Source organism: Thamnophis sirtalis, unplaced genomic scaffold (genome assembly GCF_051295495.1).
Source record: "Thamnophis sirtalis isolate CommonGarterSnake01/CBP01778 unplaced genomic scaffold, rThaSir2_p1.2 scaffold_14, whole genome shotgun sequence".
In the NCBI taxonomy this organism is placed as follows: domain Eukaryota; kingdom Metazoa; phylum Chordata; class Lepidosauria; order Squamata; family Natricidae; genus Thamnophis; species Thamnophis sirtalis.
In genome coordinates this window covers 21,415,605-21,703,962 of record NW_028261394.1, presented here as the reverse complement: position 1 = coordinate 21,703,962, position 288,358 = coordinate 21,415,605, and the positions used below count along the sequence as shown (strand labels likewise).

The 288,358-nt window shown below is 47.8% G+C and overlaps 1 protein-coding gene across 1 annotated transcript; it reads right to left on the bottom strand.

Annotated features, from left to right (window-relative positions):
* Window positions 1-111,279: 111,279 nt before the first annotated feature.
* LOC106538226 (heparan sulfate glucosamine 3-O-sulfotransferase 2) lies at window positions 111,280-218,426 on the bottom strand. Its single transcript, XM_087729257.1, has 4 exons — window positions 218,375-218,426; window positions 206,316-206,850; window positions 114,178-114,849; window positions 111,280-112,107 (listed from the first exon to the last, which is right to left on the bottom strand). Exons 1-3 carry the CDS (start codon window positions 218,424-218,426, stop codon window positions 114,210-114,212), a joined length of 1,227 nt encoding a protein of 408 aa, XP_087585383.1. The 3' UTR covers window positions 111,280-112,107; window positions 114,178-114,209.
* Window positions 218,427-288,358: the final 69,932 nt, after the last annotated feature.

Below are 288,358 nucleotides of genomic sequence, written 5' to 3'. Positions count from 1 at the left end.
AGCCTCCACATCTGTCTCCACCAGGCTCCTTGAAGCCACACGGAAACTCGCACTCAGCTCTCAAAGGGCCTCAGTCGCTTGTGACAATGAAACGGCTGCATCGCCTCAGGACTTTCTACTTCCCAAAATACCCATAAAGGTATCTACATGAAGCCACTGGGTGAGATCATTCGCCAGCACGGGATCAAATACCATCAGTACGCGGATGATACCCAACTGTATCTCTCCGCCCCGTGCCAACTCAGTGAAGCGGTGGAAGTGATGCGCCAGTGCCTGGAAGCTGTTAGGGCCTGGATGGGAGTGAACAAGCTTGCACTCAACCCTGACAAGACCGAGTGGCTATGGATGTTGTCCCCCAAGGATAGTCCAGAAATTCCATCTTTAAGCCTGGGGGGTGAAACTCTACACCCCTCAGAGAGGGCCCGCAACTTGGGTGTCCTCCTGGATCCGCAGCTGACACTGGAACACCATTTGTCAGCTGTGACCAGGGGAGCTTTTGCCCAGGTTCACCTGGTGCACCAGTTGCGGCCCTACCTGGACCGGGAGGCACTTTAAATGGTCACTCACGCCCTCGTCACCTCAAGACTTGACTACTGTAACGCGCTCTACATGGGGCTGCCCCTGAAAAGTGTTCAGAGAGTACAACTGGTCCAGAATGCAGCCGCGCGAGCGATAATGGGTGTACCGAGATACACCGATGTTACACCTATCCTCCACGAGCTGCAGTGGCTCCCTATCGGTCTCTGATCACGCTTCAAGGTGCTGGTTATCACCTCTTAGGACCCGGATACCTACGAGACCGTCTTCTGCCACATACCTCCCAGCGTCCGATAAGATCACACAGGCTGGGCCTTCTCTGGGTGCTGTCGACTAGTCAATGTCGTCTGGCGGGCCCTCGGGGGAGGGCCTTCTCTGTAGCTGCCCCGGCCCTATGGAACGATCTACCCCCAGAGATCCGGACCCTGCCCACTCTCTCGGCCTTTCGTAAGTCTACTAAGACCTGGCTATTCCGGCAGGCCTGGGGCTGTTGACCTCATGACTGAGGTCCAGCCCCACTAAGACTGAGTGCATGATGTGTTTTTTAGTCTGCTTTCTCTATTTTATTCTTTCTTTTTGTATTCTTTTGTAGCTGTTTTTATGTAAGCCGCCCGGAGTCCTTTGGGATTGGGCGGCATATAAATTCATTAAATTTACAATTTACAATTTACTTTGCTCATTTCCACAGGATCCTAGTATGGAATTCACCCGGCATGGAATTCACCCAGCCTATTTGAAATGTTGCCCCTGTATTTTAACATGCCAGCTGAAACATTTGAATGCAGCTCAGCTCCTGCAACGGTGCAGAAGATGGGAGAATGTTTGCACAGAGCTTCCGGGCGCATGGCTTTTCCTTCGTGCTGACTTTTGCCTTTCCCCAGCAGTCGGCAGTTGCGTAACCCTCCCCTGGACAGGGAAAGAAAGTTACCTAATTACAACTTCTGAAGCTGTGACGGGCTACTCGTCAGTCCAGGCCTATTTATAACGCTGCACATCATGCACTTGGCTTGTACGGAACAGCAGCCCCCTCTCCCTTCCTTCTCCCTTCTGCCACTAATTAATAAGATTCCTTCTGTGCTGCTAATTCCAGATGCTGAAATGAGCAGCCAAACCAGGCGGGCTGCCAACACAGCTGAGTGCGGCCCACCGCAAGAGAGGGGAGGAGGCTGCTGGATGGCCAAGGAGGAAAAGAAATGGAGGGAAGGAGAGGACCCTGGAGGCAGCCTTGTCCAAGGCCCGGCTGATGAATGCTGGAAGGGCTGAGACCACAGAAAAGAAAGCAGAGCACTCTGGGCCCTCTCTGGGACACGTGATGGGGGGGGGGAGCTGACGGATGGGCCATCCGTGACGTCACGGCTGCAGAATCAGAACAGCCTGCACCATTTTTCATGTCACTGGCAATTACTAGGAGAAGGCACCAAGTAGGGCCTGGCGTCCTGAGCAGCAGGCTTGGTGATCTGCCAACAAGGAAGAGGGAAAGGGAAGGCAAAGGGAGGGAGGGAGGAAATGGGGTGTGGGGAAAAGATTTGGGGTATGCAATTAAATCACCAACCGAGGCTCCCAATGAGGGCTAAGAGACGATTCACTGTTGGCAAGCTTTGGATCTCCCAGCTTGGTCCCACTGTCAGCCTGACAGGCCACTCAGCAGTTTCAGGGGGAAGATGCTTGTGGCTTGTTAGGATGAGAGGATGACAAAGAAATAGATGCCAAATACAGGTAGTCCTTGACTTACAACAGGTCATTTAGTAGAGCATTCAAAGTTACAACGGCAGTGAAAAAAGTGACTTATGACCATTTTTCACACTTATGACCTTTGCAGCATCCCCGTGGTCATGTCATTGAGATTCAGGCACTTGGCAACTGAATCCTATCTATGATGGCTGCACTGTCCCACAGCCATGGCCCCCTCTGAGCCTGGTTCAGAGGAGGAGGAGGAGGAGGAGTTGGGGCTGGGGCTGGGCTGAGGATGATGCTGTTCAGGCATTGAGGGAGATGGCCGGCCAGACGGAGAGTTGCCTGCCTGCACAGACACGGGGGTGGATCGGATCGGCAGTGGTGCTGCTAGGCAGACGATCCTCTCAGATGTGGGACTGCTGCCTCCTCCACGTGATCCAAGTGCAAGGAGAGCAGAGTGGAGGGAAGCCCAGAGAAGGATTGCAAGGCTACTCGGGAGGAGATCCCCCTATTCCGCCTCACAAGGAACACCTGGAGGGGAGTAACTTAGGGAGAAGCTGTGGGGAGTTAGTCTAGGGCAGGGACCATTGTTTGCTTTGGCTTACGCTCCCCAGCTTTGACTTGTGCCTCTTGCTGTTTGCCTTGTTTCGTTTGGAAGGTGGCTCTTGGCCTTCTGCCTTGGACCTGCCTTCTCTTGTGTCCTGCGCTTGGCCTCTGTTCACTGGGGCTTTGGGATGGCTTCTTTCCTGGGACCTGTCCCTTGTCCGGAGGACTGCCTTGTCTTGTGCCTGGACTCTGCCTGGGGAAATGGCACTTGGGAGCCTGGACCTTGCCCTGGGAGCGGGTTCCTCCTCTGTGGGCTTCCTTTGTACCATGGGGCTCTTTGGGAGACTCAGGGAAGCTGCCTTCAGGGTAGTCTTGGGGTGGAGCCTTAGCAGCTGCTGGAGAGCCGCTGGCTAGACTATTTGTTGAGAGAAATAAAGGACTCTCTAGAGTTTTGCCTTGACCACCTGGATCAGAACCATGGGATCACTTTTTGCAGCCCTCTGGCAAGCAAAGTCAACGGGGAAGCCAGATTCATTTAACAACTGTATTACTAATTTAAGAATTGCAAGAATTCTTAAATTAGCAAGAAAAGTCATAAAATGGGGCATGGCTCACTTAATAAATTTCTCACTTATCAACATAAATTTTGGGCTTAATTGTGGTTGTAAGTTCCCGAGTGTCTGAATTTTATCACATGACCATGGGGACGCTGTCTTGGTCCTAATGAAAAACGGTCATAAATCATCCCACTGCCATGGGATTTCCAGATTTTCATTGCGTTGTTTAAGTGCGTTGAGTGCACATTCCTCCCCCATCATTAAAACACTTTCCTGGAGAAACCAGGATAGAGTTTTTGTGAGACGGTCCAACTATTAGGTAGAATTTCTCTGATTCAGATGAATGTTTTTGCTTATAATATTATTTTTGTTTCAGACAATACCTGTTCTGACAACTGATGTACCATTTAAACAATGACAGAAGGCTACATCTAAATTTGTACAGCAAGGAAAAACATCACAAGTTAAATATAAGGTGTTACAAAATATGAAAGAAAGAGGAGGATTGGGCTTACCAGATCTGAAACCCTATTTTGCTGCCTGTTTGGTTTGGATGAAGGAATGGGGATTTTAAGAAACAGAAAGTTTGAGATGTGTGATATCTGTGGTATGATAAAGCAACGGAACAGGAGGTGCCTTTGGAAGTTGTGGGAGCTTCATCACTGAAGGCTTTCAAGAAGAGACTGGATTGCCATCTGTCAGAAGTGGTGTAGGGTCTCCTGCTTGGGCGGAGGGTTGGACTAGATGACCTACAAGGTCCCTTCCAACTCTGTTAATCTGTTAATTTGTTAAAGCTTTAAAAGCCATTGTGGCAGGTGGGCTATTCTTATGGTGTGGAATAAATATAAACACAAATCCTGCCTGAAAATGTCTTTGCGTTTTTTTATAGAAGAAAAATGATATGTAAACATAAATGATGTTTATTATGATGCACTCTTTAGAATTTTTTCAAAGAGATTGTGAAATGAAATCAAGGTAAGGTTTGATAACAAGGATAGCCTTTGCTGATGGTTTTCTTTTGTAAAGGAAAAGAGCTAAACGGGATAAAAGGTTTTATGGTTTTGAACATAGTCAGCTTGAGCTTGAAATATAATTATCTACTAATGCTAGTGTTATTGCTAAAATTTAGGAACTTTTGCTGAAATATGAGACAGAAGGACAAATAAAAGAATGTGCAATAACATTATCTATAATATATATATATAATGGACCAGTGGGAAAATATGTGGCTGAAAGGGCTGAAATTCACATCATGTTCTAGCCTTCAAGATAATTTTTATCAAATCATATATTGTTGATATTTGCCACCAGAGAAATTTCTAGAATGCATGAAGGCACTTTGAATCAACAACATGAAGGGACATTTTATCACACTTTGTAAAAAAAAACCAAAAATTTGGATACAAATTTTACATTAATTCAAACAATTTTAAAGGTTAAAGTACAATAGAAAGCAGATACTTTTCTGTTGGGATTAAGAGCAACTAGAGAAACTCAGATCTTTCTTTTCATATATGACAACTGCAGTGAGACTATTCTGTGTGTAAATATGGAAAGCCTCAACTCTACCTACCAAAGGAATCATCTACCTATCTATCATCTACCTACCTACCTACCTACCTACCTACCTACCTACCTACCTACCTACCTACCTACCTACCTACCTTCCAGTGGTGGGTTTCAAAAATTGTTCGAACCTACTCTGTGGGTGTGGCCTCCTTTGTGGGAGTGGCTTGCCACCCATGTGACCGGTTGGGAGTGGCTTGCCACCCATGTGACCGGATATGAAGATGCCGACGACACTTGTCAGAACCACCTTAAATTACCTCACACATAGCACTGGCATGCATAAGAATATGATGTAAACTTGTTTTTTAAAAGGCATTTTTGGTTTGCGTTAAAACAACTTCAACACACGCAATGTTCTGATTGCACCACAAACGCAGTAGTCATCCTTACCTTTCACAGAAGCACTGAGTTTTATAAATATGAGCATGATAGTGTAGAATAATCATATCCAAGGACCAGTGGTGGGTTTCAAAAAATTTTGGAACCTCTTCTGTAGGTGTGGCCTGCTTTCCGGGTCCACTGGTGGAACCTCTTCTAACCGGTTCAGTAGATTTGACGAACCGGTTCTACTGAATAGGTGCGAACTGGTAAGAACCCACCTCTGCTATCTATCTATCTATCTATCTATCTATCTATCTATCTATCTATCTATCTATCTATCTATCTATCTATCATCTATCTATCTATCTACCTACCCATCATCTATCTATCTATCTATCTATCTATCTATCTATCTATCTATCTATCTATCTATCTATCTATCTATCTATCTATCTATCTATCTATCTACCTACCTACCTACCTACCTACCTACCCATCTATCTATCTATCTATCTATCTATCTATCTATCTATCTATCTATCTATCTATCTATCTATCTATCTATCTATCTACCTACCTACCTACCCATCATCTATATCTATCTATCTATCTATCTATCTATCTATCTATCTATCTATCTATCTATCTATCTATCTATCTATCTATCTATCTATCTATCTATCTATCTATCTATCTATCTATCTATCTATCTATCTACCTACCCATCATCTATATCTATCTATCTATCTATCTATCTATCTATCTATCTATCTATCTATCTATCTATCTATCTATCTATCTATCTACCTACCTACCTACCCATCATCTATCTATCTATCTATCTATCTATCTATCTATCTATCTATCTATCTATCTATCTATCTACCTACCTACCTACCTACCTACCTACCTACCTACCTACCTACCCATCATCTATCTATCTATCTATCTATCTATCTATCTATCTATCTATCTATCTATCTATCTATCTATCTATCTATCTATCTATCTATCTATCATCTATCTACCTATCTATCTTCTCCCAGGCCATTTGGGCTTGGCTGATTCCTCCTCAGTCCAACCCTGCACTTGGTGCAGTTTTCACCTCTATCCCGAGATCTCCTTGCATGGCTGCCATTTCTTCACCAGGCAACCCACTTGCCTGGACATCTCTTCCCTTCAGCCAGCCGGACCATCTGCTGCCTTCTAGGTGCTGCATGGGAAGGGCTGGGAAATGGGCCTTTGCAGCCAGTGAGAAGCAGCCGTGCTTCAATTGTGGTAGGTTCTGGCTTCTTACTTGCCTCCTGATTCCCCATCGGGAGTTGAGAATAGTTGCAGTGACTGAATCCAGCAGCATGTCCAGCAGACTCATTCATCTTGGAGCCTGACCCAGACTTCGGAAAGGGCTCATGTTTCCTTGGGAAATGGCAGAGGAAGAAAAGAAGGGTCCTGATCCATTCCGAAGGCCAACATCCCGTGCAGAATCTGGGTGTTGTTCAACGTGAAGGTGAGACTGAGATCTGGCTCAGCCCAGCATGTGGTGCTGGCATCATAGCTGGTCTCCTCACCCACCAGAATTGTAAGCAGGCACCATGGCCATTGATCCAGATGCCACTGCGGACCCTGGGATCCCCATGAAGAGCTGCTTTCTGGAGCACTAGCGGGCAATCTCACGGCTTCTCCTTTATCCAGAGAGCTTCCATATGTCCAATCTCTGCCTCAGTAAGGTCCCTGCAAAGGCATGTTTGTCTGCCATTTTCTGCATCAGGAAACCCTATTCCAGGGTTTCTCCATGGCTATTATGTAACTATTTTCCTATTTTTACATCTTTACTCTGCATCTCATTTGTATAAGTAACACCTTCTTAGAGTCAGCATCTGTTGCTGCTGCTGAGGTTGGTCAGCGGACTGGTGGGCTCTGCCTCAGCTGCTCACAATCTTGGCTGCTCCTGAAGCAGTTCTTGGGCTGGGGCTGCCTCTGCACACTGGTATCTCCCTGTTCTCCTGGGCAGCAACTGTTGATTGGCTGCCCCTTCAGCTGTGTGTGCCACACTGCCCTCCGCTATCTCTGACATTCACCCTCCCCCCTCCTTCTTTTGAACAGATCCCCAGGAGGTTCCCCCTTGGCAGCTCTGGACAGCCAACCTGCCCTCTAAGTCCAAAAGGGAAAGGAAAGGGAGGGGATGACAGGCACCCTCTGTCACAGCTGCACCATCTGGGTCTTACGCACTGCTGTCCCAGGAAGTGTAATGGGTGGCGCTTCCTTTCCTTGGTTGCAGAGAAGCCTCTTCCAGAATTCTTCCAGGCTCCCTCTCCCAGCCTTGGCTGTGGGGAGCATCTGCTCTATACTTTGTGGGTACATCTGGGTTGCATCTTGGTGTATTTGCATTACTCAGAAGGAGAAAGGAAAAACTGGGAGTCTTCAACAGGTGCAGTTGCTGCTCAGCTGCCTTTGGAGATTATTCTGATGAGGGAGTCCTGAGCCTCCAAGTGCTCTTTGCGCCCTGATCGCCTACGGAGTCCCTTTGAAACCTTCTGTTGGTTGGGAAGAATCACCAGGGGATGGGAATTGACCCCTGGGGCTTCCCGAAAGGGCCCCTAAGGCTTCACCCAAATGATAAAATGTGCTTGCTCTTCCCTCCCTTCCCCCTTTTCAATGCTGTCCAGTTCTGTGGGGCAAAATGGCTTGAAACCCTGATGGACATTGTGCTGTATTCAGACAGGCACGACCTCAAAACTGCAGTTATTTCAGAAAATGCTCAAGAGAGGTCAGTGCAATAAGAGGGGTGGTAACAATGCATCCTGAATGGAGCATTGAACTGCCAGCTGCACCCCTAAGACCATCCAATGCTTCTAGAAGACTCTGCTGGCACCCCCAACCTTTCCATGCTTTGGAGAGGGAGAGAGAGCTAGAGGAGATGCTGGTTTGTGGATAGAGGATTGGGGATTTGGTCAGCCGTAGCTAATCTCCAGGCTCAATGCAGGGCATCTCAGGGAGTGGGAATCAGCACCTCCTTTCCAGATGCCCCCAGGACCACCTGGCAGGAGGATCTGGAGGTCATTGCCAGGCTTGATCTGGATGGACTAGATCTTCCGCCCTTTGGTGGGAGATGCCAGTGTGGAGGGCTTTGAGGTGCCAGACTCCATTTGCACAGAGCCTGCCCTGTGGGTTGGTAACCTTCGTCTGTGGCAGCCACGTCTTCTGGACTCCAGGAAAGGCCCTGCTGGGAAGCGGCTCTGCCCACATCCTCCCTGTGTCTGCTGCCCCGAGAGCAGCCTTCAGCCAGGGGCCCGGGGATCGTTTTAAGGCGGGTGGAGGCCAAGGTCTAGAGTGGGCAGGGCAAGCTGGGAGAGTGAAGCCTAAGGTGACCAGATTTTCAGATTGGAAAAGAGGGACGCCCTTGACCGGGGGGGGGGGGGGGAGGCTTGATTAAAAAAATTTTTTTTTGTCAAAAGGTCACCCCAGGACACTGAAACCAGCATAAATACGAATCTGTTGCCAAACAAAATTTTGATCACGTGACCATGAGGATGCTGCAACGGTCGCTAAGTGTGAAAAATGGTCGCAACGGTCGCTAAGTGTGAAAAATGGTCATCAGTCACTTTTTTCAATGCCATTGTATCTTCCTGATTATTAAAAGTGCAAATTCACTCAGTGTCAATCATGACTCCTGAGTCCATTTCAAAGTATTGTGCATAGAAATTTTAAAAATGGCTTGTTTCAATTTATTTTGGATAGAATCTTTTTTTAAATAGTTTAAGACAATTTAAAAAAAGAATCAACACAGAATAACACTATTTTTAAAAATCATATGCACAATAAATAAAATATTATTTTAAAATACATTAAAAAAATAAAAGAAAAAACCCAGCTCACTTACCAGCAGGCAGGCAGAGTCAGCAGATCTTCGTAGGGATGGATGGAAGCACACAGGGAGCCTATATATACGCAACTGCAGTAACAATGACAATGATGAAGGATTGGATTGAGTTAAAGAATAAAAGAATTCTGATCTTAGAAGGCCATGACCTGCAGGCAGGCTGGCATAATTTCTTATGGAATGAATGACAAACATAAAACGCACAAATACTTTCAAAATCATTTAATTAGAACTTTACTGCAACAATGGCTCAAAATCAAAAAAATCCACTATGTGAAAACCCCAAATTGGCTATCACCAACAGAAAGAACGACACACCCAAATTTTACAGATTGGAACAAAATTCTAAGATACAGAGATCTAATTGACAGACAGGGAAATTTAAAAACAATTGAAGAATTGGCAGATCAGAATATGAAAGGTGATTGGCTAACCTACCTCCAAATTAAAACTAAATACAATAAAGACACTAAAATATATGGTATTGAAACAGAACCACACAAATTGAATAAAATTATTCAAAGTCTGGACAGAAAGATGATAGGGAAAATATACAAATTCCTCTTGAAGTATCAAATGGAAGAGGAAATTGGAAACTGTAAAAGAACCAATGATAAAATGGGCACAGAACTTTGGCTATAACATTGAACTGGACAAATGGGAAAAATTTTGGGGAATAAATTTAAGAATGACACTATCAATCCCATACAAGGAAAACCTTGTTCTTTCAATCCTTCCAATATTTTTTTCCTTCATTCCCTTGTCTGTTTCAATATTAAGTACATTTCTTCCTTTCTTCCTATAATTTTTTCCATTTTCTTCCTTATATTCTTTTCCATTTCAACATTGTCTTTCTTTTTTCCTTCCTTCCTTCCTATACGTCTTTCCATTTTCTTCCTTATATTATCTTTTCTGTTTCAACAGTCTTTGTTTCTTCCTTCCTTCCCTTCCTTCCTATACTTCTTCTTTCATTCATTATATTTTCTTTTCCATTTCAATATTAAGTGTAATTCTTTGTTCCTCCTTCCTTCTTTCAATCCTTCCAATACTTTTTCCTTCATTCTCTTTTCCTTCAATATTAAGTGCAATTCCTTCCTTCCTTCCTTCCTTCCTTCCTTCCTTCCTTCCTTCCTTCCTTCCTTCCTTCCTTCCTTCCTAAGTTATTTCCATTTTCTTCCTTATATAATATTTTCTGTTTCAACATAAAGTGCCTTCCTTCCTTCCCTCCCTCCCATCCCTTTCTTTATGTTTTCTTCATGCTTTCTTTTCTTTTTCCTCTGCTCTTTTTAAATCCCCCCCTTCTCCTCCTCCTCTACATTTAGGTTGGATTAGTTTGTACAACGGTCATCAAACTTCTGAAGTAAAAATAAATAAATAAATCATATTTAAGAAGAAGAAGAAAAAGGAAGACGTTTTTAGTTAAGTCAAACGTTTTAATAAAAGTTTCATCTTTTAAGATTCGTCCAACACATCCAATTGTAACCTTAACAGAATCCCATTGATTCACGAACGGACTCCACGGAAGGAGGAGAGGTCTGGGCAGCAGCGGGAGCCCCAGAAGCCAGAGGATGTTCTCTGCTGGCGTCTGCCGCTCCCCCGACCTCTCTTCCTTCCGCGGTGAATCCCATTGATTCACGAACGGACTCCACGGAAGGAGGAGAGGTTGGGACAGCAGCGGGAGCCCCAGAAGCCAGAGGACGTTCTCTGCTGGCGTCTGCCGCTGCCACGACCTCTCTTCCTTCCGCGGCGAATCCCATTGATTCACGAACGGACTCCACGGAAGGAGGAGAGGTCGGGGCAGCGGCAGACGCTAGCAGAGAACTTCTGCCGGGCGGCTGCCAGCGCCCCCACCCTCTCCTCCTGCCGCGGCGAGCGGAAAATTCTCTGATTAGATTAGATTATCATTACTCACCAACAAGCGCAGCTGCAACCCCAAAAGACAAAAGGAAAATGGAGACTCGCGCAGGCGTCCTCAGGCTAAGGAGTCCAGCCAATCAGTGAGCTGGTTGGGATGGAAAATTTTCCATCCCAGCCAGCTCACTGATTGGCTGGAGTCCTGGCCAATTAAATCAGTGAGCGGCAGGCTGGGCTGGCTTAAATTTGTAGGTAGCAGATAGAACAGAATGATGAGCCAGCCCAGCAAGCTAGCAGCTGATGGGCAGGAGCTGCGAGCGCCAAAAAAAGCGTGCTTTTTAAAAAAGCGTGCGGGACGTGGGAAAATGCATTAAAAAGCGGGGGTGTCCCGCCAAAAGTGGGACGTCTGGTCACCTTAGTGAAGCCTCCCCTTGTCTTGCACATATGCGTGTACATGAGACTGTTTGTCTTTAGTTCCTGGAATTCTGTTAAGCCTTCTGTGAGACTTGCCTGTTCAGGCTTTCCATGAGTGGGACTTTCAGGGCCAGGAAGGAGGCAGCATCAGCCAGGTTTTGGATGGCCTCAGAAAGGGGTTCCTGTGAGGCACTTTGGCACCTCTGTCTACTCTTAGTCCCCCCATCCAGTTCTTCTTAAGGCCCACCCTCTCCCATGGGGGGGGATTTCAAGCCCCTCCTCAGGGGGCTGTGGGGTCATTTGACAAGGCTTGACTTGCAGTGAAAATACTTAATCAGCGCTGGGATGCCAGCTCCTTCCAAGGGCCCCAGACATTAATTCCAGTCACAGTTGGGCTCACTCTATCGCCCTATAAACACCTCTCCAGTTTCAATTAACATTTTCCATCTCCTGTTTCGCTGCATATTATATTGAACTAATTTAGAGGGATTGGTAAAGATAGTTTTCACACTTCACAGGAAAGCTTAATGAAATAATTATACCTCTACCTACAACAAGCATGAGGGTATTGCATAAGCATCTCTGAAGTCATTGAAAGTTGAAACTTCTCTGGGATACCTGAGCAGACCCTCCAACACATCAGCCCTCTCCGGGAGAGGCTTTGGGTCAAAGGCAGCCCAATGTGAAGCATGTGGAGAGGAGGAGGAGGCTGAAAGAGCATGGAATCTTAACTCAGGCCGGACACCCTCTGCCTCCACTTTGAGGACACCACGGCCTTGTCCATCCTTTCCGTGGGAACCTGCAAAACAAAGCTCGGACCCAGGTAGCTTTTGCTACTGAACCCACCAAGAATCTTCCCTGGGGAACTGGGCTTCTCCTGGGCTCTCTCCACTGCTGCTTGCCTTCCTCATGGAAGACATCATCATCCTCCCATTCAGGGCAGGAGGGACACTGGCAGGCTGATAGGTTGTTTGAATGCACAAGCTCTCCCCTTCCTCTGCCCAGCTGAATCACCTTGCTCCAACCTTTCCAGAAGCATTTTTAGGAGGAACTCTTTCTATCATCCCCTCTACTAGATCGGAAGGCCAAGGGATTAGCTTGGTCTTGATCTCTCATCTCCACACAAGCTGTGATCGGGTGCAGCCATTCCCTCCACAGAAGCCAAAGTGGATGGAACCTTCACTTCCCTCGCCCAAAGAGAAGAAAGTCCTCTTCTATACAAGGCACGCACCATAACTCTGATCCCGTGTCTCAACAGCCTTGGAAACTGACAGCAACCTCAGCGTCAATGGGATGAGGGGGCAGCAGGATGGGCCAAGAGGACCCATAGCTGCAGGACGCAGGACATATCCCAGGACCCAGTTCCCTTCCAGGTGCTCTTCAGGGCAGCAGCAGTAGGGCCAGCCCCAGCAGCCCACCTCCTCCCACCACAGCCCCCATTCTCTTGCCAGCAGGCTCTGTGGCCAGAGATGTTCACTCCACCTTCCTCTGAAAAGGGCTCAGACCCTCGGTTGCTTGGGTAGAGGCCAGTGGTGGGATTCAACCAGTGTAACAACCAGTTCGCTGAGCATGTGCTTTGTGTTTGAAAACAGCTCAAAAACTTACCTTCTACTGCAGCCCCAGTGACTAAAACAGCTGAGGCAATCCGCTCTGCCAGGCCTATCAGCTGGGCTTCAAACAAAGGGAATATGGGTCAGTATAGTGCTGTGAGGGCAAAACCTGAAGCCTCCGGAGTGCAAAAACGTGCCCTATGGGCAAACTGAAAGTTCGGGAACCTACTTCCGGTTTGCTCATGGGGCCCCGTTTTAGCCCTCCAGAGCCTTCAGGGGCTTTCAGGAGGCTTCCCTGAAGGCTCCAGAGGGCAAAAAATGGCCCTATGAGCAAACCGGCTTCCGGCTTCTGTTTTTCGCACCTCCAGAGGGCCTCCGGGGGGGGGGAGGAAGGCTGTTTTCACCCTCCCCAGGCTCCTATAAAGCCCCTGGAGCCTGGGGAGGGTGAAAAAAACACGCCAAAATTGGGGGGAGCACTGGTCATGCGCGTATGTGCACTTGCATCATGTGCATTGCATTATGGGTGTGGCACACCCGTGCACGACCCTCCCCTGCGCTCCCCCCCTCTTTTGGCACACGAGCCAAAAAAGGTTTGCCATCACTGGTATAGTGCATGGCTGGGCGGGCCCACCTGATCGTTGGAGTTACCGGTTTGCCCAAGCGGTCTGAACCGGCTGAATCCCACCCCTAGTAGAGGCCCCAGCCCCCAAAACTGTGCCCCTGGGGGGTAAGCAAGCCTTTTTTCATTGGCCAATGAGGAATGATGTATCCAAGCCAACAAGCTTGACTTGCTGAAAATATCAATCTAGAGTTTGATTGCTGCAAAAAAGACAAATTGGTCTGATAGGGATGGCTAGAAGATGAATGGAAAAGAAGGCAGTCAATGTGAATTGGAAGCTTAGGAATCCAGGGAGATTTCTTCCAGTAAAGGGGAATCCATCACAACACTAGGCACCCTCTTCCATTGGTTAACGGCTCCTATTATCAGAAATTCTTCCTAAGAGGCAGACAGCAATGCCCAGGCTGGGGCTCCTATTCCAAGTGTGATTTATCTATTGCAGAGAGAGAATTGTTGCTTCCTCTAATTTGGATGTGATGCTTGTTATTGGGCTCAGACTGTCTGGGTTTTTGAGCTGCTCCAGCAACACCCCTCCCCCCGGCTTGGTCCTAGTCCTTTGTTGGTCAAATAACATTGCCAACTGCTTCTCTTCTGGGCTGCTAGCTAGCCTGTTGAAGAACATTGGCTCAGTCCTCCTCCTCCCTTTCCGTATGCATGTTTGCTAAGGCCACTTAGATTGGAAAACCATGGCTGAACCCTCTGAATCCTTCTGACTTCTTCGACCATGGCTTGTTTGATGAGTTGTAGGACAATGAGTCCTACAACATGACGGCAGAAGAAGGAAGGAAAGCTAAAATTGTTTGCTTTTAAATTTGATGTTCTCACCTGTTATTCATTATGTCACTTAGGTAATTAGTCAGTATGCCTAAATTCCAGGGCAGTTGGATGCTTTAAAAAAGAGGTATAATTCGACTGTATTGATTTTAATCAAGAAATCCTGTCTTCTATTCATGCAAACTATCTGGTATTTGCAACTATGAATTTCCAAACTTTATTGTCCTTGCATTGCGGCTTAAAATGGCTATGATGTTAAAATAACAAAATAGCAAATAAGAAACAAAACAAAAATAAAAAATCCTCATGTTTCATAGACTTTTTTTCTGTTTAAAAATGAGAAGGGTTAGTATTACATCTGAACAACTTCTACCATATTTGGCACTTTTAAAAATTCATGTAAAGGAGCATGTTGATTCTGGCAATATGGAAGGATAATATCAAAAATAATATTGTTTTATTTTAACTTGGCTTTGAAACACATTTTGCTTATTGATTTTCAATAGTGCTTTTAGTTGAATAGCTACATGTCTTTCAAGAAAGGGGCTAAAAGTGTACAGAGTGTCCCTCGGTCATCCCACCCAGACCAAATGGAGCTGCAGCAGAACTTCATCAAATCCTGGAAGGGATCAAATGACAGGTCAAATAACAGCTCCATGCGGAATCTGGGATCGCAAGATCTCTCTGCTTCAGTGAAGTCATCCCAAGCCATGTCTTCAGCTCTTGCTGTGAGAAGATTCTCCTAAACTTCCCTTGAAGTCTGCTTCCACCACCCGATGGAAGCAGACTTTTGGAAGCTATTTTTGCTGAACAAGGGAAGTTTGTTCCCCAAAGATGAGGATCAGTTCGAATCAAACCCCAGAGCCCTGGGATCCCACCGTGTCGCCACCCATTAAACCGATCTATTTCTGGCTCAGCTGAGACTTATTTGACTCCCAGTAGGATGGCCTCTTATTTTTAATGCAAGCTCTGCAGGAGCTTATAGATGGTTGGTTTCCCCTTCTGAGAAGCTGATGCCTTACAAAGACCCCCAATTCCTCCCCCCACAGCATTTTATTAAAAGGAGAGGCAGCTCGGTGAGTTTACTGCTACTCTTCATTGGCTGCTTGGATTTTGGAGACTTGCATGCCCCCAATACAAAGCCCTAGAGTGAGGTTGTCTGCTTTTCCTTCCGCATGGGAAGGATGTAGAATTTTTGTTGCTGCCACAGTCGATGACAGGATGGACTTTTCCTCAGCAATGCAAGAACTCCGAGGGCTTCTGGGGGATCATGGAGGGCAGAAAGAGCTGCTCCTGCTTTCAATGGTGGATTTGGAAGGCTGAGCTCATTTCCCTCATCCGCACAGTGTGAGTGAAAAGGGGCCTGTGCCTCATCAGCTGATAGAAGGTCTGGGCTGAAAGGGACTTCAGGGGTTTCCTCCTCCCACCCCCTGCTCAGTGCTGGGTTTCCCTGAAAGAGAGCTTCACCCCCCCCCCATGCTGCCTCTTCCTTGGCTGAAGAGCTCCGGCTTCTATGAGATGCTTCTAGATGTCTAGCCAAAAAGAAGCTGCTGCCATGTAACCCGGCCTCTCTTCTGTTTTCTGGAAAACATAAAGACAGATAGGAGAAAAAGATGGAATCCTCACAGACTTGTCCAGAACATTTTACTTCAGTTGTTGTGACTTCCTACATCACAAGACTTTCATTGCCTTTACTGCCTGGGGCTTCCACTGCCTTTCCTGAAGGGCAGAACGAAAGAGAACAGGAAAACCTGAAGAAGCCTCTCGGATGAGAAGTGAAACATTTTCAAAGAGAAAAAATTCAAGAAAGTCCAGATGCCTTTTGGAAAAACACCTTTGGGGCAAGACCTGGACCTGGATGGTTGAGACACAACAGGAAGAAGTCTTCTAGTGTGGCTTGACCAATGCAGAATGGGGAAGAACGATTCCTCCCTTTGATCTTGACAAAATTCCTTTGCAGCCAGGACGGCATCTGCTTTCCTTCTTTCTGGCTGCAGCACCATGGCTTCTTCAGGTTCAGCTTATGACTCCCTAGACTAGCTAAAGACACTCTTTTTACATGTAATGGTGCCTAGGCTGGTTTTCCTCACCCCATCATCCATGCTACTGATTTCACCATATTTGTCTCTTTTAAAATTCATTGTGTTGCTCCTGCCCAACTGTTGTCAAGTTGTCAAGATCCTCCTGAAAATGGATTCAGTCCATCCAAGTGTTTGCTATCATCTTTGTGTTGGTTGCAGAGCTGATCATCATATTTTCTAACCACTCATCTGAGTAATTTATACATCTGTTGAACTGCACAGGGCCAGAATGGACACTGACATTTCCATACGTCTGCCCACACATTGGGCATCACGGGTCATCTAATAGTATTGCAGCCGAGTCCTCTTTTGCCATTATGGTCTCTTTCAGCAGAGTCTCTAATTATCACCACCCATCTCCCCCCCCCAAGCACAATCTTCCCTTTGCAGAGCTTGTATCCCCTTCCTCCCTTCTCAGCCCCTGATGTTCACGGCCATTGCGCTTCCTGCAGGGCCAGAGATCTCATCCACAGTGAGAGTGTTTCTGAAGCTGCAGAATCCTCTTGGTCCGCTCGGTCACATCCCTCCATCTCCCTGTCCCCTCCACTTGGTTTGCCTCTCTCTTTGTGGCACCGTTGTCTCCCTGAAGGCCCCTTTCCCAGAATCCCTGATAAATTGGGGGGGTAGACCCTTCCCTTCCTCTTTGCTGAGGTCAACCAGCTGTCTTCATGAAGAAAAACCAGCATGGCCCTCTCCTCCTAGGAGCACCCGCTTCCCCATTTCTTTACCAAAGGGTCACACTACTAAAAGTCTCTTCTCACTCTCCCTGTTCACTCATTCAGGGAGCTTCCGTCTGCCTCCCATCTCGGAACCTGGTCAGCAGCGGAGTCAGCAGTAAAATGGTACCTGCAGCACAACTGCCAGCCTCTTTCATCTCCTCTGCTTCCTCCTTTCTCCTCCCTCTTCTCAACTGAATCCCTGTGTAAAAGCCCTCTTTCCTTTCTTCCTCTTGTCTTGGGAGCCAGCCATCCACAAGCATCCACAAGCAGGACTCCAATGACAGGGAAAAGAGCAGCCGCTCATCCCTTCACCTCGCTTCCTCTTTCTTCCTCCTCTTTTCCGTCTCTTCCCCCCTCCCCTTCTGTGAAGCTCCCATCAAATGTTGGTTTCTCTCTCTTTGCTGATCCTGTTTCTTGCTCAGTAAGCCAGACCTTGCAGACAATCGTGCCACAGCTGCCTCCAAGGATTGCCTCGTCCTGCAGCACAATCACAAACAAGGCTGGCACAGCCATGAAAATCCGGCTCTGAGTGGCACCATGAACGTTCCTCCCCCTCCTCCCCACTAGACACTTTCAGTCCATTTCTGCCAGGGGTCCAAGTGGGAGAAAATGCCTTCAGGGACCCTCTCAGTCACAGGTGTGCCCACATGCACCAAAGCTGATGCCCCAGCTATGGGTACCCAGGAGCCATATGCTGTTTTGCCCCACAGGAAGATTTGGGGGCAAAGCCAAGACAACCTAGCAGCTGGGAGAGCTCAAAGGGGGACTCATTCTCTCCCCAAAGGTGTCCAGCTCTGCTTTGGCCATGCCCTTCACCGGTCCGAAGGAAAGGAGGAAGCATCCGGCCCTCTCAGCTTTCTGAGAAATGCAGCAGCATCCAGTGGGCAATGAAGCTGCGGCTCTTCATGCTAAGATTACAGTTTGGGGTGGAGTGGGGGACGACACGTCCAAGAGTCAAGGAGCAGCCTTTCTCAGCCCCTCCCCTCCTGATATTTTGGAGGAAAACTCTGAGCTATGCAAATCCAAAGTTACAATATTTTAAATGCATGTAATTGTTTCAAAAGGCATAGATGTGACAAGACAAAATCTTTCCCTGCAGTGAAGTAGCCATTAGCTGCCCTGCCAGTCCAAAGTTATAATCCCCCATTACAGATATAATCAAATGCAATTTTCTCTATTCCACGAATCAAAAACACCATTAAAAGCTCCGGTTTTGTCCTGCCTTCACCCGGAACTCCCTCTCCGTTCTCAGGTTCCATTGAGCAGATGACTGCTAAGGGTGCCTTACCCTCAACAGCTTCTATTAACGAAGAGAGAAAAGAAAGTAAAAGACAGCTGGAAGTGAAAATATGAAAAGCGCTGCACTTGTGACAGAAAAAGGCCAATTTTTATTACCTGAATAGGCAATTTGTGACAAAGAGAAATTCTCACCTAAAATCAGAAGCAGCCAAGAGGCAAGAAGGCAGCATCTGGTGACATTGAGGGGCAGCTGAGCTGGGGGGAGCCGTGTGGAGCCAGAAATGTAAGAATGATGGAGTGGGGGTGGGGGCCTTCAGCAAAGCTCTGCCTCCTCTTTTCCTGGGTTAGGAGGAAAGGTCTTTCTGTGTGGAAAGAGCCGACCTCCCCCACCTGCCACTTAGCAGTCGGCCTTTCAGATGCCAGCCTACAGGCGGCATCCTTCCCCTCCCAGCCAGGGGGTTCTGCCAATTCCCTTTTGTCTGTGGGACAACTGATAGTGGGTAGCTAAAGGTTTTTCCAACCTGCAGCAGTAGAAATCCAAGGGCCAGATCCCCTAGGTCAAAGCACCATCCGGCTAGAGAAGATGCTTCTCTTCCAAAGTTAACCATCGATCCTAGAGAGAAGTTTCCCAAAAACATCAGTGGGTTCAGACCTTTGAAAAAAAGTCCCCATGTAAAAAAATTAGCCAGGGATGCCTACTACTATCCCACCACAATGCGCCAGTTACTCTGAGAGCTGATTCATATTACTATTACAAGTATGATTAAATTCCATCTTGGGAGGTGACTTTTGTTTTATTAATAATAAGCAGTAATACCAGTGATATTACTCCATGGGTGGGAATTCATGCTGCATTGACTGATGTTCCAAGATATTTTAATTCTATTTATCAGGGACAATATTGATGCATCTGATCTTCAGTAGCTATTCTGATCTCTGACACCTTTGATCTGGACTCTGCCCAGGAGTCTTTCTACACACACAAACACACATACAGCCCTCCCTGCAGAGCAGTGACGTGCGGTGAGCTTTAAGGCTAGTGAGGCAAAGCCCTGGCGCGGCATTCCAAAAGCCCCACTGAAGCCCCGCCGCTGTGTCCGCCATATAGGCAGGATGCGCCCCGCTCTATAGCGGACACAGTGCTGGGGCTTCACCGGGGCTTTTGGAAAGGGCAGCACTCCGAACGTGTCAAAAGCCGCGGCCAGGGCAGAGGGGAAAGTGGTGGCAGCTGAAGAAGCGGCAGCGGCGGCCGATGAAGTCGCCAAGACACGGGTCTGCAGCAAAGGCGCTTGGCGGCTCCCGCGATGTAAAGTGCCCCGCCGGACAATTATTTGGAATATATTCTAACATCTTATCATTTTCCATAGCCATAGCTGTATGAATACTTTGAGAATCATTCTCTGCAAATATTAATTTAAACTAAAATAGATATTTATAAATTAAAAATCTTGTAAAACAAATATTTCAGTACAAATTTAAATGTTTATTAAATGTTAGCTAGTTAAAGATATTGCAGGTTAATGGGGAAATAAGAGACCTCTAAGTCTTCTGATGGTTCTGCTCTTGGCGGCTCCCGCGATGCAAAGTGGAGAGTTGAACTTGCTCACACAGGAGCGTTTTACAAGCAAGGCTCCTGCTGCTAGATTCCGCAGTCGATCAAGTGCAAGACATGATTCGCTGCTCCCAGATCAGGAGGCGGGAGAATTAGTGCCTCCTTTGCATACGAAATTTTTCGCTTTTTAACCCTTGCTTAACTTTTAAAAGGCGAAAAATTCCTTATGCAAAGGAGGCCCCTAGTTCTCTCGCCTCCTCCTATAGTTAACACTAAGCAGACTCCAAGCCACTATGACTTGGAGTCTGGTAGCCACTACCTTGGCTTTAATTATTTTAAAAAAATTCTTTAAAATTCTTTCCTTTTCCTGAGGAGACTGGTGAGGCCCTGCCTCCCCTGCCTCTAGTGACTGCACGTCCCTGCTGCAGAGGTATATGTCAGTGGTGACATTCAATGTTTTTTACTATCAGTTCTGTGGGCGTGGCTTGGTGGGTGTGGCAGGGGATGAATATTGCAAAATCCCCATTCCATCCGCACTCTTGGGGCCAGTCAGAGGTGCTATTTATCGGTTCTCTGAACCACTCAAAATTTCTGCTACCGGTTCTCTAGAATCTGTCAGAACCTGCTGGAATTCATCCCTGGTATATGTGTATATTGAAGTCATCACACCCAATCCTCTCTCTGTTCAGAGCACGATCTACCTTCCAGTCTCGAAGACCAATAAATAAAATCAGTATATTTACATTTATTTTAAAAAGACAATTCAGACAATTCAGTTTCCATAATTTTCACATGAATGTGAAAAACTGTGCATTGTGATACCATTTGTACAAATGACCAGAATGAAGGGCTGAAGTAAGTTTTTGAAAAATATATTAAATCTAAGAGAGAGCTTCCCGAAATAAAGGACCCTGTTTCATTGGAGAAGGTCAGTGATGCTACGAACGGTTAGTGGAGCAAGAAGAAGCGGCAAGCAAAGAACCCGCTGGCTTTAGTCCCTCAAAGCTGACACAAAGATGAACACCCAACAACTAACAAGCTAGCATGGAGAACAAATCAGTGTCTACAAAGCAGTGGTGGGTTCTGGATCCCATTGCAACATGTACAGTTGTAACGGGGCCTGGCATCCACCACATGAACATGTGCAGTGCCCATGTGCATGCATCTTTACGTCTTGCAATCCCTCTGCAATGCTCCAGCTGCTCGTTGGAGTGTCGCGCAGGCACTGTGCGCTCCGTGCGCATGCGAGGAGGCTTCAAAGAGCTCAAACACAGGTAAGGAACTCAGGCAGGCCTGTGGGCCCTCAGGAGCACCATACCAGAATGGTACCCGGTGCTCCAGGCAGGCACCAGTATGCCCATACTGGGACGTACCGCCTGCAACCCACCACTGCTACAAAGTCGCCAAAAGTCAGATGCGACCGCATGGTTAAAATCAATTAATGGTCACTGTAGCTCAAGTACATCCAGTAAAAAGAGTTTTTGGTCCAACTGTTAGAAGTTTCCTGAGACTAAACACCAATCTTCTTTCCTGTGACTTCATAATTTTGTGTTCTGCACTCTGGCTTGGCCTTTTGCTCATAAAGCAAAATAGTCTCCACTCGTTCCCTAATCTTTTTATTGGTCTTACTTTATACCCTTCTTTATATTATATCTTCTATAGAGTACTAAAACTGTCCTGTCTGCTTATGTTCAATTGGGTGCATTGTAGATCAACAATTTTCGAATCAAGATACCTGAAATTAGCCAACATAAAAAATGCATCCAAAATCTGGGATCTGTGATTCCCTGGGACTGACATTTCAAAAATCTCCCAAACCCTTCGTGGCGTATAGGGAAAGCTGTGGCTGCTGCAGCCCCACCAGGCTGCCCTGCAATGCTATCATGCCCCTGCGATCAGCCATGGTCCTAATAAGGCAGGACATAAAGCGAGATTTGGACATAAGAGTGAACATGAAACGGGGTCAGACTATAAGATCGCCTGGGGTTCCCTGTCTATCCCGTCTATCTTGTTATACATTTACTGAGTCTTGAAGTAGAACAGGAAGTTTGAACACAGGAAGTTTGAAATGTCAAACCGCAACATCTATTGTAAATAGGCCAAGTCAGTTGGAGGTCTCGCTTGCGAGTCAGACATAGGGCTTAACCACAAAAGCCAGAATGAAACTAATGTTTCCTGCATGCTTCTCTGCCTAGCAATAAGGAACAACCAATTGAAATGCTTTAATATTTCTGTGTTTTTGATGCTTTGAACACACTTTAAGAACGCATGTTTGGATTAGAACGCTGTTCAGATGTTAGAAATTGTTATCTCTATCTGAACTATTTGGCCAAATAAAGCTTTTTCTTGATCTCGCAGTCCAAATCTCCTGATTTTCTGCAACACTTGGATCATGGTTTTGGATGCCTCCCACCAGCTAAGTCCATGGGAAGCTGGCAGGAAGTTGAAACTCCCTCTGACTTAAGGTGACCAGATGTCCCGCTTTTGGCGGGACACCCCCGCTTTTTAATGCATTTTCCCGCGTCCCGCGCGCTTTTAAAAAAGCACGCTTTTTTTGGCGCTCGCAGCTCCCGCCCATCGGAGAAAGGTAAAGTGGCGGCCGCACGATCCCTTCAGCAGCTGAGGCGGGAAACATGCGTTTTGACAGGGCCGCCACTTTACCTTTCTCCTCCTCCCCCTCCCCTTCCGCCCTCAGCAAGAGAAACGGCAGCCGGGCCGGGGAACGGACACTTTGGCAGGGCTTCCGCCACGCCCCCAAGGACCACTGACCTCGCGCCCAGTTAGCTTGCTTGAAGCTCCGAGGAGGCGGGAGGAGGGTCGCAGGAGTGGAAGTGGGGGGAGGTCTCCCTGGCCGGGAAGAGCTGAGAGGCTGCCGGCCCCTTTCGCAGGAAAGTTAACTTTTCTTGGCGAAATCCTGCCCCCCCCGCGTGGTTGAGTGGTTGGCTGTCCTCTTCCCATAAGCCGCCCGGAGTTACCTGTGTGTGAGGTGGGCTGCCCTATGCATTTGCGTGTGTGCGCTGCAGAGAGAGTGAAAAAGAGAGGGAGAAATAATTATATTAATTAGATAGATCAGTCTTTCTCCACCTTGGAGACTTGAAAGTGTGTGGACTTCAACTCCCAGAAAGGGAGTTGGGAGAAAGGGAGAAAGGAGGAGAGAATGAAAGGAAGATGGAAAGAAGAAAGAGGTAAGGAGAGGAGGATGGAAAGGAGAGAAAGAGGGGGAGAGAGGGTAGAAAGGGGAAGAGGAAGAGCAGGAGTAGGAGAAAGGTAAGGGAAGAAGGAAGGGGAAGGAGAGGAGGGAGGAGGAAAGTAGAGAAGGGAGGGAGGGAGAAAGGAAAGGGAAAGGAAAGGAGGATGGAAGGGAGAGAAAAGGAAGGAGAGAGGGTAGGAAGGGAAAGAGGAAGAGTAGGAGCAAAGGAGAGGTAAGGGAAGAAGGAAGGGGAAGGAGAGGAGGAAGGAAGAAAGTAGAGAAGGGAGAGAGGGTGAAAAGAAAGAGGTAAGGAGAGGAGGATGGAAAGGAGAGAAAGAGGAGGAGAGAGGGTAGGAAGTGGATGAGGAAGAGCAGGAGTAGGAGAAAGGTACAGGAAGAAGGAAGGGAAAGGAGAGCAGGAAGGAAGAAAGTAGAGAAGGGAGGAAGGGAGAAAAGAAAGGGAAAATAAGGTGGTGTTATAACAGGAGGAAGGGATGGTAAACAAAGCAACCCAAACTGTATATTATAACCTATTAAATGAAATAATAAATGTATAAGAATGATAAATGTTAAAACACTTGTAACCAAATGACATGCTATATGTGATGATGGGTTTTTTTCTTTTTGTTTTGTTTTGTTTTTATTGTTGTGGGTATGTGTTGTCTATGTAACAAAAAAAATAAAAAAGTTGATAGGCAAGAGGAAGGAGGAAGGAAGGAAAAAAGAAAAAGAGGGAGAGAGGAAAGAAGAAAAGATGGAACTAGAAAGGAAAGAAGGGAGGGAGGGAGGAAAGGGGAAGACAGAGAAAGAGCAGAAAGACAGAGAAGGTGAAGGTAGATAGGCAGAAAGAAGGAAGAAGGAAGAAATAGGAAAGGGGGGAAGGAGGAAGGAACAGAAGTGAAGAGGAAGAGAGAAATGGAAAGAGCAGAAAGACAGAGAAGGTAGATAGGCAAAAGAAATGAAGCTGAAAGAATGGAAGGAGGAAGGAAGAGAAAAAAGGAGGAACGGAGTGAGTGAGGAAAGAAGAGAGGATGGAAGGAGAAAGGAAGGAAGAGAGGGAAAGAGCAGATAAGGTGAAGGTAGATAAGCAAGAGGAATGAAGGAAGAAGTGAGGAGTCTCGAGGAGGGGGAAAACATTTAGTGACCAAAGTTACAATGGCATTGAAAAAAGTGACTGATGACCATTTTTCACACTTAGCGACCGTTGCGACCATTTTTCACACTTAGCGACTGTTGCAGCATCCTCATGGTCACGTGATCAAAATTTTGTTTGGCAACAGATTTGTATTTATGCTGGTTTCAGTGTCCTGGGGTGACCTTTTGACAAAAAAATTTTTTTTAATCAAGCCCCCCCCCCACCTTCCCGGTCAAAGGCGTCCCTCTTTTCCAATCTGAAAATCTGGTCACCTTACTCTGACTGCCACTGCCTGTTTGCCCACCTGTGTCCTTCTGTTTATTGGTTTAGGTGGGGAAATATCTCTGAACCTAAAAGGTTATCGGTTGTCTCAATATCTGTTATAGTTGAAGTCCAGAGTTGGACAGAATATTCAGAAGTGGAATGAATCCTTCCTGTTATTTGGAAACTGTTTCTCTTGATGCAATTTAGGATTGCATTTGCCTTTTTTTCCTTTGTGCAGCTACATCAAACTGCTGACTCATAGTTTCCATTATTCCAAGTATTTTTCACAGTTACAAAGCAGCTAGCCTCCCATTTTATCCTTGAGCATTTCATTTGTTTCCTAAGTGAATAACTTTGCATTTATCTCTGTTAAATTTTGCCCTGTGTAATTTTCATTTTATTTTGCTAACTTGGAAGCTCGACTTCGGTATTATTCCTGTCTTCCAGGGTATTAGCTGCCCCAACAAATGTTATGGCATTGATGAATTCCCTCCTACCTCATCCAAGTCATGAATAAAATGTTGAAAACCGCAGGGCCATGCAGGGCCTCATGCCAATCTGATCGTGTATCTTGAGGAACCATTGATGTGCCCAAACAGGACCTCCCCTCCCCCAGAGGACTGTTTGCTTCCTATACAACTAGTTAATAATAACGTATTTGTCAGTGCACAAATTGTATCCTTCAGTTCCATGTTCCCTCATGAGATCCATGACATCATCAGGTCTCACTTGCCGAATCTGCCTTCTTGTCCTAAAGGAGCCATGCGCATCTTCCTTCCAGTGTCCTCCTTCAAGCTCCCAACAGCCACAGGATTCAGTTTGAAGCCCCCCTCACACACACACACGAGATCAAGCTCATGGTGCTTGATTGGTCTCCCTAGGTCAGCTGGACAACACCACTATTGAAAAAGGGAACAGAGATGATGTGTTTGTGATGAAGAACAAAACAGCATTCTCCCCAACAATATGTCAAAAAGATCTTCCTATAGTTTTTTCAGTCATCACCAGTGCTCATCCCCACCTCAGGAACCTTTATCTCCCCAATTTCTCAGTCCCTGGATCCTCTCCAAACAGGTCAAATCTTCACTCACTTCTGAACACCATAAGGGGTAGGTCATCGCATTGGAGGAGGCAGGAGAATGCTTATCACCCTGTGTGGGAGCAAGCACACTGACTTAACATGCACTCTGCTCTGGCATAGTTTGGCTGGGTGGATTCTACTATCTAGAATCTTACAGTCAACTAAGGGTAAAGTCACCTAGAACTCTATGGGTTATGACCAGTTCCTTATATAACACCTGGACACAAATCAGCAGCCAATGCAACTCTGCAGCACAACTGTAACAAGACAATATAAATAAACTTAACTACAACTTAACTACAACTACAACTACTACAAATATGGGTTGTTTCTATTGGCACATGGGAACGTGGGAGATTTTATACCAGCTGCAATTTCCAGGTTGACTTCAAGGGAAGTCCCAAGTATAGCAAACTGCAGTAATCCAATTTCTGCACACCCAAATGTTTCAATAAACTCAGCAGCTTTATGAAGATTTTTTTATTTATTCATTAAATTCATATGCCACCCATCTCACTAATAAGGCGATTATGTAGAGTTTACAAAAGGTGAAACGCTAAATATAAAAACAAAATGAAGAAAAGTTATATAAAATCTAGAAGTAAGTGAGCAGACGGCAAAGGGGCAAAGTCTTCTTCTTGCCCCATCAACCTCCTCCAGCAAAGAAGGCTCCATTCAGGGCCCCATATCAACCAACAAATCCTGGCTTTAATGTCCTTCTGGAAGGCCCAAAGGGTTGGAGCAGATCTCACCTCTGACAGCTGAATGGACAGAGGGGCCACAGTGGAAAAGGCTCTTGCTCTTCCGGAAGAGAAATACCTGGTTGGCAGAAGTAGTTATGAGAAGGATCTGTGTGAACTGGTAGAGATGAAGCACAAGCTAGCCATGTGCTACAGATGCCCAAATAGTTGATGCAGTCTTGGTCTGCATCAACAGATGCATGGTGTTGGGATCATAGAAAGTAATGGTACCACACAACGGTGCATCAGTCAGCTGCACCGGGGATTAAAGGATTAAAAAAATACTTTGAGGAACTGGAAAGAGTAAGGGGAAGAGTAACAAAGATAATGAACGGGCTTGGAGGAGGTGATGAAGAATCATTGAAAGACCCGAAGAGTCCTCTTGAGGAATCTCCAAGAGAAGCTCCTCTTGCTCTCCTCACCTTTTTCTCCTCCTCACCAAGTCACCACAATTTCCTTCTGACTCCTACATCCGTCCTTTTGTTTCACACATCCTTTCCCTCCTTCTTCCTTCAATGAGGAGGATGCTATACTCTCACCTAGCAATAAAGGCTCCCTGCCTCCCATTCTTTCATGCGGAAGGGGTCAATCTCCCCCCTCCAGCTCCTCAACTGTGGTTATTCTTTCCAATTATCAGTGCCGCTCCGTCTGTCCTCTGATACATCCACAACACCCTCCTTTGCTCCGATCTTGCTCAACCCTCTTCTGACTGAGTTCCTTCAATCTTCTTAACACGCCCCCCCCTCCCCTGCCATCCAGCTTCTGCTGCTACTATGGCATTTCCCACTTTGAGCAGTTGGGGCTCCTTTCCCTCTTCTTTGCTCCAATGGCAGGCAGTCTAACTCTCTGTCTACGTTTCTGGACCATCATTCAATCCTTCACTGGTCCCCAAAGGGGCTGGGATCTGGTCAGCAGCACCCCAATGTTCACCCATCCTTGGCAGACATTTAGCTCCTATTTTCACCTACTGGAGCCTCCTGCCATGGTGTGATTTTATGGGCTCTGCTTGCTGCCCTGAGCACCAGGCTAACCAATGGCCCTGGTCACTTTCCCATTGATCTGTCTCCACTCTTCCTGCCTGCCTGGACTTCTGCCTTGCCCTCTCTTTTCAGCTGCCATTTTCTAGAACACAATTCATCATGGAAGAGTTGATTTCCTGACTACCCTAAAACATGAATATCTGCCCAATCCATCTGATTAAAACACTGCCTGCTTCCCTGGAACAATCTCAAAAGAAATCTATGCCTCAAATACAATATTGATAAAACCTTATGACTAAACTCTTATTTTGTAAATAAGCAAGTAACAACAAAAATAAAAAAATAAACCATACTTCAATGAGAATGCTTATTTTTGTGAAAGTCCCTGACGTCCAGGCTTCATTTCAAAGTCAAACTGCAGGGACTTGTCCAGGCAGCTGCCAGGACTCAATACTGACTCAGAGGCAAGAAATAAATCAATGATTTTAGCTTCTTTCAAACTTCTGTTAAAATATGCCTGCTTGTATTGGCAGGCTGTGAATATAATAAAGTCCCAAACAAAAACAAAACCACAGGGAAAGAAAAACAAGAGACACCTGATGAGACCAGCATGGTTGCACAAAGCTCTCAGAGAAGCTGAGGGACAAAAAGGACAAGTATAAAAAATGGAAAGTGGGGCTAGTAATCGGAGCCGAATATCAGCAAATAACCCGAATCTGCAAGAACTGAATCAGGAAGGCCAAGACTTAGAATGAACTTGCAACAAAAGCCAAATATAACAAATACATTCCTTTCAGCATCTAAAGAGCCAGCAGGAAATCAAGGAAGTGGTTGGTGCACTAATGAGAGAAAGTGAAGACCAGCAGCAGGGAGAAGACAGAAGTGCCCAATTAATTTTTGCATGTTTTTACACAAAAGCAAAAAATAGTCCAGCCTGTCAAAAGCTGACAGGGGAATAGCTAACACTTGGAAGATAGATTCAAGATTCAGAAGGATCTTGTCAGACTTGAGCATTGGGGTCTTGAACCACACCTGAGTAAATACTGCAGGCCACCAACTACTATCCTCTTTGTTACTTCACAGGTAGCAGCCACGTCCCTCTGCTTTCCAGAACCTTCCCTTCTTGTTTACTGTTTAGCTTGATATTATTTTATTCCTGCTTGGAGATTCAGTGTGTGTTTCTCCTAGAGGTTTGAAAATCACTTCTGAAATCGGGTACTGCAGAATGTTTCTGATTGTTTTTAGGATAGGAAATCATGGGGGAAAGGTAAATGTCTTAGTCCCACTTAGAATAATAGAATCAGAGGGCTGGAAGAGACATTGGAGGCCATCTAGTCCAACCCCCTGCCCAAGACAGGAATCCTTCTTCCTTCTGAACAAAGAGTTGTTCTCCAAGGAAAAGCAGGAAGGGCTAATTCTGGAGTGACTACCTTTCATCTCCACACCGGTAATAATGTTTCCTTCAGAAGAAAATCACTCCTGTTCAGTGATGTTGCCCAGTAAACGCTGAACCAAATCCATGGATGCCCCGTGGCCAGAGGCAGAGCTGTGGTCCCTTCACACTTACTGGAATTTTGTTCCTTCTTGGTGAGTGTTTGATGAAAGTCAACTTCTACGTATTCTAGGACCGCCAAGAAATGTGGCTGATATGCAGCCCAAATGCCAGGTCTGTTGTTCACAAGGCTCCCCTCGTCCGGGACTTAATTTTAGACGAGAGGGCAGACCTGGCATGTCTTACTGAAACCTGGCTGCGCCCGGAGGGAGGAGTCCCCCTCATAGAGATGTGCCCAGAAGGATTTCAGGTGCTGCATCAGCCGAGAGCCCAGGGAAGGGGTGGGGGTGTGGCCATCGTTATCCGGGAGTCGTTAGTACCTCGTAGGATCCCTGCTCCGGAGCTTGTCGGGTGTGAGTCTCTGCTGGTAAAGTTGGACCTCAAGGGTCAAGTGGGTTTGCTGTTAACGTACCTGCCTCCCAACAGCATTGCAGCAGCCCTCCCCTCGCTCCTCGAGTCGGTAGCCGAGCTAGCAATTGAGTTCCCCAGACTTATGGTCTTGGGGGACTTCAATCTGCCTTCGCTCGGTGAACACTCTGATGGGGTGCAGGAGTTCATGGCTTCCATGACGGCCATGGGCTTGACCCAGGTAATCCGGGGCCCAACCCACTCAGCGGGTCACATGCTCGACCTCGTATTTCTCTCGGAGCAGTGGACTTGTGATCTTGGTCTGAGGGGTAATGAGATCATACCCCTGTCGTGGTCAGACCACTGCCTACTGAGGCTCGACTTTCGGAGACCAAACCCCCACTGTAGGGAGAAGGAACCGACCAAGTGGTTCCGCCCCAGGCGACTTATGGAGCCTTTGAGGTTCCAGACGGAGCTTGGGGTTATCCCTGATACTCTCGCCCACAGTCCGGTGGAGACTCTGGTTGCTGCCTGGCACTCGGCAGCATCGGAGACCCTTGACCGGATTGCGCCACTATGGCCCCTCCGAGGCGGTGGATCCCGGAGGCCTCCTTGGTTCACCGAGGAGCTCCGGGAGATGAAGCGCCGGAGGAGACGCCTAGAGCACCTATGGAGGTCCGATAAATCCGAATCGAACCGAGCACTCCTAACAACCAGCACCAAGGAGTACATCAGGGCACTTAGGGCAGCAAAAAGATCTCATATTGCCACCTTGGTTGCGTCCGCTGAGTCCCGCCCAGCCGCCCTGTTTAGGATAACCCGCTCCCTCCTAAATAGGAGGGATACGGGGGAACCCTTGCAGGGTAGAGCTGAGGATTATGCCCAATTCTTAGTGGACAAAATTGCTCGGTTTCGGTCGGATTTGGACTCCATCCCTGCAGTTCCAGCCGAGGCACAAGAGGATGAATTGGTAGACCACCTCTGGGTCGAGTTTCAGGATGTTGCCCCTGGGGATGTGGACAAGGCCATGAGAGCTGTGAGTGCCTCCACCTGTGTGCTGGACCCGTGTCCCTCATGGCTGGTTGCCAACAGCAGTGAGGTGACACGAGGCTGGATCCAGGCGGTTGTCACCGCCTCTCTTCGGGAGGGGCACTTCCCCGCCGCACTTAAAGCGGCGGTGGTGAGACCCCTCCTGAAGAAGCCATCTTTGGATCCAGCTGTCCTTAACAACTACCGTCCAGTCTCCAACCTCCCCTTTGTGGAGAAGGTTGTCGAGAAGGTGGTGGCCTTCCAGCTTCAACGGTCCTTGGAGGAAGCAAGTTATCTCGACCCCTTCCAGTCGGGCTTCAGACCCGGTTACAGCACAGAAACCGCTTTGGTCGCATTGACCAATGATCTCTGGAGAGCCAGAGACGGAGGCCATGCCTCCATCCTGGTTCTCCTTGACCTCTCGGCGGCTTTCGATACCATCGACCATGGTATCCTTCTGCGACGACTGCGGGAGGTGGGAGTGGGAGGCACTGTTTTGCAGTGGTTCTCCTCCTACCTCTCGGACAGGTCGCAGTCGGTGTTAGTGGGGGGGGCAGAGATCGACCCCTAGGCCCCTAACATATGGGGTGCCGCAGGGTTCGGTCTTATCCCCCCTACTATTTAACATCTACATGAAACCGCTGGGTGAGATCATTCGGAGGCACGGGATAAGATACCATCAATACGCGGACGATACTCAGTTGTATCTGTCCGCCCCGTGCCAACTCAATGAAGCGGTGGACGTGATGAACCGGGGTCTCGAGGCCGTTATGGACTGGATGAGGGCTAACAAGCTTGTACTCAACCCGGAGAAGACCGAGTGGCTGTTGTGTTTCCCTCCCAATAATTCGATCAGTGTTCCATCGCTCAGGCTGGGGGGTCAAATTTTATACCCCTCAGAGAGGGTTCGCAACTTGGGAGTCCTCCTGGATCCACAGCTGACTTTCGACCACCATCTGACGGCTGTGACCAGGGGGGCATTTCCCCAGGTTCGCCTGGTACGCCAGTTGCGACCCTACCTGAACCGGGAGGCCCTCACAACAGTCACTCGGGCCCTTGTGACCTCTAGGCTGGAATACTGCAATGTGCTCTACATGGGGCTGCCCTTGAAGAGCATCCGGCGACTTCAGCTAGTCCAGAACGCGGCCGCGTGAGTGATAGTGGGTGCACCTCGGTTCGCCCACATAACACCTATCCTCCGCGAGCTGCGATGGCTACCTGTTGATCTCCGGGTGCGCTTCAAGGTGCTACTTGTCACTCATAAAGCCCTCCATGGTAGTGGATCTGCGTACTTGAGAGACCGCCTCCTGCCAATTACCTCCTTGCGACCAATTAGATCGCATAGATTAGGCCTCCTCCGAGTTCCATCTGCCAGTCAGTGTCGACTGGCAACCACACGGAGGACAGCCTTTTCAGTAGTAGCTCCGTCCCTTTGGAACGATCTCCCCGTGGAGATTCGTACCCTCACCACCGTCCAGACCTTCCGCACAGCCCTTAAGACCTGGCTAGCCTGTCAGGCCTGGGGATAAAGATAATCTGTCCCCACCCGAATGATGAATGAATGTTGTGTACTATTTTACTTTTATGTATTGTTCTGCGTTTATTGTCTTGTACCCTCCCTTCCTTATTTTATGTAAGCCGCCCTGAGTCCCCTCAGGGAAAAGGGCGGCCTATAAATATTAATAAAATCTAAAATCTAAATCTAAATCTAAATCTAAAGGCCGGGCGAGTGGCCTTTCCATGATGCCTTCTAAGACCCCCTAACCTCACTGCTGGCTGAGTGCTGGCCTTGCCCGTTTTGAAGCCCCTACTGAGTTTGTAGACAATCCTAATTCACTGCAGGAAAGAGCCCAGCTCCCTTATTCTCCCTTCTTCCTTGCCATCAGTCAAACCAGGCACCCCCCCCTCACCCCCCTCCAGTTCTAGGGATAATAAGGAAGGCAGCTCACCTAATGAATATATCCAAACTTGATGCATTTAAATTAAATGCATGCATCACTGAACAGGTCACGCTCTGTTGTCTCCCTCCTGCTTCTTCTCTCAGCTTTCCTGTTGAGAGGGAAAGGGAAATATTCATCTGCCAAGAAAACAGAGGCGTTTAATTACAACTAGTGGTTGTTTGGAGGATGTGATTTTGGAACACTTGCCAAAGGAGCACAAGAAGCAGGAAGGCAACTGTGAGAGATGCAACCTCCTGTTTTTGTGGCTGAGATGTTTATTGCTTGCTCTGATCCAGCACGCGGAAACTATAATTTTAACTAGAGAACTATTAACTGTGAATCAGACTCAGGATTTGGTTCCATCCAAGTCTGAGCAGTTGCTTCCTTCCCTACCTCTCCTTCCCTGGCATACCTGGATTATTCTTGGGATAACCTTGCCGAGCACAAGGCTGCTGTGACTGGGGTCAGAGAAGGGCTGTGCTGCCAGTGGAACCAGCAAAGCATTTCTGATGGAGGGAGAGAAGATAACAGTCACCCCTCCAGAGGGTGCAGGGGCTGAAGTTGGGGCTACTGTTTTGCAGAATATCCATTGCTGCTATGCTTCACTCTGCTGCACATTCTTAGAGAACAGAGCAAGTACCTTCAAGGCCAGGTTCACACAGTATGCTGAGAGGCAGGCTATCTCTGCCTGTTTCAGACTAGCCTCACCTGTTGTATGGACTATTTGCTACTACCAACAGGCATGCTTCATGAAATCACATATAGGCTGTATTCAAGCTCAAATGACCCATTACTTGGTACTGTAAACTGATCAAATGGCCCACATTTGCACAAAAGGTGAGACTCAAAATGTACAGCCCAAGATTAATATCAACGGAGCTTGCTGTATAGAGTGAACACACAAATACTAACATTAATTAATTCTGATTCATTTTGTTCTGAACTTGTTTCCATCCAGTTCTGTGGCTCCCAGATAGAGCTGCCTCCCACGTTGTTTTCCACTCTTTAGACCTCCCTGCTTGCCCTCAGACTATGCTCCTATGCCACAGGGACAGTTTTCACACAGGTGGGCATAGCCTTAACCATCTCTCCCCATCCCTGCAGAGCAGCCAAATCTTCAGCTTGAGAAAACTGGCACTCAGGCTTCCCTCCTGATGACCACCCAGCAACCCCTGGGAGCTGAGATCTCTTCATCGCAGTGGGGAGGTCAGCCCACCACAAGGTGGGCAGGATTGTTTCCAAGAGAGTCTGCTAAGGAACGGTTCCTATCACCGGGTTCCAGAAGTCACCTGGTTTACCAGCTTTTCCAGCAGCTCTGGAAACATGAGTGGTCCTTGTATGAGGGAGCCCTAAGGAAGCTGCTTTCAGCAGGCAACCCCATTTTCAGCTGCTGCCTGCCTGTTTATTTGTTTGTTTATTTGTAGGGCTTATATGCTCAGCTGGCTTGATGTGGCGTACACTCTCCAGTACATTTTTGAGGATAAAACAAGGCAAAGCAAATTTCAAAGTAAATCATACCATTTAACAACCTAAATCTACCCAGAAAACTAAACGATGCCTTCTCATAACTACCAACATGCCAGATCTGAAAAGAAGAGGCTGCTCTGGCAGAGGAGTGTGGCCAGCCAAAGGCGCAAGCATAGCTCCCTCCTTCTCAGGAGAAAGGCAAGTGTCCTGGGACACAGTTCCACCAAGGTCTGGGTGCTGCTTCTGAGCAATGAGCAGAGAAGACGGCCGTGGATCAGATCGTGTCTCACTGCAAGTGTGGCTCACAGAAGGTTTTCGGAGAGATTCCGGTGGATGGAATGGACTCATGCTCTCTTGGTGCCTGTGTGATAGAGAGACCTCTGGAGGGGAATGAAGACTGAATCTGACCAAACATGGATTAGATCCTTTACTGAGGTTTATTTTATGACAAGCGTATTGTCACATAGTTATTTTCCTGCTCTTACCATGTGCCCAGTTAGCCAGATAGTGGCCCTGTTCAGGGTCCCTCCTGGATAAGAAGGAATCAGAAGAAAATCTGCAAGGCCACCACAAAGAATATTCCAGGCACCTGTGGATGAAATTGCTTAAATGTGCTCTGAGCTGAGCTCTGAAGCTCCCTGAGTGTATCCTGGTTAATCACCTGGGAAGAACTTGAGCCTGTTAGTTCCTGAGGAAGGGACGGGGTCTTCCAGGATGCACAGAATCTGTGCTGTGGTTCTGCTGGCTCTCCAACCGAGTTTGCCCAACTCACAAGACCCAACCAGTTGGGCACGCTAACAAGACCTGGCTGGGTGCCTTCTTTGTCACAATGGGACCCTTTACTTCTCGAGAAACAAAGGATATTGACCCTGTTGGTCTTCCATAGTTTGAATTAGATCCAGGATGGCTGTGGTGATGGCTCACTCTGATCCTGGCCCCATGGGATTGAATCCCCCAGTACATAAGGCTTGGGAATTCAACTATAGCATCAACCAGCTATTCAGTAGGAGCCGATATGTAGCAGGGAAGCTCTGTTTGATCTCTAGAAGTGACAGCAAAGATGGGCCAAATGGAGAAACCAAAGGCTACTTTGGCTATAAGACTATAGTAACGGAATCTTGCAAGTCTGAATGTGTCTTGTTTGAAAGGTTTTCACAAGTAACATTTCTGTCCCAGGTTCAGATTTCTTTTATCTGACCATGTCTTGGTTGTGGCTCTTCCTCCCATTTCTCAAGTTGGTTCTTTTTGCCCATTACAAGAACTGAAGGGGGACTCATCTCTGGCTATCTGCAGAGTAGAGCTTCCAGAAGCTACCATCACCATGCCATCACTTCTGTCCCAGAGTTTGGCTGATGGCACACCTGAAATTCTGATGGGCACTTTTCTGAGAGGAGACTGCCCCCACTATGCCCAAATAGGTTTTAGTAATGCATACCAGGTCAACCTTATCATCCATCATAAAATTCTTGGTGATGCAAATTTTATGACAGACCAACCTTGCCTTAAGCAGCAATTGCCAGACACCAAGAAGAACAAAACTGCAAAACAGTTGCCGAGCTGTGCACAATATGTTGAGAACATCAGCAAGAAGCATGAAGACCACCTAACCTGAGAGCAGCCCACCCCCATCTCCCACCACACCTCCCATGCCCACTACTACCCTAATGTTACTGCCTGCCTTCCCCAAATATTAGGCTCCTTCGACCCAGGCCCTTTCTCCCCCAGGTTTAAGGGCCTATTCATCTAATCCATTAAGTCATTCTTCTGAGTAGTTAGAAGGTCTGAGCCTCTGGGTGCTTCTTCAGCCCCTTATGCCCAGCTACACAGCCTCTCTCCTAATAGATTTACCACAACAGCCCAGCTCAGGCCTAATGTGATCTAACCTTCCTGTTCACACCCAAGTAGTTGGCAGGAAAAAGAAAAACACTCCACCTTACCACCTCGAGCACCCCCTGTACACTTAACCCACCATCTGAGGAAGAGCATGCAGCCCCAGTGCCCCACCCCATCCTTCCACCAAATTATCCAAATTTTTGATCAAGAGTCCAACCCATTTAGCACTTTCAAACCTCAGGAATTCCAGGATAAAATCTCTAAAACACCAAGCAGAGTCAACTCCTCCATCTTATGGCCACTGAGCAGACTCGATTAGGGTTGGAGGTAGAAGAATTTCCTGATCTCCTCAGTCTGTTTGATCTTGCTTAGCTGCTTAGATTTGGATTTGTGTTCTCCACTGGACAGGTGGCTTCTGCTTCATGCTTGGTAATTCATCTCATGTGTTGCAACAGCTGGACAAATGTTTGCACATGGCAGATGATATGTCACAGCTGGTGTAGTCGTTAGGTGCTCACCTGGAAGAGAACACCAAGACCAATCCAGATGATTTATTAAATATGATGCACAAGATATCTAAAAATTTAGCCATGGTGACATGACCAAAAATGGACAAAAAGTAACTTTGACTTAAATGTGCTATGAAACCTACCTGTAAGGGCCTGCCCCAACAGGTCCTTCAGGAAAGCAAAACTCTCGACACCATTGAATTGAATCAAAAGAACTTTTACTGAGAGAATGTGGCTGCAGTAAAGTCAGGTAGAATCTGAAAAGCCCACGCAAAGCACAAAGCAATTATTTCATGTCCCAAAATCCAATCCCCCTGACCAGTCCACCGGCAGCCAATATGATGCAGCAAGGTTGTTTTGGGAACACTGAGGTGCTAGGTAAATGACGGCTCACCCTCAGGGCACGAGGCCTTGGAACCACGCTGGAGCCGAGGTGGCGCAGTGGTTAAATGCAGCACTGCAGGCTACTTCAGCTGACTGCAGTTCTGCAGTTTGGCTGTTCAAATCTCACCGGCTCAAGGTTGACTCAGCCTTCCATCCTTCCGAGGTGGGTAAAATGAGGACCCGGATTGTTGTTGGGGGCAATATGCGGACTCTGTAAACCGCTTAGAGAGGGCTGAAAGCCCTATGAAGCGGTATATAAGTCTAACTGCTATTGCTATTGCTATTGCTATTGCTCTGTCTCCGAAGACCATCCCCCTCTCTAATTCCCAAGTGGTTACAGCAAAAGCGAAAGTATATGAAAAATGCCAGCAAGCCTTCCTCCCCCCCCCACCGACTTCCAACAGAATGGCAGAACATGATGATGGACCACTTGGAATCACTTCTGATGGCAATGGACATTCCATGCTAAACTGCATGGTTTTAACAAAGAGCTAATAGAACTAGATCAGATATTGACTGGAACAGATGATAAATTGATAAAGAAAATATATTGTTACTTATTAAGTATTAAACTCAAAAGTGAGCAGGTAAAGGAGACAATTATTGCTTGGGCTAAAAAATAGAATTAGACAAGTGGCAGAAATTGTGGGATAGAAATATTAAATTGACGATGTCGACTGCATATAAAAAAAGTCTATAAGATGTTTTATAGATGGCATTTTCCACCAGCAAGACTGGCAAAAATGTTAGATAGATAGGTTGGATAAATGTTGGAAGTGGAATCAAACATCTGGTTCATATTAGACATGGTTAAAAGCAAGGAAATATTGGACAAAAATATAACCGGGGCTGGAAAAAATGATAAAATTACATATAGACCTGAAACCAGAGATATTTTTGTTTGGCATATTACCAGAAAAATATGATACAAAGACCGCATATTTGATTTTGCATATATTAACAGCAACTAGAATTGTATTTGTGCAACAATGGAAAAGTGATGAGAACCCATCTTAGGAGAATGTAATTTAAAAATATTAGATTGTGCAGAAATGGATAGATTAACACTTGCTATTGAGGATAAAGTAGAAACTGAATAATGTTTGATATGGGACACATTTTATCAAAAGCTAGAAAATAGAAACAGACGTTAGAAAGGAGGAGATCTAAAGGGAGGAAATGGTAGAGAGGAGAGTCGTTAAAGAAGATGATATTAAATGTTAAGTATTAAAGTTAGTATATTAGACGACGACGACGATGATGATAATTGTACCCAGAATACACAGTTTGATGGAATTTGAGTGTTATATAAATAAAATAAATAAAACATGAAAAAAGTGTTTTTTAATGAACAAAGGATTCAGATAAATTTGAATTAAAGAAAGACTTTGAAGATAATCAAATGGACCCTCTCACAGGGAAAAATCTTTTTCCATACATTATAAGTGATAACGAGGCTTTGGAGCCTCCATACTAGATGACAGCCGATGGCTACTGTAAAAGAAATGTTTGATGTTTGGGTCCAATAAGTTTTCTCACAATTTAACTCTATAATGGACACAAAAGGTGTTATAAAAGAGGAAAAGATGGAAATACTGGATTTACAAATGGAATTGGATTAGGACTTTAAAAGTTTAAAAGATATACAAATAATAAAATGAAAGAGGGATTTTTTAAATTTTAGACTATAAATGACTGGAGTTATTTGCTGCAACTAAAGAAGACTTTCATGTCAAGAACTTTGAGAAGAGATTATGAGAAAGCAGATGTTGGACTTCCTGTGGGAATTTTAGCCAGGGAACCCGAAATCCCCTTCAGCCAACTTTTCTCCTCAGCTAGTGACCACTCATTTGGAGGGATGGTCTTCCCCCTCCAGAAAATGCTTCCCATGAACCCTTGCACCAGGAGAGTCCTGGCCGGGTCCAATGATGTCACTAGTCATTGGGCAGGTAGCTGGCAAGAGGGGCATCCCATTATCCATCCACGGAAGGAAGTCCCTGGTGCTATTTTGGGTCTGTTTTGCACAGTGCCATGTTTTCACTAAATCTGCTGCAATAGAATGAACATCAGCTGGTTCCACCAATGTGGGAATTGGAACTGAACCACCTGATGACTGAAAGGACAGAACTAGAAATGACAGAAATGAATGCCCCCCCCCCGGCTTCTTAGGAAACTGGAAGTACCCTGGAAGGAGAGAGGGGATCTCCACCTACCCTCTTTACATGCAAATGCCAGTCTTGGAGAGATTTCTCTAGGCTTACCTGCTTCTCCACACTCTTCTCTGCCAAGGAAAGCAATGTCGTGTAAAAAAAAAAAGGATTAATTAGATCCTCGGACACCAGAGAAGACACGGGGCAAGCTGTGGCTCCAAAGACACCGGCCAAGCCTGCTTAGTCACAGGCTTCTCTGCTTCTGCTCTAGTTGTCCTCTTGGGGCTTTTTGGCTACAACCTCCTCAATGTGCTGGAGAATTCAGGAGACTTGGAAGAATGAGTGAGAGGAACAAGGAGGGGCATCACAGAGATCAGGGGCCCCTGTTCCTATTCTGAGGAAGACCCCGAAGCAACCTTCCTACCCATCCTTCTCTTTCTGGTGGGAACTCTGCCAAGGTCACATCCACACCACTGCTTTGCTCAGTGCCTCTTCCCCCAACCCACTGGTCTTGGAGCTGGCCGGAATCCTAGGGTCATTCTGCCTGACCAGGGTCCTTCCTGTGCATGGGGAAGGTGTGTGTCACACTGTTCCTCAAGCAGCATTGATGTGCCGTGTTCTAAGTGCTGGGGTGCTGGTTGGGCACATCGGGTTAGAACTTGATGTTAGAAAACAATTGGCAAAAAAGCTAGATTAAAAGGGTTGATTCCAATTAACTAAAATAAATAATAAAGAAGATACTATGGGAAGAGAATCTTAATGGTAAAGACGATGACTTCAGCTGGGACTTTAAAAAAAGAGAATTTTGAATTTGGGAAAGGGAAGATTCTGCAGTCTCAAACCCTCTCAATCAAGGGGAGACCCAAGAGTATCTGCAGAAGCCCGTGGGCTCCAAAGGCTGATCACTGGAGAGTAAGAGTGGGGGCACTCTCTAAGGAACTGGGGCTATTCATTTCTGAAGGGGCTTCAAGAAGAGCCTGGACAGCCCCCTCCCAAGGATGGCTTCGCTGCTTCTCCTGCAGATGGCAGAGGATTAGATGATCCTGGTGGTCCCAGAAGACCGCGATTCTCTCCAGCTCCAGGAAATTTCTTCCCCTGAAGAGCCAGAATTCTCCTGGGAAAAGAATTCCTGGCAAGAAAGAATTCCAAAATACCAGACAGAAGTCATTTCAGTTACAGGAATTAATCCAGGGACAGGGTCAGGTGCAGGGTTAGTGACCAACCACGTGAGCCGCCCAATCCATTAAAAAAAATTAAAGGGAGCTGTGGAAGCCAAAAGATGTTTGAGGGCTGATGAACAGATTGTCTCACAAGAAACTAGCAAAACCAGCCAGAGCCACAAATGTGCTGATACAGAACACTTTGTTTCATCTCCTTCAAGGGGCTCCATGTGACCAAACTGCCTGCAGCAGGAGGGGGAACTTGGGTGCCTCAGCTGTGCGGGAATAAAACTCAACTAGGGTGTTGAAGACACGCTGTCCAGAAACGGTGCTGGGCTGTCCTTAGTCTGGGCCGGGGGATTCAGAGGACCCGTCTAAATGTGTCTCCCTTCTGCAGTTCAGTTCTTGCAGGCAGCTCTAGCTTGTCATGGAGCCTTGGCAGGGGATGGCACTGGGGACCCTGAGAAGTCTGTTGGCCAGCAGATGAGCACGTCCACCTGCAGAAGCCTCTCCTTCTTCTCCGGACTCCCAAATGCAACTCCAATGTTATTTCTGTATTGAGAAGGTGGGAGGGATTAAGACCCCCACCCTTTGCACTCCAAGGGAAAGGCTTACCAGAGGGCCCTTTCCTAGCCTCAGCTGCTCTTCCGCCTAGGGTTTAGGAGTGCAGAGGGGCTTAAACTTTCCCTAGTGATCTCCCGGGTGGGTTAACAAGTTTCCGCCCCCTTTGCAAGTACCAGTTGACTCTTCTACACAGAGGACAGGATGAGCCATAGGTCCTGAGATGAGGTCCCTGCTGGTGAAGGGAGGATCTCCAGAAATAGTCCCTCTCTTCTGTGCATTTAATATTGGCAGGGTTTCCTTTGCTTTCTCTGCTGCTACACCACAGTTGTTTGGATTGTGAAGGACACGGAATTATGGTTGCTTCTCTTACTCCAATGATGAGCTCCAGTGGACGGATGTTGCAGGTGTCCCAAAGTAGAGGTGTGAAGGAGGCCAGGGGAATTCTGGACTCTAGTTCCAGTCAGGCCCCTCTGTGCTCGTACATGGACGTGAGGAACCCTTGCTGAAAGGCCAGCAGAATTGGGAAGCCCAAACAGGAAGAAACAGATTCCCCCAAGCTGCCATCTTTTCTTATAGGGGAATTTCACCACCTGCCTCCGTTTCCAGCTACTCCATCGCCAGCATCTTCCCGTCAAAGAGAACGCGCCCATCAATTCCACGCCCGAAGTGGGATGGATGCTGTTGAATACTAGCGCGGGAAGTAAGGTCCCCCTTTTCTGATTGGTTCTCGGGCGGAGCCGGTTTAATCCTCACCCTGATTGGTTGAGCTACTCGACGCCCTATTGGCTCATTGTTCAAACTTGGGGGTATAAATGTTTGGCGCGAACCACGCCACGTTGAATCGTAGTTACTATGGTTTGAATAAAGGTTACTGCTTTGCTACACCTCTTGTCGCGTCCTCTCCCTTCGCTCCAAGATGCAAAACTGGCGACGAAGGTGGGATGAGATTCCCGCGACCACGGAGGAGAACAAGCCAGCTTGCCACCGCGTCTGAAGCAGCAAGAACCCGCTCCTCAGGCTGAGAACTCCGGCAGCGAACGCAAAAATTTTCTTTGCCGTCCTTCTTCCCCCTCCGGCTTCATACCACAATGGCATCATCGCTTCCTCCTTTCGCGCCGTTTGGATCCGCCGGAGAATCATGGGACGGTTTTATGGAGCGTTTCGAGTGTTATCTAATCGCGTCGAAGAACCGGGCGCAGACTGATGAGGAGAAATGCAGTTTCTTCTTATCCTGCTGTGAGCCTTCCATGTTTGCCTCTGCGAGAGCTCTGGCCGCCCCGAGGCCAGCCTACAAACTTGGGTGGGACGAGCTGATGTCCAGGTTGAGGGACCATTACGCCCCCTCACCTTCTTTAATCGCACGGCGTTTTACTTTTCGCCGCCGAGTGCAGAAGCCCAACGAATCCATCAGCCAGTTTCTAGAGGCTTTGCGCACAGTGGCCGCTCAGTGCGATTTTGCAGACCTGGAGGAGAACCTCGTGGAGCAGTTTGTATGCGGGGTCCGCGACGTGCAATTGCGCAGCCGTATGCTCCGGAACCACAAAATTACCTTGGTGCAAGCCGTGGAAACCGCACGAGCAGCAGAGCTCTCCGAACAATCCACGGCCGACATCGAACGCCTCCAGCTGAAAACCCCCGCGCAAACCGCTGCAGCCCCTTCCACCCAGACGAACCTCGTCGACGACCCCTCTCCTTCGGAAGATGAGGAGGAGGAAACCGTCGGACAAATGAGGACGCAACCAAAGCGGAGGCCACACCAGCAACCACCGACGCCTGCTCAGCCAGTCTCAAACGCTCCTTGCCGCGGATGCGGCGGCCGTCATAGCCGCGCATCCTGCCCGTTTCGTTCCGCCGTCTGCCGCCGTTGCCGAGGAGAAGGACACCTCGCCAGGGTCTGCCGGGCTCTCGTGCCAGCCCCATCGTTTATGCAGCCCAGCGACCAGCGCCAGGCACTGAAAGGCCGCCAACAACCACGTTCTGCGAGGCGGGCTGAGGACTGCCATTCAACCTACCAGCTCTCCAGCGCCGACTGCGTGGTCTACCAGGCTTCTCACGTTCCCGCCGGCCATCGTAAAATTAGCACCGCCGTCCGTCTCGAAGGTCAGCTTTGCCGAATGGAGGTGGACTCTGGGTCTTCCCGTTCCCTTCTATCTTGGGCTCTGTTTTCCCGCCTTTGCCCCAGGGTTCCCCAGAGTAAATTGCGCCCCGCTGGGGTTTCCCTTCTAGATTACCAGGGAAATGGGATTCCCACGGCAGGAATATTCCACATCCGGGTGGAATACGGAGATTTTAAAGGAAAACTTCCAGTTTTAATTGTTAGGAATGACCTGCCCGCTCTCCTTGGGTTGGATTGGTTCCCCGCTTTGGGTCTCACCATAGAAGGGGTACACAGGGTAGTTCCCCGCACCGTAGATAGTGTGTTAGACGAGTTTGCAGATGTGTTCGATGGGAGATTGGGCTGTTATAAGGGCACCCCCATTTCCCTTTGCCTCGATCCTCAGGTCGCGCCTATCAGGCTGAAGGCACGCAGAGTCCCCCTTGCATTGAGAGCAAAGGTAGATGCTGAACTTGATAAGCTTATAGAGCAGGGGGTAATCGAGCCCGTAGATCATGCCCGTTGGGAAACTCCCATAGTCCTCCCGGTAAAACCCGATGGATCGGTGAGAATATGTGCCGACTATAAGTCGACCATCAATTTGGCCCTGCAGGCAAATCCATATCCTGTTCCCGTAGTGCAACATCTACTCCACTCCTTAGGACAAGGCCGTATTTTCGCCAAGCTAGATATGGCACAGGCCTACCAGCAGCTCCCCGTAGACGATGACGCGGCTACGGCCCAGACCATTGTCACCCACCGCGGGGCTTTCCGTTGCCGCCGTCTCCAGTTCGGCGTTTCGGTTGCCCCGGGGATATTTCAGAGCCTTATGGAGCGGTTGCTCCATGGGCTCCCCGGCGTCGTTCCTTACTTTGACGACGTCCTGGTCGCAGCCCCTAGCCACTCGGAACTCCTGAAAATATTGCGGGAGGTCCTTACACGTTTTAGGGAGGCAGGACTGAAACTAAAGCGCAGCAAATGCGAAATTGCTGTTCCCCAAGTAGAATTTTTGGGATTTCTCATCGATGCACAAGGCATCCACCCCACTCCCTCCAAAGTTGCCGCCATTAAAAACGCACCTGCACCCACCTCTAGGGCGGAATTGCAGGCGTTCCTGGGGCTGTTAAATTTTTATGCCCCTTTTATTCCCCACAAGGCCTCGCTAGCTGAACCGCTACATCGACTGCTTGACCGGTCAGCGGCCTGGAAATGGGGTAGCCGTGAAGCGCACGCGTTCGCGGCTATAAAAGATATTTTAACTTCGTCGGCAGTCCTTATTCAATACAGCGATAAGATGCCCCTAGTCTTGACATGCGACGCCTCTCCCTATGGTATAGGGGCGGTCCTGAGCCATGCCCTCCCGAATGGCTCAGAGGCCCCCATAGCTTTTTACTCCCAGACACTTTCTTCAACGGAGCGGAACTACAGCCAAATCGATAAAGAAGCCCTGGCTGCAGTGTCCGGCATCAAGCGATTCCATGACTACCTTTATGGTAGGAATTTCACCCTTGTCACGGATCACAAGCCGCTCCTGGGGCTATTAGCAGGCGATAAGCCAACTCCCCCCATTTTGTCTCCCCGCATGACACGCTGGACTGAGTTTTTAACGGCGTATTCGTATACGCTGTTATACCGTCCGGGTAAGCAGCTAGGGCACGCAGACGCCCTGAGCCGTTGCCCCTTGCCACAGACGGACACAGCCCACGTGCCTTCTCTCTCTATTTTGTCCATTGCTGAATCTGATCTCCCCGTCTCTGCTGCGGATGTCGCAGCTTGCACAAAGGCTGACCCCGTCTTATCCCAAGTAGCTTCGTGGGTTTTGAGGGGTTGGCCCGCGGAAAAGGTAGCGGAACGATTCCGACCGTTTAAAGCACGACAAGCCGAACTTGCCCTTCATGGGGGTTGTCTTGTCTGGGGGGATAGGGTAGTGATCCCCACAGCCTTGCGGGCTCGAATTCTGCCCGCACTTCACAAAAACCATCCAGGCATAGCGCGAATGAAAGCTTTAGCCTGCAGCTATGTGTGGTGGCCCTTGCTAGATTCGGAAATTGCAGATTATGTAGGTCGCTGCAAGATATGTCAAAATTCTAGGCCGAATCCTCCCACAGCCGCCCCCCGGGAGTGGGAAATTCCTAGAGGCCCATGGTCCCGTTTACACATCGACTTCGCCGGCCCCTTCCACGGCCGAACCCTTATGATAGTAGTCGATGCTTACTCCAAGTGGGTGGAGTTGGTAATTATGACCTCCACTACAGCAGAGAGTACAGTGAGGGCCCTTCGTAAGATGTTCGCCACACATGGGCTACCGGATGTGATAGTCTCAGATAATGGGCCCCAGTTTACCTCCACCACGTTCCAAGAATTCCTGGCCGAACAAGGAATTAGACACGCAGCCACAGCCCCTTACCATCCAGCTAGTAACGGCCGGGCGGAGCGCGCAGTTCGCTCAGCCAAAGAAGCCTTGGGCCGCATGGACCAGGGCGACTGGCAGGAAAGAGTGGCGGCGTATCTCTTGAGCCAGCACTCTACACCCTGCCCAACGACTAATAAAAGTCCTGCGGAGCTCTTGATGGGTAGGAGATTGCGAACCCCCCTAGACAGGCTCCATCCACTTTACGCAGGGGATCTGCCGAGCAACCTGGGGGCCCTCCCTTCCCACGCGTTTAAGTTAGGGGATCCTGTATGGGCCCGCTCCTTCTCCGGGGATCCACGGTGGGTTCCCGCAACCATCACAGCCCTGACTGGCCCCTGTTCCTTCAGGGTCGGCCTGGCCGACGGAACACAATGGAGGCGCCACCTGGACCAGTTAAGGCGACGCCTCCCCGCGGAAGCAGACGGCCCGAGCCTCTCAGACACTCGCTCTCAGCGTGAGCTACCCTCGATGACCTTTTCCCCAACGGACTGTCTCCACTCAGGGAACGGGGGACAAGCCGACTTTTCGGACAGACGTGCCTCATCCGGCTATTCCTTTTCTCGAAGCCCTTATCGAGACTCTGAATCTACATCCCAACCAGATTGCAGGGGGCCACTGTCGGACACTCCTGTTGCCACGGAGCCGCCACCTTGGACAAATGGACATTGGGCACGGGGCCCGGGGCCAGCACCATCCCTTGGGGCCGCGTCGCAGACTCCCCGCCTCACCACGGACACGCCTCCGCCGGTGGTCTCCCCCCCGACGACAGCCGCCGGGGAGTTACGAAGGTCGGGACGAGAGCGTCACCGCCCCACCTATCTACAAGACTATGTTTGCCCTTCCTAAGGGTACCTTGACTAGGGGGGGAGGGGTGTTGAATACTAGCGCGGGAAGTAAGGTCCCCCTTTTCTGATTGGTTCTCGGGCGGAGCCGGTTTAATCCTCACCCTGATTGGTTGAGCTACTCGACGCCCTATTGGCTCATTGTTCAAACTTGGGGGTATAAATGTTTGGCGCGAACCACGCCACGTTGAATCGTAGTTACTATGCTTTGAATAAAGGTTACTGCTTTGCTACACCTCTTGTCGCGTCCTCTCCCTTCGCTCCAAGATGCAAAAGATGCCACTGGTGCTCCTCTATACATTGTAGCAGACACCAAAGCACATGTGTCCCCCCACACACTCCAAGCAGGCACCAGCTGGGCTGAGTCAGCTTGCTGGTTCCCAGTGGCAGAAGAGCCAAGAATGAAAGAGTTCCTAGATGCTTCCATCCTTGTCTACTGCATTGGAAGGAGGGGTGTGGGGAAGAGGTGGCACCTTCCCTAAGATGTCCCTCTCAGGCCCTTTGGGGCAGCTGCACATCTGCTCTGAGGATCAGTCAAGGAAGCATCAAAATGCACTCCAGGCATCCTGGGGGATCTCTGAAAACACCAGCCCTCCCTCCCCCATCCTCCTGGCTTTACCACAACCTTTAGAGTCACCAAACGTGAGGACCCACTGCTGCCCTCCCTGACCTGACAACAACCTGAATCTCCTTCACCTCCAGGTCCTTCCTGCCCTTGCAGATCCCGAAGGAGCCTCCCTCTAAGAGATCCTGGCTTACCAGACATCTTTAGTCCAGCCCTTAGGTGGCCTTCCTGGCCAGGGCAGAGAGGGGACTGTTGCCTTTTGAACATGGACAGCTGGTGGCACGGCAAGTTAATACAGGGAAGCTGCCTGTCTGAGAGAGTCAATCTCTGGGTTGCAAATTTGCAAATAGGGAGAAAGACCCAAAAACTTTCTCTGCCCTGGTAAGGAGAAATGTTCTGTGCAAAGCCCCCTCCTCAAAGTTCCTCTCATCTTCTCTTTTGGCTTGCAAGGATGCCTGAGGATCCTTCACAGGAGCCCTTATCAGGAACGTTTCAGGTTGCAAAATGGGTACATGAGAAAGCTGGCAGCAGCGTGGAGGAGAAATGGCCTCAGAGTAAAAATATGTCCTCTCATTGTGTTTGGTGACAAGTACTGCAAAATGTTTCTGTTCCTACAGATGCCACCCAAAGAACTGCCTGTCTTTCCCTATACTTTTTTCCCCTATAACATCTAGAGCGAGTGTTTCAAACTCAAGGCCCATGGACTGGATCTGGCCCGCAAGGCTGGCCTGAAAACAGCGAAGGACTGCCCCGCGATGCCTCTGCCAGCGAAAACGGGCTCCCAATCTCCGTTTACGGCTGGGACGGCCTCCTGCAATCCTCTGCACGCGCCCGTCCCCAGCTCCATTCTCACAGGCAGACAGTTGCAGGAGGCCGCCCCAGCCATAAATGGAGATTGGGAGCCTGTTTTCACTGGCGGAGCACTCGGGCCACCACAGGCACCCTTGACACGAGTGATATCAAACTGCCCCCCCCCCAGGTCAAACAGAACCCTGATGTGGCCGTCAATGAAATTGAGTCTGACACCCCTGAGCCAGAGACTCTTTGAGGGATGCTTAACAGCCCATTTGAGATTCTCTGCCTGCTTTTCTTTGCGCAGCTTCCTGGCTCCGATCTCAGCGGATCCCAGAAAAAAACACAACTGTATCCAGTGTGAACAAAACTGCTCTCCTCCCACTCAGGACCATTCCAAGAGAGGGTAAGGAAAAGCAGGGGGAGAAAGGGCAGCACAGCAGACGCCCTGTGGACCATTGGAAGGAACCCAGATGAAGGAGGCGCCTCTTCAGTTCCTCGTTAAAAAACTGAGGGTGCTGCAGCTCAGCAGCCAAGCAATGTGGGATCCACCTGAAATGCAAGCCACACCCACATCCAGGGATCACCAGGGATCAGCCATTTCTGCACTGCAATCTCTACAAAAGGAAGTTGGCTCTGCAACTGATCAATGACCAGTGATTTGGAGAGGAAGCCCCTCGCAGAAGAACCCTGTTAGGCTGGGGTTGCAATGTGAACGTGGCTTTCTTGGTCCTTCTGAAAAGCAATTTAATTTCTGTGCCAATCCCCACCCCCACCCCAGGCCTCTTGCTGTCTGGAGCTAATGCCAAGGTGCCAGTTCAAGGTTGGCTGCTTTTTCAAGCAGCCCTAATTTTATCCTCCCAATTCCTTTTCATGAGCTCATTGCTCATGTGTGAAAACTCAGTAGGAATAATTGTTCATCCCTTTGGAATCCTTTTTGTCAGACTGTAGACTGTTTTCTGGTAGTCTACCCAAGTACCAAGGAGCTGTGTAACTCAGACAAGCACAAACACACCACAGGATCCCAGAATACCAGAAAATGGGAAAATAGTCTCTCAACAAAATGGATAGCATGCAACTTTAACAAAAATGCTTCAACCTGCTACAGCACAACCAACACAAGCTATGAAAAGTTTAACACAGCCATATATCAAAAATATTTCAAAATCAACCAATAGACTATTACAACCACATGGCATCACTGTGGCACACAAACCAACCAAAATCCTTCCAAACATCTTAAAATAAACCAAAAGCCACAGGAGCCCAAAAAGAAGAAATAGTATGTATGTAGACATACAATATGTAGTGTAAGGATTGTAATGGCCATTATATAGGACAGGCAGGCAGGAGAGTAGAAGAGCAAATTTATGAACATCAACTAGCCGTCAGAAGACTCAATAAAAACTCCTTCATTTCACAATACATGGACAGATTAAAACAGGGGTTGGAAACCTAAAACTCTCAGAGCCATTTGGATCCGTTTCCCACAGAAAAGAAAACACCGGGAGCCACAAAATCCTTTCCATGCCTGACTATTTCCTGAGTGGCCACAGAACTAACATATATACTGCATTTTCGGAGTATAAGACGCACCAAGATTTTGAAGAGTTTTTGCACTCTGCAGACCTCCCAAAAATGGCCTATTTGTTGCAAAAATGAGCCCATTTTTGTCAAAGGAGGCTTAGAGGGTGCTCCTGGGGGCTAGGGGTGCAAAATTGAGCAAAGAATGGCCCGTTTTCACTCATTTCTTCCCTCCCCAGCCCCCAGGAGCTCCCAAGCCCCTCTGAAAGCCTCCTAAAGGCTATGCACGGCCATTTTGGTGAAGGGGATGGGGTTTCAGGAGGCAAAAAATGCTGTATTCAGTGTATAAGACGCACCCAGATTTGCAGCCTCTTTTTTTTTAGGGAAAAGGGTGTGTCTTATACTCTGAAAAATATGGTAATTGAATTAAACATTCCAGAACACATCCTCTTTGGCAACCAACATCCAGATAAGCAGGAATTAACACCAGACAAACAACCAAGCAGAAAAATATGCCCTAATCAAGGAACTACAAAGGAGAAAATAACCACCCCCAACAATAGCTATATAAACAGTTAACCCCACCCGCAGTTGAACTGATGATGTTACCAAGTTGGGTTACCAAATGTAAGCAAGCAAACAACCAGCTCAGAGAGCACCAAACCCTCCATTGTTCAACTCTGAGCTCATATTTTTTCTTAGTTTCTATTTGTAGGAAAACTAAGGCCTCCCCGTCTTTCCCCACAAGTGCTTTGGGATCCCCATTTCTCAATAATGTGTGGATTAAGGAGCAAAGAGATCAGTTCAGGCAAGCACAAGACTTTCACCATGTGCTTTGAGTGGCGAAGCAACTTCATTTAAGAGAATGCTAGAAGACACTGAGCTTTATAGAAACCTTATTTGTTTTTACTACACAAGCAAATTAATGCAGCAGGATATGTACCTATTTAGAGAAGAGCAACATAAATCAGTGTAAGTAAAATCAATTCAGGGACAAATGCTGCTGATGCATTAGGGAAAATCAAAGCACACGTGTGAAGCAAATGTCACTCTTCCTTTCTGTTCTGAGGGAGGTGAGATCTTGAAATTGTCTCTGGTTCTGCAACCAAACCAGACAGACACAGATTTCAATGAGTAACTAGAATGGCAGAAGAAACAATGGCTACCAACCTACCTTCCATTGAGGGCTATGAAAGTACTGGTATTGACAACACTGTCAATAATTTACTAAGAATGTATTACTATGATTCTTCTCTTCCTTCCTAATATCTATCTCTCCCCACTTCTGACTATAACCATGTTGCTTAGATCTTTACAATTTATATTGTTTTCTTTCCTAGTACGATTTGATTGCTTATTATTAACCTTGACTATTACTGTGTATCTTTTTATTCTTGATGAATGCATTTTATTCTCCTTAGGTACACTGAGAGCATCTGCACCAAAGACAAATTCCTTGGGTGTCCAATCACACTTGGCCAATAAAGAATTTATTCTATTCTATCTGAATCCTACACCTGTTCTTGAGATGACCAGCTAATCTGGGCTTGGCTGGCCTTCGGAACATGAGCTGCCCGGAGGACTTTTCTGGGCCTGGGTTGAGGGTGATCCCAGGAAGGAGATGCTGAGCTGCAGCCAACCTGGACTAGCTACAATGTGGCCCCTGAAATAGAAAGCTGTGGAAGCCCAGCTCTTTGGCGGCAGCTGGAGGAAAGGAGATGGGTGGGGTGAGGACGCTGGGCTGTTGGTCCCACAGGAAGGGATCTGCAAGAGACCCTCTGGAGAAGCTGTGAAGCGGGAAAGCAATTCCTGCCGGCTCTTTCCTCCTGGGCAAAATGCTCCGCTGCTACCACAGAGGAACAGAGGACTGATTGATGAGGGCAAAAAGGGAGAACTGCTACGAGGAACCCAGAAATTGTTAACGGTTTAATTAGAAACTGGGAAAGAAATTGGCCATAGATTTCAGGAAGGGATTAAGGAAGCGATCTGGCTCTGTCTGTCTTCCTCTCTGCCCTTAGTGCAGTTTGTGAAAGGAGCATACAAAAGGGGGAAAAAAAGATCATTTCTGTCTGGAACTTGTTATAAGTCTGTGTACCTTTCTGAATTTTAGAAAGTGACCTTCGATGATGTGTTGTCCCAGGGCTTAAAGGACGTTTGAGGTCCTTTTCTTCAGGGGAAAGATGGGGGCTCAGTGTGGCTGCCCTGCCCTGGCCCCTGCCCACACACACTTCTTGCCGTGTGCCACCTCTGGGCAAGCCTCTGCCCAGCCTCTCCTTGGGGCCTGGCATCAGCTGGCTTTACAGCCCGGAGGGGAGGGCATGCCATTGCAAGAGCAGAGTGCCCGAGCACTCCTGGGTGGGAATGCCATTCAGATGGACATCCAGCTCTGCTTTGGGGTTCGTTGCAAAGGCCTCAAGCCATGTCTTCCTGCGGGCTTCAGCAGGCTGGGAAGAGCCAGGGCAGGGCAGCAGGGTAGGCGGATGGACCCAGGAAGGAGCTGCCTCTGCCCACCAAGGCACACCAGCAAATTACTGGGAGTCAGTTCGATAGGAGCCAGGCCAGGGCCTGAGTGGGCAGCTGAATGGGTCCACCAGTGTGGCCAGCCTGGCCGGGCTCCCCTCCTCAGACACAGACTGCTGCCCTGTTCACCATCAAGGTGTCCCCGATGCTTCCAGCATTTTTCAGAGATGCTCCTGCCTGTCTGTCTGGGGGAAATCAAAGCAAACAAAATGCAAAAGCATTAAACCATTTCATGGAAATGTTGGAACCAGGAGCTGCTGACAGATTCTGCCGGGCAGCCCGAGGGAAGGGAAGGAGGCGCTTCAGCAGCCACTTTCTCCGTTTTGGGGCTGAGAGAAGGACATCTGAGACGCCCCCCTCCCGCTGCTCACCCTCGCTTCCCCTTCGCCCTGCCGAGCAGGGAGGCGCCGGGGGCTGAATCCGCCCTTCCGGGACCCCATTCCCCTTGTTGCAAAACAACGCCTGGGCTCCACAGGCAGCTGCCGGGCCTCCCGGGCAAACCTCCCTCTATCCCTGCCTTCATCCCTGCCTCCCTTGTTTAACGCGCCGCTTCAACGCCGCTTCCGCAACAGCCCAGCGGGAGCGATTCCCCCCTTAGGAATATGAATCCGGACATATTCGGGAACCGCCGTTTCGTTGCAACGAGGAACGAAGGAGCTGCTCGCTTGTCTCCGCCCGGCAGAAGAAGGTCACGCCGTGGAGACGGGGGTGGTGGTCTTGTGATATTCAGTTATTCTATTTAACACCGTTTAAGCCACCCACCCCCCACCGACGGTGTACGATTTAATCAATAAAATTAAGCATTAAAACTAAAATAATGTAAAGTTACTTTTTTGTTTTACAAAATATAAAACCTTATAAAATTACAAGAGTTCCAGCTCAAGAGGTTACTAGTCGTTAATACAGGCGGGCGGGGGGGGGGGATGAGGGGAATTCTCACGGGGCCAACCAGCTCCATGGTTATGTGAGCTCCTGTAGGGCAGAGACAGCAGCGATCAATCAGTCCTTGCTTCCTCCTCCTCCTCCTCCTCCTCCCTGGCTCTTCTTTCTCTGACCTCTCCCCGGCTGAACTGGACACTCAACTCAGTGAATTCCTGAATAAATCCGCAGAACTTACAAAAGAGAAAATGTGCTTAGCAGATGCACCCCTGGCATTTCCGATATCTAATATATGATGCTTTCCCTCCCTCTTCGGTGTTTGGAGAGTGCTACCGCATCCCCGCCTTTGTTTCTGAAGGATACATTTTACAAGGTCCTTCGACTTCTCTACGCAGACCAAATCCTCCTTGCTCTTCAAAGGGGGGTGTCCAATGCAGACCCGCTTCCTCAAAATGAATCAGGTTCCTGGTTCCCAATCTATTTAGAGACTTCTTGTGTTGATGAAATTGTATTTGCCTTTTTTGCAGTCCCATCACAACTGCTGGCTCATATTTGTTTTACTATCAATTATTATCCCAATAACTCTTGTTTTCTAGCTGAAGATATTTTCCATTTCCCTTTGCTATTATTAGCTGCTTCCCTTGGATCTCTCATCCGCCTTCAGAAGTGCCATCAACAAGAGTTCTGGCCTGTTTTGGCTCCAGTGGCTGCTTTTCCTCCTCTCTAGTCAGGGTCAACGAAGGGCAGAGGCCGGGCTGCTCCGAAGCTCACCATTCCTGTTCCTGCTCTTTAATATGAAGCTGCCGAGCGAGGTCATATGTTGGCCTAGGATTACATATTAGCATCTGTGTATCTCCACCCCTGGAGCCTAAGCGTTGCTGCCCATGAACTGTCCTGCATGAAGAACCTGTGGCAGCTCTGACAGGAAGGCCGTTGCGGCACCCTTTTCTGGACCAGGAGGCCCTTCAAACTTTCATTCATGTTGCTGTCACTTTGCATGTGGACTACAGGGAGCTCACCTTGAGACTATCCAGAAGCTGCAGTTGATCACAATGCAGCAGCCTGCACAGTTATGGACATGATGGTGAGCCTTTCCGGCACCAAGTGTTGAAAAGGGAGCACTTTATGCGCATCTGGGCTGCAACCAGGAAGAGGAGCTACCCAGGGGGCATGCACACTCCAGAAAAACTGAACTTCCAGTTCTTGGCGTGCGCATGTGCGCCAGCCAGGGAGTTTGCCAGTTATTGTCACCCACGCGCACATGCCGATCAGCTGGCCAGCGCACATGCTCATGCCTGAAAACAGAAGACCAGCTCTTCTGCTTTCCGGCACTACCAGACACACCAAGGCCAGCTGATCAGCATGTGCAGAAGAGGAACGGGCGACATGGCTCCGCATGCCACTTCAGGCACACATGTCATAGGTTCACCATCATGGCCATATAACATCCCTGATTCAGGAACTGTCCTGGCCACGTTGGCTTCTAGGTGGAGTTCAAAGCTCTGGTGATCCCCTTTGTCTGGCATAAGACTCAGCTCCTTGAGGGGCTGTTTCCTCCCACGGCATTGGCCCCTCTTATTTGATCTCCCTCTAGAGCCATTTTCCAATCCAGCCTCTTCTCTCCATACATTCCCACATCAATTGGATCAATAAGCAGAGAGCTTTGTCCCCTTCCTTTGTTGACCTGTTTTGTCATGTTCAGAAGGCCTACAAGAAAGATGGAGTCCTGGAAAAGTGGAATTTTTTTTGGGGGGGGGGAATTCAAAATACATCCTCCCAAACACAGACATCTTCCTTTTTGCTTGTATAATGGGGGTAGATAAGGAAAAACACCTAATTGCAGGATGTTCCTTGCAGTGTCTGTTTCTCACCTGGCCTGACTTGAAGGACTGACAAGCTATAGCTTCATATCCTGCCTGTAGCCTTTTCATGAGGACAAGGCAATGCTCTGCAATTCACTTTTTCCTCAGGACAGTCCACAGATTGACACAGTCAACAAAGTCAAAAGCTCTTCTATAATCTGTAAATCCCATATTGACCTCTTTTTGTTAGAAGGTTTTGTCAGAAATTTTTGCTTGATATTTCATGTCCATCTTTATGGATATCTCTGCAATACTGCTTTCCGCCTCTTTTAGCCCCTCCCTAAAATTCATTGTTAAGTTCCTGAGATCTTTGTCTGTCTTGGCTTCAGCTTCTCTTCTGTTGCTGGCTCGCCATCTGTTCTGGCATCCCATTTGCTTTCTTCTGTTTCTTGGTCTTTGGCAGTCTCTTTTCACATTCATCCTTAATAACTTATTTGACTTCATTCCAAAGTCCTTCTGGTTCTCTGTCAATGTGGTTCAAGACCCCAACAGGATTCCTGATAGTTTTGAAAATGGTGAGCATTTACTTGGCATCATATTGTAGAAATCAATTGATTTTCTTTGCGCATGCGCGGGTTTGGAATGGCGACCGGGCTTTTTCGCTCCACATTAATTCTGGCGAAAAAGCACCGAGAAGCCTCCAAACGGACCGCAAAAACAGCTGAAAACAGTTCCTGGGAGAGCTCAAGAGCTCCGGAATCCATAGGACTTGCTGAAATCCGGAGGCTCGCATTTTTACTATAGCGGCAGCCCGGGCTACCCAGCTGTGCGAGGACTGCGGCGACGGCGGCGCGCGGCGGTGAGAGCGGCGCGTGGGCGTTCGGAACCTCCTCTACCACCTTACCATCTCTGGTCTTTTTCGGAAGCCCCTGGTGCTGCTGGTGAGCCCCCCTGGCCGATTACCCGCTGGCCCCTGGCCCTATCAGTCATCCAGAGCAGCGGAACAGCGGCTGCTGAGCTTAGAAGAAAAACGTGGAGGAAAGCATGGAGGAAATGGCGGAGCTAAACAGCTGACTCACAGCATTACATTCTTACATCCTACATCCTCCTTTCCGGCCAGCTTGCTGACTATGCTGGAACTGAGTGGTGGTGACTGTGTCTGTGAGTCTTGGTGACTAGTGAGTGACTAGTGAGCTAAGAGGGGTGAACTTTTTAACTCAGTCTACTTTAAAGAAGGGGGCTGTCGGAAGCTGTTGGAGGCTGCACTGAATCTACAGATTGAATGGTCGTGCTGGCTACTACCCTAGACGCCCCCCCCCCCTCGGATCTACCTCTGCTCACTTTACTATCTGTTACCTAATTTATTATTTATCATCTGCTGTTTTGCTATTTATTATCGTTGTAGCCCCTTCCGGACCTTGCTCCCTGCTCACTTAATTATTAAGAGGAGTAGGACTGTGGCCAACTGGCAAGGAGCAATAGAGGATGGCGACAGCAGGGACAAGGACTGAGCCCCGAAAATACCAGCAACTTTCCTTCCATTTACAAGAGCGGTGCAAGTTAGCCTCGAACTCTGGCCTCCTACATTGGGGCCCTTATATATCTTTGAGAAAGAGACTTTCGAATATACAGCCCGCTAACCTCCACCAGCGGGGCAAGACTATATGGGAACCGTCTACGAACTCTGGAGCTTTATACTCAATTTTGTTTGTCTACACCCACCTTATATACTATGTACTTTTGACTTGGTGGCTAAGGACATCTCCCCAGGACATAAGAAGGGAGAGGAGCAGACCATCGCTTCCTCCACTGTTTCCGTATCATCATAGATTATAACTGCGCAATTTTAAATAGAATGTTGAGAGCATGGGAGTTGCTTGGAATTGAATGAATGGCCCACTTTTAGTAATTGTTACCTTGTATTTTATATGTTTTAAATTCTTACGTGGGATTTGTTAGAGTGGATAAATGAGAATGCTTGACTCGGAGGACCTGCTGGGGAAGGCGGGAGGAACCGGGGTGGTTGGGGGGGCCATGGACATGGGAGTGGGTCGGAGCATAGCGGTCGTGACAGGGAGAGGCAGATACGGCGGGGACCTTAGGGCTGGCCATTACCGGGGAAGGAGGGTTCGCTACATTACAGAGATCCCTCCTTCCGGCCCTAGGAGTCCCACTCCAAGACCAGATGGCGCGAGTAGTCAGGACCCTGGTCTCAGGCTGTTGTCGCTAAATGCCAGGTCTGTTGTCCACAAAGCTCCCCTCGTCCGGGACTTAATTGTTGACGAGAGGGCAGACCTGGCATGTATTACTGAAACCTGGCTGGGCACAGAAGGAGGAGTCCCCCTTGTAGAGATGTGCCCAGAGGGATTTCAGGTGCTTCATCAGCCGAGAGCCCAGGGAAGGGGTGGCGGTGTGGCTATTGTAATCCGGGAGTCTCTGTTACCTCGTAGGGTCCCTGCTCCGGAGCTTGTCGGGTGTGAGTCTCTGCTGATAAAGTTGGACCTCAAGGGTCAAGTGGGTTTGCTGCTAACGTACCTGCCTCCCAACTGCGTTGCAGCATCCCTCCCCTCACTCCTCGAGTCAGTAGCCGAGCTGGCAGTTGAGTTCCCCAGGCTTATAGTTCTGGGGGATTTCAACTTGCCATCGCTCGGTGAACGCTCTGATGGGGCGCAGGAGTTCATGGCTTCCATGACAGCCATGGGCTTGACCCAAGTAATTCGGGGCCCAACCCATGCAGCGGGTCACATGCTCGACCTCGTATTTCTCTCGGAGCAGTGGATGTGTGATCTTGGTCTGAGGGGTAATGAGATCATACCCCTGTCGTGGTCAGACCATTACCTACTGAGGCTTGACTTCCGGAGGCCAAACCCCCACCGTAGGGAGGAGGAACCGACCAGGTGGTTCCGCCCCAGGCGACTTATGGACCCTTTGAGGTTCCAGACGGAGCTTGGGGTTATTCCTGATACCCTCGCCCACAGTTCGGCGGAGACTCTGGCTGCCGCCTGGCATTCGGCGGCGTCGGAGTCTCTCGACCGGATTGCGCCACTACGGCCCCTCCGGGTCAGTGGATCCCGGAGAGCTCCCTGGTTTACCGAGGAACTCCGGGAGAAGAAACGCCGGAGGAGATGCCTAGAGCACCAGTGGAGGTCCGATAGGTCCGAGGCAAACCGAGCACTCTTAACTACCTGCACCAAGGACTATGTCCGAGCATTAAGAACTGCAAAAAGATCATATATTTCTTCCTTGGTTGCGTCCGCCGAGTCACGCCCAGCCGCCCTGTTCAGGATAACCCGCTCCCTCCTTAATAGGAGGGATGCGGGAGACCCCTTGCAGGGTAGGGCTGAGGATTATGCTCAATTCTTGGCGGACAAAGTAGCTCGGTTTCGATCGGACTTGGACTCCACCGCAGTAGATCCAGCTGAGACACAGGAGGATCATTTGCCACATCAGTTCTGGGTTGAGTTCCAGGAAGTTGCCTCTGGGGATGTGGACAAGGCCATCCGAGCTGTAAGTGCCTCCACTTGTATTCTGGACCCGTGTCCCTCCTGGCTGGTGGCTAACAGCAGGGAGGTGACACATGGCTGGATCCAGGCGGTTGTCACCGCCTCCCTTCGGGAGGGGCACTTCCCCGCCGTACTCAAAACGGCGGTGGTGAGACCCCTCCTAAAGAAACCATCGTTAGATCCAGCCATCTTAAACAACTTTCGTCCTGTCTCCAACCTTCCCTTTATCGGGAAGGTTGTTGAGAAGGTGGTGGCCTTTCAGCTTCGACGGGCCTTGGAGGAAGCTAGCTATCTTGACCCCTTCCAGTCCGGCTTCAGACCCGGTTACAGCACAGAAACCGCTTTGGTCGCATTGACCGATGATCTCTGGAGGGCCAGAGATGGAGGCTATGCGTCCATCCTGGTTCTCCTTGACCTCTCAGCGGCTTTCGATACCATCGACCATGGTATCCTTCTGCGACGACTGCGGGAGGTGGGAGTGGGAGGCACTGTTTTGCGGTGGTTCTCCTCCTACCTCTCGGACAGGTCGCAGTCGGTGTTAGTGGGGGGGCAGAGATCGTCCCTGAGGCCCCTAACATGTGGAGTACCTCAGGGTTCGGTCCTATCCCCCCTACTATTTAACATATACATGAAACCGCTGGGCGAGATCATTCGGAGGCACGGGATAAAATACCATCAATATGCGGACGATACACAATTGTATCTGTCCGCCCCGTGCCAACTCAATGAAGCGGTGGACGTGATGAACCGGGGTCTGGAGGCCGTTAAGGACTGGATGAGTGCTAACAAACTGGTGCTCAACCCGGATAAGACCGAGTGGCTGTTGTGTTTCCCCCCCAATAATTTGGCTAATACACCAACGCTTAGGCTGGGGGGTCAAATTCTACACCCCTCAGATAGGGTCCGCAACTTAGGAGTCCTCCTGGATCCACAGCTGACTTTTGATCACCAGCTGTCAGCTGTGACCAGGGGGGCATTTGCCCAGGTTCGCCTGGTCCGCCAGTTGCGGCCCTACCTAGATCGGGGGGCCCTCACAACAGTCACTCGAGCCCTTGTGATCTCTAGACTGGAATACTGCAATGGGCTCTACATGGGGTTGCCCCTGAAGTGCATCCGGCGACTACAGCTAGTCCAAAATGCAGCCGCGCGAGTGATAGTGGGCGCACCTCGGTTCGCCCACGTTACACCTGTCCTCCGCGAGCTGCACTGGCTGCCTGTTGGTCTCCGGGTGCGCTTCAGGATAATGATGACCATCTTTAAAGCACTCCATGGTAGTGGATCTGGGTACTTGAGAGACCGCCTTCTGCCGATTACCTCCCTAAATCGACCAATCAGATCGCACAGACTGGGCCTCCTCCGAATTCCATCTGCCAGTCAATGTCGACTGGCGACCACACGGAGGAGAGCCTTTTCTGTTGCTGCCCCGACCCTATGGAACGAGCTCCCCATGGAGATCCGCACCCTCACCACGATCCAGACCTTCCGCGCAGCCCTCAAGATCTGGCTCTCCCAGCAGGCCTGGGGATAGGCTTCCAATTACCCGCCCGAGTGTTTGATTGCTGAATGAAAGTTGTGTTTTATTATTTTTCTTTTGTTCACAAAGTGTTTGTTTTGACCTTGCACTTCCCCTCCCCTGTGGTTGTAAGCCGCCCTGAGTCCCCTCAGGGAAAAGGGCGGCATATAAATCCCAATAAACCTGAAACCTGAAACCTGATTTTCTACTTCCATTTTGCCTGATTTGGAACGTGCAATTTCTGATCTGTGTCGACAGTAAGCCTCTGGGCACATTTTGGCTATTATAATGGGGCCCTGTCAATCTGATTTCTGTGTATTCCATCTGATGGTACCCATGCATATAGGCATTATTGTAGTTGTTGGCAAAATTGATGCCATTTCTATGCCTTGAATCGCCGACATCTTCTCTTGGTTGGTTGAGCAACCAATGACAATATTGCTTTTATTTCTTCCTCCACTTATTTTAAGTCTGGTTACATTGTGAGTTGGATTTCTGAGCAGATCTGATATTTTTAATATGCTGCGGATCTCCTCTTTTCTTTGTATTGCTTTTAATCCTTTAGAAGAAATTATCCTTTTTAATTGCTATGTTGCATTGATAGGAATTATCCAATCTGGTTTCTATTGTAGTGTGTTTATTCATTCATTCATATATGCCTTACACACCTTGATTATTTTTCATTGAATGATAATGCATGCGTGAACTTTGAGCAAGCAGTCTGTCCTTCAGCTAGCACAAGCCACCATCCCAGAAACCAAATTTCTCCCTTTGAACCCATTGTATGGTCAGTCGGTTACTTGGAGAATTCACAGCAGCTGTGGAAAATGATCTGAAAGCAAAAGTCACATTCTGCCATTACAAATTGGCTGTGCAAATGATGTTAAAATAAATTTGGTTGGAGGACAAACCGATGGTACAAGAGGGTTGGTCAAGGCTTGGAAAGCTTGATTAGAAAGTCTTTGAACTGACTCCTGTTCTGGGTAGAAATGAAAAGGAGCTCATATAAGGGCTGGTGTGCTAAGGAAAGAAGAAGCATTGTGGAAATGGGACCTCTTAAGCTACCAAATAAATCATCTGAAAGAATGTGGATTAGACATTTAGTTTTTCCCATGATGGCTAATTCTGAGCTTGAGAAACTGTTCTGAAGGGAAACTCTCTGCTCTTGGGGCCAGTAGCTTCTTTTCTAATTCCTACCCTTTTTCCATCTACAAGGGGCTCTAATGCCCCCACCCCTCTAGTTCTGAGCAGAGAAGGAGGCGCCTGCTTTTCAGAACCACAGAGGACAGCTCTGTTTGGCCCTAGCCTCTCCAACCTCTAAGGCTTGCTTGGAGAACACAGATAGGACCCCATTAAAACTCCAAGCACACTCACAACTTTGGTAGAGCTGCAAAATCTCACAAGCAGTTTCCTCTTCCCTCTGCCTGCCTCAAGTCCTCTTGCATCTTCTGCTCGCTGGAGCCAGTCCAAAACCAAGAAGGCTGCTTTTTGGTTCCTCCAGGATCGATATATTTGTTTTAGTCCAATTTTGATGCCACCTAACTCTGGGCAAAAGAGAAGAAACAGTACCTGTCAAAGAGTACTTAGAAACCAGAAGAACAAGCCTAAGCTAAGTAAAAAGGCAAAAGGCACCATTTTTTCTGGTGAATGGATTGAGGCAAAGGGACCAGCCTGGATTACAGCAAGCAAGGTCCCTTCCCAGCATTGCATTTCAGTTCACCTCTGGCCTCCTCCGTGCCACAAAGGTCCGGGTCAGCCAATTAGCCTAGTCTGGGAGTGTCTGGAAAACAGTGCAATTGCAAGGGGTGGGAAGTGATGTATTGGAGCCCTGGCCCTGGAGCCCAGAAGGTTCCAATAACTCAGAGGCTGGGAGAGCCATAAATCCTCCTCCTCCTCCTCCTGAACATGATATAATAAAGAGGAAAGAGAGGCAAATACAATGGCAGATGGAGGCCAGTTCATATATCACTCACCTCAGTCTCTGGCAATATTTCTTCGGAGTCCAATGAAAAGACCGAGATTTTCTTCTCCTCCACGCAGGAAAAGAGGAAGCTGCTCAGAACGAAGCCTGGGCCAGAACAGCCGAGAGGCCATCCAGGACCCCCAGACTCGCATCAGCTCCGATCTCATAATGCTGCCCTTCTCCACTATGCCAGCCTCAACACCAAGCAGCTGCTAGTCCCCACATCCCCCCCCACAACAACACCCCTGTGAGGGCTGTCCAGGGTCACTGAGCCAATGCCTGAAGCAGCCACTTTGAGCCTTAGGTGCCAAATTCAGGAGCCAAAATTCTTCTCTGAAACCTTTCCAGCTGCAGGTGAGATTCTCTTGGTATGCGGATGTTTACCTGGAGTGTGGATGTGTGATAGGAGAGGAGTCTGGAGCCCCTCAGAAGGAAAGCTCCAGGTGAGGAGGTGGGCAGCCAGGCAGCCCCTGAGCAGTGCCCCCTCCCCCTTTCAATCCGGCCGTGCAAAGCCTGTCAGTCCCCAGTCCAGACAGATGATTTTCAGGGGGCTCTAAAGTTGACAGAGCTGTTAAGAAAAATGTCTGAATTTCAAGGAGCCGCTTGCAGCACTTACTATCCAGTTCATCATAAATTTATTTAAAGTAAAGAAATCCAAGGGAGACCTGGAGATTTTACCTCTGTAGCCAAAGCCATGAAGACTGCACCCCAGCCATTCTCAGATGGTGGCAACCAAGAGGGCTGGGAACTGGGTTGCCCCTTCCTTCCTTCCTTCCTTCCTTCCTTCCTTCCTTCCTTCCTTCCTTCCTTCCTTCCTTCTTCCCTCACTCCCTTCTTTCCCCCTGAGTGGGGTCAGTGGCAGGGAGTCTTTCCATGAGGAGGGCACAGGTGGGACTTCCCTGGCTTCCAGGTGTTGTGCTGCCCATTTCTATGGCCAGAAAGAAGCCTTATAGTATGGTCTAAGAACAGGTGAGATTTACCTGGCTTGGCAAGGAAGAGGTAGGGAAGGGATGTGGAATGAGCCAGCAGTGTGATACAAGCTGCACCTGGAGAGATACTGATTGTAGCATAGCACAGTGGTTTGCAATCTGTGCTGTGGGAGCAGGGAAGCAGAGCAAACTTATGGGGTGCTGCAAGGTTTGGGCCAAGAGACCTTGTGAAAAATGACTGAGCTTCTCCTTGTGCCATGAACTGAGACCTCTGGCACAGAGTTCTGGTTGTACAACTTAATCACCCCAAACCCTTTTAGGGATTGGGACTAGCTATTGAACAGTCACCCCAATTTTGGTGCTACTGATTGACGGGGAACTAATGAGACCAGATCAGCAGAAAAGGAAGCTTGAGGTCTGGAGTCTAACAAGTATTGTGGGTTTCATTTCTAAAGTCCAGCAACTCTCCGGGTTTTCATCAGGTAGTCCCAGGACCAGCCCCATGGATGAAAGCAGGTAGATGAGATGCACAGGTGGGACAAGCAGGAAGACTCATCTCAGGACCTGGGGAATTTTCCAGCTCCTGAGAAGAGGAACAGAAAAGGAAGATAGCCCTGAGCTGCGGCTATTTGTATTCTGGGAAAGATATTAACTGTAGAAAATCTGAGGTCAAGACAGGGCCATATAATTTCATGCTTGAAGACGCCGGGTCTTAGGAAGCACCCGCTGATCAGGAGCTCTGCACTCCAGGGAAAATGTCACCAGAGACTCGGAGCCCAGCTGGGACCAGGGAGCAAAGCCTCTAATGGGCCAAGCACCCTTCTTCTTGGGATTTGGGGAACTGGAGACAAGATAAGCACAGCCCAGCATCCCCAGAAGGCTCTCGAGAAGACGCCCAGCAGCAAAGGAGGCATTTGGTGCCACAAGGAATTTCCAGAGACATGCAGGGCTGCCTTTCCCAGAAGCCTGGCTCCAGAAAAGACACTGAAGGGCTCCTGCATATTGAAGGCTGCTTCTCCTACGAGACTCCAATGGCCACGCTTAGCTGGTCCACTCACGACACTTTCCTCATTTTCAGGGGGTGCAATGTTTTCTAGAGGGCTTGAAGAATGGAAGGCAGCAGAGAAGTGACTCCTCCCATGAAGGAAAAGTGACCCCTCCTAAAGGCTTCCCTCTTGTCAGCTGGGCTGAAAAACCCGGTCAGGGAGCCACATGAATTGCAGCCCAATCCTGGTGACCCAAAGCTCTCCCAGGGATACAGCCTTTCCTGAGGAGGCCAGGGACTGTAGACAGTCAGACAGTCATCCGATTCATTTTTTAGCTGCCTCCCCAGGTTGCCTTCTCTCTTCTTCTTCAGACTGTGAGGGAGGCAAGCCGACATCATCCAGTCGGATCCCCGAGGAGAGTGAAATCTCTGTCTTTGAGGCAAGAGCATCAGAGCCTTTTCACCTGGTTGTGTGTGTGTGTGTGTGTGTGTGTGTGTGTGTGCCATCAGCCTGCGAAAAGTTCCTGCCCGTCAATCCATATTATCTAGCTCAAAAGATCGGAAGATGCCAATGCTTTACATCAGGGGAAAGCTCCTCAGGCAACCTCTTCAATGAAAACTATCAATCAATCAATCAGAATAGAACTGGAAGGGACCTCAGAGGTCTTCTAGTCCAGCCCCCTGCTCAAGCAGGAGAACCTGCTTGAGCCATTTCAGATAAGTGATTGTCTAGATTCTTCTTAAAAACCTCCAAGGATGGAACATCCACAACTTCTGGTGGCAAGCTGTTTCACTGATTAATTGTCCTCACTGTTAGGAAGTTTCTCCTTAATTCCAGGTTGGAAACTCTTTGGTTAGTTTCCAGCCATTGTTTCTTGTCATGCCTTCCAGTGCTTTAGAGAATAAGTTAACCTCCTCCTCTTTGTGGCAGCCCCTCATATCCTGGAAGACTGCTATCATGTCACCCCTCCTCCTCCTTTTCTCTAGACTGGCCAAATGCCAATCCTGCAAGCATTCTTCATATGTTTTAGTCTCTAGGCCTTTAATTATCTTAGTTGCTCTTCTTTGCACTTTTTTCAAAGCATCATCTTTTTTGTAACCTGGCGACCAAAACTGGATGCAGTATTCCAGGTGCGGCCTTACTAAGGATTTATAAAGCAGTACTAATACTTCATATTCTATGCCTCTATTTATTAACCAAGGATTATATTAGCTTTTGTGGATGCTGCTGCACAATGCTGACTCACGTTTCAGTGATTGTTCACTAGGATTTCAAGGTCCCTCTCACAGTTACTATTTTTGAGCCAGGTAATCTATACTTGTACCTTTGGTTTTTCCTGCCCAGGTATAAACCTTTGCTTTTCTCTACAGTAAATTTCATGTTGTTTCAAGGCCCATTGTTCAAGTTTGTCAAGATCATTTTGGATTCTGAGCTTGTCTTCTAGGGTATTGGCCGTTCCTGCCAGCTTAGTGTCATCTGCAAATTTGATGAGTTCCCCTTCTATTCCTTCATCTAAGTAATTTATGAAGATATTGAAGAGTCCGGGCCTAAGATGGAACCCTGTAGCACCTCAGTGCTTATTCCTTCCGTGTAGGTTTAGTATCCTTAAGGACTACTCATTGAGTACAGTTTGTTAGACAGTTACAAATCCATCTGGTGGTGAGGCTGTCTATCCCACATTTTTCTATTTTATAGGTTTGGTTTGGTTTGGTTTGGTTTTATTGGTCTTGTATGCCACCCACTCCCGGAGGACTCCGGGCGGCTTACAATAAAAGAGGGAAGGGGGATAAATAAGACAATACAAAATATAAAATACCCCAACATTCACAGTTAAAGTGGGGCTGGATACTTCAACAGCCCCAGGCCTGCCGGAACAGCCAGGACTTAATAGCATTACGGAAGGCCGGGAGGGTAGTAAGGGTCCGGATCTCAGTGGGGAGGTCGTTCCAGAGGGCTGGAGCTGCAACAGAGAAGGCTCTCCTCCGGGGGGGTCGCCAGCCGGCATTGGCTGGCAGATGGAATCCGGAGAAGGCCTAGTCTGTGCGATCGAAGGTCTTTGGGAGGTAATTGGCAGGAGGCGGTCTCTCAGATACCCAGGTCCAATGCCATGCAGGGCTTTAACTAGCACCTTTAAGCGTGTCCGGAGACCAATGGGCAGCCAATGCAGCTCGCGGAGGATAGGTGTAATGTGGGTGTACCTAGGTGCACCCACAATCGCTCGCGTGGCTGCGTTCTGGACTAACTGAAGTCTTCGAACGCTCTTCAAGGGCAGCCCTATGTAGAGCGTGTTACAGTAATCCAGTCTTGAGGTGATGAGAGTGTGAGTGACTATCCGAAGGGCCTCCCGGTCCAGGTAGGGCCACAATTGGTGCACCAGGCGAACCTGGGCAAAGGTCCCCCTGGTCACAGCCGACAAGTGATGTTCTAACGTCAGCTGTGGATCCAGGAGGACTCCCAAATTGCGGACCCTCTCTGAGGGGCGAATACTTTCACCCCCCAGGCTAAGAGATGGAATAGCTGGACCATTTTTGGGAGGGAGCATCAATAGCCACTCAGTCTTGTCGGGATTGAGTGCAAGCTTGTTCTTTCCCATCCAGACCCTAACAGCCTCCAGGCACTGGCAGATCACTTCTACTGCTTCACTGAGTTTGTGGTCTACTTTATCAAATGCCTTACTGAAGTCTAAGTATACTATGTCCACAGTATTTTGCTGGTCTACTAATTTAGTCACTTTGTCAAATAAATAAATAAAATTGGTTTGGCATGATCTGTTTTTAACAAACCCGTGCTGACTACCAGTTATAACTTTATTTGTTTCTAGATGTTCACATATCTGTTTTCTGAATGTTTTTTCTAGTATCTTTTCAGGTATTGATGTTACACTGATTGGTCTGTAGTTTCCTGGGTCTGTTCCCCGCCCTTTTTTTTCTTTTGAAGATAGGAACCACATAAGCTCTTTTTCAATCCTCTGGTAGTTCTCTAGTGCTCCAAAATGTTTGAAAGATATGGAAGTGGTTCTTCCAGCTCCTTCAAAACTCTGGGATGTAATCCATCAGGTCCTGGTGATTTATATTCATCAAGGTCGGAAAGGTGTGCTCTTACTATTTTTATTTATTTTTATTTTTCTCATCATCATCTCAGCTACCTTCAGCCTTGCTTTAGTTACCTGTGAGGGGGGGGACCTGGCTACAAAAATGGACATTGATATCCAGGAACTCTTACTCAAGGGAGTCCCGAGGATGCTCTTACAAGGACGCACATTATGTCTAGCGGCTTGTTCCAACACACACACACACACACACACACACACACACACCTGGATCCTCTTAGATATTTTCCTCCATATGGGAAACACAGCCTGGTGAGCTGCATTGTGTGGCTGGCTCACCTGGGTGTCCTGCACGACTGACTGGGTGTGGACGAGGAGCGTGTGTGCAAAGGGCACCTGCTTCTAATCCAAAACTTTCTTCCTTGCAAGGTTGTGTTCAGAGAACAAAGGGCTCAAAGACAGGCAGCAGATACCTTCAAGGCAGCCATCCAAGGCTTAGTGGTGTTTGAGTGTGGGGAGAGCCATCTCTGCCCAGCAGTCCAGCTCACCAGGAAGCCCAGACCTTGATCGCTCAAGTCCGGTTTGCCTCACATCCTTCCATCAGATTCTGAGTTTATTCATTAGAGGCGTGATAGCCCTCATCAGTTCTCTGAAGGTTGTCACATGGAAAAGTGGTGGGCTTATTCCAGGTGTCCCAAAGGCAGAACAGTAAGTTAAAGTACCATCCCAGATGAAAAGGCGAAACAGTAGGAGAAAAAGAAAACAATTCTATAATAAATGAACTTTCAAACTACCATCTCCCTCCAGGCCTCACTAAATAGCCAGGTTTTTACAGCCCTGTGAAACTTCAGCAGGGAGGAGATCTGCACAGGGGAGGGCAAGGGCCACCCTAGACAAGGCCTGGGAACCCTCAACCAGCCTTCTCTTCCTTGTCTTCTGTAAGTGGGCAGGTTCATACCAGAGCAGAAAGACCTTGAGAGTCAGAGCATCAGAAGTTGCTGACAAATCCAGTAAGGTCAGCAGGATGACCTTTCTTCAGCCCAGCTTAGCCAGAGAGTCTTTGGCCAGTATCCAGGCCTGAATTCTGACCGACAAGTGCTTAGATCATGTATTACATCCAGGAGTGTCTGTAGTTACAAGGCCACCACCTTCTCCACAACCCATCTACCAAGGGGAAATGGGGTACTGGAAGAGAACTATCTAAATGGCTGGGTCGAGCAATGGCTTGTTGAGGGGATTGTGTCAAGATGGGGGACAGGGGGCCCTTTCTCAAGAGAGAGACCCATTGTACCCTAACTTGGGCCTTGGTCACTTTAAGCTGCTAGGCAGGACAGCAATCCCGTGTTGTGTGCCAGGCTCACAACACAGAGCTGGTGGTCTAATTCTTGATCTCAGATGACCAAGCTTGACCATGCCTCCATCACCTCAAATGGGCTTGGCCATGGACCTGCACTGAGGAGAGTGTTGAACTGGATAACTGGGGGGGGGGGTTGTCCTTTTGAAGACATGGCCTCATGCTTGGAACAAGTTAGAAAGGGGAGGAACAATTAAGGGTATTGTAATAAATAGAGGCAAGAAGTGGGGAAATATACAATCCCTTGGGAGAACGCTGTTGGAAGCAACAGAATCAGAAAAAACTAAACCTTCTTAGAACGAGATGAGGCCAACAAGATTACAGAAAATTTAAGAAGAAACCCTGAGGTAGGAGAGAAGAGCTGAACTCAAAGGCAGGTTCTAATAATGTGGCAGAGGGAGTAAGTCATTCCCTGGCTTCTCTTAGAAAGGGAGGGGAAGCACAACCCTTCAGAAGGAACTCTTCTGTTATGCAGCTCATATTTTCTTGGTGTTCTGTGCACACTTCACGGTTCCCTGCTTTAAAAGGAATATGGAGAAGCCAGAGCACGCTGCTTTCAAGGGGGAAGTGATGAGGAACGGCTGAAGGAGCTGACTGTGTTCAGCTTGTCAAAGAGAAATCTGAAAAGAGATACAACAGCAGCCGGCAAAGATCTTAAAGGTCTTTGGGTACAAGGAACAAGTGAGCCAGCAGGACCAAGGCCAGGCCTTGCCTGATTCTGCTGGATCTTAGGTGCTTCCTGTCGGCAGGCGCTGGGGGAGAAGTGGGGTGGGAGACCAAGAAGAGAGGAGATTTTGCAGATGGGGGCTGGATGGCTGGATAGGGGTTAAGTATCCACACAGAATGGGTTGCATCCAGCCTCTTCCAACTCCTTGGGTTCTGTGATTTCTGAAGGAAAACAGATGTTAGTTATAAGGCCCGGACTCTCCTCCTTATTCAAGAAAGTAAAGACTCTCGAAACTTGGCATTTCAAAAGGAACCTTTTATTGAACAGGAGTGAAAGCAAGGCAAAATCAAAGCAGGCTCTGAGGGCCCTCAGGCCAAATAGTTAGAATAAAAGGAATTAGAAACCTCTCCCAACAGTCTAATGTGGATTCAGCCAATCTGCAGGTGTGAAGATGTTATTGTACTGGATGCTCTGAGAAAGTGATAAGGGAACTTTCTCAGGGTCCCCTCCTTCCCCTGAAGAAGGGCAGATTCAAATTGGTCTTATAACCCAATCAATTATAATCCAGTTACTGAACTGGTCAAATCTCATGCATTTTCTGTCTATAACCACACTTATCATGTCAAAATCACATTGACCTTCCAGAAATATTTCCCTATCTGTTTCCTCTTATCAAAAGAGGACCAGCCACCCCTGCAGCTCACCAGCATTGAGGAAATTGTTGAGGGGGCAGCGGTTCCAAAATGCTGGGGATGACATTCTTCCCAACTTGAAGTTGGATGAGGGATTCAAATGGATCCACTGACTGAGTAGTTGAATCCTGAACCAATTTGCTTCGTGGTGATTTCCACCCATTGTTGTGTGCTACCAGTTTTAACATATGCCAGTGAAATATGGACACTCGCCTCACAAGCGATGCAAAAGCTACAAGTGGTGCAAAGAGCCATAGAAAGATCCATGCTCGGCATGGCAAGACAAGATAGAAAGACCTGCAATGGCTGAGAGAACAAAGGGAAGCATCCAATATCATCAAGAGAGTAAAAGAATGGAAGTGGAGATGGGCTGATCACCTAGCAAGAAGAACTGAGGGCAGGTGGGCCAAGGCTGTCCTAGAATGGGTCCCACTTGATCAAAAGCCTCCAGAAGAGGCACAAAACAAGATGGAGAGACAACATCAGCAAGTATGGTGGGCCCAATTGCTAAAAGAAAGCTCAGGATCCTTTTGGTTGGAACATGTGGAAGAGGCCCTCATCCTGCAGTGGAATGATGATGATGATGATGATGATGATGATGATGATGGTGGTGGTGGTGGTGGTGGTGGTGGTGGTGGTGGTGGTGGTGGTGATGATGATGATGATGGTTTCCACCCAACAGAACACCCTTGTTGTCCTGGGCATCTTTTGGAAACCTGACATCCCTTCTGACTCAGGTAACTGAAGCTAATCTGCAGCTACTCCATCCTTTTATTGTCTGCTGTGAGACTGAGAAACATCTTATCAGTACTTGTGTGTGTGTGTGTGTGTGTGTGTGTGTCTGTGTGTGTCTGTGCACATCTGCCAGTCAGCCATTTCCAAACACTGTGGAATGCAGCAGCTCAAACTTGTGTGATTTATCCCTGAAGCACTTTTTCTGCTGGTGCTGCTGTTGTGTTGCCTTGAGGCAACTCCTCCTCCTCCTTCTCCCTCTTGTACTGTAAGGAGGTGCCAGACTTCTCACCATCATCTTTACACCTGCCTTTGCACTTTCCACATCCCATAATTTCCTCTTTCACTCCAAAAGCTTTTCACCAACTGCTTTTGCCTAACAGATTTCAGCCATAATACCAAACATATCAGAACAACGAACCGTACAGGATGGAAACACCAACCCCCTGTTTGCAAATAGAAAATAATTTGCATTTTGAGTTGAGATTTGCAGCTGCTGCAGCTCGTGAATAATGGTGGAATTTGAGAGGAAGGGAAAATAGGTAGCCAGAGAATCCGGCACAGTGTCTGCTGGGAGCCGGGCTCCATGCAGGAGGTCACCTGTTGGGCAGGGTGAGCTTTTGCTGGGGGGGAAAATGACCTTCCCAAAGGGGCAAAGCAAAAAGAAAGAAAGGGAATAGACCCATCAAGTGGCTGAGCTAGGAAGCAACAGTTCTCTTTAGGAAAAAAAAGAAGCAAAACTTTTCATTGTGTGGCCAGTTCACAAAAATGGAAGGAAAAATACCAAAAACTGTTTATGGAGGATTTTACAAAACTGGAAGACGGGGAACCAAATATTTCAAGTCTGCTCATTGAGGATTCAACACAACAGTTTTTGTAGAATGATGCCACTTTTTCTTGGTCCATCTGGCCCAGGAGTGCCTGCTTTGACCAACAGCAGCTCTGGGAAAAGAAGGTGCTTCCCTGCACCTGGAGACTGAGCTTGGGGCCATCTGACAGACAACCGGTGCAGTGTTATAGTGCACCCCATTTGCCATCTGGCTTATGCCTGAGGAAGGGGGAACTGGATAGTATTAGTCCACATACCCTGTGAAGCCCACCCTGTACTCAGATTCAGAGAAGATCCATTGCAGATTGGCACCGACCTTTGGAGTAAATCTGAGCAGGTTTACTTCTGGCTGAGTAGGCATACAGCAGTGTCAGACTGCAGCTCCAGGTCCTCATTGTGGAGAGCTGCCACAAAGCCATGGAAAGTCAGCAATATGATGATCAACACTCTGTTCTCCTCGCTTCCTTGGGTGGGCACAGGGATGGGAACAAACAGAAAGAACTAGAATTCCTAAAGCATGAAACTAATTATGATTGAATAGTTTTACTGAAACCTTGGGAACTAATTCATGAATGAAATGCAAGGACTGTAGAACATAAATTATTCAAAAGCTATCGGAAATTGACAATTCTTGCATCAAACCTAAATTAGCAATTTGTCTCTTTGGATTGTTTGAAAAGAAAGCTCTTGTGTCTCTTCTCTATTCCGAAATGTTTTGGTTTGCAACAGCGCTTTGTAACTGAAGTTAGAGATTTATGATTGCAATAAATGCCCTGATTTGTATCAGAAGCCAGGCTGTGTGTGTGATTGGCAGCAGAGATTGGCATCAGGGTCCTGTAGCTACTCTTTGAGAGCCTCAGTGGGAGGAACCCAAGCGAGACACACAACTGCATTACGTTCATCAAGGTGCCTTGATACCTTTGCTGCTGTCCTTGTGGATGCCAAGGCCGAGCAACCTCTGATGGAGGGGCTTCATGGCCTGGATCTTCCTGGCTATGTTACATGGTCCGTGAGGCCTATAATCAGCTCAGGCCTCAGCTCTAGTTGGTGCATCAATTATACTCCTACCTAGAACAAGAGGGCTTTGTGTCCATTCCTTCTGTCGTTATTGCTCACCTGGACTACTTTGATGCACTCTGAATGGGTCTGTCTTTGAAGGTCCTTCAAAGGTCCGGAGGGCAACAGCCTGGTTACTGGGGGTGGGGGAGAGGTGGGAGGTCTCTGCCAATATCATATTCCAACTGTGCTCTGGGCCTGGCGCTGGCTACTTTTTTCTGCTGTGGGAGCACATTGGTTAGAGTGCAGTACTGCAGGCTACTTCTGCTGATTGCCAGCTGCCTGCAATTTGGCAGTTCAAATCTCACTGGCTCAAGGTTGACTCAGCCTTCCAACCTTCCGAGGTGGGCCAAATGAGGACCCAGATTGTTGGGGGCAAATATGCTGACTATAAACCACTTAGACACAGCTGGAAAGCACTGGAAAGCGCTATAGAAGTCTTTAGAAGGCCATTGTTAATTTTCGAATGCAATTCAAAGTATTGTTTTTCATTCATAAGACCCTGTATTTGGCACCAAAGAATTCCCAGGAACACTCCCTCCTCCCGAATGTTAACCAGCTGGAGTTAGATATCACTGGGGGAACTGCTGGTAACCTGTTTTTGCAAGGGAAAGGAGGATCGGAGCTGTTTCTTTCTTCTTTTTTTGAGGAGGGAAGGATTCCCACGCTTTCATCTGGGCTGCAGGTCTTCCTGCCATTCCTCAGGGTGATTCTCTCCGGTATTGGGCGGCCTATAAATTTAATAAATGAAATGAAATGAAATGATTCTCCCAGCCTGTGACATTCCAGAATGGTGTCCCCCGAGAAATTCCGTCTCCCTGCATTGTTGGCATCCCACAAGCTATTGCAAAACAAAATGTGTTATGGAGCCTTTGGAGAATCAGAGTATTGTGTGATGATTTGGGTTTTCTATATTCTCTTATTGCGGCTCTTGATTGGTATATGTATGTGGCACATGGGTTTTAGTGGCCTGGCTTGGTTGCTGTTCTGCTGCTGTGAGGCAGGTCATGGCGTGAGCAAACTGGTTGGGCTGCGGGTGAGCGTCCTGTCAGTATAGGAAACAGCTGCTCAACTGCTCTGGGACATGCTGCCAGTCTGACTAAAAGTTGGGGGGGGGGTAGAGAGAGACGCAAAGACAGAGAGAGGGGGGAAGAAACAGAGAGAAAAACAGAGAAAAACAAAGAGAAAGAGAAACAGAGAGAGAAACAGAGAGAGCAGGAGAGAGAGGAACAGAGAGAAAGAGATAGAGAAACAGAGAGAAAGAGAGAGAGAGAAACACAGAGAAAGAAACAGAGATAGGGGAGAGAGAGGAACAGAGAGGAAGAGAGAGAGAAAGAGAGAGAAAGAGAGAGAAAGAGAAACAGATGGGGGAGAGAGAGGAACAGAGAGAAAGAGATAGAGAGAGAAATAAAGAGAAAGAGAAACAGAGAGAGAAACACACAGAGAGAAACAGAGAGAGAGAGAGAGACGGAGGGAGGGAGGGAGGGAAGGAGGGAGGGAGGGAGGGAGAAAGAGAAGGAGGGGTGTATGTGTACAGGATGGAGGGAAGGGAGCCAGGAAGAACTTGCCCCACTCTGACAATGTGAATCGCCAAATGTCATTCTGATTGTGGTGGAACCCAAATTTAATAAACAAATGAAAAGCCGCAACAATTTTCCATCTGATTATTTGGAATTGAATAGAGTGCTTGAAGAACCCTGAACCGAAATTAAATGTAAACAAAAGAGGAAGAGTTAATCTGGTCTTGGGTTAAGGCACCAGGCTAGAAACCAGGAGACAGCAAGTTCTAGTCCTGCTTTAGGCATGGAAGTAGGCTGGGTGACGTTGGGCTAATAGCTGTGTCACAGCCCAACCCACCTCACAGGGTTGTTGTGGTAGGGGGGGGAATGAAATAGGAGTATTAGGTATGTTCATCGCCTTGAATTACTTATAAAAATAATAAAGGTAGATATAAATAAAATAAATATAAGCAAAGATATCCAGAAATACAAAAAGCAAAAGAAGATGAATTGGCTTTTGGCTCAGATCCTGAAAATACCTAAAGAAAGGCATGACTACTTTGTCCCAGCAAAAAAGCATACAGAGTAACAGAGTTGGAAGGCACCTTGGAGGTCTTCTAGTCCAACCCCCAGTCCAAGCAGGAGACCCTCTACAATCCTTGACCAATGACGGTACAATTTCCTTTTCACAACCTTCACCAATGGAGCACCCACAACGTCTGGAGCCAAGAAGTTCCACTGGTTAATTGTTCTCATAAAGAGATACAGAATTATATGCAATGCAAAAAAATTGAGGAAAAAACAAAGAGCAAAGGCAAAATACAACTTCAGAAATCAAGGGAAATTTTTATGCAGAAGCAGTGCAATGAAAGACACAAAAGGCAAACTAATCTATTGGACACGGAAGATATAAACCAGAGAAGTGTGAACATATGGAAGAAAATGTCCCCAAATCAATACTACATACAAAGATTTGATCATTGAACGTCTGCCAGGCGCTCCAGCCCGGATGGGCACTAAAAAATATTGCTAACACCGAAACGGCAAGAGTTGATGAAACAGCATCAGGGCTGTTTCAGATTTTACAAGGTGATGCAGTTAAAGAGCTCCTTGCAATTTATAAGTGGTACAGAAAGCACAGAATGGCCAACGGGCTGGAAAAAATCTATTTATGTTCCAAACCCCCAAAAGGGGCAGCATTAAAGAAGCTCAAGTATTGAACAGTTGAACTTAGCTCAGGGCCTGGGTAGCCAGAAATATTTAATCCCAGTTCAATAGTTCCTGGAAAAAGAACCGCTTGCTGGAATCGGAAGAGACGGGGGTACTCAAGGTGGCATTGCCAACAGCTGAGGGACAATGGAAAGAGCAAGTGACCTCTAGAAAGATACCTGCCTTGGCTTTATTATTTATGCACAGTCTCTGGTTGTGAAATCACAACAAATTGTGGAGAGCCCTGGAACACGGGTGCCCTGACTACAATTGCCTCTCAGAGTTTGAATGGCAACTGTGGAAACCAAATGGAATTTGAAGCAAATGAATGGCTCAAAAGGGGGCCAGGAAGACTCCAAGATTGCACTGTCTTGCTTTTTTAAAAAAAAATCTAACCTGCAGAGTAAATCTTAAGAAATGCTGGACTAGAAGAAAAAGAAATCAGAAATGAAGTTTTTGGGAGAAACGCAAATAACCTCCAATGCTGTTCTGATGTAGCCTCTGGATGGCAGGAACAAAGAGCGACTCTCCCTGCAGAGGGAAATGCTCAATACCAGAGCCCAAGTTTACATCAACAGGCAATGCTGACTCAAGGCAAATAGGTGGGGAAGGAATCGAATGGCCACAGAAATCTTCTTCCTGCCTTCAAGTGTTCACAGTCATGGCAGCCGGTGACCCCTGTGAACTGAAGGGGTGCTTGGTCCTTGTCAAGAGAAAACAAAAGAAGGCCTTTTCGTACAGTCACAACTCAAGAGTGAAACATCAACTAAAAACATAGTAAAACCCCATAATTATAAAAGCAGTGAAGTCAAAATGACATATTTTAGAAATAGCAAAGCACATTAAGCAAAATGAATTTGGAGCCGTTGGGATATTGTTAGCTGCAAGGGAGGGGCATCTTTGCCATTGGGCCAGCACAAAAAAGGTGAGTTGGCATTTTACTGCTCCTTCCCCACTGGGGCAGCCTTTGTCCCTCTGTTTCCTCTTCAGAACAGCTGTTGGGAAGGCAATAATCTTGCCAGGCTGGCCCTCTTCTGGATTGGGAGCTGGTTATTTGGCTTGGCCATCAAGCTGCCTTGAAGAAGAGTGAATGGCTGCTCAGGAACACATCTCAGGATAGGGCATCGGCTCTGGCTGGGCTCCCAAATCCTTGGCCCTTAATTTAAGGACTGCCTCTACAAGTTCCTATCTCATCGTTAGGACTGAGATGGGAAAGGTTATGACAAATCTGGACAGATTCTTCAAGTGACTGGATCCCCTCCTGGATAAGGTCTCCAGGGTCGTACAAGGCTCCAAGAACAGTCACAGGCAGACAGTCCTGAAGACCCCATCTCAGGCCCTCCCCCTTCAAAGCATTGGGTTATAGCTATCTTCCGTGGACAGTAATGGATGTCCAACTAGGCCAGCATAAGGCCACAGGGGTCCTAAATTCCTGGAATGAGGAAAGTTGATTAATGGTCCTCACTGAACTGGAGGAGGAGGAGAATCAAATGGAGGGCCACTAGGATAAGCTTGAGTCCTCTGTTCTCAGGAGGTGACCAAGGGGTGGAGGAGGGATGCAGGTGCTAGATAGGAGACCCAGGTTCCACTCCATCTCAACTATGGAAGCGCACTCAGTGATTTTTCTGAGAGTGAGAAGAGGAGAATAGGAAGCACTCTACTTTGAGCACCTCCTAGGGGGAAGGTGGCCTAACAGTTATAATGAAATAGTCAAACAGTGTGTGTGTGTGTGTGTGTGTGTGTGTGTGTGTGTGTGTGTGTGTGTGTGTGTGTATAAGTTATATATATATTTGTATTTGTGCTGATAAATAAATAAAGGGAGACTAGTATAGATCTATTTCAAGCTATTTAGCTCTCATCAGCTAGCCATACCCTTACTGGAATTTGAACCTGGGCTATATTACATACTAGGCAGACATCTTAGCCATTAGGCCACAGGCTCTTATCTGTTATCAGCGAAGCCAGGGTGAAAGGTATCTATTAGATTTTTACAACCCCCGGTATGCCCAAATATGGGAGGAAGATCACTACTTCCATTCTCTGTCCTTCGGCTCGTCACAAGAGACCATCCAGGCAGAAACCCAATATTTATTTATTTATTTATTTATTTATTTATTTATTTATTTATCAGCACAAATACAACAAAATGTAACAAAAAGGCAACAGTAAAAATATTGGGTATATATATTGGGAATATATATATATATATTCATTAATGGGGTAAAGAGGTAAAAGGAATACATGAAATGTCCAGTTCATATTAAATGGCATAGCACTATATAGGACAAATACACAGAAGACTAATAGACCACATCCATGAGCACAAACTAGCAGTCAGAAGACATGATGAAAACTCCTTAACTGCACAACATACAGATAGATCACAGCTTCGTCTGGGAAACTGTGAGCATCCTAGACAAAGCCAAGTGCAAAAACACGGGAGAATTCCTGGAAGCCTGACACTCAGACAAATCAGCCATCAATAGACACACTGAGATAAACAACATCTACAAAGAGACAACCAAAAAGCTAAAAAGGAAACTAAAAGACCAAAACACCTCCTCACCAGCAGTCAACACCAGATAAGCAGAGATGGACACCAAGATTAATACCAGACTAACAAGCAGTAAATAATACCCCAATCAAGGAACTACCCGCTCAGATAGCCAACCTAACAGTAAACAACTACCAAGAACACTCCCATCAATACTGGCAGGGCAAGTCATTTGTATATAAACAGAGAACAAGCCTCATTCCCTTCTAGCACTGATATTACCTAGTTGGGCAATGAAATTTCTGCAAGAAAACAGCCAAGGTCAGAGAGCACCAAGGATCCCACAAACCAATGAAGGGGCAGTCCTGCACTGGCAGGGGAAGCTGGCACCTGGGAGTTGAGGGATTGGGGTCCTGGGAAGCTGATCTTGCTTGGTCAGTCTGGATTGCCTGGGGGGGGCAGGCCCAGCTGAAATGGGGCTCCAAAATTCCCTCTGTTGCCTCTGAGGATGAAGGGGCCAGTTGCATGCTGTGCTTCTCTGCCACCCTTTTGGGAAGATGGCCGGTGCTTTTCCCCACCCGCAGTTCCAGTTCCTGCCCGCCAGGCCTTTGGCTGTTAGGATCGCAGCTTCTTCCTGCCTCATTTCCTCAAGCCCATCCACAGCATGCGGAGGACTTTTGAGGTCTTACCGTGTTGGCTGAGCCTGAGCCAACAAGTCTTGAGGGCTCCTCCACCCTAAAGCATTTTGTGGGTGCTGGGAAGCTCAAGATCCACACTTGAAGGATGCTGCCTTCCGACTCTTGCTCTGAGCCCCAACTCTGCCTCCCTGCCCCCCTCCCACCCGGTGGGTCCTTCTGGGCTTCCCAGGGATCCTGCCAGACCAAGACGCTGCTCTGCCCATCCAGCCCAACCAGCTGTTGGAGCAAAGTCCTCCCAGTCCAGCGTCTGACAGTCCCATCCAAGGTGGGGTGCCCACAGAAATGAATTCATTGTTTTAGGAGGTCACAGCATCCCACCCTTTGACAACCTCTGATCCAGAGAATAGAAAGAAATTTCAGCCTGGTCTTGATAGCTTAGATAAATGAGCTAAAGTAGCAGGATGAAATTTAACAGACACGAGTGCCAAATTCTTCATTTAGGAAACAGAGATGAAATGAACAGGGATAGGATGAGGGATATCAGAGTCAGACTTCACAGTAGACCTGGCAATAAATCTCCAATCTCCAGAAACAATTTTGAGCTCAGTGGCTAACTGCCAGAGCTTCAAGGGCATGGCAAGCCTGGTAAACAATTTTTATTGTGGAAGCAGAACACGTGCAGATCAGCTTGGGGTAAAGCAAAGGACCCCAGCGCTGTCCACGCTCAGCAGCCCCCAAGTTGAACCTGTTTGGAGGAGCTAATTCCTGAGACCTCCAGCCTGCTGCCTCTCCCACCTTTATCAACAGTCCTGAGGAGCCTTAGCTCTGGCCTCAGCAGCCATATACCTGGCTTGCCAATAGGATTGCAGAAAAGATCTTAGGATCACCAACTGAATGTGAGTCAGCAAAGGCAGTTCTGGGCTGCACCAACAGATTTGTGTATCACGATGAGTTACATCTACCTGTCCCAGCAGATCCAGCAGGGGAGGCCTGTTACTAAGGAATGTCATTTGATGGGACCCTGCGGAACATCCCCCCTCCCCAGAGCTTATACTGGCCCCCAGGAAGGGCCTAAAGGCTTCACTTTGCCATTGTGCCTGGCTGGCTGGCAGTGATGGTGAGCCTTGGCATAAAGCATAGAGTTAGAAGGGATCTTGGAGGTCTTCTAGTCCATCCCCCTGCTCAAGCAGTAGACCCTGTACCATTTCAGACAAATGGCTGTCCAGTCTCTTTTTGAAAGTCTCTAGTGGTGGAGCACCCAGACTTTTGAAGGCAAACTGTTTGGTTGGTTTATTGCTCTCACCGTTAGGAATTTTATTCTTACTTCTAGATTGCTTCTCTCCTTGGTTAGTTCCATCCATTGCTTCTTGTCTTGCCTTCTGGTGCTTTGGAAAATAAGTTGACCCCACTTCTTTGTGGCAGCTGCTCAAATATTGGGAAATTGCTATCATGTCACCCTTAATTCTTCTTTTCAATAAATGGACATCCAATTCCTGCCAACGTTCTTAGCTTCCTGTCCCCTAATCATTGTTGTTCCCCTCTGCCCTCTTTCAAGAGTCTCAATATCTTTTTTTACATTGTGACAACCAAAACTGGATGCAGCATTCCAAGTGTGGCCTTACCAAGGCCTTATAAAGGGTTAATAACACTTTGTGTGATCTTCATTCTATCCCTCTGTTAATGCAGCCTAGGATTGCATTGGCTTTTATGACTACTGTTGCACACTATTGATTCATATTTAAGTGACTGTTCACTGGGACTCTCCCAATTACTGGCATTAAGCGAAGTTTCACCTAGTGTACATCTATACAGTTGGCTTTTCTTGCCTAAGTGTAAAACCTCAGTTTTATCTAGATTGAATTTCATATTGTTGAATGGGGCCCATTGTTCATGTCTGTCAAGATCTTTTTGGATCTTGAGCTTGTCTTCTGGGGTCTTGGCTGTTCCTGCCAGCTTCGATTTGTCTGCAAATTTGATGATTTCCCCTTCTATTCTCTCATTTAAATCATTTTTGAAAATATTTAAGAGCCCTGGGCTTAAAACCTTTGGGTACCACACTGTTTCCTTACTTCCATGTAGATGTAGTTCTAGCGGCTGTATTAAATGGACATATGATTTACAGGTAGTCCTTGACTTACAACAGCTTTTTTAATGACCAAAGTTACAAGGGCACTGGAAAAAGTGACTTATGACCAGTTTTCACACTTATGACCATTGTAGCATCCCCATGATCATGTAATCAGAATTTAGATGCTTGGTAATTGACTCACATTTATGATGTTTGCAGTGTCCCAAGGTCACGTGATCCCCTGTTGCGACCTTCTGACAAGCAAAGTTCACTTAACAACAAAGCCAGATTCATTTAACAATAGTTTGACTAACTTAACAACTGTAGTGATTCACTTAACAACTGTGGCAAGAAACATTGTAAAATGAGACAAACTACTTAACAAATGTTTAACCTAGCAACAGAAATTTTGGGCTCAATTGTGGTCATAAGTTGAGAACTACCTATATTTTCACTTGCTGACTGTTGTTGTGTTTTACTAATTTTTAAAATCATAATTTTAGGATACCTGTTTATTTTTTATTGTTCCTGTTGTTATCTTGATTGGTGTGACCTGCCTAGAATCACACATAAAATGAGTGACTACCCCAAATATATCCCTTCTTAAAATGAGTCCAAGAATTTGGAACAAGTTTAAGAAAATTTGCAACTAAAATAATCAAGTTGCAAGACTCTCCATCTTATTCAGAGTGACTGAAGAAGTTGGGAAGGTTTAATTTTCAGAGAAATGGCTAATAGCAGTAGAAAAAGATCAGGGATTGTGGTCTCTTGCTCGAGGAGGGGGAGGGGGGCAGGAGGACACAGAATAACAGATGCCAGTTAGAGGAAGGAAGATTCCAACCAAACCTTGTGGGAGGCGGGGGGGGGGGGAGGCTTTTGAACCAAGACCTTTGATACTCAAATCAACTCCTTGGATGTTTAAATGGAGGCTGGCCCACCTTCTATCTGGCTTTCTCTTTCTGCACTGAGCAGGGGGCTGCACTTGACAGGGCCAGGGGCCCCTCCCAAACCTCTGGTTTTCTAATGGGGGCTTGGAGGTCTTCAGAGGAGCCAAGAAAACCAGGAATCAATGCATCCTTTTGATCGGCTCCACTCTGGACTTCTCTGCGGGTGGATTTCAGTTCCATTTCCCAACTGCTAAAGGGAGTTTGGAGACCATTTTTTTTCTGTCAACCTGACAACACCAAGAACCAGTCAGCCCCTGGTATGCTGCAGATCCTGAGGTACACACACACACACACACACACACACACACACACACAAACACACACACACACACACAGACAAAAAATCCTCCATATCCTCTGGGGAAAAGATTATTTTTTTAAAAAAAAATCCTTAAATCTCCCGCTCCAACCTTATGCTGTGAGCATCTGATTGTCAGTAAAAGCCAAACGTCTTTGTGGTTCCTCGGAAAGAGACTGAAATTGTCCAGCCACTTTGCTCTGCTTGAGGCTGTTCTGGGTTGCTTGGAAGCTCCGTGGAGCAGCCACACTTCACAGGAAATATTCACGGACAGCCATTTGCAGGTCTCTGAAGCTCTTCTCCCACCATGGAGGGATCCCAGAAGTCCAGGGCTGGTCTCCAAGGAAGAGCAAGGGATTCCAGAGAGTCCCCCTTCTCTCCTTCTGGCCCCATGTGCTCTCCCCCCCCTTTTGCCAGGAGTCCCTTCCCTCAATTGGCGTTGCCCCATCCTCCATTTCCTTCTGCTTTAATCTGCATATCATCGGCAGCACGAAGATCTGGGGAGGAAAGTTTGACAAATGATGCCTATTTTTCCACAGCCCCCATCTTCTCCTCTCTCGCCACCTTCTAATTTGTGCTGGCATTAGAACTATGCATCAATAGACAAGCAATATTATGTTAAGAACATGATAAAATGCCAGCAGCTTCATAATGGCACCAGCCAAATGGTAATTTCTCCTTCAAAAATTGGTCATTTATTTTGCTGGTCCATTCCTATGTTCAAATTAGATGAAGCTTAATATCCTGTAAAATTGAATGTATTCTATCCTTTTCAAGCAGCCTGGCCTGTGATTTATGGCTCTGAACCCTCCAAATGTTAAAGTGCCTCTTTCTTGAGGTGTCAAGCACTTCCAGCCGTAAGCAGGCCACGCGTCACACGCCCCCTCCCCTCCCCCCGCCCGCCTGGTTCTCTCCTCGGCAGGTCTCCAGCAGCCACAGCAGGCGCCACTTGCGTGATGGGCTGTTGCTATCCTTCTATGACTGGCCCACTCAGGGGCAGGGAGCTGCCCTCCCCCAATGGGCTGCAAGTTCTGCCTCTCTCCTCACGTTTCCATGTTGCCTTTTCCGTGTCCCTCATCAAGCAGGCTAGGCCGTCCAGGGCAGGGCCCCTCCTTTGGCCCCAGAGGCCAGCAGTGAAGGAAAAGTGCTTACCCACCACTCCAAGAGACAGGATGCAATGCAGAGGATCCTCCCTCTTGGCAGTCTTTTCCAGGCTGGGCAGAGGCCACCACACCACAGCCCCGAGGTTGGGTATCTTTATGGGGAAAGAAGCAAATGGCAGCCAGAGGATTCTGGTGTAGATCACATCTGTTCTTTTCTGGTTTGTTCTTTTCTCACCGTCAAGCAACTCTGGGCGGCTGAACCCCCAGTCTCCCAAACAACAGCCCAATATTGGGAGGGGCACGGTCTTGAATGCTGAGGTGGATATGGCCCATGGTTATTCTGGCAGTTGCCAGAGACGCCTCTCTCTTCAGGGGGACTATGGCTTTGGACTCTATAAAACTCCCTAGCAGGAAGCTGGACCAGCCCTGAAACCCATCTCCACATCGAGGGAAGCCCACAACCCAGGGAGGTGCCAATCTGATGGGTGCTCATAGAACGTCAGAGGTGGGCAAAGCCTGAGTGGCATCGCAGTGGTGCGGTCAGGGCCACCAGCCAGATTCCTTTGGCTTCCTCACAGGGGGCAGGAATGCAGAAGGGAGTCTGCCGCAGCAGCAGGTGAGGCAGGATTGGCCATTGAGCCTAATTCCTGCTCAGGTGAGGGGTAGCTGCCCCTGATAGAGGGAGCTCAGAGTCAATGAGGTTTCACTGCAGAGGATTCCACACAAGGAGGAGGGTCTCTTTTCCCAACTGTTTCCTAGCAACAAATGGAGTGGACATCTGCGCTCCAGAATTCAGCAGGTCTGGGTGGCCCAGAAGAGCTCACTCTTCATCATAAACTGGCCTGAGACTTTCCATTGGACTCCATTAGAATAAATAAATATATTAACTGCTTGGTTTGCTTTTCCTTATGCCTCCACTTCAATCCTTCTGTTCTTGCTCTGGAAACTGAGAATTCTAAAAAAAAAAAAAAAAAACCCAAAATGGTGTGAGGATCATGGAATCGCCGAAAGCACTTCAAGGGCGCCCCCTGTGGCAGCACAGGCAGCTACGTCTGCTGCTTGAGCAGGGGTCCTTACACCTCTAGTCCATGAGCTGCACTGGTTTCCAGTGTGCTTCTGGGTGCTGGTAATGACCCATAAAGTCCTACATGACACAGGAGCAGGATATTTGAGGGATCACCTCTCCCAGTTACACCTACCTGTCCTCCTCAGATCCAGCAAGAAAGAGGAGCTTCTAGGTGCACCATGCCTGACTGAATATTCACTCTGTGAATAGTGCGGATGATGACCACGATAATTATTTAATAAATTTAATAAATAGAAAACATGGGACAACTTGAGCAAGTAGACCCATCCTTTGGAACCTCTCCAGAGAAGGAGAAGACTGGAGATTGCCCATAAGCACTCCAATGTCACATGAGGGGCTCATAGAACAATGCCCCCCCCACGTGGGACTGGTCATCAGGAGATGATGGAGACAATATCTTGCTCTCAGCCACAACAGAGTCTTTAAAAAGGAGACTGAGCCAGCTGCACTCACTTTCCAATCATTCTCAGAAAGGATTATTTAACTATCTCATAGATATTAGAGACCTTCAAAACACTGAGTTTAATTTGACACCTGGTGAGTTTTACCTTCTTTTTTAATACTAGGAATAGAGACTTAAGAGTTTAAAAACAATATAAATGGACAAAAAGGAAAAAGGGATTTAAGAAAGTTATAAACAGACTAGGAAACTAGATTAATTTGGAAAATTTGTATTTTTTCTCTTAGATTTGAAAAATAAGTATATAATTAAATAATACACCTGTGGGAAATGAACAAAACAAATTAAATTTATATTAGGAAATGAGAGTCTTTGAATGTTGCAAATGGACACTAGAGGGGACTAAAGGACCAAGAAGAAGAAGAAAAAAGGAAAGTGCATTTATCAACTTTTAAACCAAGGTTTTAAAATGGCCAACCCTGGCATATTTTTGAGTTGCTTAAAGAGTTCTTTGAAAACATGGGCTGAGATATTAATAACTAATATCTTGGAAAGCATCCCAGTTCCAATAGTTAAATCTTGAGAAGTTGTTAAGGGAGCAACATTCCTGTCACAGGATTAGCACTTGTAGGCATGGAATATAATAAAACTGAAAAGAAGGCTAAACCAAGGAATTCAAGAAAAACCAAGAAAGGACTTGGACAAAAAGCAACTGTGACAAGAAACTCTGGACCTCTTTGCTGGATTTATGAAGTAGCTTGGAGAAAAATCTGAAGAATCTTTTGGAGAACCAAAAATTGATGGATGGTCAAATCCGGCAACACCATTGGAAGGAATTAATGGCCAAGATTGTGAAGGGCAAAAGGAAGGATACAAAGCTGAAGCATTTAATCAGTGGTAAATTATCTGTTTGATATTTCTGGCAGTTTCTAATGGACTTTTTGCTGAATCAGGATTGAAAAGATAACATCTGGATTGTGTGAGAGTTAAAATAAGGGAAGTTTTGTCTGCAATTTTAAAAGAGGGTGAAGATCCATGTTAGCTTGGGCTACTCTTGATTGTTGTCTTTGGTTATATTTCCTTTCTTTATCTTTCAGATTCTTTCTTTCTTTACTTTTTTCTCTTCACTTTTTTCTGGGTTTTCTTTAATTCAATAAAAATATTACAAAAAAAAGACTTGGCAGGGAAGGCATGTCTGTCAAGGAATGTCAATTGATGGGGCTCAGGAGGAGAGATTTTTCTGCATGATGCTTGCTCTGAGGAACATCCCCCCACCCTGCATGTGGCAGTAATGTTGTGCCTTGGAAGTGGCTCTATGAAAGGGACCTATGATTTACATTCTTCACCGGCTGACTAACATGTTTCATGTTTAACGAAGTTTGTAGTGGTGGTTTCAATATCATTCTGTGTTTGTTGTGTTTTATATTTTATTCCAGTTGTTTTTAATGGAGAGTGTGTGGAGTCTGTGAAGGACTGGATTGGGAGCAATGGGCTGAAACTAAACTTTGGCAAGATGGAATGGCTCTGGGTTGGGACTTCATTGGTTCATGGAGAATTTCCATCCCTGGATGGGGTGGCCCTGCCCCAGACTGCCCTGGGCATAATCTCGAGGGTCTCTTGGATTCACGGCTCCTGACAAAGAGCAGGTGTCAGTCGTGACCAGGAGGGCCTTTGGGCCACTGCAGTTTATGTGCCGGTGACGCCCTTCCCTGGATAGGAAGCCTCTCTGGACGGTTATTCATTTCCTAGTCGCCTCCCTCTTGACTCCTGTTTGGGTTGCTTTTCATTGTTTTTACTTTGGGTTTTTATCTTTGTAAGCCACCCAGTCACTGAGAGTTGGACAGCCATATACATTTTCTGAAATAAATGAAGATCCAAGAGTCACATTCAGGTAGTCCTTGCTTACGTTCACTTGTTCAGCAACCAAATTAGGGGGCTTAATGACAGATACCTATAATTGTGGCCATCGCAGCATTCCCCGGTCATGTGAACTCCATTTGCAACTTTCACTGACAGCTTCCAATAGCCAATTTCAAAGGGGAAACTGGAAGGAGGCCAATGGCGATCATGTGATTGCAGGACGCTATGACTGGAGGACTCCAAACTGGGAGTGCTGGAACTGCTGTCATAACTTGGCACAGCCATGTGAGATTGCACCTTACAGCTGCATCCTTTGGCACAGAGCTCCCAATTACCATTGGTAAGCAAGGACTACTTGTATGTGAGGTGGATATGCACATCTGGTAAACCAGCAAATGAATAAATGGTCATGTTGTTCCTGCTCAATGCATGGTCCATTAAAGTGTTGTGGACAAACCCAGTCCTTGTTGGAAGATCTCCAGTAAGGAGAAGATGTTGATTCAAGAGACAGCATACGACATCAGTGGATATTTCAATGAATCAAGGGGGGACCATGCTTGCTCATTTTGGTTTGACAGTGTGCAGCATAGGACTGAAGACATCCTGGCATGCATGGAAAGTAAGCCCTTCTTTAATTTTTATGGAAGAAATCCACAATGCTCCACTTTCTCAGGAGGCATCTTGAGGAGTCTGAGCACTGCTTGTCTGAGCATGGAGCATGGATGCCGACCACTCATGGCCTTTGTGCTTCCTGTCAAGTAGAAGCAACCTAAAACTAAGGAGAAACTTCCCAAAAGTGAGAACAATCAACCAGTGAAATGCCTTTCCTCCAGAGGTTGTGGGTGCTCCATCACTGGAGACTGGACAGCCATTTTTCTTAAATGGTTTAGGGTCTCCTGCTCAAGCAAGGGAGTTGGAGTAGATGACCTCCAAGGTCCCTTCCAACTCTGTTATTCTGTTATTTCTGTTAGGTACCGTAAGGGAAGCAGTCATCTGCTGGGCAAGGCAGGCTGGCTAAGAGCTGCTTTAGAATGAATCTTGAAATCAGACTTATATCAGCTCTTGTACTAATTTTAAAGCCTAATTCAGGACCATTAATTTGCAAAGATACTTCTCACAATTTGGTGGAAGCATTAGGGCATAAAATTGGTCTGAAAAATAATTGCTCATTGATATCACCACGTTTTGCAACTTCTCTCAACTCATGAATATGACAGGCAAGTTCAAAACAATCCATTGACTTTCCTTTATGATTTTTTGCAGTCTTTGTCCCTTTGCGGAAGGAATAGATGGACATCTGTGGGTGCAGCTGGGCTCAGCCTCTCTGGTCTGGCTTCCTGCCTCAGCAGGATTGTGTGGCTGGCTGGGGCTTCCTGGTCTATGCGGGTTCCTGGGTGCCTCCCTGGATCTGGGGAGGGTCAGAGTTCCTGGCACCTTGCAAGGTCAAAACCATTTCTGACTACAATTTTGAGGCCATTGCCTTTATCCAAGTGGCACAATGAGTCTGCCCCTAATACTTTCATCTCACAGTCATCTGCTAATTATTTACCATTTCTGCTTTTAAACATGGGCTTTGGTTTAATTTTTGAGTGTATTGACTTAAAACGTTGTTTATTTTATTGGAATTGCCTTATTTAAGGAGGTTGTGTTATGCTCCTGTAAATCACTTAGGGACCCTTGGGAGGAAGTATGCAACCAAAGCTAACTAATAATAAATAATCAGTACTAAATAAATAAAGCATGGAAACACCAAGGAAGGAATCTGAGTTTCTCGATTCTCCCCTTCTTCACAGCCACGTGTGACAATACCTTTTGCCTCCGAAAGGATGGGGCACAAAATAGATATCTGGATTCAGCACTAAACCTACATGGTGACCAACATTCAGAACATCAGGTTGTCGACTTCCGGTGGGGGAGGGACTTGGCGGTGGGAGCTGGTCGTTACAGCTCCGGAATCCTGGTCGCGTTAAACTGTCTGTTGAGCAATCTATCAGCCGTCTGACAGCTTGTTTACCTTTTCTTCGGGCTAAGAAGATAAGGTGAGCTAATTGTGCTGGGCATTGCACCAACTAACTCTCTCAGATCGACTCTGGGAGGGGAGGAAGGGCACCTGAGGAAGTTTCTGTTTTGAAAGAGATACCACCTCAAATGCTAAGATCTAGGAAAGACTACGCCTTTTTAGTCGAAGAGCTTAAAAATCGTCAGCTACGGTTCAGATAGGATGCACCAGTTGGGTTAGCACTCATTTTTGAGGGGCAAAGATACCGCCTTAATTCAGTATGGAAGGCCCGAGATTTTTATCATAATATCTTGAAGGCCGGACACCCCGTCCCACCTGGACCTAGAGAAAGAGAACAAGAAGGACAAGATAGACAGCAAACTACACAATTATCAACAAGGATGGATCATCTTTCTCTCTCAGAAGCACAAGGAGCCAAGGAACAAAGACAAACCCGTGTGATTACCAGACGAATGGACCAACAATTAAAAAAGCAACAATCACAACAAACACCTGTTACTGGTCAAGATGCTACAGTTACCAGCTTAGAAGCAGTGGGAGGAGCCAAACCAAAGGTTAAATTCCAGGATGTTCAGATGGCTCTAAAAAAGCTTCAGGGAGCCAAAGATGACAACTAAGTTTCTAACATGGAACATCAATGGATTAAACTCTCTACAGAAAAGAAAGAAAATATATCACTATCTTAAACAGTTCAAGAATGATATAATTTGTTTGCAAGAAACTCACATTAGATCAACTGGTCAAAAATATCTGATTAATACAAGATTTGGGCAACATTTGATAGCTTCTGCTACAGAGAAGAAAAATGGTAAAGTTATATACTTAAGGAAGGATATGAAAGCTGAATTAATCGAAGCAGATTAAGATATATTGCAATAGACTTGGTATTAGAAGGGAAAAGGACATTGCTACTGAGAATATATGCTCCCAATCAACAACAAGATGGATTTTATAGAAAGCTTCATGCCAAATTAGTATAGTGGGATTATAGGTCCTGCATACTATTGGGTGACTGGAACGGTGTTATGGACACTAAGAAAGATAAGAAGGCTTCTCGCCCAAATACTCAAATACGAGCGAAACTACCTTTTTTTGATATGATGGATGATCTCGAACTGAGAGATATTTGGCGAGAAAGAAATGCAGAAGAATATGATTTTACCTTCTTTTCTGATAGACATCAATCCTTTTCCAGAATTGATTTCATACTAACTACCAATGATTTGCTTTCTAGGGTGAAGAAGACAAAGATATGTGCCAGAGTTTTATCAGATCATAATCCAGTTTGGATGGAGTTGGGAGGGGTGACGCAAGCAAGAAGGTCTTGGAGATTGAATGAAAATTTATTTAGATATGAGAAATATACTAATGAATGTAAAAAATTGTTAACAGAATACTTTGTTTTTAATATGAATAAGGGTACATCTATGGAAATTGTATGGGATGCAAGTAAAGCGTATATGAGAGGAGCTTTGATAAATCTAAATAGACTACATAGACATAAACAAGGGGAAAAGCGAACAGAACTGGAAGATGAAATTAGGAAGAAAAAGCAAGAGTTAACTTTAAAACCAGGAGATATAAAGATTAAAGAAGCAATTACCTTATTAAAAGACCAATTTAATATGTTGATCTCAGACCAGGTAGCCACTAGTCTGTTATATGCAAAACATAATACTTTCTGCAATGCAAATAAATCTGGTAGATGGTTAGCATATCAGATTAGGAAAAAACAAAAATTTCGTAACATAGCCAAATTGCACTACAGAGGGAAAGAAGTGTTTCAACAGGGTAAGATTCAGAAGGTCTTCCGTGAATTCTTTACCTTCTTTACAGTGTTGTGGCACTGTACACAGTGACAAAATTAATGGTCTAGATATAGAGAGATATTTGAATAAAGAAAAAATACCCATAGTTAAAGAAGAGCAGAGGCAAAGATTGAATCAACCAATAACTTCGGGGGAAATTTTACAGGTAATTAAGCAGTTAAAGGCAGGGAAGGCACCTGGCACAGATGGCTTGACAGCGGCTTACTATAAAAATCTACAATTAGAAATGGTAGAACCTCTTAAGGAATTATTTAATAAGATTCAAATGGAAGGTAAGGTACCTCCATCTTGGAAGACAGCTTTTATATCCCTGATACCCAAAGAAGACCAAGATATTACCCAACCAAAAAACTACAGACCTATACCACTACTTAATGTAGATTATAAAATCTTTACTAAAATACTAGCAAATAGGTTAATGTTGGTTATTCAACAATTGATTCATAATGATCAAACAGGTTTTATTCAAGGGAGACAAATGAGAAGTAACGTAAGCTTAATCATTAATGCACTAGAATATTTGGGAAAGAATAACCAAATTCCTGCTGCGTTCATATTTCTGCCTTTCCTTCCTTTTTTTTTTTTTTTTAGGAAATATATTTTATTCAATTTTCACATTCCATTTGCAATCATTTATATACAGGGTATTTACTATAAGAAAAGAAAAAAAAAAGAAAAAGGGAATAAAACGAACAAGTAAAAAGGAAACACAACTCATCATTCACAACCCCACCTAACCCTTGCGTCCTCCATACACCCCATCTACCCCCTCCAACTTTCCTTTCTCCCTCTAACACTCCCCTCCTACTTCCCTTTCCCCTCAAGCCTTCCTTCTCCCCTTACTCCCCAGACACCCTCCTTACATTCCCCTTACTCCTTACATTCCCCTTACTCCTTCCTTACTCCTCCCTCTTCCTTCCCTCTACCTCCCTCCTTGGTGTATGCCTTTATTCGAGTGTTGTTTGATCTGATAAAAGTAAAGTAAACCAAGGAAAATAATAATAATAATAATAATAATTAAAAAAAAAAGGAACCACCGTATATAAATACATTCTTGTTCTTATTAAAACTATATTAACACCCCCCCACCCCACCCCCCACAATCCCCATCCCTAATCCTCCCGACTTCCCAGGGTCCACACCTGGCACTACCTTCTATCTAAGATATCTTGTATACATATGGATTAAAAAATAAAAGTAATATATCAAAAAAAAAAAAAAAAAAAAAAAAAAAGGAAAAGCAGAGAAAGAAAAAAAAAAAGGAAAAAAAGAAAAGAGAAAAGAGAAAAAAGAAAAAAAGAAACCACTCTTTGTGTTGATCTCAGCCCCCCATCTTTATCTATGCTTAAATAGTATAAATCATTCTATCTATATTTTATTCTCATCTCTTACTTCTTTGCTATTTACCCCGACCTTCTGTAGACTCTCCCGTTCCCTTCCTAAACCTCATGATCCCTTCCAGTAAGATTTAAGCAGCGTAGTTTATGCCATATATTCAAATATAACTTTACAGACAAATAATCAAACTTTCCCATCTAATAAAATTTAAACAACGTAAATGATCTTTCTTTACCCCTTTTTCAAACAGTAATTCAAAATAATCTAACCCGATTTCCCCTTCTTAGTAAAGTTAAGCAGCGTAGATCAGATATTACTTTACACAGGAATCAATTTCTGTAATTCCAACCGACTTCCCCTTCTAATAGAATTTAAATAACTTAGTTCATTCCACATGTATTTTACCCTCATCCCCCACTTGTCTGATATTTACCACTATCAAATTTATACTACCATTTGTTTAAAATATAACTCAGAGCGATTTGTAGCATGAATCCTTCCACATATTCCAATAATACTTTCAGCAAAATTCAGTTAACCTTCTATTTTAAGGTAGTCGCTTCTAACAAAATTTAAACAACATAAATCATTCCACATTCTTTTTACAGTTATCTTAAGATAATCCCAAGCGGCTTCCTGTTCTAATAAGCTTTAAACAACGTAAATTTTGCCCTCATCCCTTGCTTGTCTAATATTTATCACAAATAACGTAGTACTACCATTTGTTTAAAATATAACTCAGAGCGATTTGTAGCATGAATCATTCCACATATTCCAATAATACTTTCAGCAAGATTCAGTTAACCTTCTATTTTAAGGTAGTCGCTTCTAACAAAGTTTAAACAACATAAATCATTCCACATTCTTTTTACAGTTATCTTAAGATAATCCCAAGCGGCTTCCTGTTCTAATAAGCTTTAAACAACGTAAATTTTGCCCTCATCCCTTGCTTGTCTGATATTTACCACAAATAACGTAGTTCATTCCACATGCATTTTACCCTCATCTCTTGCTTGTCTAATATTTACCACTATCAAATTTATACTAGCGTTTATTTGAAAAATAACTCAGAACTATTACAACCAACTTTCCCTTCAAATAAAAGTTAAATAGCATGGATCATATTCAAATAATGCTTTCAGCAAAAGTCAGTTAACCTTCTATTTTAAAATAGTCCCATCTAACAAAGTTTAAACAACATAAATCATTCCGCATTCTTTTAACCACTATCAGATTTATGCTAACGTTACTTTAGAATCTAGCTCAAAGTAGTTTCACCCAGCTTTCCCTTCTGATAAAAATTAGTCCACTTTTTCTACCGGAGAGAGGTCTCAAACCCCCATTCAGTCCTCAACTTTAGGAAGTCTTTTGAAGTATCTAAATTCTCGATCTGCGTTCTTCTGCTTCTCCGAGGGAGGAGGGGCTACCCCCTTCATCTTGCAGCCGCATGGCCAGCCGTTTGCTTTCTCCTTCCGCTTGTCTCTCCTCTCTTCCAAGCGCGTCAGGAAGTCCCGCCTTCAGAATCCTACAATAGAAATCTTGAGCTTCCGAAACAGAGTTAAGACGAAATCTTTGATTCTCAAATGTAACCGTGATGCCGGCAGGGGCCTCCCATCTGTATCGAATCTGTTGACTCCTAAGCTCTTTAGTTAAAAAGGCGTAGTCCCTTCTTGCTCTCAACATTTGGAAAGGTATATCTTTGAAGACAATCACGTCCTGGTCATCAACTCGGAGACTGTTATTATGGAACTTTTGCACAATCGCGTTTCTAGATTCTTTTGTAGAGAAATGTATAATTATGTCCCTCGGGAGCTGTCGCTGTTCCGCTATCAATGAGTTCTGGCGATAGATTTTCCGAATCTGCCAATCAAAGTTAAGTCCCGGGCTTCCCAGCGCATGGCTAAAGGCTTCAGCAAATGTCTGTTTCAAATTCTCTTGCTCCTTTTCACGGAATCCTCTGACTCTTATTGAAAATGCCTTCCTATCAAAATTTAGCGTCATAAGCTGTTCTTCGTTATTTCTAATTTTTTCTTGTAAAATTTGAATATTGGTAGTCAAATCAAAATTAGCCTTCTCCAGACTTTCCAATCTGTTCTCTATTTCAGCAGAGTAATCTGACAGGGCAGACACGGCTGCAAACGTATTCGCCTTCATTTGATTAACTTTAGATTTTAGATCCTCATAAAGTTGCAATACAAATTCCTTAAGTTCTTGCTTAAGGGCATTAAATATTTTAAAGAGATATTCCTGTGTTAAAACTTCTCCAGTAGAGGGCGTAGGAGACAAAGGCTGAGTTTCCAAAAAAGATTGTTTAAATTCTTTAGACACATTTGTAGCAAGACGTTTCTTTGATCTGGGTGCCATAATAGATAAACAAGTAAGCAGTGCTTCGCTCCCCTCTATTTCCAAAGAAAAAGAGTTTATTTTGTTAAGGAGCGGTCTGCAGGAAGATAAGCCCGGCTAAGTACATCCAGTAATCATCCACGGAGAGAAATCGCCATTTTAAAGTCTATTTAAACAAAGAAGTCTTTAAGACAAATGGTGCTGGTATTTAAGATAGTAATAAAAGCATAAATCTCACAGGGGTGGTACCCTCCCGTATCAACTCTAGCTTGAAAAAAAACTTTGTTTTGTCCTGGGGGGGGCTAGCCTGTCTGGGGCTGCCAAAAAAAAAAAAAAGGCAGCTGAGAAGAACTGGCCGGAGATAAAGGCTCCGCTTCGGCTGGATCTAATCTCTTCCACAGCCAAAAAAAGAAAAAGGCTGTGGCTTACGAATAGACCCTAACCTACGGAGCTATCCTCCCTGCCCCTTTCTTAGCCAAAAAGGGGTGCTATCTATGATCTTATTTAGATATACAGACCAGATCTCTGAGGAGCTCGGTGGAGCCCTCCTCGGCAACAGGCCACGCCCACAGGAAGTCCGCTGCGTTCATATTTCTGGATGCTGAGAAAGCCTTTGATCGAGTTAACTGGCAATTCCTGTTGAAAACACTGCAAAAAATGCAAATAGGAGAATGTTTCTTACAATCAAGTAAAGCAATATATCAACAGCAAACAGCTCAAATTATAGTTAATGGAACTTTAACAATTCTTTTCAAATTGAAAAAGGTACAAGACAGGGTTGTCCCTTGTCCCCATTACTGTTTATTATAACTTTGGAAATATTGTTGAATAAAATACGGGGCTTGGAAGGCCTAAAGGGAATTAAGATTAGGCAGCAAGAATATAGAGTGCATGCTTTTGCGGATGATTTGGTTATAATGTTAACCCAACCGCAGGAATCTAGTATGATCTTAATGAATATGATTAATCAATATGGTCAAGTGTCAGGATTTAAAATAAATCAAGGGAAAACAAAAATATTAGCTACAAATATGAATACTAAACAAAAGGAAGAACTAGAAGGAATGATAGGATGCAAAATAGTTAAAAAGGTCAAATATTTAGGAGTTCATATTTCAATCTCAAACGGGAAGTTATATGTATAATTATAAACCACTTTGGCATAGTATACAGACAGAGGTGAAAAAATGGGAAAAGTTACAGTTATCCTTGCTGGGAAGAATAGCAGCAGTGAAAATGAATATTTTACCTAAATTTTTATTTCTTTTCCAAGTGCTACCTATACTTAAAAAAGATGTGAACCTGTTAGAATGGCAAAAGGGTATTAATAAATTTGTAAGGGCAGGCAAGAAGCCGAGAGTAAAACTAAAAATAATGCAAGATGTGCGTGAGAGGGGAGGTTTGAAATTACCCAATTTAAAACTATACTACAACGCAGTAGCTTTATCTTTAATTAGTGATTGGATTAATTTAACAAATGATAGGATACTAAATATCGAGGGGCATGATCTGGTATATGGCTGGCATGCTTACCTGCTATATAACAAAAAAGTGGACAAGAATTTTAAAAGTCATATTTTAAGGAATGCTTTACTGCGGGTCTGGAAAAAATATCAATACAAATTAAATGATAAGATATCCATGTGGGCAATTCCTAGACATGCAATAGAAAATATGAACATAGTACAAAAACAGAATATAATTACTTACAGATAGCTTCTTACCCTAGAAAGGGGTGTATTACAACTAAAATCCTTGGATGAATTAAAAGAGGAAAAGGTAATTCAAACGGTTCCAGTATGGACAGCTACAGGCCAGGTGGAAAACAGATGAAATTGATTTTATGCAAGTCAAGGATAATTTATTTAAACAAATAAGAGATCAAAGCTTAATGCATATAAAGAGACTATACAATGTATTAATACAGATGGATTCCGAAACAGAATTAGTTAAAGACTGTATGATAAAGTGGGCTCAAAATATTGAAGAACCAATAATGTTGGATACATGGGAAAGGATCTGGGTAAGAAATGTAAAATTTACACAAGCCCAAAACTTGAGAGAAAACTTTTATAAGATCTTTTATAGATGGCATTTAGATCCTAAAAAGCTTGCTTCTATGTATCCGAACTTACAACCCAAATGCTGGAGATGTGATTCTCTTGACTTGCAAAAAGGTTAAGGCATTTTGGATAAAAATATGGTGGATTATGCAAAATGTTCTTTAAAAAGGATAAAGTTTACCCCTCAGTTATTTTTGTTAGGTATAATTACTGATTGTACAGCAGTAGAGATTAATTTGATCTTGCACTTAATAACTGCAGCTAGATTGTTTGTGGCGCAATAGTGGAAGAAGGAAGATTTGCCTACAATTCAAGAATGGACATTGAAAGTCACAAATAGCTAAATGGCTAAATGGTGAGATGGCTAAAATATCTGCATATCTTAAGGACCATTCAAACGAGAGATATAAACGAGACTGGAAGAAATGGATCGATTATATACAAAATAAATATGGGACTGAAATTAAAGTTAGCCTAGCAAGGAGGAGCTAAGTTCAATGTAAAGATGTTATCAATTTCCTATTCTTTTTTCAAATATATTTCAGACTGTTTTTGTTAAAGATTTATACTGGGTATGGGTGCTGGGAAGTCGGGGGAGGGAAGGCTGGGGGGGTTGGGTGGGAGGGTGGGAGGGATATTTTAGGCTTGATGAGGGGTGTTAGATCTTAATGTAATATGATTGCACATGTATACTGTCTTCTCTTATTTTTTCTTTAAAATTAAGATATGTTAAGTATATTGATATGGAAGCATAAATACCATCAATATAGAATGGAGTTTGCTCAGAAGCTGAAATACACCAATGAAGAAGAGTGGGAAACAGAGGAGAGAAGAAAGATAGGAAGAGAGGGATAGGAGAGAGGGTAAGGGGGGAAGATGAGGAGGATAAGGAGGAGTGGAATGAAGAGAGAGGAGAAGGAGAAAGGAAGGGGAAGTAGAGTAGAAAAGGATGATGGAGGGAAGAAAGGAGGTAGGAGAGAGGTAGAAGAAAGAGGTGTATGGAGAGCAGAAGAGCTAATAATGGGTTTTTATCTTTCTGGGCGTTGATGACAAGAGGAACTGATGTAATTACTACTTAATACAATAGGATACTGGCTATGTAATAGTATACATGTGATTATATGTTATGAAAATGGAAAATAAAAAAAGTATTTTTTTAAAAAAGAACATCAGGTTGTCACGCTGGCAGGGCAGGCAGCCGGCAGGCCCCTTGCTGAAAGGAAGTGTTCAGGCAAGGCGGCCCAAAGGGAAGAGGGGCACTGATGTTTCTTCAGCACTGCCCAGAAGGGGCTCTTTCTCCCCAAGGGGTCCCTCAAGGAAAGCCATCTGGCTACAGAACCCCACCCTCAGGCCAGCCCTGGGCTCCCCAAAAGCAACTCCTCCAATTTCCTTGTAGCAGGAGAAGCACCCCGGACTGCTTTCAGCTGCTGCTGGGGAAGGAAAAAGAAGGGCCCAAAAACTGGACTCGGGGGCCTTTGGGAATCAGGCCTAGCTCTCTCTCTCCCTCCCTCCCTCCCTCTCTCTCTCTCTCTCTCTCTCTCTCTCCCCCTCCCTCCCTCCCTCCCTCCCTCTTCCGCTTTGCTGCCTCCTCTTCCATTTTCCTTCCCTCCTATCTTACTGCTTCCCACAACATGCTCAGAGTGCCAATGCCCGCTTCCGCAAAGCACAAAACTACAGCTGTTTGGCTGCTGAAATTCTCCTCCTTGCTTTCTTAAACCTTTGCAGAAACATTTTGCATCCAGAAAGTAAAATATGCAGATTAGCTACATAACTGAAGAATTGCATACAAATTAATTCAGAATTACTGTTCCATAACATAAAGAAAAGCTAGGCAGCAGAAATAAGCTGGAATTAGCTGGTGCCAGAAAGTGTTTCCTCAGGGGAAGGAGATGGTGCATATGAATTAAATATTGTATTTTTTTTAAAAAAAGCCAAATTAGAATTGCTCATCAGAGGACCTCATACAAGAACCAGACAGCGGTAGGTCCAAAGAGAGAGGGATTCTGTGGGAGCCCTGGCCAAGGGGCTGTGGCTTCCCTTCTTGGAAGAGCCAGGGAAGGCGAGCCTCCTGTTGCAGGTTGCTTCCTCTCTGGCAATCCCAGGGCAGAGGTTGGCCCTCCACCTCACTTTAGGCTGGACAGGCCCAAAATGAAGGAGTTCCTGCATTTGCAAGATTCCAGGTCCAGGTTTGATGCAGGATGGCATTCGGTTCTAGGTCAGGACATTTCATATGAACTGGACCCCCCTTTCTCTCCTGGTGCTTTAAATTTGGAAGATTTTACAAGCAACTATCATTTGGTCAACCATCCCTAGTATCATACCCTACTGACTCTTACACACATTTGTTCTTGTTGGAAGAAAAATAAATGGGTGTATTGTCTCCCTGCAGCCTCTTCTTCCTTCCTCGGGGTTCCAATGGACTGATATGGGCTTGAGAGGTAAGCATGTCTGGTGAACCACAAGTGGAAGCCTATTCAGCTGCATCAGCAAGAGGAAAGCACAGGTGGATGCTTCATAGTTCTCACTTTCAAGAAATTTCTCCTCAGTCCCAGGTTGAGCAGCTTCCAGCAGGTTGTCCTGCCCTGAGCTGCTACAGAGAATAAACTGACCCACTCTTCCCTCTGACAGCCCTCCAAACCCACTGCTTGATCACTGTTCCCAGAATTTCCCCAGGTATTGATGTCAAACTGATTGTGGTTTTCTGGATAAATTTTTTCTACCTTTTGAAAGACGGAAACTGCCTCAGCTCTTTTCCAGTCCTCTGGCGGTTCCCCCCTCCCCCGAAGATGAGAATCGCTCAAGCTTCAAAGGCCTACAGAAATGGGAGAAGCTCTATTTCTCTTACCGCTTGGCACCCAAAAAGCCAGGAGAGATTTTGCTGGGCTGCCTTCCTGACATGACTCCAGGAAAGTCCTTCCCCCAATGACACCCAGGGACAATGATGGGTGCAGTACTTGAATTATGACTCATTTCTGCTGGAAAACCTGGTTGGAATCCTCCAGTAGGTTCACTGGGATCCTTAGTGAGCAGGATATATACAGAAGGAAGTAGATTTGAGTTTATCTCAAGAGGGATCTTCATTCTGAAGGCCAAATCTGGCCGTAGATTCTGCCTCCAATAAGCAACTGAGTCAGAAGATGACTCAGGACTTTGTTAGAGAACTCTGATGAAGAGGGTCTGTCTATGAAATAGAGAGAGGACCTGGAAAAATGGCTTACATTTATTTGTATAGTTAGCACAACAAAGAAACTTTGAAGTAAAAGTTGATTGCTTTATAAATAATCATTTGTCCAGCTACATTGTAAGAATTAAAGTATCCAGTGAATTGTGAGCACAGCCATAAAATAGAGCCTTGTATTCTAAATAAAAGTTAAAAAAAATTGCAAGGGGAAAAACTCAGAATGGGTGTCAGTAACGTACATTCACATTGCTTCCCAACACCGGGCTTCAATACTCCCTTTGTTGATTATCTGAAAATGAAGCTATTTTATCTACAATATATCAAATACTTCTCTGCCGGTTCTATTTTTTAAAAAGAAAAGCTTTTTGCATTCTTCTGGAAGGTTAAGGCTTAATACATTTGAAAAAGACCAATTTAACATACAAGAAAACCCAAGTTAGTTAGTCAGTGCAACAATACTACAAAACCCATATTGCAAGTATTACAAAGTCCATCCTATGTGGCCCCTTTTGCCTCATTTTATCCTTATCAGAGCTGTATAGCTGTGAGATATGCATCACCATATGAATGAGGCTTTGAAGGACAAGCCCATGAAGGAAGATAATGAGGAACATGAGTTGGTAGCACATGTAACGTACATTCCTCATCTTTGCTATGAGATGGAGGAATATAAAAGAGAATGCATGTACTACAAAGTCCATCCTACATGTCCCTCTGAGGGGCCAATGACGTTCCTTAAATGCCCCAGGTTATGGGACAGAGCTAAAGAGTTTCAGACTCCAGATAGGAAAAGGAGGCCAGGAGAGGACCAAGCAGGGCATTCCAAGGGAGGCCCAGAGTTGATGCTTCCAGCGCAGCCTCTCCAACTATCCCAGCATCAGGAGGGACGAATCAAAGCTGCAGCTTCACCCACCTTCTCTCATCAGGCAAGGGGCCATTTCCCATTTACTCTCCCCAAAGGGCTCTACCCATGGCAGGGCGCCATGGGAGCATATTTTTATTTACTTTAATAAAGCTCTTTATCCTGAAGAGAGAGGAGGGGGAGGAAAGGAGAGAAAGACAAAGAGAAAGAGAAAGAGAGAAAAAGGGAAAGAGAGAGAGAGAGAGAGAGAAAGAAAGAAAGAATGTGAGGGAGGGAGGGAGAGAGTGGGGGGGAGTGTTGAAGGAATCTGTTTCACTTGGCCACAACTAGAAGAGCAGAGATCCACCCTAATTTCCGCTTTAGGGCATCATCGTGTTCATTGTGTGAATGTTTGACAAACATCAAACTGTAACATGTTTTGCACTTTTTCTCCCAGACTGTCTGCAGCTCTTTCCAGAATATGGTAAGCTTTCTGCCTTATTGATTTTGCATCTCAAGTGTTTGTTTTGTGTATTGGTCCTTGGCCTGCTTGTAATGCTTTGAATTCCTCTGAGAGTATTCCCAGATCAGCCTCTGCTGCGGGTTTAAGCTAGGACTTGTCTCCCTGCACAGTGAGGGGCCAGTCAAACGCTTGCTCTGCAAAATCTTCCTCTCGTGGACGCTTTTCTCCTCTCCTCCCTGAGTTTCATGTACAAGGTAGACCCTGCTCTACACCTCCCGAATCTCTTCTGGGCCACCATCTGTGGGACCCCCACCCCCACCCCCATCCCCAGGAAGGTTGGATTCCTGAGTTTGCAACAACTGCACCGCTTTGTCTCCTAGGGTGACTTTTAGTTTTATGTCATACAACAGTTGATTCTGCTGAGCAGTCTTCAGTTTCTGCTGTCACTCTACTTTGACAGTCTCTCCGCTTACCTGAGATTGTACTCCCTTTATGCCATTTTATAGGTATGTATGTATGTATGTATGTAGGTAAGTAGGTAGGTATGTTTGATCACTCTTCTCCTCCATAGTCACTCTAGTCCCCCTTGCCCCCTCCCCCAGGCCCAACCTTTTTCTTTTTTCTTTTTTATAAATTAAATTTTTATTCATTTTCACATTCAATTTTTTTACAGTCACTTGTATACTGGATATTTGCTATAAGAAAAGAAATAAAATAAAATAAAAAAGAAAACACAACACATCATCATTTAGCATAAGACAAAATCCCACCTGACACTTCCATCCTCCATACACCCCATCTTCCCCCTCCAACTTTCCTTTCCTCCCTCTAACACTCCCCTTTCCTACTTCCCTTTCCCCTCAAACCTTCCTTTCTCCCCTTCCTCACCCTAGCATTCCCCTTACACCCTCCTTACATTCCCCTCTTACTCCCTCCTTGCTCCTCCCTCTTCTTTCCCTCTACCTCTCCCCTTGGTGTATTCCGTTATTCAACTCTTATTTATTAATATTAAACTATAAAGATAGAAAATAGGAAACAAAACATGGTAAAAAAAAAAAGAAATAAAAAAAAACCAAGGAAAAAAATATAAAGAAAGAAAAAAAGGAAGAGACAACCGTATACAAGTGCATTCTTCTTCTTGTTGAAACTATATTACCGCCCACCCACCCACCCACCCCCAGTAGGTCCCCCTCCCCAATCCCCCCGACTTCCCAGGGCCCACACCTGGCACTGCCCTCTATCAAACCCCTTCTGAAATATCTTGTGATCCTATAGATTAAAAATAAAGGTAATATGAGGAAAAAAAAGTAAATAAAAAGAAATTACAAATTATAAAAAGGAAAAGAAAAGAAAAGAAAAAGAAAAAGGAAAAGGAAAACCCTTTATATTAAGCTCAGCCCCCCATCTTTATTAATGTTTAAACAGTATAAATCCTTCTATATGTATTTTATTCTCGTCTCTCGCTTCTTTGTTATTTACCCCAACTTCCTGTAGACTCTCCAATTCATCTTCCTTAACCTTATATTCAAATAAAAGTTTATGCAAGTTTATGCAGAAATCAGTTTGCGATCTAGCTCAAAATAATCTCACCAAACTTTCCCTTCTAATAGGATTTAAGCTGTGTGGATCTTTCCACATAGGCCCAACCTTTTTCCATGTAAGAGTTAAAAAGGGCTGAGCATGTCAAAATAGCACACAGGGTCCTTCTCTGCACACTTCCTTGATCTCTTTTTTTCAGAGTTGGTTAAGACTCTCTGTCCTCTCTCTAGCATGGGGTGGGTTTGCTCTGATTCCACATTTTCCAGCTTTGTGGTTTGAACTGCCAGGATTTCCGGCAGCTGCTGCTGCTGCTGGTGAAAAATTTTGCCTGGAGCTTTCTAGTGGCTGAGTCACAGATAAGCCAACTATGCTGGTTTCTTTGACTGGCATTGCATCTAAACCATGGCGATGCATGAAGTGGACCAGGGAGCATTGGTCCTTGCTCGTCCTTTGGCTTCATGTGCTGTAGTGGCCCTCTGGGCAGGATTGGCCATGCGTTCCTCATCCTTGATCACTGCTGGTCAAAAAAACCTGCCTCTCAGTCTTGTTAGAATTATGTCTGCTTCACACAAACCGCACAGGAGTTTTGTGCAGGAGTGTCAGTCAGAGCTGTGAAGCTCTGTGGAACAACAGTTTTGTCCACCTTTCCTCTCATTATCCTTTGCCAGCCCTGCCCCCAATGGGGGTCTAAAGTGGGGAGTGTCTTATATCCACCTCCCATTTCATCCTGATGGGCTGGCCTCTAATTCTGCCAGATCCCTAAAAGCTTTCTCTTTATCTGGCTGCTTTCCTGGACGGAGTGGCTGTGGGTGGGCAGTTCTTCTGTATCTAGAGGCTTATCATCTCTGCTCCTGGATAGGGTAGCATTGCCCCAGATAGACCCTGTTCATTATCTTGCAAATCCTGATCATAGCCAAGAGGACATTTTTTTCAACTTTGCCTTGTGTGCCACTTATGCCCTTTCTTGGATCAGGAAGTCCTCTTGGTCACTCAAGGCCTGGTCCTCTCCTGTATGGACCACATGCTCTGCACTGAGCTGCCCTTGGAGAGGATCTGGAAGCTTCAGCTCATGAAAAATGTAGTGGTGTGGGCAGTTATGGGAGTGTTGGCTGCCCATGCATCACCTCTGCCGCATGAACTGCACTGGGAGCCAGTTTGCCTCCAGGTGCAATTCAAGATATTGGTTATTACCTTTGAAGCCCTGTATGGCATGGGACCAGGTTATCTGAAGGACCGTCTCATCCCTATTACTTCAACTCATCCCATCCTATCTAGCAGGGAGGGCACATTATGGACCCCTTCGGTGGGGTTGAGGAGGAGAGCTTTCTCTGCCATTGCCCCACCCTGTGGAACATCTTCTCCCTGGAAGTGAGGTTGGCTCTTGGCCTTTCGGAAGAGAGGTAAGACAGATTCTCGCCATCTGGCCTGGGGTTCATGAGTGAGAGGCAGCCCTGGCTGGGGCCATGTGGAAGCTACCTCTCTTTTTCACTTTGTATGATTTTATATGATTTTATGGTCTCTTTTTATTGAAACTTCCCAGAGTCACATACAGTATAGTGAGATGGGCCATAAAATTTGATTAATAAATATGAATAAATAAATATGATTTGGATGGAAATGTAAAATTGCAGACAATCCTTCTGCCTCCCCATCTTCCTTCTGCTTTTCTAACATTTTCTCTTCGGACAAACTATTTTTCCTTCCTGCAGATGCTGCAGAGTTGTACCTTTAGCTCTTAGGTGCCCACATACTGGCAGCTGAATACCAATAGTTCCTTCCTGTGGCAACTCAGTCACAAGATCAGCATTGGTTTTCTTCACCTGATTTAAGATTTGAAGGCAAAGCAGACAAAGTTTTGTGTGCCCAAAGACAACAGGGACGGCCTCTCTAAGCTCATCTGGGAGATGTTCTGCCTGCTCAATTGCTGCCAGTGTCCAAGGTCCTGACAGGGACTTCTATGGATGCCATTCCCCCTTTCTGCTGGGAAAGCTTAGTTCAGTGTATTCTTGAAGTATATGTTGGTGTTTCTCAACCTTGGGAACTTTAAGACTCTCACCCAGAAGAGCCCTGGTGGTGCAGTGGTTAGAATGCAGTACTGCAGGCTAGTTCTGCTGGCTGCTGGCTGTTCAGGAGTTCGATCCTCAGCCGTCCATCCTTCTGAGGTTGTTAAAATGAGAACCCAGATTGTTGGAGCCAATATGCTGACTGTAAACCGCTTAAAGAGGCCTGTAAAGTGGTATATAAGTCTAAATGTTATTCAAACATGGTTCCAGTATGGCCAATTACAGGCCAGGTGGAAAATAGACCAAAAAACTGGCTTTATCCAAGTTGAGGATAATTTGTTTAAACAAATAAGAGATCAAAGCTTAATGCATATAAAGAGGATATATAATGTACTAATACAGATGGATTCAGAAACGGAATTGGTTAAAGATTGTATGATAAAGTGGGCTCAGAATATTGAAGAACCAATAATGTTGGACACGTGGGAAAGAATATGGGTAAGAAATGTGAAATTTACACAGGCACAAAACCTGAGAGAAAATTTTTATAAGATGTTTTATAGATGGCATTTAGATCCTAAAAAGCTGGCTTCTATGTATCCGAATGTACAGCCTAAATGTTGGAGATGTGGTTCTCTTGATGCTACATATTTTCATATATGGTGGACTTGTCAAAAGGTTAAGGCATTTTGGATAAAAATGTGGTGGATCATGCAAAATATCTTTAAAAGAAGGATAAAGTTTACTCCTCAGTTATTTTTACTAGGTATATGTACTGACTTTACAGCGGTAGAGACCAACTTGGTTCTGCACCTAATAACGGCAGCAAGACTGTTGGTGGTGCAATACTGGAAGAAGGAAGACTTGCCTACAACTCAAGAATGGACATTGAAAGTTACAAACCTAGCTGAGATGGCTAAAATATCGGCATATCTTAAAGACCACTCAAATGAGAGATATAAACGAGACTGGAAAAAATGGATTGACTATACACAAAACAAATACAGGACTAAGAAATTCCAGATAGCCTATGCTTAAGATTACGAATAATTTAAACTGTTCAAAGTTTGTGCAACAGGAAGAAGCTGAGTTCAACGCTGAGATGTTATTGACTTTCTTTTTTTAAATTTCCTTTGTCTTAATATATTTTAGACTGTGTTTGTTAAAAATCTACACCGTGTACGGGCTCTGGGAAGTCGGGGGGGGAAGGGAGGTGGGGTCTTAGGGGGGAGGGGGGAGGGGGGATATATAGTATGTGTTAGATTTTAAAGTAACGTGAGTGCACTTGTATACTGTTGCTCTTCATTCCAGTGTTAAAATAGGACAAGCTGAATATATTAATAGATAGTAGAAATACACCGAAGGGAGGAGTAGAGGGATAGAAGAAAGAGAGGTAGAGAGGGTGGGAGAGAGGATTGGAGGGAGAGTGAGAAGGAAGGGAGGGAGTGTATTGGGAGAGAGGTGTGGTAGAGGGGGAGGGGAAGTAGGGTAGAGGGGAATGATGGAGGGAAGAGGGAAAGTTGGAGGGGGGCGAAAGAAAGGGTGTATGGAGGGTCGAAGAGGTACATTGGGTTTCTATTTTTTGGGGTATTATTGACAAGAGGAATGGCTGTGTTTATTGTTTAATGTTATATGGCCCCGGTTCTGCACAGTATATATGTGACTGTATGAAAATGAAAATGGAAAATAAAAACACATTTACAGCAATTAAAAAACAAACAAATAAGAAATGTCTAAATGCTATTGCTAACTCCTACAATTCTCTCTGTGAGTTAAAGTCCACACATTTTAAAGTTCTCAAGGTTGAGAAACACTGTCCTATGTGACTACCCATTTTGCAAACTTTTTCCTGTCCTTAACAGGTTTTGACTTCTTTGGACTTTTCTTCCTTCTAGTTCAGGCTGTCTAAGAGGTTTTGTTCATTGCTTTTTCCTTGGAATTTTGTCTATTCCTGCTCTGAGACTTTGGCCAAATTTGAAACTCCACTGCGGGTGTCTTCTAAGTTCCTGGCTGCTGAATAATTCTCCACCAGTTCCCCTGCCTCTTTTTTATTCAGACAGAATCAGATTGGGCTTGGTAGGACTTGCAAGGCCTGTTTGTGGGGTACTTCTATTACCTCTCTGCCCCGGCCATGTGACTCCTAAATCCCCCAGTAACTTTGCCCTAAACTCTCCCTAACTCATCCTATGGTCATCAGAAGGCTCTCTGTGTCCCTGCTGGATGCATCCTAGATTATTTCACCAGGGCCAGCATCGTCTTCTTTGCATTCTCCTCCTCTCTGACTGGAGGAGCAGGAGATGCTCTCAGGTGGGCCTGGATCAGGACATCGACTGAAGCAGGTCCCCCAAACATTGCAGAGAAAGTCTTGGCCTCACCTCCATCTGCCAACTCGGGGACTTTAATCTGGCAGGCAAAAGCCCCCAGCAGCTGCCAGAACCTGTCACTTTGTCTCCCTGGCCCAACCGTTGCAATTGGCATCGGATCCTGGAGCTCTTTCTGCCTTCTACCCTCTCTCTCTCTCTCTCTCTCTTGGCTTAACCCCATTCTGGATGTTTGGCCTCATTAGGTGCTTTTTCTTCTACAGGCCTCTTCCTGGAGAGTTGTCTGTCCTCTTCCTGCTGCTGCTGCATAAGCCTTTCTTGGGAAAGTCCTAACCATTCTCCTCACTCTCCATGCAAAGATGGGGATGCAGTTTGGGAAATATTGTCTCCACCCTCAATGGCTGTGTGGTGCCTTGGATTGACTCTGGGTCTGCCACCTTGAAAATTGCTCTATCCTGGAGCGCTAACTTTGGACGGCTCTCCTCCCTCAAGCGTTGCAGCCTCAGCTCCTTAGTCCTGGCTTCGCCCAGCCTGCATCTCGGAGCATCTCTGCCCACCTTTGACAAAGGCCACCTGCAGGAACTCACTTCTGACTCCACCGGGACTTGCAAGCAAAGCCTCTGGATCTCAGCAGGAGACCTCAGCCCAAACCGTCCTTTCTATCTTGGCCACAGGCTTTTATTCGCAACACTGTGCCATTTGTCTCTCAGGCCCCACCCCTGCCAAGGCATTGTCCTGGAGGCTGTGTTTTTGCAGGGTGAATCAGAGGAACTCCACATGAAAACCTTCCTTTTGTTCTGCTTTATTCATTACACAAAGAACACCGGTTTCTCCTTCACTCATGCAAGGCGAATCAGGTGAGCTCTACTTTATCTTACCCAAACAAATGTCTTTGTCCAGAGTCTCTTATAGTTGCGGCTGTAAAGGAGCTTCATATGCAGTAAAAATACCAGTGAATTAATTGATTGCTTGGTCTAGCATTCCTAGGTTATTAGATTATCTGGTTTTCCGTCTGCCTTATAATTCTTCTAATGAGGCAGGGTTTAATTTAAGTCTGTCATTCTACATCTAACTATCCCTAAAACTCCCACCAGAGTTAACCAAGGGCTTTATTTATGCTTAGCTGACAACCTCTCATGGCTGCCATATTCAAGTCCCTCTTCTTTCTTCTGCTTCTCTTCTTCCTCTGCTCAGGTAGGCATCATCCTTCAAAGCCTGGTCCCCTTTTACCTCCACCCAAAATTCTTCAGTGCCCATCCCAGAACCAGCAAGGCTGTCTATATTCATTTTGATTGGATTGATCCATTTCGATGCTAGAAATGGATCAATTAGATTGATCCATTTCCCTCGCAAGACTCCAGGGACAACTGCCCCTCCCTGGCCATCCATCTGCAACTTCGCTTCCTTTCTCTCCTCCCAGCCCCAGTGAGAAATCCCTGGGTGTGGGATTGCTTCCATGTTTCACTCCCTGCTGTTTCTTAGACTGAGCTCCTCATCTCCAGGCACAGCTCGCCTGTCTGGAAGATTATGTGACCGGATGGCAGAAAGGACTTAGCCACACTGTTGTGTCACAATCTGCCTTCTTAGAATTTACAGTAAATCCAATAATCTATTCAGGTCTTCATCTTCTTCTAAATTGTCATAGGATGATAATGGAATTATAGATTTGGAAGAAAGCGTGGAGATCTTCTATTTCAACTCATGCCCAGGCCAAACTAGAGGCCTGGGACTGTTCAATCTTTCCTTGAAAGCCTCCAGTAATGGAGCACCCAGGACTCCAGGAGGCAGGCTGATCCCCCAATGATTGATCATTCTTATGGTGAGGAAATCCCACCTTATTGTGACTTTGGACTTCTCACTGTAGCATATCCAGCCATTGGTTCTTGTCCTACTCTCAGGCACTAGGTTGAATAAATTCAGAGCCTCTTTCCCTGTGATAATATTGGAAGGCTGCCTCCCCATCCTCCCATCCTTCTTTTCTTTAGGTAAACACAGCCACTTCCATTAATTGCTCTTCATGTGACTTAAACTCCAAGTCCCTCACCACCTTTGTTACTTGTCTCGGCCCCCCTTCCCTTACTCAGTGTCATTCTTATATCGCCACAAGAAGCATACACAGTTATTCCATGTGCAGTTTGAGCAGCTCAGCTTACAGCAGAACTATCACTTCCCATGATCTCTGTACCATGTCTTGGTTGATGCAGCCCACGATTGCATTGACTCTTTTGGCAGCTGTAGGAGATGGTTGGCTTGTGTTCTACCAGGGGGCCTAGACCATTCTCACAAGGGTTGAGCCAGGCCCTGCCTATCTTGCACCTGTGCCTCTGGTTTTACCCTGCTGAAATGTAGAACTGCAGGGTGCTTGGTGCTGTCTGAGCTTGATTGTTTTCTTGCAGACATTTCATTACCCAAACTAGGTAACATCATAATCAATGTCAAATTATGATGTTATCTAGTTTGGCTAATGAAATGTTTGTAAAAGAACAACCAAGTTCAGAGAGCACCAAGGACCGCTCATTTCAACCCTGAGCTACAAATATTCTCTTTTATTGGTATGTAGAACTGTGCATTTCCCTCCATTAAATTATATAATGCTGGAGGCCCCAATATTCAAGTACACTAGGTTTCTTTCTAACATTGAGCCCATCTTCTGAAGTGCTAGCAGTCCCTGCACCAGTTTTGTGTGTCTGCCCTTACGAATCGTCTTTCCATCCACTTGTGTCCATCATTGAAGAAAACATTGAAAAGCACGGGCCCCAGGACTAAACGTTGGGGTGCCCCACAGCATGCCTCTTTCCAGGTAGACCCAGAACCTTAAGAACACACGTTGGACACCGTTGTTGCACACCCGTATTACTCTTGTGTACTTGATATATTTCTCCTAAGCGGCAAATTGCATTTATCTGTCAAATTTCAATCTCTTATTTTCAACCCATTTTTTAAGCCTCTATTAAGGTTTTTTTAAATTTATTTCTGTCTTTTTAGGTATTCACTACCCTGCCCATTTCTGTGTTGTCTGCAAATTTAATAAGCATTTCCTTCACCTCTTCACCTCAGTCAATAATTTATTTTTTGAGTAGAGTCCAAACCTGAACTCGGGGCATCCCATTCAAGTTTGATGAGGAAGAAGAAACCCTAAGGATTCCTCGGAGTTGGAGTTTTGAGGCTGGCCCTTCATTGTTGTGCCCCTCCCCCAGCCATAAGCTGCACTTGGGGGGTGAAAGCAGCCCCACATGGGAATGGGGTCCCAACTGCACTGGCGAGAGAAGAACTGCACAAGGCCTCGCTCACTGGCCCCCCTGAGGGAGAGGAGGAGGGGGGCTCTTCCAACCCCATCTCCGAAAGTGTCCACGGATCAGGAGTGTTGCCTTTCGCTGCTTTCGGCCCCTTGAAAGAAGCTGCTTTTTCCCAGGGCATGAAACCCTGGACTGGCCTGAATGTAGATGAGTAATCCAACATGGGCTCCATGCTTGGAAACACAGCCCTCTGATTCCTCACCCTCTCAGGGTGGAAAGGAACATGGGGTCACCTTGATGCACTAAGTGGGGGGAGGGAGACAAGACAAGTCATTGTCATAGGAGTGGGTGCCTCCCTTTCAGAGTGAAGGGCACGTCAGCCCTGAGCACTCGGCCCAGAAAGGGATTGGTGGCCACAAGCCTTGGACACTCCCCCACACATCGTCACCTTTTGGGGTGTACTAACCAAACTGGAGCAGGAGGAAATTCTGCTTGGGCTGCAATGGAAGAGGAGGCTGCCAGGAGGGCTGTTGGATGGGCCCCTCAGCTTCTCCAAAGGGCACCCAAAGGGAAGAGGTGAATTTTCCCCTCCCCTTGCAGGCCAGGATCCTCGGGCATGGCTGTAAACCAGGCTCTGAGTGTAGTGGAAGAGTGTTTTTTCCTCAAGGGATGCTGGAATCCCAGTACAGCAATATCAGGCTCCTTCTTCTTTTTCTGAAAAACCCTCTTTTCTAATTTAATACATAATTAAACATCTGATGACTTTTTAAGTTCCTGGCGAAGGATGGGAGAGAAGAAAGAGGGCAGGCAGTCCGTGCCCGCCTCCAAGCAGGAAATCAAAGCTTCCGCTTGCTTTGCCTGCTGCGAATGGCGTCCAGCCTTGGCACACCCACTGCTAATGGTGCTTAATGGTCCCTGTAATTGGTGTCTCAAGTTATTCAAAAGTAAATTTACTAGAAAATAATTAGCAATTTTATAGTTCACTACTTCTTCATTTTGTTGATTAAAAAAATCCAGTTGCTTTTTTCCAGTGGCACAATTATATGAGATGGTAAAATAATTTCCCCCAACCTGCTAGCTAGGAATAATGCATGGCAGCCTGGAAACACACCAGAGACGGAGAGAATAGATGGAAGAGGTTCTGCTTGCATTAGGCAGCAAAAGGAAGAGGCTTGGCAGCTTCACAGGGAGCCTTTGATCTGTCCTGACTAGTTTCTGAGCAACGTGGAGTTTCTTTCGCCTGGACCAGCCAGATTCCAAGGCTCACTTCAGGTGTTACTCCAAACATGGGCGGTCAGATTAACAAATTAACAGATTAACAGAATTGGAAGGGACCTTGTAGGTCATCTAGTCCAACCCCCTGCCCAAGCAGGAGACCCTACACCCATTTCTGACAGATGGCAGCCCAATCTCTTTTTGAAAGCCTCCAGTGATGAAGCTCCCACAATTTCTGTACTGTATTAGAGGCAATACAGCACAGGCTCGATTCCCAGTAAGGGTATGGCTAGCTGATGAGAGCTAAATAGCTTGAAATAGATCTATACTAGTCTCCCTTTATTTATTTATCAGCACAAATAACATACACACACACATGTTGTATTTGTGCTGATAAATAAATAAAGGTAAAGTAAAATATTGGGCTTTCTGTCTGGATGGTCTCTTGTGACGAGCCGATGAACAGAGAATGGAAGCAGTTAGCTTCCTCCCATAATTGGGGCATACCAGGGGTTGCATCTTCAGGCTTGGTGCTTCCAGGAGCAATGTGAGATCTCGGCTGTTTCTTCCTTTTAACTGCCAGTGGGGGTTTGAACTGATTGGGTGGGAGCTTGGCTGTGTCCTGATTGGGTGGAGGTGTGTCCTGATTGGGTGGAGGTGTGTTCTGATTGGTTGGGGGTTTGTGTTTCATGTAAGGATAGGAGGGGTTTAAAGAGGCTAATTGTGCATTTGCAGTCTGGCTTCTGGGCCTTGGTCGTGCCTCCTCATCAGTGTGGGTTTTTGTCTGCTTTCTTTGTGGATGTTTGGTGGTGATATCCTGTGTGGCTCTTGTGAGTGTGGGCCTGGTGTCATTCATCATGTTAGGGACTCGTTTATCAATAAGGGCAGGCTTCCAAATGGCTGGCAGGCGGGAGGTATTGTCCCGCCTGTTCATGCCCACACTCACAAGAGCCACATACATATATATCTATTTAGAGTTACAACTCGTTCGCTCTAGATTTGGTTTGGGATTTTGTCCTCATCCTGTCCTCTTTACCTCACCAAACCACCTCAACTATTTATGCTTCTCCTGAAACATCCAACTCTTTGTTCTGTATAATGGAGTGATGAGCCAAGGACAGAGAATGGAAGTAGTGATCTTCCCCCCATATTTGGGCATACTGGGGGTTGTAACTCTAAATAGATACCGTTCACCCTTGCTTGGCTGATAAGGAGTCGAACTCTGTGGCTTAGTGGTTAACACATCTGCCTAAGATGCAATACAGCACAGGTTCGATTCCCAGTAAGGGTATAGCTAGCTGATGAGAGCTAAATAGCTTGAAATAGATCTATACTAGTCTCCCTTTATTTATCAGCACAAATACAACATATATATATATATATATATATATATATATAGATAGATAGATAGATAGATAGATAGATAGATAGATAGATAGATAGATAGGGAGGGAGAGATAGATAGATAGATAGATAGATAGATAACAGAACAATTAGATGAATGTGAGACCTAAGGATAGAAGGATGGAGGGAGACATTTTAAGGCATACAAGCTTTGATGCCAATAGAATGGCTGGCCGGTGGTCTGTTAGGAGGTCATGAGTTTGTCCACTCCATTATACAGAACAAAGAGTTGGATGTTTCCAGAGAAGCATAAATAGTTGAGGTGGTTTGGTGAGGTAAAGAGGACAGGATGAGGACAAGATCCCAAACCAAATCTAGAGCGAATGAGTGAAGAGGCAGGCGAAGACCAAAAGTGGCCAATGGAGAAGCCAGCTGTGTTTTCTTCTCCTGCAATATCTTGGCTTTCTTCGGCTCTGCATTTTGCACAATGCTGCTCATTTCCAAAGGAAAGAGGGTGATTGGGGGGTGGGGGTGCCATGCCAGGATTAAGGATGTTGCTAAACTACAGCTCCCAGCATCCCCCTGTGGCCTTTGGTGATTGCCATTGTGGTTAGGCAACAGCTGGAGGTCGCACTGTGCCCCACCCCCCATACAGCTGGGTTAGTGAGAATCAGTTTGATCTGTTCGGTATTAAGACCTCTTTTTGTCCAGATAAAAGCGGCTCTGATGAAAATTAAAACGAGCATTAAGAGGGTTTTGTAATTTTTCACCACCTCCCTGCATTTATTCTTCTAGAGCCAAAAGGAAGTAATATTTTCTCAGCTTTGGTGCCTCACCTGCCCCTCCATGTGACGCCCCCCCCCCCTTTCCAAAGGCAGCTTCCCCCACCCCCCACCCCAGAGCTGATAAACACAGCAGAGAGAAGAAGCTGCTGTTACAAGTTTTTATTGTGGGGTGAGTTTAAGTCCAGGTGGAGACTTCGCATGTCCACATCATTCAGTTAGATGGTGGAGACTCAGAGGATGGGGGGGGGCAGGGGAGGAGGAGGAGGCAGAGAGGGCAATTTCCCTTCCAGGCAATGAATCCTTCCATTGTCAATGGCTGAACTATAACATTGCCAGCTTTCTGGGACAATGACTCATCCCGTCTCTGGGAGCAGAAAATTAAGTATAATTTATGCCTTGCTAATTGAAATCAAATAGAAAATTCAATCTCTCTGTGCCAGGGAGGCTGACATTTAAACAGGGAAGACAAAACAGAAAAAAAGAAAGGAAAAAGGAACGTTTCCTGAGCTGGTGGCTTCCTCAGAAGACAGACGGTCTTCTTGCACAGCAAAAGGCGAGGCTGGCAGAGGAAATGAACCAGCCGTCCAGAAAACAGGAAACCGGCAGCATTTCATACAGCAGAATTGCCCCCCTCCGCTCCTCTGTTGGGAAGGGCCACACCAACCATTAAACACCAGGGCAGCCTCCCCCACCGGGATGCCACTTTCCAGAACGGGCTCCCCGAGAACAGGGCGATCTCCTCCGTCTGCTCAGCGGCTCAACCATAGCAAAAATAAACATCTGAAGACACGGCGCAGGATGCAGGACGTGTGAAATGGCTCTTCTTCCCCAGCTGGGGAGCAAGGGCACCCAGCCCCCCCCCCCTCTTCTCTCTGGACAGCAGAGATGTCTCCAAGGCAGAGCTGGGGCTCTCGGGGCGCCCTCCTGGTCTCGGAAAGTGGGAGGAATCAGGCGGCAAAGGGTTGCCCTGAAGCCTCTTCAGTCTGCTGAGCACTCATCCCCAACACTGGGGAGGGGGCAGTTGGCCCTTGGAAGTCAGGCCAGGCTCTCGTCACTGCAGGTGGATCTGCATGGAGGGAAAGAAGAAGCATCACCTTGTTACATGAGCAGCAGCAGCAGCCCGTTCAGAGAATGGCCCCCACGGAGTTGGAGCCCCTGCTTGGGATGACCCACTGCCCATCTGGCAGACGAAGACATTGCCCAGGACCCCCGTTAGCCATCCTCCTTGACAGCTGCTCCTCAGGCGCTTCAGGCACTTTGGTCAAAGGTTCCACTGGCTGTTTCTCACGAGAGATGTGCCTGTTTACACCGTTTTGTCAGGGGCAAGAAGGAGAGGTGGGCTGTGGCTTCTGTCAGTGGGGCAGATGAGAGGGGCAAATGTGCCCCAGGATGCGAGCCAGAACCTCACTCATCAACCACACCAGATGATGATGAATCAACTGGAAGGAGAAGCCATGTGGCCTTGATCACCTTGTTCATAGGCCAGGCTGCCGGTCCTGGCGGAGCACACAGGCCAGGCCAGCAAGCAAGGAGGGGGCCCACCTGGGGGAATCGGGAGTCAGGGTCTGAGGGGATGAAGGCGCCTTCTCCAAATCCTCCAACATGTGAAACTGCCCCGGGGGGAGCCTGGGGGTGGGGAGGAGGAAGCAAGTGGCACAGCCCACTCAGACCGTAACCGACGGTTTCTTTTCCCTTTTTTTACAAAGTCATCTACCTGAACACTTTAAATCCTTGCAAAATGGATTGCGTGACAACATCGTTCTCATTTAATAGATTAAGTCAGAACTTAATCATATGTGAAAGTCAGCTCTAGCACATACTTCATTTTTTGTTTGTTAGATTTATAGTTGCTTTTCCTCCTCAAGAGAAGAGAATAAGGACACTATGTCTAGAATATATAGACTTCATTTGGAAATGTAAACAAAAAGGGACATTTTACCATGTTTAGTGAAAGTGTAAAAAGCTAGACAATTCTGGATTGAAATACTTATGTACAGGATCTGAAAGATTAACAATTGTGATCAGAGGTTTTTCTAGTGGGATTGAAAGACAAACAGTTGGGGGGGAAATCATGGAATTTTGTTTTGTACATGACAGTTAGTTGCAGTGACATTATTGTATGTACAAAGATGGAAGAAGATGATGGACAGTTGGTGAAGATGATGGAACTTGCTACTGTTGGGCAGTCCCTTATGGACTTTTTGCACAAAACAGAAAAAATAAATTTACAATGTATGGATTTTATGCCTAAAGCAGGACTAGAACCCACAGCTACCAGTTTCTGGCCTGCTCCTTTAACAGCCACACCAGACTAGCTCTCAGTAAAGTTACCTATATAAAAACAGAGAACTCATAGGGGGACCAACTTCCATTTTACTCCAACCACAAACATGATGTCCCCCTTCTCTTTGACCTGGGCTGCAGCAGCCCATTTCCGCCCCTTCCATCTGAGAGCAGCACCAGCGCACATTTCTCCTTGGAGATCCCTGATTGTCAAAACACAAGGCTGCAGGCAGGACAGGGAGCCATCTCGAAACCCCAAAACCGGCTGAGCGGGGCTTCGGAGGGGGACAGCTGGAAGGAGAACAAGAAAGTTGTGAACAGTTATGGAGGCTGGATTTTGAACCCAAAACCTGAGGCATCTTTAGGTAATTGCAATTCTGTGATCTTGTGGAAGGCCACAAAAAATGAAACATGAAATTTGACCAGATTACGGAAAGCTGTTGTGCTGCAGCCTTGCTGTAGTGGGAGCACAAACCTCTTGTTGTTTTGCACCTGAAGCCAGAGGTGCTCTCAGGTCAGAAGCCTAATCGACCCCACAAGTTCTTGCCACCTTACCTTTTCTGTGTGCTGCTGGGCTTCTGTGAATGCCACCTTTGGTGCCCTGCCTGTGAAGACAGCTCCTGCCCAGGGGGCTTGGTGCATGGCAGCGCCCAGCTCTGGCACTCTGCACGCCAAGGAGAGCCAGGGCCGCCTTCCCCAACCTGTTGGCCTGAGTTGGGAGGACTAGTGTGGCTGGAGTCCCAACTGGAACGAGGGGAAGGGTCGGGATTGTAAACGCTCACAAAGGCTGCTCCCCCCGCCCAGTCCTCCGGCCGCAAAGGGGTTTCCTCCCTGGGAGAAAGCCATTATTTACCTCTGAAGAAAAAGCCGTTTGCCGCGGCTGTATCACATCCCTGTCTGCTGCTGCTGCTCCCACTGGAAATCCTGGCCCGTCATTTGGTAAAACATGACGTTGAAGGGCTTGTAAAACTTGCGCAGCCTCTGAATGACGTCCCGGTCGATGACGGGGTGAGTCCGGCCCTTGGACTTGCCGAGGCACCGGGGCGCGCCGCTCTCCTCCGGCTTCTTGAGGCAAGGGAAGCCCTTGGTCTGGTTGAAATGGAAGTACTTCTCGGTCACCACCCTCCGCAGGCCCAGGAAGGCCTGTACCTTGGCCAGCTCCCCCGCGGGGTCCGAGATGAGCCGCTCCCCGCTGACAAAGTGCATCTGGGCCAACGGGAAGTACTGGAGCCAGCTCTCCAGGTGCAGCGCGTAGAGGCCGATGCGGAGGGCGCTCCAGGAGGCATCGATCAGCCCCAGAGTCCGGTTCTTGAAGGCCAGCACCTCGAAGGTGGCGATCTCGGGCTTCTTGGAGAGCGTCTGCGTGTAGTCGGAGATCGCCCGCGTCACCGGGTCCCGAACGACCACGATCAGCTTGGTGTCCTTGGCCATGGCGTGGATGCGCCCGGCCGCCTCGCCCGTCACGAAGTAGCTGGGCGTCTTCTCCATGGTCAGCTGGCCTTCCAGGGTCCGCGGCATCAGCTCCCTGCAGGGCGAGAAAGCGCGAGAGGTGTCAGGGCCCGCCGGCTCCAGGCCGGGCGGGTACGGAAACGGGGTCCCGGGGAGCCGTTAGGCCGCCCTTCACCGCGGAGCTCGGCAGGCAGAAGTTAATTGGCCATAAAAGCCGCCAGTCCCAGCCCGAGCAGCCGCCGCCATCTGCTCAATTAAGTCTATTCACTTCGGAGTCTTGCATCAAAGTGGAACATTTAGGATTACACGAGACCTTTTTGTTATGATGACATGCTTTTAAATGTCTCTGCTAATAAACCTAGTATAGGCAGAGATCCCTCAGCGCTTGTCCCGTAATTAAATGTATTTACTATCTCACAGGCGAGGAGCAATGACTGCCTTTTATCTCACCTTCCCAGGCCTTGTCAATAATTAATGGCTGTGGGGTTTCAAGAGAAACTTCCCAGCCACTTCAGGGAAAGGGGGGGGCAACTGGCCCTGAACCTGAAGCCTAGGGGGTGGCCGGGGGGGTGGGTGGGCTCCTGCCAGACAATGGCCTCAAACTCAGCCGCTCAATTCTGACCTGCTCAGGAGCAGAACAAGAGCTTTCAAAGAGGCCCACCTACTGGGGTACAGAGGAAAGCTCCTGCATGGAGCACCCCCCTCAGCAGAGCCTTGCCAGAGCCTGTCCCATCTTGCTGGGCCACCTCCCTGGTAGCCCCTGGCCAGAATGCGGCTCCTCAGCTGCTTGACTGGCTGGCTCCAAAATGGACCTCCGCGGGGGGGGGGGGGGGCAGGAAGGAAGATGGGAAAAAGGGAGATTCCTCACAAGCTGGCCTCCGCTCTTCCAAGTGGAACACCCAGAAGCCCCCCACCCCACCCTAGGCAAGAGGATGGGCAGCCAAGGAGCATCTCCTCCACTGCCCATTGGACACGGTGGTAAGGAAAGGCTGCCATTTACAGCATTGTGGAGAGGGGTTCCGTGCCGTGCCCCCCCTCCCGAGGATTTCCTTCTGGCCCAAAGGAAAAGTTGGCAGAAAACGGGGCACCCTCCACCAGCCTCCCCCTCTGCAGATTCTGTTGCCCTTTGCTTTGGAGGGAGGGAGATATATGATGGTTCCAACAGAGGATCCTGCCCTGATGCCCATCCCCCATCCTGGTTCAACCCACTTGGAGGCCCTGCCTCACTGGGAGAGCAAGGCTGGATCAGGGAGGGGCTTGGTCCCCCCACCCAATCCTCGGTGGGGCTGTCTGGTTCTGGGTTGAGATTAGGAACACCTCCCCCCTTTGCTGGGGGGAGCCCTAGTCTCCCAATTGCTGTGTTGGGAAATAACCAACATTTCCAGTCTGGATTTTTGCTTCATGCCAGCAGAGGCTGCATCTTGCCGGCAGCAGGAAATTCCTCTTCTCTCTTCCTGGTTTCAGCAAATGCTGCTTTTAAAAGCAAAATCCTTGGAGAGGAAGTGATGCTTTTGTCAGGGCTGTTCCAATTTTGGAGCCTGCCTGAATTTGTATGTCTCCCGCCTTCCTCCACGGTTCATGCCTGTCCAGTGGGTTCTCCTGTCCAGTGGCTGCATCACCCTCTCTGCCTGGGCAGCCTACTCATTATTCAGGAGTGGGGGAGGGGTGGAAGGGGCAACCAAGGGGGGCTGCCAGAAATGGGGGGAGGACTGGAGTGGTGCAAATCTCATGTTGCAGTGGGGATCTCCCACCCACTTCTCCTGGCGAGGATATTTTCAAAGGGATGCGCCTGTTTGAAGCAGCAGGGGAGCCAAACTCCTGGGGCTGAATTTGTCCCACTGAACGGGAAGGAAAGGACCCCCTCCGTTGCTGTTCCATTTTGCACAGATGAAGCATCTGGTAAGCCTCTGTCTGATCTCTGAATCCATAATCAAGACTAAAAGCATTAATGCTGAGAACTGTTTCAATCCCTCCCTCCAGTTTCTGCCAGTAAACAACCAAAACTCTACAGCTGCCATTCCGGGGGGTCATGCTCTGGCCTGACTCAAAAGGCTGGATGCATCAAAGACTGATGACCTCAAGGACAGGTATCTCAAAGGGGGTGGGTGGGAATTGTGTTGTGTTTGGATGAAAGCAACAGATCTGATGGATGGCATTGGTGGGCACCTGCCTGAGCAACTCTGCAGGAAGATACCCCACTAGAACCAAAGGAGCTTGGCCCCCTTGGGCTGCGTGCCATGGCAGGGAGGCTCTTCCTGCCTCACACGGAGGCCTGGCATAGGAGAAGCAGCTCGCTCTTTCCTTGGCCTGCCTGGTGTATCTCCCTGGGCTCCGGATGAGGCAGCTCGTGTCTGTGGAAAATAATTGCACACAACTGGCATTGAGAGAAGCCGTAAGAACACATGAGGGGAACCAGAAACAGCTGCAGAGGTTGAATGGCAGCCAAAGATTGAAGGTACCCAGAACATCTGGGAATTCCTGAGCCTGCTAGAAGTCTGCATGAGGGGAACAGCTGAGGTAAGGCAAAGGAACAGAGAAGGTAGGCAATTCCCCCCCCCCTTTTCCCTAGTAAGCCGAAGGAAGGAATAGATTGTCTGGTGGGGGATGGTAAGTCACGAAGCACCTTCCCCAAAGCTGCCATTGCCCCTGAACAAGAATGGGGAGGAGAGAGTGGTGTGGGTGTTTCTGTGCTCTCTAGAGCCACAGCAAAAGCAGCCAATGGAGAGATGGGAGTAAATGCTTCTCAGGGACCAGAGAAGTCCCATAGATGTTGGCCTCCTTCAGGTCCTCTTCCAGGCCAGTCCTGGAGAATGTTGGCTTACACTGGTGGTGGTGCTACTTCTGAAGGACTTTTATTGTTGGGCTCCCTTGATCTGGCTTCTGCCATTCTTGGTGGCCCCAAGATGGAGCTCCACAGTGACCCTCAACAAACAGCAAGCCACCTTGGCCTGAACATCAGATGTATGAATGAGTCCCCAACCAAGACTTTAAACTTTGGCTTCCCAATTACTCTCTTTGAAAAGGAGATGGTTTCTGTGGCTGATTTAGCCCAGCACTTCCTGAGAATGTGCAGGAAAATCAGGAAAACCATCCTTGGGAATGACTGCCCGGGTTCTCAAAAACCTCCAGAGTGGGGAAAGCATTAATTCCTGTTCCACTGTGGTACAGATCTTCCCCTTAGGGAGTTTTCTCTCATATTCAAGCAAAATCTGAATAGTTGCAACTTGTCCTCATTATTTCTGGTTCTTTCCATGACTTCCCTTTATAAAGCTGAGCTATCTATCACACTCCCCTCAGTCTTTGTTCCTCCCAAGTCCCTTCAGTCTGTCCTCTGAGGGCAAAACCTCAACATCCTGCACAGAGGTGTCATTCAGCAGGTTCTGACCAGTTCTGGAGAGCCGGTAGGGGAAATTTTGAGTATTCTGGAGAACCAGTAAAAACCACCTCTGACTGGCCCCACCCCCATCTATTCTCTGCCTGCAGAGTCCCAGCTGATTGGGAGGGAAGGGGGATTTTTCAGTAACCTTCCCCTGCCACGCCCACCAAGCCACACCCACAGAACCGGTATTAAAAAAATTGAATCCCACCAGTGATCCTGCATCATCTTCATTGTCCTCCTCTTGGCTTCTTCTAACCCATCATATCCTTTTAAAACAGACGTCCAGCACTGTACACAGCATTCCAGATGTTACATATTTCTCTTCTAATGCAGCCAGGCCTTATCCCCTCTCCTTCATGTTCAACTTATTCTCAGTGCCCAAATACTTCTCAGATGCCCTAATTTTTTCTTCTACATGTTGTATTTTTCACCGTACTGAAGGACACCTTTGTCCTCTCAGCTCAGTCTCCCAACCTGTCAGATTAAGTTGCAATCGCATTGCCATCTTGAGCATTGACAAGACTTCCCAATTTCATGTTATCCACAAACAGCTCATCAGACGTCACGTAGGCGGGAGATTAATAATAATTGCCAAGACCGATCCCTGCCTTAATGCTGAGTCATTCACATTGCCCGCCCCCCGAGGGCAGCCAGTCCTGTGGACCCTCCTTATTCTAGTGCCACCCAAACCTCGTCCACAAGAGCACTCCTACCCCATGCCCCATTTTCCCAAGCCTGGCATCTCTACAGAAATTGCACAATGGCAGATTTCTGCCGCCATCATCCCTGTCCTCACAAAATCAAAACTCAAAAGAAGGCCAGGTTGCTGACGCTTTTACAAATCCCGACTGCTCTTTCCAAGGACAGCCAGGCTTTTGCTTGGGTGACTTCAACCCAGCACAAATGAACAGCTCCGAGCCATTCTGGAGCCCCAAAAGGCAGTGCACGCGAAAGCTTCACAGTAGAAAAGACACACATCCGGTGCCTCTCCTGCGTACTGGCTGGCTTCCCACACTGCTCCAAACCACAATGGCTGGCTTCACCCAACATGGTAAACCAAAGCCCAGCAAACCAGCATGAGATGAAACTGCTCCAACCGGGTGCCTGTTTTTGTTGGAATCTTTCTGTAGAAATTCAAGGGGAAGAGGAGATCAGGTGGCCATCCTGTTGTCCCCCAATTCATGGATCCTCAAAGCACCTCTTCTGATGCTGATGAGGAGAGCATGGCAAACTTAGTCATTGCATAAACTTTGTGATACGTTACACCCTAATTTCTGGTTTAGCCTCTGGATTTAGCAGAAGTTTCCACCCTGACTCATTAGCTATCTCTTTCCAGCTAAGGTGACCTTAAGTTCTGAAGCCCCTGATTCTATCTGCCTGCTGTATGTTGCCATCTGTTTTCTCCTCTTTATCTATCCTAACTGGTCATATAATTAATTATATAATTTATTAAATTTATATGCCACCAAATTTCCAGCTACTTGGTTTATTCATTTTCCAGAATTCTGGGAGTAAAAAGGAAGAGACAACTCTTCCAACAGCCATGAGAAAGTATATTTGTACAAGAGAAAAACACTGTTTTTTTCTTTTAATTTCTTAAGCCTTCCCCAATACAGCCACCTCTTATTGTTGCATCACAGTGTAGCTACACCGTGGAGAGGAGAAGGCAGCATGCCCACTCCTGTGGGCCAGGCCGCTGAAGAACTAGAAGCCTCGAGTCATATCAAACAGCTGCCGCTTTTGAGAAGAGGCACAATATGAATTGATCTGATAACACTGGTGGCTGATCTCTTTTCGCAACCCAGCTGCCTCCTGTGCCAACCTGAAGTTATCCCTCAAAATATGAAGGTGTATAACAAAAACACTAGGGCTGCTTCCCTCCCCACATTCAACACATACTTTTCAAGGTTTTCTGATACTAACTTTAGCAGCAAATTGGTAGAATCCAAAATAGAAGAAGGGGGATGAGAAGGTCCAAGTTGCTACAGCAACTGCCAGATGGATCTGGAAAATATACTGAAAAGAAAATCTATGGGAACCAGAGGGCCGCTTTCAGTTCCGGTCACTGCGTGTCCCCTGTACACATAATCCGTTTTTTGGCCTCAACGCAAGAGGTGCCCCTAGTGAGCCTATGAAAGGCAACTGGCAGCTTCTAACACCTCCACAGCAGATGGAAAGTTCCCATATCCCATTCCTTTACTCAAAATTCAAAGGGGAGAAAACTGGAAAGTCTTAGCATTGAATGTGGGAGATGTTCTCAAATAAAATGAATGTAGCCTTTGGAAAGGAATCCTGTGTTAAGAACCTGGTGCCCTAAACTACTAACTTCTCACCCAGGGTGTAGCTGGATGGCATGGCAACTGAGTGGCTGAACCGAAGGAATGCTCACAATGCTCCCAGGCCTTCTACCCTTCTATGCTTGCATTAATGACTTAGTAGAGGAGCTGGAGGGAACGTCAATCAAGTCTGAGATACAATTAGGAGGAAGTGTAGAAGACAAAAAAATTCTTGGTAGCTTAGAGAAATGGGCTGAGATTTAACAGATCATTAGGAAATTCTTCACTTGAGAAAAAGGAAGAAAAATGTCCTGGATATCAAATGAAGGAGACTGAGATGCTTCAAATATGTGAGAGGATTTTGGACCAGCAGTGATACAAGCTGGGAATGAGTCAGCAGCTTGATGTGGCTGCATGAAGGGCAAATATATTGTTTGGAAGTATAATTTCCAAATCATGGGAAATTAACCTATATCATCCCATCTAAGTTTAAAACAGAAGCATCATAATAAAAGTAAAAATAGTCAACAATCCTAGTTAGTGCACGAATCGTGTGTGAATATTTTACAATAATGAAGCCAGCCTGGTACTCTTAGAGCATCCATTTTAAGGAAAAAAGCCACAACTGAACACACAAAGTGAAAAATGAGCCACGGATGGGGCCTGTTGGGGATGTGACCTAATTTCTCCAGGGTTTTGGGTGGGCTTAGGAAATTCAGCAGGAGCAGGATCCCCCTGAGAGGCAGCTGGAGCGAGACCTCACTCCAAATAAGCTGTGGGCTCCTTCCAGCGATAAAATGAGACAAAGGCACCAATGGGAGTCCAGATACCCTCTTAGACACTGTGATCCAACGGTGCTTTGGAGCCCCCTCACAATGCTGAGGCCCTGGGGTGCAGGAGGCACCAGAGGCTCTACAGGCACTTCTAACCCCCAGGGCAGCCAGTGCCCAATGCTGCCTTCCCAACCCAGCCTTCCGATGGCTCTTCCACAGCCCAGGCCATGTTGGGCCAGGGGAGGGGTGCCTGGTGCTGTGTTCTGGGGAGAGGACAATCCAGATTCCCCTGGCTGAAGTGGTTTCCGGAGGAAACCTGGTGGTCCATTGGTCAAGCAAAAACAAGGCATGCCAAGAACATCCCCCTAGGCCCTCCGATGTCATCTTCTGACCCTGAGCTGTAAACTCCTCTACATGGGGCTACCCTTGAAAAGTGTTCGAAGACTTCAGCTAGTCCAGAATGCAGCCGCGCGAGCGATTGTGGGTGTACCTAGGTTCACCCACGTTACACCTATCCTCCGCGAGCTGCACTGGCTGCCCATTGGTCTCCGGACTCGCTTCAAGGTGCTAGTTATTCCTTATAAAGCCCTACATGGCATCGGACCTGGGTACCTGAGAGACCGCCTCCTGCCAATTACCTCCCAAAGACCGATTCAATCACACAGGCTCGGCCTTCTCCGGGTTCCATCTGCCAGCCAATGTCGACTGGTGATCCCCCGGGGGAGAGCCTTCTCTGTTGCTGCCCCGGCCCTCTGGAACGAGCTCCCCGTGCTACCCTCCTGGCCTTCCGTAAAGCTACTAAGTCCTGGCTGTTCCGGCAGGCTGGGGGCTGTTGAAGCATCCAGCCCCGCTTCAATTGTGACTGTTGTGTATTTTAATATTGTTTGTACTGTCTTATTATCCCCTCCCCTGTTTTATTGTGAGCCACCCGGAGTCCTTCGGGAGTGGGCGGCATACAAAACCAATAAACGAAATGAAACGAAACTCCTTCCTGGCAGCTGGGGATTCCCTTCCTCCAGCACTACCAACACCCCTGTTTCTTGCCTGCTGGGCTGAAGCCTCCCCTCCCCCTGGGATCACAAGAGCAGCTCAGCCATGTCCAGCCTGGCCCTGTCTGGCTCACCCTGGCTGGCTGGCTTCAGCTTCAAGGCCAGCTGCACCTGAGCACAAACCCAGGCTGCCTCCCAGTTCCCATTGATTATGCATGCAGAAGCGGTAATTCCCGGCTTCCCATTATTGGAGGCCCTGCTCGCCCCTTGTGGATTGGCCGGCTGCATAATGGCCTCTGCCTCATTTACTGGGGGTGGGGGAAATGCTCCACTGCAACCAAGGGGCAGTCAAAGAGAGACCCCGGCTGGCTGGTAATTCAGGGGATGTTTATGACCGACGCTACTGCAGCAGAGGCCCCAGGGGCAGCGGGGGTGTGTGCTCAGACAGCTCCTGCCCCATCTTGTGGGAAGGGGTCTGCTCCAGCAAAACAGCCACGCCTGTGGACGCCCACCAGGGTGACAGTTCAGGCGCTGATGGAGACAGAATGCTATTTAGATAAGTTTATACATTTAATCAGATTTTTCACTGTTTTCAGCAAGATGTGGACTCCATCCCTGTCTGCGGCATTTGGTTCGCCTCAGCTGAGACAGAGAATAATCAAGATTTATGACGCTCATTCCAGCCCTGGATCCCACTCAGTTGCCTGGAACAGCTTGGCTTCCCTCTCGGCATCCATCGGACCGGCTCTGCTCCGTGCTTAGAGACTGAAGGCCCATCCCACAGCCTGCCAGAGGCATCTTTCTTCTGCTAATGGCACCATCGGGCTTCCCCCTCGCTCTGCCAGCTCAAACAGGCAGCTGTGCCCACCCATGGTTGGTCTCCGCAGTACCTGCCCACCAAGAATGCTATGCCAGGGAGGCTGACGGGGTGACACCCTCCCACAGGCAAGCAGAATCTCTTGGAGATGGATCCTGCCAACCAGCCTCCCGGATTTTCTTCCGAGCAGGCAAGCGCGACTGAAATCCATCTGCTGCCAAGCAAATGTCACTCTGCCATCCTTCCCCGCTGAGATGCTGCAGGAGAGCAGATCTCACCACATGCCAAGGAGCGAACACGTCTCCCACATAAACAATGGTTCATTAGCTGGAGGAGGTAATCAAAGGCATATTTGGTGTTCAGAGGAGCCTCGTATTTGCAAACACTGGCTTATCTCACAGGCTTTGAAGCAATTCTGGTGGGCGAGGAGGAGGAGGAGGCAGCGAGCCTTGGCAAGAGGAGGAGTCGACCAGAAAGCCGAGCAGGCCAAGCCTGAATTTCAGCTCCATATCACTGGGCTGCATCTGAAGGATTTTCCTCCCAAGGAAAAAGCAGCCAGTTGTGGCCTGAGAGAGCAGAGGCCACAGGGAGCAGCCCCTCCTTCCTCCTGTCAGCTCAGGCTGCATCTTGATGCCTTAGTCAGAAAGAGGAAAGCAGAGGCAGACCCTTTGAAGCAGAGAAAAAGCAGTCTGGGAAAGGATGAGGAGGCAGCTTCTGATGAATTGTTGATTGTAAAGGCACATAAACCCTAGTTTTCACACTTGCTTCCCAACAGTGGACACAAGGATGTCAAAACATGCATGCTGGAATGGCACAAATTTATTCTATGCCTCCAGCTATACCCAAGGCCAAAATTCTCATTATGCCTTTTTCCTTTTTGTCCTTTTTAGACACAAAGGTGCTCTCCTGCCACTCCTCTGCAGGCGTCCAGGCACTCAATATCCCCGAGTCAGGGGTGAGGGCTTGCTTTGGCTTCCATGCATTGCTTTGTTGAATAAAACCTGCCCTGCATGTTGGCCAGAAACAAAAGAGTGGCACAAGGGAATCAAGTCCAAGAAAAGTCGCCCTTCTTCTCTCTTTTGCATGGGCCAAAGTGCTCCTGTCTACTTCTGTCCATCAGACATCAGGAAGGACATGGAGAAGCCCAACAGATCCAGAAGAAAGCAAGATGTGGAAAGGCTTGGAGGAAAAAGACTCTGGGGACTACAGAGTTTGAGCCTGACTTGACATCTTGTGCAAGTCCCCCTCCCTTCAGAAGGGGGAAGAGTCAACAGCCTTTCCCAGAGGTTCACAGTGGACAGATTCAATTCTGTCCTCCATGGCCCGGTACTGCAGCTGGAAGGGCTTGTAAGGGCTGAAGGAGGCCTCCACAACAACTATTCCTTCCCCATCATTATCTTCTTCTCCACATGGTCTCAGCTGGAGCCAGATGCTCAACTCCTTCCCCACAAGGCCCCTCAGGACTGAGAAAGATCCTGAGGCAGGATATGAATCCCCAGATGGTCATAAAAAAGCAGCCTCGGAGGAATGACCACGTCTTCTTCCTCACAGTATCTGAGATTCACCCATATGGGAAATGACTAGCATAGGAGGTGGACAAGTTTACTTGAAATTATTTGGTAATCAAGGCATCAAGATCATGCAAAGTGTTAGTATCATTCTATCTCAGCTACTGAGGCCATACTTCGAATATTGCATTCAGGTCTGGTCCCCATAATACAAAAAAAAAAAACATTCTAGAAAGAGTACAGAGAAGAGTTACAAAGACCATTAGGGGTCTGGAGGCTAAATTGTATAATGAATGGTTAAGGAGAGTAGGTACCAAGAGACTGTAGCTTTCCTCCTATATTTGAAGGGCTGTCAGCAGGTTGATTTATTCTCCAAAGCGCCACAGGAGGACAAGAAGCAACAAAGCCCATCAGTGGAAGATCCAACCTGAATCTAAGAAAGGTAGTGAGAACAATTAGTCAATGGAAGAGCTCTATCGCTGGAGGTCTAAGAAAAGTTTAGACAGCCATTGGTCAGGGTTGGAATAGGACTCCCATCCTGGGCAGGGGGTTGGACTAGAAGATCTCCAAATCCCTTCCAGCTCTATGATTAAACACTGGTAAGAAAGTCCACAAGTGGCTAATATTACTCAGAAATTGAGGAGAAGACAGACCTTACTTCTTAGAAGGAAAACTAAGACCAGGATGCCGATGCCTTTGCATGAGCTCCGTTTGGCCAACCTGGAGACCAGACACGGAGGCAGTTCTCCCCTCCAAACAGGCACTAGAGAAAACATCTTGATTCCCATGTAGAGAAATGTAGAGAAAATTTGTAGAGAAAGTAAACATCTCCCTATGCTATGAAAAATAAGAGGGAATCCCCGTGGCAGGCATGGAATCCTTTTGTTGTGCCAGTCACAGCTCCTAGGAACCGTAGAGAGCTAGCCAAGACTTTGAAACATGTGGACACTGGTAGGACTCCAAGAGGAACTTCCCTGCCCTGGAGAGGATCCTGTTGGCCAGTTGCTGCTCCAGGTCTCCACACTGTCGCAGGAGCTCCCCACAGGTGTTTGTTGTTTCATGGCGATTATCCAAACTGCGTTCTGGAAAGCAGTCTTCCTGGAAGTGGGAATCCGTAGGGAGATCATCCAGCCGGCATTTCTTCCTGATTGACTGCAGGGCATTACTGAAGTCTGAGGCGTACTTGCTGAAAAGGGCTTGCAGGGCCCCAAGGAGTCCACTCATACCCAGCCCGTTGGTGAGCATGAGGCAGTTGTCCACTGCCGCCAAGGCCAAGCCAAAGAGCTTGTTCACCGAATGGCTCAACTCCTGGACACAGTCCATCACTTCCCCATGTTCCAGAGGAAAAGCGCTCATCTGGATGAGGAGGTTCTCTTCCTCCATGGCCCGGTACTGCAGCTGGAAGGGCTTGTAAGGGCTGAAGGAGGCCTCCACCAGTTCCGCCACCTTCACCAGGTTGCACTCCCCCAGGCTGGGCAGCATCGTGGCCTCCAGCCCTTGTGCAAAGTAGACGGTGGTGCCATAGAGCCCCAGGAGTTGGATCCAAGAAAAGGGGGTCAGACAAACCAGGGAGCAGAGACAAGGCAGGCCTCCATCAAACACTGAAGGAAATGGATTGCGCTAATTGTGTAAAAAGAAGCCACACCTGCAGCTATATAATAATAGAAGAGTGCACATATCAGGCCATTTCAGCTATAAAAGAAATTCCAAAAACTAGAAATCAGATTTGGCAAAGACCTAAAATAATTTTCATTTAGCTCCAATGAAAAGTCCCTGTAGATGGGCTTGCACGGAGCAAGCGGGATCTCTTATACCTTGGCTCTGAAGAGATCTGAGACCTTCCAGGCTGTTAAATGAAAGAAATTGGGGTCAAATTCCTAAAGTCTATATTGATAAGGAAAATCTGTGGGAAAGATGGAAAATAAGTCCCATGATTAAAAAAATATATTGAACAAATGCAGATGATCCAATACAATTGGAGATGTCTAATCAAGATGGACAGAGTCATGTCAGGCTCTCACCATGAAGGGGGAGAGAAGTGGTGGTGAGGTAGACAACTCTGATTTTGGAATGTCTATGGAGATTCTCTGTCATCCTGGCTTCTTGGAAAAGAAGCAAAATGTCTTCAAAGAAAAACAAGAAGGTCCAGTTGCCTCTTGAAAAAGCATTGATTTCCTTTACAGAAATGGAATTGCTTCTGTCTATGGAATCCTGGCAATTTAATGGCAACCAAGGATGGGGAAACCAGCTCCTGAACACCATGGCATTTCACCAACCTGTCTCAAGATTCCATGCATACCCACATAGTTATTGAGGTGCTGAAGCAGAGGTGGTATTCAGCAGGTTCTGACCAGTTCTGGAGAACCGGTAGCAGAAATTTTGAGTAGTTCGGAGAACCGGTAAATGCTACCTCTGACTGGCACCATCCCCATCTATTCTCTGCCTTCCCGGTCCCAGCTGATTGGAAGGGAATGAGGATTTTGCACTAAAGTTCTCCTGGAATGGGGAGAGAAGGGAGATTTTACAGTATCTTTCCCTTGCCACGCCCACCAAGCCATGCCCAAAGAACTGGTAGTAAAAAAAAAAGTGAATCCCACCACTGTGCTGAAGTATTTACTGCAGTTTAGGCAGAAAACTGCAGACAGATCGTAATTCATGTACCTAGCAAAGAATGCTTAGCTGCCCTGAAAAGTAGCAAATGCAGTCCAAGAAGCAAGAAAGCAGTTTAAATACTTTCCAGGGGTCACAGAATGCCCAGTTAGATAGTTGGCCACTCCAAGAGTCATGAGCTAGAACACTGAACTAAGACTCAAAGCAAAGCAGCTACTTAAATCTGCTTGCAGTCAGCTGGCTGCAATTACTCAAGGCTTGCCCTCTGCCTAGTGAGGAGCCTCATTGAGAAGCATTGTCCTGCTTGCCACTGCCTGTGCCTAGACCTGGAGCTGGGGTGGGGTAGGAGTGGGGTGGTTCGTGCCCCATCGTTTGACTGCTCTAGCTGAACAGGAATTGTTGGTGGCTGATCAGCCTCAAATGAATCCTGGCTTCATGAATCCTGAGACTAACAATCCTGAAGCTGACAATCCATAGGACAAAAAGGACAAGCATAAAAAGTGGGAAAAGGGGCACATAACTATCAGCAAATAGCCTGAGCCAGCAAATATGAAGTCAGTAAAGCTAAGGCTCAAATTGAACCACGGCTTGCGACTAAGGGTCAAAAACAACAAAAAAGCCTTTTCAACATGTAAAAAACAAGAAAAAAGTCAAGGAAAGGATTGGTCCATTAATGGAATCATTATGACGGAATTGGGACAAAACGTTGAAATGGGAGTTGGCTTCTCCCCTCTTTAATTCTAACATTCTCTACATGCCAAGCTGTTGAAGAATGGACAGCTTGATCAGGAATGTTTCTGTCCTTAATTTAATCAAAATTGGGAACACAAGAAGAAGTGCTGGAATAATGCAGCTACTGGTAAACAGAGTCTTTAACGATTTGAAATGACAATTGAACTTTCACACTAACAGAAGGTCCCATTCAGCAGATCCACTCACCCCAGGAACATCTGTCCTTAGAAGGGGCTCAAAGTGTCTCATCTTCAGCTGGAATTTCAAGTGCCAATACAGATGGAGATGCCTGGATAGAAAAGGCCTTGGAAATATTGCCTTTTGAAAGCTTTCCTTGAATTTTATGTACTGATTAATGATGCAGAAATCCTCGAGTTAAAGTAATTGCATTGTTCTGCAGTCCACAGGGACCTGAAGGTGCAGATCCAACTCAATCTACATGGAAGCTAAAACGTAAATGTGAAATTTGCCTTGGAGGATTGTGAGGAAGGCATGAAAACAATGGCTGGTTAAAAGCTCTCTTATTCATGGTCAAGTAGAAAACTATCATGATTAAACAGAGGAGGAGACTAATATGGAATAGAAGACCAATGCACCGCCATCTGCATGTGTGCAGAACAGTTTCAGGAACTGGTTATCTGTCATCTAATGAAAAGAAGGGTGTGTGTGACATGATAGCATCTTCCAATATTTGAGGGCTCCTGCAATGATTGGGTCAAGCTATTTTTCCAAAGCAACAAAAAGCAAGATGAGAAGCGAAGGGTGGGAACTAATCAAGGAGAGAAGCAACCTAAAACTAGGGAGAACTTTCCTGACAGTGAGAACAATCAATCAGTGGAACAGCTTGCTTCAAGAAGTTGTGGGTGCTTCATCACTGGAGACAGAAGAGATTGGAAATGGTACAGGATCTCCTGCTTGAGCAGGGGGTTGGATTAGAAGACCTCCAAGATCCCTTCCAACTCTATTATTCTATGTTCTGTGCATCATTATAATGAGAACTATGCCAAGGCATTGTGACAGGTCATCAAATAGAGGCCTGGTTGATTCCTTGGGGCCTGAGGAGCCATCCTATTATGCTGGCAATGATGCTAGAATTGATTGGAAATCAAAGAAAGCGCCCCCCCCCTGAGGTGGCTTTGAGGCGACTGATCTCAGCTACTGAATCCAAGAAAGTCTTGATTTCTGTCTCATGCACACAAAACTGCTTGCTCATAGAATTGAGGTCCACCAGGGCCCCTAAATCCTTTTACATGCTCTAAAACTAGACTAAGCCTCCTCGGTCCTGCAGCTGATTTTTCCTAGCCAGATGCAGGATATTTGTCATCACTGAATATCATCCTGTTTGATTTGGTTCACATCTGCTGAACAGTGTTGCCATCTCTGTGGTGTTAACCAAACCCCCAGTTTGGTGCCATTTGAAATTCAAAAGGTCTCTCTTCCCTTACAAACTCTGGGTAGTTTATAGTACAGAAGATGGCAGACTGCAATTACATTTTGTGTGTGTGTGTGTGGGTTTTTTTTTGCAGATCCTTGGACTTTTGCTAACTTTTATCCATCTTGTTCCCTCCAAATATCATGAAACTCTTTATCATAGTGATTCTCAGCCTTGGCATCTTTAAGGCACAGGGACCATTTCCCAGAATGCTGGGAGTTGAAGTCCACATGTCTTAAAGTTGCACTGCTTTATCAAATGTTTTATTGAGATATATATATGAGAACAGAATGAAATGATGGTTTTCCATCTAGGAAACAAAAGGCATAAGGATAGGATGGGGAAACACCTGCTGGGCAGAAGTTCTGGTGAAAAGGATTGTGCTACAGTGGCTAACTAGAAAGTGAATTTGAAGTAACATTCCAATGTAGCTACACAAAACGCAAATGCCATTTCAGGCTGTAGCAACAGGAAGGTTGTTTTCTAAATTGCAGGAAATAATTGATCCATTTAGTTCTGCTTTTGGTCAGATAAAAATACGTTGCTTGGCAAAAAAAAAAAAAAAAAAAAAAAAAAACAGCATGAATTTATCCAAAACAATTTGTGCTAAAGCAACCGGATCTCTGTGTTTCATAAAGTGGTCATTTTAATTAAAGACAGGAACACAGAGGATCCAGCATACTTTGACTTCACAAAGCATTTGACAAAGGCTGCCATGAGGTTCTAGCAAGGAGGTTGTAAAATAAAGTTTTTTAAAGAAGAGAATCCAAGGCCTGAAAAAGTCGGAGCACCTCACAGTCAGCTGCATCTCTGCATTCCTAGTCTGTCACTCAATGACCAGACTGCCGTGGCTCTGCCATTGCATGGATGCAGGGCTGATTGAATGATCCTGCCCATAAGTTTGATTGCTTCATGGGGCCTGCAACACGCTGGAGAGAAACATCAAGGGGCTGCAGGACTCGACGCCACCCCTGGCGCATTCAATAGATATGATGGATGTGGATGAGGATTACACTGGAGGGGACATAAAGGGGGGGATGAGGTGGAGAGGAATAGCACTATTTGAGGGACAATGTCACAATTCAGGGGGATCTTGACAAGCTGGAATAGAAATTCATCTTGTTGGGCAAAAATCACTTCATCAGAATTCAACTGGCAAACATCCTGTCCTACATTGGGGTAGGAAAAATCGAGGAAACAAGCAGAGGATGACATGTTGGGCACCCGAGTGAATGCCATGAATGGCCTGCTGTGGAGAACGGGGGCCGTGGGAAGGGAGGAGGGGTCTACGGGGCCGGGCCGGAGCATCCCGGATACGTTTGGGAGGGGCAGGTACGATGGGAGTTACAGGGCTAGCCATTACCGGGGAAGGAGGGTTCGCTACATCACAGCGATCCCTCCTTCCGGCCCTGATAGCTCAACTCAAGAACCAGGTGGCAAGAGATGTCAGGGCCCTGGTCTCAGGTTGCTGTTGCTAAATACCAGGTCTGTGATTCATAAAGCTCCCCTCGTCCAGGACTTAATATTAGACGAGGGGGCAGACCTGGCATGTATTACTGAAACATGGCTGGGCCACGAGGGAGGAGTCCCCCTCTCAGAAATGTGCCCAAAAGGGTTTCAGGTGCTCCACCAACCACGACACCAGAAAAGGGGTGGGGGAGTGGCAGCCATCATCCGAGAGTCATTAGTCCCTCGTGGGATCCCTGCTCCGGAGACTGTGGGTGTGAGTCCCTTCTGGTGAAGTTGGACCTAGGGGGTCAAGTGGGCTTGTTTCTAATGTACCTACCTCCCAGCTGCGTTACAACAGCCCTGCCTGCGCTTCTTGAGTCAGTAGCCGGACTGGCGGTTGAGTTCCCCAGACTGATAGTACTGGGGGATTTCAACCTGCCATCTCTTGGTGAACGCTCGGATGGAGCGCAGGAGTTCATGGCTTCCATGACAACCATGGACTTGACCCAGGTAATTCAGTGTCCGACTCATACAGCAGGTCACACGCTCGACCTTGTGTTTCTCTTGGGGCAGTGGAGACGTGATCTGGAACTGAAGGGCATAGAGATCTCGCCCTTGTCATGGTCAGATCACTTCCTATTGAGGCTTGACTTTCGGAAACTACTCCCCCACTGCAGGGAGGGGGAGCCGATTAAGTGGTTCCGCCCCAGGCGCCTGATGGACCCTTCGGGATTTCAGACGGCACTTGGAGAGATACCGGACTCCCTTGCACACAACCCGGCAGAGTCCTTGGTCGCTGCTTGGAATATAGCGGCGGCTGAGGCACTGGACCAGATTGCACCTTTGCAGCCTCTCTGCGGCAGTGGATCCAGGAGGGCTCCTTGGTTTACCGAGGAACTCTGGGAGATGAAGCGCCAAAAGAGACACCTAGAGCGACATTGGAGGGCTAGTAACTCTGAATCTAACCGAACACAACTAAAAGCCTTTATTAGGACTTATTTAGTGGCGATACGGGTGGCAAAATGTGCTCATTTTTCTGCTCTTATTGCGTCCGCAGAATCTCGCCCGGCCGCCCTGTTTAGGATAACTCGCTCCCTCCTGAAAGGGAGGGATGCGGGAGGACCCTTACAGGGTAGAGCTGAGGAATTTGTTCAGTTTCTGTCGGACAAAGTCGCTCGGATTCGGATGGACCTGAACTCCCCTTGGACAGTTCCAGTGGAGATGCCGGGGGAGGGCCTTGATCGGATTTTGTGGAGCGAGTTTCAGCCTGTCACTCCTGAGGAAGTGGAGAAGGCCATGGGAGTGGTGAGTGCCTCCACCTGCCTATTGGACCCGTGTCCCTCCTGGCTGGTCTCGACCAGCAGGGAGGTAACACGAGGCTGGCTCCAGATGATTGTTAACGCCTCTTTACGGGAGGGATCTTTCCCGCACCCACTGAAGGATGCGGTGGTGAAACCCCTCCATTAAGAAGCCTTCTCTGGACCCAGCTATCCTTAACAACTATCGTCCAGGCTCCAACCTCCCTTTTGTAGGGAAGGTTGTTGAGAAGGTGGTGGCCTTTCAACTCCGACGGTCCTTGGATGAAACAGATTATCTAGACCCTTTTCAGTCGGGTTTCAGGCCTGGTTACGGCACCGAAACTGCTTTGGTTGCGCTGATCGATGATCTCTGGCGGGCCAGGGATAGAGGACATTACTCTATCCTGGTGCTTCTTGACCTCTCAGCAGCCTTCGATACCATCGACCATGGTATCTTCCTGCGGCGGTTGCAGGAGGTGGGAGTGGGAGGCACCGTTTTATGGTGGTTCTCCTCCTACCTCTTGGACAGGTTGCAGTTGGTGTTGGTTGGAGGACAGAGGTCGACCCCTAGGCCCCTTAAATACGGTGTGCCGCAGGGCTCGGTCCTGTCCCCCCTCCTATTTAACATCTACATGAAGCCACTGGATGAGATCATACACCGGCATGGGATCAAATACCATCAGTATGCGGACGATACTCAATTGTATCTGTCCGCCCCGTGCCAACTCAGTGAAGTGGTGGAAGTGATGTGCCAGTGCCTGGAGGCTATCAGGGTCTGGATGGGAGCGAACAAGCTTGCACTCAATCCAGACAAGACCGAGTGGCTATTGATGTTGCCTCCCAAGAATAGTCCAGATATTCCATCCCTTAGCCTGGGGGGTGAAATCCTACACCCTTCAGAGAGGGTCCACAACTTGGGTGTCCTCCTGAATTCACAGCTGACATTAGAACACCATTTGTTGGCTGTGACCAGGGGGGCTTTTGCCCAGGTTCGCCTGGTGCACCAGTTGCAGCCCTACCTGGACTGGGAGGCACTTCAAATGATCACTCATGCCCATGTCACCTCTAGCTCGATTACTGTAATGCGCTTTACATGGGGCTGCCCTTGAAAAGTGTTCGGAGACTACAGTTAGTCCAGAACGCAGCCGCGTGAGCGATTTTGGGTGTACCTAGATACACCCATGTTACACCTATCCTTCGCAAGCTGCACTGGCTTCCGATTGGTCTCCGCATACACTTCAAGGTGCTGGTCATCACCTTTAAAGCCCAAATGGCCTAGGACCTGGATATCTGAGAGACCGCCTCCTGCCACATACCTCCCAATGGCCGATAAGAACTCACAGACTGGGCCTTCTCCGGGTGCCGTCGACCAGACAATGCTGGCTGGCGGCTCCTCGGAGGAGGGCCTTCTCTGTAGCTGCTCCAACCCTGTGGAATGACCTACCTGTAGAGATCCGGACCCTCACCACTCTCTTGGCCTTCCGAAAAGCCACTAAAACCTGGCTATTCCCGCAGGCCTGGGGCTGTTGACTTCATGTATGAGGTCCAGCCCCACCCAGATTGAGTGTATGGTGCGTTGTTTTTAAATTGTTTCTTTTTAAATTGTTTCTTTATTTTAACTCCTTATTTTAACTTGTTTCTGTAAGCCGCCCAGAGTCCTACGGGATTGGGCGGCATATAAATTTATTAAAAGTTAAAGTTAAAGTTAAAGCAGTAAATGCAAAACACAGTGTAAATACTGGGCAAAGTGGATCACAAGCTGAACTTACACCAAGAGTATGATGCAACTTCAAGACAAGCAGGTAAAATCCTGGACAACAATGGCTTAGTTCAGAGTTATCATTTCCTACCTATAATTGTGTTGTATGGACTATTGCCTCCAGTTTGGGACACCTGAAGTATGTCTGAATGGCAGCAATCAAGATGGCGAAGAGCTGGGAGGAGGAACCAACGTCGCAATGTTACATCGTGCGGATCTGACAGTCCGAATCCACCGATGACACTTTTGCCCCTGGACGGTCCAGCAGAACCTAAACTGTCCCGAAGAGACGGTGACTGGGAAGAGAAGACCTTGCTGGTCGCAGGGACATCGCAAAGTCCCTGATCAACCCAAGGGAAGCGCTTCCAGCCGGCGGCAAACAGGCAGCCCCCAGGCTGACATAGTTGGGGACGGCTCCAGAAAGAGAAGTGAAAGTGTTCCATCTGGTGAGGTTTTTTTTTCTTTTCTTTTAGAAGATTGCCCTAAGAAACTTTTTTCTTAAGCTAAATTAGTCCCTTAAGTAAGAACAAAGCGGCGTATTTAATCCCTATTGGACTGCCTTAGAAAGTTTTTTGCTCTTGCCTGTAATGATGTTTTGTGGATTGAAGTGATTGCAACGTTTCCTGTTTCTCCGCTTGAGGTGAAGGGACTGATCTTTTTTTCTCTATTTCTTTTTACTACTTTAACTTTTTTGGCTTAAACTATTTTTTTTTACTTTAATAAAATTTACCTTCTACTTGTTACAATATCATATTAAAGATACTTAAGGAAAAAGTTTTTAAAATAGTTGAATCTGCCACTTGGAAGCCTAAGTCTGAAGTTTTTTTTTCTTTTGCTGTTGTAACAATGTATCCTTTGTTCACTCCTATTTGACTACACTGACTTTGCAACAGAAGGGTTTGGAACTTGTTTTTAAAACCTGATAAAGACCCAAGGTCACAAATAGTGTACTGCTGCTGTGTGTGTAAAATATTTTGGCAAGAATTGGAAAAGGAAAGAAAAAGATTAGAACCCTTCTTCTTTGAAAGCCATAAAACAACTTTTGCTTAAGATTTAAAATAAAAATAGATATATTCTTCAAAAATTTGTGACGGGCTAGAGTGGCAGAAAGTACCAAATTCCTTTCTTTGCTTTTTCTTTATATTTCTTTTTACTCTAAAAATGGATCAATACTCAGAGGAAGAAAACTTGATAATTCAAAACATTTTGTCTGGACTTCAAAACATCTCAGAAAGACTTGAGAGATTTGACAAGAAATGGGACAGATTATGGGGTATCACAAAAAAAGATGATGGAGTTGCAGCCCCAGAAATTAAAGAAGCAAATGAAAACATAGAAAACAAAGATAAGAAGTTAGATGAACTTATTAATGGAGTAAATGTGAGTGAAGGTGGAAAGAAGGGAAGCTGGAAAAGTGACTTTGATAATCTGGTGCTTCACCCCAAACTCCAAGATGCAGGAGAAAAAGAAAGAGTGAAAAAGACAGAGTGAATAAGACAAATCTATTCAGAAATAAACCTAACAACCAAAGTTAAGCTTACATTAATAACAACTCAAGGACAACAAAACTACATGAGAGATCGTTTAAGTTACAAAGCGCGGAGAGAAGTCTTAAACCCTGGAAAAGTCCTGGAAAGAGAATCAATACATCTGGCGAGAGAGGAAAGACCATTTTGTTACTGGAAAGACACTGGTTAATAATACAAGTTGATGAAAAAAAGCTAGTTAATTATAGATGATTAATAAGTAGAGATTTTAGTACTTTATAGACTGTTCTAGATTACTATTGAATGTTTATTCGTTAACATATAATTTACTATGATCCTAATAGTGAAATGATAACCTTAGTTAGGATAAATAACCGAGCCATAGAAATGCTAATGTATGCTTTTGGTGATTGTTAAGTAGAAATGTTAACATTTCTTAGATTGTCTTAGATGTTTAATGTTTATTTTCTTAGCACGTAATTAACAAATTTGGGATTGAGGGAAAAGACCTATAAATCTTATTAATAAATCATTCTTTAAAGATGGCTATAAAGGTATAATATTGTGTGGGCCTGTGGAGAGGAGAGGTGAGATAAACATGAGTAAATAACTTTTAGTCAACTACAATAATAACAAGGAAATGTTAATGGATAATATTTAATGATACATACAGGTGTGTTATGGGGGGGTGCTTAGATATCTTAACTGAATTTGTTTTAGAATATGTCATAAAGGTGTAATGTTATTGGAGATCTATTGAAACTGCAAATGAATGCCAGTAGGTGGTTGTGTCTTTAAATATAAATGATTCTAGATAAAAACATATTTAAATAATGGTAATCAAATGAGAATTGTGGTACAGGAATAGTAAAATACATAATTTCTCTTTCTTGACTTAAAATGTACCACTCTATTTGAATGAAGTATATGTAAGGCAGTGGTGGGTTTCAAAAAAATTTTGAACCTACTCTGTGGGTGTGGCCTCCTTTGTGGGAGTGGCTTGCCAGCCATGTGACCTGGTGGGAGTGGCTTGCCGGCCATGTGTTCTCTCTCTCTCTCTCTCCTTCCTTTTGTCTCTCTGTCCCTTTTTCCTTTTTTCTTTCATCTCTCTCACTTTTTCTTTCTTTTTTTCTTTTTTTCTTTCTTCCTTTCTTTCTCTTTCTCTCTCTCTGTGAGTCTGTCTGTCTGTCTGTCTGTCTGTGTGTCAGTGGTGGGTTTCAAAAAATTTTGGAACCTCTTCTGTAGGTGTGGCCTGCTTTCCAGGTCCACTGGTGGAACCTCTTTTAACCGGTTCGGTAGATTTGACGAACCGGTTCTACAAAACTGGTGCGAACTGGCAGGAACCCACCTCTGATGTAAGGATTGTGGAAGAAACACATGGAATATATTTGTAACCAATCGATACGCTTTCTATAAGATGTAACGAAAGATGATTCTTTTTTTGTGTGTTTTTGTTTAACTAAAACAATAAAAAAAAATCTTAAAAAAAAGATGGCAAAGAGCTGAAAGGAAAAGCTGCCTATGAATCCTTGGAGAGGAGGAAGGCTTGCTTAGTCTGGGTAGAGGATGGCAGGGAAACACCAGAGTCAGCTTGAGATTTTGCATCATTTCAGGATTCATTCAGCTGCTTTGTGGTGCATGGTCCAATGTTGGCAGATTCATTGGTCTTTCAACAAAGGCCATTGCATTTCTAGCTAAACTCATTATCACCTTGGTTCAGCACACACTGGGCAAGGCTCTCACATGGGTAGACTGAAGCCCCAAGGAGTGACAAAGGAATCTTCCAATAGAATTTGTTGTGGAGGCAGCTGGGCAGAGGGATTCCACACAGCAATACCACTGGTCAAGCTCCCAGGCTGAACTCTTTGCATCCAAGTAGAGACTGGCCCTCCTGCCTGGAAGGCTGCTAACTTAAACTCTGACCAGTGTCAGTACAAAATTCTTTCAAATATCATCCCTTCTGTGGACTTCCAGGGGAGGTCTGGTGAACTGAAGACAGTGCTGCAAAAGTGGAGCTGATCACCACATCAAAGACCAAGGAACTGGCGAATAGACCAGGTCCTTGGAACATTTCCAAATAAGGAGAGGATGGGAGATTGCCCACATAAACTCTGGGGGTCTGCTCCTTGCAAGGAAATCATGGGAAAGTGGTTTTCCACAGCTATGAGCATCAGGCATGAGATGGCATTAGACAATTTGCTCATAACCATGAAGAATTTTAAAGGACACCAAGTTTGCTAACTTCATTTTCTAATCATTTTTGGAAATTGCTCATTAACTACTTCTTAATTATTGGAGATCTTTGGAATGACAAGTTTGAAAACACCAGGTGAGTCGGCCTTCATTCCTGAAAGAAAATTTTAATCATAAGCTGAAGAGTTGATATGAGCCACAATGCAGAGTCTGACTCTGACCTTGAATTTGATGAGGTGGCTTCAGATGAGCCCATGCTTCAGGATGATCAGCCTCTGGACCCAGCAGGACAGAATTCAACTGAAGGTGATCAGACACAGGAATCTCCTGTTCGGGTATAGTGTCAGATGACAAGGCACAATCCCCAAGCACGTACTGAAGTGAGAAGAACAATGTTCCTCAGTGAACCTTCTTATGAAACAAAGGGCACCAAGATATGAGTAATTGCAGCCAGCTGGCTGCTGACAGATTTAGTTGGCTCCTGTGTTTACTGTCCTTGTCAGAGACAACCATTTGGCTCTCAAGTCTTGGCTCCAAGTTATGTTCTTGCTCCTTGTTTGTGACTCTTGACCTGTAGACTGACTGACTATCCAATTTGGCATCCTGTGATTCTTGGAAATGTTTTTGGATGATGCTCCTGCTTCTTGGACTGATTTTGGCTCTCTTCTGGCAAGCATTCTTTGTGAGGCATTTTCCTGTCTGCTGTTATCTGCTTAAACTGCAGTAAATATTCCTGCTTATAATATACTGGTGTGTGTGTGTGTAGCCTTGAAGAAGAAGAATTTTAAAAAACTGAAATAAATGGCAAGGAGCTAAATAAGATTTTGTTCTTAGAAAGTTATAAATGCACTAAGGGTTCATATAAATTTGGAATTTTGAAACTTTTACAATAAGATTTTGTAATTATAAAGTATAAATGGACTCGTGTAAGAAATAGATTCTACTTTGGTTTTTACAAGTCAACAAAGAGAAGCAATTTCATGATTTCAAAAATTGGACATGAGACAAGACTAAAGTTTTAGGTCGGGGAAAATTTACAAGCATGTAAAATATTGCAAAACATAACCCTACAAATACTGAAGAAGACTTTTGAAGAATGGGATCAGAAATCAGTAGCCACAGTATCAACAAAGTCAGTAATGATGTCTGCTTCTATGGATAAACTTATATTTGAAAGATTTATTGAAGAAATGACAGATGTAGAACCAATTTTAGCTGGCAAGATAGAGATGGTATCAAGAAGTAGATTTATAACTGGCAAGTTAGAAAATAACTTAGAAAGGTTATTTCCCTGATTTATAAAAATCTGGCTGAGATTTTAAAATCTAAAAGGGAAATACAAATGGTAATCCAAGAAAGCGACCTGGATAATTTTTATTAGATGTACAAAAGACACTTGTTAAAGCCTTGAAGAACTCCATGCAATGGGACAATGAAGAAATGAAATCAAAGGGACAATATTTGGATGAAGTAAAGATTATTAGAAATAAAAGAAATATAAAGTTGGTTTATTTGATCAAGGTTAAAATACGGCATATTGTTACTTCTTGGCAACCTTTGACGGGGTGAAGATTCACTAAATTTGTTTATATTTGTGATGAATGTTGGAAATGACTTCTTTATATCTATCTTTTCTCTTTATTATATTCTTTTTCACTTTTCACACCTTTCTAGTCCAATTTTTCTTTAAGATTAGATATTATTGTAACAAAATTCTTAATAAAAATTATAACTAATTTATACACTTTACGTCATTCCTTCTATCACTGTTTTGGGGGATTAATTACAGGTAATCCTTGCTGGATGATAATTGGGACTGGAATTCCATCCTAAAGTGTATTGGCGTAAGACAGCAGTTGCAGCAATGCCAGTTGCTGTCCTTAGGCGAATCCTGTGCAGTCATAGTGATCTGGGGCGTCAAACTCAAGGCCTGGGGATTTGGCGTGTGTGTGTTTGTGTGCGTGTGCGCGCTCTTAAATCTGGCCTGTGGGCCACCCAGGAAACAGCAAAAGACTGGCCCACGGTGCCTCTGCCAATGAAAATGGAGCTTGGGAAGGCCGGGTTTTCACTGGCAGAGGCTTGCAGGAGGCTGTCTCAGGCCAAAGTGGAACTTGCGAGGGCCACAGGTGGGGCTCCCGAGCTCCGTTTTCACTGGCAGAGGGTTGCAGGAGGCCATCCCAATGGAAATGGGAGCCCATTTTCTCTGGCAGAGCAATCAGCCAATACAGGCCATGCCCCCAAGGTCAAACACAACTCTGATGCAGTCCACAATGAAATAGGGTTTGACATCCCTGATCTACAATCTCCCCTGGCTTCTCCACTGACTTTGCTTCCTGGAAACCACCAGTGAATGTTGCAAATGGTCATCACGCTGCAACAGCTACTTCAATGCTCTCCCTCATTCAGTGCTTTCATAACTTTGAATGGTCATTGAATGAGAATTGCCTTATATGTGTGCATGCATTGCATCGGCATCCTTCAGTCTCAAAAGACTATGGTATCATGCTCTGGAAAGAGGTCCAAAAACAACATCTGGTGTGCTGCATGCAAAGCTGGTGTGTCCTCTCCAGAGCACGAAGCCTGGGTAGATTAATATGGAGGATAGACTTGTTACCCAAGCAGCAGATCCCCCCTCTCCACATGGCTGAAATAGTCCAGTGGAACAGCAGAGCAACACAGACATGAATGCCTATTGCATAATTCTCACATTTTGCATCTTTCTCCAATGCCCATGCAGAAATATTTTAATATTTATATTTCCAATTCCTTTCCAATAATTTCCCTAAAGACTTGGAATGGCAGGTGAGTCTTGCCCATTCTTCTTATGCTCCAAACAGCACTTTGCTAGGCTTGCCTGCTAGAGGGGCGAGCGAGAGGCTGCCTCCTGCCTTGACTCCCAGCTGCCACACAGCTCCTGTCCCGGGGTCAGCAAGTGAGCAGGTGAACGGGGCCCTCCAGGGGGCCAAGAGGACCAGGGAAATTCAGGGCCAGGACTGCTGCTGACGGGGGGGGGGGAGAGGGGCTGTCACCAGCCCGGTGGAAACGGCGGCTCCTCCAGCTGAGCCGGGAAGGTCGGAGGCCCACACAGACAGCCTGGAGTCAAAGGGAATCTCGCAGGTTTTGGCATTTGCCAGCCAGCTCCTCTCTGCAGCTGGAAACGACCTTTGGGGGTGGGGGAGGCTCCTTGGGTAAAGAATAAGGTGACTAGACGCTCCGATTTTTGTGGAACATTCATGATTTCGCACAATTTGTCCTGTGTCCCGGGGCGTTCTTAAAAAGTCCCGATTTTTGTGACTGGACCCGGAAGTAAGCCTGCCCCGCCCCCAGCCCTGTATACTCATCCTGGCCGGCCAGTATTTTGTCCCTTCTGTCTCCCCGTTGGTCAGAAAAGCAACTTCGGGAAGGTCCTTTGCTAGCAGGCAGGTTCTAGGACGCCTGCCGCCACCAAAGGACCTTCCCGGAGTTGCTTTTCTGAGCAACGGGGAGACAGAAGGGACGCAATCTCCTTTCATTCTCCCTCTGCCTCATTCACTCGTTCGGGCAGCAGAGAACAAAAGAAAATCACATAGCCGAGGACAAAGGAGCCTGCAGCCTCCTTCATTCAAACGTTTAGGCAGTGGGGATGGGGGGGGCTTTCTTGCACGCCTTCTTTCTCTGAAGCCGCGCCGGATTCAGCAAACTGGGCAGCGCGTGCCTTTGGGATTGTGCAGCAGCCGAAGATCGCCTGGTTAAAAAGGAGGAAGCGGAGGCTCCGCTAGTCCGGAGCCCATCCACGGGGGGAGGGATCCACATACACACACACATACAGGGAGGGAGGAGAGACAGAGAGAGACACAGAGAGATAGACACAGACAGAGAATGACAGAGAGAGAGACAGAGGGAGGGAGGGAGATAGAGGCAAAGAGCCACACAGAGAGTGAGAGACAAACAGATACAGAGAGGGGGGGGGGCTGAAGGAATGTTTGTGCACAGAAGGGGGATTTAAAACTTCGGAGTGAATCCAGGAAGAGGGAAGAGATGGAGGACTGGCTTTTCACTCCGATTTCTGAGCCCCCAGCTGTTAGTAACGGAGGAGGAGGACGAAGGAAGGGGTTGCATTTTTGTCAGGCTGACAGCTCATTCTGTGGTGTTTTTAAAGAAGTCCCTTTCTTTTTTTTTAAGCACAAAAGGAAAAATCTGCAAAAAGTCACGGGGAGCCCGGGGAATGTTCCTTGCAAAGCATCATGGTCGCAGAGAATGCAAATGAAGGTGCTTATCTCCCCGCCCGGCTCCGTGTCCTTGTATTCAAATCGGAGCCCGATGCTGAGTCCCATTCAGAGGGCGGAGGGACACTGTGCTTTTTTTGTTTGTTTTACCTATGTTCTCACAACCATGCAAAAGTGGGTTTTGTGCTACAAGGATCTTTCTTTCTTTCTTTCTTTCTTTCTTTCTTTCTTTCCCTGTCTGCAGTTCTGATTGCAGTCAAACTTTGCTTCGGATTAAAGCACCGTTTCTCATTCCTTGCAAAACTGGGGAAAGGGCAGGGCTGCCTCCCCGCTTTCCTTGCAGCATCCTTGGTTGCAAAATGTTCCCCTGATTTGGTTTATAAGTTTGCAGCAATGCGATCCAACAAATAGGAAAGTTTTAATAAGATTTTCTGACTTTATTTTGGCTCTGCTGTCCCCCCACCCCCAAACCCTCCCAAGGAGAGAGTGGAAAGGAGAGGAAGGAAGGAGGGAGGGGGGAAGGAAAAGAAGAAGTGGGGGGAGAAGATGAAAGGAGAAAAGATGGAAGGAAGGAGAAAGAATAGAAGGAAGAAGGAGGAAGGAGAAGGAGGAAGATGGAAGAAGAAAGGAAGAAAAAGAAGAAGGGAGGGAGAAAAGAGGGAAGGAGGTAGGAAGAGAAGGGGAAGAGAGGAAAAGAGCAGAAAGACAAAGAGGATGAAGTCAATAGGCAAGAGGAAGGCGGAAGGAAGGAAGGAAGAAAAAGGGAGGGAGAGAGGAAAGAAGAAAATATGGAACTAGAAAGGAAAGAAGGGAGGGAGGGAGGAAAGGGGAAGACAGGGAAAGAGCAGAAAGACAGAGAAGGTGAAGGTAGATAGGCAGAAGGAAGGAAGAAGGAAGAAATAGGAAGGAGGGAAGGTGAAAGGATGGAAGGAGGAAGGAACAGAAGCAAAGGGGAAGAGAGAAATGGAAAGAGCAGAAAGACAGAGAAGGTAGATAGGCAAAAGAAAGGAAGCTGAAAGAATGGAAGGAAGAAGGAAGAGAAAAGGAGGAAGGGAGTGAGTGAGGAAAGAAGAGAGGATGGAAGGAGAAAGGAAGGAAGAGAGGGAAAGAGCAGAAGACAGATAAGGTGAAGGTAGATAAGCAAGAGGAATGAAGGAAGGAAGAAGGAAGGATGGAAGGAGGAAGGAAAAAGAAGGGGTTGTATTTTGTCAGGCTGACAGCTCGGATCGAGTTCCCCCATCTCCCCCACCCCTTCTGCGCAAGATATCAGCAGCCCCCGGGCTGCGAGCTCCTCCCACTATGAACAACTTTCGCTTTTGCTGCCAATGCAAGCAAACTCCTTGGCCTTTTTGTTATATTCATTTCCCTTGTAACGCACGTGTCAGCACAGCTGGCAACTCTCCTGCAGCACCTCCGCTGGCGAGGAAGAGTGGATAGGCGCTGAACGACGTCCACCTCATTCCAGACCCCAGAACAACTATTGCCCTCCCAGGACGCCGCGCGCTTCCTCTACCTGCCTGCGTTGCATCTCTGCAGGTAAGCCAAAAAGTTCTTTCTTGCTGGCCAGAAGGTTCAATCCTGTCGTCTTGTTCCTTCGAGTGAGGTGTCTCGAGGAGGGGGGAAACTTTTAGTGACCAAAGTTACAATGGCATTGAAAAAAGTGACTGATGACCATTTTTCACACTTAGCGACCGTTGCGACCATTTTTCACACTTAGCGACTGTTGCAGCATCCTCATGGTCACGTGATCAAAATTTTGATATTTGGCAACAGATTCGTATTTATGATGGTTTCAGTGTCCTGGGGTCATGTAATCTCACCTTTTGTGACCTTTTGACAAAATATAAAATTTTTAATCAAGCCCCCTCTCCCCTGTGTCAATGGTGTCCCTCTTTACCAATCTGAAAATCTGGTCACCTTAGTAAAAAAGCTCCTGGTGCTGCCGTCGGGGAGCTCATTGGGGACGGCCCAACCGAGCGGTGGGTTGTTCCACAGCCGGTAGCGCTGGCTGAGCCCCAGAGCGGCTCAGGCGGATGAGAGAACCGCTGTCCGGCGAGAGTGGGGCCGCTCCTCTGCCCGTAACAAGACACAATTGGCGATGCCCGTCACAGCTGCCGCCTGTCAGCACCGCCACAGCTGCCTCCTAATGAGCCGGCCCACTCGGGCTCCCTCCACTCAGAGCTCCCCCACTCAAAGCGCGCCTTCCGGACACCCCGAGATTTAGAAAGGGGAAGCCCCTCTTTCCCAGGGAGGAGGAGGGAGGCCACCTGTGGAGCCTCCCTTCCAAATATTCTGCCGCCTCCAGTGAAGCCCGCCTGCCGGCCGCATTCCATTTCTTTATCCCTATCGTAAGCAAGAGGTTCGGGTCGCTTCCTCTAGAGAATGGGCAAGACGGGCCTTCCGAGGGTCTCCGCAGAAGGAGGGAGCGAGCGAGGGGCTCTTCCCCCCTCCCCATCGGTCCCCATCCTGCCGCGCCTGTGCTCGAACTCCCCTCTGAAGCTGGAGGTGATGAGGGGGGGGGGGGGGCGCTCCAGAGTTGATTTGTAGCTGAGCTGGAAATGGCATCCCCAAATTCTGGCAGTAAGGAATGCCTGATAAATGGACCTCATATTTAATCCATTTATATGCCTCTACCCAAGGGAGCCATGGCCCAGATTTGGATCTTCTTCCAGCCTGGCTGGTTGGATGCCACCCAGGACAGTGGAGAAGGTGGAGCCCTGGCAGTCATTTCAACAGGAGCTGGGAGGAGGGGGCTGCCCATTTTTGCCTCTGCCTTCTGGGGCAAGGGGTTTATTTGCTGAAGGAAGGGCAGGGTGCAGCAGGGGAGGGCTAAAGGAGAGGGGAGGAAGGCAGGTGGCAGAGGGGGAAGCAGCTCTCTTCTGCTTGGGGGGGGGGTGCTGCAAACTCCTAGCACAACTCCAGGCACCCAGACCTGCTCCTGGGAGGCTGGCAGGATCCCTCCTCAGACGCTGCAAGAGCGAGAGAGATGGCAGGAACACAAGCACCCCAATGCCGAGGGAGTGGTTCCCACATCCCCAGTGTAGGAAGGACAGGGTGGATGCAGAATCCTGGAGAAATGATCACCCCATAAAAGAGCAGGAAAGGCGGCCAAGAACAGTCAGTTCCTCCTAGAAAATTTCACCTATTATTCCCTTCGCATTTGAAAGAGCAAAGTCTCCCTCTCGAAATTGTATGAATGACATAAAACAATGCAGGCTTTCTCTCCCCATCCTTCTGTGGAAGGCTGTCACTCCAGAGCCATCCCATCAGCCCAGGAAGCCACAGAGAGGCCGTCTGTGATCTCCCGCGGCTGCTCCTGTGGACCTGAGGGGACTGAAAGAAATCATCTCAAGAGCCAACCTGGGCCAGCCCAGAATCTCCCTGGGAAAGGAACATAGCCAGGAGCATTCTGGATCGGAGCGGTTGGGGACCCCACTGGGCTGACTCGAAGGCTGAGAGAACTGCTGGTGAGGCCAAAGCCTTCCCTGCTCTGCATCATGGGCATGGCTGATGGCATCAGGAGGAAGACCTCCTCAGCCAAGCCCCCACAGCTGGGTCTCAGTGGATGGGATGAGCCCAGCCATGTGACTGACCCACTAAAGATGACAGCTTAGGACTATGTAACCATTCAACCTCCATAGTCTATTTTGAATTCCCCACCATTTGGTTTCCCTGGGGTTTCCCCCTTCCTTTAAACAAGGTGACGGAGAATGGAAGATTTCTGGAGATTTACACAGAAATTGAGTCTGCTCTCCTCCTGGCTGCATAGCCTTTGCATCCGCCAAGGTGGCTGTCGGAGCTGGAGCGGCTGAGCCCCCATGGCCTGGCTGATTAGGCAGCACCTCTGCTGTGCCTCCTGCTGAACCCTGCAACCCCAGGAGGGGAGGGCTGACCCTTGCCTCAGGAGCCTCCGCAGAGGGCTGGGCCTATGTGCGTGACTGGGTGTATTTGTGGGGGCGGGGGGGGCGGGAAGGAGGACTGCAAGTCAAATTCATTGCAAATAGCCATCCCCAAAGCAAGGCACCCACCCCTGGTGCTCCGCATCAAGGCCGGTTTGGGAAGGGCCAGTGGCCCAGCCCGGCCTTCTCTGGCAAGAAAAGAAGCCCCACTGAAATCCCCCTCCCTGCCTTTCCCCAAGATGAACAATTCCCCCCACCTCCCCCCCTTTTGTTTGCAGGGCTGAATACCTCCCTCCTGCCAGCAGTTATGCGGTCATTAGGAGGGCAATTTAGCAATAAAATGTAACTGGCTTCATTACAGACAAAGAAAAAGTGCTCACCCACTCTTAAATCATCAGCTCCCCACCCACACAGAGGTTGCCAGACGCCCACTTCCTTTGGCACAAGTGCCTGGTGGAAGGAGAGAGGGAGGGAGGGGAAGGAGACTGAGTAAGAGGCCAGCCCCCCCTGTATGTGGAGGGTCTTCCCACTCCAACTCTGGGCATCTTCTGGCCCTCCACTCTCACCACTGGAGGGGCCTGGAAGTCTCCCAGGGCTTAGGCTTGGCAGCGCCAAAGAGAAGATGGCAACAGTGCCAGAGCTGAGCTTTGCCTTGCCAGCCACACCAGGGGGTACTTGGTCTGGCCCTCTTGGAAGCCTCTCCCCTTTCATTCCAAGAGCAACATTTAAGGAGTCGAAGGTTCTCCTGACTCTTCTGTCATTCTAAGCAGTTTCACTGTTTAACCCCCGAGTCTTAATAAACCCTTGACTGGTTTTTCCCCACCTGTCTTGATTGAATTATCCCTGCAAGAGGGGGGAAGAGAATGGGAGGACAGCTGCTCTAGAGGCCTCTCATTGCGCAATGAAGCTGCTCTGGGGAGCTTTGAGGCAGGAGGACCTGCTCAGGCTGAAGGCCAACAGCTCTCCTGGGGAGAGGCATCTCTGCCTTTTCTTCAGCACTGGATGCAGATCCTTTACCTCCCATTTTCTCCACAACGCCAGCCCAGTAAGGTAAACTGGGCTGAGAGAGGGACTGGGCCACACTCAACCCAGCATCTCCATGTGGTGAGGGTGGGCTTGAACCCGGGTCTCCCTTTCCTGGCCCAACATCTTAACCATCCCTCTGTGCTGCTCTGCCAATGATGCCACTGCCTTCCTCTTATGTCTGGGCCTGTTGGCCACCAATGGCTCAGCTGTCAGGGAGGGTGGCAGTACCCAGGAGCAGCCAGGCCGTGGCACCTTCTGGGCAGTCAGTCCTCACTTCTCCTTGCCATTGGAGGCCCGAAACAGACTCTCAAGTGGCGGACCTCCCCTCCTCAGCCGCTCTGCGGTTATCGCCCAAAGCCAGAGCTGAAATCAATTTGGCTTGACAGGTGAAGCACTTCAAATCAAGCTGCTCTCCAGGCTCTGCCAAGCGAATGTGAAATAAGCCAGCCCTGGGGGGGGGGGGGAAGAAAGGGCCTCTGGCCACCACAGCGGCTCCTTTGGGGTTGCAGCTGTGGCCAAACTGTTCTGGAGGCCAGAGCAGAAACCAGAAATGGCCAGAGCTCAGCCCTTGGCCAGGAGCAGGCTGGAGGCCCCCGGCTCCCTTTGCCTGGGGGAGAGGATGGGCACTTCCCAAGCAGTGAGTCTGCTGCCAGACCCCTTGCAGCACCAGCAGCTCCTTGCATCACTATGCACAACACACGTAAGCCACCTTTGGGGATGGGAGCACAGGAGACACACAGAGACCCCGTGGAACCTGCAACCACACATTGGTTGCCCTAGGGGGCTGCCCCCACTGGCCAAAAGGCAGCCTTGTTCTGGTATCTGAAGGGGCCTTTTCCTGCCCCTGAAGCCAACCCTAACCACATCAGCTCTTTCCAATCCTCTGTGAGTTTCCCAGTGCGCCAGGATCTTTGAATGATATGGTTCCATGGTTCTGAGATGACATCTGGCAACTCCTTCAAAACTCTGGCATGGAATCCCTCTGGTCTGGTGATTTGAAATCATGCAGAATGGAGAAGTGTTGTCTTACCATTTCTTGCCTATTTTGACTTCTATTCCTAATCTGTCTTTCACTGCACCGCTTTTGTTAGTGTGGACTGTTTTTTTCCCCTTTTATGTAAAGACAGATGCAAAGAATGAATGAAGCCTTTCCACTTTCTCCCTGCTGCCTGTTACCTCCTTCCCATCTTCTCCCAATAGCAGACCAATCATGTCCTTGATTTTTTTCTGATTATTTACATTTTGAAAGAAATATTTTTAGAATTATGTTTGATATTTATTACAAGTCATAGTTCATTCTGGGTCTTAGCTTTGCAGATTTAGGCTATTAAGTGGTATTCTACTGATCCTCTGCCTTTGAGTCTATCTGACCCTCTCCTATTCAGTCCTGAGCCCAATGTGATCTCAGTGTCTGAATATTTGGGAAGATGGGGAGGGGGATATTTCTTGGTACATAATAGACTGAGTATGACCCAGCAGGGTGAGGCAGCTACAAAAATAAAAACACTTTGCCTTGGTCCTAGACAATTGTGTGTCCAGATCTGGACACTGCATGTTGGGAAGAATATGGATAACTTAGAGCCCACGCAGAGGAGAAGAAGCAAGATGATGATGGAAGGGGAAATTAAGAGCAGTTGGAGGCACTGGCTAGGTTTACTCTGGAGACCCCAAGACTGCAGGCAAGCCTGATGGCTTTCTCCAAGTACCTGAAGGGGTTTCAGGTAGACAGTGGGCAGAGTTCTCTGTGGTTACTCCGGAAGCAAAGGGTTAAATTACGGGGGAGTCCATTGCAGTGAGACATCAGCAGAGTTCTTTCAACAGTGGCCCAGAGGGGCTCAAGGGCAGCTTTTGTATTAGATGGACGTCTTCTGAGGGAGCCTTTATCGCTGGGCTGGGCTGGGCAGGGATTCGTAGAGCCTGATCCTCTCTTCTAAGCCGCCTTCTAATCTTTACATTCTACAATATGATCCTCTCACCCGCAGCATTCGCCATCATCAGCCGCTCATTTATCTCCCTTTCTCCTAAATTAAAACCCTCATAACCTTTATTGAGCTAAAGAAAATTGCTTCAGCTCCTTGATTATCTCGCTTGCCCTTTTCTGAATCTTGTCTAGCTCTACAGGCCCCTCTTGGAAGTACCATGACCAGCGTTATGTATGCATGTGGGATTACAATGCAGGTTGGCATAAATTCCTGATCATGTTGGCATAAATTCCTGATCATGTTGGCTTTGCTGATGATGCCCTTACAGCCCCCTGCCCTGGGCTGAGCGAAGGGATGCCGTGGAAATTCCATCGGGGTTTGCAGGAGGAAAGTCCACCCTCAGCTCAACCTTAGCAAGGTGGAGTGGCGGTGCTGAGCCTCTGGTGCAGAGACCGGTTCTGGAAGGGGCTTTGCTCCTGAGAGAGCCCTCGGGGGTCCTCCTGGAGTCATGGGGAAGGTGGCAACATGGCCAGGAGGGCTTCTACACTGCTTGATGTTGTGTGCCAATCGGAGCTCTTTCTGGACTAGGAGGCACTATGCATGAATATGAATATTCTCTTTTATTCGTACTAATAAAGGAGAATATTCATAGCTCACGATGGGTCCTTGGTGCTCTCTGAGCTTGGTTGTTTCTTTGCAGACGTTTCACCCTACTAGGTAACATAATCAATGCTAGTAATGATGTTAACTAGTTTGGATAATGAAATGTCTGCCAGGAAACAACCAAGCTCAGAGAGCACCAAGGACCCCTCATGGCCACTCATGCTTTGGTCAGCTCTTGAGTGAGCTCCTTCCTGCAACACCCTCCAAATGGAGACACCTTTGAAGAATATCTGGATACTGAAATTGGTCCAGAACGTGGCAGCAAAAGCAATGAGGGGCATATGCCACATTACAGCTTCGCTTTCTGAGCTACACCAACTGCTGGTAGACTCCTGGGTGCCCTTCTCACCTAGAAAGCCTTTCATGGCCAGGAAATTTGGGGGGCTACTTTTCTCCAATATCTCCACTCATCTCATGAGGCCTGTAAAAAGGAGCATGAGCCAGGTCCCACCGTTATAGTCACCCTGTCTTCCATGGGAAGACAGAGCCCCAAACATGCTGGCTTTCTGCCAAGTCCTTAAGACCCGGCTACTAACACCAGCCAGTCCAGATTTGGAACTGAGGGGGGAAGAGACTAGGAGACAATTGGGGGGGGGGGTGCAACCAGAAAGCAGAAAGGAATTTTGTTATTGACATCCTCTTTTGTACTTTCTTGGATCACTTTCAAAAGAGAGCAAGTGGAAAAACAACAGTCCCCCCTTTCCCTTCTGTGTATATTACTGATTAGGTCTGAATATTTAGTCTTGATGCTGTTTGCGTTTGAGGGCATGTTTCCCTTTGAATTGCCAAGATGAGAGGGCAGTCATTCTGATTCAAGCTGCTTCCTTCCAGATCTGATCAGAAGCAGCTACAGATCCGAGGGCTGCAAGAGGCAGCCTCTTCCTTGGGGCAGGACGGGATGAAAGTCGGGGAGCTGGGAGATCCTTCAGGGGAAAGTCTGTCATCTGGATGCTATCAAGCAGCAGTGCATGTGGGAAGGGTCTCCCGGGACCCTTTCCAAGGCAGAAGAGGCAAAGTCCCAGAAAATGCAGCCGCACCAGGGCAGCCTCCAAAGGGCCGAGGTGGAGTTTCGGCTGAGCCAGGATTCTGCCCTGCTGGAAATCCTCAGGCTGGCTCTGCTAGCGGAGAAAGCAGAAACAGGTTAGGGAAATTGCTGGGGGAGGGGGCAGCCTGGCCACCAGAAAATGGCTATTTTGGCATCTTGAATGATAAAAGCTGCTCCAGCCACCCTTGGGCACTTCCATTGCTGGGAGCCTGAAACCAGCCCCAGGTGTGCAACATTCCAAGAACACCGGAGCTGAGGCCGTGTGCTGGGCTGCTCCTCCTTCAGCACAGAGCAGAACAGAGCGGGAGCTGAGCTGAGCTGAGGCCAATCAACTCAAGCTGCAAAATCCACCAGCCTGAGAGAGCACAATTGTGTGTGTATGTAGGGGGGAGTTTTGGGAAGCTGAGAGGCATTTGGTGAGCCTAGCAGGCTGCTTCTCTGCAAAGATCTGACTGACCGAGACAAACAAGAACTCTTACAGGCAAGATGCTCCTGTCTAAGCCAGAGAGTGTACATCACACTCATTAACCTGCCCTCCCCAACCTTCCTCTTGGGATGGAAAAGCAGACGCTGCGTTGTGTGCCGTCTGCTACAAACCCAGAAACACAACGAGGGTGGTATCTGTGAAGGACTTCTTGGAAGCAGCTTCAATTGCTTATCTGCCTGGATGGTAGATCTGATCAAAGCTTCCCTGAATCCAATTCCTTTTGATGCTTTGATTCAAAGCCTCCCCTTCTCCAACCACTCAGGAAGACCTTCTGGGGGTCTGCAAAGCACTATGGCTGGGAGGGAGGGAGGAAGAAGAGCAGCGCTTCCACAGGGTTCTCCCTCGCTTGTGGATCTCTGGCCTGGGGATCTTTGGGCACACCCTCCTCCACAGAGACCTTCCTTCTTCCCGGGTCCTTTCCAAGGAACCTCATAGAATTCTTCTCTGCCAAGGGGATCAACAGCTGGGAGAGCTCTCCCCAGAAAAAAAGTACTGTTGCATTCTTTTCCATGACAGTTTTGCAGATTGTCTTCCTTTCTGTCCTTCCTTGGAAGCGCCTCTCTGCTATACAGAAAGCTCCAGAGACAAGTTGCAGTTACACACCAGCCCCCTTGGGGAGAAAGCTCTCCCTGCTCAAGAGCAGAGGAGGTTGGGGAGGTCTTCTGAGGAGGTGAAAGCTGCTGGACTTCCAGAACACACAAGAGGGCCCGGAAGAGAAAGTAACTTCTCCACGTCATCCTGCCCTGCCAGGCTACATCCACCCACGAGTCACAAAGGTGAGGTGAATATATTAATAGATTGTAGAAATACACCGAAGGGAGGAGTAGAGGGATAGAAGAAAGAGGGGTAGCGAGGGTGGGAGAGAGGACTGGAGGGAGGGGGAGGAGGAAGGGAGGGAGCGTATCGGGAGAGAGGAGTGGTAGAGGGAGAGGGGAAGTAGGGTAGAGGGGAATGATGGAGGGAAGAAGGGAAGTTGGAGGGGGGCGAAAGAAAGGGTGTATGGAGGGTCGAAGAGGTACATTGGGTTTCTATTTTGGGAGGTATTGTCGACAAGAGGAATGGCTGTGTTTATTGTTTAATGTTATATGGCCCCGGTTATGCACAGTATATATGTGACTGTACAAAAATGAAATGGAAAAATAAAAACACATTAAAAAAAAAAGGTGAGGGTTGACCTCACCATGTTCCAGGGGTGTGAAATTTCTCTTCGACCAATTTACCTGCAACCCCTACACGCCCTTGCTGACTCTCTGGGCTGTTTGGCCAGATGAATCTACTTCTCAGGGGCCTCCACCGGCTTGCAAGGATGGGAGAGACCTGCCCTGGGAGTGAGACATTCCTGGTCAGGGAACTTGTCCACATGAGTCCCGGGAGGCAATTTGTGGGCTGATGGATGTTTGAGGCCAAGTTGCAACCCTGTTTCTCCTCTTTCGGGGGACCTGAAAAAAAGCCCATTGGAGCCACCCAGGCAGACTTCTCAGCCCAGCTGCTTCTCTGAGGGCTCCCCAATCGCCTGCAGAGAGTTGGGGCTGAAGTTCTCCAGGAACAGTTCTGTGGGCAGCAGGATCTTCCAAGAGGCCATAAATTATATCTGGATTAGTTTTGATTTCTTTGATTTTGTCTGTAAGCTGTTCAGCCTCCTCTTGGTCTCTTGAAAGATTTTCCTTATGAAACCCTGTATTTGAAAACACAACTACCTAATCTTTCCATTCCAATCCTTTACTCCACCCCCTGCCCTCTTTCAAAGCTGCCAGCCTTGCGTTTGGGCCGATCCCAGCCCCCTCCTCCTTCCTCCCCAAATAGGAGAATCCTTGCTTCCAGGCTTCCAATGGCACTTCTGCCTGTATCTCCTCATGAGTTTCCTTCCCTGCCCATCGTCCCTCCCCCCATGCCCCCCTCCCCCCGAAGCAGCCCCACAGCCCTTTGCTAACTTGGCATAGATGTAGTTTTCTAGTCAAACTCCCCCCGAAATAAAAATATTATTTTCATTTAATATTTCGCAGAATTACTGTGTTTCTGTGTTTATGGTATTTTACATATGATTCTAATTTGCTTGATTTATTTACAACCTCTGCTAAATGTTTAATGACTCTCGTTGCTGCAATGCATGCTTCGAGGCTGCCTACTTCATCTTTAATAACCAAGCCTTTATTTTAAGAGCTCTGAGGGGGGTGCTGGGGACTCATTAATTTCCTTTAAAGCCAGGCAGTTCAGGGTCACCAGAGGCTGTTGTGATGGGCGTGGACGGGCAAGACACATTCACCGAGGCACAGAAGCAGGTCTCTTCTGCGGCCAGAGTCTGAGTGGAGGCAGCCTCTGCAGGGGCCCAGCCTTCCTCCCACTGCCCTGCCCCAAGAGGCACCCTCTTGGAACAAAAGCACCACCAAGGAGAGGCCCACTTGGTGTCAGGCTTTCCCCCATCCCAGCCCTGCGGGAACTGCTGATCTTCTACAGCAGCTCAAGAATCCAGCCCCGCTTGGAAGAGCCACTTGGAAGGAAGAGCCCACACTTCTGCAGGGAAATCTTGGCTTCCATTTCTCAGGCATTAATGCTCCCAGAATCAGAATCTCTCCCGCACCGGATGCCCCTTCTTGAACCTTCATCCTGCAGGAATCCAGGAAAAGCCGCCCATCTCCTCCTTCTGCTGGAGGCGTCTATCTGTCGTCCGTCTGTCCGTCCGTCCGTCCATCTGTCTGTCTGATCCATCCATCCACCTACCTGTCTATTGTGAACCATCTCACAAAGGTGACTGGTAGTGTATAGGATAAACCACTAAAAGTAAGTTTAAAACTACTATTAAAAACAAAAAACCTTAAATATAAATAACCATAAAGATAATATAAGTAAGACCAACATCCTAATAATCCACATTTTAATGTGATCCCCAAGGCTGCTAAAAAAAGCCCCAGCTTTCAAGGGATTTCCAGAAGAACAACGGATGAGGGCAAATCTCACCCAGGGAGGGGGGTGGCGTTTCAGTGGCCAGGTCCCCAGCTGAAAAGGCTGTTTCTGGGTCCCGCCCAATGGAGCTCCTTAGCAGACAGATCCACCGCATACATGGCCCTCCTATGGGCCCTGACAGGACAGATAAATGCGGGAGGGAGAGTTGACCCCTCTCTCCTGGGTGGACCTGGACCTTCTCCTGGCAGCCTCTTCATGCTGGGGGCTACCCCACTGCCCTCCTATTCCTTCCTATTCAGGCAGCATCGGAGCACCTGGGTCCACCTTTGAGGGGAGCAACAGCAGCTTTGCAAGCCTCCCTTGGCCAACGTCCTACACGACTCACTGACCCATCAGCCACAGGCACTCTGCTTGAGCGCATCCCCAGTGGAAAGGAAGCTTCTGTAGCACCAAACAGAGAGGTCCTGCCTGCCTGCCTGCCTGCCTGGCATCCAGAAGCCCCCTTGCCTGCCTCAGAAGACATTGGGCTCTGAAGCACAACCGGCTCCCCTCAATCTTGCCCAAAAGCTGGACAAGACTGTGTGGGCAGCTGTGGCTTGGCCAGGAATGGTGGGCTGACTCTGGCCACTGGTCAGCTGTTCCTCCACTTGGCCCTGCAGGGAAGTAGTAGTGCAGGTCTTCCTCTGCCCCCTGGATGCCACCTGCCTCCCCGCCCACCTAAAAGCCCTCCCCTCCTGCATGACGCTCTCCTGCGCCCTTTGACCCCCAGACCCTCTCCCCCTTTTGCAGAGGTGGTTTTCAAACTGCCCGGTGGCCCTTTCACAAGGTCTCCCTTGAGATTCTGTGTTTCTGCTCATTTCCCAGCTTCTCTTTTACCTTCCCTGAAGCCTCTTTTCGCTCTGCCCAGGCTCCTCGCTTGCACCGGCCCTCCTGGCAGGGAAGGGAAGCGCCTGGGGCAGAGAAGCATCGCCTGGGGGGGCGGAGGGAGTGAGGGCTGTAGGTGGGCTGCAAAAAGCAGTGCTAGGGCTTTCACACAATGGACACGTCCTGAGTGGAGTCTGTCTTTTTCTTCAACACCGCCCACTAATCTTTGTCATGTTGATCTCACACTCACCCACTTAATTCAGCTTGAAATGACTAATTTTTACTCAGCAACCGTGGCAGCTGAGCAGGAAGGCGCACCAGGAAGGCCGGGGCCGCCTGCAATCACGGTTTTGCTTTGCCCAACTCCCCTGGAATGCCGCTTCTGCCCTAGTCAAAAGACTTCTGGCCATGCGACCAAAGGGGCCCGAGGGAAGCTCTCGCCAGCCGGCTGGGCTGTGTGGGGAGCACAAACGAGGACCTGGATGGAAATGAGGCCCTGCTGGTCTTTCAGGGACCCCAATAAAATCTAGGGTGTTTATGGAGGCAGGGGAGCCTGGCCCACACCCGATGGCCCAGCTGCTGCCAGAGGCCTTGGGTCACTGCATCCCGGGGCTGGCCTGCATTGCAAAATGGCCGCCGCCCCCGGCTGTGAGCTGCGGCAGAGAGAGGCCTCCAGGCTCTGCTGAATCCTCCCAGCCCAGCAGCTCGAAGGAGGAGCAGAACAATGGTTGAGGGCGGTAGTAGTGCCCAGTGCTCCTGATGGGCAGAGACAGGGAGGTCCTCATTGCCCACTCTTAAGGCTGGGTGAGGCGATGGGTCCCTCTCAGTCTCTCAACCAAGATCCGCCAGAACCCCCAGGCCCACCAAGCAAGGCCAGGCCTACAACCAGGTCCCTGGCTGAGTCCAATTCTTGGCACCTGCCTCCCCACAGAGGCCCTTTCCATGCGGCCAGTGTGGAGCACCACCCAAAGAGGGTGTCAGGAACAGTAGCGGGCACCCCAGGAAGTTGCTCAAGTCAGCCAACGCTTTGTTTCCACCAATCCTGCCCTGACGGACCAGCTGCAATCGCCCCAGGGCCCCCAGGTGGGCTGGGAAACACGGCCCTCTTGCAGGAGCAGCACCCAGTCCCCTCCCCTCTGGGGCTGCCTCTTCCACGCCCGGCAGGCCTTTGCAAGGAGGACAGAAGATACCAAGTGGCCTCTGGCCGACTGCAAATTATGCCCGGGAATGAGAGTGCCTCCCCAGCAGATGAAGCCGGGCCATGCGGGGACCCCCCCCTCCACGGCCCCTTCTCTGAGCAGAGATCATTAATCCCTCTCTATTCTATGGATCTATTATTTATTGGCTCAGCAACCCTTATCAACCAATGAATAATGCACAGGCTGCTCTCCCACAACTGGCTGGCTCCGAATGAAGAAAGCTAACAGGGCTCAGAGCGCTGAACAAACGGGCATCAGAGGCTCCTCTGCCGCCCTCCTGTGGGCCCAGGTGTGGAGGAGGAGGGAAGGGGGTCGGTGGAATCGGGTGCCAAATGCCCCTGGCTCAGGGATGGCCTGGCAAGGCCCTTTGCCACTGGGCGAAGGCTGCAGCTTTCCGTCTGCTGGGACCGTCCATCTCCATGGGCTCCCCAAGGCCCAACAGGGAGTGCTGGCCTTCTTTCCTCTGATGGAGCCTCACCAGCCCATCTCCCAGCAGAATTACATTTGGAATCAAACCTCTCAATGTTTTAAAAAAGACCACTAAAACATGCCTTGCCTTTATGAAGACATTAAAATTTAAAATAAATAAACTAATTTGTACAGTTGTTGATTTTATTATTTGTCCCAAGCCTTTTAGTCTAAAAGCCCTTATTTTATACTGTGATTTTAACTGCAATTTTGTCTCATAGCTGTGCTGCATTTAATTAGAGGCATGTGAGAAATGAATTCGCTAATTCACTAATTCACAGCTGAGACGAGTGGGGTGGCAGGAGCTCCATCTCGCCCCTGGACGGACTGGCCCATTGCCCTTTGCAGCTTCCGTTCCCCCCTCCCCAAATGCAGAACCCTTTCCTTCCCCAGAGCTGACTAGACCCTCCTTCAGCCAATGCAGGCTGCTCTGCAGGTCCTTGCTAGGCCTATGGCCAGTCATGATGCAAAGCTGCCTGGGGGCTCTTGGGGCCCCTCGACCCAGAAGCAGAGCAAGGATGCCTCAGAGCCCGGAAGGGGGCTGGGGTCCTCAGAAAGCAGCCAACCCTCCTTGGCTTTGGTGGACCAAAAGGCAGAGGTGGGATCATTCTGTGAACCTCTCCAAGTTCACAAACCATTGTTCAACCGACCAGACATTGTATTTTGGGTACAGCTTTAGATCAACTTCTGGCTCTGCAGAGAGTCATAATTCCCCATGAAGATGAGCTCTTCAAAGCTCTTCAAGAACTTCGCTTTGGAAATGTTTTTCCAAGTCCATCAACATTGCTGAACAAGTCACTGTTTTCCAATAAAACATACTTTGGTAAATTATAACTGGTTTGAGATTGTTACCTTTTTGAGAAAGATTGGGTTTGATCTGCCAGCTGTCTGTGGAAACCTAAGTAGCCACACTTGTGCAGCTTCTCCCCAGCCAGGGATGCTGGCCTACCTTACAGGGGTGTTGAGAGGCTCTGCAAACATTTGAAAGAGCAATCCAAAATATTCTGCCTTCATCACTATTTTTTATCTAAGACACGGAGGAAGACATCAGGCCGAAAGAGGGTTTCTCAGACTACTGTGCATCCATAGAGAATGTCCATGACTCGGCCAGTCCAGCCCACACATGCACCCCCTGCTTGCAAATGAGGCCTCGCCTTTTCTGTCCAGGGAGGGAAGGAGGGCTGGAGGTGGTGGCTGAGAAATCAGAGTGCATGGAGTTCCAGAGATTGGAGAAGGGCAAGTATTGTTCTTGGCTTCATAAAGGGAGAAAGAGAGGACCCAAGTAACTGGAGCCTGGCCACTGCAATAGGAAGACTGGAACAGGTGACCATTTAGCCAAGAACACCTGGTTGGCAAGAGCCAGCATGGGTTTGCCAGGGAGAAGCCTTTCGCAAACAGCCTGACCAGTTTAGCTCACATGGGGAAAGTATGGACGCAGGGCACCAGCCAAGGATTCAACAAACTCTCTCAACAGATTCTAGTGGAGAAATCAAAACATGTGGTTGCTCCATGCTCCATGCTGCCATCAGGTGGAGAGAGAGAGGGTTGAACAATCCTACAACAAAGTTGCACATCAAACGGGAAAGAAGTGAATAATGTGTGCCATTCTATCCTGGAGTCACTCACCATATTTAGAAATCACTTGCACCAAAGTTTAGAGTATCAAATTTGCAAGTGAGACAAAGACAGGCGGGCTAGCAAAAACCTCTCAATAACAGGATTCAGGAGGATCTTAACCAGCCAGGGTAGCGAAACTGAGTTTCAGCAGCGATAAAGGCAAACTCCTGAATAGGAAAACCAAAAGTGCCCCCAAAGGATGGAAGGAATCACACCAGGCAGCAGAAGGTGAGGAGAGAGTCTGGGTTGCTTGGTGGTTCACAGGCCGAACCTGAGCCAACCATGGGATACAAAGGCAGTTCTTGGCTGTAATCACAGAGGCAGAAGGTCAAGAGAGAGAGAGATGTGATTATTGCCCTTTTGCACTGGTTAGATCACACCAAGACAATTGTGTCTAATTCTGGGCATTTCATTTTAGGAAAACACTGCACCTATCTAGAAGAAAGAAATAACGTTGATGAAAGAAGGAAACTTGAAGAGCAATTTCAGGTATTGGTCCAGCTATGTTTAGTTAAAGAGAAGAGAAAAAGATGGGGAAAGGTTGTTCAGAGTTGTTCCAGAAGACAGGAAAAGGAGCAATGGATTTAAATGTTAAGGAAGTTAATTGTCATTATCAATCAGGGGGGGGGAAATTCCTAGACTGTACAAGAGCCTGCCTGGGAAGGGATGGTTTCCGCTTCCCTGGAGAACTTTAAACGCAGGCTGGATATCACCTGTCAGGAAAACTGAAAAAGTGGATTCCTGTGCTGCCCATGGAATTGGAGTTGAACTAGAACAGTGGTTCCCAAACTTGGCAACTTTAAGACTTGTGGACTTCAACTCCCAGAATTCTCCAGCCAGCTCTGGGAGTTGAAGTCCACAAGTCTTAAAGTTGCCAAGTTTGGGAACCACTGAACTAGAAGATCTCCAAGATCCTTTCCAACTCTTACGTTCTCTGATTCTACTGGAATCCCTGAGAACCCGCTTCTCTTCCTTGCCGATGAAGCCAGCCATTGACTTTTCTTCCTGCTGCTACTTGTGACGAGATAAGTGGCCACCTGCAGCACAATAGCTGGCCAGGATTGTATGTGCTGTTTTTGCACCCATGCTACACTAATGACTTACATTCACTCTGCAATCAGCTACAATCCAAGATCTCTTTTGGAAAAATACGCTTTAGCAAATTGCATGTCTCCTACCTCAATATTGTGTCATCTGCAAGCCTTCTCCCAACCTCTTCATCCAAATGTTGAAGAGAACCTGGAGGGGGGGGGCACTGGATGAACACTTGTCTGAGTACAGCATTTGGGGCACCTTCTTTTCCTAATTGTCATGCCAATCCAGCATACTTAACTAAGTTGCTAATTAGACTGTGATGGGGAAATCCGTCAAAACTGGATGAGAACAAGATAGATTACCTCTACAACATTCCCACAATCTACCTGATGAAAAGTGTAATCAGGTTAATATTAAGAGCCACAGTAGCGCAGAGGCTGGAACGCAGTACTGCAGGCTACTTCTGCTGACTGCCAGCTGCCTGAAATTTGGCAGTTCAATTCTCACCAGGCTCAAGGTCAACTCAGCCTTCCATCCTTCCAAGGTGGGTAAAATGAGGACCCAGATTATTGGGGGCAAGAGGCTGACTCTGCAAACCACTTAGAGAGAGCTGGAAAGGATTGTGAAGCGGTATATAAGTCTAAGGGTTATTGCTATTTGTTCTTGACAGATACATGCTGACTTCTGTTAATTCTCACATTATTTTCAAGCTGCTTACAAGTCTGTCTTTTTATTACACTGAATCTTCTGAGTTATGAGTGGGAGTCTGACTGCTCTGTTGCTTGCTGAATCTTCCTTTTACTTCTTTTGGAGGACAGGGGAACATCTGCCCTTCCCAGTTATCTGGCACTTCAGCACGATTTCTCAAAGGAAATATTTAAAGAGTTCGGGCAGGCTTTCAGCTCATTCCTTCATTCAAAGAAGTATTCCCTGCCCAAGGGTTAATCCTGCCTCTTCAGCTTGCTGATAGGGCACCTTCTTTTTTGCTGGAGAAGAATGGCCCAGAGTAGGAGGACCACAGTAGCTTTGTCTGTACTGCCTGCTAGCATGCAGCCACCTTCACTGAGCAGCTGGTGAGCTGCATCTTTTTCTTTTATTCAGGGTTGATTTAAAGCATCCATTTGTGGTTCCTGACATCCTTTGCTAAACGCCACTCATCTCCAGCAGGGCTTTCTGGATACCCTCACTTAGTAGTTTGGGGCCGTCTGTGTTTGTTCTCTGACCTTCCCCCAGACTCACTTCTGCAGCCAACAAGCCACCACTTTTTCCTCACTGTTTGCAACTATGGTTCAGTAGCTCCTTTTGTAAGAATTCCAACCCACCTTTTCCCATTCACCTCCCCTTTCATTGCACCCTCCTTATCGCAGATCTGGTTTCTTTTTTTTTGAAATCCAAGATTCACGTTGGACTATACTCAATGTTGCTCCCATTAAAATCAAGAACTAGATCGTCACTTTCTACAGCATTCCTGTGGCTTCTGCCTCCTTTACTACAGGTACTTTGACTTACAATAGTAACCGTTCAAAGTTACAATGGCACTGAGAAAAGTGGCCTATGGTTATTTGCAGACTTGCAACATCCCCACGATCAAAAGTTGGACGTTTGGTAACTGGCCCCTATTTATGACGGTTGCAGAGTCCCAGGGTCACCATTTATGACCTTCTGACAAGCAAAGTCAGTGGGAAGCCAGAGTCACTTAACAACTGCAGTAATTCACTTAACAACTGTGGCAAGAAAGGTCATAAAAGGGGGCAAAATAACTACCTTCCTTAGGAATAAAATTTTGGGGCTCACTTGTGTCCATAATACTTATACCATGATATAAGTCTTTTGCAGGGGTCAGTCTCAAGTTAGTAGTTTTGCACTTTCCTCCATCTGCCGAAAGAGAAAGTTGTCAGCAAGGGTCTGAAAAAGATGTTATTTGCAGAGTTTACTTCCCAACAGATATTAGGTCATTACAGTTTCCCGTCCTATTACTTCAAGCCTCTTTGACAGATCTTCAGTTTGCTTTTGAAAAGTGTCATCCACATCTTCCCTTTGGTTGGGTGGACAACAGTAGTTGCCAACAGTAGTATTGCTTTCCCTGGATCTTATTTTCCTCTAGGCATTCTCTCCAGCACAAAGTTCCTTTACTTGGATTTCTGAAACAAAGCAGCTTCTTTCAATGCACCATGTTTTTCAGCCTGTCTTCTATTTCTGTCCTTTTTGAAAAATTCTATGTTTTAATTGGATGTTCCAGTCCCACTGAGTTACACCAATGAAATTATTCTTGCTTTTGTGCAGTAAGAGTTCTAGGTTCATCCTATTTATTTGCAATAATCTGGGCATTAGAGAATAGACAAAGATGGACGTGACCTTTATGAGGAAGGGTCTACTCTGAAAAGTCACTGGCTCATTTCATAGCCCGCTCCCAGCACCATGCCTGCTCCCTTCCAGAGGCCTTTCCAGAGGCAATTCTTTCCACTTTCATTTCCAGCAGTCGGTGTTCTGACCCAGCCTTAGCAGACTCCTCACCAATAAAAACCCTCTTTGTTTATCTCCTGTGAATTAATTACATTCACCCATCAAAAGTCCAGGCAAGAGTCCTGCAAGGAGTTAAGTGCAGCAGCCGATCTTATCAGTTCAGTACAATAATTGCAAGGCTGTGAGCTCCCAGCCAAAAGGCTGCAAATTAAGTTCTGGCAAGGCAGTCTTTGTTGCACAAAACACAATGAGCAAAATCTCCAGGAATGTGAACTGTTGTCTCTTACGATCATTCTCCTTTCCTTCTATTTATTCCCCAGCCAAGAAGGGAGCATTCAGTGTCCACCTTTGCTTTACTTCCGGAGTCAGCTCCTTGTCCTCTGTTGTTCACCTCTCCTATCTGCTCTGCGCTTACAGGCCCCAGCTGTTCTTCCTCCTCACTCATCTTAGCCTCCAAAGGCAGCTGCCTCTCCAGAGGCTGGGAAATGCCAGACAGCCCTGGCTCTATCTCTGTATTCAACAATGAGCATCCATCAGAGCTTTCCCCAGGCTCCAGAAGTTCTTCCCCAACCTCCTCATTGTCCGATTCTGCCACAAGCTCCGCTGGCAGCTGGTGGGCCACAACAGTCAGATCAAAAGCAAACAGGGCATCCAAGAGAGCTTTGCTTCCAGAGACCACCAGGGGAGACCCAAGCCCTGCAGGGGTTTTCAAAGCAGGCCTTGTAATTATGAATGAAATGGATGGGGGTGGAGGGGAGGTGAAACAAGGTTCCTCCCCAGTACCCTTGCACTTTCCAAGGTTTCTGAATGAAGGCATCAAAGCAGAGGAAAACAAAGGAGTCCAGGAGACAGCAAAGGGGTTTTAATAAGGGAACAAGTAATGGCTTGCAAGTGGGCAAAAGATTAATGGAGTGGATCGGCGTTTGCTGTTAACAAGCTATCCATTAAAGGGGGTGGCAGACTGGCCTCCTCCTCCTCCTCCTCCTCCTCCTAGGAATATGGGTTTCCAGCTCTCTCCAGGAACAAACAGCAGCAGAGAGAGATGCTCCTGGTAAGGCTGAAGCACTGTAGTCAGCATAGCACCTTCAAAATGACCGTTCCCCCCCATCATTACTGGGATATGCTCACCACTGGAAGGGGCCCCACTTGCCCTCCACCTCAACCTCCCCTCCTAGCCTGGAGGCAGAAATCCCACCAGGGAAGAGGTCTGATCTCAGAGGGCCAAACGATCTGGGTTCAGGGCAGCATTTATGGGTTTTTCCACAACATTCAACAACATCTATCTGTCTGTTTGTCCCAAAGGTGCTTTTTTCAAAAGGCAACTGGACTTTCTTTGTTATTCATTGAAGATCTTTCACTTCTCATCCAATAATTTTCTTCCGTTCTGATTCCGTTCTGACGCTTCTTGAATTAGAAGCAAAATGTCTTTAAGGAAAAGCCAGTTTGCCTTTTGGGAAAAGCACCAGGACTGGGTGACTAAGGATCTGGGTTGTCTGGCATGCAACATTCCTCCTGACCTCCCGGGTTGGAGGTCAGGAGGAAAGAAATCTTTATGAGTCCATTCTTCTACAAAAGATATTGAAATGCCAAAAGGTACAACAGGTATTAAAGGATAAAAAAGAGAAATAAGAGATACATTTAGAGGAGATGAATTATCCTGACAGGTAATCACATACTCAGCTCCAGTCCTGAGCCAGGTCCAGGAGGACCTACAGCACAGGAAGCATCTAAGTAGACTTCAGCTTCAAGCTCCATTATGGCAGAAAGATCATCTTGGCCAACTTCATGAATGATCTGCCCAGGATGTGGGAAACAACATAACTACAGATGAAATTATTGAAGAGTTAAATACCCCAGAGCCAATTTCTCAATTCATTAGAAAGCAGCGGCTACCTCTCTATCAAATTAAATAGGGCTGTAATTGTGCTACTTTTTATTAAATGAATGGATGAATGAATAGTATACAATTATGCAAACTTGAAGATAATTACATGAGGGACATCTGGGATTCAAGTCTTTTTTTTCCAAGAGGGGATTTAATTTCCTCAAATCCTTTCTTTTTCCCACCAGCATGACCATTCCTATAACATTTCCTCTTATAATCGCAACAAGGGTAAAAATAATAGCAAAATATACCACAGGAGCCATGCTCGTGTTTGTCCACATATCCAGGTCAGAACTTCTGATCTGCCAGAAGGGAGGGATTGGTACTTCTGTGGTAGATCTAGCATCACTTATTATTAGAAAAGTTAAGAAGGGGGGGGGGGTACAGAAAGAAATGGCTGCTTCAGCAGAGAACAATCCAAGTTCTACTTCTGCCAGCTGGCTGTCTTGGGCAAGGCTGCCCTCTGCCCTGGAAGAAGAAGTTGGAGACGAAGAGATTGGCCAAAATCTGCAATGACCAATGCAGCCACTTGCCAGAATCAACATTGGCTTGAAGGCACCAAAGGAAAGAAAGAATTGACAGGAATAAAAAGGAAGATGCCTTGATGGGCCTGATTATTTAATTTAAAATCAAAGCAATAAGAGTTCCCTAAAATATTTGCCATTTCTAGGAAGCATCCCACAGCAATCCACCTGCAGAGGCACTTCGGCTCGAGGTGTCACAATCCTCATTACATTACCACTACATTTCACTTGTGCCCAACCCAGCAAAGGTCTCACTTGGACAACTTAGGGGATTTCAGAGCTGATGCCAACTGACCCCAATGTTTGGACTACTGCAACTTGTTCCACATGGGGCTACCCTTGAAAAATATCCAGAAGCTTCAACTGGTACAAAACACAGCCATAAGGGCAATTTTGAGTACTCAAAGAAGGGAGCAAGTAACACCTTTGCTGAGCCACCTGCACTGGGTGCCAGATTGCCTCTGAGTCCAACTGAAGGTTGTGTCCTGCAAAGCCTTACAGAGCTTCATCTCATGGGCCCATCTCACCCGGTTGGGCAGGGAAGGTCTGTTGCAGACCCCATCAGTTAAAGGACTCCAATTGAAAGGATCTAGGAAGAGATAAATTATCTTTATTCACGTTTCCAACCTACATTTGAAATTCCTTTATATATTCTAGATAATTTCTCTGGTATCATGTACCAATGATACATCATTGTATAAAAATTCTCTTTAAGATCATAACATAATGCAAATTTTGAGCTTTTTGCCACATATTTTTCCTTTGATCCATCTGTACATTATAACCAAAATTCTTAGCCTACTTAATTGTATGTTCTTTAATCATTCTTCCTTTTTTTAAATTTCAGCAAAAGTTTATACATTTTAGCAATTACATGTTCATCATTGGTCTATAATTGTACTTCAAGCTTTTTACTTATTTTATTTTATGCTTTGTACCATAAGTCTTTTTATTCATTTTGAATCTTTCTGAAAACTGTAAATGGGAAAACACTGACAATTATATCTTCTGCCATTGGTTGCTCTCTTGATTTAATTTTATATTCCCCTTAATGGTTTTCCAATAATTCCTGGTAGGGTAACCATTTGTCTTTTCCTGGTTTCTCTTCTGTAAAATGCTATCTCTCTCTAAGATTTGTGTGTGTGTGTGTGTGTGTGTATGTTTGTATGTATATAGCATCAGAAGGCAGGACAAGAAACAATGGATGGAAACTAACCAAGGAGAGAAGCCACCTAGAATTAAATAGAAACTTTCTAAGTTAGAACCAGTGTCTTCAGAAGTTGTGGAAGCCCCATCACTGGAGGTTTTTAAGAAGAGACTGGGCAGCCACTTGTCTGAAATGGCATAGGGTCTGCTGCACATCTAATGACATTATTTTTAAAATCCACATTAATTTTAACCTTATCAATCATTATCAATCTTGGGTCGTGGCCTTCTAAACGCTGAAAGTCTTATTCTCATCAACACCCAACTCTTTCACCCAGGCCAATTTTAAATCCCATAAACCCTATCCTCCTCTTTCCTTTGCATTTTGTAATACTTTATATTTAACTCATGATTTCCCCTTCCATACAAATTTAGATATATCATTTTGCCATTGCTTGAATGACACATCAGTTGTCAATAGATATTGTCTGAAACAAAAACAATGTAGACAAAACATTCATGTTTATTACAGAAACATTCCCTAAGAGAACATTCTAATTTCTCCAGTTTTAAAATATCCTTCTTAATTTCATTCAATGTCTTAATATAATTTGAAGTAGGATGTAATTCATATTCCTCATAATTCCCAACTATTTTAGTTTTTTCTCAAGTTTAAAATCAGTTTTCTTCATCAGCTCTATTTGATCTTCTAATTTCATGTTTGTTAATCCTTTTATCTTCAGATTATTGATCTTAAAACCTGCCAGCATACTAAAGTCCTTTAATTTTCCCTCCAATGTTTCTATTCCCTCTAGCAGATCTTCCAAATGAACACCAGGTCATCTACAAATGTCTCTAATTTATAATTTCTTTTTAAATCTTAACTCTAGCAACTAAGAGACCTCCAAGTTCCCTTCCAATTCTATGATTCTCTCATCTTGCGTTAGGTCTCTATTCAGTATCCCAAGAACTAAAACCAACTAAAGTCTTTCTGAATCTCTCTCTGAAGCCCTTCTCAATGGACAGGAGATCCACTGACTGGCTGCCACGGCGGAGGAAATGATGCATGAGAAGGGAAGGTGCCATTCCTGGCCAGCTTTGAGCACCAACAAATGTTCCTGATCAGAGATCAGGACACAAGGTCCAGCTTCTCTCGGACAGAACAGTTATATTCCTCTTAAAAATCTAGATTTACTTAATTTCCAAATTCATTCTTGATTTCAGCAGTACCCAGGAGAGTCAGTTTCGTCAGCATGATCCAATTGTCCCTTTTCCTAGAGAAGATGGATCTCCTGGTGAAAGATTTACATTCCATTCAATTCTGACTGGTCTGTGGTCACGTTCTTCATTGGGCTGCCTCTGAAGAAAACAGCCCCTGTATTCTGAACTCTGAGCACGTGTTATGCAAATCTAAAATGCAGGTCAATTGAGCAACCAGGTCATGTATCTCATGAGCATGTAGTCGATATTATACTATTGTGCTAAATCATTGTGAAAATCCTCCCCTGCCATATCAAGACAATGCTTTCTAGCCACTTCCGCAATGCCACGCTTAGAAAAAGTCCAAGAGCAGGTGATGTCCTGGGCAGCCTCAGGGTTTTCTGAATGATACCAATATTTAAACAGATATCATTCTAGCTTCAAACTTGATTCTGATACATTATTCCATTACAATGAAAGTCTCCCTGAGCCTCAGTCTGTTTTCAGGTGGAATCCCAAGAGGGGATCGTGTTCTCCTATATCTGTCAGTTTCCGGTGTCAGATCCTCAGAAGAAGCCCTTCAATCTGCTCCATCATGTCAAAGAGAAAGGTGATGGGAACCTTCTCGGCTAATTCCTTCCTATGACTCAGACTACCAGCCCCATCATCCTTGTAGGAAACATCTTGATATGCACTTGTTTCTTTCTCTAAGCTGACATTTTACCTGTTGGGGATAATTTCTTTCTTTTAAATGTGTGTTATGTCTTTTTTATCATTTAATACCCATATGTGATTACCTTTTGGCATTTCAACATATATTTTTAGAGGAACATGCTAATAAATTCTTTCTTTTCTCATGACCTCCAACCCTAGATCTCTTAGAATAGAGATATCCAAGTCAATTGGGCAGCTGGCCCTGAACAATGTTGAACACTGAAGAGAACGGCAGATGAACAGCTCACTCCACTTGATGGAGTAGAAACTATGGGGAAATGGAGGCCCTGAAGCTGCTTTGAGACTTGGCCCCTGTTTCTTTAGTCTGGGGAGAGTTGAAGGAAATGGTCTCCAGCTATGAAGGCACCTGTCTCCACTTTTAACTGCTTGATCCATTAGAGCAGGTCCTTCCTCAGTTTCTTCCTCTGACCATTAACAACTGGGGTCTCCCTCCTCTCTTTTCTGATTGTTTCCTGGGCAGCATCTCTTTCCCTGGCCCCCCAAAGTCATCCTCACATTCCATTACGTATAGTTATGATGTGTGGCCCTCAGCCAGGAAGCCCAGCTAGGCAGCAAAGACACTGCAAGAAAGGTGTGGGAGCTGGCTGCCTTCCCTTTGTGAGTGCCCAGACAACCTGGCATGGCCTATTGCCCCCCGCCACCAGGGTATGTGTATGTCTGCTCCACAACCCTCTTTACAACCCACCTGTGTGTAAAGAGGAGTTTAGAGAAGTAGCCATTAGCAACTCTCTCTCTTCAGCACCAAGGACAGCACCAGACCAGGCATTCCTATGCATAGTGCATCTACAAGCAAAAGCAGCCTCTTTCAAAAGGCTTTGGGACCAGGAAAAGGGAGCCGCGCTCTTGCCGATGGACCCAGCAGCTCCTTGGCGCTTCCTGAGCCATCAAAGTGGGCAGCAGATAAGTGGGCAGCAGCCCCACTGGCAAAGCAGGCGGAGGGAAGGTGCGTCCACTGAAGAGCTAACAGGAGGCGATGCAGCCCCTTACGGACTTTTTGTATGAAACAGACAACAATGAACTTTTGATTTACGGGTTTGATGATTAGACAGGACAGATTATAGAAAGAAGATGCAACCATACAATATGAGGTAAATTTGTAATTGTTCTTATAACTGATGTAAAGAAAATCGGAAACCACTAAAAAAAAATTTCCCTGTTTTTCTTTTACTTGTTTTACTTTTTTGCACTTTTTAGCTTTCTTTCTGAATTCTTTCCTTTTCCTTTTCTTACATCCGTTTGTATTAGTATGTATATATAATTACTGTATTGTGGAAAAAAGCATGGCAGTGTCAAAGGCCTGTCCTGGATGAAAGCCAGAGCACCTATGAGATGGCAGCCAAAGTAGAACTGCTGAGGGAATGCCTGAGGCAGCAGCAGAAGTGGGAGGAAGAACAAGGGGAGGAAGGGCCATGGCAAAGCAAGACCCTGCATGGGATGTACCTTCAAGAGGTAAGGGGCACTGGGAAACCCTATCAGTGGCTAGAAAGGGCTGGACTAAAAGACAGCATTGAGGTACTGATCATAGGAGCAGCAGAACAGGCACAAGGTCCATAGAAGCAGGGGTCTACCCCACCAGGCACAATCCAAGGTGCAGACTATGCAGAGACAATCAAACACATTGTGGCAGGGTGCAAGATGCAAACAAGAAGAGCATACACTGAGTGGCACAGCCATGTAACTGACATATCTGCAGGGTAAGGTCCAGAGGGGAGACTCCAAAGAAGGTCATGGGGCTAATAGGCCTAAGATCCACACAGGCAGGCAGGTACTAGCCAATCAAATCAACCAGACATTGTGGTAGTAGACAAGGACTAGAGGACAATGGTGGCGATACATGTAGCAGTGCCAAATGAGAGCAATATGAGGAAAAAGAAGGATGGGAAGCTGGAGAAAGACCAGTGTCTCAAGGAGATGCTGGAGAAACGAAGGCCAAAATTGTCCCAGTGGTGGTAGGAGCATTCAAGGCTGTGACTCCTAAGCCGGGAGGTGGGCTCCAAGAGGAAGAACATCAATCCAGAAGGAACAGCTGAGATCCTGCATGGAACCCCCAGACACCAAGGCCCTCTGGGAGAGGAGGATCCGAGAGTGAGGAGGACATAGACCAGCCAGAGGGGTGAGAAGAGATTATGAATTACCCAATTTATATAAAAAAGCACAACACCCATGATTTCCCATATTTTGTCATTTGAGAGGTAAGATAAATATTGTGCTTGTTCAAAATTTTGCTTTCATTACCTAACTTCATGTAAGCAAATACATTCTACTAATTTCATCAATTAACCTTAACTCTTTTAAAGCAGGGATGCTAATTTATCCGTTTGGAAAACCTAACCAAATTTTGCAGCTGTTAGAGATTTCTCAATGACTTTTAGATGCTCTTTTCTGCTTCTTTGTTATGATACTGGCACAAGGGCTCACAGGTGCAGGATATTAAATTATGCTGTGTTGTTCCCAACAACCCATCCCAGAAGCAACCATGTAATCCAACCAGGTTTGTTAACTGCCATGCCTGCCTCCTTTTTCCCTTCCTGGAATGGCTTCTGTGACTTCCTATCCAGCCTCCTGGAGAACTTGCATTTGTTCTTCAAGTTTTTTTTCGAGGGGCTTTTTTTACACTTCTAGCTGCTTCTAATCAATTTTATTGCCTGACAAGATTTTTTGTGATTTTTAAAATCCCATTGCTTTTAAAGCTATGACATAAATCCATGATACATTTGCAATACTAATATTTGAGCATACTACATTTTATAATTTACAAATCTGCCCAATTATAATGGTTCTTTATATTATTTGCTTATTGAAGCACCACTACTGTGGAAACTCTTCCCAAGGCAACGGCAGGGACTTCTCCAGGAAGCTGCCAGGAAACAAGACTGACTTGAAGGCACTAAGAAGACAACAGCCCCAAGAGATGCATAATGTGCTAAACACTGAAGTGGCCTATGACCTTTCACCAACGTGCCACAAAATTAGCTCAGTCCCTGGGAGGAACTGCCTCATTTTCACAATTCAACTCCTGATCACCCTCAGCACCCTTTCAATGCTCTACCAACCCTGGCAACATCCTCAGTGCCATAAAGGTCTTCCTTCTGAGGTCCCATGCTGGTCTCTGAGTTTGCTGTTCTCAAGTGATCATAGTCCTCCCTCTCGGCCAGTTATTGCTCTGCAGCAGGCCAAAGCAAAAGAGCTTCTCGAGCAAGCTAAATGTTCATCTGTGGCATCTCAAGTCTTCTTGAAGTCCACCTCAGATGCAGATGATCTAAGCAACAACATGGAAGCTGCTGCCATCTTTCAAGGATGCTTTCTAAACTTTCTCTGGCCTTGGGTTTTGTGGAGGTCTCCCACCCATCTATGGAGCAGGCCCAAACCAGCTTATCTTCTAAGATCTAGCAAGATTGGGTGATACTGTCATCTCCTTAGACCCAAGTAATTTAGTACTGTTGAAAACTAACCTCGGTGTGGGGGGAACTGTGGAAAAGACATCTAGAGATCAGGGCCACCTGGTCAGGAACTCTTCCTAGCTAAGGCTGCTGTAGCAGGCTATCTGCTACCTAAGAGGAGGAAGGCTGCAAGTTGCTTTCTTACTATTCTATTTCAGACCCTCCATGGTTGAGGAATTCATGAGCAGCCCCACAAGCCAACGTTGACGGACAGAGAGCATCTCTGAGGTTGTCCTCCTTCTCTAGCTCTGGATCTATTCATCTGTGTTATTATAGATTGCAAGTTTCCTTTAAAGGTCAGATAACAACATGCAGTTGAATCATATTAGAGAGCAGAGCAGAGAGATATCTTGGCTTGGTATGTCAATGCAAAGCCCGATAAAGCAGGTTGGTTGTGCAGTCAACACACACGTTGTATAATAAAGTCAGTGTAGCTGTCGCCCCCCAGAGCAGCTGCACCGTTTATGAGAAAGCCTGTGAGGCGTCCAAATGGCTGCTGGCCACAAAGTGAGCATGGGCACTGCAGGGCGGCATCCTGCTTCCCTGCCTGGGGAAATGAACACTCCAGCCCAGCGAGTCAGGCCTTTTGATGTATGGGTGGCTGTTGGTGCTTAATCTCAGACAATGGGGAAGGGCAAAGGCAGGTCGGGCCTCCCTTAAAAGTGTCTGTCAGAGAAATGTTGACCTGATGGAAGATCTCAGGGGAGAGCAATTCCCAGGCCCACCAGCCCCCTTACCCTCCTCCTAAAGTGCGCCTGTAATTGCTCTAGCAAATCCTTTTTATCACATTTATTTCCTTTCCACATCACCGTCCTTTTGATTAACTGCTTAACTCGAATGTCTTTCTCATCTCATTACTACCACCCAATTTTTCATCTGACTCCAGTGGCTTCTTCCACCCCAAGTGGACACTCTTTCTCTGTGGCTTTGTCACAGCACTGGATTATTAATCGCCACTTCCAATCAGTTGAAACCCAGTTCCAGAGATATTATTGCTTTGTGTCTTCTATCCAGAGTCCTCTGTGGAAGGCCAATAGAATTTGTAATTTGGGCCCCTCTTAGAAAACCACCTGCATTTCTCTCTGTCTGCAGCACATTCCTCCCGAGGTTCAGAAGACTACAGAACCCATTCTCCTGCTCTTGGAGGGAGGGGGACTTCTCCAGGTATTTTCAAGCCAGAAGCCCCAAGAGAACAGGATCATGCCGGCTTAGCAGTGCAAAAGATCCAGGCTGAATTCCACCATGAGACTCTCAGAATTCTCTCTGAAGAGGCCAAGGCCAATGGACAGATGAACTGGTACTTTATGACCTCAGTCTGAGTGGTCCATTCCAAGCCCAGGAAAGGCACAAAACAAAAATCAAGAGGGAAAGGAAGACCCAGATGGGAGTAGGACGTGGGCATAGGACTGCCATAGGCTGCCCCTTAGTGGAACTTCATGTTGTGGATCCACCCAGCCACTTTTTGTGGGGCAGGGGCACTGGAAATACAGACAGCACAGGACCAGACTTGCACCAATGGAGACCACATCCATGTCCCCAGTGTGGCTACCTTCAAAGTAGCCCTTGGGCAGCTGTCCTGCCAAACCTCTCTGTTCAGAGGAAGAAGGGCAGAGGGCGTGCGGGCTCTCTCCTTCACAAAAATTCCTCCTTGGCCAGGCAAGGAGAGAGGGTCCACCTCTTTTCTCCAATAATAGTTTCAGTTGGTCGGGAAGGGAGTTCCCCTCCTTTGTGGAGTGCCACAAAGCTCGATTCTCTCTCCCCCTGTGATATGAAGCTCACTAGCATCATGATACCCAATTATTCCTTTTGCCTCAGATTGGACAAGTGGGGCTGTCTAGATCCTGTCCCAGAGCCTGTAGCATTTGGATAGGGAGAAACCATCTCCAACTCAACTCCTCCAAGCCTACAGATGGAAGAGGCACCTAAATCTGGAGATAAGGCACCCGGGACCTTGGATGGGATGCACTTCCTCGTCAATGATGGCAGACAAATTGAGGGTCTTCCAGGACTCATTCACTGAGTGAGCAGAAGGCAGCTGTGCCAGGAAGGCCTTTGCCCAACTTCATTTGTTAGACCCATTAGGCCATCTTCTAGAGTGAAAGCCCCTTTGGAAAGCCACTCCCACTCTAGTCACCTCAACTACTAGATTATCATCTTCATCAAGTATTAAATACAGATGCTGACCAACCCCATCAAGCAATGCCATCTATCAAGACCCCAGAAGTGTGCTTTACATTCATACACTGTTCCACAGAGCTTTGTAACCCTCTCTGAGTGGTTTCCAAAGTCAGCCTATTGCCCTCATCAATCTGGGTCCTCATTTTACCAACCTCAAAAGAATGGAAGGCTGAGTCAACCTCGAGCCCAGCAGCCCTATCGAACTCCAGACTGTGGGTAGAGTTAGCCTGCAATAACCACTCCATTAATCTAACCACTGCGCCACCAGGGCTCAGGTGTTCTGGAGGCCTTAGAGAGCCGGTTCTTCTCCTGGGTGCTGGTTGGGATGGCTGAAGCTCCTGGGGGGCATGTCCATTTTCTGGATGGGTTTTATCATCTGGTTGTTTGTTGCATATTTGTGAGCTGCCTAGACCCATTTAGGGACAGGTAATGTCCAAGTCAAATAAAATAAATGAAAAACAGTATAAGCAAAGAACCACCAAAACTTGGGCCACCCTGCAGAAGAGGGGCAATCGCTCTCCCAACCGATCAAGAAGCTGTTCTCAGCAATGCCTGCTCCCCAAAAGAAGAGGAGGATAATTTCATCAGAAGCTGGGCATGATGGGCACGGTGCCAGCTATCTCTCTCTCTGTTACACTTCCCCTGGTATGGAGACCATTGCTGCTCCACCCCTACACACACACTTCTTCAGGGGGAAGCAGGACAGGGACCTGGTCCCAGGGCAGCATTTCACTTCTTTGATGGACACGGGCTCTTTTCAGAGGCTTCACTTCCAGTGGCCCTGGCTGGCCTTGAAAGAGCTGGCCACTCTGGAGTGTAGACCTCCAGGAGAACCTGAGCGGCTGAGTGGATGGAGAAATCCAGGACCCCCTTGAAGGCTGCAGGGAGAGGGGATCTCCCAAGTCACCAGCAGGGCCTCCTCTTCTCCCCATCCCTCCAGGGCTTCCGAGCCCAGCAGCTGCCCTGCCCTGCCAGGGAGAGCTGCTGCTGGGGCAGCAGAGGGACCCGGCCAGCCTGCAAGGCCTTCCTGCTCAGTGTGCAAGAGAGATCCAATAACGAGAGAAGCTTGTTTTAAGGCCACCGAGGGAATCGGTTTATTACTAAAGAAGCAAATAGAACTAATTGAATCTGCCATTTAAGAAGAGGAAACAAGAGGAGGAGAAAATGTTTACACCTAAAGGGGAGGAAGGGGCATTCAGAGGCCAAGAGCCAGCCAGCTCCTCCCAGCTGCGAATCCCTTTTGTCCTGGCTGGGGCTGAATTTCTGGGCAACTAGGAGTTGGGGAGCCAGCAGAGACTCTACCAGCCCCAACCCTTGGCTCGAACCTTCCTCAAATTGCCCAGGGGAGACGATTGTGCAACGGTCACCCCATCTGGAGACCATCCTGGAGGAATCCCATCATCAAAAGGAAAGAGGGCGGGAAGAGAAGCAATGAAAGGGCAGCCCGCTCCCTCCCCTCCCCTTCCCCCTGCCAGAGGAAATCAAACCTACCCAAAGGGGAACCAGGAGGGGGTCTCCCCAGCAACCACGAGGAGGAGAGAAGGAAAGAAGCCCCCCTCCAGAGGCAGAATGGGACAACTCAGCGCAGGATAATTCAACCATTCAATTTAATTATTTAAAATAAATAAGAAAATTTTAATTTTTGTCATTCACATTTCATCCTTTATTTAATTATTCTATTCCACCGTTTCTTCGATAATATGTAACTTTTGCCCCATGGTGAGTTGGCACAGCAAGTCGGCTGTGGCCAATTGTCAGATAGGCCACTCTGGAGGAGGCTCTCCTGACCTCTCCTGGCCAACTGTGGGATGCCCAGCAGCCGCAGAATTGGCTCCGAGTCCCTGAGGATGAGACCAGTGGGGCAGCCATAACTATCGCTGTCAGCATCATGATGAAGATCATGGCCTCCGCATGGCTACACTGCAGTCTAGCTCTGGAGGGAAGCTGCAGGGTGGTCAGAGCCCCAGGGGCCCACCTTTGGCCCATCCCCCCGTTCCTCAGGCATAAATCAATTGAGCCCAACCAGTCGAAACCCCCACTTAGGACAGGGGTCCAGCCCAGCATTCCAAACCAAGATGTCTGCTCCCCACCTGAACTCCTTCCTCCGCCCCCTGATCTGCCTGGCATTAACCAAAGTCCTCCTGCCCTTTCCTTGGATGTCGTGGGCAGAGCTGTCACCTCCAGCCTCCCTTCCCAAAGCTGAGCCTGCCCAATTCCTCCTTCTCTACTCAGAGGATCGACTCTCTGGCCTCCATTCGTGGCATTTCTAGTTTGTAGGGCTCCTTCTTAAAACAGGGTGCCAGAAGAGGGCCCAGGCCTTGAGGGGGCTGCCATCACTGGTCAGGTATCTGAGCTGATCCTCTTCCGCCCTCCTTGCACCCCAGGCCTGTCTGCTTCTCTTCCAGGCAAAATGGCTGCCAGGAGAGGCTGCCAGGAGAGAGCCAAGCAGATCAGCCGCTCTGAGGGAAAGAGCCCTTCAGCACAAAGAAATGCATTTCCAAAAGCACAAAACAACTTGTGCCAAGGAAGCCCCTCCTGCCCACTCCCACTTGGCCAGTGGGCGCCTGTGACAAGCATCAGAGCACAACCGCCACTCTGGGACTCCGCACAAAAGTCCTGCCGTGGCCCAGATGTTCAGCAGCTGCAAAGCTCTTGCATCCCATCCCCTGCCTGGCAGGAGGCTAACCTGGGCGGAGGTTGCTGGCCACCCTGGGGGGTTAGTTAATGGGCAAATCCTTTCCAATTCAACCTGTCCCTCAATCCCTGACTCACGGCCATGCAGGGCCTCCATTTTCACAGGCAACACAAATATTAATTACCACACAAAAACATGCATTACTCTAACAGCCAGCGAATTCATTAAGTACCAAGGAGTCAAGCAATAAAAGTGCTCACACAAAAGAGATTCTTTGTGGTTTGCATTTCTGAACAACCTTCATTTCACAAAACTACAGCCTGGTCGGCCACTCCTTCCGCCTGCAAAAGCCTTTGTGCCGTGTGACTGGAGGACAAAGGGGTTGCTTGCCAGCCTGCACACCCCTAGGTATGCCAGCTCCTGTCCCTCCTTGCAAACACAAACCCTTCCCTCTTTGGCACCCAAACAGGGCAGGAGAGGCCCCTCCCTGACTGACCGACCAGACTTTCTGCCCCCAGTACTATCCCAAGGCCACTCGGGGCTATGCTCCTTTGCGGGGAACCTTGAGGCCATCCATCCAAGCTTGGATGCCACTCAGTCACACAATGTGGAACGGCTCTTGGGGCTCAGAATCCTCTTTCCGAATGCAGGAGCTCCACTCAGAAGATCACAATGGGTGTGGCGAGGCTACAAGTACCCAGGACAGGATGAATCGCTGGAAGGTCTGTCCCTCCACAGCTATCATGCCAGGAGGCCTCCTGGGTGGCCTGGCCAATCCCTCCTCCCCTCCCCTCTTGTCAACATTAAACCTCATCTCCCAAAGGTTGCTGTTGGGCAAATCTGAACTTTCCACGTGGCTTGAGCAGGACTGGCCGCCTTCCTGCCTCTAGCGGCTGCCACCACAACTGTGACTCCCTGCTTGCTCAGAAATATGCAACCAGAAGCATTTACAGGTTACCTCTGATCCATTCCAATCTTTGCATCCCTGGCCCGGAGGCCCTGTGATGGCAGGCCAAGCTCTAGGAAGCAGCCCCTGCCCACTACCCAGCTGGTTCCCCCTGGACAACAGAGGGCCAGGGGCCCCTCTGGCCTCCAGGAGGTCTCTCCCCCTGGACTGCCTTGCATGGGGAGGGAGGGCAGCAGATGAGGGGCAGTAGGGTTCAAGCCCTGGAATCACCTTGGGAGAGGCATCTTTGGGGCAGCCCGTCTGAACCCCACCCCCTTCCCCAGTGGCGACTGTGGGGAGAAGCCATGGGAAGAGGCGCGCCGGGGGCCACTGTGAAGCTCTGGAGGAGAGGCCGGATAGGAATCTAATCAGCTTTTGTCAAGTTGATCACCAGCTTCAGGTCCTTCTGTGGACACTTGACTGGGCATCATTTTGGACCCTTTAAAGAACAAGCACACAACTAATTGTGGGTTGTAAATAAAATGCAGCATCACAAAACTTAACAATCAAGATTGAAACACTTTGTTCTTTCAAACCTTCATGTTTTTCAATTTGCTAAAGAACTGGGGGGAGGGAAGGGGGAAAAGGTATGGGGAGTGTGAGAGCATGGAAACCATCAAAGTTGCTGCTGCAGGTGTTGGAAAAAGAGATGCTCTGCTCCCATAACAAAAGGACATCTCATTATCCAATTGGACAATGTGATCACCCAGGGATGGGGAGAAGAGGAAGCTATTGTTTAACTAGGCAAGCATTTGCGCAGGAAAACCTGAGCTGGTTTTGTTTCTTCAGAACCAATATGGTGTATCCAATAAAGTTTTCCTTTTGGTAATTCAAATCTCCCGAGAGTGTTTCTTTGTTTTGGGTTCACTAGTTGGAAAGTTGACATTAACTTCAACCTCACTGGGGAGGACATGATCCTGTTCCCAGACCCCAGAACACAAGGTCTGATTCCCGTTGAGCTTCTTAATGGGAGGAAGGTCACTCAGATGGTCAGGGTGCCTTCTTTGGGGTCACTGCCCTGATCCCCACAGCTTCAGGGAGTCTTCCTGGGATTCTAAGACAATGTGGAGGAGCCGCATTTGAAGCAAAACCCCTCCTGGCCTCCCGCATTGAAACGGGCACTCTCCTGAAATGCAGTAAAGCAGAAAAAAAGGGTGTGCCGGGCAGGCCAAGTCTTGGTGTAAAGCTTTAAGCAGCTGTAACGGAAAGCCTAATAACGTTTGCTCTAACATCATCAGTACAATTAGGAGCAATAAAGCATCAGGCCCGAATCAGCGCAAATAAGCTTTCAGCTCAGGTTGCACAGTTCAGCTCATTAAACAAGGGCAGCCACCACCTCCCTGCAATGAGTAATGATGCAGAATAACACTGAGCCCCATCCCCACCTTTTCCGCAGGGGAACCAACATCGGAGCCCCAAGGGTCTGGAAGGAGACGTGTTGCTTTGCTGGCAGTTGGGGCTCAGGGGGCCTGGTGGAGGGGGGCTCAAGGAACTTCTCTAAATTGTCCCTCGAAAGGAAACAGCCGACAGTAGGATGGAGACAAGTGCAAGAAGGCCACTGTGCTGAAACTGGGGTAGTTACCAATCTCCCCCCCCCAAAAAGCCTCTGGCCCCATTCCTGCTCTCCATCTGGGTGCCCTCCAGCTGGGTGGTCCCCAATGCCCAGAATGCTCCAAACAGCTCAGAGTTCCCAGCATCGAAAAGTATACCTGCCAGGTGGACAAGATGGTGTCAGGGAGGGACCAAGGAAATGGGCAAATCCAGAGGCGAGAGTGAGGGGACGTAAGTGAAGCCCACCGCTTTCCCTCCTCCTCCTCTTTATTTCTCTTCCTTTCTCCACGGCCAGGAGACTCAGCTGATCACCTGAGGGGCTTATGAAATCAGGTGAAAGGTTTGAAATCTGTTGCAAGTTGCACACCCCAGCTTGATCCAAAGGCCAGTGATGGGCCCTTTCGGGAGACCCTCTCCATAATGAGACGAAAAAGACTACACCATTGTAGAAATGCAGTACAAAAATAGTGTTTCTATTCTAAAATGCCTTAAAAAGTTTAATGAAATATACAGTTCAAAATATAATCATGAACAAATACTATATTTTTATTCCACTGCTCTTGTAGTATAGGAATGAGAGAGAAATTAACACAACTGCTAAAAAAGTCCAAAGACAAAGAAAGCCCAGGGAACAAAATGCAGTAAATTCATTCAACATACCAATACTAGCACGGATGATGTTACCTACTTTGGGTCATGAAACGTCTGCAAGAAAACCACCAAGCTCGGTGAGCACCAAGGACCCCACAGTCGTCGTCGTCCTCCTCCTCCTCCTCCTCCTCCTCCTCCTCCTCCTCCCCCTCCTCCTCCTCCTCCTCCTCTCTGCATTGAGAGATATCTGAATATGCTCAGGTTGTGACAGGTAAAAGCACCAAATCCTAATAGGTTGACAAAGAAATGCCTCCCTAAGAGAAATGCTTCATCTCAGAGAGGACCATACGAAAAACTGTCTGCTTCTCTGGTCTGCAGCAGCTTCTCAAGTGAGCTTTAGGATCCTTCTTCCTGATTAAAATAGGATTGTTTTGTTTATTTAAAGGTAGTTTAACGAAGTTAAACCAGACATTCAGAGTTTCCCCTCAAATTTCATGCCTCCTCAGTAATACCAAACAAACCAAGAATAGGTAATTACATGGACTTATTTACTTTGGCTGGTTCCATCCTCAGAAGAAATGGCTATACTCTCTTCCATACCATCCTTGGTACTAATTATATCCCTTATTTAGCTGCAGTGTTCTGGACACAGCATGCAGGTCAGGAAGGCTTAATATATGAGCCGAACCGGAGAAGGCAAGCCCTCTCATGTGAAAACAGAGACAGTAACTTGGAATAAAAATAAATCAACCAAGGAAACACCACAAAATCTCCTGTCCATATGGCGGAGAACACACCCATCAGGGGAGGAGGCTTACTCGTTCTAATGAAGACCCCACCCACCCGACGGAAGAGGTCGTTCAGAGACTGCAACACAGAAAGAAGAAATGCACAAATAACCGAGACCGGGAAATTGTTACCTTGAACTCTGGATGGCTGGAGCAACATCCACAAAGATGCTCTTCGGATGGGACAGACACACACCTGGCTGTTCTCATCAGCCGTTTTCTTTTTGGGGTAAGCAACAGTATGCAAAGTAAACCAAATAACAAAAGCACCTAAGCCTGTCTCAGAATCTGCCACCTCAAGCTCACCCTCTACTATCGCTTGGTGCCAGTCTGCCATGATCTCTGAGAGGGGGGAGGGTTGGGGTAACCCAGAGAAGCATGGATGTATCTGCTTGAGAAGCAACTTTAAGGTCACATGGCTAAGAACAGTCTGACCTACACGTGAAGCAATCCTTCCAAAAATAATCTCTTTGAATTTGATTGGACAATGGGGCCCAGGAGGGGATGCACCTAAGGGAGGGGAAGTTACTCTGTGATTTTGGTGCACGGTTTTCAGTTCTGACTTTGCTCTACTGTATTTCACTTGATCTTCATTAAACTATACCTTTCTCAACGAATGGAGTCAAGGATCGTTCTTATTTAAAAGTTCAAGTTGAGGCCGGTCTGACAGCATGTGGTAAGAAAATAAAAGGGAACATGAGCTAAATCTAGTTTACACTCAAACCATTTGCTTTACCTGTTCATCTCATCCTTACTGGGACCATCTTCATACTATACATCACTTCATTCACTGCCTTTTGTTCTTTTAATTTCCTTTAATTTAATTTAAGAGCCACGGTGGCACAGTGGTCAGAGTGCAGTACTGCAGGCTATTTCTGCTGACTACCGGCTGCCTGCAATTTGGCAGTTTGAATCTCACCAGGCTCAAGGTTGACTCAACCTTCCCTCCTTCCGAGGTGGATAAAATGAGGACCCAGATTGTTGGGGGCAAAATACTGACTCTGTAAACTGCTTAGAGTGGGCTGTGAAACACTGTGAAGTGTATATAAATAAGTCTAAGTGCTATTGCTTTTGCTATTCTTAGCCTTCATCTTCCCCTCAACCCATCCACTCTTCTACTGTCTTATTTATGTTTACACTGATCCTAATTCATTCTCTCTGTACGGCCAAACCACTGCAGTGTACTTTGTTTGCACTAAACACTCTTTTTCTGTATTCCATCCTCATCCGTTCTTGTCTTACCACCCCCATCCCCACAGCATTCCACTCACTTACAAGATTCTTTCTTTCTATGCCCAGATTTCTCTCCACCCATTTTCCTGTCTTTAGTAAACATTCTACCAAAGTACAAATTCATCTAACTGCTTTAGATTTTTCTTGCTGATGAATAACTTCCCATCATCCAATCCATTGTCTCTGTGCACAATGCAGCTTTTATTTCCAGATCCATCCTATTTATTGCATCCTGTCTCATACTTTTTGCAAAACAAACATGGCTTTCTCTGCATTGAAAAATACAGGAACCTTCACATCTCCGAACAACACACCTCTAAGGTCACCACAGGCTTTTCACATGCATTTCTTATCTATGTACCCCTAAATTGAACAACCAAGTAGGCATCGCACCTTCTTCTCTTCCTCCCTGCTGAGTTCTGAATCACTTCCTAAACATTTCACAGGTGGTCCTTGATTACAACGGTTTGCTTCGTGACCATTTGAAGTTATAGGCACTGAAAAAAGTTTTTCACCCTTATGACCATTGCAGCATTGGTCACTTAATTTACATTTGGCTGCTTGACAACTGACTCACATTTATGACGGTCGCAGTGTCCCGGGGTCATGTGATTACCTTCTGCAAAGTCAATGAGGAAGCCACATTCACTTAACAACCAGGTTACTAATTTAACAAATGCTGTGATTCACTTAACAAATGTGGCAAGAAAAGTCGTAAAGCAAGGCAAAACTCACTTAAATAATTTCTCCCTTAGCAACATAAATGTTGGGCTCAATTGTGGTCGTAAGTCGAGGACTACCTGAGTTCACTCTCATATCCCACCGTTGCTCTCCTTGAATTCAAGAACCAGCCTGCCATTCTTCATGCATACCCATAACTGAAGCCTATTCCTTTTATCATCCCTGTCAACATAGGCATAACAACTTTTCTAGAGAGAGGAGAAAAGTGTCCTGCCAATGAGCAAAAATCTGATCTCTGCTCTCCATCTTCCTAAACTTTGTTTACTGACCTTGGCTGTAGTCCTTCAATCAGAATGTGGCCAATCTATTATTTCTCTTTATGTTCTCATCTCACACTTTTACATACCGGTAATTTGGTTTATTTTGCATTAGTGACTTACTCCAAAGCTACAACATGCAAAGTAAAATTTCTTGCTTTGCAAACTCATCCCCTACAGTTTTGCATTCACTTTGGCTACTTTCCCTTTTAATGGGGAATGACATCATTATCAGGCAAAATTTCAGACTTTATATATATGTTAAGCAAGCTGTACAGCTAATCCAAAAGGCAAATCCTATCTGTATTTTAACATTTATCTGTGTACAATAGCAGTAGACTTATATACCGCTTCATAGGGCTTTCAGCCCTCTCTAAGCGGTTTACAGAGAGTCAGCATATTGCCCCCAACAATCTGGGTCCTCATTTTACCCACCTCGGAAGGATGGAAGGCTGAGTCAACCCTGAGCTGGTGAGATTTGAACCGCTGAACTGCTGATCTAGCAGTAGCCTGCAGTGCTGCATTTAACCACTGCGCCACCTTGGCTCTTAATGTATACCTGCAATCCTTTCACTTTCAAACATTATTGTTTTTATGACACCGTTTTCATCAATTTTTTCCTGAATTCCAATTTCACTCTCTCCGAAACAAATCACTAACAATCCCTCCTTTCATATTCATCCCAAATAATTCCACTGGAAGGGAAACCAACTATGAAATAGAAGCATAAGACTCGGGTCTCACAGAACAAGAAGTTGTCCTCCTGGGCCCTCCAGAGTTAAAGGATGCTTTCTGGAGGAAGGGACATGGTTGCTGTGATGGGGCATGTCAAGCTGAGAGGTATCAGAGAGCCACGCACACACCTGGCCAGTTTTTCAGGAGGTGTGTTGTATTCCAGGAATCCAAAAGGGTACAGATAGGCTGCTGAGATGCTTCGTATCCACTAATGATTACCCTTTCCTACCCATTACAGGTGGGGATGAGCAGTGCTTCCAGAACACACCTTGAAGATCTCCAGAAATTATGAGGCTCTACAGGCAGCCAGAGGTCTTGCCAACCTCAAGTGATGTTTTCATGCATTGAGGTCACGGTCTAGGTGAAAAGAATTGGCTCTACAGATGTTGCTCCCAAGAAGGATTAGGGCTCCTTGGCTCTGAACTCTGTTATCTGCAAGCAGATGGAGGAGTCTCACACAGATTGGAAGGATGTCCTTGGCGGGCATTTTGCCAATCTCACCAGGAGGGTCCCAAACTAGAGCAAAAGGTGGGGTGGCTAAAATCCAGAATCAAACACCCGCTGAAGGACTGGAGGCAATAATGCAGGGGAAAGGGGGAAAGGGAATACGTGTGAGTCCACACCAAAACACAGAATAGGGAAGCCAAGCAAGGAGAAGCTGAGAATCTAACACATAGGATGCCACAGGTGTGATGACTTAAGATTGGAACAGAGTCACAGGAGGCTAAAACAACTGAAAAGAACAAACTCAGTGGGAAGAGAGGGAGCAATCTGCCTGAAGGAAGGCAACCTGCCTGGAAATTCACGCTCTAAAACATGGAAATCCTCAAGAGAAAGTCTTCAGTCAGAATGAAATATCTACGATTATTGCTGAGTGGAAACCCCTGACAGATTTTTTGTGTAAAACAGAAAAATGAACTTATGATTTATAGTTTTGATGATTAGACAGGATGGATTATAGAAAGAAGACTTATGTTGTAACTGTAGAGCAAGAGGTAAATTTATAATTGTACTGATAACGGCTGTAAAGATGATAGGAAGCCACTAGGTGTGGGAATCTTTTTCTTTCTTTTCTATTTTTCTTTTACTTTGTTCTCCTTTCTTGCGCTTTTTAAGGGAGAAACAAAAGTGATATACCATTGTGGGAATTTATTATTGCAGAGGCATGAACTACAGAGGTTATTCTGACTGTAAGTGACAATTTCAACAACTCTGACATCCAATTGAATTGAATTGAATTGAATTGATTTTATTTGTAGGCCGCCCTTTTCCCTGAGGGGACTCAGGGCGGCTCACAGAAAACCAGGGAGGGGGGAATACAACACTAAGACAATAACACATAATAAAATAATACGCAACATGCATACAACATTCGGGCGGGGTAGTGGTCCTTATCCCCAGGCCTGACGGGCGAGCCAGTTCTTCAGGGCTGTGCGGAAGGCCTGGACGGTGGAGAGGGTACGAATCTCTACGGGGAGCTCGTTCCAAAGGGTCGGGGCCGCTGCTGAGAAGGCCCTCCTCCTTGTAGTTGCCAGCCGACACTGGCTGGCCGATGGAATGCGGAGGAGGCCTAACCTATGAGATCTTATAGGTCGTAGGGAGGTAATTGGCAGAAGGCGGTCTCTCAAGTATCCAGATCCACTGCCATGTAGGGCTTTATGGGTGATCAATAGCACCTTGAAGCGCATCCGTAGATCGACAGGTAGCCAGCGCAGCTCGCGGAGGATAGGTGTAATGCGGGTGAATCGGGGTGCACCCGCAATCACTCGCGCGGCTGCGTTCTGCACTAGCTGAAGTCGCCGGATGCTCTTCAAGGGCAGCCCCATGTAGAGCACATTGCAGTATTCCAGCCTAGAAATCACAAGGGCCCGAGTGACTGTTGTGAGGGCCTCCCGGTTCAGGTAGGGTCGCAACTGGCGCACCAGGCGTACCTGGGCGAATGCCCCCCTGGTCACAGCCGCTATATGATGGTCGAATGACAGCTGTGGATCCAGGAGGACTCCTAAGTTGCGTACCCTCTCTGAGGGGTGTAGAATTTGACCCCCCAGCCTGAGTGTTGGATTAATGGCCGAATTTTTGGGAGGAAAACACAACAGCCACTCGGTCTTTTCTGGGTTGAGCACAAGCTTGTTAATCCTCATCCAGTCCATGACGGCTTCAAGCCCCCAGTCCATTACGTCAACCGCTTCATTGATTTGGCACGGGGCGGACAGATACAATTGAGTATCGTCCGCATATTGATGGTATCTAATCCCGTGCCTACGGATGATCTCTCCCAGCGGTTTCATGTAAATGTTGAATAGTAGGGGGGATAAGACCGAACCCTGCGGCACCCCATATTTCAGGGGCCTTGGGGACGATCTCTGCCCTCCTACTAACACCGACTGCGACCTGTCCGAGAGGTAGGAGGAGAACCACCGTAGCACGGTGCCTCCCACTCCCACCTCCCGCAGTCTTCGCAGAAGGATACCATGGTCGATGGTATCGAAAGCCGCTGAGAGGTCAAGGAGGACCAGGATGGAGGGATGTCCTTCATCTCTGGCTCTCCAGAGATCATCCATCAATGCGACCAAGGCGGTTTCAGTGCTGTAACCGGGTCTGAAGCCTGACTGGAAGGGGTCTAGGTAGTCTGCTTCCTCCAAGGACCGTTGGAGCTGGAAGGCCACCACCTTCTCAACAACCTTCCCCAGAAAGGGGAGGTTGGAGACCGGGCGGTAGTTGTTAAGGATAGCTGGATCTAGGGATGGCTTCTTCAGGAGGGGTCTCACCACCGCCGCCTTCAGTGCGGCGGGGAAGTTCCCCTCCCGAAGAGAGGCGGTTACAACCGCCTGGATCCAGCCTCGTGTCACCTCACTGCAGTTAGAAACCAGCCATGAGGGACACGGATCCAGAGCACAGGTGGAGGAACTCACAGCTCTCATGGCCTTGTCCACATCCCCGGGGGTAACCTCCTGAAACTCAACCCAGAGTTGTTGAACTTGGTCCCCCTGAGTCTCGGCTGGAACTGCAGGTGTGGAGTCCAAGTCCGTCCGAAACCGAGCAGTTTTGTCCGCTAAGAATTGGGCATATTCTTCAGCTCTGCCCTGCAAGGGTTCCCCCGCCTCCCTTTTGTTCAATAGGGAGCGGGTTATCCTAAACAGGGCGGCTGGGCGGGACTCAGCGGATGCGACCAGGGAGGCTATATGTGATCTTTTAGCTGCCCTAAGTGCCCTAGTATATTCCCTGGTGCAGGTGGTTACCATTGCTCGGTTCGAAACGGACTTATCGGACCTCCAACGGTGCTCTAGGCATCTCCTCCGGCGCTTCATCTCCCGGAGCTCCTCGGTGAACCAAGGTGGTCTCCGGGATCCGCCGCCTCGGAGGGGCCGCAGTGGCGCAATCCGGTCGAGGGCCCCTGACGCTGCCGAGTGCCACGCAGCAGCCAGAGTCTCTGCCGGACTGTGGGTGAAAGTATCAGGAATAACCCCAAGCTCTGTCTGGAACCTTACTGGCTCCATAAGACGCCTGGGGCGGAACCACCTGGTCGGTTCCTCCTCCCTACAGTGGGGGTTTGGCCTCCGGAAGTCGAGCCTCAGTAGGCAATGGTCTGACCACGACAGGGGTATGATGTCACTCCCCCTCAGACCAAGATCACACATCCACTGCTCCGAGAGAAATACAAGGTCAAGCATGTGTCCCGCTGAATGGGTTGGGCCTCGGATTACTTGAGTCAAGCCCATGGCTGTCATGGAAGCCATGAACTCCTGCGCCCCATCAGAGTTTTCACCGAGCGACGGCAAATTAAAGTCCCCCAGGACCATCAACCTAGGGAACTCAACTGCCAGCTCGGCTACTGACTCGAGGAGCGAGGGGAGGGCTGCTGCAACGCTGTTGGGAGGCAGGTACGTTAGCAGCAAACCCACTTGACCCTTGAGGTCCAACTTTAACAGCAAAGACTCACACCCGACAATCTCCGGAGCAGGGACCCTACGAGGAACTAACGACTCCCGGATAACAACGGCCACACCCCCACCCCTTCCCTGGGCTCTCGGCTGATGCAGCACCTGAAATCCTTCTGGGCACAGTTCTACAAGGGGGACTCCTCCCTCTGGGCCCAGCCAGGTCTCAGTAATACATGCCAGGTCTGCCCTCTCGTCTAAAATTAAGTCCCGGACGAGAGGTGCTTTATGTACAACAGACCTGGCATTCTGCCAGGAGACAGGGGTCTAAAATTAAGTCCCGGACGAGAGGTGCTTTATGTACAACAGACCTGGCATTCTGCCAGGAGACAGGGGTCTGCTCTGGTTTGCGGAATATTTGTCAGAAAATGGAAAAGGAGGAACCAGGAGGTCTGCTATGATGGACATTATCCTCATCCATCAATTAAAGAAGTGAAAGAGGCTGGTGCTTTGAAACTCAAGACCTTTGAGTTCACCTACCAATGAAAGGAGGAAGAGAAGGGAGGCAGAGAAGTGGGTTTGGGTCAGCTTGGATGGAAAGCCAAATGGCTAAAAACCCAGGAGGAGGAGGAGGAGGAGGAGGAGGAAGAAGAAGAGGAGGAGGAAGAAGAAGAAGAAGAAGAAGAAGAAGAAGAAGAAGAAGAAGAAGAAGAAGAAGAAGAAGAAGAAGAAGAAGAAGAAGAATATTCGCAGAAAGAAGAAAATCTCCACAACTGTCACAAACTCTTCGTAATTGAGGAGAACAAGAGAGGCATTTAAGAATCCACATGGAGAGAGTCCAAAGAGCTGAAAAGGAACTTAACTTGGGCCTTGAGAAGGAGGTGGGAGAGGAAGAACAGTTTTCCAGTTCATCCTGGAAAAGTAGGAGGAAGCTTAGGGTTAGGGTTAGCCCCTCCTTGACCTTAAGGTCCATGAAAAGGGACAGGGAAGAGTTTGGGCAGGTTACAAGATTCTGCAAATATATCCAACGCCAGTAAAGTTGCATTCTAGAGAACCTTTTTTTTGACTGGTCTGCCTCAAAGGGCTGACATTTGTAGGAAAAAGTGTGGGAATTGTGTCCAGAAGGTTGGAGTACACACACTCTGAGGCTTGTGAAAAATGCTCCAAACAAAAAAAAAGGCTTTTTCAGGTATACCACAAACAAAAATACAGAGAAATTGCTGGAATCATCACAGGTGATGGTGAGAACCCCCTTTATGTCTCTTTTTTCCCAGAAGGGAAAAAGCCTGAGCTGGCCACCATCATGCCAGAATGGAAGAAGGGAACTGCAGCTCAGGAGGGACCAGGAGGGAGCAAGAGAACACTTGGCCGGTTTAGAGAAACTGACATCTCAGGCCAGATGGATGATATCTCAGAGGACTGAAGGAAAGAGGCGGCAGCAGAATTGGGACATTCTGGGGACTGGGAGCCACTGGAGAAGAGCCAATGTTCCCATCGGTGAAAACAGAGCACCCAGGAATTGAGAGACCAGCCAGCTTGACATCTGCCCTGAGCAAATCCACAACCAGCTATGAATTGTCAGGATTGTGAGCACTTGGACAGATGTGCTGGAATGAGCAGGAATCATCGTGAATTGGTTACGAAGGCCAGGCTAATCTCTCTTTGGCTCTGCCTCATCTTGGGGAGCAATATCTAGTGGGAAATCACAGGGCTCTTCCTGAATTGTCTGCTGTTCAACACTTTTAACACCAACTTTGGGCCAAAAGAAAAATTTAACAGGGAGAAACATCTGGATCTGGGGAGAAAAAATGAAAGGCACAAGTCTGGGGCAGGGGGAAGGCAGGCCAGACTTACTAGACTCTGTTGGTTCTGCCCTTTGGGATGACCAAGTCCATCCTCCCGTCTCCACTTCTGAGTAGCACAGCCTCAAAAAGACTTTGACAAACTGGCTCAGCTGTGCTGGGAAGCTAGATATCCACCCTCTATGGAAAAGTTAAAAGCCCCTGGATAAGTTCATTCTGCAGAAGAGGCGACGGAAGGCTGGGCAGAAGCCTCCAGGCCCTGAAGGAGGGAAAGAAATACAATCAGACGAGAAAATGGACTACTTCTCTCTCTCTGCAAAGCACAGAACCAAATCAAGGGCCTTGAAACTGGAGCGATGCAGATTCTGCTCCAATGCCAGGAGGCATTTATAATTAAGAGTGTCAACCGGTAGAAGAGGCTGCTTTATAAAGACATCTGTTGCTCTTCACTGGTTTCTCCAAACAGAGCCAAGGCAGCCACCTGTTCACTGCGCTTCAGTAGATCTTGTGCTGATCAGGGAGCTGGACTAGATCGCCTTTGAGATCGCTTCTAATTTTACGATTCTCATTCCACCAAGAAATATTTTTCATACTTCCCACCAGTGTAGTTCTACAGAGCTTGGTAGCACTCCAACATGAAAAGGACTCTCTTCCCTCTGTTCCAGCTAGAATTTACATCCTGTTTCCTTATGTCTACTTTCCATTCGCTCTGTTGGGAAATTAATTTAGCTTCCAGTATTTTTTCACACAGGACTCATACTGGCAGTCATTCCACTTTTAGTCTCATTTCCTTGGTTTCTTTCCTTTCCTCCTGTGTCCGTTTTTACCCAATATTTGTACTTGACACTATCAAAAACTGGCCTGAATCACATCCAGGGTCTCTCATTAAGTTTGCATCCTTTACTAAGTTTCTTAATCTTTCATCCAACAGAATAAAATCAGCCATGCTTTGCTCCAGGTGCAGACTGGGCTTTCAAATGGCCAATAATTATCTGGGTTCTCCTGATTGGCTCCATCCTCTCATTCCTGACACCTTTTTCACCTGGGTTGCCTTATTTCAGAATATGGTGTAATTTTCTCTAAATTTTGCTTCCTCCATGATCTTCATTCAGTATCAACATGCAACTCAAACCAATTCAAATCCTCTGACACGGATTTGAACCCTTCTGTTCATTATTAAACCTTCAAGACCTGCACATATTCAGCCACTCTGCCCCAGGAGACCTGGATCACTTTCAGATCAATTATGTTCTTCTCTTCTTGCCCGTCTCACATGGTCATTTTCTTCCTTTCTTTGATTTGCTAATTCATACTCTTTATCATTGTCCCCCCTCCCATTCCAGGGTACCAAAATTACACCCATGGATGGCACCAAGAGGACCCACAGATAGTGAGCTATCATCCTTCTCCAAGAAATGCCTTGCAAGCCAACTCATGTTGGCCTAGATCTCCCCCACCCCCACCTGGGAAGCATGTGCAGTGCACTGGCCAACATCCTAAGGACACACAGAGAGAGTGTTACATCCAGCCGGACCGAAAGGCAGTGTCAAGTTCAAATTGAACCTGGCAGAAGTCATTTTTCTATTCCTCAATTGATTCGCACAATGGGGAGGAGGAAGGAGGATGAACTGCATTGCTAGACAAAACAAGAACTTTCTCGTGGGAACCAAGGTTATCTCTACAGGTGTTGGACAGAGACAGGGAGGTGTGCCTGGAGATTAATTTATTGGCCAACATAAACTTGTGACTTGGGGAGGGAGTTATTTCCTATATTAATTATATTGAAATCATGGGAAACATTTAGAGTTGGTTTTCCATTTCATCGTGCCAATAAGGTGTAGCCAATAAAGAAGTTTGACCTCAGCCTCAGAGTTCTGATTCACTTGGGTTTGTTAGTCGGGATCATGACAGGCAGATTCTGAGCTGCTGGGAATTCAGGGCGCCCTTTCCCCGAGGTTTTGCCTGGATGCCCAAATATTGACAAGTCTCAGTCAAAGGTGTAATTCATGAAACAGAAGGAATCCGAACTGCAGGAGAACTTCTAGGTCCATTCCCCCAACTCCTCCTCCTCCACAGGTGACCACCTGAAATGCTTCAGTGTAAACAGTTCCACCCATTTTCCATCAGGAATTCCTCCCAACCTGAATCTCAGCTCTTTAGTCTTCCTCTCACCCTCCCTGTGGGGGACCGCTCTCATCCTGTAATCGCTCGATCATCCCCTCTTTTGCTGGCTTGGGCAAATCCTCAAATTGATCTCCTGCACCCGCTCCAGCATCTTCATTGGTCTCCACAGCTAAACCCTCAACTGGATGCAGAACCTCAAGTGCAGAAGACAATTTGACCTCTGTTCTGCTAAAATGATTTCTAATCTCCATCTGCAGCTTTCTCGTGTGTAATTCCGCAAGCGTATCCAAGGTCAGGTTTTGTTTTAAAAAGCAAGGAATTATTATTAATGCCATCCAGTTGCAAAAACCCTTTAATGCAGTTCTTTGAAGAGACGTGGCTAATGCACTGGACACAGCAAAGCCCTCCAAAATACTCTTTTAGGTCAATTCTGAAAAATAAAAGGCCAGATGGAACCCAATGCCTTCTTTGGAATCTCCTATTACGAGCTGGCCTGTTCTTATGGCCAGGGCCCAGGCAGAGTCAGTTTGGCCTAGTGGCTGAGGTGCTGGCCTAGAAACCAGGAGACCGTGAGTTCTAGTTCCGACGGGATTGGGCGGCCTATAAATTTATTAAACATCAACTTAGGCATTAAAGCCAGCTGGGTGACTTTGGGCCTGTCTTCAGAAGACGGTGAGCTCCAGTCCCGACTTCGGCAAGAAAGCCAAGTCACTCCATCAGCCCAACCCACCTCACAGGCTTCCGCTGGTGGGGGAAATAGGAGGAGGAAGGAGGATTAGCTGTTTGCTGCCTTGAGTTATTGAGAAAGTTAATTCAGGAAAGAAATGATTCCCCAAGGGAAGGGCCCCAAATAAAACTGCACCCTCCTCCTCAACAGAAGCAGGGAAGGAGCCAAGCTGAGCCAGCTTGCAGCACCAGAGGGCAGAAGGAGCACCCAGCTCCTCCTCATCCCTCTCCCCCAAGCCAAGTGGGCTGAGCCCTGCAGGCATCTCCCCTCCTGCCCTTCAATGCACACAAAAAATCTCCCCCCATTTGACTTAAGAGGGACTGACTGCCTCCCTGCCTCCGGGCAGTCAAGCCGGCTCCTTTAGGAGACCCCGACTCAGGAGTGGTACCTCCCAGGTGGGATTCCCAGCCTGTCTTGTCCAGCTGTCTGTCCTCACAGGGCCCACCAAGGAAGCCCCAGCAGATGGCCTTCAGAGGCAGCCCCACAGCCATCAAGGCTAACAGCCAGGGGTCCCCAGGACCAACCCTTTTTGAAGCCAGCCACGCCAGCCAGCGCCACACCACGGTAATGAATCCCAAAGCTGAATTCCCCGTTTTGTGTAAACCAAAACAAAACTCCTTTATCCCGATCCTTCCAATATTCAGCAGCACTGGGCGACTTTCCCCACAGTATTTGCAGAAGGAGCAACTGTCCTTCTTGTCCACTTTTCCGCACCAGGCGTGATTTTCCACACCCAGCCCTGTGCAAGTCTTTCTCCCCTTGCTTCTGTAGGGGCAGACTGAGGACAAGGAGGGAAGGGCAGGGCTCTAAGCTCATCCCCCAGGGATGGACCAAGAGAGGAGGAAGAGGTGGTCAGCCACAAAGACGCTCGGAGCCCCGCCCCATCCATGCTGCTCCTCCTGGGGTCCTGCAAGGAATGGGCAAAGGAAGCCCCAGGCCCCTTGGGATGCCTCTCCTGCCAATGGGGAGCGGGGCAACTTGGGAACCAAAATCATGGAGAAAAGGGAGAGAAGCGTCAGGACGGCCTCCTCAGCAGAGCTAAGAGAAACTGAACCCTTAGAAACTTGTTCTAAAAACCATCATCCTTCCTTCATTCTGAGCGTCATACATTCCAGGGCTGTGGCTTCTTTGTGGACTTTAGAGAGCACAACGTATCTTTAAAAGGGGTATTTAAATGCAACAGGAGCCACCTGTCCTTTGGATTTAGACCACCCTTCCTGGTAAAAAGCAGAGAGTTTGCTTTTCCTTCCCATGCAGAGAGAGAGAAAGAGAGACAGACAGACACAGACAAAGGGAGACTCTACCAACCACTTGCCAGCTGAAATTACTGGTGCTTCCTTGGTTGAAATTGCCTCTTTTTCATCTGGAAAAACACATAGTTTATAAATAAAATAGTTAATTTAAAATGTCATATTTTAAAAAAGCTGATAAAGAAATAAATATTATTAGTACAATGGAAAAGCCGGTGATGTTTTTTCCCCTCACACATCTCAGCCAAAAAATCCTCTAAGCGTCGACAACAATTAATTGAGCTGGTGCTGTTTGGTGCCTGATGACTTCACAAAGATCTCTCACAAGTTGGCTTGACACAATGATTACTTTCTATTTTCTAATGAAAAATAATCTGGAGAAAAATCTGACTAAATCATTTCTCTATACACTCTGTACTTCCAAAATTGATAGCTACATCTGGTTTTAAGTACAGTGCTAAAGAACATGTATTTAGATTATATCAAAGAAGTAGAATTCTGTTTTATTGGAAAGGATGGTTACAGAATTTCCCTGACAAGTGAATTAATAATGGTTTAAACCAAATCCATTCCGAAATCAAAACCTCAAGGTGCTTTTCCATGATTTATATTGCTCCAATTCTACCTTTGCCTGTGCATTACTGGCTCAAGTGGAAGTCTTCAAGCCATTTTGATGCTCTAACTTTATGCTTCCATGGCCTGGAAGTCCCACCTAAGACCCTGTGGAGCACCACCTGGCCTGGCCTGGCCCTGAGCACGCTTCCTCCGTCAGGCACGCCACACCTTGGCCTGGACTCACAGCTGGGCTTCACACAACTTCAGCCATGCCAGGCAGAGCGCTTAGCCCAACCAAAGCCCTGGCCAACCATCTCAATGCATGACCTTCAGCTCCAGAGGAGGGAGAGATTCCGTGGCTCCCCAAGCAAGATCATCTACCACCAGGCCCCTGGGAGGAGAGACGATCAGAAGCACCGGCCCTTCTCTGCTGCCCTTCCCTGCCCTCTGCTGCTAAGCTAGCTGACTCTTGTAGGCCTAACCATTCCTCAAATTTGCAGCCCTCCCACCACCTCAGTCACACGATGGTTCGGGCGTTTGGCAACTGGCTTGCACTCACAACAGTGGCAATCACAAGATCCCTTCCCCTCCCTTCCCAGCTTCCCACAAGGAAAGTCAATGGGGAATCCAACAGAGAAAGTTGCAAGATGCTGGGTTGAGCCCCCCTCACCTCCTAGTGTGGCATGCCACCCTGCTCCCCCCCCCCCCGGCCTCCCTGATCTTGGACACAGCCTGCATTGCCCCCCCCCCCTCCGCAAAGCTCCATCCACACACACCCCAGCACCGGATAGCTTACCTGGGCTCTGCTGCTTCCCACTTAATGACCCAGGCATCCTGGTGTTACCATGGCAACTGGAATGCCCCTTGATGACTGCATCACTTAGAGATGGCAAACCTGTTCCCAATTGTGTCGTAACTCGGGAACTTCCTGCATTTCTTTAACGGCCAGCCACAGTTGAAGGAATGCCTTCAAAGAAAGGAGCCTCCCCAAAGGTTGTGTTACTTTTGGCAAAGAAGTGTCCCCCTGGGCAACAGTGTTGTCACCAACAATCCTTTCAACCCAGACGCAGCCTTTGGTTAGCATCACAGGTGCTGCTTCTCCATAAATACAGACCGACCTTAATCATCATTTAAGCTGCTCAAAGGTTTAGTCCCTACTGAATTCAAATCTCAGCATTATGACTTATGACTGCAATTGAGCTCAAGATTTGTGTTGTCAAGGTAGATAGTTGTTAAGTAAATTTTGCCCCATTTCGCAACTTTTCTTTTTGTCACCCACTTAAGTTAGTTAGCAAAGAAAGACGGCTAGTAAGACGGTTGTTGAGTGAACCAGCCCACTCCTTCGACTTCGCTTGTCAGAAGGTCTCAAGCGGTGATCGCGTCATCCTGGGACTCTGCAACCGTCATAAGTACATGCCAGTTGCCATGTGCCCAAATTTTGATATATGACCACAAGGACAGGGGTCATAAGTGTGACCAGTCATAAATCATTTTTTTCAGTGGCACGGCAATTTCAAATGGTCATTAAATAATGGTTATAAGTCAAGGACTAACAGTGTTTCTTTTATTTTTTAGTAATGAAATGGTTGCTTAATAGCTTTAGTAATCCACCAAATTATCTGGATAGATTTTAGAATTGTTTTATTTTACTTAATAATAGTCCATATATCCTAATTGTTTAAAGATTATATTTAATTTTGGTCACTGACTACAGTATTATATTTCTCTGTTGGTTCTAAGGAGTGCCAGCAAATAATTCCATTCTATCTTTTTAAAAACTAGGAATTCCTCAGAGTCCATCTTTTCTCTTTGAAAAACACAGAAACAGAAGAAACAGCTGCAGCCGGAAGCCTTTTCTTCTCCTTCCTCTTAAAATCCCGAAAAGCATCACAAATGGGGGCCCCAACAGTTCTGCTTTCCTTAAATATTCCTGGTCTCCCCCAAGTGGGGTGGAGGGGAACACTTGCCTCAGTGTCTGTGTGTGTGTGTGTGTGTGTGTATCTTTCTGTCTGTGTGTTTGTGTGTGTGAGAGAGAGAAAATCTCTCTCTCTCCCTCCCTCTCTCTCTCTCTCTCTCTCTCTCTCTCTCTGTGTGTTTGTGTGTGTAGATCAGCACCCCACCACCCCCAATCAGACAGGTTTAAGCTTCAATTATAGCCTTTAAGGGGCACCTGGAGTTTGAAGGTGGCATCCGATTTTCCCACTCGCTACTGTGCTTAACCCCAAGCGAAGAAGGTCCTGCTTGTCTGAGGTTGCCTGAGAACAGCCTCCCCCTCCCATCAGGGCTCCATCTCTTCCTGACCTGGGGTGTGGGGGAGAATAACACACCTCACGTCTCTACTTGTAGGACTAAGCCCCAGAGTGGACGAGGGAGTGGAGGATGCAGCAGCCAGGCCCATCTGTAAGCAGCTCAGGGCCCAATTGGGGGGGGAGAGGGGATCTTCTTCCTAAGAACAAGGCAGGAGGACGAAGGAAGCCTGGCAACTGATTGGCATAGGATGACCCCCCCCCCCATGGCCTCCTTTCTTTGGGATCCCTCTCCTCCGATGCCAAGCCCACTGTGGGTATATACATCTGTGTGCAATTGTAAAAAGGCAGCAATTCTCATCTCTGGGGAAGGACAAAGGAGGGGAAATCCAATTCCTCACCTCAGTCCAGAGACCCATCAAGCACCGCTGCCACACTCCACATTCAGCCTTGTTCTCTTCCCCCTTCGGGCACTCTGAGACTTTCCAAGGTAGAGCACCAGGGGCTCCCAGGCCCAGATCCTGCTTGCAGCACCAGCCAACGGATGGACAGCTTCAGGACCATGGAGCCCAGAAGGGACAGTGGGAAGGAGGGCCTGGCCTGAACTGCTGCCAGGGGGAGAGAGCATCTGGGTCTTCTTGATGCCCAGAAAGAGCATCTCCTGATTGACCGAGTTTGTAGGGAAGACTCTTCCCCAGCTTGCCACATTGTGGTTGGGGGCCTGGCAGTCCAGTCCCACCTACTGGATGCCCAGAAGTCCGGCCAGGAAGCCTGAGCCCTGCACCAATAGCCCACCAGGCAGCTTGTGGCAAAACCAGGTATTGGCTCTAGGTAGTGCCAAGATAAGCTGAAGGAATTCCTTTCTTTCCAACAGATACTATAGTTGGGAAATTTTCCAGAAGAGAAGCATCTGACTTCACCTAAAGAGCAAGAGAATTCCCTTCTCCTGGGATGGAAGTACCAATTCATCCCCTCAGATACAAGAAAACTACCCCAAAATACCAGATGCTCTTCAGCTGTTTTAGGTTCTAGCTTCCATCAGCCACTGCCACCAGGGTCAAGGTTCAGAAATATGGGTAACGTAGAGCCAAACATCCAAAGCACTTGTGTTACTTGCTCTTCAGTGATCAGCACAGACTGAGGATACATCACAAATTCTGAACAAACACACCTGTAGAGTCTGCTCCCACCAGAATTGCTTGCTGGGTGTTTCAGATGGTCAGGGGGAAAAAGGGGGGGGGGAGGCAGACATGTTATTTTCAGAGCAGAAAGAAGACCAAGAGGTTGTTTGAGGTTTTCCAAAAAAGCTTCTATTTCTCCTAAGAAACTATTTAAAAGTTACTATTAGCTTTTAGGGCTCTGCATGCAAGCAAAGAACCAGAAAGTTCAGCAGAAGATTCCTAACCTGGGAACTTCATCATGCCCCCTCCCCCACTCATCAATCATAACCGATTTTCTGCCATCCTCCTTCCACACAAAAAAGTTTGCCCAATGGAAGCATCATCATCATCATCACCTACGTTGCCTCTTTGTGTTTTGCCTAGTCATCATCTCAGGAAGCCAGCAGGGAACAGGGCAGCTTGCAATGCAGCCTCCTTCTCCGAGAAGGAAAGTCCTGTCATTTTACTCTGCATTCAGATGGGCTCAAAATTCATCACAAAAGGTGAAATCAGACCAGAGGAATCTCAATGCTTTGAATTATGGACGCACAACAGAGAGCTGCAACGAACAGCTGGGCTCAGCCTGAGAAGACGACACCCTCGGGTTGTCTGAAAATTGACAGCTCTGGGCAGCTACAGCAAACAGGATGCTTTGAATTATGACTGACCCGGAATGAGAAAAACAGGACATTGGAAAATCACTTGCGGCCAAGTGTTATTTTCATCCTTTGCAATACTGATATTCATCCATCTCCACTTCAACCACAGGCTGAACCTCAGGATATCAGAGGATGCCCACCTGCATTTTAAGGAAAGATGCAACAGATTCTTGATAACAGTAAATTGTCTGCCACCCTCAAAAGCTCTTACGGCAAATAATTAGGTCTCGTTGGAAAGGAAAAGTTCTTGCTGGAAGTTTTTGGTCATAATCCCCACTCTCTTTTCAAATGAACCTTACTAGTCAGAGCTCTGAGGTCCTGTTTTGGGATTGATTGTTCCTGGTTTAAGTTGCTACAAAAGACCTCTGGCAATATGGAAAAACATTCCTGGCTTGAAGGATGAGGGACGAGCCATCCAGAAATGTTGGGCTGAGAAAGAGAGGGGGGGGAGGGGAGTATGCGCGGATGTTCCTGATTCTTGTAAGCTACCGATTAACTCTGCCAAAAAAGCAGACAATCTCCTTGCACTGGAAAAAAAAATTGAAAATTGCTGCAAAGTATTGACATTAATAGAGGGCCAGCAGAATAAAACAAACATGGCCATGAACATTAATCACAACAATAAAAGCTGCATTTCTGTTCATCAGAAATCTAGATAGGGAAGATCAATATAACATGGCTCTCAAAATGTAGCAAGCCAACTCTTTGTCAAGCTCCAAACAAGATTTACAGAGAGATTTATAAACCAGGTTTAATGGCAGGAAAAAGGTGTCAGGACACAGAATCCTGAGAACTAAATAAGCAAAATGCCAGCCTAATCTTGAGTGAATTAATTGAGATGGAGTCTCTGGGAAACGTTTGATTTTGTTTCTTAGAACTGCTAAACTGAAGAACCATCAGGCCTCTTGGCAAGTACAACGGACTGAAACATCCATGTTTTGATATATTTCCTTTTCCCTCCCAGTGTCCGAGAGCCTCTCAAGAGGAGGATCTGCCCTGCTGGGTGCCCCTACAGTGAAGGTCCTCAGGCTAATCTCACCCACTTCATCTCCGATGACCAATGGAGGCATCCAAAAAGAACTTTGGATTTTGGAACAGCTGCATACGTTAATTGGGCAACAGCTGCCATCATTTCATGGATCAGACGTGGCATTTGGACTTGTACCTAGAAATTTACAGGAAACTAAAGCGATGTTCCATGTAGTTAGGATCAACAATCATATTTTAGAAGTGCTGAAGTTTCAAGATAGCCTTTGACTGAGCCTTATTTCAACAGGATGTACTGTACTCATCCAATATGATGTTTTCGGTCTTTGAAAATATAAATAACTTTTTTCTAGATTAGTGCAAAGCCACTGCAATGAACAACCTTCTCACTGAGTCTCCTCGCTGCTTCCAATGGACAATTGGAGCTTGGAAACAGATCCTCCAGAACAAATAGTCAGGATCAGGGGTGAAATTCAGCAGGTTCTGACAGGTTCTGGAGAACCGGTAATGGAAATTTTTAGCAGTTCGAAGAACTGGCAAATACCACTTCTGGCTAGCCCCAGTGTGGGGAGTGGGGAGGGAATGGAGATTTTGCAGTAACCTTCCCCTGCCACATCCACCAAACCACAGAACTGGTAGTAAAAAAAATTGAATTTCACCACTGGTCAGGGTGACTTAAGGCAGGGATCAGATCATGGGTCAACTTTGGTCTATCACCAGTATCCAGCAGTGGCACCTGAAAGCCTATCAACAAAGCTCAAGCCCAAATGAAAGGTCACTCGAGCTGACCCAACCAACTTGACTTTTGGTCTCTGATCCAGCTCACTCAGAAGCTCATGTTCGGATAATAAGACCTCCCCAATTGCAAAGAATTTACTCAGGGACTGGATGTTCATTTGTGGAGCCACACATCTCCTTGGCCACCTCCCCTTTGCTCAAGATTTTGCATCAGCTCCAAACTCCCTCTTGCCCTCCTTCCCATACTTGCTCCTCAGATAATTTCCATGCTCATCTTATTCATCTTATCCACCTACCCATCCTGTAACCTTGGAGGTGAATAGTAATTTAAGGTGTAGTCATCTTCTGTTTATATTGCAATTTTTAAAAGAATTCACAGGACAGTTTGTCAAGGTAAATGCCTTCAGTTATATAAGGGCAGTGGTGTTAGTAATAGTTGAAGTCATAAAGAGCCCAGGAGTTTATGACCCATCCTCAACGCCTGCAGCATGTAAAAACTGATGTGAGTCAGGACAGGAATGCTTTCTTTAAGTTGGACACTTTCATGCATGGAAGGAAAAACAGCTAATTTTCCTCAAATATACACATTCTTTCTGCAGCTCTCAAGCACTGCATATTTAAAAGGATTTTCTCACTCCCCTCCACTTTTTTTTTTACATATGACATAAAATGAATCAGTGAATAAAACCGCCAAGCTTGGAAATAAAAAGCAGCAATGCCCACCCTGCTCACCAAGTTTTTGCAAGGCATTCCTCTCCCCCTGCCTCCCTCTCTCACATGCACACATACAGACCCTAATTTTTCAGCCTCAACATGCTGGCGAAGAGCAATGCTGGTGCTGGGCAGTAGCACCAAGGATTCTTTTTCTGGACCTCAGCAGCAGCCTCCCTGTCAGCCACAGCTCAAACACCAATAAAAAGGTTCCAGAACCAAGAAGACATTTCCTGCCTAGGAAACCCAGACACCAGTCTGACACTATTTTTAGTGCAAAGACCCTTATAGAAGGATGATTTGGCAAAGTGTCACACGAACAGCCTACAAAGACACACTAGGAGAGCAGGCAACACAGAGGAACAGATTGGATAGTCTCCAAGGAACAAGATACCAATAGCCAAGGTCTCATTCTCCACTGAGTGGACCAGCTGGGAAGGTGGAGGAGCAGCCTTTGGTCGCACACCACAGCCAGAAAGGTCTTCTGCGGGTCTCTGGGCCTTCAGACCAAACGAGTCCTGAGGTTCGCAGAACACCATACATCTGAAGCGCCTGAGGGCTGCAGTTCTTCCAGACTCCCTCGGTCTCTTGGACAGGCCATCTGCCACAGTGGGATCCACAATTCTATAGAGAGCCTGATAGAAGAAAATCCAGTCCCAGCAGCAAAAACATGATCCAGACCAGCCCACCATGGACTTTCAGGGTTGCCCCTTGCCCCCCTGGACCCACCCAGTGGCTAGGGATGAAAAGAAACCGTGGAGGAGATTTTGGGTCCTGGCAGCAGAGCCAAAGAAAAGGGGATGCCTTGGGGGGAAGCCCCCTCCTCACCCCACTTGCCTGGGAGAAGCAAGGCACAGACAGCAGTTTGGTCTCACTCTTAAGGGACACGTTTCCCTTCTCTCCTCCAGGGAAACACCTGGGAGGCAGGGCCGGATTTTCCTATAGGCTAACTAGGCTTCAGCCTAGGGCCTCAAGATCAAGAGGGGCCTACATTCAAATTGTTAGCAAAATTAAAATTACACTATTCTAAAAACAGAGAACACTAAAACACTGAACCGAAAATAAGGAGAAATTCTACGCATATGACTATTAAACAAATATAAAAATGTATTGGTAAAGATCATTCCAGCGCCGCATCAGTTGGGGAGCCCGCCATGTTCCCGGCACCGGCGGTCGGGCAAGAGGCGCGGCCGCTCCCAGTAGCCGCCCCGTCGACACAGAGCCCACCAGCAGCCAGGCAGGTGAGGGCGAGGGGGCCGAGCCGGGCAGCTGAGCGCAGCAGGGGAGGTGGTGGCCTCGCTGCCTTTGCCGCAGAGCAGAGCCGCCCTCCGTCGGGAGGCCAGCTATATATATTGATATATATTGATATATATCACAGTAATGATGTATTTTATTGTCTCTCATGTAATTTACAAACTTAAAAATGGGAGGTGAAAGGGCCTCATAAGTGGAGTAGCCTAGGGCCTCTTTTCATCTAAATCCGGCCCTGCTGGGAGGCCTCAAGCAAAAAGAATAAAATCCAAACCCACTTAAATTAAATGCACAACTCCCTATTAAAATGTAATCAATAATTCTGAACAAAGAAATTAAGCCACTCCAAAGGCCGTATTAAGGCGCCCTCTCTCGGCACCCCTGCGAACTCCAGCCCTGCACAAGAAGCAACGGGCTCCTTCCAGGGAAGGGCCAGGGACTGCAGAGGCTGCCTGGCCTTTTTCAGATGTGCACCGTGGCTGATGTCCAGAGCACCATCTCTAAAATATTGCCCATGTGGACAGAAGCAAACCTGCTGGTTCTCGGATTCCTCCTTCTCAAGTAGCCTCCCTTTCATTCCTAGACAGAGGTGACTGGGGAGGGGAGCAGCCTCTGCACACAGGACATCTGGAAGGAGGCCAGGGTAGCTTCCAGGGCTGCCTTCCCCCAACCTGCCTTTCAGGGCAGCTTGGGATCTGCACTACCAAGGGCTCTTTCAGTGAGGCCATGGGGCCGTTGGGGGGCTAGGGAAAAGTATAGAGGGGCAGTGGCCGCTGCAGCATCTCTGAGCCGCTCTCCAGCAGCCATGGAAACCAATCAGCCCTCCTGCCTTCCTGTTAGGAGCCCCAACTCCCCCCAACACCCGACAGCTGCAACAGGAAAATGATTCTGACTCTCACATTTCCAGTTCTGGGGAAACACGGAGCAATTCGATCGGGATTTCTGGGGAACTGAACACTCAAAAACAATCCTGCAATCTGCCTGGGAATTCCATCTGCAGGGAGCACTGAGGGATGAAGGTTACAACTTTGGAGAGCAGCTGGATAGGAAAACAAAAAGCCAAGGAAGCTTTAGGGTCCGCTGGGATTACAAGTAATCAATCACCAAAGCAAGTTCCCAGGATTACTGTAGGTACATAAAGCCACCAAAAGGTAATTCCTACGGTGAAATGTTGATCTGCCTCCCTTCGCAGCTCTTCACACTAGGCCGTTGGCTGCTTATTCATACCCCAAGCCTTCTCAATCCATGCAAACCTTTCCAAGCAAAAATCATTTGCAAGAAATGACCGCTACATACAAGCCGTGGGAAGAGTCCCACATGAACCCCACCAGCCCTGAAATCATGAAATCTCTGCTGAAGTGCACAGTATAATGACTAGGAGAAAAGGAAAAAACCCTCCCAGGGGAGAGGGGGCCTGGGGCTCCATCTTTACTCCATGCACAGAATCACAGATCCATCAAGGCAGGGAATGACCTGGGACATCCTTGGTGACAGCCTCAGCCAAAATCCCAGCAGGGGTGTCTACTGCACACACTCTAGCTAAGGCAGGTTTTCTGGGGGGCACCTCTATAAACACCCGTGAAGAAGAACAGTCCACCACCTCCTGAGGATCTGTCCTGCTGGCAAACAGCTCTCACAGTCAACCCAAAACCACTCTTGGTAACAGAAAGCCCTGGCTCCTTCATCTTCTGAACAGGCCTGGACAATTCTTTCCTGCCTGCAGAGTTCTCGTCTTCAGGCTAAAGAGACCCAGAGCTTCCACATCCTCCTTCCAGGCCCCAGATCACCTGTGGGACTCCCAGTACACTCTCCGCTGAGCCTGGGACCGCTGCCCACCCAGAGCTGCCCAAGATATCCTCCCTGCAGCCCGACCAAGGTAAAAGAAAGAGCACCTCTGGCTACTCTGGCTGCTGACACACAGAAGGAGCCTCAGGTTGCACCACTTTTCCTTCTCTCTGGTTGGGTTGGTTCCCATCCAAATGCAAGACGCTGCCTTTGTCCCTGTTGGACTCCCCACCACCTGCTTTGGCCTCTTCTTCAGCTTGTCAAGATCCTCCTGAACTCCGATTCCCTCCTCAGATGTTTTCTTTTCTACCTCCACAGTTCAACCCTGGGCTATATTTGTTCTTCTACTGGAACTCTCCCATCTTTGTGTTGTCCGCAAATATTTTGTAATGCCTCCTCCAGGCCATTTGTAAACATGGAGAAGAGCCCAGGGCCGAAAGAAACCCTCGCATAGCCACACAACAGCACTAATTGCTTAGACAGCTCTGGGTCCGGCTAATCATAGGATAATCCAGCAACATTTTGCCAGTTTTTCCATAAAAAACTCACCAAAAACTTCTTTAGTCACCACATCCACAATTCTCCTGTGGTCAACTGAAGTTTCAGTAGCAAATATAATTTGTCACGATTTGTTCTTGATAAATCCATGCTGACATCTGCTAAGCAATAGCATTCTTTTCCAAATGCTGACTGCTTAATAATTTGTCCCCAGATTTTGTCAGGACCAACATCAAGCGAACAGGACTTATCTAGGAAACTCCTGCCCTCCCCCTCCTCTTCCTGAAGCCAGCTCCACCCCCCTTCAGGGAGAAGAGCCGAGCCAAGCAGGAGCAGCCTGCCTTTCTCTCTCCTGCAGACCCAGCTGAAACCCTCTTCGCTCTTGGGAGACTAGTTCTTTGTACTTTGAAGGCCTTTCTGACACATTCAGACTCCTGCAAACTTCAGTTGCTGCTGTTGCTGCTGTCCTCACCTGGGGAATCAGAGAATCACCTTGGTGAATTGCCAGCAGTTTCCCCGGGATCTTTTGTTAAGGCCCCATGTGTGACAGGATGACACTTGCAGGAAAGGGGGAGATCGCAGTAAAAGACTGCTTTTGTCAGTCTGACCCCCTTGTCTGCCCCAGAGGGAGATGGCTACCACCCAATCCTGCTACTTCTTCTACAAAATTCAATCGGAAACACCCAGATAGACATCAACTCCCTTAACTGCAGAAGAGCTAAACATGCTAATCTGCATCCAGCGCCAGAGGCAACTAAGCTGGCTTCCCCCTCACCCCCCCACACACACCTCCACCACGTGCTGCATTATTGCCAATGTTGGGGGTTCCAAGAAGCGCGGCAGCAGCTGCCATCATCCCCCAGAACGTAGCGGTCCACTTCAGGTTGATTCTCCCAAGCTGGCTCTGGGCCAGAGGAGCCAGCCCCTTGGCCAGGGGAGGCTGCAAGGAGGCCACAGCTGCTTTCCTGGGCCCAGAAATACCCTCCCCCCAATTTGGCTGCACCCATCTGGGGTGCTGAAAGCTCTGGCGGATGCAGGCACCAGAATTTAACTCAGTGCAGAGCAAATGGGTGGGCGAAGGGAGGGGTCCTTCCACCAATCCGTTTTTCTGGATGATCTGAGAGCGAGAGGAGGCTCTTCTGGTCTCCCCCTCCCCATACTTTCTGGTCCCATTTTCCATGAGGGCTGTGCTTATGTGACACACTTGGCCAGCCAGTCATAAACCCAGCATGGCATCTGCACAGCACTCCAAGGTAAGATGATTAGATGGCTGTGTGGATTTGTGGTTCAGGACGTTGTGTGTTGTGTTGAGGGGGCAGCAGCCAGGCCAGGCGTTCTCCATCAACTCCCCTCTCTCTCTTTCTTCAGCATGAATCAGTTGGTTGGTCACACCCTCGCAGCAGCCCCACCTGCCCCCTCCCCAAACAGGTTGCTCCCCACCTTCAATCTTTCCTTTCCAGCACTGAGAAGCTTATGAGCCAGGAAGCTCCCCAGCTTCCTGCCGGCTTTTCACCCAGCTTTTTACAGCAATCCTGCCTCCTCTCCCCTCCCCCCCCCCGATCTCGAGGGGCAGCACAAAGCCTACAGCCATGACGGGCGGCCAGGTTGGACCCCCTCTTGGCTGAGAAGCAGAGCTTCAATGGCAAAGCTGCAGGAATCTTCCAGGAATTTGGCCACCCCAACCGCATCGTGGCTTATGTGCTCACATCTTCCGAAGCACGCAGTATTAAGAGGCCACGGAGGGCTGAGGCGAAGCCAGAATGAGCAGTGTCACCTCTTGCTGTGTGAGCCATTAACTGGGCATGCACACCCACGCACAGACACACCACTTGGAGCAAATGTCAGAGTGGAACCAATCCGAAAGCCCCCCCACCCCAAGGCCTGAGTTTGAAACCACGGAGCTGACAATTCAGCTGAAGCATAGGGCCAGCAAAAATGAGCCAAGAAAGAGCTGCCTCTGCAGGAAGCCTCCAGTCTGGCCAGAGAGGCCCCTCGACCACCTGCCTTTCTGGCACTAGCCAAAGCAGGGGAGGGGGAGCGTCATGGGCAGAAGGCAAGGAGCAGGGCCAGCTGTTGACCAATGAAGTGGCTGCCTCAGGACTGGACGGGTAGGTTCTTCCCTGGCACCGGATGGCCATCTAGGGCAGAGGCGGGCAGCTGTTGGACCAGATCAATTTCAGACCTCCCACATTTGTTGAATTGGCTGGACAGAGTCCCTGGCAACCCCTTTCCTAGAATCCTGGATCATCTCAGTTCTGTTGGAGCCATCACACAATGCAAAACGCCCTGGACTTTCCTGACCCACTTCCTAGAAGCCAGGAGAGCTGCATACAGGAATCCTCTTCTGGGTGCTCCAATGCTCCCCAAGAAAGTCACGGCCACAAATTCCTGGGCTGGGCTAAGACTAAGCACTCTGGACAGCAAGACCACAGCCAGAGGAGAATCCCCACCCCACTGAAGAATGAGGGGTTTGTCAAGGGTTACAGGACCTGCCCACAGCAGGCTTCCAGCCCCAAGCACACCAGAAACACTGAGCCCCACTTCAGGGAAGCCAAAGCAGACGGACTAAGCCACATGTGACACAAACCATAGCAGAAGCAAAGAGAGCTGCCCCAGGGGTGGCCAGCAGCCTCTCCCTGCAGCACACACCGGCTGCAGCTCCCCCACAGTGCAAAGGGACTGGAAGCAGAATTGGCCGCTCCAGACTCTGCACATGACAAGTAAGGCAGCTTCTGGCTTGAAGCCTCTGTCCCAGGGCCACGCTGGAGGCGGCTAGGTGCAAACTGCACATCAGAAGGCGAAGAGGCACCTCTCCTACCCCAAAGAGCCACAGGGACTCTTTCGGACTCCAGGCAGCAAACACAGACACTAAACACACATCAAAGCTAGCCGAAGCAAGTAAGGATGCAAGTAAGGACTTCTTCCTGCCTCTTGTCACCCACCTGGCCCTGGGGAAGCCCCTGTTTTCAGGGCATCTCTAACATCTTCCCTGGTGCCCTTCGGGAGGGCTAAAAGGTAGGCACACAAAGTGAGCGGGCAGCTGAGCAAGGAAGGCAGCCATGGGCCCCCCACCCAGCAAAGCTCAGCACCAACGGCCACCCCATGGAGCCTCCCTGGGCCCCTCTGCTCATCAATGCCCAAGACTTCCCAAGACAGAGAAGTCCTAAGGGTGCAGACTATCCACCTCCTCCTCCTCCTCGAGGCTGGGCTCTCCTGGGGTCCCCCTCCTTCCTCAGCTTTCAGGGCCCCAGCAGAGCCTTAAACTTGGGGAGGGCCAGGAGAGCCTTGTGCAGCCAGCTCCCCCACAGGCTCAGGAGCGAGCCGGGCAGCCTTTTCCAGCAGCTGCCAGCCCCAGAGATGGTACCTTCGACCCAGACCACCTGCCCTGGAATCCCCCCGGGAATCCGGGAAGAGGCAGCCGTTATCTTCAGGGCTGAAGCCGGGCGGCGGAGCGTCGCCAAGCCAAGCAGCGGCCACTCTGCAAGGGGGAAAGAGAGATTTCCAAACGGTGGGCACCAAGTCGCTGGGGGGTGGGGGAGTCTGTCCCAAAGCAGCCAAGTTGCTCCTCAGCCCCAAGTTTTGCCTGCTGCCCCCCGTCTCCCCCCAGCAGCCGCTCCCTCGGGGCCCCCTTAAGACACGAAGAGGCTCCTCGGGGCAGGCGAGCAACCGCCTCCTGCACACCCGGGGCTGCTCCCTCCAGAAGCGCCGGTCCCAACAACTTCTCCTCCGCCCGCCGGGCCGAGGTTGCCGAGCCAGCTGCGGTGGACCCGGCGGTCCCCGACCACCGGCCACCGCTCGCGGGCGGGCGAAAGCAGCCGAGCCGGTGAGCCTCGCCACCTTCGCGCGCCCGACGGGCCGGCAACCGGCTGAGAGCCGAGCAGCGCCGCTTCGTTTTCCGAGCCGGCCGGCTGTCCAGGCCGGCGGTCCCCTCCACACCTGCGGACAGGCGTGGGCGCCAAGCGGCTCCTGCTGCGCGCGGAGGCAGCGACGGCGCTCGAACGGCCCGGCTGGAGGGCGGCCGGCGCCGCGGAGCTCCGTGCTTGCCGCCCAGACAGCCTCCCCACTCCCCGCCCGCCCGCCGCCGCCTCACCTGTACCAGTCGAGGCCGTGGCCGTAGTTGCGGTCGAAGAAGTGGGGCTCGGTGCCCACGGCGCGGACGTCGGGGTGCGCCCGGAGCGCCTCCAGCAGGGCGCGGGTGCCCCCCTTCTTCACCCCGATGATCAGCGCCTGCGGCAGCCGCTTCTCGCCGCAGGCCGGCGTGGCCGTGGCGTCCGCCAGCTCATCGGCGGGGGCGGAGGTGTTGGCGTTGCCGCCGCCGGGGCTTTCGGCCGGTCGTCCGGGGACGGCGGTGGGAGGGGCTGATGGCGGTTGCCTGCGCGGCGGCAGCCGAGCTGCTCCGAGCCGGCACCGCTTCTGCTGCTGTGGAGCCCGGCGGCGGCGGCGGCGAGGAGGTCGGGGGCTGCGCGGGGCGGCCGGGGGCGGCGGGGGGCGGTGGGGCTGGCAGGGGGCGCGGCGGGGCTGGGGGAGCCCTGGGCGGCCAGCGGGGAGCGGAGGGTGCCGGGGCCGCCCATGAGGCTGTAGCAGGCGTAGGTCAGGCAGAGCGAGAGGCTGCACATGCAGAGCAGCTTGCGGGCGGGGGGGCCCTTAGGCGGGGGGGCCATGCCGCCTGCCCGCGCCCAGCCCCGACCGCATCGTGTCAGCCCGGCCGCCGCCCCCCCGGCTGCAGGGGCCGCTGCCGCCCTCCGCCCCGCCGCCGCCGCCGCCCGAGGGGAGCCCCGCATGGCACAGCCGCCCGCTGCCTCCCGCCCGCTGCCCGGGCGCCCCTGGCCAGTGAGCCGCACCGCCGGCCGGCCCAGGGTCCGCGCCGCGCCAGCTGCCCGAGCAGGGAAAGTTTGGGCCGGGGGTCGAGGCGGGGCGGGGCGGGGCCAAGCAGGACGCAAGGGGCGGCGGCGGCGCTTCGGCTGCTGAGGGCGGCCGGCCGGCTGGCCGCCTCCGTGAAAGGCTGGCGAGGGAAGCCCCGCCCCCCGCCCCGAGCTCCGCCAACCCTGCGCAGGCAACCTTGCAGGGGCGGGGCGGCGGGCGGCGCGGGAAGCCGAGGCGGGCGACGGGTTCCGGGGCTCGTGCAAAGTGCGGCGGCAGCTGCAAAGCCCCGCGCGGCTTGTGCTCCCTGGTGCAAAGAGGATCTTGGCCAGCCTCCCCTCCGCCGCTGGGCCGCCTCCTGCCTTCCCCGGGAGCTGCGAGGGCTGGCGGCAGCCCCGGCCTCGGGAGGGCCTGGCGGGCAGAGCTTGGCCGAATGGGGCGCCTCCCAGCCCAGCGTCCGGGATGCTCCGCTGGATCCACGAAGCGCCCGGCGAGGAAGGCGCGTCAGGCGGAAGGGCTGGCAGGTCCTTGGCTGGGCTGCTGGCTGCTTTCCTGGCCTGCAGATGCAAGTCAGAGCTGCTCTCGGGTGGGCAAGCCACGAGCCGCCCTTTGCTCACCAAGGAGGCTTCCCTTCTGAGCTGCTGCTGTCATTGGAAGCCTCCGGATTGTGGAGTCGGCTGCCCCAGACCCTCGTGGGCCGAAGTGGACAGGCCTGCCTCCTGCTGCTGGGTGGGGCAAAGAGCTTCTCCGGGCAGGCGAGGGGGATTGGCGGTGGCCCAGGAGCCCCCCCCTCTTCCTTCACCTTCCCATACTGCCTGAGTGGGGAGGAGGGGGTCAGTAGTCCTGCTCCCTCCTCCCCCACCAGCTCCAGGCTCTCTGCAGTTCTTCCCCCTTTGATTATCTCCTCTGACCTGCAAAAGAGGTCAGGATGAAAAAACAGCCTGAGACTCCCCTGAAAGGCCCAGCAGAGATAGGTTTGAGCTGGGGGCTTCCAGGCAGCGGATCCCTCCTGGCCCTTCCATCCTGTCACTCAAAGTGCCTCTCATCAGCAGCCCCAAGGACTTGGGAATCCAGCCAGGAGGGTTGGCAGAAAGTTCCTTTTCTAGAAATGAGAGAGAGGGCGATCAGTGCGGGGGTTTAATTTTGTAATTTACCCAATATTCCTGATGGCCCTGCAACTTCACAGGTGCCTGGCCCTCTCTGCCTCCCCCCTCTCCAAGCCCATTGGGCCACTGAAACCGAGGGATTTTGTTCCAAGCAGACCCACCCAATGGTTTGTTCCAGAAAAAAGCAGGAATGGAGCTGGTCCCATCAAGGGGGCAAAATATTTCAGGGCCTTCAGCTCTCCTGCTCTGGGATGGCTTCTTTGGCTTTAAAAGTCCCCTCATTCCCACAGATGTGAGCAGGTCCCGAGCTGGACCCGATTCAGCCTGTCCAAGGAACATTTTCCCAATAGGATGGTGCCTGTGTCCAGACAAGCCTGTCCATCATCATCCCATCCATTACGGAGTCTTAGGCAGCTGTCTGGCACTCGGACAATCTTCTCTGCTTCCAGAGAGAGAAGACAAACACTGCCGGGAGTCATCCATGTGCTGTTAATGTCCAGAGGCCTCAATATCCTTGTTCAGCCATTTCTTGAAGAGCCCCAGTTGCCTGGAGGGCAGGTAGAACCTGTGGGGGGTACCAGATATAGAAATTGTCCCATACAAACACCCCCTCCCACAAAGAGGAGAACACGGCCAATCAATCCTACTGTGATTGCCCTGAAAAGCTGCTCCAGAAAGATGCCCAGTTTGGGAGGGGGGGGGAAACCAAAGGGCCGCACCCCCCTGCAGGGTCTGGAAAGTTCCACAGTGACCAGTTGAGGACAAGGCTGGCTTTGGGCCTAAGCCTGAATGAAAAGAGCTGTTCAGAATCCGTCTCCTCCAAATCAGCCTGGTAAGTCTATCTCCCAGAAAGGCCTTCTGGACAAACCAGGCCAGGAGGGAGCAGCCCATCCAAGGGAGCAAGCCGCCTAAGCCGAGTTGACTCTGTGGCTCATGGAAGCCCCGGTGGCACTTGCCACAGCCTGCTTCCAACTCTGGTCTGCAGCTTTTAGGAAGCTGGGGGAGAAAGCAGAGGGCAGGTTATCCCCTCTCCCCAAGAAATGAAAGGAGGCTGTTATCTACCATCCCGGTTCTACTTAAGTTGGGAGCTGGCATCCAAACCCTTCCCGGGTGGGGGGGTGGCAAGTACTGAAAGGTAGCAGATAAAAGCAAGAAGGACTAGGGAGGGCAGAAGTTGTGGACCAAGGGAACCATCCGCTCCAGAAAAGGCAGAGACCCTGGATCAGGCAGCTGCCCTGGGGTGACAGTGGAGAGGAGGGACAGAGATAGAAAATGGTTCATTTTTCCTTTTGAATTGACCATTTTGAGCCAGGCCTTTGATTGGGTAGATTTGGAACACATCAAAGTTAGTGGGACCGTCGGAATAGTTGCTTGTGCTTCTGAAGAGCCTGTAGAGGGGACAGGCTGGAGTGGAGGAAAAAGAAGGTTCAGAATAGAAAAAAAGGAGCAGCCCTTATAACAGAAAAACGACTTGTGAATATTGATGACCAGAAGTAGAATGAAAGACAAGGGAATCGAAACGGTTGAGGCAATGAGGGGTCTTCAGAAAAGCTGTGGGGGACCCATGAGGACGGGTCGAGATGACCAGGCGGCCACCAGGGTTGGGGACACCCAGCTTCCTGCCCCAATTCAGCAAAAGAAGACTGTCTCGATGTGTGCAACCCATTGCAGGCGCTAAGAGGTCCTTGACGAAATCTCTCTCTGATTTCACCGCAGCCCAAAGAAGCCCTTTGAGCCCAGCCACAGCCAGTCTTGGGTGCCACCGGTGCTCTTCGAGGTGGGCAGACGAGCAGCCCGTGGCCTTTCTGATCATGCCAGGGGTGGTGTTGGGAAGGGAAATGCGGCTGGCAGTTGGCGCAACCGTCTGCTTCATGCAGCTTCCCTATGCTCCAGTATTATCCATGAATGCCTCTTCATCGGACGGGCACTGTGAGAGCTGCCAGTGAGCCCAGTGGTGCCTTCCAAGCGAGCAGTGTTTGGGACCCTCCCCCTCAGTGCTGGCAGATTCATCCTTTGGCCAGTCAAAGGGTAAAGAGACCCATGGAGGAAGGGCGGCCACCAAGGTCTGGTGCAGGGCTTGTGAAGCAAACCCCTCCCTGTGGTCATCCCAAGCACAGCAAGGCCCAATGGCGTCCCCTCACTCTATCCCCAAAGCCCCCCCCCCGTGGGATAAGGGGTCTGAAGCCAAAGCCAAGCAACCCGCCAGTGTTGTGCTGTGTGGCTGCCAAAAGCCCCTTGCCCCAGGGGGAGGGAAGACCCCCAGCCTCGGGGGAGGGGACATTCTTGGTGCGGAGCCCCCAAGTGCACCTCGCCACTTCATCCCCAAGAGGCTACGGAGGGCGGCAGACAAGACAAGCCGGGAGCCGATTAATTTTTTGACTGCGGTGACAGCTGCCTGCTCTTTTGGCCATTGCAGTAAATAAATGAAGCCTTTTGCAGCTCAGCAACAGGCAGGAGTCTTGCTTCATCTTGTTTCTGCCGCTGATTTATGACATAGCCGGTAATTTAAACATCTCTGGAGATCTCGGGAGTCGCTGCTTAGTACAGCATGGAAGGGAGAGGCTTCCACTCTTCTGGCAATAGCGCCCCCACCTGACGCCCTGAGACTCTGCGCCTCGCGGGAGAACCCAGCCACTCGGGGAAGCTGAGCTTCAGCGAAGAAAGACATCTCCCACCCCGCTGCCTTCCCCACATCTCTTGCAGGCTCTGGGGGGGCTTGGGGAAGCCTTATTCTGCAGGGCTGGCCCAGAACCATGTGCCACCCATGTGCCAGGGCAGTTGGGCCAAAGAGCCCTTCCACTGCCAGCCTGTCAGCCAGCAGGTGTGGGGGAAGCTGAGCTGTCCTGGGGAACCCTCAGCCGTTTTCTCCCTCGAGTGCGCCTGGCAGCAAGATCCAGGGAGGGCCTCTCTCCCAGCACCTGGTCCCCCCCAACTTCCTCCATGCTTCAGTGCCAATCCCAGAGGGCAGGGCATGACCAAGCTGGCACAGCCTGCCTCCAGCTGGGTTCCAAAGCCTCCCTTGCAGGATGGGGGGCTGCCTGGCAAAGCTGCTGTCTGGCCAGCTCTCGTCCGCAGGCGAGCAGCACTGCTCAATGAAGAGCCCCCCCCCAAACCATGGGGCTGCACCCCATTGAGCTCTTGGGGCTTGGATGGGGATCATTCCGAGGTGGTGCAGTGGTTAGAGTGCAGTACTGCAGGCTACTTCAGCTGACTGCTAGTTCGGCTGTTCAAATCTCACCGGCTCAGGGTTGACTCAGCCTTCCATCCTTCCGAGGTGGGTAAAATGAGGACCCAGATTGTTGTTGGGGGCAATATGCTGACTCTGTAAACCGCTTAGAGAGGGCTGAAAGCCCTATGAAGCGGTATATAAGTCTAACTGCTATTGCTATTGCTATTCTCCAACTGTGGGGTTTTCCTATCCGGCCTATAGCCCCTCCTCTCTCTTCACTTCTTCCCTGGGCTGTAGGATTCCAGCAGATGGGTGCTGCTCCCAGAGGTAGCCGGGCAGAAGGAGGTTGGGGGAGGGGGTAGCAGGGTCTGGATAAAGGTGGTCCCTGAAGTTCTCTCTGGTTCAGTTGTGGGCTTTCCTGCGTCCCCATCAGCCCTACCAGCTTCCTTCCACAAATGAGATGGATCTCCTCCTGGGGGACTGGTAACACCCCATGGAATTGATCCCGATCCTGCTTCCCGTGGCTTCTTTCGCTAGTCTGGCTGGTCTGGCTTGAGCCCTTCCCCCACCTGAAGGCCCTGCAGATGTGCAAGGTTGCCTGGCCCAGTGGGCACCACTCTCTGATTAGAGGCCTGGAGGGCTGCAGATGGTTCCAGCTGCCCTCAGCTGGCTGGCATTCACACTCTGACGTCCTGGCCTTTCCAGACTGAGCTCAGCTGGGGGAGGAGGAGCCCAACTTTTCATAGGCCCCGAGGCTGCTTGGCTCATCAGTCCTAGAATGGTAGGATTAGAAGGGACCTTGAAGGTCTTGTCCAGCCCCTGCCCGGGGCTCGGATGCCCGGATGCCCATGCTGCAGAGTAATGGCCGTGCAACCTTGGTGTGAAAACATTGGGGGAAGGAGCTCCCCTGACTCTGGGAGGCAGACAACCATTCCACTCTCTGCCACTCTCCAGCTCTCACCACCTGGACAGTCTCCCTTTTTGATATCCCTCTAACGCTTCTCCCCACTGGCTCTGCCCTCCTCTTAGCCTTGAGCCAAATATGCCCAGAGCCTCAAGAAGAAAAAGAAGAAGAGGAGGAGGAGAGTTGGGAGGGACCTTGTAGGTCATCTAGTCCAACCCCCTGCTCAAGCAGGAGAACCTATGCCATTTCTGACAGACTGCTGTCCTTCAAGCACTGGGAGACTATCATGTTGTGCATCCCCACGAACTTCTCTTTCTTAGGCAAAAGAAACCCAGACCAGGAATTCCGGCCCAGCTCCAGGCCTTCCTTCAGCACACATGCAGCAATCCAGAGCTTCTCTCTCTCTTCATGGCATCACAGAGTTGAAAGAAGCTTTGGGGTCTTTCCGATCTAGGCAGACTGCGATCCTGCATCCTCTCAGCCTCTCCTCTTTGGGCTGCACAGGTCCAGGTCCCCCGATTCACCTTCAGAGGGCTCGGCTCCCTCTTTTGCTGCCTTCTCTGCCTTCTTTCCCATCCCTTGGCATCCCTCTTGCCTTGTGGCAACAAATCAGAGACCCAGAGTGGGAGGCCCCTGAGATTGTCATGGGACACTCATTCCTCGCCCAACTGGCCCAAGAATCCTTCTGTGCTGCATTCTTGCTAAGCTCCTGACCACATTGGCTGGATGAAGCCCGGCTGCTCTTGGGATCCAGGAGCTCACCTGGCCCAGGTGGTGCACAGGGAGACCTGGCCACGGGAGCTGTGGCCGTTCTGCTTGAAGGGACTTTCTGCCACTTCTGGATACAGCCCCCAGAAGGGAGGGACCCGATGCAGCCAACCTTGCTTGCTTTGGCTCGTAGGCTGGGCTGCCTCCAGCCTCCTTTGCTGCTCTTGGAGCTGACCAGGCAGCAGGTGAGATGCCTCCGACTTCCCTCCTGAAGTTATGGGTGACCCAACACTGGAGCTATTTGAGAAGAGACTGGACAGCCATTTGCTTGAAGTTGTAGAGTCTCCTGCTCGAGCAGAAGGTTGGACTAGAAGACCTCCAAGGTCCCTTCCAACTCTGTTATTCTGAAGGGCCTGCAAAATTCTGGATTATAATACAGTGAAATTCGATGGAAGAGTTGAAGATATCCAGCAAAAATGGAGGTTAGAGTCCTAAAAACCCAGGGGAGAAATGAACAAAGAGGCAAGATAATAGTGGATACTGACGGTGAACTGAGTGTGGTTGGAGATGGAAACAGTGGAACATGGAAAGGGAAGATAGAGGAAAGGAGCTCTACCCCAGATTTCAAAAAAGAGAAGAATTGATGGATTTAAGGAGAGAAACTTTGACAAAAACACTACTGATAACTAAAGATAAGCTGATTAAAGAAGCTGATGGAGGGTCTCGAGATTTTACAAGATATGTAAAAAGCAACAAGTTGCAAAGAGAAATCCACACAAATTTGATTAAGGAAATAACCAGAAGACTAATTCCACAAATGGCAAAAGACATAAGACTGCACTATTACTGGAAAGACACAGATTGAGATATGAAAACTAATAACAAAATATTAATCAAATTTAGTTAAAATTAGAGCATTATGTTAAAAATGAAGTGATGATGGATATAGTTAGATAAATAATTGATAATGATAACAATGTACACATATGTATTGGTTGGATAAGCGGAAATTTGGTATGAATTCTAAATGGTGATCATAAAAGGAAGTTTAGAAACTCTGTTATGTATGAAAGCTTATGATATTTTTAAAAAAAGTAAGTTAAATTTAATTAAACTAAGACCAAAAATATATATGAAATGATGATGGATATTGTTAAATAAGTGATTGATAAAGATTTGTGATTGTGATTTGTGATTTATTGACATTTGTAGGCCGCCCTTTTCCCTGAGGGGACTCAGGGCGGCTCACATAAAATCAGGGAAGGGGAAATACAGACAATAACAAAGACACATATAATAAAAACAGTAACCAACATGCATAATAATGTAATATTTGTATTGACATGATAAAAGGAAAATTGGATATAAATTGTAAACAGTGATTTAAGAAAGGAGGTCTAGAAACTTTGTTATTAAACATAATTAATTTTTATTTAGAAAGTTATAAATATGTAATGTTGCTGGACGATATTGAAAATAGATAATGGAATGCCATGCGGTTTTGCTTTTAATTTTGGAATATTTTATATAAAGGGACGTAAAAACAATTATAGTCATATGAAGATTGAGGTATGATGATAGTAATATATATATATAAATATATTTGATTTAAAATGTATAACATGATGTGAATTGTAGGTGATGACTGTGAAAGAGATGCACGAAAGCTCTTTGTAACCAATTGACATACTTTTTACAATTTGTAATGGAAGATATTTTTGTGGTGTTTGTTGTGTTTTGTCTATTTGTGTTTATTCAAAAATAAAAATAAAAAAAATGTTTCCTTACCTGTTCAGTGGGCGTGGCTTGGTGGTCATGTGACCGGATGGGTGTGGCTGCACAACTGACACACAATGCAAAAGCAGCTAGACTTCACACAAAATGCCCCCTGCAACAAGCAGGAACCTCACAGACAATCAGACACAGCTGATTGTCACACAGTTGATCAGTAGTAAAAAAAAGTTTTAAAAAATGTTTTTTAAAAGTTCCAATGAGCACGGTTCAGTTCATTGTCGCACAGCTGATCGTCGGAACTTTAAAGCATTTTTAACTACCTGTTTGGGCGAATAGGCAATTTAAAAAAGCTTTAAAAAGTTTTTTTAAAGTTCCGACGATCAAAATCCTCAGAACTTTTTTTTACTTTCTAAAGCATTTTTTACTACCGGTTCTGGTGAACCGGCCCAAATCGGTAGCATCTCACCCCTGCTGGAGCCCTTCCAGTTGCCCAGAAGGAACCACTCCCTGCCCTGCCCTTCTTCTCTTTCCCATCACCCTTCCTGCATTTGCCTTCTGTCTGTTGCTGATGCTTCCTCCCCGCTTGATTAGCAGCTGAATTCTCCTCACTGCCTCAGCCAGCAGCTCCGTCTTCATGGGTCCTCTGGCCGAGGGCAGCACCCAGGAGTGAAACGGGGGAGTTTTGCCAGGGAGTTTTCCGGGAGAGGAAGGGTCAGTCTGCCCCAAGTGGGTTTAAGAGGGGCTATGAACACAGGGGGGAGGGGGCTGGAAACTGGCCCTCTATGGAACCCCCAAAACCTTGCAGGCATGCAGCCTGGGCAAGAGATGGTGGTGGCAGCAGCTTTGAAGTGTCTTAAGAGTTGGTGTCCCCACAAGGCAGGACCAATGGACTAAAATGGCAGAAAGGGCCATGCAGGTCAGCTGTGTGCAGCCGGGGCCAATAGGAGCTGCCAGCCAGGGAAACAGGCGGCCTTGGGAAAGGGAGAGCCTGTGAAAGCCTTGAGCAAGGGGGCAGGTGAGACCTCTGGGGCCACTTCCAGCTCTGAAACTCTGGGATTGTCTTGTGCCTTGGAGGGAAGGCAGGTGTCCTCCTGGCTGGTCCCCAGAGGCGGCCTTTGTCCCTGGAGGCTCAGCAGAGAAGCTGAAGGGCACAGAGGCCTCTCTTTGCAGGCAGAGCTTGGGGGGGGGGGGAGCAGAGGAGGGAGGCAGGAGACATCGCAGAGAGATGAGGGGCACCTTGGAGGCCAGGTAGCTTGAATGGGTCAGAAAGGGATCCATCCTGTTGGAGCTCAGTGGGAAACACTTGGACATGGAAGGAGACTGCTGAGCCCGTCTGTCATCCCAGCCTCTCCAGAGAAAAGCAAGGACTCTCAGCGCCGGAGGATCGTGAAACCAAAGCCCTCCATTGAGGAGGAAGAGGAGGAGGCCGGGCTGCTGGAGGCCGGGGCAAAGGCAGGGCACCAAATAAGGGCCTGTGAGAAGCTGCCGTATCCCTGACAGAGTGGAAAGATTATTAGGGATCTTCACTCCAACAAATGGCTCTTCATTCATGCTTATCTACCTGGGGACAAAGGAGACCAGCAGAAGAAGACAAACCCTTCAGGGGAGAAGAAGTCACAATAAAGGCCTGCCTGGAGAGCTGAAGGGGCTGAAGGTGGAGATGTATGACTGGCCAAAAAGACAAGGCCCCCGACTAGCGTGGTTGGGAAAATAGGCCTGGCCTGAGGGGGCTTTCTGCCCAGCCAGAAGGGAGGACAAGCCCAGGGAAGGGCTGGGCATGAAGAGCTCGGCTGCATGGCCATGGAAGTGGTGCAAGGCAAGGAGGAGCCTGGAGGGCAGCAGGAAACCCAGAAAACGGGGGCTTCTCCCATCTCCACAGCAAAGGAGGCAGGCCCCGGCCTGGGCAGGCAAGAGCAGCAACCAGAATCAGAGCAAAGGAAATGTGCCTGACAGGCATACGGAAGCAGGGTTGGGTGAGATCATGATGGGATGAAGACATTCATGAGCTCGAATATGGAGACCCTCTTGAAGCAATCTCGATAAGGTTCAGAGAGCAGGAGGAAGCATGACACCATCAGCAGACATCATTGGTGGCCACCTGCCCCTTCCGAGCAGACCGGTGGCTCTCCTCCAGTCCCCTCACTCCCTTCCCAAATCAACTCTCCGTGTGAGCAAGCCTTGGGGGTAATAGGAGGCTTTGGCTACCTCAGGTATTTGCTAAAAACCTGGACTAGAAGAAAAACTTAGCCAGGGGACTACCCCCCCCCCCGCCCATATAACCACTCCAGCCACTTCGGACTCTGGGCCTTTGCCCCCCCCCTTTACCTTGTGTCTCTGGACCTAGAAGAGGGAGAGGGACTGTGGAATTCTCCCTCCTTGTTTACTATCATTGGCTCCCGACCACGATTTCTGCACTATCCCACTTGAGTGGTACTTTCTGTTAAGATCTGCGCAATGTTTGTGTATGGAGAGTGTATTGGGTGATTGCTGGTTGAATGAACCCACATAATTTTAACTATTTTTTACTATACTATTGTATTTTTATATGTTTTAATGGATTTTAGTGGGGTATGTATGAGAGAGTGATTGAGAGTGCATCTAAGAGGATTGAGGGCGCAGCCGGGTGCCTCCCCCACTGACTGCACAAGCAGAAGTAGTAGGGGGGCCCAGGCCTACCCCTCATCCTAGAATGAGTGATAGATGTGTCCTGCCGGCGGAGCGGGGGGCCGTGGGAGGGGGGCAAGGGCCTTCTGGGACGGGGGCGGGTTGGAGCATTCCAGTCATGTGGGGGAGAAGCAGATACGACGGGGGCTACAGGGCTAGCCATTACCAGGGAAGGAGGGCTCGCTATGTCACAGCTATCCCTCGTTCCGGCCCTCTAAGCTCAATTCAAAGACCAGGTGGCAGGAGAAGCCAGGGCCCTGGTCTCAGGTTGCTGTTGCTAAATGCCAGGTCTGTGATCCAGAAAGCTCCCCTCATCCGGGACTTAATACTTGGGGGCAGACCTGGCATATATTACTGAGACCTGGCTGAGCCATGAGGAGGAGTCCCCCTCTTCGAAATGTGCCCAGAAGGGTTTCAGGTGCTCCATCAACCACGACACCAGTGAAGGGGTGGGGGAGTGGCAATTATTATCCGGGAATCTTTAGCACCTCGCAGGAGCCCTGCTCTGGAGATTGTTGGGTGTGAGTCCCTTCTTGTGAAGTTGGACCTAGGGGTTCAAGTGGGCTTGTTGTTGGTGTACCTACCTCCAAGCTGCGTTACAACAGCCCTACCTGCGCTCCTGGAGTCAGTAGCCGGGTTGGTGATTGAGTTCCCCAGACTCAAAGTACTGGGGGACTTTAATCTGCCCTCATTAGGCGAACGCTCTGATGGGGCCCAGGAGTTCATGGCTTCCATGACTGCCACGGACTTGACCCAAGTAATCCAGGGTCCGACTCATAGAGCGGGACACACGCTTGACCTAGTGTTTCTCTCGGGGCAGTGGAGACGTGATCTCGAGTTAAGGGAAATAGACATCTCGCAATTGTCATGGTCGGATCACTTCCTGTTGAGGCTTGATTTTTGGAAGCTACTCCCCCACCGCAGGGAGGTGGAACCTATTAAGTGGTTCCGCCCCAGACACCTGATGGACCTGTTGAATTTTCAGAAGGAGCTTGGGGAGATACCTGACTCTCTTGCCCACAATGCGGCAGAGTCCCTGGTCGCCGCTTGGAACATAGTGGCGATTGGGGCCCTGGATCGGATTGTGCCTTTGCGGCCTCTCCGCAGCAGTGGATCCAGGAGGGCTCCTTGGTTTACTGAGGAACTCCGGGAGATGAAGCACCAAAAGAGATGCCTAGAGCAACGCTGGAGGGCTAGTAACTCCGAATCCGACCGAACACTGCTAAGAGCCTTTATTAGGACTTATCTCGTGGCGATACAGGCGGCAAAATGTGTGCATTTTTCCGCTCATATTGCGTCCGCAGAATTTTGCCCAGCCGCCCTGTTTAGGATAACCCATTCCCTCCTGAATGGGGGGGAAATGGGGGATGCCTTGCAGCTGAGGGGTTTATTCAGTTTCTGTCGGACAAAATCGCTCAGATTTGGACAGGCCTGGACTCCATTTGGACAGAACCAGCCGAGATGCCGAGGGAGGGTCTTGCTCAGACTTTCTGGAATGAGTTCCAGCTTGTCACCCCTAATGAAGTGGACAAGGCCATGGGAGCGATGAGTGCCTCCACCTGTTTACTGGATCCATGCCCCTCCTGGCTGGTCTCGACCAGCAGGGAGGTAACACGAGGCTGGCTCCAGAGAATTACAAACACCTCCTTGATGGAGGGATCCTTTCCACGGCCTCTTAAGGAGGTGGTGGTGAGGCCCCTTCTCAAGAAGCCCTCTCTGGACCCAGCTATTTTTAAAAACTATTGCCCAGTCTCCAACCTCCCGTTCTTAGGGAAGGTTGTTGAGAAGGTGGTGACCCTCCAACTCCGACGGACCTTGGATGAAGCAGATTATCTAGACCCTTTCAAGTCTGGTTTCAGGCCTGGTTACTCCACCAAAACCGATTTGGTCACTGGGCGAGATCATCCGCCGGCACGGGATTAAATACCATCAGTATGTTGATGATACTCAGTTGTATCTGTCTGCCCCATGCCAACTCAGTGAAGCGGTGGAAATGATGTGCCAGTGCCTGGAAGCTGTTAGGGTCTGGATGGGAGTGAACAAACTGGCACTCAATCCTGACAAGACCAAATGGCTGTGGATGTTGCCCCCTAAGGACAGTCCATCCAGTCCATCCTTAACCCTGGGGGGAGAAAAATTGCCCCCCCCCTCAGAGAGGGTTCACAATTTGGGGGTCCTCCTGGACCCACAGCTGACCTTGGAACACCACCTGTCGGCTGTGACCGGGGGGGCCTTTGCCCAGGTTCGCCTGGTGCACCAATTGCAGCCCTATTTGGACCGGGAGGCACTTCAGACAGTCACTCATGCCCTCGTCATCTCAAGACTGGATTACTGTAATGCGTTCTACTTGGGGCTGCCCCTGAAAAGTGTTCGGAGACTGCAATTAGTCCAGAATGCAGCCATGCGAGCGATACTGATTTTTGGATATTTTTGCAGCTCGCGGAGGATATCACACCTATCCTCCGCGAGCTGCACTGGCTGCCCATTGGTCTCCGAGCACAATTCAAGGTGCTGGTCATCACCTTTAAAGCCCTACATGGCCTAGGACCCGGGTATCTGCGAGACTGTCTTCTGCCACATACCTTCCTCAGACCAATAAGATCGCACAGGATGGGCCTTCTCCAGGTGCCGTCAGCGGGACAATGCCGGCTGGCGATGCCTAGGAGTAGGGCCTTCTCTCGCCGCTCCGGCCCTGTGGAATGAGCTGCCCCCTGAGATCCGGGCCCTACCCACTCTCATGGCCTTTCGCAAAGCCATTAAAACCTGGCTTTGCCGGCAGGCTTGGGGCTGTTGACCCCTTGATTGAGGTCCAGCCCCCTCCTGATTGAATGTTTGTTGTGTTCCCTTTTTAACTTGTTGTGTCCCATTGTTTTTAATAATTCTTTTTCTTTTTTTTTTCATTTCTGTAAGCCGCCCAGAGTCCTCCGGGATTGGGCAGCATAGAAATTTAATAAATGAAATGAAATGAAATGGAGAGGTCAGCCCCCTTTTAACCTTTAGCTGCTTAACACCTTTGCATCTGAGAGCAGGATTGAGAAAGGCCTTGAGAAAGATGTCCAGCAAAGGGAAACAGAGCACCCTCCCTCCGCAAAGCTTTGTTTATATAACCACCCATCTTTCAACCAACTCTGGGTGGCCCCCAATCCAAGCGGATGTAATGACTGCCATGGAAAAGTCCTAGGATGCATCGGGAAGCAGCATGGAAGCAACGGTCCTGCTTTGTCAACCAGCTGTGCTAGACTGGGGGTCCCTCTGCCTCTTCCTCCCAGAGGGGCTGCTTGTTCAAAGGCTCCTCCAAAGCATGAATCATGACTTTCCTCTTCGGCAAGATCTGCCTCCCAATCTCCTCAAATTGCTGCCATGGAATCTATGTATATAGATTAAAAAGGGGTGTGATAAATCACCATCCTCTGCTGGTGTTGCTTCTTGCTCCATCAGGCAGGAAAGTCTGAGCCACCGAATCCTGCAGTTCAATAGGGACTCTGAAGATCATCTGTTCCAACCTCCTTGCACAGAGATGGGAAGGAAGAAGCCCCCCCCACCCCCAAAGCCCAAGTGATTCCGTGCCAGTGGAGCCCGGGGCCCATCCCAGGCTGCTCTTCTCCTCCCAGCCAGTGAGCAGAGGAGACGACCCTCAGGGCCCCTGGAACAAAGACCTCCAAGAGAGAAGAAGATGTCCATCCTTTCCTTAAGCAGTACCCGGACATCCTCAGCTGCTTCCTCAGCTGCTTCCTCAGCTGCAGCCCAGCAGATGGACAGACGGACGGACTCTGACTGGTGGACTCCTCCAGCGCTGCACCTGCAGATGCTTCTGAGCTGACTTGGCTTTCCTGCCAACATCGAGTCTCCCAGCCAGCCACTTGCCCAAGATTCACAGTTATAGACTGCAGGCGAGAAGTCAGTCCTGGCCCTACATGAGCTCTGCCTAATTTATGACTCTTAGCCAGAGCTTATCTCTTTCTCTGCTTCTGTGAAAGATTTACAACAAGCCAATTAAAGCTCAAACGTGTGTAAATTGCCTCTCCCTCCGTCTACTTTCAGTCCACATTTTGCATAGGATGGGCCAGGAGGTGGTGCTGTGCAAAGCCTCTGCGGTTTCCGTGCCCAGTGGGCACCAGCCGAGAAAAGTGAGAGAAGTGGCAGTGCCAATTCGGGGGACTCAGCCAGGAAAGAGATGGAGAGGCAGCCCATCCTAGAAGGATAGAAAGGAATCTTGGGAAACTCTAGCAGCTGGTTCACTCTAGCAGCTGGTTCAGAAAAGTTGAGGCCAGAATGAACTGAACCTTTTAAGAGCCACCAAAAGCAAAACAAGGTGGGGGCGGGGTATTTTTTGAAAGAAAATAAGGCCCAGAGAGGGAGGGGAAAGGCTGGGCGCCAGAGAGAAGGCAGAATTTTCCACTCCCCTCTTCTCCCCTTTTGCCTCTGGGGAAGCCTCGAACGGCAGCTGTGGATAAAGGAGGGAGAGAACAGGGCTCCAGCCTCAAGGCCCACGGGGAAGAGAGTGTTGTTAGACCACTGAAGCTGCCCAGTGTCGCCAGTAATGAAATGCCCACATAGAAATTTAAATGAACAAACCTCTACGTTCCCTCTGAGGTGTACATGTTCCTGTACACATCACTCATCAAACCCACACTAGAAAGTCAACTGTGCACAAAATGAAGTTAGCCACCAAAAAATAATTGGCATGGAAAACACCAGGCTCCCACGTTGCGACTCACAAGGAGACCTGCACAAGTTGGCACCTTGGTCTAGTTACAGCAGTGCTGCTCAATGGACGCTGCTGCTGGGTGCAGACTGAGCAGAGCTCCTGGGGTGGGGTGGGGGGCTGAATTGGCTTTTGTCCGAGGGGCCCAACAGGTACTCCACTCCTGGCTGTCCCTGCTTTGGACTCCAGAGCCCGCTGCACACCAATGAGCACTTCCGTCCAACCTCTCCCCAAAATTTAATAAGTGCCTGTTGAGTTTCAGCCCACACATGGTCCATAATTGGGACTAACCTTGTGAAACATTCAGTTTTTAAATTAATAATAATTAAAGTTCAAAAATGTTCAGAGAAAGAAGAACAGGGCAAAAATGAAAGAGAGATGGCTATATAAATGCTTTTTGTGTAATGCTTTTCTTTATTTCATTACTATGTTATTTTTTAAATAACCATTTTAAATGCTTACAGAATATCAGTGATCAGTTATAATCTGTAAAGAAATATGCATAGAACCATTTTGGTGCAGTGATTTAGACGTCAGACTGGGGACAGGGGCAGAAAGCCAGCTGGGTGACTTTAGGCCAGGCACTCCCTCAACCCTGAGGAGAGAAAGGTGGCAAACTTGTGGCAAAAAATGCAGCGGGCATCACCAGGAGTCAAAACAACTTGAAGGCAAGACCATTAACTGTCTACATGATGGGCTGTCGTACTTCCTAACTTCTATACCTTGAGAAATATGTAAATATGTAAACGTGTCAGAATAGTATGCATTTGCAATTTACTGTTATGTTCACACAGTGAGTGGCCCACAAACCTGTACCTGGTTTGGGAAAAGCTGTATAAAATTGTTTTATCCTCACAAATGCAGTGTCAGAAATTAGAGGGGACATTGCAGGGTATGATAGGAATTAAGGGGTGTAGCTGCAGCACTGTGGAGAAGACCAATAGCAGTAGACTTATATACCGCTTCATAGGCCTTTCAGGCCTCTCTAAGCGGTTTACAGAGAGTCAGCATATTGCCCCCAACAATCTGGGTCCTCATTTTACCCACCTCGGAAGGATGGAAGGCTGAGTCAACCCTGAGCCGGTGAGATTTGAACCGCTGACCTGCTGATCTAGCAATAGCCTGCAGTGCTGCATTTAACCACTGCGCCACCTTGGATCAGGGGAACACAGGAGACGTAGGAAACCTTCAGTCAAGGACCTTGGGATGTGCCTTCCAAGAGTGATAAAGTAGAGGCCATCAGATACCCTCCTCCCATCATCACTAGCTGTATAAACACACCCAAGGAGGATCATTAATGGCTCCATTTTGATTTGGAGGGAAACATTGGATGGACGGCCCACGACTGGATAGATTTCCAGATTCCAAATCTGACTCTAAAAGTTCAGAGCTCGGAGGACATCCCAACCATGACTTGTAAACAAATCCTATCTATCTATTTTTTTCTTTCTATCTATTTATCTATATCTATATCTATATCTATATCTATATCTATATCTATATCTATATCTATATCTATATCTATATCTATATCTATATCTATATCTATATCTATATCTATATCTATATCTATATCTATATCTATATCTATATCTATATCTATCTATCTATCTATCTATCTATCTATCTATCTATCTATCTATCTATATATCAATTTTCTCTCCCCCCCCCTCTCTCTCAATAAGAGGGCGGGGGGAGAGATGACCCCAGCCTCACCTACTGTCCTTTCAGCATCGTCTCTCTTTGCAAATCCTTCCTGCTCCCACCCTCCACGCTGTCTCTTCCTTTTTTTTCAATCTCCTCCCCTCCCTCTTTGGAGAATCTCATCCATTCTGCTTACCCACAGGTTTCTCAGTCCGCTTGACCCACCTGCTCTGCCTTCGTCTATTTGTTTTGCAAATTGATTCACATTCATTCTCTCTGCACTGAACAATCAAACCACCTCAGTGTATTTTTCATACTTCTGCATTCAGTCCACATTTATTCAGCCTCCGTTCCTTCTTGACCTTTTGTCTTTCCTCTCCACCACATCCACTTAAATATCCCGTGCCTGCTGCATCTGGCTTATTTTATATTTCTCCTGACATCCCGAACTCTCTCGCCTGCATAACAGCCTGGGCCAAAGCACCCTGTTCCACTCAGCCATTTTCATTTCTGCCAGCAAACATCACAGATCAGCCCCTCCTTTTCTAGCAGAATTTGCCCATCTCAAAAATCCTCCTGCTCATATTTGCAATGTTGGTCCATCTTCTGCCATTTTATCATTTTGGTCTTTGACACGTTAATGTTCACATTCATCCTCCTCCCTGCAACCTACAGTCCTTTTCAGATTCTGCAAATCCTTTGATTTCTCAGCCAACAACATCTGCATGGCACATTTGTGTCCCCACTGGCACCACAAGCATTTATCCCCAAACACACGAAACAACCAAAGGATACCACACATTTGGTGTCTCACTCCCTGTTCGATGCTGAACCATTCCCAAAGTATTCTGTTTGTTCTCACACCCCCTTTCCTTCCCCATATTCCATTATCACCCTGTTGGCCTTTTGGAAAACTCTTAAATCGTTTTCCCAGGCAGGGGGCCAGGAAGTCAGCTGGGCCCGGGGTGGGTTGGTTGCTGGTTCCTCAGCTGCCATTGCATATTATTCATCCCTCTCTTTGCTTATTGCTTGTATTTCATTGGTTGTATGTTTTTTAAATTGTGTTAGCTACCCAGCTGTGTGTTTGCGAGATGGGCAGCCATATAAATCAGATCAATCAATCAATAATTTTCAGTGATTTATTTATGCAAAATTCCCCCAACTATGGCCTTTTTGCTATCATATACTTTCTCTACATCAACAAATGATTTTCTCACATTTGTGTGCGTTTCTTAAATATTATCTACACCTTCCATTTATTCTGCAAAATAAGGAATTATAAGAAAAGTTGCAACATATCCTAAAGGTATTAATTTATTTTATTTTATTTTATTTATTTTGTTTGCCACCCATCTCGCTGCAAAGTGACTCCAAGCAGCATACAACATTGAAATAAAACCATATAAATACACAGTATATACAAATGTATAAAATCACAATAAAATGATAATAAAAACTCAAATTATAACTAAAGCTGAAAGATGGAGGGAAAAGGAACAGAATGTACCAAGGGGGGAGATGGGAGCTGCTATTAGTCAATCAGCCACCTCCATTGTGATATTCCCCTTGGAGCTCCCAAGGCCAATCAGCAAGCCAGGTCTTCACAAGATGTTCCAAAGGGCCAGAAGGCTCTTCTCCAGAATCCTTGGGCCAAGGGGGCCCACAGCATGGCCTCCTGTAGGCATGGGTTGGGTGTGCCTGTCCCATAGGGCTGAGATGGTTCCTTGGGTCATCCGGACCCATGGCACACAGGGCTTTGAAGGTGATAACCAAGACCTTCAATTCCACCTGCAAACCAGCAGTCAGTGCAGCTCGCAGAAGAACAGTGTAAAATGAGCCACTAGGGCCCCAAAGACTGCCTGTGGCACCATGCTCTGCACCAGCAGCAGCTTCTGAATGCTCTTCAAGGGTAGCCCCATATGGAGCATGTTGCAGTTGTCCAGGTATGAAATGATCAGTGCCTGAACAACAGCCACAGGGACTCCTGATCCAGGAAAGGCCTGAAGTTGTGCAAGGACTCTCCTGGCCACACCTGTCCCCTTCCCCAGCTTCCTGCCGAGGTGGAAGCTTCCCCTGATGCTTTTCCTCTGGCAAATCTCCCCTTCATCCAAAGGTAGCCAGGCTTGCTTCTGCATCCACAATTTGGCCGGGGGGGGGGACTTTTGAGGTGCTTCCACAAGAGGCGTCCCTCCAGGGAGCTCTGACTTTGCTCTTTCTTTGCCAGGAGAATCAATAGGTTTCCTGGCCCTGCTGTTTATTCCTCCTCTGTTTCCTCAATGTTAATAAAGAGACTGGATTATTTAGATGTCAGGAGGAGGGACGGGGCCGTCCTCCTTCTATGGCAGGGATCAATTTCTAAAAGTCAATAGAAGATGTTTCCAAGCAAAGAGAGCTTCACAAACAAGGAGCTGTCACTGGGCCTGGAACAAGCATCTCCCAGAGGAGCAGCAAGTGCGGACGAGGGCAGGGGCTGGCAGGGTGCTGAGCAAACAACCCTTCCAAAGAGTTGGGGGCTCCTTGTTCTGACACCGCCAGGAAGGTCCCTCTGGGCAGGAGCTGGCTAGGGAGCAGCATCTGGGGCCACCCTATTGTGCTCGGCTCCATTAATGATACCTCCGCCCTGCAACATGCCAGATGGAGGGTTCATTTCAAACACCTGAAGCTACTTTTTAAGGCTACCTGTTCCCAAAGCAGGTTACATAGAAATGTGTAGAGATAGGTCAGTGCCGGAGCCAAAGTGTCAGAGATGGTTGCCACAGCCATGTTACCGGTGGAGCCAAAGGGCAGGAGGAAAGGCTTTAGAAAGGGAGGGGCAGCCAATGCCAGGGGCCACCTCAGAGAAGGCTCTGTCTTTGCTGCTTGCCCATCAGGCGGGTCCTCCGGCAAACATCGATGAAGACTCCTCCCCAACCAGATCTTAGTGACAGACTCTCTATTGGGAAACCCAGCAAGCCCAATGTTCTTAGTAATGCCAGAGAGGTAACCACTCCAGGTAAACAATTGCTTATTGATCTAATTGATTCAGAATGTCAACACAAAATGGACTATTGCTTGCAGGAATGGCTCATTAGCTCAATGGGATTTTTCTAAATAAATTGGTCTATGCAACATGTCACCTTTCTCCAAAGCACACAGAGACTACGTCATGTCTGGATTAATACAAGATGTTTAAACTAACCTGAGTCAATTACTCTGTCATGCACCCACTAATCCCCAGGCAATATAGCATATTAGGGCTTCGTGCGATGTTCATTCCCAGAATGTGCTGAATCACCGTCTCTGCTCACATAAAACTATCATAAAAGATTCTGGTTTTCTAAAAGCAATCTCTCTCCCCTCTCTCTCTCTCTCTCTCTCTCTCTCTCTCTCTCTCTCTCTCTCTCTCTCTCTCTCTCTCTCTCTCTCTCTCTCTCTCTCTCTCCCTCCCTCCCTCCCTCCCTCCCTCCCTCCCCCTCTCTCTCCCTCTCTCCCTCTCTCCCTCTCTCTCCCTCTCTCCCTCTCTCCCTCTCTCTGCCCCCCCTCTCTCTCCTCTCCCTCCTTTGTGGGAGCAAAGAAGATGGTCACTCTGAGCCTTTTTTATTGATGTGAAAGAGGAGACTGTACAGTCAGTTCTTCCCCCATGCTTGAAGCTGAAAAAGCCAGGAGCAAGAGCCAAGGGCTGGCTTTGAATATGGGCAGGCCCCTTTGCACTCCTTTGCCTGCCTGCTTCTCTGCCTAAGAGACCCTGGTGGTGGCCTGGCCAGTCTTACACCAACCACTTGGTCAAAGCTGCCCAGGTCGGAGCAGGCGGGAGGGGCAGGTCTTCCTTGGTGCTCTTCCCCATTTCCCTTCCCCTGGAACTGAGCTAGGCGAATGTCTGCCCCCTCACGGCTTTACCCCTATGCGGGATGGGAGGGGTGGGGATTGTGCCTTCAGCCTTGTCCCCTGGAGGAGGGCAGATCCTGTGTGCTCCGTCCGCATTGCCCACCCACCCACCACCCACCGTGGTCATAATGTTCAAATGGCCTAAGCTAAGGGAATCCTTGGGGGGGAGGGAATCCCGCAAGCTCTTCCCGCAGACCTCAGCCGCACCCGCTGAAGCGCGGGAGGGCGGGTGCGGCTCTCGTTGGGCAGCGCGACTTCGGCCGCCGGGGGCTTCTTCCCAGGCACTGCGGAAGCGCAGCGTTTCCGAATCCGTCATGGTCTGCGATGAGGAAGGGGCAGCATCCCGGACTGCGGGAAGCCCTCGCAGTATCTCTTCATCACACCCGCAGGCGCGCAGCCCTTCCTTGGCTCCAAATCCGCTGGAGGGAGAGCCATTCATCACCCGGGCCCTGTTTGGACTCAGCTGCCAAGGCGCTCCGCAGCCTCTTCGGTGCCCGGCGCAGCCTGGCTGAAGGCGAGATGATCGATGCCCGGGTAAGGAGCAATCGATAGCTTCGCCGAGGCCCTTGTCTGTCAGCCTGGCACAGTGTGGACTAATTAGATGATAGAATGTGATGAATGTGTATTAAAGTCAACTTCTCCCTGTTAGCACTCCAGGGAGCCTTCCCATTTTCTCCCTGACCTTTAGATCTCAGCTTTATTGTACGTGAATGCAATTAAATCCATTTGTCAGATATTTGCATCGGGTCGGCTTGTTCAGAATTCAATTAGTCAGTGTCACTTGCCTGTCCTTGGGGCCTCGGCCAGAAGAGAAACAGCCGCCGCTTTTCAAAGGCTGCACTAAAACAGTAGCCTCGTCCGGCCCACGACCACCACCACCCGCTCCCCCCCCCCCCGTGGGCCCGATTCCCCAAGAAGCGAAACGGGCAGGAGGAGATGAAAGGGGAGAGGACAGAGGGGACGCGGGAGGCCCCGAGAACCCCAACCTTGCCCGGATGGCGCCTGCAAGCTAGGCTCACACCAAATCTTGGTTGGTGAAATCAGAGTCCCGGGCGAGTGGACGCTGGCGGGCTCTTCTCTGCCCCCTCCTCTCCCGCTTTGCGCCCGGGACCTCGTGGGGAGGGAACTGGGGCAAAGAAGAGGCCGGCGGGACCCAGAATAGCTTCAACGGTGAGGCGGGCAGCGGAGAAGTTGCATAAATCAATACTAAGGATCAGGGTTGGCGATCGGATGTTCCTCGCTCTATGCCGCGGCCTCTTCATTGCGACCGCTACAAAGAGAGCCTGGGATAGAAGAGATGGGAGAATTGTCCTTGGGGGGTCTTCTTAGGGTTTACACCAACCCCTACAAAAGGTCGGATTTTTTAAATGAAGGGGGGGTTTCAGTTGGAGCTGTTGCTGTGTTACACGTACTCCCCCACCCACCTCGCTCAATACTTTCTGTCTCTCCTCGATGGGAGGGACCCCATCCAGAACACACACACACACACACACACACACACACACACACACACACACACACACACACACACACAGTTCCTGGCTTAGCTTCCTCTGCACCACCTTTGCCACAGTTACTTGGAGTAAGGATGGGACCAAAGCCGGCCAGGTCTGGCTCCTGGGGGCGCTCATCCCCCCCTCCCGCAGTGGAGAGAGAAGCTGCCTCTCTTCTCTTCCTGCTTCTCTTATCACAGGGACCATCTCAGAGCATCCACCCCTCCCCCCCCCCCCGTTGCAGGGCTTGCTTTGCAGCCCTCAGGCTCATCTCCTCGGTAGATACCAAAGCCCCTCAATTGCAAAGCATGCTGATCAGTTGGGACTAAAAAGCAGCCCCCAGTCTCCCCCCGTTCTTTGTGCCTGGCCTGGGCTGCCTTCTGACTTTGCAGCCCCCACCCCCCAGCAGAACTCCGAAGGAGTTCCCAACCTGCAGTTGGGAAGATCCCAAATTGGGAGGGAGGGCTCTGTCGCTCCCTGGGCTGGGCCTCTTTCTTCTCCCCCTCTCCCTTGGGGGCTTTCTCAATGGGCAGACATGTTCATCATGTCACATGTTCTTCCTATACTACCACCTCTTGCAATACTAGGCAACACAGTATCGACATTAGAGACCTTCAAGTTTCTAGGTTCTATCATATCTCAAGACCTAAAATGGACACATAACATTCAAAACATCATCAAAAAAGCACAACAAAGAATGTTCTTTCTGCGCCAACTCAGGAAACTCAAACTGCCCAAGAAGCTGCTGATTCAGTTCTACAGAGGAATCATTGAGTCTGTCATCTGCACCTCCATCACTGTCTGGTTTGGCTCTGCAACCCCACAAGACAGAAACAGACTTCAGAGGATAATCAGAACGGCAGAAAAAACAATGGCTACCAACCTGCCTTCCATTGAGGACCAGTATATTGCACGAGTCAAAAAGAGGGCTGAGAAAATATCTACAGACCCCTCACATCCTGGACATAAATTGTTTCAACTTCTGCCCTCAAAACGACCCTAGAGAGCACTGCACACTAGAACAACTAGACATAAGGACACTTTTTCCCCAAATGCCATCACTCTGCTAAACAAATAATTTCCACAACACTGTCAATAATTTACTAAGGATGTATTACTATTATTATTCTCATCCTTTCTAGTACCTAACTCTTCTCACTTATGACTATAACCATGTTGCTTTTATCTTTACAATTTATATTGTTTTATTTGTTTCCTAGTACAAATTGATAACTTATTAGTAACCTATGGCTATCACTAAGTGTTGTATCTTATGATTCTTAATGAATGTTTTTTTTTATTTTCTTTATGTACACTGAGAGCATATGCACCAAAGACAAATTCCTTGTGTGTCCAACCACACTTGGCCAATAAAGAATTCTATTCTATTCTATTCTATTCTATTATCAAACACAGAGGGAAGACAAGCACTCAGCCTAGCCCAGGATTCAGGTCATGCTGTTGATCTCTTTCTCAACACATACTGAATAACAGAGTTGGAAGGGAGCTTGGAGGTCTTCTAGTCCAACCCCTGTTCAGGCAGGAGACCCTTTACCATTCTGGGCAAATGGCTGTCCAGTCTCTTCTTAAAAACCTCCAGTGATGGAGAACCCACAACATGCCACAGCACAGCTGACCTTGGAAGTCAGACAGAGGAGGAGATGGGGAATCCAGCAGAAGGTTTTAGCTCCCTGCATTTTCTCTTTCTAGAGACATTTGTTCCAAAACAGTGTATTTTATGCAGGACTATAGGTCAAAACCATCACCTTGAACTCCACCTAGAAACACACCAGCTACCAGTGCGGCTTCTGCTGCGGATGGACACATCAGAGACACACACACACCCATGCACACCTATGCAACCACATTCTGGATATTCAGATGAATATTACCAGCATATCCCGAGGATATTGTTGGATACTATATTGGTTGAGGATCCCACCTAGAGGTTTCCTGTAGATGTTACATGTTTACCAAGATGGCCCCTTTAGAAGAGAAAAGGGGATTTCTGGAGAACTTCCCAAACCCCAAAAGCAGAAGGACTCCCACCATTCCCTTTGCCGGGAGGGGGCTGGCCTCCCTCCTGCCACCTGGGCATCTGCATGATGTTGCTGACCCTTTACAGGGAAGGCAGGTGGCCCTTCCAGGTCAGAGGACTGGCCAATGCTTTCTCTGACTCAGAGGAAGCCTTTCGTCCTTCCTGGAAACAGCTCCACCCCACCCTCCACCATTACTAGCCCCCAGGATGGTTCTGCAGGCAACTGGAAAAGGTCACAGGAAGCTGGAAAGGGATGCAAACACCAAAGAGATGTAGGAATCCCATCAAGAGCAGCTCAGCCAGGGGAAAAGACACCAGAAGAAGAGCTGCAAATCTTCCGGAGAGTCCGCCACAGGGAACTCGCTGAAGGTAGAAATTCTTCTGACCTTTCCAAGGTTTGGCATTGACCCCAGAGCAGCATAAGAGCGTTTCCTTAAGGCTGCTTAGCTCAGGAGGGCCTGGCAGAGAAGCTCTCCGTTCTGGGAATGCAGCTCCTACGGCTGTCAGAGCCAGGGAAGCGGGGGAGCAGCCGGGGGAGGAGGGAACTGGGGTGGACACATCGGATTTCTGAGCAAAATCCAGCTTCGATTGTCTAGATAAGTGAGGAAGAATTGGGTTACATTTTAATTTTTGACAGCTGCTTAGAATGTCATTTTTGAGTGAACAATATTTCACTCAATTTTACTTTTGTTATTTTTAAATCTGATATTGTATGCTGCCCAAAATTTCTTTGCATGAGATGGGCAGTTATACAACTTAGATAGACAGCAGACAGACAGTCAGATAATAATACATAAATGAATAAATATTGGAGCTTTCTCTCAAACATCCTTATAATTGAGGGTGCCTCAGCAATATAAGTGCACAAAATGCTTTGCCTTAAGCCAATAGAGTGATTAAAGGAAAAAGAGCTAAAGAGACAGAGGTCCCAAAAGACCATAATTATAGAATCAGAATAGAGCTGGAAGGGACCTTGGAGGTCTTCCAGTCCAGCCCCCTTCTCAAGCAAGATACCCTATATCATTCCAGAGAAATGGCTGTCCAGTCCCTTCTTAAAAGCCTCCAGTGATGGAACACCACAACTTCTGGAGGGAAGATGTTCCACTGGTTGATTGTCTTCACTGTTAGGAAGTTTCTCCTCAATTCCAGGTTGCTTCTCTCCTTGATGAGTTTCCATACATTGTTTCTTCCACTGGATCATGGAATCCAAGGGCTGGAAGGGTTGGAGGTCTCCTAGTCCAAGGCAGTTCTTATACCAGACCAGACCAAAGATTGCCAATCTTTTCTTGAAAACCTCCAGTAATGGAGCACCCACAACTGTTCCATATGGTCAGGAAATTGCTCCTTGTTTCCACGTTGATTCTTTCTCTGATGAAATTCCCCAACTGCTTCTTGTGTTGCCCTCAGATGCTATAGAGAATGGATTGCCTTCGTCCCTGTGACAGCCGTTCAAGTATGGGAAGGCGGCAGTCATGTCTCCCCTGAGCCTTCTCTTCATTAGGCTAAACATACCTCATCCCCTTATCTTTTCACTGTATGATTCAGCCTCCGGATCCCTTATCCTCTTTGTTGCTCTTCTCTGCTCTCTTTCTAGAGTCTCAGCATCTTCTTTTCACAGGGAAACCTGAACTCAATGCCGTATTCCAAGCGCAGCCTCACTAGTGCAGTATAGATCAGTAATATCACTTGTCATGATCTTGAATTTTTTGTAGTCTGAGGTAATGACTGAGGAGACTGGTGTAAGAACAATGGAATGGTTTAATCAACAGAACTTAGTCAAGTAACAGGCAACGAAAAACCCCACCTGACAGCTATTTATACAGAGAGCTGTCAGACGGGGAACCAATGGGAGTACAGGGTTTCTCGCGCCAAGAGGCAGGCACATCCTGGCCAATCAGAGGTGCCTTGCACAGCGCCATCTGCTGGCCAGGACACAACAGAATTAACCCTGCATTGGCCTTTTTGGCAGCTGCAGCACACTGCTGGTGCCTTAAGTTGCAACCCACCTGAAACCCTAGATCAGAGGTCTTCAAACTTGGCAACTTTAAGATTTGTGGACTTCAACTCCCAGAATTCTCCAGCCAGCTATCCTATTCTAGGAGTTGAAGTCCACAAGTCTTAAAGTTGCCAAGTTTGGGGACCCCTGCCCTAGATCATAGTTACTGCTGTTGAGCCAGGTACCGCCTACCGGTGCATTTGATTTTCACTGCCTAAGTGTAAAACCTTACATTTCTCATCACTGAATTGCATTTCATTGGATGGGGTCCAATGTTCAAGTCTCAGAAGATCCTTCTGAGTTTTGAATCTATCTTCGGAAGGGTTGGCTATTCCCCCACCCCACAGCTTGGTTTCATCTGCAGATTTGATGAGTTCCCTTCAATCCTCTCATCTAGTTCATTTATGGAGATGTTGAAGAATACCTGTCCTTCGGGATTGGGCGGCATATAAATTTTGATAATAAATAAAAATAAACAAAATAAACCTGAGCCTAAAACAGGACCCCCACTCCATGCTTCCCCTCCATGTAGGTGTAAGCCACCTGGTTCTGAAGATTTGAACTCACCCAAAGCAGAGAGGTCTTCTCTGATCAATTCCTTGCCTACTTTGACTTGTATTCCTATTCTGTCTCCCACAGTGCTGCTTTTTCCAAGGCAGGATTATGTTCCCAAGGCCCACAGTTTATGTTCCTGCACCATCCAGGCAGCCACTGCAGAGAGGCCCAGAATGTGCCCTGGCAAGCAAGCGAGCGAGAGCCAGCTCCCCGCCCCCCCAATCTCATCCTGTGCCTCTCTGCCTTCCACAGCATCAATCATAGCCTCTGCCCCTCTGATAGCTCTATTAAATCCTCAAGGAGAAGCTCGGAGCAGCCCCAGAGCGAATGTCTCTGCTGTCAGAAGATCCTGTGCCGCAGAGACAGTGCAGCAGCAGCAGCATCAATATTCTCTTGACAAAGGCAGGGAGCGCCCGATGGCCAGTGGCCTTGGGCTACTGCTTCGCTAAGAGGCAGTGGGCGCCAAGATGGGAGGCAACTGGGCAGCAGCTTCTTCTACCCCCCCCTCCTGCTAAGTCCAACTTGTGATAAAAGTTGGGGTGTTCTAGGTTGTGGGGAGGGGAGGCAAACGCCTTCTGGGAACTACAGCCAGCTCACGAGAGGCCCAAGGGATTCTACGTGGGAGAGGCTGGAAGAATCTGAGATTTGGCATGTTGCCAAAGAGCCCAGTCAAGGAGGGAATAGGGGTCTTCTTCAGGATAAAAAATGGAGATTAATTGCCTTGGGAAACTCACATTTCACTGTGGCAAATGAGAGAACATGTTAATAGTTTCCCTTATGAGAAGGCTTTGGAGGATGGCTGGTTAATGTGAATAACAACATTAACCATGGCTGGTTAATGTGAATAATAATCAATAGCAAAGAGATTAAAATCTGGCATTCTGCACCTTCGGTTGGAGTGGGCCAGTTCAGATACTGCAGTCAGCAAACTATGGCTTATGGCTTAGAGGGATGTGTGAACTGAGCCAATTGTGGCTTATTCAATAACATCAGTTTAACAAATCAAGGTTTAGAGTAAAGGAGGTAATCCTCTCAGCACTACACCTGCTGGCTAAACACACCTGGAAGTAAGAAACCACTTTGGTTTTTAAACTGTTTGTTAAGACAAGAACCTTTTTTAAAATCACAGGCCCACAGAATTTGGTGGTGGTGTGGTGGCACACTGGTTAGAGGGCAGTACTGCTGCCTGACTCTGTCCACAGCTAGCAGTTCAATCCTGATTGGCTCAAGGTTGACTCAGCTTTCCAAGGTGGATAAAAAAGGACCCATATTGGGGGGGGGGGGCAAGAGGCTGACATTTGTAAACCCCTGAGCAGACTGTAAAGCACTATGAAGCGGTATATAAGTCTAAGCGCTATTGCTATTTAAAGATTGAAAATGACCTTGTCCAGAGCCAAATCTAGCCTCTCGTTTAGACCCTGGTGACTTCCCCATGCAGGCCGTCTAATGAAGGTCTGCTTGTTTGTAACGTGTGTCCCAAAGGTGCTTTTTCAAGAGACAACTGGACCTTCTGGTTTTTCTGTGAACACATTTCACTTGTCATCCAAGAAGCTTCTTCAGTTCTGACTGGCTGGTGGGTAATGGAAGGATTTATATTTGCATGCTTTTGAATGCCTTGAATATAAATCTTTCCATTCCCCACCATCCAGTCAGAGCGGAAGAAGCTTCTTGGATGAGAAGGGAAACATCTTCAAAAGAAAGAACAAGAAAAGTCCAGTTGCCTCTTGAAAAAGCACTTTTGGGACAACCAGGGCCTGGAGGACTGAGAACATTTGTAACTGGTTTGTTGCCTTGGAAGAACCCTGAGGAATTCCATCCCATTCTGGACCTCCAAGACCTGAAGGCAGGAATTGCCTTGCCCTGCAGCTTTTCTTTTTCCAGGCCAAACATTCCCTGTGCTTTCAACATCTTTCCTTCCGGAGCCATTTTCACCCTGGTTGTTCTCCAGACCTGCCTTGTCAACATCTTTTTCAAATAATGGCATGGCGTGGATGGTATGGCATAATAGTAGAGTAGAGTAGAGTAGAATAGAACAGAATGGGACTTTGTAGGTCTTCTAGTCCAGCCCATTGCTCAAGCAGAACCTATACCATTTCAGATAAGTGAATGTCTGGACTCTAGTGTCTTCTTAAAAACCTCCAAAGATGATACTCAAAACTGGACACAATAATCTAGACATGGAGGACCAGTCCTCCATGGGAGGGGAATGATTTATCTCAAGCATGAGCTGGTATTTCTAGTTTTGCAGCCAAGGACTGAATTTTTTCAGCATTACCACTCTATTGTTTTCTGTTCCGTTTTTGATCCTCCAAAACACCCAGATCCATTTTATATGCAGAGCTCTCCAGGAATTGTCCCCCCACCCAGCCTTATTCTGGTGCTTTTAACTTCTCCTACATCAGTGTGTCCTCTACAAATTTGATATTCATATATTCTAATCTCTGATTTCAAGTCATACATAGAGATGTTAAGCAAAAAGGGCTGGAATAGATCCTAGGAGCCTCGGCCCCTTCTGCTTCCAGCCTGACTTGCACCTGGCCAAAACCAGCGGTTGGCTGAAGGTGTTCAGAAAGTGCCATGTCCATCTGGAGCCAGCAGAGCCCACCCTTTGCTGTCTTCTCTGCTAAAATCTCAGGCCAGACCTCCATGAACTCCACGGCCTGCCCACAGTCAGCTAAACTGGCCCCTCTGCCAAAAGAGAGACGAAATTGCTAAATCATGTTTTCTTCTTGCTAAACGCAGGCTGACTCCTGCCAAGTAACACTTGATTCTCCCCTAAAAGTTCACAACATGCTATAGTCAGAACAGAACAGAGCAGAATAACAGAGTGTGGATGGGAACCGTCTAATCCAACCCCCTGCTCACCATTTCAGTCTCTTCTCGAAAGCTTCCAGTGAGGAAGCTCCCACAGAGCTTTGCTTGGTATCAGCATCAGGTTGGTGGGTCAGCAGGTTCCTCTTTCTGGAGATAGGTGCAATGAAAGGTAGTTTGGCCTAGTGGTTAAGTCCTCAGGCCAGAAAGTGGGAGACCATGATGTCAAGTCCCACCTTCACCATGAAAACCAGCTGGATGACCTTTGGCCAGGCCAGCCCCTCTCTCTTAGCCCAACCCACTTCACTGGGTTGTTGTTGTTGTGAGGAAAATAGGAGGCGGAATGTATGTTGGAGAGGTTTGCCACCTTGAGTTATTTATAAAAATAATAAAAGTGGGATATAAATAAACACATTTTCCCTCCAATCCCCTGGGATTATACCCATCTTCCCATGTTTCTCAAAAGTCACCACAAGAGGCTCTGGGATGGCATCTACATGCTCCTTCAAGGTTTGTGGGTGTAATTGATCTGGTCCTGCCAGCCTGCCTTTGCTCACAAGCCCCCAGGGCTCCCTGGCCAGCGGCCACCTCTTTCCCTTCCTTGGGTCATTTCTCCTCCCTTCATTCATTCAATTTTTCCACTTAGGTAGCAGTTCTCCTTCAGGAGGGGTTTAAAAACTCTGCACATGCCTGCCATCCGTTTCTACCAGCCCTTCTTTTTATTACTGACATAGCCCAAAAGAACCCTGGTTATTGCTCTTAGCTCTTATATCCTGCTCATTCGAGGATGTAAACTGAAATAATCCCTTTCTGTGTAACTTAAGAAACGATACTGAACTAATAAAGATATTTTCCTTTTCATTTTGCAACTTCTCTCAATATGGCAAATTCTTGCTCGTAAGAACTCTTTCCTAGAGACACGCTCTGCCTAACAGGTACTCTGCTGGCCCGGAGGAGAGTCTTCATCACAAGACCCGGAAGGGACCTTGGAGGTCTTCTAGTCCAACTCCCTGCCCAAAGCAGGTGACTTCATACCATCCTGGACAAATGGAAAGTAATTTTCTGTTTTATTTTGCCCTGGTAAAACCTCACCTGGACTCCTGCTTCCATTTCCAAGCACCATGTTCAAAAGGAGAATGACCAGTTGAATGTCTGGAGGAAGTCCAATGAGGAATGGGCAGAAAGATCTGGGTATATTTAGTCTCCACTGAGGGCCCTGTGAGAGTGATGATGGCAGTCTTCAGACAAGGCTGGTGGTGGGTTCTTGTTAGAGAGAGAGGAGGGAGGGAGGGAGGGAGGGAGCTTCTTCCCTTATTCTATTGTCCCAGAATGCAGGTCCAGCTTCAGCAAGGAATGAGGTTCAACCTAGACATCAGGAGAAACTGGCTTTCACCACTTTTCAACTGGCAGAGATGCCCCGTATGTATCAGGGACTGCATGACCTCTGTAGATGCCACACATGAAAGAAATACTCCAGGCCAGGGGATCCCACCCCAAGAGAAGGGATGGACTAAATATGAAGGCCTTTTGTAGCTCTGGAACTCTTTCGTTAGTGCCAGGACAGGTTGCTTGTTCTCAGGGGCTGAGATCCAGGGGGAGTGGTGTGGTCATCTGGAACCACCGGAATTTCAGCTGAGGCTGTGTGGTTGAGGAAGTTGTTTCAGGAGCAATAAAACAATGATTCCAGGACCCATGACACCACATCCTCAAGGCTCAGGATGGTACCTTGGATCTTGGGATTATAAAGGGTAAAAAATAGCAGTAGCAATAGCAATAGCAATAGCAGTAGACTTATATACCGCTTCATAGGCCTTTCAGGCCTCTCTAAGTGGTTTACAGAGAGTCAGCATATTGCCCCCAACAATCTGGGTCCTCATTTTACCCACCTCGGAAGGATGGAAGGCTGAGTCAACCCTGAGCCGGTGAGATTTGAACCGCTGACCTGCTGATCTAGCAGTAGCCTGCAGTGCTGCATTTAACCACTGCAAAACCCCAATCATGGTACCTCATGATTTTAAAGGATAAAAATCAAACATGAAAATGACAATATTTTCAAATATGGTGGCAAATTGTCCATTTGGTTAAAATTGCATCCTTCTGAGCAGCCTGGACCTCTCCACGCTCTCTGGCTCCACTGGAACCCAGTGAGAAGTTCAGCACTGATCTTTTCCCATGAATTCCCATCTTGTACCTCATGATTACACATGATTATAATTTGTATTTAAAAACTTACCTTGTGCATAACACAGCAGCATTGGCACATCACGCAATTACTCAAGAAGTCATTAGTGACAAAAGGTATGTCTGATCTGGCATCCAGCCAGTTTCCCAGGGTGTGGGATTTTCATTAAACCACATCTGGCTTCCTTTACTTCTGATTTAACGGCCTTCTGGAAATATCTCTCTAAACGGGGAAACTTCTGGGTTTTTAAAAAAGCAAAGGATGGCACTGGCAAAGTCCTGCCTCATCACAGAGGCCCTCCAGGTAATGGCTATTCCTCACACAGCGGCTAATGGGCCCAAGGCTAAGCTCCATATGGCTACTTTGGATTAATTATTGATGGAGGCCGAAAATAACAATCTAAAGGGAAACAGGGAGCCTGGGGAACAAGACAGAATGTGTCTACGGGAGAGTCCATGAGTTTCTGGCAGAGAAACCATATTGTCCACCACTCCGATATTTGGAAGCAGTAGGGAAAGGTACAAGGGAAGCAAGCAGAGATCTGGCCTTCAGACCACTCTCCAATGTTAGGCTGCAGCCTCAAACGGCAGCCTCCCCACGGGAAGGCTGGCAACCTCAAGGATAGCAAGAGAAAGGACCTTCTGTCCAACAGCTGTAGTAGAGCAGCTTAATGCAGGTGGGAGAAGACTCAGGCCAGGGTGACCATCTAGCAGGAAACAGGTTTGGGCTCTCCTCCATGACGGGAAGATGGAATTCCCTGGAAGGAATCATTAGGAGAGAGCTTTATCCTCTGTGGAACCAAGACGGTGGATATCTCACAGCTGAGCTGCCTCACCTCCACAAAGGAGCCGTCCTTTTGGGCATCTCGCAGCCTGATCGCCCTCTGCGCCCCAAAGAAAGATGCTGCATGACTTGCATAAAGGATGAAGCAGGAGAAGGGGGGAGCCACAAGCCCCCCACCCATTCTTGCCTCAAGATTCACTGGGGAAGGCAAGGGACAATCTGCTCCTTGCTTCAAGTGCTGTTTCAAGTGCATCTTTCAAGCAAGGCACAAACCTACGATCGCAGGACAGACTCTTTTTTTCAATAGCATTTTATTAATTTAAAAAGATAAAATAATGTACAAAATATGAAAGTAAATAGGAAAGTGGGGGGAAGAGAACTGAGGAAGAGTTGGGAAGAAGAAAAAGAAGTGTTGATTTCCGACTTTCTCTGTTGCAGTAGAGCATTAACATCAAAGCACAACCTTTTGCTTTTTTCATAGTAATACAAACTAGCCATTTCTACAAGCATCTCTCAATCGGATGGGCAGAGCCCAAAATCAAAGTCTCATCCTTTTCCACTTCAAGCACAGAGTTCGGAAGTGGCCTCCATGGGGAAATAAAAGCACTCCTCCTATTCTTTAGTCAAAACAGTCCACTTACCCAATTCAGGCAACCCCATCAGCTTCTGCAGCCATTTGCAGGAGGGACTCTGAGCATCTCTGCCAAGTCTCCCATAAGGTCTCCACAAGGCCACACTTGCTGGCTCCCAGATCCTCTCATGGCCCCAGGAACGGCTTTCTCTAAAGACCTGTTTTGGCTCCTGCACCAGCCAGGGTGATTTAGTTCTCCTGCCCAGCACGATGGCTTCAGCATTGAATTGCCTCTATGTAATTTGTTGGAGATCTTTTATTATTTTTGTGTTGGTTGTTTTGTGTTGATTGGTTTGGTTTAGTTTTTCATTCAGCTGACACTGACCTAATCCCCTTTTGAGAAGAAATAGAAATTAAATATATCAGAGAAAACCAGCTGTATTGCACAGAGTTTGTTGCATATGACTCAAGGTCACACCAAGAAGATGCTCCCTCAATTGACATGCTCTTGGAGTGTCCACTTCATTAACAAGGGGCTTACACTGTGGGGCCAGAATGGGACCAACCGCAAGGCCTGAATTTTTCAGATCCCTGAATTACCCAGAATTCCAGTGATGTCCTTCCCAGGGTGCTTGAATCATTGTTCATAAATTGTCTTACAGCTTTCTGGATCCTGGCATTGCCCTAGCCTCTTTGGCACACTAGAATATTACAATCCTAAAGGCAGTGTAACATTAACTTTTAAAACAACTTAAAAATCTTCACAGAATGAAACATACTCAAGTAAAAATCCCTCTTTGCAACCCATTATGCAAAATTTGAAATGCAGGTGAGCGTGGGTGTTGTGTGGTGTGGTGTGTCTGTGTGTGTGTGTGTTAGCATTGAGGCACTGATCATAGCAGCATATGAGCAGGCACAGATCCATTGTAGCAGGGGGGGTCTACCCCACTAGCCAGGATCCAAAGCACAGAATTTGCAGATAAACCCGTTGCAAAACGCCCTGTCAGCCTCTGCTTTGCTGCTGCTTCTGCTGCCATTGAAACGGGGAGGGGGGGCATGGTATTTGGGAAGGGAATCATTATGTGCTGGAGGAAGATTCTAGACGCTGGTCCAACCATCTCATTGTGCATGCGGAGGAAGGGAGTTTCCCGCCAAGGTTAACTGTCCAGCATTCCACCCTGGTGATGCTTTTTGAAGATATCTCCCACCTGACAGTTGGGTGAATTATAATTGGACTATGGACTGGGGTGCCAAGAGGAGGGGATTGAATTATACATGATATTCTTTGCTTTCGTGCCTAATTAACCAGATTCAGCTTAGCTTCGCTACTGTTCATTTGTAATTAGTAAAAGTACACTTAATTTCAATCAAATGGAGTTGAGTGGTTTCTTTCCTGATTATTAAATGAAGTCACACCTGACAATAAGCTGAATCTCTCCTCGCACCCAACCCGGAGCGAACAACTACCGAGGGGGGTGCCCTCATCGAAAGAAAAAAAAATGTCTTTGCATGAAAGCGACCAGGAGGAAGACATGGGTGCAACGGCAGCCCCATCTCTAACAGAAATGTTAGCCGACTTGAGAGTGTTTGTTTATTAGTATTTATAGGCCGCCCTTTTCCCTAAGGGGACTCAGGGAGGCTTACATAAAATAAGGAAGGGAGGGTACAGACAATAGACACAAACAATACATAGAGTGGAAGAACCTGCCGTTCAACCCAGATGGACTTGGGGTGTGGGACAGAAAGAGGAACCTGAGGAATTACAAACTGGAGTCACGAGAAGGAGGCCAAAGAAAAAGCCAGCTGCTGACTGGAGTGGCTCTGGAGAGGAAGACTACAAAATCTCCCACACCATGAGGCTCCTCGAAGAGGCATGGAGTGAACGCCGAATTCAAGAGAGAGATGTGGAAAGGGAACCAGCAGAGGAACTGGAGAAAAGGTACCCGCTGCATAGCTTAAGGGAGACTGGAGGGTCCAAAGGGGGATGTGCGCAAGAAAACCCAGCACCAACCTCCCCCCCCCTGCAGCTAGAGACATTCCGAGAACAGGGGGGGCAGGCGACGCCGGATGGCTAAGGTCCCACCCTTAAGCGTAAAATATGATGGAGAACCCAGAGGTCTCGGGTTGTTTATTATTCATATCTGGAATTATATGTAAATATATGGGCCTGATTTAGTCATGGATGAAAGTGAGAATAGTGTTAATGGCCCTAGAGAAGAAAGCAGCCGACTGGATGGTCGGATTACATAATAGTAACTCCCCTCTCCTGAGGAACTTCAATGACTTTATGGCAGCCATGAGGAGAAGGTTTGACGACCCTTTGACCGAGCGTTGCACTAGGCTGAAATTTAGACAGGGGAAGAAAACTGTGCCTGAATATGTGCAGGAATTCCAGGAGTTGTCGGCCTATATGAGGGGGTGGTCAGAAGAGGCCTTGCTGGATCGATTCGCTTGGATAAAGATGTTTATCAGCAATGCATAAACAGACGCCTTTCCCGTCATTTGGAACCTCGGTATGAGAATGCTGCAGACATTGAGTTAGACTTAATCAGGCTTCATTGCAAGGAAGAGGGAGAAGTTGAGAAATCCCCCCCACCAACCCCTAAAGCCCCCCGCCCAAGAAGTGAGGGCAGGGGAGGTTTCGCAGGCAAGCCCAAGCCCTCTGCTTGTTTCCACTGTGGAAAGGAGGGGCATCGTGCTGTGAATTGCCGAGTCAAGCTGACCCAGCCCGCTCCACACCCCCGGAGAGAGAGGAAACCTGAGAAGGCCCCAGGCAAGAGGAAGGAGGCCGCCTTCGCTGCAGAAAATGTTTCTCGATGCTTCGAGCCAGAGGAGGGAGGAGATGGTAGCCCCAGCTCGTCTGACGACACTGATGATGAGGATTCTCATTGCTGGGTAAGTTCCCGCTCTGGCCCGATGCTTATCCCAATCGAGCTTAGAGTGCCCTCTTCTGGCGCAAAAGAAAAACTTATGGCTCTATTAGATTCTGGGTGTTCCCGTTGCATGATAAGCCCTGAAATGGTTGAGAAGCTAGGTTTGAAACTAAAGACTTTAAAAATCCCTATTGCTTTTTGCCAAATAGATGGCTCTATTGCGGGGGGCAGTCCTGCTCATTTTTCCACTGAGCCCATCGAGATGTGGATGGGTACCCACCAAGAAATAATAACTTTAATTGTGGCGCCTGGCATGGACCGGCCCCTTATTTTAGGACTCCCCTGGCTCCGTAAATGGAACCCACGCATAAACTGGAGGGAGGGGTGGTTGCGGATTCGGGCATCCACACCCCCGGAGGGAAGAGTTGAAGCTCCAGCCTCTGATACTACTACCCCCTCACTGGCAGCCAGGGGACAGGAGAAGATTGAGGGGGAGGAAAGAATACCAAAGGAATATTGGGACCTCAAGGATGTTTTCAGTGAAAAATCTTCTGATAAATTACCCCCTCACAGACCCACAGATTGCACCATTGATATTTTACCTGGGGTAAAGCTTCCAAAGCCCCAAATTTATTCAATGACCCCTAGATGGATGGAGGAAATGAGGAAATTCATTGATAAAAACTTGGAAAGGGGCTTCATTGAACCAGCGAGGCCCAAAGTTGCAGCTCCAGTATTGTTCAGGGAAAAGAAAAATGGCTCCTTCAGATTATGTGTGAACTTCAAAAACTTAAACTGCATCTCTGCTCAGAACCTGTATCCCTTACCACTGATGAAGGACATGCTGGCCCAACTAGGGAAGGGCCGAATTTTCACTAAATTGGACCTAAGGGAAGCGTACTATAGGGTCAGAATTAAAGAGGGGGATGAATGGAAAACTGCTTTCAACTGCCCCCTTGGTTGTTTCCAATTTCGGGTAATGCCATTTGGCCTCCAGGGGACGCCAGCAGTCTTCATGCAGTTGATTAATGAGGTTTTACATGACCATCTTTACAATAATGGTCTATTTAGACGATATCCTTATTTACACGGAAACGCGTGAAGAACACGTGAAGCTTGTTCGCACAGTTCTGAAAAAACTCCGGGCGGCGGAACTGTACGCCAAATTGTCCAAGGGCGAATTTCATCAGGAGAAGGTTGATTACCTGGGCTATCAAATATCCCACAAGGGAATTGAAATGTACCCCGCTAAGGTCAGAGCTGTCACCGAGTGGGAGGCCCCACATACATGTAAGCAATTACAGAGATTTTTGGGTTTTGCTAACTTCTATCGTCAATTTATTCCCTCCTTCGCTAAGATAGCTCTCCCTATAACTAACCTCCTTAAGTCGAAAGGAGGGGCCAAGCCTAAACCTAGCAAACCGTTGGACTGGACTATGGACTGTCAAGCTGCTTTCGAGAAGTTGAAACGCCTCTTTGCAGAGGAGTCAGTCCTCAAACACCCAGACATGGACGCCCCTTTTGTGGTCCAGGCTGACGCCAGTGATGTGGCAGTAGGAGCTGTACTACTTCAAGCTAATAGCCAAGGTAAATTACAACCCTGCGCTTACACCCCTCGCAAACCGACTGACACGGAGAGACGTTGGGCCATTTGGGAGAAAGAGGCTTTTGCTGTTCGCTGGGCTTTATCAACGTGGCACCATTTTCTGGAGGATGCCAAGCACCCTTTTGAGGTGTCGGCTGGCCATAAAAACTTGGAGGCATTGAGAACCCCCAGAAAACTTTCTCCTAAGCAGATGCGCTGGGCTCAGCATTTCAATAGATTCAATTTTACCTTGAAATACATTCCAGGAGGGAAAAACTTTATGGCTGATGCTTTGTCCAGACTCCCTCAGTACAACTGTTCAAAGCTCAGTGTTGTCCAGCCTGTCATTCCCACAAAGAGCCTGGCTGCTCCTGTTGTTACTAGAAGTCAGACAACTTCTAAATTAGAAGTCACTGAGGACTTTCTTTCTAACCTAAAAAAGGCCCTTGCTGAGGATGACTGGTTCCAGCAACACTTGGATGAATGCACTATGAAAAATGGATTGGCTTGGATTGGGGCAAAATTATACATCCCTGTGTCCATTAGAACCATTGTACTTCAACGGGCTCATGACTCCCAGATGGCTGGGCACTTTGGATTCGTGAAGACCCTGCACCTCGTCAAGAGGCAATTTTGGTGGCCCTCACTGAAAAAAGACATTGAGGCTTATGTTGCTAGTTGTCCCATTTGTGCTGCTGTTAAACGCCCTCCGGGTAAGTCCCAGGGGTTGCTCCAGGCGGTGGCTCGCTCAGTAGCCCCGTGGAAGGAGCTCTCCATGGATTTCATTGTTGAACTTCCGGAGAGTCAAGGAAACACAGTAATCTGGGTTGTTACTGACTTATTCTCCAAGCAAGTTCATTTCATCCCTTGCTCCAAGATCCCTTCAGCTAAATCTCTCGCTAAGATGTTTATTTATTTATTTATTTATTTATTTATTTATTTATTTATTTAATTAACTTGTATGCCGCCCACTCTCGGAAGACTCATGGTGGCTTACAAATAAGAAGGGAAAGGGGATATAAAAAATAAAAAACAACAGTTAAAAATTCAACAACATTCATAAGATGGGACTGGATAATTCAACAGCCCCAGGCCTGCCGGAACAGCCAGGTCTTGGTCGCTTTGCGGAAGGCCGGAAGGGTAGTGAGGGTCCGGATCACAACGGGGAGATCGTTCCATAGGGCCGGAGCAGCAACAGAGAAGGCCCTCCCCCGGGGAGTCGCCAGCCGACATTGGCCAGCAGATGGAATCTGGAGGAGGCCTAGTCTGTGCAATCAAATAGGTCTCTGGGAGGTAACTGGCAGGAGGCGGTCTCTCAGGTAGCCAGGTCCGATACCATGTAGGGCTTTAAAAGTAACGACTAGCACCTTGAAGCGTGTCCAGAGACCAATGGGAAGCCAGTGCAGCTCGCGGAGGATAGGTGTAACGTGGGTGTACCTAGGTGCACTCACAGTCGCTCGCATGGCTGCATTCTGGACTAGCTGAAGTCTTCAAACACTCTTTAAGGGCAGCCCCATGTAGAGTGCGTTACAGTAATCCAGACTTAAGGTGACGAGGGCGTGAGAGACTATCCAAAGGGCCTCCCGGTCCAGATAGGGTCGCAATTGGTGCACCAGGCGAACCTGGGCAAAGGCCCCCCTGGTCACAGCCGACAGATGATGTTCTAGTGTCAGCTGCGGATCCAGGAGGACTCCCAAATTGTGAACCCTCTCTGAGGGGCGTATAATTTCACCCCCCAGGCTAAGAGATGGAATAGCTGGACCATCCTTGGGAGAGAGCATCAATAGCCACTCAGTCTTGTCGGGATTGAGTGCAAGCTTGTTCGCTCCCATCCAGACCCTGACAGCCTCCAGGCACTGGCATATCACTTCTACCGCTTCACTGAATTGGCATGGGGCGGACAGATACAATTGTGTATCGTCCGCTTTTTGATGATATTTAATCCTGTGCCGGCGTATGATCTCACCCAGCGGCTTCATGTAGATGTTAAATACAAGGGGGGACAGGACCAAACCCTGCGGCACCCCATAATTGAGGGGCCTAGGGGTCGATCTCTGCCCTCCGACCAACACCGACTGCGACCTGTCTGAGAGGTAGGAGGAGAACCACCGAAGAACGGTGCCTCCCACTCCCACCTCTGTTCATCTCTCATATATATTGCTTACATGGGGTGCCCGACCGCATCATTTCGTAGGGGTGTTCAGTTTACCTCCCTGTTCTGGAAAGAGTTTCCGAAGCGGATTGGCTCCACCCAGGGGTTAAGCTCCTCCCACCACCCTCAAACTAATGGGGCTTGCGAGAGGACTAATTCTGTGCTGGAGCAATATTTACGTTGTTTCATCAACTACCAACAAGATGATTGGGTGGAATTGTTGCCTCACGCTGAGGTGGCTTACAACAATTCCATGCACAGCAGTACTGGTTTTACCTCTTTTCGTGTGGTGTACGGCCAAGATTTTATGCCCATTCCTGAGATTCCTCGCAAGCAGCCGCAAGTGTCTTCGCTGTCCGAGTGGAGTGATCGCCTTCGGAACGTTTGGCCTTTGGCTCTCCAGACTCTGGATGCTGCGCACCGCGCTCATAAGAAACAAGCTGATAAGAAATGGACTAAACCCCATGAATACAAAGTTGGTTATCAAGTTTATTTATCCACTAGATTTCTTCAAACGACGCAGAAGTCGAAAAAGTTGGGCCCCAAGTATGTTGGCCCGTTTCCAATTGTCAAGATGATCAACCCTGTCTCCATCCGTCTCCAGTTACCTAAGCATCTCAACTGAGTTTACCCTGTTTTTCATGTTAATCTCCTGAAGCCTCTCCTCACTTCTTCCTTGAGAGCACCTCTTCCTCCTCCACCTGCTCCACTTTTGATAGAGGGAGAGCAGCATTTCGAGATCCATGAGATTTTGGACTCTTGTAAACGGCAGAACCGTGTCCAGTACCTGGTGGCTTGGAAGCATTTCCCCCCATCTCACGCTGAATGGGTTGACGAGTCCCATGTTCGAGCTCCTCGTCTGCTCCACAAGTTCTACTCTGCCTATCCTGACAAGCCCTGATTCTTGGACAGTCTGCTAATTTTTTTTTTGTTTTCTCCCTTCCCCTTTCTCTCTTTTGTGTCTTATTGTCTGTTTGTTTGTTTGTGTTCTTTTCGTTTCTGCAGGTCTTACCGCCCTTTTCTGGAGGAGGGCCGGATGTCAGTCTCTGCTTTGCTGCTGCTTTGGCTGCCATTGAAAAGGGGAGTGGGGGGCATGGTATTTGGGAAGGGAATCATTATGTGCTGGAGGAAGATTCTAGACGCTGGTCCGACCATCTCATTGCGCATGCGCAGGAAGGGAGTTTCCCGCCAAGGTTAACTGCCCAGCATTCCATCCTGGTTATGTTTTTTGAAGATATCTCCCACCTGACAGTTGGGTGAATTATAATTGGACTATGGACTGGGGTGCCAAGGGGAGGGAATTGAATTATACATGATATTCTTTGCTTTCGCGCCTAATTAACTAGATTCAGCTTAGCTTCACTACTGTTCATTTGTAATTAGTAAAAGTACACTTAATTTCAATCAAATGGAGTTGAGTGGTTTCTTTCCTGATTATTAAATGAAGTTGCACCTGACACGCCCTCTCTCAGCGAAACCAGTAGTAAACCAGTTAGGAACCCACCACTGGGCAGGGTGTATAAAGTTGCAGGCAGGGATGGCATACTCTTATTGGCACAATCAAGTAGCTAGCATCTGCATATAATATGAGTTAGATGCTTCTAAACATACATACATACATACATACATACATACATACATACATACATACATAAAATCAATCAATCAATCAATCAATCAATCAGCTGGCATTGTGTGCAGGAATATCTGCATATAATACGAGTTAGGTGCTTCTATACATACCCAGCAGTGGTGGGATTCAGCCACTTCGCACCTATTCGGAAGAACCGGTTGGTAACTTTCTAAATAGTTCAGAGCGCCAATTGTTGGAAGAAATCTCCTTTTGTTTCTTTCCACTTTACAGGGCTAATCCTGTAAGGAAGGCAGGAGGGAAACATTCTGGTGTTGTTTCTAGCCTCATCTTTATTGCCCTGCTTACAGAAACTGCCTCTCCTGTTAACCCTTATTACATCGTAACAGCTAAGGCGAAGCGCCCATCGATCTGAGTGACCTTGCATTGGCCACGCCCACCCAGTCACATGATCACTGAGCCCCACCTACCCAGATAGTCATTAGGGCAGAGAACTGGTTGTTAAATTATTTGAATCCCACCACTGATACACACATACATACATAGCAGCCCCAGTTCGAATCCCAGAAGTGTATAACTAGCTGATGAGAGCTAAATAGCTCGAATTAGATCTATACTAGGCTCCCTTTATTTCTTTGTCAGTAAAATGTAACACAATCAATCAAATAGCTGGCATTGTGTGCAGGAGCATCTGAATATAAGGTTAGATGCTTCTGGAAGATCCAACCGAAGGTCCTGGAGAATAAGAAAGCTGAGATCCTTGGGACTTCCAGGTCCAGGCAGACAGGCAAGTGCTGGCCAGTCAACCAGACATTGTGGCAGCAGAGAAGGACCAGGAGGCAACAGAGGTGATAGATTAGTGGTGCCAAGTGACAGCAACATCAGGAAGGAGGAGGAGGAGAAGCTGGAGAAGGACCAGGCCTGAAGGAGGAAGTGGGGAGGCTGGGAAAGACAAGGCCAACACGATCCCAGTGGGCACAAAAGGCTGTGGCTCCTAAGCTGGGAGAAGGGCTCCAACAGGTCCCAGGGAGGACCGCAGGGCGCTCTGTCCAGAAGAGGGAAGGACCAGGAACAGCTGAGGTCCTTATCTCATGTCAGAATTTTCCCTAGAATGTAGCAGACATTCTCTTTACTTCAAGAGCTGATATTCTGGGATTCCCACTGAACATTTCACTGCTTGACGTCTGTGAAGATCCTCAGATCGTGGTTGTCCCAAAAGTGTTTTTCCAAAAGGCAACTGGACTTTCTTGGGATTTTTCCCTTGAAGATGTTTCGCTTCTCATCCAAGCAGCTTCTTCAGTTCTTCAACACAATTGAAGGCCGATTTCTATAACTGGTTAAGCAAAACTGTACTTCTTTTTGCCATTCTCTGGCTTTTGTAATTCTCCAGTGCACACGTCGGCCTTCCCAGGTAGACTAGATAGGAATCACACCAGATGAGTTAAATCTCAGATTACAGATTAACAGAGTTGGAAGGGACCTATTGTAAGGCTATATTAACAGAATCTTGCCAGTCTGGAAGTATAAACGCCTCCTTTATAGCCCAAGAAGCTAGAGAGAGTCCTCCTGAGCCTCTTCTCTCCACCAGTTATGCAGCCCTGGGCTAGGCCCCCTCTTATCTGACAGGCAACCTTTCTTCCCCTCATCTCTCCAGCTGCTTCTCACTTGCCATCACAGCACATTGGCACCAGCGCCCCATGCTTCCTAGGACTAGCCTTAAAGAGGGATTATCTTCTGAGATATTCTTCCATCTGGACATATCTGGTGTACAGCATTTCAGTAGACTCTCCTTCCTTGAATAATTTAGTATTTACCTGTTGGGGTCCTTGAGCATGCACAATTCATGATTGGGATCATTTGGAAAACTTCTATTTCCTATTTATTCCTTGTCTGTTTCCCTCTTTAATTTCTTAAAGTCATAATTGTAATAACGCTTCTTCTCTTTTCTAACAACTCCCTGAAATGTGCTGACTTCCTCCCTGAGATCCTCGTCTCTCTTGTCTGACTTCTCCGCTCTTCTTGGCAATCCCCACCGTCTCTTCTGATAGGCCGTTTGCTTTCTGCTGGGTTCTTGGACTTTGGCAGCTTCTTTTCCCATCCATTCATCTTCAACGCCTTCTTTGATTTCCTTCCGGAGTTTCTGTCAATGAACTTCAGAACCTCAAAGGGATTCCTGATAAAAGGGGTGGGGACCACAGCCTGGGAACTGGCTGGGTTCCTTTCACTCGGAGCTTGTGCGTCTGTGTAAGCAGTGTGTGATTTGTTCCACAGTCCATCCCTGGCCATGTTTTGTTATTATGACTGAGTCCTTCCATCTGCTTCTGTCAATGATATACTATATTTGAGTTCTGCATGCTCCCTGGGGTGATTTTCATGCCTATAAGCACAATTTGGTTTTCGAAAACTGTGTTATCAACGTAGAACTCATTAGATTACGAATCGTTGAATTATGAATCATCCTCCATCTTCCTGTCAGTTTCTTAGGCCACCCAGCTGGCGAGTGTTTTCCTCTTCCGCAGGGCCAGTTTGGGCCTCTCTGGCCATAAGTAGCAGGTCTCACTTGCGGCTTCCATCAATGTCAAATTGAACTTGACCATAAAACTCATCCACACCTTCTCTTCTTCTGCATCAGCGATTGCAGCATAAACTTGGATAACCTGTTAAAGGAAGCTTTAACTTGTCCATGAAGCTTGATGGACATTATTTGGTCGCTTCTTGTTGTAACCAAGTACTGTTTTGTTAAATCACACACACACACACACACACACACGGGGATGAAAGCAACCTGCTCCTTCTTGGCTTTTCATGTTCTGAGTAGTAAATAGGATGGGTTTCTGACTGAAAGTGGCCAATTCCAGCCCCTTTCAATTCACAGAGAGCTCGACAGGCAGTTGGTTCATGTCATACTTCACTGTCTTGAGCTTTCCTATCTTCATGTTGCACCAAGACCACTCTGAGGAATTGAGGCACAAAAAGGAAAACTTTAAAAAAAAGTGGGAAGTGGGAAGAGGCACATAACAAGCTAACAGGACACGGACAAATCTGCACGGGTACAGTTAGAAAGACTAAGCTCAAAATGCCAAAAATAAGGGGGTTTACCTGGTAAGTCCAAAAAGTCAAGGAAACAGAGGGACCACAAGCTGGAGGCGAGGGCCTGATGCTGAAGGTGACAGAGAGAAGCTGAACGGATTCTTAATTCCCTACCTGGCCTTTGTGTTTTTTGAAGCACCATTTTGGTATGGTGGTGAAGGCACCAGGCTAAATACCAGGGGACGGTGAGTTCTAGTTCCATCTTAGGTATAAAAACAGTTTGGTGGCTTTCATTCATTCATTCATTCATTCATTCATTCATTCATTCATTCATTCATTCATTTATTAAATTTCTATGCCGCCCAATCCCGGAGGACTCCGGGCGGCTTACAGAAATGAAATTTTTTTAAAAAAAGAATTATTAAAAACAATTGGACACAACAAGGTTAAAAAGGGAGACACAACAAACACCCAATCAGGAGGGGGCTGGACCTCAATCAAGGGGTCAACAGCCCCAAGTCTGCCAGAAAAGCCATGTTTTAATGGCTTTGCGAAAGGCCACGAGAGTGGGTAGGGCCCGGATCTCAGGGGGCAGCTCATTCCACAGGGCCAGAGCGCCAACAGAGAAGGCCCTACTCCTAGGCGTCGCCAGCCGTCATTGTGTCGGCTTTGGGTCAGCCACTCTCTCTGAGCCCTAGGAAGAAACTTGTCTAGACATTAACTTGTCAGAATTGGCACTGTAGGCAGCAGAAGAGAAATGCAGCATGAAATGATGGCTATTGGCCTCCAGCATCTTCCTATAAGCCCTATAAAGTGTTATTAATTAATTAAGTTAACTTGAGATGGACAACCATACAAATTCAGTATCGATATCTAGCTACCTAGTGTGCACACTCTCTCTCTTACTATATCTATCTATCATCCATCCATCCATCCATCCATCCATCCATCCATCCATCCATATCTCTATCATCTCTATCTCTATCTCTATCTCTATCTCTATCTCTATCTCTATCTCTATCTCTATCTCTATCTCTATCTCTATCTCTATCTCTATCTCTATCTCTATCTCTATCTCTATCTCTATCTCTATCTCTATCTCTATCTCTACATCTGGAAACCAGCCCTGGTAAACAAACGAGCCCCACCCAGGCCATTACAACACAAAACAACAACGGACCCACAGCCAGCACCAATCAGCACCAATCTACCAATCATGATACAGCCACATATCCAATCAATCCACTTACTGAAACAACGCCAGCACTCCACACACACCCCCACCAAGATTTATGGAAAGATGGCAGCTCTGACAACGCTTTAAGCCAAAAACACCAGCCTGAGGATGGCGAGTGAGACCTCGCCGAAATGTTGCCAAGACAATCTCAATCTTACACTGCAAAAGCCAGTTTTCTAGTTAATCCACAAGCACAAAGGATAACTTGCCCAGGTCTCCAGGCTTCCACTCCAGGCTGGCTTTTGTGCCAGCTGGGCACCTTTCAGGAGCCACACAGCCAGCCTCAACACACACACACACACGGCATGCCACAAAGCCCCCCAACTACAGAATTCTGAGGCTGGGGGAAGGTTATTTGCTGTCCCCTGTTCTGACTGTGATTTGACCGTTTCAGCCCCATTACATCCACCTGGCCCACCAGGGTTGATTAGGGTTGGCCCTCTGACAGGACCACAAAAAAGGACTTTCTTGGCGGTGGCCCCTTTAATATCCCCCGCCAAAGGATGGTTGCTGCATTCTCTTCTTTTCCAGAACGTCCTAAAATGTGGTTTTGGCAGCATATCTGGAGACCCCAGATGGAGCCAATCAAGGGGCTGATCAAGGGGCTTCTTTTAATGGGTTTTATTATATGATGGATTTTTAAAATGTTGTAAATTGCCTGAGTCATCTGGGGGGCTATATACATTTACTTAATAAATAATAAAATGAATAAAACAAAAGCTCATCTGAGCAAAAGAGCAGATGACAGGAGGGAGGAGGGCGCCGAGCACCGTGACCCCCAACGCAGATCTGGAAAGCGACCTGCCCCAAATATTTCTCGGGGGCTCCCCTACCCCCCCCCCCCCCAAGGACGAAGGAGCCGCCTAGCCGCGCTTAGAAAGCAGCGGGGGCTTCCTGCTTCCTCGTAGAATTCCCGGGAGTCCTCGGGGCCGGGAGAAGGACGCACAGGAGCCCGTGGGAAAAGGGTGGTGGAAGCGCGAGGAAATGGGGAGGTGTGAGAAGGGTCTTTTTCCCCAGACAAGGGGAAGGGGCCTTGGGAGACCAGGTCTTCTCCGTCCCGGACAGGCTAGCAGCGCTTTTGCACTGGGCGGGCAGCCGCCGCTACCGAGGGCTTCTGGCGTGCAGAGGGCGCCCCCTGGAGGGCTCTTGGAGGAAGGCGGGCGGGCTGAAAGCTGAGCCGTATAGGCTCCAAGGAGCCTTCGGAAGGGAAAGGAGGGCCGGCAGCCCCCCTGGCGCTCGGCTGGAGCTGGGAGGCTCGGTGGGGTGCGACGGTCCCCGACGGCCGCTTGTTTCTGGGATTCGAACTGGTGCAGCTCGCTCCCCCCACCCTTTCCGGAGCCCCCCGCACCGCTGTTCCCACAACCCTTCCTGCCTGCTTCTCAATCTCCGACCGCATCCCCGCTGCCGCTCTTTCAAGACCCAGGCGCCAAACATCCCACTAGCACAACCCTCAGCCATGTGCAGCCACATCCAGGGAGCCCAGCGGGACCCTCATTCCCCACGTAAATCCTGATTCCCTACTAAGAGGCTGAGCTCTCCCCAATCACTTTGTGGTGCCCCGTCCTATTCCAGCTGCGTCCACGCGAGGGCAGCCGCGCAACAGCAACGCCGCCGGCTGCTTCCTGGTTGGCACAACGAATGCTGCGCCCACCCGCAACTGCTTTTGGTCCAGCCGGGGACCAAGCCAGCCTCCCCACAGACCCTCCTGATCCCTGGGGCCAGTCTGGGCTGAGCTGGCATTTGTCGAACTATTTACTGAGTGTCCCAAAGGTGCTTTTTTCACAAGGCAACGGAACTTTCCTGTTTTCGCTTCTCATCCAAGAATTAATTTATACTATTTATTGAGTGTCCCCAGTGCTCTGCTGCTGCTCTTCCTCCTCCTCCTCCTCCTCTTCCTCTTGGAGCAGCCTTGCCTAGGCCAGGGGCTGCCCTGCACCCTGGGGCAAAGCCAGGTCCCTCGGAGAAACTCTATACAGGTAGTCCTCAACTTACAACACTTCATTTAGTGACCATTCAAAGTTACACTGAGAAAGGTGAGTTAGCACCATTTTTTCACACTTACAACCATTGCAGCATCGCCACAATTGAGTGATCAAAATTAAAATGCTTGGCAATTGACTCATAGTTCTGACAGTCCCAGGGCCACGGGATCCCCTTTTTCTGACAAGCAAAATCCAGGGGGAAGAAAGATTAACTTTACAACCGCGCTATTGACTTAACAATGGCAGTGATTCACTTAACAACTTTGGCAAGAATGGTCTTAAAATGAGGCAAAACTCACACAACAAATGTCTCATTTAGTGACATAAATTTTGGGCTCAATTGTTGTCGTAACTAGTGGTACTTTGTTGATCCTGTGAATTTGGGCGTCTGTTTCAAGTTTTTCCTTCTCGGATTAAGCTTTGCAAATAGTTGGGATGGAAAGAAGCCCCAAAGCACCCTGTCAAAGAATGCATCCATGTCTTGCCCCAGAACAAACTCCCAAATCCAGGACACAATCCAGGACACAACCTCAAGAGGAGCACTCAGCCTCCTGCTCCTTTTGGCCCCCAGAGCCAGAAGTCACCTAGTCTGTGTGTTGTGGAAGCCTTGCAGAAGCAGGAGAAACCCCGAGAAGCAGAAACGATTGCGTAAAGCGGGGAGTCTGGGAAAGGGGCAGGTGTGGGACTCCAGCGAATGCCACTTTTGAGGTGACCTTCAACCCCACCACCGGCACAGGGAGGGCTGGGCAACGAAGGTCACTCTGAGTTCCGGCATGCTTTTGCCAGGAATGGCTCCCCGCTGCCAGGGCGTGTCTGCCAAAACCAGGATGGGAGGCCTGACCTCTCTCCATGCAGAGAAATGCTTAGGATCCGGGCAGGCAGGTCTTCCCAGTCCACCCTCGGCAGGGGGAAAAGAGCAAGGGAAGAAGAGGCTCAGCCTGAATGCTGTTATTCTGAATTTGGCCACCCATCCCAGATGTGCATCCGGAAGAGCAGAGAGTAGCCACTAGGTGGCGCTGCTGCTTTTCCAATTGGCTACGGGACTCTCTATTGGGTGCCCAACGGCTTTCCTGCTCCATGCCAGGGCTGGATTTGGGCATGTTTCAAGTTTTTCCTTCTTGGATTAAGCTTTGCAGATAGTTGTGATGGAAAGAAGGGGGAGAGACCTTAGCTGGCAGAGGGGGCTGCAGCAGAACCCCCCTGGGATAACTTGGGCAGGAGGCACAACTTCTAAGACCCAGACCATGGATGCTGGAAGATGAGGGGGCAAATGTGAGGGGCAATTTTCATGACTCAAACTTCCTGCTAGAAGTGGCTGCAAAGAGGAAGCCTCCGTTGCCTTTCCTGATTTGGCCTCAAGTCCTGTGAAAATCACACCAACTTCGACTCCACTGCCTGTGGTCAGAAGGGTTCCACTTGATGGAGAACAGCAGGCTTAACCCTGGCAAGACTAAGGGTTTTATGACCTCTGGATTTGGGGATCTTCCATAGAACTTCTGGATAAGGCTGCACTCCCCAGACAGAATGGTTTTGCAATTTGGGCCTCTTCTTGGACTCTTGTTAAGGAGCAGGTGGAAATCAGGACGTTTGCAGAGATCCATCTTGTGATTCATTAATTGAATCCGGTTTTGGATCTAGAGGTCATGGTCACGCATTACAATGCACTCTACATGTGGCTGCCCTTGGAGACCATCCAGAAACTGCCACTGATCCAGAATGCAGCATGAGGGTACCAGAATATGGCCATCACTTTATGAGTTGCATTGGCTCCTAATCCACCAGTTTATGAGTGCAATTCAGGGTGTTAGCTAGTGATGTTTCGCCCAGAACCAGGTCATTGGCTGAGCCACACATCTCCAGTTATATCTGCCCACCATCCTGTGAGCTCCAATGGGGTGTGTGTGCATTCTTCAGTGAAGGAATGCCACCTAGTGGGGCCCAGCAGACGCCCCTTCCCTGCCATGGGGCTTCTTCTCCAGGAAAGACCCCTCTGGAGACCCAGACAGCCCCAACCTTGCTCTCCTTTCACAAAGGCTGGGAAACCTGCTTTTGTCCTGGACTTTGGGACAAGACGATGGTGGAGCTGCACTTTTGATGGTTGAAATTATGATCATGGTTGGAGTTGGCTTTTATATGTCCTCATTTTGAGTATTTGAATATTTGAAAATTTATTTATAGGCTGCCCTTTTCCCTGGGGGGACTCAGGGCGGCTTACAACTCAAAGGGAGGGGGATACAAACAATAACACATAAGGACAATACATAATTAAAAATAGAACACAACATTCATACCATTTTGTTGTTAGTTTTTTTAATATGTTCCTGCGTTATTTCTATATAAGCTGCCAATCAATCAATCAGGAAGGAACAAGAGGCCTTATCCTAACTCAGGGCTTATCGTAAGGAACAGGGGGGAAATTAATTGAAGATGGCGTGCATCTGAGGAGAAAAGGACCATAGAATTATCCTTGTTTCAACATCCAGAAGATTCGATATCACTGGCCTGTGGCCAGGATCCCATAGCTGGAAATGCTGAAGGTGAAAGACCTCTGGGAAAGAGGGCAAACTGTGTGAGATGGCCAGCCACGGTCACGCTAAGCGGCTTGTTGCGCAAGACTCCTGGATGAAGAGGAGCAGCCAGAAGTCTCTGGCACTGGACATCAAGGTCCAGCAAGGTCCTGATTCTGCCCTGAAGAAGAGTGCAACAGAGCATGTGCAGACTGGCTCCTTCAAGCACCCTTCCCAAATCTATCAGTTCCTTTCAATCCGGATTCTGCCCAACCCCTTGTGGTTTCTTCATTCAGCTGGGTGGCTTCTTGGGAGAAGGGAAGGGTAGTGGAGTTACCGGTTCTCCCATCAGAACCTGCAGCCTTTTTAGCTTTTTTTAATTGGGCAGGAAACTTTTATAAGCATCCGTTTCCTTTCCGCTCTGGTGATCTTTCTGGCAAACGTCTCAGAATCTCCACTCCATGTCCAGTTTCATCCCACCTTGTCCACATCATTTCTTCTTCTTATCCTTCTCCCATTCAGAATCTTTCATTACCCTTGTGGCCTTCATTAGATTTTCATCTAATGCATTGATTTTTCATAACAAGCAGTTAAAACATTTGTATTTGTTCTTTTTCTGCAGGAGTACGTGGATAAAGTTATGCTAAAACTCCTTATTCCAAAGAGATGTGGTTTTTTTCTGAGCAAAGACCATTCTCATTCATTCTTGAGGTCTGTAGCGATTCTCAGGCATCCAGGACACGATTGTTCCAAAGGTACTTTTTAAAGAGACAACTGGACTTTCTGGTAGTTTCTCTGAAGACCTTTCACTTCTCATCCAAAAAGCTTCTTCAGCTCTGAGCTTCAGTTATGGGAAGCGAAATGTCTTCAAAGAAAAAACAAGAAAGTCCAGTTGGCTCCTGAAAAAAAAGCACCTTTGGGACATTGGTTCTTGATTTTCTGAATGGGCCAATGCCTTTTTCCAGGCTCTCTTCTTTTGTACCCATTCATGTCACCTAACAAGATGATCTTCCCCACCCCCACCCCCATTTCCTTTCATTCAGAGTAATTTTCCCTAAAATTCCTCCTTGGTGGTTTCATTATCCCCATTCACTGGAGCATAATATGCCACGATTATCACTCTATGCATTCTTCCTTTCATCCACACCTACCTCAACTTAAGTGACATGAATTCATACTTTCTTATAGAATTCGAGCTCTTTCATTCCTAATTAAGCCTGCACCTTCCCTTCCCTGCTTGTTTCCCTCAACTGTGCTCTGCAGGATCTGATCACCTGTATTCATCTCTACTGCATTCTTTGCCTTTCTTTCAATTTCACAGACACGCAACCTATTTTTATTTCTCCAAGTTCATTTTTAGTGTGTTTTCTTTACCATTTAACTCTCCTACATTCCAAAATTGCCCTCTTTCATAAACTAAGACCATCACCAGGTGCGCTGAAAGGTATTAACCTTCAGTGACCCTAATTTGTTTGTTTTTACTTTGCTTTTATACTTCCCTACTCGGTGGTCCTTGTGATGCACAATACACAATAAAACAACAGCATGGCTATCAGGTAAAACAATGGACCATTTTAAAATGTCCCTGTCCCTACCTGATCCCTGACACTGAAAGCTCTTCCTGACTAGTAGGAGAGACGTGGTTTACAGATCTCCCAAGAAGGCTTCTCCAGTCCAGAGGATCATGGGGGGGGGCATCGTTTAAGATGCCCATGGAGGTGGGGGAGGCATCAGCATACTTACCTGGGGTTAGTTGGGCTGCCTGGGTAGATTCTACCTGAAGTTGCTGGTAGAATAATGATAATAATCAAATTATGATTTTATTATGGTTTAATCTTAATTTAAGATATTGTGTCCTGTATTGTATGGTGTGTGTGTGTTGGCACTATTTAAACTAAATGGGCATACCAGTGATTGCCTGGCTTCTGTAGAAGCCATAGGCTCAATAAAGAAGGAAACGCAAAAGCTGAGAACAAGACATTATGCTCAGCACTTCCACAGATGTGACTGTTGCCCATAAGCTCTTGGGCTGGCCTGCAGCTGGAAGGAAGCTTTTCCCTAAGTCTGAGAGAGGAACACTCAACATTTTTGAAATGTAACTTTTTTGCTCCCTGAAAATATAAACCACTTCAGACAAATCAAAGTGTTGCTTACGGGGAAGTCTTTACAGGGTGGCAAAACAAGGATTACATGGATGTCTTATAAGATGTGTTGTATCAAAAAGCAACAAATCATTGATGTGTAATAAAAGCTTTTTTGTTTTTGTGAGAAAAGCCAGATATACATAGGTAAAATTCCTCAAGTTGCAAATTTATGTGATTTGAGATAGTTGATAGTGGTGGGAACCCTTCTGTCTCTTGTAAAATGTCTTGCATCTCCTCCTTTCCCGCCTGGCTTTTTTCTCAATTTGAGCCAGGATTTTACCCACCCTATTGCTTGCTTAGTCTCATCACTAGCCCTGAAATATGGCTACTTTGGGCCCAGCAGAGGAAATGGCTTTGTCTCAAACAAAAAATATAGTTTCCTAAAATTAAACCCTAAAAATCTATAAAACATCGCTGAAAGAAAAGGCATTTGAGTGAGATGATCCTCTCCAGACAGACCAACTGCCATATTCTGTATGAATCATTGAGTGCCAAAGCTGGAAGGGAGTTCAGAGATTGCCTAGTCCAGCCCCTGATCCTTCTGATCAAGTATTTTAGGCCAAGGGCTACCTAGCCCCTGTTTGAAGGCCTCTGGCAAAGGGGGAACATGGCACTAATGAGCCATCGAAGCCTAGGGTGGGAGCCTTCTAATTCAACCCCCTGCCCAAGGCAGGAGTTCTGATACCATACTGGACAAATGGTTGCCCAATCTTTTCTTGAAAACCTCCAGTGAGCAGGCAAATAGTTCCATTGATTAATCATTCTTGCTGTCAGGAAATTCCTCATTTCCAGATTGAATCTCCCTCCTGTGGCTTCTTGCCTACCCTCAGGTGTTATGGAGAATAAGTTGACCCCCTCTTCTTTGGGACGGCCCTTCAAGTATTGGAAGACTCTGCTATCATGTCTCTTCTGAGCCTTCTCTTCATTAGGTTAAATATAGCTAGTTCCCTTAGCCACCCATTGTATGTTTTAATCTCCAGCCCTCTAATCCTCTTTGTTGCTCTTCTCTGCACTCCTTCTAGAGTCTGAACATCTTTTTTGTATTAAGGCAACCAGAACTGGATGCCGTATTCCAGGTGTGCTCTTTCCAAAGCAGTATAAAGTGGTACTATCACTTCCTGTGATCTCGATGCTATTCCTCCTGTTGATGTAGCCTAGGACCGTTTTGGCTTTTTTGACAGCTGCAGCACACTGCTGGCTCATAGTGATTGTCCAGTAGGACAGCAAGATCCCTCTCACTGTTATTACTACCGTTGAGTCACGTACCTCCTATTCTGTACCTGTGCATTTGGTTGTTCTTGCCTGTTATTTTTCTCACCTACAGAGTGCAGTTGTTCAGCCAGTTAAGGATCCATCTGATGATGATGCTGTCTATCCCACATTGTTCTATTTTACCAAGAAGTAGGCTGTGGTCTACTTTGTCAAGTGCCTTATTGAAGTCCAACTATATCCACAACATTTCCCCGATTCACTAATTTAGACCCTTTATCAAAGAAGGCAGTAAGGCAGCAGAAGCCCTTCCTGAATCACCTTCCCAAGATTCAACCTGCTGGTCCCATTCCTGTCCCCTGGAGAGTATGCCCACTCCCCTTTCTGTGGGATGATCCTTCAGACATTTGAAGATCAGATCACAGACATAAGTGGACAACTGGAAAAAGTGTATTCAGTCAAAGAGAAAAATGCAGCTACAGTTGATGGCTTCCTTGACCTGAGCATCCTGCCCATCAGCCCCCATTTGCAGCCTGGGCTTGGGCCCTTCCCTCACTTTCAAGGAGGAGAAAATTCAAACCCTGACAGAGAAGGGCCCTTCCCCTCCTAAAAGCCACCCTGAAAGGGAGACCTGCCCACCCACCCCTTCCATTGGGGTCCTGGCTACAATACCTTCCTTGGCTTCTGTTGATGCTGCTCCTGTGCCTGAAGAGCTTTAGGGGGGCTATGTAGCCATTTGAATTGCACCCCCTGGAGCCAATGCAGGGTGTGAAGCAGAGATGCTCCCTAGAACCTCAGCTCAGATTGCCTACTTTGCCATGTTCTGAACTAGCTGAAGTTTCCAGATGTTCTTCAAGGGCATTATTGCACCATCCTTGCCATTATCAATATATAAAGTGCTAGTTCTTTAGATCTGATGGTCTTTATCTGTAATGAAACTGGGGGTCCATTTTGATTCCCTGACACATGATTTACACATTTCTGTAAATACTGTACTAAACCGCTAAGTTTCTAATCTTTGGGTATCTCCAGCACATAATAAAATCTCTCCCTTTCTCATTGCCAATATTCCAGCAGGGAATTGGTTTATTGTTAGTTCTATCTGGCAGCTTCAGTGGAGTTGCCTTTTACTAACTACCATTATTCTGATGTAATTGTCTTTCATTTGGGCAAAAGATGAGAATATATCCTCGGAAATCAAATCTTGTTCCAACTCCTCATTATTGTTTTAGGTCACTTTCAGAATTGATTTTAATCCATCTAATAGTAGGATCTCAGGCTCCAATGAAATCTGGATGCTAACCGTATTCTTAACTTATTCATATTTTGAATTTACTGTTGAAATTTAGTAAGCTGCTTTGTAATACTTCGTGTGTTGGCTTGGGAAGAAAAAAAATCAACAGCAGGTTAAACAAGGAAGGACTGATGTCTGAAAATGGTCATTTGGTCTCGGAGAGGCAGGATTCCCAGGCCCGATGGCTCCCTCATTGTCCTCATGTCCTCATCCAACGGATTCCCTACATGTTGGTAGTCCTTCCAAAGAGTCAGGAAAGGTGGAGCAGCTTTTAAGATTTTAGAAAGCTGCATGCGGGACCCACATCTTCACTGTCCTGCCTCAAAAGGCTGCAATGGCTTAAACCCCAGAATCTGAGACATTCAGGTTTTAAAATAGATTAGGATTAGAGGTAGAATTGATACTAACAAGCATCTCAAACTCCACTCAGAGGTCAAAAATGGATTAGAGGTGGAATTGATATTTTCCTTATCACAACCATTCCAAAAGGTTTGATTTCTAATTCTTCTTTTAAATTTTCAAGTGGTTCCATGGAATACCATAATTTAGAGCAGCAGCCCCCAACCTTTCTCCACCAACCGGCAGCCATGGTGGTGGTGGGGAGAGGATATGGCTTCACGCACGCAACCTAGATCCTGCCCATGGGCAAATGAAGTGTCTCATGCTTGCCCGCCACTTTCGTGGCCCTGTTCTTTGGACCAGTACTGGTCCAGTACCAGCCTGCGAGTTGGGGATCCCTGACTTAGATGTTCTATGTTGGCTACCATTCCCTCTCCATTTCTCAGCTTTGCAGTTTCATGATACACCCATCTGGCATCTCCTGATTTACTATACATAGTATTGTATGTGTATATTTACCAACAGGATGTAGAAAATCTCCTTGCTGCATTTATCTGTACAAAACAAATTCCGCATACCTTGTGGGAATGTATGGTTTAGTCATATTTAATTTAAAAATAGCAAACTGGAATGGAAAATGAACTTTTAGGATTTTTTTCATTCCATTATAAATTATTTTCCAAAATTGTTGAACTTTATAACATTGCTAACAAATATTGTATAGAAAAAAATGCAGTTTCAACACCTTTTAAAAAATGAATTGTCCATGTCAGCTATCAATATTGGGGTAATATGCCAACAATTAACCTTGTACCAGTTTGCTCTGAGTATTTGGGGTGAGTGTAATACTCTTCATCTACTACATAAAAAAAATTCCAATTGTATATTAATTACTATATCTAAATTTGTAGCCATTTGATCATAGTCTTTAACATCCAGTCTTTTAATCACATTTCGGCAATATTTCATAAATAAGGTTCAACAAGTGCTATGAATTTTGTGTGATGAAGCTTTTGAAGTCTCTGGGTGTTTCCCTCTTGTTCTGCAGCTCTCTTGAACCAATTTTTTGCTGGTTGTTTAAAGATGCTGAAACCAGCTGGGTGGTTTTGACCATGCTGAAGAGAACATCTCAAAAAAGTTTTTCCTTTCTCTTATTAATAGTCAAGTCTTGCAGTCTACACAAGTTGTAATCTCTCCCCTAAGCAAATTTCTTCACACTTCTCTCTTGATAAAGATAAACATTCAGTAACAAGACCAAGGTGGTAAATCTGATCAATTCTTTTTCTGTATTAATCTCAAATGTTAAGTATGCCTTGCTGCTTCATTCAGTTGGGTCTGGAAGTCGCCCTTTTGCATGCTGTTACTAGCGCCTTACATTCAATCTTAGGTCTTTTATTGAACCATTTGTTTCTTGTCTCAGCCAATCATTGTTTTTAATTATTATTAGAATCATGTGGAACAGAAATGTAACACCCATGGTAGGCCCTCCACTTTAATAGAAGCGATTCTTCCAAGACAGATTTAACTTTCCCCATCTTGAAATAATCGGGTGTTATTTTTTTTCACATCTGTGAATATGTATTTCTGAACATTTTTACTATTTTTTGTCCAGTAGGTTTCTAGGTTATTAATCTTTTTAGTGATGCTTTTAAGCTCTTGTTCTTTGGTACCCATGTTTTCCTTCCTCATTAAGTCCCAGGTCAACTTTAAGGTTTTCCTGACTGCTCCGGTCTCCCCCACAGTCCCCCCAGAAACCATCTCCCCCCCTGCCCCTTAGGCAGTCCGATTGCCCATTGAATAAAAGAGGGGCAAGGAAAACATCAGAGGTCTTCCGAAGGATGCTGGGCAGAGGGGAATTATTCACCCAGGAAGGTGCTGTCCCCTCAGTCTGTTGTTTAGCCAATTACTAATTCACCAGGAATTAGCTTTAATGCATTAATAAATGTTGCAGTTTTCCTGACAAATGGCCATAATAATGCATTTTAATGGGCTGCAGTAGTCAGGGATAAATATGTTTTGCATATTACTTATTCAGTACATCTGTAGCTAATTACATTTGCTGAATAATTACATTGCAGCTGTTTCAGATTGCCCCCCCCCACACACAGCCTGTGTCAGCAGTCTGCCTGTGATAAATTCCTCCCCCCTCCAGAAAAGGGCACCCCAGAGCCATGGTGATTATGGCGCTTAATCATCAGCCACAGGGGGAAGGCCCTTTAGCACCGCTGCCCAGCCGGGCATGTTGCCAGCCACCCTGATTTAGTTCCCCTTCAGTGAGAGAGGGGGGGGAGGCAGAGAGATGGCTGAAAAGGTCTGGCAGGTGGGCAGGGCATCATCTTGGCTCCCGGGCCCCAGAAGGGCCAAGACAGCAGCCGTTCCTTCAGGGCTGCAGCTCAGCTTCTGAGAGACTTGGACAACTCTCTCGGGGGCATCAAGGCTGGAATCATTTCTTGCTGCTTAATGAACCAGGGCAGGGAAGCCAAAGCCCTGAGCAGACTCGGCACCCAAGAGGAATGGCCCCTAAGAGCAAGACGCTTTGAGCAGGGAGACCCCTGGAAGACTGAGGAGGGTCACGGGCTGCTCCAAAAGCCCTGCCGGACCACAAAGACTTTTTTCTAGGAAGTGGTGACGATGGTTTCTGTTATCCCAAGAGCCCCCAGGGTGCCTTTCTTTTCTCTTGCTGCTTTTCTGGACTGCTGGAGATGCTTCCCCACTTATTGGCGGGGCTTGTATGGCTGCCTGTCTCATATAATGACTCCGGATGGCTCAAGGAACCCATGAAAGCTGGTTAACCCAGAGGTGTCCTTGTCCCCAAGCGCCAGACCAACCATCCTCGCAGCTCAACCCCCCCTCCTAGCTGAAAGCTTGGTAGAAGAGCCAGGTCTTCACTGCCCTCCGGAAGGCGAAAGGAGGAGGAAATTAATAACGGCCAGAGTTTCCTCCAGCTGCCACCTTTGTCACCTGCCAAAGGCTGAACTCTGAAGAACGACCCTCCTCAGTCTTCCAGGGGTCTCCCTGGCTGCCAAACCCACATCTGGACTCCAAGCAGCATTTCCTCTCCTTGGAATTAGCTGAAGAAATGAAACCAGGACTGTCCATTTGGCCAGAAACAGATGCAGAAAAGCAAGGAAGCCCCAGGCCAGCCTGGACCCGAGACACCTGGCTGCTGCTTCCGCTGCCTTCCGAGATGAGCCCAGACAAAGGAAAGGATGTAACAGCAGCTACAGCAGCTCTAGCCTCTTTTCTCCCTCTCCCTTTTCTCTGCGCCTTTCTCTTACCTGTACAGCAGTGGTGGGATTCAAAATTTTATACTACCGGTTCTGTGGGTGTGGCTTGATGGATGTGGCAGGGAAGGATTCTGCAATATCCCCATTTCCTCCCGATCAGCTGGGACTGGGGAGGCAGAGAATAGATGGGGGCGGGGCCAGTCAGAGGTGGCATTTGCCGGTTCTCCAAACTATTCAAAATTTCCACAACTGGTCAGCACCTGCTGAATCCCACCTCTGCTGTACAGGGAGTGATCAGGGGGCAGCACGCATTCACCCAGGTTTCTCCAACTTGCCTTCAAGCCAACTCTTGGCTGCAGCTGCCAGCCTGGACTTCTAAGGTGGAGGTGCAGCTCAGTCCTTGAATAGCCTAGAGCTGCTCCAAGTGAGATGGAGGCAGGCACATCATACCTCTTCCTCAGGTGGAACTCCTCTTAGGCTTTCAATGTTTCTTCCAGTATTTTTCTGCCATTTATTTATTAATTTGATTGATTGTTTATTTATTTGATTGTTTATTTATTTATTTGGTTGTTTATTTATATGCTGCCTTTTTAAAAAAATAACTCAAGCAGAGAACATATATCATATTTTCCCCACCACAACCACCCTGCGAAGTTAGTTAAGCTGAGAGAGGGGGGGAGGGGGGGACACTGGCCCAAGATCACCCAGCTGGTTTTCAAGGCTAAGAGATTGACTAGAACTCCCAGTCTCCTGGTTTCTACCCTGGTGATGTAACCACTAGACCAAACTGGCTCTCTGTTTTGCTTCACATGAAACAGAAGAAAGGAAGGTGGTCAGTAGGTTTGGTTAGTTGAGTCAGCTGCTCCACCACATCTTGGATCTTGACCCTGGGGGTGGGGGTGGGGGGAGGAAATAGAAAAAAGAGGCGGGGAGAGAATTTGGCAAGTTCTGTCACTATTGGATGGTGACTGAGTGGTTGAACAAGTGGGGTATGTTAAGCAACACAGCAAACCTCTGTTTTCTGTTCCATACTAATTAACATGCTTATAAATGACTTGGACCAGAGGTGAGAAAATACTGTTAACAGGTTCTGAGATAGCAAAAGCATATACTTAAAGGACAGTTCAATGCCAATTTTTAAGAGCTACAATAGCAGAAATCGACAAGAGAAGTCACTCCTTTTGATGGTTTTGTACTTCCAACTAGAATATTGCATTCATTCAGCAACCAGTTGACATTACAATGGGCTGAACAAACAGCAGTTGAGGTTATGACTGCTGTAAAAAGGCTATGTGGACCAAATTTGGGCACTGCCCACATTTCTGATCAACTCCCCCAACACACTCGCTCCCCCCCAACTCTGCTGTTTACACTCCACACTTTGCCATCTAACCTTACTGTCCGCCCATTGCTGCCCCCAGCTGACTTTCTCCATCTCCTTCCTTCCTTCCACTGCTGCTGAGGCGTTCCCAGCCATAACTGCAAGCACTAGTGGTTATTACCAGGAGGAAGAAGCAGTCAGCTGGGAAGGGCGTAGGATGGCAAGAGTAGTGGTGGCCCAAAGGGCAGAGGCAGGTGAGGGCAGGATGGGAGAAGCGGGAGATTCTCATCCGATGACAGCCTGCTCCTAGCTCTCACCAGGACCACCAGAACTGCCATCCCTAAGGGGTGCAGTCATGTGATGTTTCACCTAACAACCACTTTGCTTAGCAACTGAAATTCCTGAAATTCCAATTAGGGTCCTTAACCAAGGATTACCTGGGTTGCTAGAGGCCACACTTTAGGGAAGATATTTACCAACTGAAGCACCTCTGGTGAGGAACAACCCAGATGATGACAGGCCTGAAAGGGAAAGTTACGCGGAGCCTTTGAAGGGGCAGAATTGTCCGGTTCCTCCATTAGGAAGAAGGGACTTAAAACGCTCGAAAGGGACTGACGCAGCGCTTGGGTGGCCTTCGGAGGGAGATGCTCCAGTTATGGATACCACAAAGGGAAAGAGATTGGACAGGCTCTCTCACCTGTGGCCCTCACCTTCTGTGGCTTATTGATCCTGGAGTCTGCTGCTCAGCTTGCTTCTGTGCAGAGCCCCGAGCATCAGGAAAGAGCCCAACAGAGGGAGATGCTGCAGGCCAAGCAGTGCAGCTCAGCAGGAAAGCAGTTTCAAGGCCAGTTCAAACAGCTGCCTATCAGAGGCAGGAGATGGGCTCCATGTGCAACCCCTGAGGTCCAACACCAAGGGATGTTCTGACATTTCAGAAAAACTCACTTGCGCTGAACTACAGACGAAAAGCATGTTTAGCACTGAGCTCTTCAGACGGGACGGGAACTATGATGCTGTTCCCAAACATGACATGCTCTCTATAGTTAAATCAATGATTCCTTTATTAGGAGTGCTGGCAACCCCGGCAAAAAGTCTTTCTCCTGCACAGCAGGCTAACAAGTCTGTCCAGCAGGGAGATGAATAGTTGTCTGCCACACCCTTTTATCCCCAGAGCTAGGGTGGGGATTTGCTAGCAGTGGTAGCTCTTCCGTCCCAAGGACCAGCCCACAGATTTCCACTGCTCTCCTCTGCTCTGCACGTCAGGCACTGGACCCAGCTGTTCCTCTTCTTCCTCATCAGCCATCTCTGGACCTGGGGTCTGTTGCCTCCAGGAGATCTGACAGAAGGACTAGCCTCTGCCACTTTCTCTCTCTCTCTCTCTCTCTCTCTCTCTGCCAGCCCCATTCCCTCTTCCCCCTCGGAGCTCTCAGGTTGCCTTGATGCTGACCCTGACTCCCACATCTCTTCCTCCTCCTCCTCCTCCTCCTCCTCCTCCTCCTCCTCCTCCTCCTCCTCCTCCTCCTCCTCCTCCTCCTCCTCTGATTCGGCTGCTGGAGGGGCCAGTGGCTGACAGGCCACAACAGCTGCCCGATATACACTTCTGGATCTCCTGGGAAGTTTCTTTACTTAAAGAGGAAGTCTAACTTCTTTTGAGCCTTGCAAGATGCTTTTTATATTTCTTAAATTTAAAATAAAAATATTAAATTTACATTTGGATTTCACTTTATTTAAAATAGGTGTTTTTTCATTTTTTATTAACTACAATTAACAAACATTATCATGCAAATAAATATAAACCCAAGGAACACAGAGAAAAAAGAAAATGTAAAAAATATAAAAAGTAAGTAAAAAGACAGATGCTGTACACGTACAAATTTATGTATATGCAAATTATTACCATATTATGGTCTATTGCAATTGCCGTAAACCATAACATCCTTTCAAGTCTGACAGAATTCTGCTTTCTGCCTCTGATGCCTCATTATTTTGTGATCTTTTTTCTAATGTGGCAATTTAAGAGGCCTTGTTAATTCATACTCAATTGTTATGGCATCTAAAGTTATTATCTATCTAGTTGTTATGTTATCTATTACCCAATGTGGGGCAATTATTATTTTAGTTTCCAAAACTGAATAGCTAGTTAAGTTCCTTGTTTTTAAGCTTGAGGAGAAAGTCTACCTCTGGGAAGCATTTAGTTTTCATTTAGTAGTGTTTCTTATCTCCCCCCCCCCCAAATGTTTCCCCAAAGGGCACAGCCTGGCTCCACAAAATGGAAGAACAGTTTTTATTCTAAACTCCACCCCAACATTTAGGAGAGTCATTTTGATATATATGTGCCAGTCTGACAGTCAGGTGCCAGCAATGGAGAATCGCCCACTGTGGTACTTTCATTGAAACTGAACATACAACATCGGTGTTGGAAGGGACCTTGGAGATCCAACCCCCTGCTCAAGCAGGAGACCCTAAACCACACCAGACAAGCAGCTGTCCTGTCTCTTCTAGTCCTAGTCACTTCTTTCATGCCGTTGTCCGGACAGTGACGAAATGACAGCTGTAGTCAAGGACTCTCTGGATGTCAGGACCCTCCTCTCTCTGATTTGGCTAAAACGTTGACCTCTTTTGACTTCTGGCCTTCCAGAGCGAGTCTAACCCCCACGTCTGGGCTGGCTCTGTGAAAACAACCATCCCATACAGGGTGCCTTCTCTGCTCTTGGCCTCCCATCCTCCAAGGAGGACCTTCCTGCTCTAAAGTCAACCCAGCAGATCCAACTTGGATGTTAAGTGGCTGTAGCTAGAAGACCACGGGTGAGGATGGGCTCCAGAGAGCAGCTTCAACCCTTGTCTTGGTGCTAAGAGGCCTCATCAGTTATTGTACGATCTCCTTCCCAGGTTTAACGGGGGCCTCCAAGGGATATGGATAATCTCCAAATACCTTCTGGTTCATTGTTGTATTTATTTACTTGAATTGTATGTTACCATTTTAAGGTTTGCACTATTCAGATGGCTCCTCTTAACCCCTTCCTCTTTTGCTGCGCCTGAGGAGCTGAAGGACCAGAATTATTTTCGGTGTTTCTCCTGGCTCTTCTGATACTCCCACTTCAGCTCCAGATCTTTGCCTATTGATTTCCTTCACGCTGGTTAAGGAGCACAATGAAGCCGTCAATGTTCCCTCTAATTTTTTTTCAGTATGAGCAGAAAACTATTTAACATCTACATGAAGCCGCTGGGTGAGATCATACGCCGGAACGGGATTAAGTACCACCAATATGCGGACGATACGCAGTTGTATCTGTCCTCCCCGTGCCAACTCAGTGAAGCAGTAGAAGTGATGTGCCAGTGCCTGGAGGCTGTCAGGCTCTGGATGGGTATGAACAAGCTTGCACTCAATCCCGACAAGACCAAGTGGCTATTGATGTTCCCTCCCAAAGATTGGCCAAGTATTCTATCTCTCAGGCTGGGGGGTGAAATTATACGCCCCTCAGAGAGGGTTCGCAATTTGGGAGTCCTCCTGGATCCGCAGCTGACTTTAGTACATCATTTGTCAGCTGTGACCAGGGGGACCTTTGCCCAGGTTCGCCTGGTGCACCAATTGCGACCCTACCGGATCGGGAGGCCCTTCAGATAGTCACTCACGCCCTTGTGACCTCAAGACTGGATTACTGTAACACGCTCTACATGGGGCTGCCCTTGAAGAGTGTTTGAAGACTTCAGCTAGTCCAGAATGCAGCCGCGCGAGCGATTGTGGGTACACCCAGGTACACCCACGTTACACCTATTCTCCGCGAGCTGCACTGGCTACCCATTAGTCTCCGGACTCGCTTCAAGGTGCTAGTCGTTACTTATAAAGCCCTACATGGCATCGGACCTGGGTACCTGAGAGACCGCCTCCTGCCAATTACCTCCCATAGATCGATCAGATCGCACAGACTAGGCCTCCTCCGGATTCCATCTGCCAGCCAATGGTGGCTGGCGACTCCCCGGGGGAGAGCCCTCTCTGTTGCAGCTCCAGCCCTCTGGAACGAGCTCCCCGTGGAGATCCGGATCCTTACTACTCTCCCAGCCTTCTGCAAAGCCACTAAGATCTGGCTGCTCCGGCAGGCCGGGGGGCTGTTGAAATAGCCAGCCCCACGGTAATTATGAATGTTGTGTATTTTAAATTGTTGTTTTGTCTATTTGTCTATTTATCCCCTTCCCCTGTTATTGTAAGCTGTCCGGAGTCCTTCGGGAGTGGGCGGCATACAAGACCAATAAAATACAATACAAATACAATAGTGTTTGAGCAACACATTTTCATGCCTGAGCACCTGAATTTTTTTCACAGATGTCACCTAAGACAACAACGAAATCAGTATTATTTGAAACTCAAAGTTATGTTTATTCAAGGTACCCGCTTAATTAAAAGTGTTATATAATATCAGTATCACTTAACAATGCTCCTGCTTAGCAACCAAAATGTTGGCTCAGAAAGTCTGGCATTTGAAGCACGCAAATCTTAAAGCTGTTGTTACAAGATCCTTGCACCCCTAACCCTTTAGAAAAAAAAACCAGGGATCTTCAAACCTGACAGCTTTAAGACTTGTGGACAACTCCCAGAATTCCTCCTCCAGTCATGTTGGCTCAGAAACTCTGGCATTGAAGCATGCAAGTGTTAAAGCTGTCAAGTTACAAGATCCTTGCACCCCTAACCCTTTAGGAAAAAAAACCTCAGGGATCTTCAAACCTGACAGCTTTAAGACTTGTGGACTTCAACTCCCAGAATTCTTCCTCCAGTCATGTTGTGGCGACATGATCTGTGTGGATCTGCTCCATCTTCAATTTTTTCACTGGGGGCAGGGCTGCCACTGAAGATGCCAACGAGCCCCCCCCCCACCAGAATAACTGCTGCCGCCACCTCCTCCTCCAACAGCATCACCACATTTGCTGCCCGGCGCTGCAGCTGAGGTGAAGCCGCCAAAGCTCCCGCTGGCACCCCCGCCCATGGCAGCGGCGGTGGTGCCTCCCCCTCCGCTCGGAACACCTCAGCTGGGCAGGGGTGCTGGCGGGATCTTTGGCGGCTTCACCTCAGCTGCAGCATCGGGTGGCAAATCCGGCAGTGCTGTTGGAGGAGGAGGAGGCGGCAGCAGATATTCCGGTGGCAGCAGGGCCTTTGGGGGTTTACTTCAGCCACAGCGCTGGGCGCAAGCGGCTAGGATTGGCCGCCCACAAAGAACCTCCCCGGGCTTGCTTTGCTGAACACGGGGGTGACTGACGCTAGTTTGCGTGGCCGCGGCCGGCACAAACTACCGTCAGTCGCTCCGTGCTCATCAAAACAAGTCTGGGGAGGTTCTTTGCGGGCGGCCAGTTCTAGCTGCCTGCAAAGGACTTCCCCATGTTTGCTTTGCTGAACACGGGGTGACTGACGGTAATGAGTGGCACAGCCGGCGCCTAGGAGGTCCTAGGAGACCACTGTGCTGCGTAAGCTCCTGCTGCCGTCCCCGCGCCCGTGCTAACCCTAGATTTTGTGAGGCCCCTGCACGGCAGTTAGAAACTGCTGCGCGGGGTTTTCTTGCCACGTGTGCGGCCGCACACCTTAGAGGGAACAGTGCAAGCCGTTCATTTCGTCTCTTAAGGCCAGTCATTGCATCACATCTCTCTCTTTGGAGCTGCTGCCCCGTCCTTCTCTGATGGGCTCTTGGGATCTGGGCGCTCCCTTGCATTGTTCAGGCAGCCTGGCCCATCCTGCCTCCTTTGAGAAGGACTTCAGGGAACCAAAACCAGCTCCAAAGAGGGCACTGCGCAAGATGGCCGAACAGAAGGAAGTCCCATGCAGAGGAGGGAATCGGGGTATTTGCCTTGAGGAGACTCAGTGGGAGCTGGCAGCCCTCGTCCAAGCTGCCCATCTTGGTGGTGAACACAGAAGGTGGGAGAAGATGGCAGTTCCAGGAGGTGGATTTCAGCTGCGTATTAAGGGAATCCCTGAAGGGTCAGAGGAGTTTGATAATGAGGCCTTCGATCCAGAGGCCACGGGGGAATCCAGGACAGGCTCCCTCTTCTGCTCTGCGTTCGCTTTCAGCTCCTGCAGGCCCTGTGTATGTCTGGAAGAGCTCGCTCGGTTTGTGTTCCTTGTTGTGCTGCAGCTGACTTTGTATTGGCTTAGCATTGGCTGGAATATGGGGCAGAGATTGTCTGGAACAAATCCACCCAATTAAACAATTTCATTTAGGTGTGAATTTGGTGCCAATTGACAGTGTGAGAAATGCTTTTCATGCCTGTTAACCAGGATTTTATCACTTCTGCATTGCCCTCCCTTCCTCCTCCTTTGCCTGAAGCCAGTATCAACGGCAGCATTAAGCACCCACGAAAGCTCATATCACTTGGCAGAGTGACCCAGGGGTTGTCCACAAGGTGTGATCCAAAAATTTGAGAAGGCAGCCATGATGGCACGGTTGAGCCCTTCCTCCACAAAGCACATTTAAAAAACCCGATAGAGCTCTGGTCCCATCGTGAGATTTTTGACCACACGTTGTGCATCTCTCCTGGGTGCCCAGCTGCTCCAGACAGGAAGCAGAGGCTGAGTGGCAGCATCTAAAGGACAGTTGACTGCCCAGCCCAGCTGGTAGGGATGGCCAGGAGAATAGGAAGCCCACCTATTTCTCCCCTTGAGGCCAACCCAGCAGGAGGCTGGGGAATCCTGTAGCCATGTGCTCTGGACGCTTCCAAACAAACCTGAACAGCTGCAAACCATATTCTGGGGAAAGTGTGTCATTTCTGGATGTAGAGCAGAGGGGGCCTTACTTGCTCCAGCTGCAGCAACAGGAGTGCCAGGCAGGCTTCCACTGAAGCCATCTGGGGTGGCACCTCTGGGATGGCCAGAGCCAAGTGGCAGCTCCGTCCAGCTCTGCCTAAGGCCTTTCCAGAACATGCTAGTGGGAAGCAAGCAAGCAAACAGGAATGCAGATCAGGCATCCCAACCTTTGAGAAGGGAGAGAGTCACGCTGCCTGCCAGACAGATTTGCTGGGATTCAGTTTGTTTGTGGGGAAAAAGAGCAACTGCTGCTTCTTTAGATGTTTGTGTGCTTTTTATTCAGCCTCAAGAAAAATATGTTAATTGATGTTAATCAGAAACTTATTGGAGTTCCAGGGACTTAATTGAGGATTATTAATGCCCATTTTCCTCTCCTTTTAAGAGCCATTAATGTGTCTGGTTCTACACTTCCTCCTTTATTTCAAAATGAGGACAAGCCCAGATTCCCAGATGTTCAGGAAACTGTTGTGATCCAACCCTCAAGGATAAGGACCAAATTCCTCTGGTTCTGTTGTTGGCAAGAGAATTGCTAGCCTGCGATGCTAACTTTTCTTTTCTTGAAGGCCTCCTGTTGCTTTTGCTTAGATGCTCTGGTTGGCTCTTTTGGTCAGCCAGGTAAGGCCTCCTCTGGAGACCCTTAGAAGCCTCGTCTGGAGCTGATGTAGCCACAAGAGCATCTCAGCAGGGAGCCTGAGGCCAGGCCAGGGAGCCCGACTGTAAGCAGCTGGGGAGCAGCTGAAGCTGCTGAAAAGGTCATGGGGTGGTTTACAAGTTGTTTCCACCACAATTGCAAGTTTTGCTTGTTGCCTTTTTTTCTAAAAATAAAGTTCATTAAAGATCTGCAGATGTGCTGCTCTATGCTAAATTATGTTTTAAAATTAAGTGTTAATTGTGTAAATGTTCACAGTTGTGTGTGCACACTAGAAATAGCTATTTTGAGAAAAATCACAAATTTTCTGTCCATAAATCTCTCCCCTCCCTTGCAAAAGAGCACTCGGAGACAACACCTTTTCTTTCAAAAATAAACATTTTGCTGAGCCCAATAATGCAGGTTGGTTTGCTTTCGTCCCATCCAATGGCTTTCCTGCGCCTCCTTTCACACTCACTGTAGCTGCCAGAACTATTCTGGGCTGGCTGGTGAGTTAGCAGGCTCCCTCCCTTTCTCCTCCACCTCTGGATGCCACGTGCCCCTCTCAGAAAATGCAGAATTAAAGCAGTCTGCAATTAGCGCGGAGAAGCCCCAGCTGCCCAAAAGAACAAGCATAAAGCAGGTTGGGGAGCTTGGCAGGAGAAGAGCCTCCGAAGGGAAGGGGCAGGTGCCCTTGTGTGATTCAGGCGCCAGGACATCATCTGGCTGGCACAAGCCTTTGTTTCCCCTTCATTACGGGGTCTTTTTGTACCTGGATCTTGACCTCTTTCTCTGGTTCCCAGGAACGTCTTGCTCACCAGTTGGCTGTGATCATTTTAGTGTGCGATTCCAAAATGTTTTTGCAGTTTGGTCTCTTTCTCTCTTTCGCACACTGTAATTTGCAATTAATTTTGCTCACTTTTTGCTGGATAGACATGACACACAAAAGAGACTAAAACCCAGGTACAGACGGAAACCCAGTGCCAGCTAGAACATCTTGCATGAATCACCCCATCTTTCTAAAGTATTCAGTGTTTCTCAACCTCGGCAATTTAAGAGGCATCGACATCATCAATCCCCAGAATTCCCCAGCCAGAAAGCCAGGTTAAAGTCTGCACCTCCGGAGTCTCCGAGGTTGAGAAAGACTCTTCTAGTTCATCTGATCATGAGAGTTTGTTGTGTACACAGCCACGAGTGTTTCACTGAACTTGTTTAGGGTTAGTATGCTGTGTGAATGCTCTTGCTTCTGCTCAGGGGCTGTTGTCATGCAATGGGCTTAAACTGTATCAGTGAAAGAGCTGATAACTGCACTGGCATGACATACTAAACTAGGTTAGTTTTAATCTTGGTTAGTTGTTCATAGCTTTGTACTTCATGCAAATCTGCCCTTTTACTTGTTTATGATTAAATGCATTGTGTGACTTCAGGATTGACACATTCATGCAAACAAAAAGATGGACCTTGTTAGATATACTGTAGGTGTTTCCTCTGAGTAAGAAAAATGGACTTCAGCCATGCTCACAACACTTCCTCTTCTACAGGGCCTCTGTAAGAGACACAAAATAAACTGCAAAAGCTCAGATACCCAAAACCTTTTTCTGCAGATAATGAAGGTTGGCCTGCATTTTCTAGCCACAGATACGTAAATCTTTGAATATTAAGTCTCTGGATAATGAAGGACACCCGAATATAAATAAACTGGAATAGCAATTTCAACCTTTTTCTTTATCCTGGATCATAAAATTGCCAAATCAAAGCCCCTATGACTCAACAGTGCTGGAACCAGTTACCATTTCCCCATTTTTCAAGTCAAAAGAGAAAGTCACTGAACAGAAGACATTAACGTGCCTTTGCAGCCGAAATAAGCTTTGGGCCGCTCTGCATGCTAGCAGGCAGGGAATCACAGCTCTCTCAGCTCAGTGTTGCCCTTTTCATGCCAGCGGCCTTAATAAGGACCCAGGCGCAAAGGGGCACCGCAGTTAAGAATCCCACATTTGCTGGTGGGCAGCCACTGACATATGCAGGACAATGATCTTTGTTGGACCCCCAAAGAAAGTAGCTGCCCACAGCATATTTCATTTCATATTCATTTGTTTGTATATTTGTTTACTTAATTTATATCCTGCCCATCTCCTCAATGAGCCACTCTGAGCAGCTTACAAAGACTAAAAGGATAAATATGACAATAGTGAAAATTGTACCCACTGTGTAAAATACATGTAGGAGGGATCCCCTTTTTTGAACTGAATGAGCGAGGCCTGTCTGCACCCCCTGCAAGCAAGGAGGCAACAGGGGGTTGTTGGCCCAGCCAAGGCTGGGTTCTTCTCCCGGCAATTGGAGCCAATGGGGATGTTGGGAGGAGAAACCAAGGCTGAGCGCTGCATTTCTGCGCAGAGGAAAGAGGGGGGTGCTTGTGACCCAATTGCAAATCCAGTGTCGCTGCTGGTGTTCAACAAGGTGTTTTTATACTAGTGGTGAGTTCCGGATCCCCTTGCAACCGGTACGGTGCAACGGAGCTGGGCATCCACCACATACACGAGCACAGCACACGCGCAGCACACACATGCATACTTAGGCCCCCAATGCTCCAGCTGCTCGGTGGAGCGTCACGCAGGGGCAGTACACTCCATTCGCATGCACGAAAGCCCCGATCAGCTCAAATAAAAGGTAAGGAGGGCGGGTGGGCCCTCCAGAGCACCATACCGGAACAGTACCTGGTGCTCCCAGCAGGCACAGGTATGCCTGTACCAGGGCATACAGGTTGTATCCCACCACTGTTTTGTACCAAAAAACCATACTTGCACATCAGAATTCCCCGACATGTCATCCCAGATTTATTGACGTTCAGGTTAACATCCCATAATACGCCTGGAGGAGTGTCCTTCATCAGCTAAGCCTTCCACCTCTAGGAGCGTTTCTTGACATGCTGGGGTTCATCTTTTGGCCTCTGGACTTTTGCCAAGCAAAGGGCCCCCTCCCTTTCCTTCTTCCAGGACCGCCCCGCCCTTGCAGAATTCTCCATCCCCGTCGCAAAGCCCCAAAGCCGGACTCGAACTCCCTATAATGGAAGCATTCGTGGTCAGCCTCTTTCAGTGTCCAGGTGAGTCTTAAGCTCCCTGCTGATCCCAACCAAAAGCATCACCTGGACCAGCCCTGATTGGAGCGAATTCAAGGCTCCTCTGCCAAAGCCCTGAAGAGTTGACTGACAGGTTAAGGGCCCTCCAAGGAACAGCTCAGACTCTGGTTCGCCCATTCAAAGAGGAATGGAAGCAGAAGTCTCCCCCCCCCCCCCAGACCTCCTCCACCTTCCTTCAGGCCAAGAATGCAAACGTACATTCCTATGCTGCCTTTTCCCTTGGGAGGCCTGTAGGCTTGTCAAAATCAATTCCATACATCAGAAAAAGCCACAGACACACCCACCCGCTGAGCACCATAAACAGGGCCAGGGAAGGACAAGGGGTCCTGCAGCCAGTTTGCCTGTTGCCCCTTCCAAGGTGCAGGGCTTGGCCAGGCTTGGCCCACTGGCACAGGCAAGGGAGGCTCTTCTCCTGGAGCTCTGCTGCCTCCCTGAAAGCCTCCCCCTCCCCCAACAAGGACTGGCACAGTCAGCTTCCCTTTCCCGGTGAGAGGTGTAGCTGTGACTGCAAGGAAAACCTTTGTGGCCGTGGGTCTCCAGTTCTCAGCTACGGTGGTGGCTCAGTGGTTAGAATGCAGTATTGCAGGCTACTTCTGCTGACTGCTGGCTACCTGCAGTTTGGCAGTTCGAGTCTCACCAGGCTTAAAGTTGACTCAGCTTTCTATCCTTCTGAGGTGGGCAAAATGAGGACCCAGATTGTTGGGGGCAAGAGGTTGACTCTGCAAACCCCTTAGAGGGGGTTGTGAAACACTATGAAGAGGCATATAAGTCTAAGTGCTATTGCTATTGCTCCTGGCAAGCCTTTGGTGCCTAGCTGCAGTTCCTGGGGGCACCCTGCCTGGCAGCAGCCACCATTCACAGCATCAGTCCTGGCTTTGCCCCAGTGTCACTCTGGGTGCCCTGCAACCACCAACTGCCGCTTCTCAGGCAAAGCCGCTCCTCCCGAAGGGCTGTTGTTGCTTTTGAAGCCTCGCCAGAAGATCAGGCCCCCCACCATCCCCTTCAGGTGACAAAGGGATCAGTGGCCACCACATGAATCTAGAGCTAATCCCCACAATCAATATTTTTCATTAAGAGCCTGGGCGAGTCAGGCCGTTGAAGGAGGAAAATCTGTTTAGGGTGACATCTTGATGAAGTTATTCAGCGCAGGGCATTTAAGTCATTGAACAGTAATCAAGATTGGCCAGCGGGAAGATTGGAGGTCACTGGGCTGGGCGGATTCACACAAGGAGCTGCCAGCCAGAGCTCCCCAAGGAAGGGTGGCTACCATCTCCACAGAAGCTGACAGATTTCTCTTGGGACCGAGCCCTCCTGTGCCACGCAGAGCCCGCTCTCTGTCCTGGCATCCCCTCCCCCGGTGTGGCTCTTTCTTATTCTTCAGGAGACTTTTTCTGTCTTCTGCAAGGCTCCCCCCCCCAGCCCCTTCTGGCTCCTCTGCAAACCTGGGCAGTCCCCTCTGCCCCTCCCCAACCTGAACCTCATGAAAGGGTCTGGGCAGAATTGTTCGTGAGAAAAGAAGCTTCCTGGAGGGAATCCTGGCTTTTTTGAATGCCAGGCTACTCCAGTGGTTCTGCGTGGCAGGTGCGTCTGCTCCTCATGCTCAGCTGGTTAGAGAAGCCCTCACAGCTTGTCCTTCTTCGTCAGTTCCTCCTCTCTGTTGGGGGGAGGGGCTCTTCAGGGCAGTGCAGGGAGGGCTCCTTCAGAGGGCCAGAGGGAGGGACCCCTGTTCCTTGCAAGGGAGCTTGGCTTGGGGGCTCTGCTGGCTGCCTCCCTCCTTGCCTCTGCTGCAAACGGAGCCCTGCCTGGCAGTCTTCCCTTCCCCTCTCCCTCCAGACAGCCCTGGCAGAGAGGGCTTCCCCGGAGACTTGGCTGCACTCGGCCATTAAGACAGATTCCTTTCAGGGAGATGAGCTTCTTTGGCCCCGTTTCTCCCTGTCGGTGCTGATAGTAGGACACCCCCAGTCAGTCTTTGCAATTAGAGACTGTGCACAGCCTAACAACCCTTTTGGAAGACAAAGGGTCCCAAAGAGTCAAGACCCACAGACAACTGCAGGGAGCCAACCGGTTACCCAGCTCTCCCGAGACGACAGAACTCAGCATGGCTCAGTTCACCAGAATGAAGCTGCTGTCCATGGATGACGTGGAAGGAAGGTTCCGGATTGCACTGGGAAAGCCACCTTATGCCCACTTGCCTGGCCCACCCCTCACTTGTTCAGGGAGGGGGCTTGCCTGGCAGCCAACCAGAGCAGACACTGTCCTCCTCCCTCCAGCCTCCCATCAGGCAAGGGGAGGGGCAAGGCGGCCCCTCCGGCGGCTTCTGAGTCCCCCTCTGGAGGACAGGGCTGGCTATTGCCCGCTCTCCACAGTCCTGAAACCTTCCCCGGCCTGCAGCTGACGCTGATGAATAAAAATCCACTGCTGCTGGGTCTGCAGCCCCCCCCCCCTTGCCAAACCTTGCCAGGGGCAGCTGATGGCTGTCGCTGAAGGCAGCTCCATCAATAATGGATGCTTGCAAACCAAGCAAGTGCGAAAATTCTCTCTCCCCCATGAATTATAAATGCAGCAGGGCTCGGTTGGGCTCCATCTCCCTTTCCATTTCTTTGTGTATTAAGGGGGGTGGAATCCTGTTTCCAATTAACACATTCCGTCCTTAGGTGACACAAGAGCAGTTCTCTAGCAATGTGCAGATGCCATCTCTGCCCCTGCCAACCTGCAGATGGGGGAGAGCAGAGCCAGTTGCAAGGGTCTGAGCTGGGCCCTTGGGTTCCTGGCCTCACCGGGGTCAAAACCTCCAGAGCCTTGGAGTGAGAGGCTGCTTCACCTTTGCAAATGGCTTTGTACTAAAGGTAAGCCATGCGTGTGGTTGCGGTGTTCCCAAACTGTTTTGTAGATGCCCTGCTCTAGGGATGAGGTCACAGCAAGGCAAAGCTGGGGGCAACAGGCTCAGCCCCTAACCAGAAAGGGATGCTCTCCCAGGAGCGCAGGGTGGCAGGCACGGCCAGCTCTGCTGCGTCCCCTGGCCCTGGGGCCTGAGATCAAGGCAGCACCTCCCTCCAGTCTCCCTGGGCTGCCCTGTCTTTACTCAGGTTCGATGGAACCTGGAGAGACAAACCTAAAGGATGAAGAAAGGATAAACTTGCAGGGAGGACAAGTTCTCACTGCCCCCCTACCTAACCCAGTTTGGGCACCAGCTGCCAAAGGTCCATTCTGCATTCCCATATGTGGGAACTTCTGCTGTGGTCCTAGAGTTGAGTCTGAAGTGGAGAGCCTCATGCTCCTGGTCGTCTGGGGGCCCAGGGCCACTGCTGCAAGTCAGGCACCAGGGAAAAGGGAGGGGCAGTGGTGGCTAGAGAGCCTCTGGGGCTTTCAGATGAAGGGCTCCAGTCCTTGCCTTGTCCAGGACAGCAGATAGTGAGGCTTGACCAGGTGCCCTAAAAATCCTTCACATCTCAGGCTTGGGTGTCACGGGCAGGTACCCAGTAATTGCCCAGTAATGAACAGCATTTTCAAAGAATATGGTGCAGAATCCACAGGGAACCACGATGGTGGTACATTTCATAATTAGACCTAAAGAAAAGATGAAAGGATTTTGCAAAATTGCCCATAATTGTCAGAGACTTTTGCTTTTTCTTAAGAAAACATTTCTGAAAACAGCAGGACGTGATCGCAGGCAAAGAAAAGGCTTACCCTGAGCTGCTGAGAAGCAGAGGCAGGGCTGAAATGGTGGGCCATCCACAGCTTTCCACAGGGAGCTTCCCCAGCTTTGTGCAATCAGGAGCCAATTTAATTTTCCACCCATCAAGAAGACCCAAAGTCCAGGCAGCTGTGGAGGTGAGTGGGGGCTCTTGGGACAATCCTGCCTTGGAACCACATCCAAATCAGGGTCAAAAGTATGCGAGAGCCCAGAAATTTTCCTCCGTCCTGTGTAACAGAGCACCTTGGAGCAACAGCTGAATGTGTGGCCATCTGGAGAACCAAGAATGGTCCAGAAAAGGAGCCAGCCAAACATCTGTGCTGTCCCATCAACAGGCTTTCCACATCAGCTCAGACATGCCTTCTTCTTCCTTGTTTCCCCCAAAGTATCTCCTGCCTCTGTCCTTTTCTTCCCTCCGCCCACTGTCCTCTCCTGCCCATCTTCCATGGTGACCAAACCATTTCTTTAACTATTATTGTAATCTTCTTAGTAGTTCATCCACCCCAGTCTGAAAGTCAGGCCTGGCACAGTGAGTGTCAGTCCGTGTTGGTTTCATATCTCCCTGATTATTGTAGTTGAATTCCTAACTCACTACACATCCTGTTCATCAAAAAAGTACGGTGTGACTGGTAAGATTTGTTTTTGACAAATTCAAGCTACTTTTCGTATTGCATCTGTCCTGGAGGAAGCTCGAGGCCTTTCCGGGGCCCTCCAGATGGTGTTCATCTCCATATTTTCAGTCACTGGGTGAGGAGAGAAAGGGGACGCCAGGAGCACATTGAGATGGACAGCAGAACTCTGGTTCTGGATCCTGGGCCCTGAGAGTCTGTATGTGGCACAAGATGGCTGGCATCTCAGGAATACTGCAAAACTATGCTTGGCCAGAGAATGGCAGCAGCATCGGAAGAGCTTTCGGCTGGGAGATAAAAGCCCTGGAGGAAATAGAGACTTGCACACTATGGAAGGAAATGTGGCTGTAATCGAGACTACTAAATCATTAAGTAAAAAGCAGGAGTAACATTGGCTCATAAAGTTTGTGGTTTTCATTGTCTACAAGTTAATGCTCAGATGTGCCTGAACTTCTAATGCAGGAAATGAAATATGATTTGATTGATACCATGGAGACCCAGTGAAATTACCCCACATTTGAGAATTCCATTTATTCAAAAGAGATGGAAACAAGAGGGAGAATCCTGCGCTGGAATGAACAAAACCATTTCTGTTCAGGAGTCAAAATGAATTAGGCAGAGAGGATTTGGTTGCAAGTGCAGGCATGAATAAAAGGGATGTTGGTGGTGGCGTCTGTGATTCCCCGCCTCACCAAGCAGGAGACCGGGAGGAAGATTCCCAAAAGAAACTGTCAAAGGGACCTGACCATTATGGAGATTCTTAGTCCTCCAGGTCCTGGTTGCCCCCAAGGTGCTTTTTAAGAGGAAAACTGGACTTTCTGGTTTTTCTTTGAAGACTTTTCCCTTCTCATCCAAGAAGCTGAAGAAGTTAAAGATCTTCAAAGAAAAAGCAGAAAGCCCAGTTTTCCTCTTAAAAAGCACCTTTGGGAGGCCTGATGTTGTATCTATGCAGGTGTTTGAATTAGGAATTGCCTGACTCTGGAGTACAAAATAGGAATAATAAAAAGAACCGAGACAGAGTAAAGGTGGGAAGACATAAGGCCTTTTCCTGCTGCGTGCACAGAAATGCTCTTCTCCACTGATGCTTAAGCCACCATGAAACTTTCTGTCCTCAATCCCTGGCCCTTTCCTGACTTTATTATCTTCCTTTCAAATCACTCCCAGTTTCTGATCAGGTAATCAGGTGACAAATTCTTTCAGAGAATTAAAACCTTTGTGGTGCTGCCCTAGGACAACGCCAGAATAAGGGGGAAATTTCTTTTATCAGGAAAGTCAAAAAATGGGAGGGATTCATCAAAGCAGCTGCCTCTTCATAAAGCCTATCTCCACACCCCTGTGCTCCCTCTGGCTTTTGACTTTAATGCCAGCAGAAGCTTCTTCTCTTTAATTGGAATGCCTGAAAGAGGGCCATAACTAGCAAGGGCTTCTTTAGCCTCACTGAGGGCAGAAGGAATGCCATGAATCCATATACCAGTTGTACCCTGAAAATGACACCGAAAGCATAAACATGGCAAGGAAAAAAAGCAAGAATGCTCAATATGTCTTTTGCCTCAATCTTCTCTGGCCAGAGCAGCATATGGGGTGCTGCTCCACCAAGAAATTATGAGTAGTAGAATGAAAGAGGTGACAGAAGCTCCTGAGTGATGCTGGTGGTGGACTAAAATGTTTCTGGAGAAGCAGAGATAGTATTTATAGTGGCAGCTATTGGCCGCTAGTTGATGACTTCTGGCTGATGGACGGAGTCTCTCAGAATAAGGAGAGGCCAAGAGATCGCCTACGTACACTCTGGACAGCTGCTCCTCATCAAAAGTTCTTGCTGTCAACTCATGAGTCAAGTGATGGAGAGTCGAGGAAGAGCCAGCAAATTCACAACTGCAGTGCAGCCTTCTAAGGACACTGGAGTTGCTCAAAGTCTCCCTTTCTTAATCACATTTGGATATAATCAATTTACAGTTAACAAGAGATTATCAGTTCAGCAGGAGAAAGAAACATTTGGTGAGTCAGCCTTCATTCCAAATTTAAAAAGAAGAAAGCAAAATAATAATTTCAAGCACTTTAAATTAACAGCAAAACATTGCATAAGATTCTGATCTAAGAAAGTTAGAAAAGATAAAGAGGGACCATTTAAATTTGAAATATTTATACATTAGCAAATGTGCTTTTGATACTATTTGGACAAATAGACCAAACTTTCATGAAAATGCTGATATAACATCACAGGAAAAAGACAATTGGTGGATTTTACCAAACAAAGATATAAATATAGTACAAGATAAAGACTTTTTGATTGTGTAGTCAGAATTATAAAGTTCCAAACTGGAAAAATTGTTGAAGGGAAGGAGAGGATCATTAAAGCAACTGACTTAGAAAAGGATATTACTGCAGAGGTATTAGAAAATAGTTTGAAGCGATGGGGAAGAAATATCTGAATCTGTTAAATATGTTAAAAGTGATCTGGCTGCACTGGAAGGGATAATGGAAGAAAGATTTGTAAACAGGAAAGACAAAATGATAAAAGAAGTTTTAAAAAATTGAATGGCGCTATTGGAATTGAGAGAGAAAAACCCAGAACTTTGGTGAAACCCCAGAGAAAAAAAACCAAAGAATCTTGAACAAGGTATATGGAATGGGATAAATATGATATGATAGAAAGGTGGCTCAGTGACTAAGATGCTGAGCTTATCGAACAGAAAAGTCGGCAGTTCAAATCCCTAGCGCTGCATAACGGAGTGAGCTCCCATTACTTGTCCCAGCTTCTGCCAACCTAGCAGTTCAAAAGCATGTAAAAATGCAAGTAGAAAAATAGGAACTACCTTTGGTGGGAAGGGAACAATTGTGCCCCTTCGGTGTTTAATCATGGCCACATGACCACAGAGACGTCTTCAGACAGCGGTGGCTCTTCGGCTTTGAAACGGAGATGAGCACTGCCCCCTGGAGTAGGGAACGACTAGCACACACAGTATGTGCGAGGGGAACCTTTACCTTTAAATATGATATGGAGGCAGACATCAACAAAGTCTGCAGAATTAATGCACAATTTGCAGAATTAGGAAACGTTTCCAGGAATTTTGTCAGGAAGAGCATGAGAGATCTGCATGTTATGCAGCGATATTCTAATATTAGATTAAGAATGCAGATGTGATTGCACTTAAAGAAATTCTGATTGAAATACTGTGATTTTGGAGATGACCAGGCTGAACCAAAGGACAGGCTCAAACATATCATCAATCCCCACAGACCTAAGTCCAGCACCCCCTGGAGTCCATTGGCTTTTGTGCCAATTGGCCTTGACCATTAGCAGATCAGATTCTTGTGTATAAGTTGCATGGAATAAACTTGCACTGCTGCTGAACTCTGTCCTGGCTCCTGGTTTCCCACACCTTACCTGTGTAAAAGAAAAGAGGTTTGCAAAAAATGATACCTGTCAGGCCCAAAGATGACTCAGTGAGATGCAATCAAGTCCAATTCTTTATTTGCTTTATTAGTAGACAGAATCAGTCTGAAGCTCTCATCTTCTAACCTAATGAATATGTCCTGGGAGATTCTAGGGGGTTGAATTTTTCCCTCCCCTCCACATCCAGTCTCTCATCCTGGGACCCTTTCTGGAAACGGCTGCCTGCTCCCTGGGAAGCTGTGAGGCTATGGTTGACATTCCCTCCCCCCCCCCATGCGCACGGGGGGGGGGGGCTTCTACATTTGGTATTGGCTTTTCAAAGTTTTGGCATAAATATGGTTCTTAAATGCCTGATGTGAAATATAAATGAAGCAAATGCTCCCCCAAAAAATGATTTTGAGCGCTTCTGGGTGAGGTTCGTGACAGTCTAGATTCCTCCAAAAGATGCAGAGATGATCACAGCATCCAGACCACGAATACTGGCTGGCAAGCATCTCCAGGTGAGGAGCAACTGAGCAATGGCTCTCTGCCCCTCCGCCCATGGCTGCTCCTTGGGTGGAGACCTTGGGGCTCAAAGGCACTTGTGGTCTCCTTATGAGTAGAGCAGCCAGGGGAACAAGGGGGAGGGAGCATGCTTGCAGTGGCTGGTCAGCCTTTCCAAGGTCATTCGGTTCCCTCAAAGCTTCACTTTCTTAAACACTTTTGAATATAACCAATTTACTGTTAAAGAGAGATCATCACACTAGCAGAATAAATAAAACAACCACTCAGTGAGTCAGCCTTTCTTCTGGATTACAAAAAGAAAAGAAGAAAATAACATTTTAAAGACTTCAACAGTAAACAAACTTAATAGGATTTTGACTTAAGAAAACCATAAATGGGTAAAGAGGACTGTATAAATCTGAAATATTTTGATGAAAGTGCTTGAAATATTATTTGGAACTAATTAGACAAACAGTCCTGGCCTTCGTGGAAATGTTGACTGTTGTTTGCCCAACATCAAAGGGAAAAGACAATTGGTGGATGTTACAAAATAAAACAATAATGGTCATTAGAGATGGGCTGTGTGGCTGAAATTATGCAGAGTCAGATTGTAACGTCTGCAGGATCTGATTACTTTCGTCAGACTGAAGAAAGGAGCAGCACAATATCACATTCAAACCTTGAGCCCTTTGGGCATGTATGCAATGTGGGGATGCATATATACACAAGGGGCAAGATACTGCGTGTATCTTATGCAACTGCACAACTTCAGAGTGACCCTCACTTTCCGCCCTCCCCCCCTCAGCCTCAGTTCTAGCAAACCCCCTGAAATCAGACTAGTCTGTAATTGTAACCAGATACAAGAGGAAACCATCCACAAAGAGAGACGCTTCAAGCCGTTGCATTGTACAGGTGGAAGAAAGTAACACAAGAATTTAAGTTTTGATTCACTATATATAGGGGTCATACTTACACAAGGAGTAGAATAAACTGGAAGGGAGCTTGGAGGTCTTCTAGTCTAGCCCCGTTTAAACAGGAGAACCTATACTATTTCAGACAAGTGACTGTCTAGAGTACTCTTCTTAAAAATCTCCAGTGATGGAGCACTCACAATTTCTGGAGGCAAGCTGTTCCACTGGTTAATTGTCCTCACCGTTAGGAAGTTTCTTCTTAATTCCAAGTTGCTTTTCTTTTTGATTAGTTTCCAACCATTGTTTCTTGCCCTACCCTCTGGTGCTTTGGAGAATAAGTTGACCCCCTCTTCTTTGACAGCCCCTCAAATACTGGAACACTGCTATCGTGTCACCCCTACTTCTTCTTTTCTTTAGACTAGCCAGACCCAAACTTGATACATGGCAGTTGATGGAATTCTTTCATTATGACTTCACTTCTTCTAACTTATGTATCGGAGATCTGCTGCACCCATTTGTCTCTGGCTAGGCTGCTTCCGGGGGTGCTCTCTGCTGTGAGAATCAGGAGAACTATGGAAGTCCCAGGCAGCTAAAGGAGGCCAACCATCATCCCAGGCAGCAGCGGACCCATAGGGAAAAAGAACTACAGATCAGCAGGACTTCAATGCCTGGGAAGCAAAACATAAAGAACTCAGCAGGGGCGGTTAAGAAGCCTTACCACATTTAACTGAGTAACTTCCTTAGGACATTATGGGAATGCTAGAGATATGGTACATTAGATATAAGCAGAGGATTCGACAAAGCACATCATACATGCTCATCCTCTAGTGCAGGAATGTCCAAAGTCCGGCCCAGGGGCCAATCGCAGCCCATTTTCAAATTTCGAGTGGCCTGCAGCCTCTTCACCCCACCAGCTCAGCCTGTCACTCATCCCTGCCAGCCAGCATTTTTTCCTTCACCAAACATTAATATTAATGGTTCAAAGAATGTCAGGCTGAATGGTGGGTCCCACACATTTTCACCTCACCAAATCTGGTCCTTCTTGCAAAACGTTTGGACACCCCTGCTCTAGTGTGTATTGTCTGATAATTAAATGAAGACAACGTTGGATTGAAAATTGTGTTTCAAATGTGATCTATCAGTATAAAGTAGCAGTGTCATAAAGTTCACTTCTGGGACTTTAAAAATGTTTATTACTAAGGTAAAGAAGTAGAGGAAATATTTGCCTTATTTGCCTTATTTGCCAATGATTCCAAATTAGAAGCCACACGTATGTAAACACACACACATACTCATCACCCTATTCCCTTTATGGATAAATAACATTATGCAAACTGCAGGTAAAACAGAAGAAGTAGTAAACAAACAAATAATAGTGTAACAACACTATTATGCCTCTTCATGTTTTTATCCTTGCAAACTATGTAACATTTGTGGCAGACGTTGTACAGACCAGATTTTGGTTCTACAGTAGGTCATTTAGAAATGTATGAAAGTGAGAGAGAAAAGTTGATTGTATGTTTGTTGGTGACAAGCACGTGACAAGATGTAAGTTACAGATCATTTTGCAGAAATATAACATCGAGGGTTGGTTGCTGAATAGCGTAAGAGCATCAAAGGATGGAAATCAAGCATGCAAGAGAACAAATGGCACCCTAAGCAAATTGTTCAGCAAGGAACAGGGAGAAAGGCGTGAATGGGTGATGATTTGGGGGTAAACCTATCACAGGATGGAGGAGAGGCTTCCTTGGAGCATGGCGATACTCCCAAGAGACATTAGCCAGGTGGCCAAGCCTGATGTTAACCAGGAGCACATCTGGAATCGGGCAGCTTGAGCATGCCCCAGCATTCCCAGTTTTGGTTTGGTAACATTAGTGACCAGTGTGGGCCTTAGAGCATAGCAAGATTTCCCTGCTCCACGGGTAGGACTTGCGCACAATGCTGGCAGAAATGTCAGTGCTTCAGCTCTCTAGATGCTTGTTGCAATGAACCTTTAAAATACGCCCGTGGCTTCTGGTGCATTTCTGGGTAGACTTCCAAATGCTGCTTTTGACTCACATGGCTGCATGCATGACGTCTTCCCTTCTTCCGGAAGAGCCAACGAGTTCCTTGAGAGGTGGGATACTCCAGGCCCCAGTCTTGGCTCTGGGGAAACCACCTGGCTACGCGCAACTGTCAGCCCTTTGCTGCGCCTGT

Bases quoted from the DNA above. Each gene is read 5' to 3' on its own strand.
- LOC106538226 (XM_087729257.1), bottom strand. From the start codon at position 218,426: ATGTTCCAAGCGGCGACCAGGGACTCTGCCGCATTGTGGGCAAGAGAG. The intron at 206,851-218,374 runs GTATCTCCCCAA...CCCGCCCGCAAG, and splicing joins ATTGTGGGCAAGAGAGTCAG to CTGCTCTGCATGTGCAGCCT. The intron at 114,850-206,315 runs GTGAGGCGGCGG...CTCGCCCTGCAG, and splicing joins CACGGCCTCGACTGGTACAG to GGAGCTGATGCCGCGGACCC.